The sequence below is a fragment of the Coregonus lavaretus genome (assembly GCF_964263955.1).
Source record: "Coregonus lavaretus genome assembly, chromosome: 20".
NCBI classification, from domain to species: domain Eukaryota; kingdom Metazoa; phylum Chordata; class Actinopteri; order Salmoniformes; family Salmonidae; genus Coregonus; species Coregonus lavaretus.
In genome coordinates, this window is record NC_140007.1 from 43,691,306 (window position 1) to 43,906,305 (window position 215,000).

The window sequence follows — 215,000 nt, forward strand, 5'->3', positions numbered from 1 at the left end:
TGAGACTCGAAATTGAGCTCAGGTGCATCCTGTTTCCATTGATCATCTTTGATGTTTCTACAACTTGATTGGAGTCACCCTTTGGTAAATTCTATTAATTGGACATGATTTGGAAAGGCACACACCTGTCTATGTAAAGGTCCCACAGTTGACAGTGCATGTCAGAGTAAAAACCAAGCCATGAGGTCAAAGGAATTGTCCGTAGAGCTCTGAGACAGGATTGTGTTGAGGCACAGATCTGGGGAAGGGTACCAAAAAATGTCTGCAGCATTGAAGGTCCCCAAGAACACAGTGGCCTCCATCCTTCTTAAATGGAAGAAGTTTGGAACCACCAAGACCCTTCCTAGAGCTGGCCGCCCGGCCAAACTGAACAATCGGGGGAGAAGGGCCTTGGTCAGGGAGGTTGGTCAGGGAGGTGACCAAGAACCCGATGGTCACTCTGACAGAGCTCCAGAGTTCCTCTGTGGAGATGGGAAAACCTTCCAGAAGGACAACCATCTCTGCAGCATTTCACCAATCAGGCCTTTACGGTAGAGTGACGGAAGCCACTCCTAGGTAAAAGGCACATGACAGCCTGCTTGGTTTGCCAAAAGGCACCTAAAGGACTCTCGGACCATGAGAAACAAGATTCAACCAAGATTGAACTCTTTGGCCTGAATGCCAAGCGTCATATCTGGAGGAAATCTGGCACCATCCCTACGGTGAGGCATGGTGTTGGCAGCATCATGATGTGGGGATGTTTTTCAGAGGCAGGGACTGGGAGACTAATCAGGATCGAGGCAAAGATTAACAAAGCAATGTACAGAGAGATCCTTGATGAAAACCTGCTCCAGAGCGCTCAGAACCTCCGACTCAGACTAGGGCGAAGGTTCACCTTCAAAACAGGACAACGACCCTAAGCACACAGCCAAGACAACGCAGGCGTGGTTTCGGGACAAGTCTCTGAATGTCCTTGAGTGGCCCTGCCAGAGCCCAGACTTGAACCCGATCGAACATCTCTGGAGAGACCTGAAAATAGCTGTGCAGCGACGCTCCCCATCCAACCTGAAAGAGCTTGAGAGGATCTACAGAGAAGAATGGGAGAAACTCCCCAAATACAGGTGTGCCAAGCTTGTAGCCTCATACCCAAGAAGACTCGAGGCTGTAGTCGCTGCAAATGTGCTTCAACAAAGTACAGAGTAAAGGGTCTGAATACTTATGTAAATGTGATATCAGTTATTGTTTTTTTGTTTTTGGCTAAAATGTCTAAAAACCTGTTTTTGCTTTGTCATTATGGGGTATTGAGTGTAGAGTGATGAGTGATGAGGGGAAAAAAAACTATTTAATTCATTTTAGAATAAGGCTGTAACATAACAAAATGTGGAAAAAGTGAAGGGGTCTGAATACTTTCCGAATACACTGTATTTATTTATTTTTACCTAATCGACCAATCAATTGGGCCGTATTTAATCACCTTGCTGGCCGCATTCCCGTTGCCCATCCCTGCTCTAGAATGTGCTGAAATAGGCAGCCAGCCATCTTGGTCAGGGATAAATTCTCCATTTAATTCTATGGTTGGCATAACATTGGCATAACTTACAGTGGTGTGGGCGTTGGAGGTTCCTCCATATCTTCCATCATCTTCAGTAGGCTGGCTGGAGTCGTCGATGGGGAGAGATCACAGAGTCTGACAGCAGCTGATATTTGTATGACTGCCGTTTTCACCTTGAATTAGAAGAGGGATTGAAGTACCAACAGCTTTATTGTCCAATAGTCAGTGTTGGAATTTCAGTTTACTTCCTGAATTTACTGAACTGGAATGGAATTGACCCAATCCCCAACCCTGGTAACCGCGAATGAAATTCTGACATATTCCTATCTGGCGTCCATTTCGTGTCTCACCCGTTGTTTTCTCTCCCTCCTCCATCTGCAGTTGCACTTCTATGGAAAATGGAGACTCTTGGAAGACCTCCAAGACATCTCTTCCCTCAATAATTTGGAAGCACCACCTGTCGTGGTATTCAAACGGGCTTCCCTCTCCCCTCAGTAGGATAGGTGATTAGCATATGACACTGTTCTTAGTTGTGTCGAAGCACCTGCCAGGTCCAATCTCATGAATAGATCCCATCTACATCCCATCCCCATCCATTAGTTAGCATGCAGATCAGACGACTCCATTGACAAACCCTGCCCTGTCATTTGAAGGAAGTCATCACGCCACGTCATGTACGCTCATGTTCGACAACATCAAATCTACAAGAACAAAAACAGATGCTGACAGTCTAAGAGCAGGGCCCGTATTCATAAAGTGTCTCAGAGTAGGAGTGCTGACCTAGGATCAGCGTTGCCTTCCGAAGTTCGTGATCATAATCAATACGATTACATGGACCTGATCCTAGATCAGCCCAAGTTATGAATACGGGCCCAGGAAGTTGTGTGAGGTGCACAGGGCATTGTCATGCAGTACGGTACACTGTCTTAGCATTCAGTAGCGGACGCCTCTAATAAGATCCATCATCAATCTGCTATCTCCTAGTGCCAAGAAGCACTATGTGAACTACTATCCACATTGGGCATTAGCATTCAATGCAGGGTGTGATGCGTGGTAGTCTTATTGGAGATGATCACCTCAGAGTTAGGCGTCTAGTGAAAACAATGGGAAGAGATGAGAGGTAGATCAATAACGTTGGGAGTGATGGCTCCTCGCCGACAGCGGCCAATTACAGGGACGTGACAACAGATGCCAGGACAGTCGGAATCCTAATCGGAGCAATTTACAACCGTCAGTTAAGGCTCTGGTTCACATGAATTAGGCTTTTCTACTCGTTACTGGTCTTCCTGGCTGAGGAAAAGTTAATGTGGACAGTCATTCTAACATCTTCAAACTGCGCATCGGAAATTCGGTAAGAAGGACGCATGCCATTGCATCATCGAGTTGCATGTTCTGTTAATATGAATTACCATAATCTAAATGTGATTTCTGTCATTCTGAGCACAGTGGGTGGATATCCTAATCAGGTTACGCACCCAATGCATATGGGTCCGGTAAATGTCTTATGTCTGGGAAATTAAAATGCTGCCGGTCAAATGTCCGGAAACCCTGACACACACACAGGAAATCCCCCGATGGGAGTGATCACCACCCCCCACCTGCCTCATCCTGAGCAGCAGCAGCAGCCTGCCAAGGAGAGGAGATGTCAAGCCTGCTTAAAGTAACTGTTTCCAGATTTCTATAAAATATGACCTATAATTAATTACAATATGAGTTAAATACTTTTCCTTCCATTTTTATTTTTTTATTTTTTATTATGTTAAAAAGCAACTTTTCTGTGTTGGAATGTTGTGGGCATACCCCAACAACAGAATGGTGTTGGCATATACCGGTCATTAAAAATATGAATGCGAGTAGAACGCTGATTGGCCAGCTCAGCCAAAGGGGCAGGATTACATTCTCTATGAGGAAATAACAAGCCGGAAACAGTCTGTTGGAGATACAAGTTTGAGGTGATGTTTTTGAAGTGTTAAAAAATATATATAATAATAATTGTTGGCCACAAATACTAGTATAAGACGAGTCAACAATTTGTTTTGGGTATAAGTTAAAAGAATACTAACTTTAAAAGTTAGATTTTCACTGGACAGTTACTTTATGCCCCAGATCCCTGCCTGACAGCTTCCCAGAGGAGGAATGCCCTTACCTTTCCTCCTAACCCCCATCCTCCTGGTACCCCACCCCCCCCTCTCCGCCCCAGTCCTGTCCAGGGTCTAGCCCAACACCGACCAGGTGGGTGAGGGGCTCAAACTGTGGATGTCTACGGCAAGCTAGACTATGGAATGTGTTAAAACCTCTCTCTCTTCCCCGTTGCCAGTAGGCACACTTTCATCCCTCCCCCAAGGACCATTAATAATGCAATACAAATCCCACCAACCCTCCCTCCCTCCCTCCCTCTCTCGCTTTCTCCATCCCTTCCCTCCACTATCCCTTCAGTTTGTCCCTTCCCTGTGTGATTTTTTACGCGGTACTGTAGGTCTGTCGCTCTCTCTGCCATTACCATGTAGGCACTTCTGCAGACATCAATAAATGACAGGCGAGGGACCTTGGGGTCACAGCCGAGGGGCGCACCCAGTGTCAGCGTACAACAGGGCCGATCGGAGGCTGGACAGCAGCCAGCCTGTCCTGCTTAATATTTCATCACCTCCGCCAGCCAGTCAGTCAGTCAGTCAGTTAACCAGCAAGTCAGTTAACCACTCAGTCAGTCAGCCCGCCCGCCCGCCAGTGGGTTAACCAATCAGCCAGCCAGTCAGTCTGTCAGTCTGTCAGTCAGTGAGAAAATAAAAAAAGGTGTGAGACTAACTAGACGTATTACTGTATACAGTCCTGGGGTGTGTTCAGAAGGGTCGCATATAGAACTGGAACATAGAGCTGACAACACTGCCTGTTCTCTGTTACAACAGCAACAATCTGTTCTACATGATGCATTTCTACCTGAACGTGCTTAACGTGATTGGGAGTCCCATAGGGCGGCGCACAATTGGCCCAGCATCGTCCGGGTTTGGCCGGTGTAGGCCGTCATTGTGTAAATAAGAATTTGTTCTTAACTGACTTGCCTAGTTAAAGGTACTAAAAAAATATATATATATATATATATAATAATAAAAAAAACCTTGAGCCCTCTGAATAAGCCTCAGGTTTGATCTGTGTCAACGACAATGGGATCCACTCCACAGTCTGAGTGGTTTGGAGTACAGTGTTTTGTGATATGGCTGAGGCCAGGGTAACCATTAGGAGAATGTCGTATTTATTGAGGTTAACAATGGTGCAGTTAAACCAATCTGGAGATGCATATCATCATGGAAGCTCCTCAGATTTTTCTGGGTGGAAAAAGGTTGCCATGCGTGCCTGACGATGTCATCGCCATGACAACAACACACATCCCAAAATTGTGTTATGCCGAGGCGTAGACTGATCATAATTCAAGGCCTAAACACAGCTAAATCAATGACTCTCCTCAGTCACTGTACAGCTAAATCAATCACTACTCAGTCTACCGTACAGCTAAATCAATGACTACAGCTAAATCAATGACTACTCAGTCTACCGAACAGCTAAATCAATGACTACTCAGTCTACTGCACAAGGTGCAGTGTGTGGGGGACAGGCTCATTGCTGTCATGTACGGAATAGGGTAACCTAGGCAACTATTATAACATTCTGTTCCTGCTTTGTCAAAATGACACCCTATTACTTTTGACCCGAGCCTTACGGGTCCTTGACAAAAGTAGTGCACTAAATAGGGCATCCCAAATGGTAACCTATTCCCTTTCTAGGAAGAGGTTATTACGCCATGCTGTCAGGAAGAGGTTATTACACCATGCTGTCAGGTAGAGGTTATTACACCATGCTGTTAGGAAGAGGTTATTACACCATGCTGTCAGGAAGAGGTTATTACACCATGCTGTCAGAAAGAGGTTATTACACCATGCTGTCAGGAAGAGGTTATTACACCATGCTGTCAGGTAGAGGTTATTACACCATGCTGTTAGGAAGAGGTTATTACACCATGCTGTCAGGAAGAGGTTATTACACCATGCTGTCAGGAAGAGGTTATTACACCATGCTGTTAGGAAGAGGTTATTACACCATGCTGTCAGGAAGAGGTTATTACACCATGCTGTCAGGAAGAGGTTATTACACCATGCTGTCAGAAAGAGGTTATTACACCATGCTGTCAGGAAGAGGTTATTACACCATGCTGTCAGGAAGAGGTTATTACACCATGCTGTTAGGAAGAGGTTATTACACCATGCTGTCAGGAAGAGGTTATTACACCATGCTGTTAGGAAGAGGTTATTACACCATATTGTCAGGAAGAGGTTATTACACCATGCTGTCAGGAAGAGGTTATTACACCATGCTGTCAGGAAGAGGTTATTACACCATGCTGTCAGAAAGAGGTTATTACACCATGCTGTCAGGAAGAGGTTATTACACCATGCTGTCAGGAAGAGGTTATTACACCATGCTGTCAGGAAGAGGTTATTACACCATGCTGTTAGGAAGAGGTTATTACACCATGCTGTTAGGAAGAGGTTATTACACCATGCTGTTAGGAAGAGGTTATTACACCATGCTGTTAGGAAGAGGTTATTACACCATGCTGTTAGGAAGAGGTTATTACACCATGCTGTTAGGAAGAGGTTATTACACCATGCTGTTAGGAAGAGGTTATTACACCATGCTGTCAGGAAGAGGTTATTACACCATGCTGTTAGGAAGAGGTTATTACACCATATTGTCAGGAAGAGGTTATTACACCATGCTGTCAGGAAGAGGTTATTACACCATGCTGTCAGGAAGAGGTTATTACACCATGTTGTCAGGAAGAGGTTATTACACCATGCTGTTAGGAAGAGGTTATTACACCATGCTGTCAGGAAGAGGTTATTACACCATGCTGTTAGGAAGAGGTTATTACACCATATTGTCAGGAAGAGGTTATTACACCATGCTGTCAGGAAGAGGTTATTACACCATGCTGTCAGGAAGAGGTTATTACACCATGCTGTCAGAAAGAGGTTATTACACCATGCTGTCAGGAAGAGGTTATTACACCATGCTGTCAGGAAGAGGTTATTACACCATGCTGTCAGGAAGAGGTTATTACACCATGCTGTTAGGAAGAGGTTATTACACCATGCTGTTAGGAAGAGGTTATTACACCATGCTGTTAGGAAGAGGTTATTACACCATGCTGTTAGGAAGAGGTTATTACACCATGCTGTTAGGAAGAGGTTATTACACCATGCTGTTAGGAAGAGGTTATTACACCATGCTGTTAGGAAGAGGTTATTACACCATGCTGTTAGGAAGAGGTTATTACACCATGCTGTCAGGAAGAGGTTATTACACCATGCTGTAAGGAAGAGGTTATTACACCATGCTGTCAGGAAGAGGTTATTTCACCATGCTGTCAGGAAGAGGTTATTACACCATGCTGTCAGGGAGAGGTTATTATACCATGCTGTCAGGAAGAGGTTATTACACCATGCTGTTAGGAAGAGGTTATCACACCATGCTGTCAGGAAGAGGTTATTACACCATGCTGTCAGGAAGAGGTTATTACACCATGCTGTCAGGAAGAGGTTATTACACCATGCTGTCAGGTAGAGGTTATTACGCCATGCTGTTAGGAAGAGGTTATTACACCATGTTGTCAGGAAGAGGTTATTACGCCATGCTGTCAGGCAGAGGTTATTACACCATGCTGTCAGGAAGAGGTTATTACACCATGCTGTCAGGAAGAGGTTATTACACCATGCTGTCAGGAAGAGGTTATTACACCATGCTGTCAGGTAGAGGTTATTACACCATGCTGTTAGGAAGAGGTTATTACACCATGCTGTTAGGAGACTGAAGAAGGCATCTGATATTCTTAGAATACACCTTAAGATACAAGGAAGACGTCCACAACAGGAGACTCTGAAAGCCATACATCTCAGATGATTTAAAGGGGAGGTCTCTGTGTGTGTGTGTGTGTGTGTGTGTGTGTGTGTGTGTGTGTGTACGCGCATGTGACAGAGTGAGTGAAACAGTGGGGGGACAGAGGGAGGGAGAGAGAGAAAGAGTGTGTCAAAGTCAATCAAATTCAGAAGGATCAATGCACAGACTGCCTGGCAGATCCAAAGGAAACCCAGACTCCAAGCTCTCCAGCACTACTTCAAAGTGGTGACACGTCCATTAGAATGTCTAATTCTGATCGCATCGACAGGCCTAAGGCTACCACACAGGCAAAAATCTGCAGAGGAAAACTAGGCCACTGCTCAGTGAGCATGAAGAGTGTGTGAGCGTGTGAGAGAGAGAGATGGAGAGATAATTTTATGCATCTTTCCTTTGAACCTAAAGAAAATAATCATGAGTCAAGTCAATAATAACCTTTGATGCCTTGAGAGGTGGTGTAGACAGAAAGGTGTTCAACAGGACACAGTACAGTGAAGAAATATAGCTTTATTTTCTGCTGGACCATGGCCCATGTGCAGCTGGAATTTTGATGACCTACCAAGGGGAAGAATTGGACGTTTGCGTCAAGAACTCACTGCAAATATAGCAATGAGTTCATATTGGTGAACTATCTTGTTCATTTTCTTCATTTTCATCTTTTTCTCTCTCTCTCTCTCTCTCTCTCTCTCTCTCTCTCTCTCTCTCTCCTCTCTCTCTCTCAGCGGTGTGATGAATAGTCATACTTGTCTTTCCAGGGTCTCTATCCTCCTTGATCACCTATAGCCACAGCATGCTGCCAGTTCTAAATCAATGAGTCCCACAACTCATTACAAAGTTAAAATTCAGGTCACAGATTATATATTTTTTTATATTATATATTATATATTTTTTTTGCATCTGTAGGGTAGAACATTTACCGCAAACATTAAGGAGACTATTACTGTGACCGGGACTGGGTAAAGGCTCTTGATATGTTGTCGTAAAGCTAAATACGCTACAGCACATTTATGGCATTGGTGTTTTTTTTTCATTCGTGACTCAGTTGGCTAGCAGGTTCGCTGAGTAATCTGATTTGTGCCTTAGAATTGATCATATTGTATCGAATATATAGTGCACATGTGAAACAGGGTTTGAGAACTGTCCTTCAGCCTATATTCCGACAATAAGACTTGCAAAAACGTATCTCTCTAATGACGTTCTACTGTTCACTTCCATTCCTGGGAATGAAAAGCATTACCATGTGTAACAGACAGTAATCAATAGTAAAAGTTCAATTCTGACCTCCACTTCCACCAACAGCAACCCGAGACTAAAAAAATCCAGTCAAAATCACCTCTGATGCTTTTTTTGCGGTCAATTCCTAATAGTTTTCTTCTCGTTTTTTTACTACAGTATTTCAACGTTGCTTTGAAATGGACTCAAGATACAGTCAACTTTAAAAATTAAAACTAAGAACACCGTTAAATTAGCTAAAAGAAAGGCAACTGGGCCCGTATTCACAAAGCGTCTCGGAGTAGGAGTGCTGATCTAGGATCAGTTTTATCTTTGAAATCATAATGAATAAGAGGGGGATCAGCATCCTAGATCCTAGGATGTAGTGCCCCCGATGGCGCTCTCCTGCCATAGCATCTGACCTTCAGTAGAAATACAACAGTGAGCCCTAGTGGCAATTTGGATGAATAGCAGCTAAGTAAATGTTCTAATTATGAGATTCTCAAAACACGCATGTATCAATGAATCCTTAAGTGTGTAAGCCGGGGGCCATTGAAGCCATTGAATTTGGCCTTACTTCTATTACATTTACATTTAGGTCATTTAGCAGACGCTCTTATCCAGAGCGACTTACAGTTAGTGAGTGCATACATTTTTCATATTAGCCCATAGAAACACATTGAATAACAGAGTCATACATGGAAAAACTGAGAAAAAAAATGAATCAAAAGGAAGTTTGTTTTAAAGTGTCTGTCCTATATCTGAGAGATACAGGTACTAAACTACTTGCATACAGTATACTTCCATTCATTTTTTAAACTGGTACCTGGCCACCTTCAGATGAGTCTTGTTAGGCTGGTGGGCCTATGCGGAAGGCCGCCATTGGCGGATGCGGAGGTTTGAGCCCATGCAAAAAAAAACAGATCTCTCTAGCTTAAAGAGGCTGATTTTTATGGGGATTGTTGTATTATGCTAATTCGATTTTCGCGGGGGTGCGGACATCAAATCTAGGGGGTTAATGAGACGGAATGGACATGAATTGTGGAGAAAATGAAATCAAAATGGACACCCACTTCGTACACTGATCCATCCTCAAAACGCTTCACTCTGTGGCCTTGTTGTTGGTCCAGAAGCCAACATCCTTCATACTGATCCCCATTCCTGTCAAATTAAGCAAAGTCAATCTTGAGTCATAGGACATTAGTTTCCAACGGAGCGGATCGGCATAGGCCTACATCTGCCCAAGTTATCAGAATGTTTAAATGTAGGCTAATCTGGGTACGTTTTCAGCTCAACACGACTTTGTCCAGCCTATAGGATTAAAATACACAGTCTGGTATGACGGAAAATGCATTATTTAATTCATAATCTAGAATGTGCAAAACATACTTGAAACAGTGACATTGAAGATAAAAGACAATGACATTGACATTTTACGTCATTTACCAATCATCATGTAGTACTATGATGCAATAGTCTATGTGCCGGGGGGCTAGGGTCAGTCTGTTATATCTGGTGTAATTCTCCTGTCTTACCCGGTGTCCTGTGTGAATTTAAGTATGATCCCTTTAATTCTCTCTCTCTCCCTCCCCTCCCGGAGGACCTGAGCCCTAGGACCATGCCTCAGGACTTCCTGGCCTGATGACTCCTGGCTTTCCCCAGTCCACCTGGTCGTGCTGCTGCTCCAGTTTCAACGGTTCTGCCTGCGGCTATGGAACCCGGACCTGCTGTTTTTGACTCTCTCTCTCTACAGCACCTGCGACCTCTGAATGACCTTGCTGGTCATCTATGAACATGTTGAAGAACAATCTGGCCTTAATGGCCATGTACTATCTCCACCCTGCACAGCCAGAAGGCGACTGGCCACCCCTCAGAGCCTGGTTCCTCTCTAGGTTTCTTCCTAGGTTCCTGCCTTTCTAGGGAGTTTTTCCTAGCCAACATGCTTCTACATCTGCATTGCTTGCTGTTTGGGGTTTTAGGCTGGGTTTCTGTATAGCACTTTGTGACATCTGCTGATGTAAAAAGGGCTTTATAAATACATGTGATTGGATTTGGTCTAGTGTACTAGACCTTCACCATGACAACGTTGTACCTGTATTGTACTAGACCTTCACCATGACAACATTGTACCTGTATTGTACTAGACCTTCACCATGACAACGTTGTAACTGTATTGTACTAGAACTTCACCATGACAACGTTGTACCTGTATTGTACTAGACCTTCACCATGACAACGTTGTACCTGTATTGTACTAGACCTTCACCATGACAACGTTGTACCTGTATTGTACTAGACCTTCACCATGACAACATTGTACCTGTATTGTACTAGACCTTCACCATGACAACGTTGTACCTGTTTTGTACTAGACCTTCACCATGACAACATTGTACCTGTATTGTACTAGACCTTCACCATGACAACATTGTACCTGTATTGTACTAGAACTTCACCATGACAACATTGTACCTGTATTGTACTAGACCTTCACCATGACAACGTTGTATCTGTATTGTACTAGACCTTCACCATGACAACGTTGTACCTGTATTGTACTAGACCTTCACCATGACAACGTTGTACCTGTATTGTACTAGACCTTCACCGTGACAACGTTGTACCTGTATTGTACTAGACCTTCACCATGACAACATTGTACCTGTATTGTACTAGACCTTCACCATGACAACGTTGTACCTGTTTTGTACTAGATCTTCACCATGACAACATTGTACCTGTATTGTACTACACTTGTTTTGATGAAACGACCCCCTCTTATGTTTGTCCATCCTTATCCACCTGGAACCCGTGGCCTGGATGATAGCAGAATGAAATATAACCAGGGCCTGGATGATAGGAGAATGAAATATAACCAGGGCCTGGATGATAGGAGAATGAAATATAACCAGGGCCTGGATGATAGCAGAATGAAATATAACCAGGGCCTGGATGATAGCAGAATGAAATATAACCAGGGCCTGGATGATAGGAGAATGAAATATAACCAGGGCCTGGATGATAGGACAATGAAATATAACCAGGGCCTGGATGATAGGAGAATGAAATATAACCAGGGCCTGGATGATAGGAGAATGAAATATAACCAGGGCCTGGATGATAGGAGAATGAAATATAACCAGGGCCTGGATGATAGAACAACAACGTCAGACAGAAGTCTTAGGCTACCATTCCAGATGCACCCAGAGAAGTACTATATGACTATGATATCAGTGTTTCCCCGAGGATATTTTTTTCAGCAATAGTGGCAAAGTTAGCGAGGGGGCATGGCCAATGGCACGGTTTTAGAGGCCCTCCTCTTGGCCACACTGTCACGATCGCTGAAGGAAGTGGACCAATGCGCAGCGTGATGAGTGAACATACTTTAATTATTATTCACCACAACGAACAAAACAACAAAACGATACGTGAAGTCCTTGGTTTACAGACACAAACCATACACGGAACAAGATCCCACAACACACTGTGGAAAACAGGCTGCCTAAGTATGGTTCCCAATCAGAGACAACAAGCAACAGCTGATACACGTTACCTCTGATTGAGAACCACACCGGCCAACATAGAAACAAATAAACTAGAATATAACCCTAGCACACAAAACACATAGAAACTACACACCCTGGCTCAACATATAAGAGTCCCAGAGCCAGGGCGTGACACACACAGACAACATTTTACTGTTTTAAAGCAAATTTCCTGCAATTCTACACATTTTTTATGGTGCAGAGAGAAAGATTGCAGTTTCAAAGCTAATTTCCTAAAATTCTGCACATTTTGCGATGGGCGGATATCATTTTCAGTTTTAAAGCTAATTTCCTGCTATTATACAAATGTTGCCTTGTTCTTATGCTATCTGAGTGACTCAAGCATAAAATCAATGGGGGCCCCATGCCATGATTTCATTGGAATTTCAGATTCTCCCTGGCCATCTCGTTTTCATTTTGGCGATAGTTAGTTCTCAAAGATGATCTTATTAAAAAAGATATTGCTCCTTTATCTTTTCTACATACATAATACACTATATATATATACAGTGAGGGAAAAAAGTATTTGATCCCCTGCTGATTTTGTATGTTTGCCCACTGACAAAGACATGATCAGTCTATAATTTTAATGGTAGGTTTATTTGAACAGTGAGAGACAGAATAACAACAAAAAAATACAGAAAAACGCATGTAAAAAATGTTATCAATTGATTTCCATTTTAATGAGGGAAATACAGTGGGGAAAAAAAGTATTTAGTCAGCCACCAATTGTGCAAGTTCTCCCACTTAAAAAGATGAGAGAGGCCTTTAATTTTCATCATAGGTACACGTCAACTATGACAGACAAAATGAGAAAAAAAAATCCAGAAAATCACATTGTAGGATTTTTTATGATTTTATTTGCAAATTATGGTGGAAAATAAGTATTTGGTCAATAACAAAAGTTTCTCAATACTTTGTTATATACCCTTTGTTGGCAATGACACAGGTCAAACGTTTTCTGTAAGTCTTCACAAGGTTTTCACACACTATTTTGGCCCATTCCTCCATGCAGATCTCCTCTAGAGCAGTGATGTTTTGGGGCTGTCGCTGGGCAACACGGACTTTCAACTCCCTCAAAGATTTTCTATGGGGTTGAGATCTGGAGACTGGCTAGGCCACTCCAGGACCTTGAAATGCTTCTTACGAAGCCACTCCTTCGTTGCCCGGGCAGTGTGTTTGGGATCATTGTCATGCTGAAAGACCCAGCCACGTTTCATCTTCAATGCCCTTGCTGATGGAAGGAGGTTTTCACTCAAAATCTCACGATACATGGCCCCATTCATTCTTTCCTTTACACGGATCAGTCGTCCTGGTCCCTTTGCAGAAAAACAGCCCCAAAGCATGATGTTTCCACCCCCATGCTTCACAGTAGGTATGGTGTTCTTTGGATGCAACTCAGCATTCTTTGTCCTCCAAACACGACGAGTTGAGTTTTTACCAAAAAGTTCTATTTTGGTTTCATCTGACCATATGACATTCTCCCAATCCTCTTCTGGATCATCCAAATGCACTCTAGCAAACTTCAGACGGGCCTGGACATGTACTGGCTTAAGCAGGGGGACACGTCTGGAACTGCAGGATTTGAGTCCCTGGCGGCGTAGTGTGTTACTGATGGTAGGCTTTGTTACTTTGGTCCCAGCTCTCTGCAGGTCATTCACTAGGTCCCCCTGTGTGGTTCTGGGATTTTTGCTCACCGTTCTTGTGATCATTTTGACCCCACGGGGTGAGATCTTGCGTGGAGCCCCAGATCGAGGGAGATTATCAGTGGACTTGTATGTCTTCCATTTCCTAATAATTGCTCCCACAGTTGATTTCTTCAAACCAAGCTGCTCACCTATTGCAGATTCAGTCTTCCCAGCCTGGTGCAGGTCTACAATTTTGTTTCTGGTGTCCTTTGACAGCTCTTTGGTCTTGGCCATAGTGGAGTTTGGAGTGTGACTGTTTGAGGTTGTGGACAGGTGTCTTTTATACTGATAACAAGTTCAAACAGGTGCTATTAATACAGGTAACGAGTGGAGGACAGAGGAGCCTCTTAAAGAAGAAGTTACAGGTCTGTGAGAGCCAGAAATCTTGCTTGTTTGTAGGTGACCAAATACTTATTTTCCACCATAATCTGCAAATAAATTCATAAAAAATCCTACAGTGTGATTTTCTGGATTTTTTTTTCTTAATTTGTCTGTCATAGTTGACGTGTACCTATGATGAAAATTACAGGCCTCTCTCATCTTTTTAAGTGGGAGAACTTGCACAATTGGTGGCTGACTAAATACTTTTTTTCCCCACTGTAAGTATTTGACCCCTCTGCAAAACATTACTTAGTACTTGGTGGCAAAACCCTTGTTGGCAATCAGAGAGGTCAGACGTTTCTTGTAGTTGGCCACCAGGTTTGCACACATCTCAGGAGGGATTTTGTCCCACACCTCTTTGCAGATCTTCTCCAAGTCATTAAGGGTTCGAGGCTGACGTTTGGCAACTCGAACCTTCAGCTCCCTCCACAGATTTTCTATGGGATTAAGGTCTGGAGACTGGCTCGGCCACTCCAGGACCTTAATGTGCTTCTTCTTGAGCCACTCCTTTGTTGCCAGTATTGGCTGCCATATTTTGTAAAACATTGGACTTCTATTGGAGGTATTGTATAGAATATTTTCTATATGCATTACATTCCCTAAATCCCGTAACCATATTTCAAAGGTAGGTACGGTCTCCAATTTCCAAAATTGCAATATGAGCCTTTTGGCTAATAGAGTGCAAAGAGAGACAGCATTCACTTCCTGGTTGTTCCCATCAACTGTACCAAACAGAGAGACAGCCTTCCCTTCCTGGTTATTCCCATCAACTGTACCAAACAGAGAGACAGCCTTCCCTTCCTGGTTATTCCCATCAACTGTACCAAACAGAGCGATCAATGGGTCTGGGGTATAACTCTATCAAAGGCTTTAGATAAGTAATCACAAATGAGAGCCCAGTAAACATGTAACTGAGGACATGTCCAAAATAAGTGGGTCAAAGTCCCCTCATCCTGCTTGCATCTCTCACACAGTGGTGAGGTGTCTGGGAATATTTTATGCAGTTTCACTTTTGAGTAATGTAATTTTTGAGTAATGAGATTTCTGAACCAAGTTCCTGCTCCCAAGCCCTTTTAATAGTGTCTGTGGATACCTCTATGTGGGCCTGTAGCACATCATAAAGTCTAGAGACCGACCCTTTTGAATGGGGTTTGACAAGGATAAGGCTATCTAATGTAGGATTCTTTGGCTTAATGCCACACTGTGGGATATGTGTCCTTAAGAAATTTCTGATTTGGAGGTATCTGAAAAAATGTGCTGCTGGCATGTTAAACTTACCCTGTAATAATAATAATAATATGCCATTTAGCAGACGCTTTTATCCAAAGCGACTTACAGTCATGCGTGCATACATTTTTTTTTGTGTATGGGTGGTCCCGGGGATCGAACCCACTACCTTGGCGTTACAAGCGCCGTGCTCTACCAGCTGAGCTACAGAGGACCACAGCTGAGCTACAGAGGTTGAAATGAAGCTAAATGACCATCAATGTATAAGTTACCGATTGTTGTGAGCCCCTTCTCCCTCCACTGTGAAAACATCATATCATCCAATGCAGGGTGGAAAGCATGATTCAGGCAAATTGGGCTGTCAAAGTATACAGTGGGTATGCTAAGAAAATACCTAATCTGTTTCCAGATCCTAAGAGTGTGACAAATGACTGGGTTAGAGTCATACGTGTCTTTTTTCACATTTGCTGGGCTACTAACAAGTGCAGGGAGTGAGGAGCGTTGACAGGAGGCCTGCTCCATCAAAAGCCATAAAGGCATATCATTCTGACGGATCCCAGGTAAGCTTTCCCTCCAGAAAGACACAATGTTCAGATTAGCAGCCCAATAATACAGTTTAATGTGAGGAAGGCCAAAATCCCCATCTATCTTGTACTTGCATAAATGCTTCTTAGAAATTCTGGCTGCCTTCTTATCCCATAAGAATGGAATTACTATTGAATCCAGTTTCTTAAAATAGCTTTGTGGTATGAAATTGGGTAGACATTGGAAGAGGTAAAGAAACCTGGGTAGCACAACCATTTTAATAGCGTTTATACGACCAACCACTGAGATAGGCAGAGTTTTCCAAAAATCGATATTTTGTTTAAGCTGCTCAATTTGCATGTCCCAATTCGTTTTCAATAGCTGATCAAGTGTTGTGGTGCAATGCTTCTTATAGAATTCTATTACATATCCATCGGGCCCAGGGGCCTTGCTGTTTGGAAGTTGTGCTATCGCTGTGCTAATCTCTTCTAAAGTTATCCAGGCATCGAGTGCAGCAGCAGCCCCCCTGTCAAGTTTAGGGAGTTCACATTCAGTGAGAAAGCGTTCCATAGTTTGTGGATCAGTAGCATCGCATTTCGATTGATATAGCTCTGAGTAAAACTACGCAAAGCATTTATTAATATCCTGCGGATCTGTTACTATTTTACCATTCTTGTCTTTTATTTTATGAATAGCTCTAGATGCCTGTACATTCCCTAGCGGTCTTGCTAATAATTTATGTGGTTTGTCACCCAGTTCAAAATAACTTTTGCGTTCTAGCAAGTAAAGAGGCCACCCATTTGGAAAGGATGGTATTGTATTCATATATAAAACTCTGTGATCTTCTCAAGGACTGCATTCGAGGAATTCGTTTTAAAAACGTTCTCCTGTTCCCCTAACTCTCTTTCAATTTCTTTCAGCCTAGTATTGACACGTTTCTCAGTGACTTTCAATGTGGCACCGTCATAGGATGCCACCTTTCCAACAAGTCAGTAAATCAAATTTCTACCCTGCTAGAGCTGCCCCGGTCAACTGTAAGTGCTGTTATTGTGAAGTGGAAACGTCTAGGAGCAACAACAGCTCAGCCGCGAAGTGGTAGGCCACACAAGCTCACAGAACGGGACCGCAGAGTGCTGAAGCGCGTAGCGCGTAAAAATTGTCTGTCCTCGGTTGCAACACTCACTACTGAGTTCCAAACTGCCGCGGGAAGCAACGTCAGCACAATAATTGTTTGTTGGGAGCTTCATGAAATGGGTTTCCATGGCCAAGCAGCCACACAAAAGATCACCATGCACAATGCCAAGCGTCGGCTGGTGTAAAGCTCACCGCCATTGGACTCTGGAGCAGTAGAGACATGCTCTATAGTAGCATTGCTTCACCATCTGGCAGTCCGACGGACGAATCTGGGTTTGGCGGATGCCAGGAGAACGCCACCTGCCCCAATGCATAGTGCCAACTGTAAAGTTTGGTGGAGGAGGAATAATGGTCTGGGGCTGTTTTCATGGTTCTGGCTAGGCCCCTTAGTTCCAGTGAAAGGAAATCTTAACGCTACAGCATACAATGACATTCTAGACGATTCTGTACTTCCAACTTTGTGGCAACAGTTTGGGGAAGGCCCTTGTTTCAGCATGACAATACCCCCGTGCACAAAGCGAGGTCCATACAGAAATGGTTTGTCGAGATCGGTGTGGAAGAACTTGACTGGCCTGCACAGAGCCCTGACCTCAACCCCATCGAACACCTTTGGGATGAATTGGCACGCCGACTGCGAGCCACGCCTAATTGACCAACATCAGTGACCTCACTAATGCTCTTGTGGCAGAATGGAAGCAAGTCCCTGCAACAATGTTCCAACATCTAGTGGAAAGCCTTCCCAGAAGAGTAGAGGCTGTTATAGCAGCAAAGGGGGGGACCAACGCCATATGAATGCCCATGATTTTTGAATGGGATGTTTGACGAACAGGTGTCCACATACTTATGGGCAAGTAGTGTATCTGGTTTTAGTCGTTTAAGTTTACACTGAAAAAGTTTTACCATCCTGAAAATATTTGTATTATAATTATAATTTGCAGTGGCGGCCACGATTTTGCAGCGGTGGTGCGCCGAGGGTGAGTCTTACCTGTTTTTGCCCAGAACCTTCATCGGTTCCCCTCTATTTCCCCCTCGTAATAACTTCCATCTTTCATCAAGAGTTTTCCATGCCCTGGATAAAAAGTAAGAGTTTTATTCAAGTGCACAGCATAGCCTAGCCCCAACGTGCCGATGCTATCCCTTGCTTGGACAGCATTGTCACGCATTTTCCCATTGATGAAAACCTACCCTGTCTGTCACGAATGTTGAATTCAATTCTATTTGAACTTACTCTGCCGATTTTCCAGGTTGTTGGTCCTTATGCCTTTGGGAATTTGAGACAAGATATCCAAAGGAAGGTATTATTAAACAGACGTGGGTCTGTTGTAGAGCCCCTTCCTCTTGGCTTCACCTTATGTCAACATAAAAGTCCTGCACGTTTGTCATATGTGCACAAAGTACTTGAGGTACTTTTTTTTAGCAGCTTTGGAAAGTCTGTTTAATAATACAATCATTCTGATATTTTGTCTCAAATTCCCAGCGGTATAACGACCAACCCCATGGACAATCAGCAGAGTAATGTAATATTATTCAAACTTCTGGCTTGTAGAGGTCTAGCTTGCAAGAACCCAAGGGGGCATACAGCCATCCCACTTGGGTTCTCAGCTGAATGTATGGACCACAGCTGGCTCAATGTGAACTACAATCACAACGCTCTGTTTTAACGTTGAGAAATGTTAATCCCCACTTGCGATACGGTTTTGGAAGCTTTGGAACACATTTATCAGCGATAAATAATTTTTCAAATACAAAAGATAAACTTACTTTATGCAGATGTAGCATAGTTGCACCAAGCTGTATTTGGAATAAATCATGCTTTCAGCAGGGGATGTCCCACACATCCTCCCACCTGGTGCTCCTTTCCATTGACGTCATTTAAAACACAGCTGTGTGCAACAGTGCTAAAACTGCGTACAGTAAGTGTATCATTTGTATTTGAAAGAAATGTGTCTTGCTGATATGACAGTTAAGTTCCAAATGTTTCCAAAACCGTGTGGCTAGCGAAGCGTATTATCGTTCAGACAGAGCATGGGGCAGCCTTGGAGTGTCAGGGCATTTTGCCCAGATGGCCGAAAGGTTTGTGAATGGATGGTATACTGTGCCTTCGGAATGTATTCAGACCTCTTGACTTTTTCCACATTTTGTTGTGTTACAGCCTAAATTTAAAATTGATTAAATTGACACAATACACCATAATGTCAAAGTGGGCTTATGTTTTCCAATTTTTTTTACAAATTCATTAAAAATGAAAAGCTGAAATGTCTTGAGTCAATAAGTATTCAACCCCTTTCATATGGCAAGCCAGAAGTTCAGGAGTAAACATTTGCTTAACAAGTCACATAAGTTGCATGGAACAGCTGTGCGCAATAGTAGTTTCATTTCATCTCGATGTTCTGGTGCCGGTCAGTCAATTTAAAGTATTGATTGGGGACTTTACTGTGGAGGAATGTACATGTTTTTCTGGGTGATGTGATGTTTTATTTGTGATTCCCATGACTGTATTTTTGTATTTGAATGTGTATATGTTTGTGTATAATGTGTATATTTATGTTGTATAAAACAGGGCACATTTGTAAAAGAGACCTATGTCTCAACATGTTTTCCCTGTTAAAAAAGTATTTAACATGATTTGTGAATGACTACCTCATCTCTGTACCCCACACATGCAAATTCTGTATCTGTAAGGTCCCTCAGTCGAGCAGTGAATTTCAAGCACAGATTCAACCACAAAGACCAGGGAGGTTTAGCGATGCCTTGTAAAGAAGGGCACCTATTGGTAGATGGGTAAAAAAAAAGCAGACATTGAATATCCCTTTTGAGCATGGTGAAGTTACTAATTACACTTTGGATGGTGTATCAATACACCCAGTCACTACAAAGATACAGCCGTCCTTCCTAACTCAGTTGCTGGAGAGGAAGGAAACCGCTCAGAGATTTCACCATGAGGCCAATGGGGACTTTAAAACAGTTACAGAGTATAATGGCTGTGATAGCTAATGGGCCCCGTGTAGCTCAGTTGGTAGAGCATGGCACTTGCAACGCCAGGGTTGTGGGTTCGATTCCCACAGGGGGCCAGTATGAAAGAAAAATGAACAAATGTATGCACTAACTGTAAGTCACTCTGGATAAGAGCGTCTGCTAAATGACTAAAATGTAAAAAAATAGGAGAAAACTGAGGGTGGATCAACAACATTGTAATTACTCCCCAATTCTAACCTAATTGACAGTGAAAAGGAAGCCTGTAAAGAAAAAATATATACCAAAACATGCATCCTGTTTGCAACAAGGAACTAAAGTAATATTGCAAAAAATTTGGCAAAGCAATTAACACCTTGTATTCAGGACAAAAAGTTATGTTTGGGGCAAATCCAATACAACACATTACTGAATACCACTGTCCATATTTTCAAGCATAGTGGTGGCTGCATCAGTTTATAGGTAAGCTTGTAATCGTTAAGGAGTTTTTCAGGATAAAAAAGAAACGGAATGGAGCTAGGCACAGGCAAAATCCTAGAGGAAAACCTGGTTAAGTCCAAATTGGATGTGTGTGTTCAGACAGCAGTCATTTGCTGACATGGCTACTCTAGTTGTCACAGTAACGACGGCTGTGCGTGCAGTGGTGTAGGCTGATTGGTGGTGGTGCTCGTGCTTCCCATCACTCAGAAGTTAGCTCCCGAGTGGCGCAGTGGTCTGTGCCACTAGAGATCCTGGTTCGAATCCAGGCTCTGTCGTAGCCGGCCGTGACCGGGAGACCCATGGGGCAGCGCACAATTGGCCCAGCGTCGTCCAGGGTAGGGGAGGGAATGGCCGGCAGGGATGTAGCTCAGTTGGTAGAGCATGGCGTTTGTGGGTTTGATTCCCACGGGGGGCCAGTATTAAAAAAACAAAAAAACATGTATGCACTCACTAACTGTAAGTCGCTCTGGATAAGAGCGTCTGCTAAATGACTAAAATGTAATGTTAGCTAGCTAGGTAGCTGTTTAGCTTTCTAGCACATTAATTAATTTGTTTGTAAACAATTAACAAGCTAGTTAGCTACCACATGTTCTTGTCAAACTGTCAACAGAGTAGCTAGCAAGCAACAAGATATGTCAACCACTTGTGGGCAAATAAATCAGATTAGACTTTTCAGACAAGTCACATGGCCAGGAATCAGATTTGTATCTGACTTCAAATCACATACGAAGGTGGTTTGAAATGTGGCCTGAAATATCAGATTCCACGTTCTTTTTGGCTGTTCAGACTGCAGGAAAAATTACAAATTTGTATCAGATATGCAAATAAATAGGATTTGAATCACTTCAAACTGCCAATGTGAACATGGCTTTAGAGACCTACCCAGAAAGACTCACAGCTATAATCGCTGCCAAAGGTGATTTTACAAAGTATTGACTCAGGGGTCTGAATACTTATGTAAATGAGATACTTATGTATTTCATTTTAAATAAATAAGCTAACATTTCTAAAAACATGTTTTCACTTTGTCATTATTGCGTAGTGTGTGTAGATGGGTGAGAATAAAATCAAATGTAAGCATTGTTGAATTCAGGCTGTAACAACAAAATGTGGAATAAATCAAAGAGTATGAATCGTTTCTGAAGGCCCTGTATGGGCAGACGTAGCTATATCAGGAACCTTTCCAAATGATTGCATTATGGCAGAAGTGTACCTAGTCAGAAGTGACTAGGTACAGTAAAAAACAACGAAAACAAAAAAAACAAGGGGGATACCTAATCAGTTGTACAACTGAATGAATTCAACTGAAATGTGTCTTCCGCTTTTGATCCACCCCCTCTGAATCAGAGAGAGCGGGGGCTGCCTTAATCGAAATCCACGTAATCGGCGCCCGGGTTACAGTGGGTTAAGTGCCTTGCTCAGGGGACAGAACGACCGTTTTTACCTTGTCAGCTCGGGGATTCGATTCAGCAACCTTTCGGTTACTGCCCCAACGCTTCTACCCGCCAGTATGACCGGATGATGCATCAGGTTAAGAATATAAATAGTTTATATTCATATCATATGAAAGAAGAAGCAAACATGATAGCAAAGTCACATTATGAGACAGTATGGTTTAACTATGTTTTTCTACATAGCATAAGACATTTAGCTCATTGTTGTTTCTCCCATCAGCAATCATTATCAGCCACATCATAGTAGCCAAGCGTAACCACCTGCTATTACCAAAATAACATAGGCTAGCCATGGCATAGCTAGCTAGGTACTCTCCCTCATAGCGAAAAAAGCTGTTTGGATACACATAAGTTACACGCCAAACCCTGCATGGCGGGGAGAGACGGAGACTCAGGCATCTGATGCAAATAAGCTCGTTAGCAAATATCTTACTGCTGTCAATACTTGTAAATCATGAAGAACATAATTAAAGTGTTATTATGAGTGCATACTGTGTAGACTTTATACCGTTTCGGATAGGATTTTTAACTTTTCCGACATAGTTGCGAGAATTTCTTACTTGTTTTTGACAGCAGCCATCTTGCTTTGTAAATGCGTCCTTAGCAACAGTCGTCGTCCGGCGGGGGAGGGGCGACTCTCCAAGGGGGGTGGAGATTGCGCCGCACTCGTGGTAGATTTGATGCGTCAACCAGTTAGCGATCAGAACTCGGGAGGCCGGCGTCCCTCCAGAATGGTCGCGCAACGTCTTATTTAAAACACTACTGAAACAGCAATATTCATAGAAGAAAAAAAGCTATGTGATACCTACAGAGCATGTTCATTCCCCCCCACTCCTAGATGCAAAATATAAATAGTGTAGGCCTATCCATCCATAAAAAAAAATATTTGCTTTCCATCCATCCATCCAAATACTTTTCAGAGAGGTTAGGTGTGAAATCATGTGACAACCAACATCTAAAATCATGTCTAGGGATTTATTTGGTAGACAATACAAACAGGTAAAACATTACAAAGAACAGTTAATGAAACAACTCAAAAGCCATCAGATGTAATTTAGTAGAACATGACATATTTTGGCAGTAAAAAAAATAAAAGAATAAAAAACAGTTCATATCAACAACAACAAATTGGCCTACAATGCAATTGCTTACGCATTTATCTGGAGGTTAGTTGCAAAGCCTGTATCAACATAATATTTAAATCACCGTTAGTAGTTTATTTCTGCAGTGGCCCGTGTCATCTGAGGACAGGAAATGCTGTTGTTGCTGTTTTCTATAGTGGTTTAATAATAACATTTCAGAACGGACTCTACTCTAATAACAATATATTCTTACAAGCCATGTTATTTACACGTGGGGAACTTGGTAGCTGTGTGATACACTATGAAACAGAACACATTGCTGTAGATACACTATGAAACAGAACACATTGCTGTAGATACACTATGAAACAGAACACATTGCTGTAGATACACTATGAAACAGAACACATTGCTGTAGATACACTATGAAACAGAACACATTGCTGTAGATACACTATGAAACAGAACACATTGCTGTGTGATACACTATGAAACGGAAGATACTGCTACTCTCAAGGACAGGACTGGGTTTACACATGGTTTATTTGCATATCAAACTCCATGATGTTGTTAGGAACCAGCTAGTGAAACACATCCTTTACACTTTGCCTTATCTCTGACGTCTCTGTGCCTGCGTTTGCCCCACGCGATCCGAAGCGCTGACTCAGTTCTGCCAACAACACTGAGCAGCAGGATTTCTGTGGGGAGGGGAGAGGAAAGAGATGGGAAGGGGAGAGGAGAGAGATGGGAGGGGAGGGGAAAGAGAGGGGAGGGGAGAGGAGGGGAGAGAGATGGGAGAGGAGGGGAGAGAGATGGGAGGGGAGGGGAGAGAGATGGGAGGGGAGAGGAAAGAGAGGGGAGGGGAGGGGAAAGAGAGGGGAGGGGAAAGAGAGGGGAGGGGAAAGAGATGGGAGAGGAGAGGGATGGGAGGGGAGGGGAGAGGAGAGAGATGGGAGGGGAGAGGAGAGAGATGGGAGGGGAGGGGAAAGAGAGGGGAGGGGAGAGGAGGGGAGAGAGATGGGAGGGGAGGGGAGGGGAGAGAGATGGGAGGGGAGAGGAAAGAGAGGGGAGGGGAAAGAGATGGGAGAGGAGAGGGAGGGGAGGGGAGAGGAGAGAGATGGGAGGGGAGAGGAGAGAGATGGGAGGGGAGGGGAAAGAGAGGGGAGGGGAGAGGAGGGGAGAGAGATGGGAGGGGAGGGGAGGGGAGAGAGATGGGAGGGGAGAGGAAAGAGAGGGGAGGGGAGAGGAAAGAGAGGGGAGGGGAAAGAAAGGGGAGGGGAGAGGAGAGAGATGGGAGGGAAGAGAGATGGGAGGGGAGGGGAGAGAGATGGGAGGGGAGGGGAGAGAGATGGGAGGGGAGAGGAAAGAGAGGGGAGGGGAGAGAGAAGGGAGGGGAGGGGAAAGAGAGGGGAGGGGAGAGAGATGGGAGGGGAGGGGAAAGAGGGGGGAGAGAGATGGGAGGGGAGGGGAGAGGAGAGAGATGGGAGGAGAGAGATGGGAGGGGAGAGGAGGGGAAAGAGAGGGGAGGGGAGAGAGATGGGAGGGGAGGGGAGAGAGATGGGAGAGAGATGGGAGGGGAGAGGAGGGGAAAGAGAGGGGAGAGGAGAGAAAAGAGAGGGGAGACAGGAGAGGGGAGGAGGGGAGGAGAGGAAGTAAGCGGAATTGTGGGAGAACAATTATTGTATTGGCTTTCAATACTCGTGTAGATTTGAAAATTCCAATAAACAGAATGTATTTTTAAAAGGTCCATTCTTTATCCGCTCCTCATGTCCCCTTACCTTCTGGACCTTGGCTTGATTGCGGGCCTTGGAGGCAAGCTCCAGGAGGGCCATAAGGAGTCCCATGCCCAACCCCAGGGCCAGGAGCAGGAAGAGGCCCTTCAGGAGGTGGGGCTGGAGGGCCTGTGGGACATGGCCCCCCTCCGGCATGCAGCTGTTGGCCCACCACTTACTCTGCAGGTAGGCCAACTCCCCAGACTCACTCAGTTGCAGTATGGCCACCGTTATGTTTTTCATCAACGGAAAACCTGACGGGAGAGAGAGGGAAGGAGGGAGGAGGAGGGTGGGAGAAAGAGAGACAGGGAGGAGGGTGGGAGAGAAAGAGAGACAGGGAGGAGGGTGGGAGAGAGAGACGGGGAGGAGGGTGGGAGAGAGAGACGGGGAGGAGGGTGGGAGAGAGAGACGGGGAGGAGGGTAGGAGAGAGAGACAGGGAGGAGGGTGGGAGAGAGAGACAGGGAGGAGGGTGGGAGAGAGAGATGGGGAGGAGGGTGGGAGAGAGACGGGTAGGAGGGTGGGAGAGAGAGACGGGGAGGAGGGTGGGAGAGAGAGACGGGGAGGAGGGTGGGAGAGAGAGACGGGGAGGAGGGTGGGAGAGAGAGACGGGGAGGAGGATGGGAGAGAGAGACGGGGAGGAGGGTGGGAGAGAGAGACGGGGAGGAGGGTGGGAGAGAGAGACGGGGAGGAGGGTGGGAGAGAGAGACGGGGAGGAGGGTGGGAGAGAGAGAAGGGGAGGAGGGTGGGAGAGAGAGAAGGGGAGGAGGGTGGGAGAGAGAGACGGGGAGGAGGGTGGGAGAGAGAGACGGGGAGGAGGGTGGGAGAGAGAGACGAGGAGGAGGGTGGGAGAGAGAGACGGGGAGGAGGGTGGGAGAGAGAGACGAGGAGGAGGGTGGGAGAGAGAGACGGGGAGGAGGGTTGGAGAGAGAGACGGGGAGGAGGGTGGGAGAGAGAGACGGGGAGGAGGGTGGGAGAGAGAGACGGGGAGGAGGGTGGGAGAGAGAGACGGGGAGGAGGGTGGGAGAGAGAGACGGGGAGGAGGGTGGGAGAGAGAGACGGGGAGGAGGGTGGGAGAGAGAGACGGGGAGGAGGGTGGGAGAGAGAGACGAGGAGGAGGGTGGGAGAGAGAGACAGGGAGGAGGGTGGGAGAGAGGGAGACATGGATTAGAGAGAGACAGGGAGGAGAGAGAGACAGGGAGGAGGGTGGGACAGGGAGGAGAGAGAGACAGGGAGGAGGGTGGGACAGCAAGAGAGAAAGGATTTAGTGTGTGAGTATTTTATGTGAGAGCGTATGCGTGTGTGTATCAAGTGAAGAATTGCACTTCAAATACTTCAGATACTCACCACCACAGCAGGTCACCCATAAAAACATACAGACAACATTCCCAATGTTCCTTTATTGACAGCACAGCTTTCCATATATCCGGTCCAACTATGGGGTGTACTGTGGATACAGCTACTAGGGGCTCACCTAGGCGTACTGTGGATCCAGCTACTAGGGGCTCACCTAGGGGTGCTGCGATGCTGTACCCTCTCATGGCGATGAGTTCGCTGCTGCGGATCGGGTTGCAGTAGCGAGCCACAGCCAGGTCCAGAGATGCTGCCTCGCCAATAAAGGCGTAGTTGCCTTCCCGGGTGAGTCGATTTCCCTCTTCCACAGAAGCCACACAACTCTTCTTCCTCTGCATGTGCTGGTAGATGCGTCGGTAGGTGGGGTTGTTGGAGTTCTGGAAATGTCGGAATCGGAACCGTATAAATGCAAAATCGGTCAGATTGTTTTAGGCTGGTGCTGTTGAGACATAAGCGGCTCTAGTTGTAGGTTTCATCCGGAAACCCGCCATGGAAGGGAATGAACAGGTACAGATGAGAAAATACATTTATTGACTTCCATTATGGAGCCAGATACCTGCCAAAAGGTTTAAAGTACGTATCGTTAGGATCGTAAGAAAATCCATATGTAAATTGTTAGGATCGTAAGAAAAACCATGCGTGAAACATGAAACATAAACGTTAAAATAGATCTGTAAACGTACATACTCTATGTTACGACTACGAATGAACATTTACACGTTCAGTTCTTACTTTACGTCTCCCTTTACTCGGTTACAGATCTTTTTTATGCGTACACATTTTTGTCAGTAATGTGGCATCTGCAAAGGACATGAACTGAACATAGCTAGTCGAAGTTAGCTAGTCAATCAAGCAACTCTAGCCCAGACGTTAGAGTTGCTTTCCAGCTTCCGGTTTCATTTCCAAAATAAAAGTCTAGAGCCTGTTTTAGAACTGCATTCAATAACAACGTTATACCATTAGATGACATAGTATAGGCTTGGGCTTTCAGCAAATGACTTGTGTGAGAATGATAAAGAAACAGAAGAGCCTTGAATAACCGCCTGAGCTACAAAATAGAAAGTAAATATGATTTAGGCCTATTCCGCTATCTAGATATGCCATGCTGTTGTGTGTTATTTAATGGCCATATCATTGCATCATTTCTTTTTATAGCCGCGTGGGGCTACTGTGGTGATCATGTAACCTAATGAATCATACTTTTTCCAGTATTTGGGAGCACGGACTGTAGGCCTTATATTAGGCATTTTGACTGTTGTATTAGTGAATTCCACTCTGTATGTAGGCTTGTTATAGCCATTCGCGTTGCACAACCCCGTCACGCAGAGGCTATATCCATATCAATAAATGACACAAAACAGAATATTGATTAAGTCTACAAGTTGAAGGTGTCTTGCGGAATCATTTCAGAACTCTATTTGTGTTTAATAACTGTTTGTATTACAGGGCTCCCTTTAAAAAGAGACCCTAGCTCACAGGCCTCGAAATATAGCCTCTAAACACATTTTAAACAAAATAGTTGAAGATGCACGTGCAGAGGGTGATAGGGAAAAGAGATCTGGCAATAAGAATAGGCTATAGATAGTCTTTACCATTTGGGACTCCTTGGTTATTTAGCTCAGGACACGTTATAGCCAAGACTTTATCAACATTTTATTGATATGGATATAGGCTCTGCGTGATATGGTTATGCAACGCAAACCCTAAATTGGAATAGGCCTAAATTAAAAATTGAATTATTAAAGTGATAGGCTAAAGAACTTTGGAGAATTTAGATCATTTTTAATACACACGGATGCCAATAAACAAATGGATAAGACTGTTCTATTCTCTTTGATTTAGTTCCCATTGCAACTCAGACAAATGACAATGGATGACATACTGACTGACTGAACTGAATGAAGGATGAATTAAATGTTCAAATATGTTGGCATGCCGAGTTGCACGCATCATGCATGCTCTGCACTTTATTTGTCTAGTAGGCAAATAGGCCTACATTAGGGGTATAATGACTCTATGACTGCATGCCTCCAGAATGGCATCTTCTGAGGCTGAGGGGTGCTTTTCTGAAGGCGCGTGGTGCTGTGGTGCTGCACGGAGATCACAAGCTCTTCAACAGAGCAGCAGTGTCGCGATGGAGGGCATAGCCTATACGGAGACTACCTAAGACCACTGCAACAGAGTTATTGTAAAGTGTGGGAATAAGCTTATGCCAGACTTAGTCTACGTTGAACCTCTCCCTTGTTCATTTCAAAGTCCATATGTTCATGACTCCATTTATGTAAATCATGTCAAATTATTTTACATTCATATTAACCCCTCCTACAGAATATGCTTTGGCAAGATTTTGAGTGATGAAATACATTTCTAAATATTCTGTTGAAAGAATTATAAGACTCCAGTGGTCATACATAATTCATAGATTCACCAAACATCTATTATTATTCTATGGTTCATTATTCCAGGTATATACTACTGGTTATGATTGCAGACAGAGCCTAGAGAATGGGATGGTGCAATATTGAATTTGTCATATTTTGATAAGGTGCATGCATGGGGATGTCCACGTCACCCAGAGATATGCCCATGCTGTAGAGATACACCTAGCGGACTGAAACTTCACTGTTGTAGGCATAATACAGCTAGTGCTATCTAGACTTGCGCTGGCAAACAAATCCATTACATTAGCTACCTAAATGTGAAGTAAACTCAACTGAGGAGTAATAGAGAATGGAGACTTAACTTGAAAACCTGCAGGATACCTCTTTCCGGTTTCCCTGACTTTTTAATACTGTATGCTTGTTCGGGTAGCACTCATCACAGGCCGTTTGGTGTACGTTTTTTTTGTTGGTGAGAAGAAACTGCCAAAACTCTGAAAGGTATTATTGTACGTCAGAATTGCAACACAATATTTGTTTCACGCATGGCTTTTCTTACGATCCTAACAATTTACGTATGGATTTTCTTACGATCCTAACGATACGTACATTCAACCTTTTGGCAGGTATCTGGCTCCATACTCCATTGACCTTTACTAAAGGAATACTTGTGTGGTTTATTTTTCTTTTTAAAGCGACACATACTTTGAAAAAGTTGAACGTGGATCCCCCTTCGACTGTTCCGTAGTCGATGACGTCCTGTTTGGCCAGCTCCTCAAAGTTATTCACCGAGACGTGTTTGGAGTCTGAGCGTAGCATGGCGTTAAAGTTGCTGAAGTAGCAGGCAAGGAGCACCACCGCAAACACCCACCAGAAGGCGCTGATAACGCGACCAGACAGGCCTTTAGGGTGTGGGCCAGCACCTGAGAACGCAAGACATACACATACATTATGTTTAATTTAATTATATGATTGAAACATAGAAATGGGACGGTTCACTTGAAAACTCAGAGGTAAAGGAAAGGAACCAAAATCCTGGTCTAGACAATCCTTGTCTGAATAGCAGGAACATTAACCCCTGTCCAGACTGGGTAGACTGGCGACCATATTTAGTGTACCCACAGTAAAGAAGACTATATTTCTATGGTCTTCTAGACTCTTCTTTGCCAAAATAGCACGGTTCTGTTTTACATGTGACTTGGAAGCAGCGGTTTGACTCAGGGGGCGATTTGGCTCATAGCTGCGTTACCTTGCAGGGTCAGGGCTCCGGTGATGTACCAGAAGCTGTGCAGGAGGGTGAAGCTGTGTTCGTTTGTCTCGGGGTCTGCCCACTCACAGGGGCTTATCCTGGGGTGGGCAGAAAAACAAAGTGAGCATTGAGATCGATCTTCTTCATTGTCTGGACAGTGGCCAAACGACATTCTTACAAAGGACAAATTAGCAACGCAGTTTCTACTTCCATTGACCTACTCTACTTTCAACTACAATCTTCCACGCTATGTTTTGTATACTTGACGTACGTTGCCTATATGTTTCATAGCATTACGCATAATTTGTATGTTGACATCTTTTTATGCAAGGGGTGAATCCTAACTTCTATTTACATGTAAGTCATATTCTCACTTAGTCTCATTGATTTCAATGGATGACTAAGTGAAATTCGACTTCAGTGGAAGTTAGGATTCCCCCGAAGCGCCTAGGGTTGATAGCTAGCTAGCAGTTTGATTTGGAATGGGGCCAAGGAGATAATGATATCTCACATGACCACAAAATAAATGCATAGGCCCGTCTAAGGCCGGAGATGATCATATTATCTCACCTGGCCACCAGATACATGCAGAGGCCCGTCTAAGGCCGGAAATGATCATATTATCTCACCTGGCCACCAGATACATGCAGAGGCCGGTCACCAGGAAGGCCAGGAGGACGCCCACCCACATCTCTGTAGAGAAGGGGAAGAGGAAGCTGAGGGAGTGGCTCTCCTCGGAGCCCAGGTCCTTGCTCAGGATGAAACCAATGCCCATCTGCATGAAGGGAGTGCTCATCTCCACCCTCTGCTCCCTGGTCGCTGTGAGGGTCAGAGGCGCAACCGCCAGTTCGGCTTCCTGATAGATAGGAGGAGACAAGAGCAGGCACACACAGACACAGGAGTAGGGTAAAAACAAACAGGAGTAGTGACACACAGCGTGCGTGAGTATATAGCCATGCAGGGCCTACTTTACACAAGTCTGAATGACTTAACCAATTCCCCAGCGTACCATATACCACCACCTGCTACCTTCTGTCCAGGTCACTCACCCCTCGGACCACCTCCCCGATCATCCCCAGCCAGTTGCCGCTCTCGTCCTGTTGCCCGTATTTTCCATCCTTCACCAGGTGCACATTGTACTTGAAGTCCAACTTTTTGGCGAGCTCCGCGAGCAGGTCAATGCAGTACCCCTCCAGCTCAGACCCTTTGGTCATAGTGTATGGTTCTTGCTGGTGGGAGAGAATCCGATAAGTGGATCATATTTTAAAACATGCATACTAGCATAGAGTTACAAAAAATTACTAGAGTGGATTTGTGATAGACACTCATAACACAAGAATATGCTGATAATGGCAGCCATCTTGGTCAGGGATACATTCAAATGAGTCTAATTGAATGGCAGTGTCATGTCGCGTTACAACATTGAGAGCATAACGACATGGGGACTGATCTAAAATGGTGGAATCTAGTGTGAGACGTCATGCGAGATCTATACTGAACAAAAATATAAAACACAACATGCAACAATTTCAACAATTTTACTGAGTTACAGTTCATATAAGGAAATCAGTCAATTTAAATAAATAAATTAGGCCCTAATCTATGGATTTCACATGACTGGGCAATGGCGCAGCCATGTGTGGGCCTGGGAGGGCATAGGCCCGCCCACTTGGTTGCAAGGCCCACCAACTGGGGAGCCAGGCCCACCCACTGGGGAGCAAGGCCCACCCACTGGGGTGCCAGGCCCACCCACTTGGTTGCCAGGCCCACCCACTTGGTTGCCAGGCCCACCCACTGGGGAGCCAGGCCCACCCACTTGGTTGCAAGGCCCACCCACTTGGTTGCAAGGCCCACCCACTTGGTTGCAAGGCCCACCCACTGGGGAGCCAGGCCCACCCACTTGGTTGCAAGGCCCACCCACTGGGGAGCCAGGCCCAACCACTGGGGAGCCAGGCCCACCAAATCAGAATGAGTTTTTCCCCACATAAGGGCTTTATTACAGACAGAAATACTCCTCAGTTTCATCAGCTGTCCGGGTAGCTGGTCTCAGATGATCCCGCAGGTTAAGAAACGGATGTGGAGGCCCTGGGCTGGCGTGGTTACATGTGGTCTGTGGTTGTGAGGCTGGTTGGACGTACTGCCAAATTCTCTAAAACGACGTTGGAGGCAGCTTATGGTAGAGAAATGAACATTCAAATCTCTGGCAACAGGTCTGGTGGACATTCCTGCAGTCAGAATGCAAATTGCACGCTCCCTCAAAACATCTGTGGCATTGTGTTGTCTGACAAAACTACACATTTCAGAGGGGCCTTTTATGGTCCCCAGCACAAGGTGTGCCTGTGTAAGGATCATGCTGTTTAATCAGCTGCACCTGGCAGGTGGATAGATCATCTTGGCAAAGGAGAAATGCTCACCAACAGGGGTGTCAGCAAATTTGTGCACAAAATATGAGATAAATAATGTGCGAATGGAACATTTCTGGGATCTTTTATTTCACCTCATGAAACATGGGACCAACACTTTACATGTTGTGTTTATATTTTTGTTCTGTATATGATAAGCTGCTTTAACACAGCCATCCTGAGAACCCAATTCTGTCCACACTCACTTTTACATGTGACTAATGTCAGATTTGCGCATTCACACCGCTGTATCCTCTGAAATAGCACACAGATGCAATGCTCATTTCCTGCCATTGTTCCTTTAAATTTGAGGGTGGTTGTCATGGTAACAGCAGGTAAACTGAGCGTCCAGACTGAGGTCAGATATGAAACATCAGAATCGTATCAGGATTGAGAACCACATGAATGTGGAATAAAATCGGAACTCAAAAGATCAGATTCCATGTGGTTTTTGCCATTTAAACATTTTTGGGAAAAAGTCTAATAGGTATCAGATATTTCAAAACATCGGAATTGGGCTGCCTGTGTAAACGCAGCCACAGTGTTGTTCGAACAAGTGTAGCCAATTAAACTCATTTGATCAGAGGAGTCATTATGATGAAATATGAAAATGAATATGTCTGCTGTATGTAAGATGATATGCATAACAACAATTATGATTGTGATAAGTATTAGCATGCTGTACAGGCGTGGTCAAAAGTTTTGAGAATGACACAAGTATTGGTCTTCACAAAGTTCGCTGCTTCAGTGTTATGAGATATTTTTGTCAGATGTTACTATGGTATACTGAAGTATAATTACAAGCATTCCATAAGTGTCAAAGGCTTTTATTGACAATTACATTAAAGTTTATGCAAAGAGTCAATATTTGCAGTGTTGACCCTTCTTTTTCAAGACCTCTGCAATCCGCCCTGGCATGCTGTCAATTAACTTCTGGGCCACATCCTGACTGATGGCAGCCCATTCTTGCATAATCAATGCTTGGAGTTTGTCAGAATTTGTGGGTTTTTGTTTGTCCACCCGCCTCTTGAGGATCGACTACAGGTTCTCAATGGGATTAAGGTCTGGGGAGTTTCCTGGCCATGGACCCAAAATGTCAATGTTTTGTTCCCCGAGCCGCTTAGTTATCACTTTTGCCTTATAGCAAGGTCCTCCATCATGCTGGAAAAGGCATTGGTCGTCACCAAACTGTTCTTGGATGGTTGGGAGAAGTTGCTCTCGGAGGATGTGTTGGTACCATTCTTTATTGATGGCTGTGTTCGTAGGCTAAATTGTGAGTGAGCCCACTCCCTTGGCTGAGAAGCAACCCCACACATGAATGGTCTCAGGATGCTTTACTATTGGTATGGCACAGGACTGATGGTAGCGCTCACCTTGTCTTCTCTGGACAAGGTGTTTTCCGGATGCCCCAAACAATCGGAAAAGGGGATTCATCAGAGAAAATGACTTTACCCCAGTCCTCAGCAGTCCAATCCCTGTACCTTTTGCAGAATATCAGTCTGTCCCTGATGTTTTTCCTGGAGAGAAGTGGCTTCTTTGCTGCCCTTCTTGACACCAGGCCATCCTCCAAAAGTCTTCGCCTCACTGTGCGTGCAGATGCACTCACACCTGCCTGCTGCCATTCCTGAGCAAGCTCTGCACTGGTGGTGCCCCGATCCCGCAGCTGAATCAACTTTAGGAGACGGTCCTGGCGCTTGCTGGACTTTCTTGGGCGCCCTGACGCCTTCTTCACAACAATTTAACCTCTCTCCTTGAAGTTCTTGATGATCCGATAAATGGTTGATTTAGGTGCAATCTTACTAGCAGCAATATCCTTGCCTGTGAAGCCCTTTTTGTGCAAAGCAATGATGACGGCACGTGTTTCCTTGCAGGTAACCATGGTTAACAGAGGAAGAACAATGATTTCAAGCACTACCCTCCTTTTAAAGCTTCCAATCTGTTATTCTAACTCAATCAGCATGACTGAGTGATCTCCAGCCTTGTCCTCGTCAACACTCTCACCTGTGTTAACGAGAGAATCACTGACATGATGGTAGCTGGTCCTTTTGTGGCAGGGCTGAAATGCAGTGGCATTTTTGGAATGAAGTTCATTTTCATGGCAAAGAGGGACTTTGCAATTAATTGCAATTCATCTGATCACTCTTCATGACATTCTGGAGTATATGCAAATTGGCATAATCAAAACTGAGGCAGCAGACTTCGTGAAAATTTTTATGTGTGTCATTCTCAAAACTTTTGACCACAACTATATATATAAAAATAATACCTTACCAATATAGTGGTGACAGATAACACCGGGGGCCCTGGAACGACAAAAAGAAAACATGCAAATGTCTACACACTGCTATTTAGTGTGTCTGGGTAAATTTGTATATATACAGTACCAGTCAGAAGTTTGGACACACCTACTCATTCAAGGGTTTTTCTTTATTTTTACTATTTTCTACATTGTAGAATAATAATGAAGACATCAAAACTATGAAATAACACATATGGAATCATGTAGTAACCAAAAAAGTGTTAAACAAATCAAAATATATTTTATATTTCAGACAAGATTGCACCTAAATGTCAGAATAATAGTAGAGAGAATAATTTATTTCAGCTTTTATTTCATTCATCACATTCCCAGTGGATCAGAAGTTTACATACACTCAATTAGTATTTGGTAGCATTGCCTTTAAATTGTTTAACTTGGGTCAAACATTTCGAGTAGCCTTCCACAAGCTTCCCACAATAAGTTGGGTGAATTTTGGCCCATTCCTCCTGACAGAGCTGGTGTAACTGAGTCAGGTTTGTAGGCCTCCTTGCTCGCACACGCTTTTTCAGTTCTGCCCACACATTTTCTATAGGATTGAGGTCAGGGCTTTGTGATGGCCACTCCAATACCTTGACTTTGTTGTCCTTAAGCCATTTTGCCACAACTTTGGAAGTATGCTTGTGGTCATTGTCCATTTGGAAGACCCATTTGCGACCAAGCTTTAACTTCCTGATGTCTTGAGATGTTGCTTCAATATATCCACATAATTTTCCTTCCTCATGATGCCATCTATTTTGTGAAGTGCACCAGTCCCTCCTGCAGCAAAGCACCCCCACAGCATGATGCTGCCACCACGGTGCTTCACAGTTGGGATGGTGTTCTTCGGCTTGCAAGGGTCCCCCTTTTTCCGACAAAAATAACAATGGTCTTTATGGCCAAACAGTTCTATGTTTGTTTCATCAGACCAGAGGACATTTCTCTAAAAGGTACGATCTTTGTCCCCATGTGCAGTTGCAAACCGTAGTCTGGCTTTGTTATGGCAGTTTTGGAGCAGTGGCTTCTTCCTTGCTCAGCGGCCTTTCAGGTTATGTCGATATAGGACTCGTTTTACTGTGGATATAGATACTTTTGTACCTGTTTCCTCCAGCATCTTCACAAGGTCCTTTGCTGTTGTTCTGGGATTGATTTGCACTTTTCGCACCAAAGTACATTCATCTCTAGGACACAGAACTCCTTCCCGAGCGGTATGACGGCTACGTGGTCCCATGGTGTTTATATTTGCGTACTATTGTTTGTACAGATGAACGTGGTACCTTCAGGCGTTTGGAAATTGCTCCCAAGGATGAACCAGACTTGTGGAGGTCTACCATTTTTTTCTGAGGTCTTGGCTGATTTCTTTTGATTTTCCCATGATGTCAAGCAAAGAGGCACTGAGTTTGAAGGTAGGCCTTGAAATACATCCACAGGTACACCTCCAATTGACTCAAATGATGTCAATTAGCCTATCAGAAGCTTCTAAAGCCATGACGTCATTTTCTGGAATTTTGCAAGCTGTTTAAAGGCACAGTCAACTCAGTGTATGTAAACTTCTGACCCACTGGAATTGTGATACAGTGAATTATAAGTGAAAAAATCTGTCTTACAATTGTTGGAAAAATTACTTGGGTCATGCACAAAGTAGATGTCCTAACCGACTTGCCAAAACTATAGTTGTTAACAAGACATTTGTGGAGTGGTTGAAATGACTCCAACCTAAGTGTATGTAAACTTCCGACTTCAACTGTATAAACAGTGGCGTGCAAAAGTATTCACCCCCCTTGGCATTCTTCCTATTTTGTTGCCATACAACCTGGAATTAAAATGGATTTTGTGGGGGGTTTGTATCATTTGATTTACACAACATGCCTACCACTTTGAAGATGCAAAATGTTTTTTGTGTGTGAAACAAACAAGAAAGAAGACAAAAAAATTGAAAACTTGAGCGTGCATAACTATTCACCTCCCCAAAGTTAATACTTTGTAGAGCCACCTTTTGCAGCAATTACAGCTGCAAGTCTCTTGGGGTATGTCTCTATAAGCTTGGCACAACTAGCCACTGGGATTTTTGCCCATTCTTAAATGCAAAACTGCTCCAGCTCCTTCAAGTTGGATGGGTTCCGCTGGTGTACAGCAATCTTTAAGTCATACCACAGATTCTCAATTGGATTGAGGTTTGGGCTTTGACTAGGCCATTCCAAGACATTTAAATGTTTCCCCTTAAACCACTAGAGTGTTGCTTTAGCAGTATGCTTAGGGTCATTGTCCTGCTGGAAGGTGAACCTCCGTCCCAGTCTCAAATCTCTGGAAGACTGAAACAGGTTTCCCTCAAGAATTTCCCTGTATTTAGCGCCATCCCCACAGCATGATGCTGCCACCACCATGCTTCACTGTGGGGATGGTGTTGTCGGGGTGATGAGAGGTGTTGGGTTTGCGCCAGACATAGCGTTTTCCTTGATGGCCAAAAAGCTCAATTTTAGTCTCATCTGACCAGAGTACCTTCTTCCATATGTTTGGGGAGTCTCCCACATGGCTTTTGGTGAACACCAAACGTGTTTGCTTATTCTTCTCTTTAAGCAATGGCTTTTTTTCTGGCCACTCTTCCGTAAAGCCCAGCTCTGTGGAGTGTACGGCTTAAAGTGGTCCTGTGGACAGATACTCCAATCTCCGCTGTGGAGCTTTGCGGCTCCTTCAGGGTTATCTTTGGTCTCTTTGTTGCCTCTGATTAATGCCCTCCTTGCCTGGTCCGTGAGTTTTGGTGGGCGGCCCTCTCTTGGCAGGTTTGTTGTGGTGCCATATTCTTTCAATTTTTAAATAATGGATTTAATTGTGCTCCGTGGGATGTTCAAAGTCTCTGATTTTTTAACCCAACCTTGATCTGTACTTCTCCACAACTTTGTCCCTGACCTGTTTGGAGAGCTCCTTGGTCTTCATGGTGCCGCTTGCTTGGTGGTGCCCCTTGTTTTGTGGTGTTGCAGACTTTGGCGCCTTTCAGAACAGGTATATATATATATATATATATATATATATATATATATATATATATATATATATATATATATATATATATATATATATATATATATATACAGTGGGGAGAACAAGTATTTGATACACTGCCGATTTTGCAGGTTTTCCTACTTACAAAGCATGTAGAGGTCTGTAATTTTTATCATAGGTACACTTCAACTGTGAGAGACGGAATCTAAAACAAAAATCCAGAAAATCACATTGTCTGATTTTTAAGTAATTAATTTGCATTTTATTGCATGACATAAGTATTTGATCACCTACCAACCAGTAAGAATTCCGGCTCTCACAGACCTGTTAGATTTTATTTAAGAAGCCCTCCTGTTCTCCACTCATTACCTGTTTTAACTGCACCTGTTTTAACTCGTTACCTGTATAAAAGACACCTGTCCACACACTCAATCAAACAGACTCCAACCTCTCCACAATGGCCAAGACCAGAGAGCTGTGTAAGGACATCAGGGATAAAATTGTAGACCTGCACAAGGCTGGGATGGGCTACAGGACAATGGGCAAGCAGCTTGGTGAGAAGGCAACAACTGTTGGCGCAATTATTAGAAAATGGAAGAAGTTCAAGATGACGGTCAATCACCCTTGGTCTGGGGCTCCATGCAAGATCTCACCTCGTGGGCCATCAATGATCATGAGGAAGGTGAGGGATCAGCCCAGAAGTACACGGCAGGACCTGGTCAATGACCTGAAGAGAGCTGGGACCACAGTCTCAAAGAAAACCATTAGTAACACACTACGCCGTCATGGATTAAAATCCTGCAGCACACGCAAGGTCCCCCTGCTCAAGCCAGCGCATGTCCAGGCCCGTCTGAAGTTTGCCAATGACCATCTGGATGATCCAGAGGAGGAATGGGAGAAGGTCATGTGGTCTGATGAGACAAAAATAGAGCTTTTTGGTCTAAACTCCACTCGCCATGTTTGGAGGAAGAAGAAGGATGAGTACAACCCCAAGAACACCATCCCAACCGTGAAGGATGGAGGTGGAAACATCATTCTTTGGGGATGCTTTTCTGCAAAGGGGACAGGACGACTGCACCGTATTGAGGGGAGGATGGATGGGGCCATGTATCGCGAGATCTTGGCCAACAACCTCCTTCCCTCAGTAAGAGCATTGAAGATGGGTCGTGGCTGGGTCTTCCAGCATGACAACGACCCGAAACACACAGCCAGGGCAACTAAGAAGTGGCTCTGTAAGAAGCATCTCAAGGTCCTGGAGTGGCCTAGCCAGTCTCCAGACCTGAACCCAATAGAACATCTTTGGAGGGAGCTGAAAGTCCGTATTGCCCAGCGACAGCCCCGAAACCTGAAGGATCTGGAGAAGGTCTGTATGGAGGAGTGGGCCAAAATCCCTGCTGCAGTGTGTTTCCAACCTGGTCAAGACCTACAGGAAACATATGATCTCTGTAATTTTAAACAAAGGTTTCTGTACCAAATATTAAGTTATGCTTTTCTGATGTATCAAATACTTATGTTTTGCAATAAAATGCAAATTAATTACTTAAAAATCATACAAATGTGATTTTCTGGATTTTTGTTTTAGATTCCATCTCTCACAGTTGAAGTGTAGCTATGATAATTACAGACCTCTACATGCTTTGTAAGTAGGAAAACCTGCAAAATTGGCAGTGTATCAAATAGTCAGCTACCAATTGTGCAAGTTCTCCCACTTAAAAAGATGAGAGAGGCCTGTAATTTTCATCATAGGTACACGTCAACTATGACAGACAAAATGAGAATATTTTTTCCAGAAAATCACATTGTAGGATTTTTAATGAATTTATTTGTAAATTATGGTGGAAAATAAGTATTTGGTCAATAACAAACGTTTCTCAATACTTTGTTATATACCCTTTGTTGGCAATGACACAGGTCAAACATTTTCTGTAAGTCTTCACAAGGTTTTCACACACTGTTGCTGGTATTTTGGCCCATTCCTCCATGCAGATCTCCTCTAGAGCAGTGATGTTTTGGGGCTGTCGCTGGGCAACACGGACTTTCAACTCCCTCCAAAGATTTTCTATGGGGTTGATATCTGGAGACTGGCTAGGCCACTCCAGGACCTTGAAATGCTTCTTACGAAGCCACTCCTTCGTTGCCCGGGCGGTGTTTTTGGGATCATTGTCATGCTGAAAGACCCAGCCACGTTTCATCTTCAATGCCCTTGCTGATGGAAGGAGGTTTTCACTCAAAATCTCACGATACATGGCCCCATTCATTCTTTCCTTTACATGGATCAGTCGTCCTGGTCTCTTTGCAGAAAAACAGCCCCAAAGCATGATGTTTCCACCCCCATGCTTCACAGTAGGTATGGTGTTCTTTGGATGCACTCTAGCAAACTTCAGACGGGCCTGGACATGTACTGGCTTAAGCAGGGGGACACGTCTGCCACTGCAGGATTTGAGTCCCTGGCGACGTAGTGTGTTACTGATGGTAGGCTTTGTTACTTTGGTCCCAGCTCTCTGCAGGTCATTCACTATGTCCCCCCGTGTGGTTCTGGGATTTTTGCTCACCGTTCTTGTGATCATTTTGACCCCACGGGGTGAGATCTTGCGTGGAGCCCCAGATCGAGGGAGATTATCAGTGGTCTTGTATGTCTTCCATTTCCCAATAATTGCTCCCACAGTTGATTTCTTCAAACCAAGCTGCTTACCTATTGCAGATTCAGTCTTCCCAGCCTGGTGCAGGTCTACAATTTTGTTTCTGGTGTCCTTTGACAGCTCTTTGGTCTTGGCCATAGTGGAGTTTGGAGTGTGACTGTTTGAGGTTGTGGACAGGTGTCTTTTATACTGATAACAAGTTCAAACAGGTGCCATTAATACAGGTAACGAGTGGAGGACAGAGGAGCCTCTTAAAGAAGAAGTTACAGGTCTGTGAGAGCCAGAAATCTTGCTTGTTTGTAGGTGACCAAATACTTATTTTCCACCATAATTTGCAAATAAATTCATAAAAAATCCTACAATGTGATTTTCTGGAAAAAAAATTCTCAATTTGTCTGTCATAGTTGACGTGTACCTATGATGAAAATTACAGGCCTCTCTCATCTTTTTAAGTGGGAGAACTTGCACAATTGGTGGCTGACTAAATACTTTTTTTCTCCACTGTATATATATATATATATATATATATACACACTGAGATCATGTGACACAGATTGCATACAGGTGGACTTTATTTACAAATTATGTGACTTCTGAAGAGAATTGTTTGCACCAGATCTTATTTAGGGGCTTCATAGCAAAGGGGGTGTATACATATGCACGCACCACTTTTCCGTTATTTATTTTTTACATTTTTTTGAAACAAGTTATTTTTTTTCATTTCACTTCACCAATTTCGACTATTTTGTGTATGTCCATTACATGAAATAAAAATAAAAATCCATTTAAATTACAGGTTGTAATGCAACAAAATAGGAAAAAACGCCAAGCGGGATGAATACTTTTGCAAGGCACAGTATATGTATGTGTGTGTGTTTTATTGTCACATACACATACACCAGATCGGTGCAGTGTAAAGTGTTGTTTTACAGGGTCAGCCATAGTAGTACTGTGCCCCTGGAGCAAAATAGGGTTAAGTGCCTTGCTCAAGGGCACATCGATCGATTTTTCACCTTGGCGGCTCGGGTATTCGAACCAGCAACCGTTACTGGCCAAATGCTCTAAGCTCTAGGCTACCTGCCACCCTATGAAATATAATTTGAGATATTACTGAATAATAGGATTCAACGTAAATCCCTTCTCCCGGCCTTGCTTTGGTTAATTTGCTTTGTCTGGTTGAAAACGAATAGGAGTGGCTTGAGGGCTTCTAATGAAGCATATCATCATGCCATGTTCTGCTTGGTCCTCTCTTCCAACTTCAGGAGATAGGACCCAAGAGCTAGGATGGAAGACAATGGCAGTATTGTACAGCAGCTTTCTACAGAGACTTCTTTCTCTTCCATTTTGGGGGCAATGCAGTGGGACAGTAATGGGGTACCACAGGGCTGTTTCAAACCCCCTTTGGTGAGACTAAAGTGGGGTCCTACCCACCCCGCTCTTCCCTAAAGACATGTTCCGGAACCAACCCCCCCTTCCAACCCCTCCACCAGAAGAGGGAAAGTCACCCTTCCAATCCCCGTCCCTCTTTTAGACATTATGCATGGCACTCAAACTTGTTTTCCTTGCCGTCGACTGACTGTGACCAAAGGCATTTCAGCGTGTCCGCTTCAGGACCTAACAAGCCCTGCCAAAGTTGGAGGCGGGGAAGCGGAGGTACCGGCACAGTCGGGGTGCTCCCTTGGTATCGTATGGTGTAAGTGACACACTGACACACATCAACAGTAATTTGTAAAAAGACCACTGGCATCGACCTACAAGCCCATGGAGATGCCGGTCATGTTGCGGGCCTGCCCCGAGCCATTGATTTCAAGCTCAATTTATTTATTACACTTTTTTGTTGGCCGTGGCAGGCATCCTCTCGGATGGCTTGTGAGAAATGGCCGGCTGCCAGATCTGATGCGGCTCTGGCGCTTTGATCGGGCTCCAGCCGTCCAGCCTCGGTCAATGGGAAGAGTCAGATGTCAAGACACTAACCATTTTGGGGTGCCCTCCCGCAGGCTAAAACATGCTGGGATGCTGGAAGACTTTCAAAGGCTGGACTCCAGGCTGGTTCTATTAAAGCTGCACAACTCTACAAGAGACCATTGCCTGCCACAGTTGTGGTACAGTATGTTTTCTGAACGTATTCACTTCATTCTCAACACTTTTCCCCCAAAGTCCTATAAATAACCTAAAATAGTTCAGAGGCGTCTTGACTCCTTATACATTAGACCACTAGGGGTCACTATAGTAAAATGGTTAATGAGTACCATGATACAGTAGCAGGGAGGAAGTGATACTGGGAGATTTTTAATTGTTTCTAATAACCTGCCCAGGGACTCAGCCTGGTCTCATAGACTAGAAATAACATAGTAAATGTAAATCTGGGACACTCAAATTAGTATGATATGTTATGTTTGGTATGGTTACATAAGACAAAAGGTTACTTAAGGCAAAAACGAAAGGAAGGTGGTTGGTCGGGGTGGATGGGTGGGCGTATAACGCAAATGTCTAGCAACCCAAAGATTGCGTGTTTAAATCTCATCATGGACACCTTTAGCATTTTAGCAACTTTTCAACTACTTACTACTTTTTAGCTGCTTAGCATGTTAGCTAACCCTTCCCCTTTAACCTAATTCCTACACTTAACCCTTAACCTAACCTAGCTAACATTAGCAAGCTAGCTAACATTAGCCACCTAGCTAACGTTAGCCACAACAAATTAGAATTTGTAACATATCATACGTGTTACAAATTCGTAACATATTGTACGTTTCATAAATTCGTAACACATAAGAATAGTCCACCACCCAAAGGACATCCAGCCAACTTGACACAACTGTGGGAAGCATTGGAGTCAACATGGGCCAGCATCCCTGTGGAATGCTTTCGACACCTTGTAGTCCATGCCCAGACAAATTTGAGGCTGTTCTGAGGGCAAAGGTGGGTGCAAATCAATATTAGGAAGGTGTTCCTAATGTTTTGTACACTCAGTGTATACCTTGTGATATATTTATATTTACCTGCAGTGCAAAACCCAGCTAGCAGTGCCACCGCACACACAACCGATCCAATAAACGCTTTCATGTCGTCACTTTCTGCACCTGAGAATTAAAAAGGCGACACCACAGTTTCAGTGACAAAAGTTAAACAGTATAATACATTTGTACATATTTTACTTTGTTGATTAGAAGCTCACGAATTTCAGTTTGTATCGACGTGAGTGTGATAGAAACGTGAACTTTCACATTGTGAGCTGAGTGTGTCAAATTAACCAAGTTAACCAAATTTACAATTACTCTAGAAATCATAATAATATCCAGAGGTCAAATAAATGAGCAAACATTTCTAAAAACCTGTTTTCGCTTTGTCATTATGGGGTATTTTGTGTAGATTGATGAAGATTTTTTATTTTTATTTAATCAATTTTAGAATAAGGAAGTAACATAACAAAATGTGGAAAAAGTCAAGGGGTCTGAATATTTTCCCAATGCACTGTATATATATATATATATATATATAGGCACAGACAGTGTAGACATGTGCCCACTAGGTTTTGATGTCTTCACTATTATTATACAATGTAGAAAATAGTAAAAATAAAGAAAAACCTTTGAATGAGTAGGTGTGTACAAACTTTTGACTGGTACTGATATATATATATATTACATTTAATCGGATTGAGGGTAATATTGGCTCAGGGTATAGCAATTGGATTCTATGTAGCATTTTTTAACAAACGCTTTTTTAACACTTAGTGCTAACCAAGGACAATGCTTTCCAAATGGTGTGTTGGGACTCACTGACGGACCATGCCTAGAGACTTACTGACGGACCATGCCTAGAGACTTACTGACGGACCATGCCTAGAGACTTACTGACGGACCATGCCTAGAGACTCACTGACGGACCATGCCTAGAGACTTACTGACGGACCATGCCTAGAGACTTACTGACGGACCATGCCTAGAGACTTACTGACGGACCATGCCTAGAGACTTACTGACGGACCATGCCTAGAGACTTACTGACGGACCATGCCTAGAGACTTACTGACGGACCATGCCTAGAGACTTACTGACGGACCATGCCTAGAGACTTACTGACGGACCATGCCTAGAGACTCACTGACGGACCATGCCTAGAGACTTACTGACGGACCATGCCTAGAGACTTACTGACGGACCATGCCTAGAGACTTACTGACGGACCATGCCTAGAGACTCACTGACGGACCATGCCTAGAGACTTACTGACGGACCATGCCTAGAGACTTACTGACGGACCATGCCTAGAGACTTACTGACGGACCATGCCTAGAGACTTACTGACGGACCATGCCTAGAGACTTACTGACGGACCATGCCTAGAGACTCACTGACGGACCATGCCTAGAGACTTACTGACGGACCATGCCTAGAGACTCACTGACGGACCATGCCTAGAGACTCACTGACGGACCATGCCTAGAGACTGGGTTGTAGTTACAACACATGGTTGGGTCTATCTGGTTAGTCTCAAGGTTCAAATTCTACTTTATTTCTAATAAAAACATTGGACGTCCTACACCAGAATTTCACAATAAGTTCTAATTTGGGGGTCATAATGCAAAGGAACTATAATAGACCTCATCTCATGGCACGTACGCTTATTAATAGATGACAAATGGAAGAGAATAAAGTTTCAAAATGCTTTTAGGACGTACATCATCAATAAGATGCTGCTATCAAAATTCACTGTAAAAGTAAATAGTACTGTCTGAATAATCTAAGGAAAAAGTCCAATAAGGATTCCTTACCTTAGATGTTCCGTCCTACGTGGTAGAGAAGTAGTCAATGGAGAGGGACGGTTGGGTGCAGTGCAAGGAGGGAGGGGGGGGGGGGGGGGGGGGGGGGGGGTTGCAGATATCACACCCACACACATCCCACATTTATAAAGGGGTTGGACATGGAAGGAGGATATTTGGAGGACAGCGAGTTGCGTCCCAATAATCTCTCCTTTCTCCCAAAGTGTGCACTTGTTCACTTCCCTTGGTACAAATGCTAGCAAGCAGCTTTATAGAGTGCTGCACATCAAGATGGCCAGGCACGTTGTCAGGTTACATAAGAGCCCCCAACATCTCCCTATTTAAGTCGATGTGTAACAATCCGGTAATAATTGTATTTCTATGATCTCTAGACTCGATCCCGTCTGTACACTGTGATCACATCAACTCAACCAAGTAGGAGGTCACTGTGACCGGTTCTCTTAATTGGAACTACAGGTCACGAGTCTTGGATTGGTGCACACTAGCAATTTAGAGTGATGCATATCAAGATGGCAAGGCTTGTTTTTGTCAGGTTACACAAGAGTCCCTCTCATCCTGCCTTTCCCCTTAACAAAAAACAAAACAGTATTGGCAGCCAATGGAACAGATACTGTTCCCAGAAATCAGGGGGGTGAGTGGCGCAATGAGGGGAAGATTTCTGACCCTGACGAATCCTTCGGGAATCATCAGGAGGTTGGAACTAGAGGGAAGATATGTGGTCGCTGAAAACAAGTGTCCTATTCTTGAAGCGAACTCTAAAAGGAGCTTACTGGCAGAAGAACAGTGCTTGAGAGGGAGAGATTACTGTTAGTAGAATAATTATTTTGAGGAAGTGGCCAGAGTTAGTGCATGAGGCAGAATAACGGATTTAAAAAAGATGGACTGATGAGTAACTAGTCGTTTTTGTCCTATAGGTTAATTGGTAAAGAGCTGCATGAAGGTTCAACATGTTTATTTTGGTATTGGGCAGTGTTAGCTTGTTCGGTTACTTCATGTTAATCCCCTTGACACCATCCAAGAGACTAGAATTACTCCACTATTCAGAGAAGTACTTATTAGGTACCCAAGCAGCCCCTGTTCAAATTAACTAAAGAGATTAACACAGAGCAATTAACTCCTTTTTAATGTTGTATACTTTGGAGGAATACCTGGGACTCTTGCAACAGAAGGTGAATTCATACAGAGGAGTTCAGTCTTATAAACTTTATTTACTTAATTCCACACATCTCAATTTCTTCCAGAGAAATCCAAAAGTTGTGAGCTCGGAGTCATGGGGGGCTGGAGTTTGGTGTGGGGCATTCAAGCCCCTGTGACATCATTCCCTCAGTTCAGTAGTGACTCAATAGAGCTCCAGACTTTGGTTGGAGGGCTGAACCATGGCCAATCGACTGGATAAATACGGTTTGAAGAGGGGAGTCGAAGTGCCCTCGGAATCCTAATGAAGCGGCCTTTTGTGAAGCCTTTCACAGTACAAAACAAGAGACCGGGCTATTGCCAACCGCTCCACCAGAGGTGTCCGTTGCCTTGGCAACCCCAGACTAAAAAAAATTGTTGATGGTCGACTGTTGTCCGTTGAGTGACAGGTCAGTACAGCGAAAGTATAAATGAGGCTTTAACCGTCTAAACACTATGCTTCACAAACCACTTAAGCAATGTCATACATAAAAGAGTGATATAAAATACCCTTACATCTGGTGCTTTGCCAAATGTAGCATAACCTGTTTGTCATCCTTTAGCAAGCAAGGCATTAGTTCCTGGATGACATTTGAAGCCTTTTCATGGCCTTAAGCAGTTTATGAGGGCTTTAAGCCTTAACAGTTGTAGTTCAGTAAAAGTGTGACCACAACATTTTATCTTCCAAAATCTTGGGTGGCAAATGTAATAGAAAGGATTTTTATTTTTTTCAACGACTGACTGGGCATTTATTTTGGATCGAGTCATTGTTTAGGAACACTTCTCCCCATCAGGGAGTGTGGTGAACTATGCCAATAAGATTGGTAGAGGTGATGGTTTGGTCAATACAGCCCAGCCAATAAGATTGCTAGAGGTGATGGTTGGTCAATACAGTCCAGCCAATAAGATTGCGAGAGGTGATGGTTGGTCAATACAGTCCAGCCAATAAGATTGGTAGAGGTGATGGTTGGTCAATACAGTCCAGCCAATAAGATTGGTAGAGGTGATGGTTGGTCAACACAGTCCAGCCAATAAGATTGGTAGAGGTGATGGTTGGTCAATACAGTCCAGCCAATAAGATTGGTAGAGGTGATGGTTGGTCAATACAGTCCAGCCAATAAGATTGGTAGAGGTGATGGTTGGTCAATACAGTCCAGCCAATAAGATTGGTAGAGGTGATGGTTGGTCAATACAGTCCAGCCAATAAGATTGGTTGAGGTGATGGTTGGTCAATACAGTCCAGCCAATAAGATTGGTAGAGGTGATGGTTGGTCAATACAGTCCAGCCAATAAGATTGGTAGAGGTGATGGTTGGTCAATACAGTCCAGCCAATAAGATTGGTAGAGGTGATGGTTGGTCAATACAGTCCAGCCAATAAGATTGGTAGAGGTGATGGTTGGTCAATACAGTCCAGCCAATAAGATTGGTAGAGGTGATGGTTGGTCAATACAGTCCAGCCAATAAGATTGGTAGAGGTGATGGTTGGTCAATACAGTCCAGCCAATAAGATTGGTAGAGGTGATGGTTTGGTCAATACAGCCCAGCCAATAAGATTGCTAGAGGTGATGGTTGGTCAATACAGTCCAGCCAATAAGATTGCGAGAGGTGATGGTTGGTCAATACAGTCCAGCCAATAAGATTGGTAGAGGTGATGGTTGGTCAATACAGTCCAGCCAATAAGATTGCTAGAGGTGATGGTTGGTCAATACAGTCCAGCCAATAAGATTGGTAGAGGTGATGGTTGGTCAATACAGTCCAGCCAATAAGATTGGTAGAGGTGATGGTTGGTCAACACAGTCCAGCCAATAAGATTGGTAGAGGTGATGGTTGGTCAACACAGTCCAGCCAATAAGATTGGTAGAGGTGATGCTTGGTCAATACAGTCCAGCCAATAAGATTGGTAGAGGTGATGGTTGGTCAATACAGTCCAGCCAGGCAGTCCATAATTAGGGCAGCTAGCGAAGCCACCTTGCCAAAACTGAGCGCTTTCACATGTCAACTTCTGTAGGGATAAGTTCAACCGGCTTCCCATTTTGTTTGAATATAAGTCTTTGGTCCAAACATTGAGAGAAGAGTGCGACATTGAAAAAAAAATGAAATAAAATAAGCTTGTTTAATATACAGGAGAGATTTATTCAGTTCATAATTACATCTGGTTTTGACTTCAATATTGTTCCTAAAGTGTTGCAGTGAACTGGCATGGCAGTGCAAACGGTACAGTACAAATAAACATGCTTGGAAACGGGGTCACTCCTATCTGGTATCTACAATGACAGTGTAACCAATCACATCATTCAACAGCCTCAACACTGAGCAAGTAAAGAAGTCGACAGACCACATAAACAACGTTTTTTGGTTTAGTAAAATAAGAGACGTACATATCAGTACTTAAAAAACATGCAGTCAAATAAAATAAAAAACAGGTAACAGGAGTAGTATTTACGGTAAAAAAAACAACACTCCCACTGTGTTGTCCAGAATAAAATAACTTTTATGGTACAGCTTGCCAAATCGTTGGCAGCTCACTCAAATCACACTTCACTGTACGCACAAAATGTAAAAAGTTGGATTTAAAAGACTTGTGTAGGATATTTTTTGTTTGTTGCCATTTACTCCTATCCTTTTTAGCAAAGACTCAACATGGTCCTTTGACTAAACAACTATCTTTTAAAAAAAAATCCATCATCTGCAATATACACTAATAGTTGTTTTCTAAATATTGCTACCACATGGCATGGCTGGGCTACTGGGGAATATATAATGAGTTAACACAGTTTATTATTCAATCTTAAAAAGACATGCTCCGGAACTTTGGCGACTAGTAGTATTTTATAAACCCCCCGCTTTGGGCTGGATGTGTCAACGTGTAGTTCATACATACATAATCTATGAGCAGAATTACTGTCTTACCGCAATTAGCCACAAAATCTCTAGTTTGGAAGATGTGCGGCGCCATTTTCCCTAAATTTTTCCCCACATGGGTCAGCCCCCTAGCAAATCAAGTTCAAGCCAATGAGCTTCAGCCCCTCGCCATTTGAGTGACAGCTAGCAAGATGCACACACAGCAGAGCGAGAGAGAGAGCAATGACGTGGTGCACATATCTGCACGTGACGTAGTACGCAATTTTCGGGGACCACTTTTGGCTCGTGAGCGCTACTTTCAGAACTACTGGCTAAAAAGTATACAAAAGCTCCGGAACATCTCTTTACGTTTTAAAAGTACAGTATATATCATTTAATATTAAGTTTAAAAAAAGGTTTTAGAATTGGAAAACTCCACTAATGGTCATATATTGCTACTTTAGGATCAGCTCAAATCACAATGAATACTCAAAACATAAGTCATTGAACCTAGACAGTCAGGCATATAGAAACATGGACGTCACTTTGAACCTAGACAGTCAGGCATATAGAAACATGGACGTCACTTTGAACCTAGACAGTCAGGCATATAGAAACATGGACGTCACTTTGAACCTAGACAGTCAGGCATATAGAAACATGGACGTCACTTTGAACCTAGACAGTCAGGCATATAAAAACATGGACATCACGTTGAACCTAGACAGTCAGGCATATAAAAACATGGACATCACTTTGAACCTAGACAGTCAGGCATATAAAAACATGGACGTTACTTTGAACCTAGACAGTCAGGCATATAAAAACATGGACACAATTTGAACCTAGACAGTCAGGCATATAAAAACATGGATGTTACTTTGAACCTAGACAGTCAGGCATATAAAAACATGGACGTCACTTTGAACCTAGACAGTCAGGCATATAAAAACTACAGTGAAGGTTTGCTTTTCCAATCACATTCCACCGTTCCTCATTTGGTGCAAACAAATGACTGCATCGGTAAAGGATGCTTTCATAAGACAACTCATCGCTGTTTCTATTATTTGTGAGCAATTATTTGGTGTTTGTTGTGACCATTGTGGTAAAAAATTACTTGTGCATCCTTTGTGACAAGCTAAGCGCTTGCTGTGTATAGGTGTTCATAGTTGATGTGAGTAACTGAGCAGTGAACACATTGACCAGAGTAAAACTGTGACTGTACATTTCTGGAAGTAGCATTATTCTGCTTGATTAAATACATTTAAAAACACAACCTGTCAAGATATACAGAATTTAATTTATTTAAAAATTAACAATTTACCTTCCTAGAAAGCTGGATGGAATTTTAAATGAGTTTTGCTTCAGTGTCTCTCACGCTTCATTCCAAAACGAGTCTGATTCTCAGAGCTGGAGCATGAAAAAGACCTCGTCGTTGTCAGAGTTCAGGGATGTCTGGGACTGTCTGTTAGGGGGCCCTGGGGGGCTGAGCTGGCTCAGCAGGTCCAGGCTAGCGCAGGGGCTCCGGGCTACGCAGCACGCCCCCTCCGGGTTCCCCCGCTCCTCCATGGGGCTACCGCCACCGCTAATGCTAGTGTTAGCAGCGCCAGTAGCGGGGTGAGGCTGGTTGAGACCCTGCAGCCTCTGCCTCTCTTGGGCCTGCTTGGCCCTTTTGGCGATGTAGCGCACCCTGCTCTGGCTCCGGGACGACGTCCTCCGTAGCGGGGGCTCCTCCTGAGCCTCCGCCAGGGGCCCCTGCTGCACCTGGGGGGCGAAGTCGCGAGCCGTCAGGGGCTCCACGTCCGTCAGCCTCCTCAGCTGCTCAGTCAGGTCGCTGGGCAGCCGGGGCCTCTGGGGGTTAGGGTAACCCCGCCGCGGGTCATTCCGGGAAGGCCTAATGCTGAAGCTGCGGCTGATGCTGCGGTACTTGCTGTCAAAGTTGCAGGCGATGTCATCCGAGGTCAAGTCCCCCAGGCTCTTGGACATAGAGGCCCCGGTATCCAGGGGGCTGGTGGCGGAAGCAGCAAGGGCTGCTACTGCAGAGGGCTTCTTGGCTGGGGGGGAGGATTGCTTCAGCCCTTCCATGTAGAGGCGGCTCCAGGTGTGCCTCCTCTGGGTTATTCTGCTGGGTGAGTCCACTGGAGGCTCCCTGGGGGCGCCGAGGGGCCTGGGCTGCAGCTCGTCCTCTGGCTCCCCCAGGTGGCCCTGCAGGAGGTTGGGGTTGGACTTGCTCTTGCTGACCCGTGGCGTGTCGAAGGAGGCAATGGCCGAGCGTGGCCGGTTGACCCAGGAGGGTGGGTCCGGGAAGATGTCGTCGCCCAGGGAGGGTCCGCTGCTCAGACAGGTGAGGGTCTTCCTGGCCAGGTTGGGCAGGGACAGGTCAATGACGGTGTCGTTGGACGATATGCTGGAGGACGAGGACACGCTGTCTCGGTGGCCGCCTGGCTTGGGCTCCAGCTTGCTCCACAGCCGGTCGTTCAGGGTGGCGTCGGTGCACACCTCTGGCATGGCTGATGACTGCTGCTGCCCCACTGCAACCGCCCGCACGTGGCCCTCACTTTTGGTCCTTCTGACGGGCGTGTTCTTCGGGCTGCCGCCAAACAGCGCTCTCAGGGCCTGGACTTCCAGAGGGCTGGAGTCTACAGAGGGGTCGGCGAGAGGAACAGGAGACTCTGCGCTCGGCTCAGTCTTGAGCTCTGCGTCGTCCTTTGTGTACTCTGAATGAGTATACGGTGCTTCCGCTCGGCTTGGAGCGCGCTCCATGGGTGACGAGGTGCCATCGTCGACCCGGGGGTCTCTGCTGTACTGTGAGGGGTTCAGGTCTTTGGGGTCAGGTCCCACCCCGGGGGTGGGTACCACGGGGGCCGAGGTGGTCCTGTGAAGGGCAGGGGGTCTCTTGTTGTCCCCCCCGCACTTGACGGGACCCTCCTCTCCCCTACCGTTGACGGGACCCTCCTCCCCCCTACCGTTGACGGGACCCTCCTCTCCCCTACCGTTGACGGGACCCTCCTCCCCCCTACCGTTGACGGGACCCTCCTCCCCCCTACCGTTGACGGAACTGTCCGCCTCACTCTTAGAAGCAGGGGATAGGGTGAAGATGGTGATTGCTGTGGATGTAGGGAGCGGTGGAGGTGGGGAGTGACGTATGGATGAGTGGTCTACTGGAGTGGAAGAGGAGTGAGTGAGATGGCGGTCCCCCAGTTCATCAGCGATTGGTGCGAGCAGTCGAATAGGGGGAGCTGGTCTCTGTGCTGTGGAATGGTCTGGGGGTAAAAGAGAAGAACGACTACATTAATTATCAACAGTCAAAATGGTTACTACAAGTAGCATACTGTACGTATAGTATCGTTATGTGAGTATTATGATGCATACAGTATATACATGAACATGATGTTTCACACTAAACATAACTGCCATTCAACATATGCTTTAAGGGTTCAAACCACATCCTGGAAGTCTTTCACAGCGTGATTTAAATGCAATGTTCCCGCTTTAGTGGAGACTGTATTCACGGTAAACGCTGCATATGTCGTCTCAATCTGAAATTACCTTTACATTTCTATCACGGAATCTGTAACGCTTCAGTTTTAAAAGACTGATTGATGCCTAAAGGATCAATATTCATAATGATGAATTGCTTGCATACACTGATGACCAGGATGGTTCTGACCTGAAAACAGAGCAATATGGTAATGGTGGAATGGGAATACCTAGCAGTGTAGTTTATGACTGTAATGATGATTCAGACAGTGAGACTCCATGTGCCCCAAACACAGTCAAACACTCCCAGTTAATTCTCGTGAAATCTGTGTCCCTAGCTCAACCTCGACATGCTTGCCCTAACACAGTGCAAAGTGTGTTGACGACAAAGTGTGGCCATATTCATTAGTGCATAACGTAGCAACACTTTTTGCAACGGAAATCAAAAACAAGTGTTTCCTATTGGAGAAGTTCAGGTAGTCCCTGTTCCAGTCTGCGTACACAGTGCTTACATGGCAGAGAGACTACGTGAAGGGAGTGAAGGAGGGTTATGAAGACAGTCAAGGCACAGTGAGTGGGTGAAGGGAGTGAAGGAGGGTTATGAAGACAGTTAAGGCACAGTGAGTGGGTGAAGGGAGTGAAGGAGGGTTATGAAGACAGTCAAGGCACAGTGAGTGGGTGAAGGGAGTGAAGGAGGGTTATGAAGACAGTCAAGGCACAGTGAGTGGGTGAAGGGAGTGAAGGAGGGTTATGAAGACAGTCAAGGCACAGTGAGTGGGTGAAGGGAGTGAAGGAGGGTTATGAAGACAGTCAAGGCACAGTGAGTGGGTGAAGGGAGTGAAGGAGGGTTATGAAGACAGTCAAGGCACAGTGAGTGGGTGAAGGGAGTGAAGGAGGGTTATGAAGACAGTCAAGGCACAGTGAGTGGGTGAAGGAGGGTTATGAAGACAGTCAAGGCACAGTGAGTGGGTGAAGGGAGTGAAGGAGGGTTATGAAGACAGTCAAGGCACAGTGAGTGGGTGAAGGGAGTGAAGGAGGGTTATGAAGACAGTCAAGGCACAGTGAGTGGGTGAAGGGAGTGAAGGAGGGTTATGAAGACAGTCAAGGCACAGTGAGTGGGTGAAGGAGGGTTATGAAGACAGTCAATGCACAGTGAGTGGGTGAAGGGAGTGAAGGAGGGTTATGAAGACAGTCAAGGCACAGTGAGTGGGTGAAGGGAGTGAAGGAGGGTTATGAAGACAGTCAAGGCACAGTGAGTGGGTGAAGGGAGTGAAGGAGGGTTATGAAGACAGTCAAGGCACAGTGAGTGGGTGAAGGAGGGTTATGAAGACAGTCAAGGCACAGTGAGTGGGTGAAGGGAGTGAAGGAGGGTTATGAAGACAGTCAAGGCACAGTGAGTGGGTGAAGGGAGTGAAGGAGGGTTATGAAGACAGTCAAGGCACAGTGAGTGGGTGAAGGGAGTGAAGGAGGGCTATGAAGACAGTCAAGGCACAGTGAGTGGGTGAAGGAGGGTTATGAAGACAGTCAAGGCACAGTGAGTGGGTGAAGGGAGTGAAGGAGGGTTATGAAGACAGTCAAGGCACAGTGAGTGGGTGAAGGGAGTGAAGGAGGGTTATGAAGACAGTCAAGGCACAGTGAGTGGGTGAAGGGAGTGAAGGAGGGTTATGAAGACAGTCAAGGCACAGTGAGTGGGTGAAGGAGGGTTATGAAGACAGTCAAGGCACAGTGAAGGAGCAGAAAACAGTGGGTGACGCTGCAGACATTCAAGGGTTCTTGTTACCTGGCTTTGGTCATCCCCTCAATTCTGCACTAGGAACAGAGAGAGCATGCAAGAGGGACAGAACAAAGAGGTTAGCACAACTGGAGGAATGAGAGAGAACAGAGCAGAGGAGAGCGCTGAAGCAACAGAGCAGAGGAGAGCGCTGAAGCAACAGTGCATTTAAGCAAGTTGATAAGGTAACTTATCAGAATACTACTCAATTATAAAGGACAAAACGATCGACTTCACATGTCTACAACAGATCGTCCACTGAAATATACTGTGTTGTGAACACAAGTTGTACTCTATCACAACTAATTACAGCCAGTAACACAAGAGAGCCCCTTTGTTAAGCGAAGGGCAGCAGCTGAAGCAGAGTTTAACGATTGAAGAGAAAAGTTGTGGAATATTCTTTGACGAGTAATAGAATAGAAATTTGTTGTGCTAAATGTATGGTGAACATCCTTCATTGCAACATCGACATAAATCTAAGACCCAAAGGAAGAAACAACCTTCCACCCCCCCCCCCCCCTCAAAAAAAGGATCAACTCGTGATTTCCTCTGATGTAATGCATTGAGTGGGAGATACTAAGTCTGGTGTTCATCATGGTTTGGACCGGTGGGTGGAGGGCTCCCCCCAGGTCAAGTCATATGATGGTTTGGCTCTTTCACTGTTGGGGGGGGGGGGGGGGGGGGTGTTTTATGTTCAGTGTTACCAAGGGGTTGAGTTCTAGAGCGATAAAGGGCCTTTCTGCAGTCAAACAAGGTAGTGTCCATTCCATAGAATGGTGAATTGAGCTTTTTTTATTTTATTATTGACATTTCACAACAGTTACAGGTCCTCCACTCACCAGCTGTACTTTTATCTGTTGGGAACAGAATGATTAAATATTTTTCTTATAACTTATTACTAGTTTGCTACACATTATTACAATTATGCACTGCCTTTCAGTGCCATCGAGTTGATCAATTCTAGTCACGATGGGTATTTAATGGGAATTTTTGTGCTAATGAGCTAAAGGAGATTTTGATTGGTGAGGGGATCGGCGGTCTAGAACAGAGGTACTCAACTCTGACCCTACGAGGTCCGGAGCCTGCTGGTTTTCTGTTCTACCTGATAAATAATTGCACCCACCCGGTGTGCCAGGTCTAAATCAGCCCTGGTTAGAAGGCAAAAAACGGAAAGAAAAAAACCAGTGGAACTGAGGTCCAGAGTTGGTCTAGACAAAAGGGTGACTGAGTGGTGAGAGGACCGGAGCTCTAGAACACTAAAGGGAAATTTGATTGGTGGAAGAAGTGGAGGTCTAGACAAAAGGGAGATTTTGATTAGTGATGGGACCTGGGGTCTAGACTACAGTACAAACCCATAGATATTGACTCTCTGAAGGGTGGGTCCTCTGGGGGGGACAGCTCACAGCACATGGCTTACAACTAGGGGATCAGCACTGCACAATGGGCTCACTATGGCAGCTGTAAGGGACTGCTATGAGTGCTTCTAAGACACCTTTATGGGTACTACTGTGGGCACTGCAATGGCAGCTCCACCTTACCGGCAAAGAACATGGGGGATTTACTGTGCAGCTCGTCCATCATCTGAGCAAAGAGGAGGTTCATCTCGCGCTGCAGGGTGCCCACGGCATGCCTGCCGCTGTCAAGGACCCCTTGCGGGGGCAGCATAGGGGCCAGCTCGAGGCTGCCCAGGCTGTCACAGCTGCTGCAACTGTCGCTGACCGACAAGCTGTCGCAGTCGGAGCTAATGATGGTAGTATGAGGGGCCTTGACCGGGCCACAAGCTCTGCCGTAGTTGGGCAGCGGGGCGCACTGCCAGTGCAGGCTGCTCCAGCAGTCGGGGGTGAGCGTTGCATGCGGAGTGGTTGGAGGGGAGGGGAAGCGCCGGCGGGGCATGATGCAGGAGCAGGCGTTCCTCTCAGTGTGCCAGGTGTCCAGAGTTTGTCTGGCTTTGGCCCGGGACTTTGGGAAGGGGATAGGTTGGAAGAACGCCTGGGGCTGGAGCAGGGGCAGGGACTCATCAGGCTGCGCTGCGGCCAGGGCCTGTGGTTTGGGCATGGGCATGGGCTCGGGTTGAACCTGCCTAGAGGGAGTGGGGTAGCGGGCGGCTTTCTCAGGCCTCTCTGTCCACGCCTTGGGCCTCTCTCCCCATTTCTCCTCATCCTTGAACTTCCTCTCCGTCTCTGGGCTTTCCTTGGAGCTAATTACAGTTCATACAGTTGGAGGACACCCCCATCCTGCCACTGCTGTTGAGGGCCACGCGGGCGAACACTCCAGGTTTCTCATTCAGGGAGTCGTGGCAGCGCAGCCAATTGACCTGCTTTAGGGGCTCGCTCATGGAATATCGGAGGAAGCGAGGTGAGCCCTTACCTTTGCCCTCGTTGGGGTGGAAAGCCTTGTTGGTGCCGTGGTGCTTGTTGGTGCCCTGGCGTGATGCGGTGGGGGCAGCGCCAGCCGTGGTGTCCCAGTTGTGCTGGTGGAGCAGCGGGGGCTGGGAGGAAGCATTGAGGTCCCTGTCCTCTGACTCCCGGTCCTCGCTGGTGCCTTCTGAGCGGTAGTCTTTGGTGTCGATGGCGATCTCGGGGAAGCCCTTCTTGACCTTGGGCTGGACTTTGGTGGGCGCGCTGGCCGTGCGGCGCAGCAGGTGGGCGCCGAACGGTTGCTTATGGCTAAGCTGTGCAGCAGCATGGCTGTCGAGAGAAGCCTGCTTTGGGTTTCTGTGAAACAGCCCTTTGATGCCGCTGGCCACCTTGCCCTGAGAACAAGAGACGAGGCAAAAGAAAACCAACATCATGAACAGGTTCACAATAAGCATTTACCAGAACATACAGTACTGACATACAGTACTGTACATGGGAGGGGGGTGGGAGGTCACCATGTACAGAGTGGGGGTGGGAGGTCAAGATGGAGGTCACAATTTGACATTCACCGATCGAAATAACACTGGGTTACCTGCTGTAACACTCTTTGCACTGAGACATTATGACTGGCGTTCGTGTGTGTGTGTGTTCATTTAAAAATGCTTGCCTTTCAGCACGATGCGCAGCAACCCAATGTCATCAAGTAGATCGAAGTGGAATTACACCTAGACTGAAAGGTGACTAAACACACACCGACGGCAGACATTACCCAGAACACATTTGACATCGGAGTCTGGTCAGTGGCGTAACACCCCCCCCCCCCCAAGTCTGACTGAGTGCATGTTTTACAACGTTGACAAATTGTCATTTTTTTCTTCATTCAAGTGGTATACACAGTAGGAACTGTATACCCCTGTCGTGTGCCATGCTGAGGATCTCCTGAGTATGGTGAAAATACTGTCCACTTGGCAGGCCTCTAGTCCCCTGTTTTTGTGTGTCCCCCTCCCTCCCTCCCTCCCTCCGGCGCAGGTTAGTGACATTGGATCTACTTTGGGTCGATGGAGGATGCTGGCGAGTCAAGCTGTCACAATCATGTTCGCAACTCATGTTCGGCATGAGTTAGCATCTACGGGTGGACGCGACTGGCTTGTGGGGGCAGGTGGGCGAAATCACTGGGGTGGCAGGGAAGGGGCATGTGGCGCATGCAGGGTGCTGATTGGATTTCACTACACCTGGGTTCTGAGTGGCGCCTTCAGGACTCCTAACAATTTTCTGCCTCTAAAAGCGGCGTTTAGACAAAGAGGGGTCAACTGAAATCACAAACAGACAGAGAGAGAGAGATCAGAGAGAGAGAGGGGGAACGGAGAGGGAGCGAGAGAACGGAGAGGGAGTGAGAGGGGGAACGGAGGGGGAAGGAAGCAAGGGAGAGTACAGCAAATAGATTCACATACAGTCACAGCTGACAAAGAGGAGATCTGGAAACAGGACGAGATATGAACGGTGTGGTCATTTACAGTATGTGTTGATGACAAAGACAATAGAATGCAGTATAGAACTAAAAGAATAATGACCATTTCAGTAGTAGCTAGGCATAGAGGTTTCAGTAGTAGCTAGGCATAGAGGTTTCAGTAGTAGCTAGGCATAGAGGTTTCAGTAGTAGCTAGGCATAGAGGTTTCAGTAGTAGCTAGGCATAGAGGTTTCAGTAGTAGCTAGGCATAGAGGTTTCAGTAGTAGCTAGGCATAGAGGTTTCAGTAGTAGCTAGGCATAGATGTTTCAGTAGTAGCTAGGCATAGAGGTTTCAGTAGTAGCTAGGCATAGACGTTTCAGTAGTAGCTAGGCATAGATGTTTCAGTATTAGCTAGGCATAGAGGTTTCAGTAGTAGCTAGGCATAGAGGTTTCAGTAGTAGCTAGGCATAGATGTTTCAGTATTAGCTAGGCATAGAGGTTTCAGTAGTAGCTAGGCATAGAGGTTTCAGTAGTAGCTAGGCATAGAGGTTTCAGTAGTAGCTAGGCATAGATGGTTTCAGTAGTAGCTAGGCATAGAGGTTTCAGTAGTAGCTAGGCATAGAGGTTTCAGTAGTAGCTAGGCATAGAGGTTTCAGTAGTAGCTAGGCATAGAGGTTTCAGTAGTAGCTAGGCATAGAGGTTTCAGTAGTAGCTAGGCATAGAGGTTTCAGTAGTAGCTAGGCATAGACGGTTTCAGTAGTAGCTAGGCATAGATGTTTTCAGTAGTAGCTAGGCATAGAGGTTTCAGTAGTAGCTAGGCATAGATGTTTCAGTTCTCTAGTAGATAGTCAAACTATGGAAAGATGGTTTCAGTTCTCTAGTAGATAGTCAAACTATGGAAAGATGGTTTCAGTTCTCTAGTAGTCAATTGTTTCATTTGATCCAACGTGCATTGATTGACTCCCGATAAGAACACTTTGGATAAGTGCAAACTGTAATATAATATGCCTACAGTTTTCCAATACCAATTCAATGAACTCCATTATTTCTAACGGCTTTTCTGGTTTAATGCAACATGTTACGACAGTCCAACAGCGTTAGATTTATCCAAAGTCGACTGTACCTCAACTGAGAGTGCCTTGAGTCAGTAATCTAAAAATCCTATATCATAAATACAAGTGCATATCACTGCCTGGCTACAGGGAAAGTATCATCTGGCTCAAAGAAAATATAAATCACTATTGAGGCGACTGTACTCTATGTCTGTCCACATTTAAAACGTGCTAATTGTCAGAACGGTGGCTGCTGCCACTCAACTGTAACGCACAGATGACACAGCTGGGATGTCAGGGACGTGGTTGGCTGCCGCTAAGGACTTCATTACTTAATTAGCCATCTCTGATTAATTCTTCTCGATTGAGCTGCGACCGGGGCAATTAGCGAGAGCTCCTAATTGAATAGATTTTTCAATTATTATATTTATTTCCAGCTTTGGCACTCACGATCCTTCATCTGTATAATAATGGACACTTTTTTTCCCTTTCAATAACCACCATCTGTTGATGAATAGGGGGAAAACTCACTTCAATTCTAACTGAAATATTGTGTTGAAAAGTATTTGGAGCAGAACTTATTCTTTATTTAGTCCAATGTAAAATTATTGAGAGACGCACAATTCAAGTTTTCCAATTAAAAAGGACAAACCCTTGTATACAAAACAAAAGGCATTGTGGGTGTAATACCCTTGCCACCTCCCTTACTACCTACCTTACCAGTGACGTCATGTACAGTCACATGAACAAAGATGGATGCCGCCTCCATACCTTCCAAGTACACGTGGCGATAACCTAGAGAAAACAAACACAGGACACACACGTAAAGACAATGAGCCCGGCGACAAGGAAACAGAGCAATGTTCCATATCTCAGGACGCTCTGTTAGAAGATCAATGAAACACTACTAAAATCAGAGAAAGCCTCAAAAGTCTTCAAATAGCACAACAATCATTAGGGATAAACTGCTCCCAGTACAAACCATAAAACTACTAACAACTATATCAACTACAGTATATAGTATAAACTAAAACACATATACTGAACTGTTCCCAGTACAAACCATAACACTAGTACACAAACTGCTAACAACTATATACACAATAACACAACTAACACACACAGCCTATACCAGGGTTACCCTACTGACGGCCCACGGGTAGAATTTGGCGTGATTTTGTTTGTCCCAAAGTTTTTTTTTGGGGGGGGGGACATAAGACTGTAAAAACACCAGCAAATCAGCTCCAAGTGATTTAACTTTGGGAAACCTGTTCTAAAGTATTCCCACGCATAATAGAGAGATACACTGTATGTAAGCAAGGTTTGAAATGATTATGTTCTAGTGAAATATTTTATCTGTTTTAGCGTCTTGCTGTCAATTTGCAGTCTACAAATTATTTGTAATTATGTTCCGGCCCCCTGACCAGCCGCTCAAGAAACAAATCGGGCCGCGGCTGAATCTAGTAGATGATCCCTGCCCTATACTAACACAATAGTCCAGGTGAGTGTCTGACGGCCAGCCCTTTACCACATCACAGTAGTGGTTGGGGGTTTGCTGGAGCGAAGGAGGAGGAGGATGTAGGTACCTGGTATCATGCTGTTGAAGGCGATGGTGCGCTGGCCAATGAAGTCCTGGCCGATGGGGTCGTGGTCCCACACCAGGAAACGGACCAGCGCCAGCTGGGGCATGTGCAGCATGAACACCAGGGTCTCCTCCCACATGGGGTTAAAGCCTGGAGAGGAGAGAGGGGGGACGGGACAGGACAGCAAGGAAGAGAGAGAGAGGAAGAGGACAGAAAAAGGGTGGAGAGGGACGGGTGGAGAAAGAGAAGACGTGGGCCAGATTTAAAGTGTGAGAGGAAATAGAGAAATAGACAAAGGGAGAGAGAGAGGGCGAGTGAGAGAGAGATTGAGATGGGCAGTGAGTTGGAGATGTATGGACAGAGAGAAAGAGTAGGAGAGAGGGAGGGAGAGTAGGAGAGAGGGAGGGAGAGAGAGTGAGAGAGGAGGAGAGGGAGAGTGCAAGAAAGAAAGAGTAGGAGAGAGGGAGAGTAGGCGAGAGGGAGGGAGAGAAAGTGGGAGAGAGAGTAGGAGAGAGGGGGAGAGTAGGAGAGAGGGGAAGAGTAGGAGAGGGGGAGAGAGGGGGAGAGTAGGAGAGAGGGGGAGAGAGGGGGAGAGTAGGAGAGAGGGGGAGAGAGCGAGAGAGAGGAGGAGAGAGCGAGAGAGTGAGAGAGAGGAGGAGAGAGGGAGAGAGAGAGAGTGCAAGAAAGAAAGAGTAGGAGAGAGGGAGAGTAGGCGAGAGGGAGGGAGAGAAAGTAGGAGAGAGGGGGAGAGTAGGATAGAGGGGGAGAGTAGGAGAGAGGGGGAGAGTAGGAGAGAGGGGGAGAGAGCGAGAGAGAGCAGGAGAGAGTGAGAGAGAGGAGGAGAGAGGGAGAGAGGGAGGGAGAGAGAGTAGGAGAGAGGGGAGGGAGAGAAAGAGCGCGAGAGATATAGAGAGAGAGGGGAGGGAGAGAAAGAGCGCGAGAGATATAGAGAGAGACGAGTTAGAGAGCTGGCTCAGCATAACTTATTCAGGTACTGTGTGTCTGGAGACCAAGTGGTGCTGGCAGTGCACTGCTCCGGTGCTAACCTCAATTATACATGACACACACAAACTCGTCTAAACACCCGACTTAACCCAACCTATAGGACATAGTAGCCGGTGCAATATACATTTAGCCAACTTATTATTCAAGCATACCCACCATTGTCGTCCACCACCCTGGTCTGTTCCTTACAGCAGTCCACTGGTATACCAATGATCTCCACCTCCACAAAGGGGTCGATAATCTGACAAGGCAGATGGACAGAGAAGTTAGAGGCTTCACCAAACCAAGTAGTAGCAGTAGTACTAATAGGGACCACAGGCGGCTGGTGGCACCTTAAAAATGGGGAGGACGGGCTCATAGTAATGCTGGAAAGGAATGGTATCGTACACGTCAAATATGTTTTCCATGTGGTTGATACTGTGGCCTGTGAAAGTATTCACCCCCCTTGGCATTTTTCCTATTTTGTTGCCTTACAACCTGGAATTAAAATGGATTTTTTGGGGGTTTGTATCATTTGATTTACACAACATGCCTACCACTTTGAAGATGCAAAATATTTTTGGGGGGTGAAACAAACAAGAAATAAGACAAAAAAACAGAATACTTGAGCGTGCATAACTATTCAAACCCCCCCCCAAAGTCGATACTTTGTAGAGCCACCTTTTGCAGCAATTACAGCTGCAAGTCTCTTGGGGTGTCTCTATAAGCTTGGCACATCTAGCCACTGGGATTTTTGCCCATTCTTCAAGGCAAAACTGCTCCAGCTCCTTCAAATCAAATCAAATTGTATTGGTCACATGCGCCGAATACAATAGGTGCAGACATTACAGTGAAATGCTTACTTACAGCCCTTAACCAACAGTGCATATATTTTAAAAAATAAAACAACAAAAAAAGTGTTGAGAAAAAAAAGAGCAGAAGTAAAATAAAATAACAGTAGGGAGGCTATATATACAGGGGGGTACCGGTGCAGAGTCAATGTGCGGGGGCACCGGCTAGTTGAGGTAGTTGAAGTAATATGTACATGTGGGTAGAGTTAAAGTGACTATGCATAAATAATTAACAGAGTAGCAGCAGCGTAAAAAGGATGGGGTGGGGGGGCAGTGCAAATAGTCCGGGTAGCCATGATTAGCTGCTCAGGAGTCTTATGGCTTGGGGGTAGAAGCTGTTGAGAAGTCTTTTGGACCTAGACTTTGCACTCCGGTACCGCTTGCCGTGCGGAGAGAACAGTCTATGACTAGGGTGGCTGGAGTCTTTGACAATTTTGAGGGCCTTCCTCTGACACCGCCTGGTATAGAGGTCCTGGATGGCAGGAAGCTTGGCCCCAGTGATGTACTGGCCGTACGCACTACCCTCTGTAGTGCCTTGCGGTCGGAGGCCAAGCAGTTGCCATACCAGGCGGTGATGCAACCAGTCAGGATGCTCTCGATGGTGCAGCTGTAGAATTTTTTGAGGATCTGAGGACCCATGCCAAATCTTTTCAGTCTCCTGAGGGGGAATAGGCTTTGTCGTGCCCTCTTCACGACTGTCTTGGTGTGTTTGGACCATGATAGTTCGTTGGTGATGTGGACACCAAGGAACTTGAAGCTCTCAACCTGTTCCACTACAGCCCCGTCGATGAGAATGGGGGCGTGCTCAGTCCTCTTTTTTTTTCTGTAGTCCACAATCATCTCCTTTGTCTTGGTCACGTTGAGGGAGAGGTTGTTGATCAAGTTGGATGGGTTCCGCTGGTGTACAGCAATCTTTAAGTCATACCACAAATTCTCAATTGGATTGAGATCTGGGCTTTGACTAGGCCATTCCAAGACATTTAAATGTTTCCCCTTAAACCACTCGAGTGTTGCTTTAGCAGTATGCTAAGGGTCACTGTCCTGCTGGAAGGTGAACCTCCGTCCCAGTCTCAAATCTCTGGAAGACAAACAGGTTTCCCTCAAGAATTTCCCTGTATTTAGCGCCATCCATCATTCCTTCAATTCTGACCAGTTTCCCAGTCCCTGCTGATGAAAAACATCCCCACAGCATGATGCTGCTACCACCATGCTTCACTGTGGGGATGGTGTTCTCGGGGTGATGAGAGGTGTTGGGTTTGCGCCAGACATAGCGTTTTCCTTGATGGCCAAAAAGCTCAATTTTAGTCTCATCTGACCAGAGTACCTTCTTCCATATGTTTGGGGAGTCTCCCACATGCCTTTTGGCGAACACCAAACATGTTTGCTCATTTTTGTCTTTAAGCAATGGCTTTTTCTGGCCACTCTTCCGTAAAGCCCAGCTCTGTGTAGTGTGTGTATTAAAGTGGTCCTATGGACAGATACTCCAATCTCCGCTGTGGAGCTTTGCAGCTCCTTCAGGGTTATCTTTGGTCTCTTTGTTGCCTCTCTGATTAATGCCCTCCTTGCCTGGTCCGTGAGTTTTGGACTCTCTTGGCAGGTTTGTTGTGGTGCCATATTCTTTCCATTTTTTAATAATGGATTTAATGGTGCTCTGTGGGATGTTCAAAGTTTCAGATATATTTTTATAACCCAACCCTGATCTGTACTTCTCCACAACTCTGTCCCTGATCTGTTTGGAGAGCTCCTTGGTCTTCATGGTGCCGCTTGCTTGGTGGTACCCCTTGCTTAGTGGTGTTACAGACTCTGGGGCCTTTCAGAACAGGTGTATATATACTGAGATCATGTGACAGTTAAATAAAGTCCACCTGTGTGCAATCTAAGTAATTACGTGACTTCTGAAGGTAATTGTTTGCACCAGATCTTATTTAGGGGCTTCATAGCAAAGGGGTTGAATACATATGCACGCACCACTTTTCCGTTATTTCTTTTTTAGAATTTTTTGAAACAAGTTATTTTTTTCATTTCACTTCACCAATTTGGACTATTTTGTGTATTTCCATTACATGAAATCCAAATAAAAATCAATTTAAATTACAGGTTGTAATGCAACAAAATAGGAAAAACGCCAAGGGGGATTGAATACTTTTGCAAAGCACTGTACCATTCCATTCCAGCCATTATTATGTGCTGTCCTCCCCTCAGCAGCCTCCTGTGATAGGGACATTCTGTGTGAATCTGACCTACAAATGATTGATGTTTTGGATATTCCTCAAAATAAATACATAAAAAGCTCCTTTGGAAAAAGGATGTTTGGCATACATATGAAATCTGCATTTTTTTAAATGAACAAAAATAAATAATTACCTCTCCTCTGTCCCCCAGCATGGAGTCTTTGGGCTTTGGCAGCTGCTGCCCACTGATGATCTTCAGCACCAGTTGTTTCTTCACCTGCCCTGGAAATGGGTCCTCTATCATGGGGTTAAAGGCACCTACATGAGGCAGGGAGGGACAAAAAGACTTACTCTTTCCCATGGTAGATACCTGGGTCATATTCAATATGAACAAAACTGAAGAAAACAAAACTGAAACAGGAAGGGACTACCTGAACTTGTCAAATAAGAAACGCTCATTTTCGTTTTCTGTTGTAAAAATTTTTGCTACGGTGTGCACTTGTGAATACGACCCTTTGCTATGAAATCAATGTGAGGATGCTGCTGCCCACCTTCACACATACTGGCCGGCTTCAGGATGTAGCCACAGTTGCCATTGCTACTGAACTTGGCTCTGTTCAGCTGGAGCACTCTCCCCTCCGACTGGTAGTTCAACGCCACTGAAAACCACACAAATCAAAACATTTCAAATAAGTGAAAAAAAACTTTTTAATTACACTTTTAATAAGAAAATGTTTGGGCAAATGGAACCAAATTCTGTCTTAGGGAGCCATTGGAGAATTCACTGGATAGCGTGGGGCTCAACATGATCAAACATGTTAAAAGTTTAAATCTGGAAATGTACCCCGTACCCAGGTGGCATCCAGCGTTCCAGAAGGGCTGGGGGTTGAAGTTGGAAGAGTCCACGCGGTAGGAGGAGGGGTAGATGCGCGAGAGCTGCCGCTGGTTGAAGTGGATGAAGGTGGCGGCTTTCTGCTGCATGATCTGGTGGGCCTTGGTCTCACTCAGAGAAGACACCAGCCAACTGGAGCTGGCTGCTGGAAGACACACACACGAGAAACACACACACACACAACACACAAACAAGGCACACACACACACACACACGAGACACAAACAAGGCACACACACACACACACGAGACACAAACAAGACACACACACACACGCGAGACACACACGAGACACACACGTAGGGAGATGGGGCCAGTGTCAGTATAGTGAAGCAGGTTCAGGTAGGGAGATGGGGCCAGTGTCAGTATAGTGAAGCAGGTTCAGGTAGGGAGACGGGGCCAGTGTCAGTATAGTGAAGCAGGTTCAGGTAGGGAGACGGGGCCAGTGTCAGTATAGTGAAGCAGGTTCAGGTAGGGAGACGTGGCCAGTGTCAGTTTTTTGAAGCAGGTTCAGGTAGGGAGACGAAGCCAGTGTCAGTATAGTGAAGCAGGTTCAGGTAGGGAGACGGGGCCAGTGTCAGTATAGTGAAGCAGGTTCAGGTAGGGAGATGGGGCCAGTGTCAGTATAGTGAAGCAGGTTCAGGTAGGGAGATGGGGCCAGTGTCAGTATAGTGAAGCAGGTTCAGGTAGGGAGACGGGGCCAGTGTCAGTATAGTGAAGCAGGTTCAGGTAGGGAGATGGGGCCAGTGTCAGTATAGTGAAGCAGGTTCAGGTAGGGAGATGGGGCCAGTGTCAGTATAGTGAAGCAGGTTCAGGTAGGGAGACGGGGCCAGTGTCAGTATAGTGAAGCAGTCTCATGTAGAGAGATGGGGACAGTGTCAGTATAGTGAAGCAGTCTCATGTAGAGAGATGGGGACAGTGTCAGTATAGTGAAGCAGTCTCATGTAGAGAGATGGGGCCAGTGTCATTATAGTGAAGCAGGTTCAGGTAGGGAGACGGGGCCAGTGTCAGTATAGTGAAGCAGGTTCAGGTAGGGAGACGGGGCCAGTGTCAGTATTTTGAAGCAGGTTCAGGTAGGGAGATGGGGCCAGTGTCAGTATAGTGAAGCAGTCTCATGTAGAGAGATGGGGCCAGTGTCAGTATAGTGAAGCAGTCTCATGTAGGGAGATGGGGCCAGTGTCAGTATAGTGAAGCAGGTTCAGGTAGGGAGATGGGGCCAGTGTCAGTATAGTGAAGCAGGTTCAGGTAGGGAGATGGGGCCAGTGTCAGTATAGTGAAGCAGGTTCAGGTAGGGAGATGGGGCCAGTGTCAGTATAGTGAAGCAGTCTCATGTAGGGAGATGGGGCCAGTGTCAGTATAGTGAAGCAGGTTCAGGTAGGGAGATGGGGCCAGTGTCAGTATAGTGAAGCAGGTTCAGGTAGGGAGACGGGGCCAGTGTCAGTATAGTGAAGCAGGTTCAGGTAGGGAGACGGGGCCAGTGTCAGTATAGTGAAGCAGGTTCAGGTAGGGAGACGGGGCCAGTGTCAGTATAGTGAAGCAGGTTCAGGTAGGGAGACGTGGCCAGTGTCAGTTTTTTGAAGCAGGTTCAGGTAGGGAGACGAAGCCAGTGTCAGTATAGTGAAGCAGGTTCAGGTAGGGAGACGGGGCCAGTGTCAGTATAGTGAAGCAGGTTCAGGTAGGGAGATGGGGCCAGTGTCAGTATAGTGAAGCAGGTTCAGGTAGGGAGATGGGGCCAGTGTCAGTATAGTGAAGCAGGTTCAGGTAGGGAGATGGGGCCAGTGTCAGTATAGTGAAGCAGGTTCAGGTAGGGAGACGGGGCCAGTGTCAGTATAGTGAAGCAGTCTCATGTAGAGAGATGGGGCCAGTGTCAGTATAGTGAAGCAGTCTCATGTAGGGAGATGGGGCCAGTGTCAGTATAGTGAAGAAGGTTCAGGTAGGGAGATGGGGCCAGTGTCAGTATAGTGAAGCAGGTTCAGGTAGGGAGATGGGGCCAGTGTCAGTATAGTGAAGCAGGTTCAGGTAGGGAGATGGGGCCAGTGTCAGTATAGTGAAGCAGGTTCAGGTAGGGAGACGGGGCCAGTGTCAGTATAGTGAAGCAGGTTCAGGTAGGGAGACGGGGCCAGTGTCAGTATAGTGAAGCAGGTTCAGGTAGGGAGACGGGGCCAGTGTCAGTATAGTGAAGCAGGTTCAGGTAGGGAGACGTGGCCAGTGTCAGTTTTTTGAAGCAGGTTCAGGTAGGGAGACGAAGCCAGTGTCAGTATAGTGAAGCAGGTTCAGGTAGGGAGACGGGGCCAGTGTCAGTATAGTGAAGCAGGTTCAGGTAGGGAGATGGGGCCAGTGTCAGTATAGTGAAGCAGGTTCAGGTAGGGAGATGGGGCCAGTGTCAGTATAGTGAAGCAGGTTCAGGTAGGGAGATGGGGCCAGTGTCAGTATAGTGAAGCAGGTTCAGGTAGGGAGATGGGGCCAGTGTCAGTATAGTGAAGCAGTCTCATGTAGAGAGATGGGGACAGTGTCAGTATAGTGAAGCAGTCTCATGTAGAGAGATGGGGACAGTGTCAGTATAGTGAAGCAGTCTCATGTAGAGAGATGGGGCCAGTGTCATTATAGTGAAGCAGGTTCAGGTAGGGAGACGGGGCCAGTGTCAGTATAGTGAAGCAGGTTCAGGTAGGGAGACGGGGCCAGTGTCAGTATAGTGAAGCAGTCTCATGTAGAGAGATGGGGCCAGTGTCAGTATAGTGAAGCAGTCTCATGTAGGGAGATGGGGCCAGTGTCAGTATAGTGAAGCAGGTTCAGGTAGGGAGATGGGGCCAGTGTCAGTATAGTGAAGCAGGTTCAGGTAGGGAGATGGGGCCAGTGTCAGTATAGTGAAGCAGGTTCAGGTAGGGAGATGGGGCCAGTGTCAGTATAGTGAAGCAGTCTCATGTAGGGAGATGGGGCCAGTGTCAGTATAGTGAAGCAGGTTCAGGTAGGGAGATGGGGCCAGTGTCAGTATAGTGAAGCAGGTTCAGGTAGGGAGACGGGGCCAGTGTCAGTATAGTGAAGCAGGTTCAGGTAGGGAGACGGGGCCAGTGTCAGTATAGTGAAGCAGGTTCAGGTAGGGAGACGGGGCCAGTGTCAGTATAGTGAAGCAGGTTCAGGTAGGGAGACGTGGCCAGTGTCAGTTTTTTGAAGCAGGTTCAGGTAGGGAGACGAAGCCAGTGTCAGTATAGTGAAGCAGGTTCAGGTAGGGAGACGGGGCCAGTGTCAGTATAGTGAAGCAGGTTCAGGTAGGGAGATGGGGCCAGTGTCAGTATAGTGAAGCAGGTTCAGGTAGGGAGATGGGGCCAGTGTCAGTATAGTGAAGCAGGTTCAGGTAGGGAGATGGGGCCAGTGTCAGTATAGTGAAGCAGGTTCAGGTAGGGAGATGGGGCCAGTGTCAGTATAGTGAAGCAGTCTCATGTAGAGAGATGGGGACAGTGTCAGTATAGTGAAGCAGTCTCATGTAGAGAGATGGGGACAGTGTCAGTATAGTGAAGCAGTCTCATGTAGAGAGATGGGGCCAGTGTCATTATAGTGAAGCAGGTTCAGGTAGGGAGACGGGGCCAGTGTCAGTATAGTGAAGCAGGTTCAGGTAGGGAGACGGGGCCAGTGTCAGTATTTTGAAGCAGGTTCAGGTAGGGAGACGAGGCCAGTGTCAGTATATTGAAGCAGGTTCAGGTAGGGAGATTTTTGTTCCCCCTGCTCACCTTGTTTCTCTATGTCGGAGACACCCACTGACTTTGTGTATTTGACCAGGTCTGACAGAGCCCTGGTCAGCTTCATGGTCTTCTTCCTGCTTGAGAACAACCAGTTAGCCAGTGGGACAGTTCTATGGTACATCTAGGGTTACAGTACCGTTGTAGAGAGCGTCTCAATGGTAACAGTACAAGTGTTTTCCATTAGTACTGTAACTGGTGCAGGTGTAACATGTCTCCATGGTAACAGACCATGTCTCCATGGTAACAGACCATGTCTCACCATGTCTCCATGGTAACAGACCATGTCTCCATGGTAACAGTACCTGCTGTGGTGCAGGGGGGCGCGGGAGGCACTGCTGGTGCTCTCCTGGTCCGTGTCGGTGTCTTCAAGGCTGTTGGTCTTCTTCAGCTTGACAGCCTTTTTCTGGAGGGAGAAGGTCAAATACAGTCACAACGGCACTAAAGACTCAGGGAAGAGCTGCGTCTGGTATTGCATCCTATCCCTATACAGTATATTGCATCCTATCCCTATACAGTATATTGCATCCTATCCCTATACAGTATATTGCATCCTATCCCTATACAGTATATTGCATCCTATCCCTATACAGTATATTGCATCCTATCCCTATACAGTATATTGCATCCTATCCCTATACAGTATATTGCATCCTATTCCTATACAGTATATTGCATCCTATCCCTATACAGTATATTGCATCCTATCCCTATACAGTATATTGCATCCTATCCCTATACAGTATATTGCATCCTATCCCTATACAGTATATTGCATCCTATCCCTATACAGTATATTGCATCCTATCCCTATACAGTATATGGGATAGAGAACGAGAGGCACTGGGAAGGGAGAGCGAGAGAGATGCACTGGGGAGGGAGAGAGATCATCCATTGTTTCCAATCAATAGAAACAGGATGAACCTGAGATCAATTTCAAGTCTCATAGCAAAGGGTCTGAATACTTATGTAAATAAGGTATTTCTGTTTTTAATTTTTAATACATTTGCAAAAATGCTTTGTCATTATGGGGTATTGTGTATAGATTGATGAGGATATTTTTTTATTTCATTAATTTTTAAATAAGTCTATCGTAACAAAATGTGGAAAAAGTCAGTGGGTCTGAATACTTTCCGAATGCACTGTATATCAACGAATTGGCAAGGGCAGTAAATCTTAGTAAGACAAAAATAATGGTGTTCCAAAAAAGGTCCAGTTGCCAGGACCGCAAACACAAAATCCTTCTAGACGCCGTTGCCTTAGAGCACACAAAAAAACTATACCTACCTCGGCCTAAACATCAGCACAACAGGTAACTTCCACAAAGCTGTGAACGATCTGAGAGACAAGGCAAGAAGGGCCATCAACCCCATCAAAAGGAACATAAAATTCGACATCCCAATTAGGATCTGGCTAAAAATACTTCAATCAGTTATAGAACCCATTGTCCTTTATGGTTGTGAGGTCTGGGGTCCGCTCACAAACCAAGAATTCACAAAATGGGATAAACACCAAATTGAGACAGCATGCAGAATTCTGCAAAAACATCCTTTGTGTACAACGTAAAACACCAAATGATGCATGCAGAGCAGAATTAGGATGATACCCGCTAATTATCAAAATCCAGAAAATAACCGTGAAATAATTTACTATAACCACCTAAAAGGAAGCGATTCCCAAACAAAGCCATCACCTACAGAGAGATTAACCTGGAGAAGAGTCCCCTAAGCAAGCTGGTCCTGGGGCTCTGTTCACAAACACAAACAGACCCCACAGAGCCCTAGGACAGCAACACAATTAGACCCTACCAAATCATGAGAAAACAAATAGAGAATTCTTTCCAATGTGTCAAGTAATTAAGAAAAAAACAGAGCAAACTAGAATGCTATTTGGTCCTAAACAGAGAGTACACTGCACGTGGCCATAATATGACATTTGAAAATGTCTCTATTCCTGTGAAACGTGTGAGTGTAATGTTTACTGTTCATTTCTGATTGTTTATTTCACTTTTGTTTATCTATTTCACTTGCTTTGGCAATGTAAACATATGTTTCCCATGCCAATAAAGCCCTTTGAATTGAATTGATTTGAGATAGATGAACTGGGAAGGTAGACAGGAGAGGAGGAGAGAGAGATGAACTGGGAAGGTGGAGAGGAGAGGAGGAGAGAGAGATGAACTGGGAAGGTGGACAAGAGAGGAGGTGAGAGAGATGAACTGGGAAGGTGGACAGGAGAGGAGAAGAGAGAGATGAACTGGGAAGGTGGACAAGAGAGGAGGAGAGAGAGATGAACTGGGAAGGTGGAGAGGAGAGGAGGAGAGAGAGATGAACTGGGAAGGTGGACAAGAGAGGAGGAGAGAGAGATGAACTGGGAAGGTGGAGAGGAGAGGAGGAGAGAGAGATGAACTGGGAAGGTGGACAAGAGAGGAGGAGAGAGAGATGAACTGGGAAGGTGGAGAGGAGGAGAGAGAGATGAACTGGGAAGGTGGACAAGAGAGGAGGAGAGAGAGATGAACTGGGAAGGTGGAGAGGAGAGGAGGAGAGAGAGATTAACTGGGAAGGTGGACAAGAGAGGAGGAGAGAGAGATGAACTGGGAAGGTGGAGAGGAGAGGAGGAGAGAGAGATGAACTGGGAAGGTGGACAAGAGAGGAGGAGAGAGAGATGAACTGGGAAGGTGGAGAGGAGAGGAGGAGAGAGAGATGAACTGGGAAGGTGGACAAGAGAGGAGGAGAGAGAGATGAACTGGGAAGGTGGAGAGGAGAGGAGGAGAGAGAGATGAACTGGGAAGGTGGACAGGAGAGGAGGAGAGAGAGATGAACTGGGAAGGTGGGCAAGAGAGGAGGAGAGAGAGATGAACTGGGAAGGTGGAGAGGAGAGGAGGAGAGAGAGATGAACTGGAAAGGTGGACAAGAGAGGAGGAGAGAGAGATGAACTGGGAAGGTGGAGAGGAGAGGAGGAGAGAGAGATGAACTGGGAAGGTGGACAAGAGAGGAGGAGAGAGAAATGAACTGGGAAGGTGGAGAGGAGAGGAGGAGAGAGAGATGAACTGGGAAGTTGGACAAGAGAGGAGGAGAGAGAGATCAACTGGGAAGGTGGACAGGAGAGGAGGAGAGAGAGATGAACTAGGAAGGTGACAGGAGACGAGGAGAGAGAGATGAACTGGGAAGGTGGACAGGAGGAGGAGAGAGAGATGAACTGGGAAGGTGGACAGCAGGAGGAGAGAGAGATGAACTGGGAAGGTGGACAGGAGAGGAGGAGAAAGAGATGAACTGGGAAGGTGGAGAGGAGAGGAGGAGAGAGAGATGAACTGGGAAGGTGGACAGGAGAGGAGGAGAGAGGGATGAACTGGGAAGGTAAACAGGAGAGTGGAGGAGAGAGAGATGAACTGGGAAGATGGACAGGATAGGGGAGGAGAGAGAGATGAACTGGGAAGGTGGACAGGAGAGTGGAGGAGAGAGAGATGAACTGGGAAGGTGGACAAGAGAGGAGGAGAGAGAGATGAACTGGGAAGGTGGACAAGAGAGGAGGAGAGAGAGAGATGAACTGGGAAGGTGGAGAGGAGAGGAGGAGAGAGAGATGAACTGGGAAGGTGGACAAGAGAGGAGGAGAGAGAGATGAACTGGGAAGGTGGAGAGGAGAGGAGGAGAGAGAGATGAACTGGGAAGGTGGAGAGGAGAGGAGGAGAGAGAGATGAACTGGGAAGGTGGACAGGAGAGAGAGATGAACTGGGAAGGTGGAGAGGAGGAGAGAGAGATGAACTGGGAAGGTGGAGAGGAGAGTGGAGGAGAGAGAGATGAACTGGGAAGGTGGACAGGAGAGGGGAGGAGAGAGAGATGCATTGGAAAGGAGGGGGGGGGGGGTGAAGCCCACCTTGCGTTTGGAGAAGCTGCCCATGAAGGTCCTGCCCAGACGCTTGTTAGTGCTGGGGTTGGCTTCGTCCCCCTGGAAGAGAGAGCGTACAAACACTTAATATAAACAGACTTTACATACACAAAATACCACTTCAATTACTTAGAGTGGTAGAATAGGCCTGGCAGAATATAGGTCACTTCATTAAGCCATCTTCCAGCACATTTGCAGTGGGTGTGCGTGTTGCAGTGAGCGTACGTATGGCAGACTACATTTGCAGTTGGTATGCGTATGGCAGACTACATTTGCAGTGGGTATGCGTGTGGCAGACTACATTTCTTCAGTAGCTACAACAGACCTGGGTGCTGAAATATTGTTTGAAATAATTTCAAATACTGTTTATGTGCATGATTGAGCTTGCCTGTTGCAATGGAACCAATTGAAAAGTCTGAATAGTGCAAAGAACCACAAGAAAGATTTCAAGTAGTATTTGCACCCAGGTCTGGTCTAAAGGGCCGTGGGTGTTACCTTGGAGGGTGACTTGTCGGTGGTCTTTCCCGAGGGGGGCTGGGCAGCGATGGTGAAGCTGTCAGGGTCCTCCTGGTCACGGATCTTAGACTCCTTCATCAGGTTGTCCAGCTTCTTCTTAGCCACGTTCTCCACCTGCTTCCTGGTCATGGACGTCTGGAGGGAGGGAGTGTGGGAGCAAGAATAAACAGTGTGAAGAAAAAAGGGCTGGTATTGATACTGAAACCTTAGCAAAAAACATAGCTAGCTAATTGCATTTTCTGATTGACAAAAGGAATGATTGGTCATGCAAAATGTCAGCAATAAATAGAGAAAATAAAATAAACTAGATACACAACAACGTTGATAGAAAACTATTGCAGTTGACGGAAGACAACCCTAATATTCGTAAATAGTGCACTACAGGAAATAAGGTTCCATTTGAAACCAGTACATATTTCATCAGTTGAAATAACTTCTTTATGACAATATGCCTGGTGACTTCCAGACCCTTAAAACTGGCTGATATAAGACAGACATGATGGGGAGGCAGGTAGTCTAGCGGTTAAGAGCGGCGGGCCAGAAAACCGAAAGGTTTGAATCCCAGAGCCGACTAGGTGAACGATCTGTCAATGTGCCCTTGAGCAAGGCACTTAACCCTATTTGCTCCTGTAAGTCGCTCTGGATAAAGAGCGTCTGCTAAATGACTAAAATGTAAAATGACGCATAATGGATTCACTGCATTTTCTGTGCAATCCTGGAGAATTGGATTATTCATTATTATGTACTATATAATGTGTTTCATATGTATTATGTAAAGGGTGAAATGAGAGCATGAGTATGAAAGTTGAACCTGAGGCCTAATAAAAGGTCATTTCAAAATGGGTTTAAAGCATTTGCATGCTTCTACCACTAGGTGGCGAAGTTCACCACAAACCAACGCCCGGTCCTCTCCACATGCACATAAACAACGTCTTGAGATGTGCTGTAAGTAACCAGCAAGTTTCAACCTCTTTTTTATCAAGAGAGATGTACATAGCAAGCTCTATGTTCCAGTAGTCTTAATAGTTTCTATCAGAGCCATACATGTAGATATATGGCTCCGGTCTCCATTCCACATCTCCTTTCCTTCATGTCCACTAACCTGAAAGGGCTTGATGACAACCATCTTGTCATATGATTGGGTAAGGAAAGGGGACGAGGACAAGTCACCGTGGAGATGTATTGGGACGTAGCCTTAAAACCATGCCATCCATGATCACGGTGAAGTTTCTCACTTTGAGTAAGGTTTCATAGAATCCCATAGGCACCATGTCCCTTTTAGGAATTATATTTCAGTGATTTCATAGATATCTCGGCACTGGCTTTGGACAGCATAGTCACAGGTGTAGTGTGTGCGTATGTTGAATGGGAAACGATTAGGGTGATGTTTAAAGAAGCCTGATAATTACGACGTTTTACACTACCTTCCACTTCAGAATGAGCGGACGACATCTTGAGAGCGAGAGAGAGCGAGAGAGAGCGAGCGAGCGACAGAGCTTTATGACAGCGAAGACGAGACATGAGCTGGGAGCACCAACGAACGGACAGTGGCTGATGCTTAATTGAGACTACATTCATCAAGAACAAACAGGAACAGAAAGCTTATCCCTGACAAACACACACACTTTTAACAGCACACATAATGAGATAATATAACAGCGACAAACAGACAAAGATAGTTTCTAGACTCCAATTAGCATCAAACAACATCCAGCACAATACACAGGATAAAATATATAGATATAGAATAGATAGAAAGTACAATATAGAATAGAACGGCCGCAGGGATGAGGATGGGTAAATGGAGGGAGGAAGAGGGGTGGGGTCCTTACATCTCCATTTATCAGTTTGCAGTCGTCCTCCATCTCGTCAGCACTGTCTTCATCCGTCACATCACCCTCTTCGTTGTCTTCGTCAATGTTCGACGGGAGCTTCTTGCCCTGGCAGACAAAATGTGCCGTTAATATCTGGGTCATATTCATTAGGCACCAAACGAAAGAAAACGTTCTGAAAGAGGGAGGGCCTATCTGAACATGACCAATAGAAATCGCACGGTTTCATATTCCATTGCAGAGAGTTTTCCCAATAGCACCATTTTATGAGCTTCTGGGAAGGAATCCCCCTTGGGCACAGATCTAGGACCAGTTAACGCTCCAGTACGTACTGGACCGGCGGGTCTGACTTAGAATATGTGGACAACTACAAATACCTAGGTGTCTGGTTAGACCATAAACTCTCCTTCCAGACTCACATTGAGCATCTCCAATCCAAAGTTAAATCTAGAATCAGCTTCCTATTTCGCAACAAAGCCTCCTTCACTCATGCTGCCAAACATGCCCTCGTAAAACTGACTATCCTACCGATCCTTGACTTCGGCGATGTCATTTACAAAATAGCCTCCAACACTCTACTCAGCAAATTGGATGTAGTCTATCACAGTGCCATCCGTTTTGTCACCAAAGCCCCATATACTACCCACCATTGTGACCTGTACGCTCTCGTTGGCTGGCCCTCACTACATATTCGTCACCAAACCCACTGGCTCCAGGTCATCTATAAATCACTGCTAGGCAAATCCCCGCCTTATCTTAGCTCATTGGTCACCATAGCAACACCCACCCGTAGTCTGCGCTCCAGCAGGTATATCTCACTGGTCATCCCCAAAGCCAACACCTCCTTTGGCCGCCATTCCTTCCAGTTCTCTGCTGCCAATGACTGGAACGAACTGCAAAAATCTCTGAAGCTGGAGACTCTAATCTCCCTCACTAACTTTAAGCATCAGTTGTCAGAGCACCTTACCGATCCCTGCACCTGTTCACAGCCCATCTGTAATTAGCCCACCCAACTACCTCATCCCAATATTGTTATTTATTTTGCTCATGTGCACCCCAGTATCTCTATTTGCACATCATCTTCTGCACATCTATCATTCCAGTGTTAATACTAAATTGTAATTATTTTGCACTATGGCCTATTTATTGCCTTACCTCCATAACTTACTACATTTGCACACACTGTATATAGATTTTCTATTGTGTTATTGACTGTACGTTTTGTTTACCCCATATGTAACTCTGTGTTGTTGTTTTTATCGCACTGCTTTGCTTCATCTTGGCCAGGTCACAGTTGTAAATGAGAACTTGTTCTCAACTGGCTTACCTGGTTAAATAAAAGGTGAAATAAAATAAAATAAAAAAACCTTAAAACACAAAACTGACCTTAAAAATCAGTGTCTTGGGGAAACTTTACCAGTACTGCATTCTATGCCCTCTGTGTGTGCCAGGGACAATTCCATTTCAAGTATACTGAAATTCCAATTCCAATTCTCTTTAATGCTTTTCAATGAGGAAAATGTAGAATTGGGTTTACTTTCTGAATTGGTTGTTAATGCATAGAGGTGGTCCCCAATCTAAACCATTAAGCTTTCCCCCCCAGAGTGCATAAGGTGTAACCGCTGTAACAGATACAGCAGCCACTAGGGATTGATCCCAGACCAGTATATCTGGGGTAGTGTTCAGAAAGGTCACGTTCAAAATGTTGTAGATAGAAATATCATACATAAAGCTGACAAATGCCCATTCTCCTTGACAAAGGGAGAATGTCTGTTCCACATAATACGTTTCTATTTGTGGTCACATTTCACCTTCCTCACTACGGCTCTATTTTGTTACATGTTCTTAGCGTGTTGTTAAGTAACAGTTTGTTTGAATGATAAACTGCCCTGCTAACCGTACATACCTCCATAGACAACATTCCTCTAAGAGGGGGACAGAGAGAGAACAGTGCTGTGTTAAACATGGCAGTATGGTACTGGTATGAAAACTATAACGATCCACAATCAAACGAGATTGCAAAACCGCAGTGAACATCTGTCCCCTCAGCCCGTTCCAAACGATCTTGTAGCAGTTATTGTACCATTACATGCAGCTCTACTGTGCAGCGGCCAAATGATTGCCCAAGCCAGACTTCAGTACCAGTCAAAAGGACACACCAGACTGACTGACCTTCATGTCTTAAAGTAAAAAGTCATTTCTCTTTGCTTATTTGAGCTGTTCTTGCCATAATATGGACTTGGTCTTTTAACAAATAGGGCTATCTTCTGTATAATTCCCCTACCTTGTGACAACACAACTGATTGGCTCAAACACATTAAGAAGGAAAGAAATTTCACAAATTAACTTTTAACAAGGCACACCTGTTAACTGAAACGCATTCCAGGTGACTACCTCATGAAGCTGGTTGAGAGAATGCCAAGAGTGTGCAAAGCTGTCATCAAGGCAAAGGGTGGCTATTTCAAGAATCTTAAATCTCAAATATATTTTTATTTGTTTAACACTTTTTTGGTTACTACATGATTCCATATGTGTTATTCCATAGTTTTGATGTCTTCATTATTATTCTACAATGTAGAAAATAGTAAAAATAAAGAAAAACCCTTGAATGAGTAGGTGTGTCCAAACTTTTGACTGGTACTGTAGATATATAAATATATACAGTGGGGAAAAAAAGTATTTAGTCAGCCACCAATTGTGCAAGTTCTCCCACTTAAAAAGATGAGAGAGGCCTGTCATTTTCATCATAGGTACACGTCAACTATGACAGACAAATTGAGAAAATAAATTCCAGAAAATCACATTGTAGGATTTTTAATGAATTTATTTGCAAATTATGGTGGAAAATAAGTATTTGGTCACCTACAAACAAGCAAGATTTCTGGCTCTCACAGACCTGTAACAACTTATTTAAGAGGCTCCTCTGTCCTCCACTCGTTACCTGTATTAATGGCACCTGTTTGAACTTGTTATCAGTATAAAAAAGACACCTGTCCACAACCTCAAACAGTCACACTCCAAACTCCACTATGGTCAAGACCAAAGAGCTGTCAAAGGACACCAGAAACAAAATTAGGTCAAACCTAGTGAATGACCTGCAGAGAGCTGGGACCAAAGTAACAAAGCCTACCATCAGTAACACACTACTCCGCCAGGGACTCAAATCCTGCATTGCCAGACGTGTCCCCCTGCTTAAGCCAGTACATGTCCAGGCCCGTCTGCAGTTTGGGAGAATGTCATATGGTCAGATGAAACCAAAATAGAACTTTTTGGTAAAAACTCACTCAACGTGTTTGGAGGACAAAGAATGCTGAGTTGCATCCAAAGAACACCATACCTACTGTGAAGCATGGGGGTGGAAACTTCATGCTTTGGGGCTGTTTTTCTGCAAAGGGACCAGGACGACTGATCCGTGTAAAGGAAAGAATGAATGGGGCCATGTATCGTGAGATTTTGAGTGAAAACCTCCTTCCATCAGCAAGGGCATTGAAGATGAAACGTGGCTGGGTCTTTTAGCATGACAATGATCCCAAACACACCGCCCGGGCAACGAAGGAGTGGCTTCGTAAGAAGCATTTCAAGGTCCTGGAGTGGCCTAGCCAGTCTCCAGATCTCAACCCCAAAGAAAATCTTTGGAGGGAGTTGAAAGTCCGTGTTGCCCAGCGACAGCCCCAAAACATCACTGCTCTAGAGGAGATCTGCATGGAGGAATGGGCCAAAATACCAGCAACAGTGTGTGAAAACCTTGTGAAGACTTACAGAAAACGTTTGACCTGTGTCATTGCCAACAAAGGGTATATAACAAAGTATTGAGAAACTTTTGTTATTGACCAAATACTTATTTTCCACCATAATTTGCAAATAAATTCATTAAAAATCCTACAATGTGATTTTCTGGAGAAAAACAATCTCATTTTGTCTGTCATAGTTGACATGTACCTATGATGAAAATTACAGGCCTCTCTAATCATTTTAAGTGGGAGAACTTGCACAATTGGTGGCTGACTAAATACTTTTTTCCCCCACTGTATACTAGGACGAGCAATGTCGGAATGGCATTGACTAAAATACAGTAGAATACAGTATATACAGTTGTGGTCAAAAGTTTTGAGAATGACACAAATACTAATTTTCACAAAGTCTGCTGCTTCAGTTTTGATGATGGCAATTTGCATATACTCCAGAATGTCATGAAGTGTGATCAGATGAATTGCAATTAATTGCAAAGTCCCTCTTTGCCATGAAAATGAACTTAATCCCCCCAAAAAAATTCCAATGCATTTCAGCCCTGCCACAAAAGGACCAGCTGCCATCATGTCAGTGATTCTCTCGCTAACACAGGTGAGAGTGTTGACAAGGACAAGGCTGGATATCACTCTGTCATGCTGATTGAGTTAGAATAACAGACTGGAAGCTTTAAAAAGGAGGGTGGTGCTTGAAATCATTGTTCTTCCTCTGTTAACCATGGTGCCGTCATCATTGCTTTGCACAAAAAGGGCTTCACAGGCAAGGATATTGCTGCTAGTAAGATTGCACCTAAACCAACCATTTATCGGATCATCAAGAACTTCAAGGAGAGAGGTTCAATTGTTGTGAAGAAGGCCTCAGGGCGCCCAAGAAAGTCCAGCAAGCGCCAGGACCGTCTCCTAAAGTTGATTCAGCACCACCAGTGCAGAGCTTGCTCAGGAATGGCAGCAGGCAGGTGTGAGTGCATCTGCACGCACAGTGAGGCGAAGACTTTTGGAGGATGGCCTGGTGTCAAGAAGGGCAGCAAAGAAGTCACTTCTCTCCAGGAAAAACATCAGGGACAGACTGATATTCTGCAAAAGGTACAGGGATTGGACTGCTGAGGACTGGGGTAAAGTCATTTTCTCTGATGAATCCCCTTTCCGATTGTTTGGGGCATCGGAAAACACCTTGTCTGGAAAAGACAAGGTGAGCGCTACCATCAGTCCTGTGTCATGCCAATAGTAAAGCATCCTGAAACCATTCATGTGTGGGGTTGCTTCTCAGCCAAGGGAGTGGGCTCACTCACAATTTTGCCTAAGAACACAGCCATGAATAAAGAATGGTACCAACACATCCTCCAAGTGCAACTTCTCCCAACCATCCAAGAACAGTTTGGTGACGACCAATGCCTTTTCCAGCATGATGGAGCACCTTGCCATAAGGCAAAAGTGATAACTATGTGGCTCGGGGAACAAAACATTGACATTTTGGGTCCATGACCAGGAAACTCCCCAGACCTTAATCCCATTGAGAATTTTGTGGTCGATCCACAAAAACCAACAAATTCTGACAAACTCCAAGCATTGATTATGCAAGAATGGGCTGCCATCAGTCAGGATGTGGCCCAGAAGTTAATTGACAGCATGCCAGGGAGGATTGCAGAGGACTTGAAAAAGAAGGGTCAACACCGCAAATATTGACTCCTTGCATAAACTTAATGTAATTGTCAATAAAAGCCTTTGACACTTATGGAATGCTTGTAATTATACTTCAGTATACCATAGTAACATCTGACAAAAATATCTCATAACACTGAAGCAGTGAACTTTGTGAAGACCAATACTTGTGTCATTCTCAAAACTTTTGACCACGACTGTACAGCACATATGAAATGAGTAAAACAGTATGTAAACATGATTAGCGTGGTAACTAGCGCTGGGAGGTGGAGTGCTCATTGACCCATAGCAGTCTGATGTGGACCAATTTGTCGTGACCATCCACTGCCCTAAAGTCAGCTAGATTCAACAATTTCCATCGACATTCACAGAGCATGAAGGAAGTGGGACGCCTTACCTTTTTAGAAATGACTTTACTTGTTCCTTATATGATGCATTGCTTTTGCAGGCTGCAGAACCATGATTGCTGAAATCAAGTTTATTAGTGTTGGGAAGGAACAAAACCCTGCACTCCTAGTAGATCGCCTCTCTGGGATGGAGGGTGGAGAGAACCCTGGTCTATAAGGATAGACTGGCTGCTGAGGATCAGACTTATCTCTCTGTGTGTGTGTGTGTGTGTGTGTGTGTGTGTGTGTATATATTCAAAGTGTTTACCTTGATGAGTATCTTCCCTTTGAGGGTGTCTGGGGAGGGCAGGCGACCCTGTTCGTCTGCCTTGATGGCTGAGAGGTCCAGCTTGTCTCCCATCACCTCCACCAGGTACTGGGCCATCTTCTTCTGCTGGGGGACGCTGCAGTGGTTCTCTATGGACAGGATCACTGGGTAGCTGACAGAGACAGCCGTGGTTTACACAGAGACTCAGGTACAGCCGTGGGTTACACAGAGACTCAGGTACAGCCGTGGGTTACACAGAGACTCAGGTACAGCCGTGGGTTACACAGAGACTCAGGTACAGCCGTGGGTTACACAGAGACCGGTACAGCCGTGGGTTACCATCACAATGAGACTTAAGGACAAAGACACAGGTACTGACAGAGATATATCTATATCAGGGGATGGGCAACTGATGGGGGTGGGGCCACACAAAAAATCTGAACTCATCATGAGGGGCCGCAGTTGCCAAATGTGCATACACACCACCCCCGACTAAGTTTAGATAGCTGGCCGCTAGACTAACTTAGCAATCAAAAAATTGTTAGCTGACATGGCTAATTGTGTGAATGTCAGTGACTGACATACAGTATCAAAAGAAAAACAAATTGCACCTTGTACAGCCTTGGCAATGGGTTATCACTATTGAAACAGTTGACAGTACAGCCATGGGTTCTCAGTTGTGTGACTACAGTTTAATTCCGATGTGATCACCTTCAACCCTCTAAAATGCGATTTTGAAGTGTCTCAGAAATTACAACGTTCTTTGAAGTTGAATACATTCCTGGCCGTTCAAACAATTATCTACAGAACGCGTTGCATACAGTCTTGAACCAGAACAAAAAACAGACACACATGCAGACCCTTTCACACACACACTCTGTTACTGTGTCACACATACAGTCTCATATACAGTTTGCGTGCATTTTGACAGTCTTGATAGGATTATCACCTACACCAGCGCCGCATCTTTGATGAGGTCTGTGTGGGTGTGCAGGTCACGTGGAAACTCTCGCTCGCTCCAGTGAGCCCAGAGGAATACAATACAACACATTGTTGAGCAGTGCCTTTCAACAACGATCCCGGGGGCTCATTGTATAGTCTATGATTGATTTCATTCTAGCGGAGCATCAATTTGTACGCTTGCTTGGTTCAAGGGAACCAATTCAATGAAAGAGACTGAGGCACTGAGAACAACCTATACAGTGGGGAAAAAAGTATTTAGTCAGCCACCAATTGTGCAAGTTCTCCCACTTAAAAAGATGAGAGAGGCCTGTAATTTTCATCATAGGTACACGTCAACTATGAAAGACAAAATGAGAATTTTTTTTCCAGAAAATCACATTGTAGGATTTTTAATGAATTTATATGCAAATTATGGTGGAAAGTAAGTATTTGGTCAATAACAAAAGTTTCTCCATACTTTGTTATATACCCTTTGTTGGCAATGACACAGGTCAAACGTTTTCTGTAAGTCTTCACAAGGTTTTCACACACTGTTGCTGGTATTTTGGCCCATTCCTCCATGCAGATCTCCTCTAGAGCAGTGATGTTTTGGGGCTGTCGCTGGGCAACACAGACTTTCAACTCCCTCTAAAGATTTTATATGGGGTTGAGATCTGGAGACTGGCTAGGCCACTCCAGGACCTTGAAATGCTTCTTACGAAGCCACTCCTTCGTTGCCCGGGCGGTGTGTTTGGGATCATTGTCATGCTGAAAGACCCAGCCACGTTTCATCTTCAATGCCCTTGCTGATGGAAGGAGGTTTTCACTCAAAATCTCACGATACATGGCCCCATTCATTTTTTCCTTTACACGGATCAGTCGTCCTGGCCCCTTTGCAGAAAAACAGCCCCAAAGCATGATGTTTCCACCCCCATGCTTCACAGTAGGTATGGTGTTCTTTGGATGCAACTCAGCATTCTTTGTCCTCCAAACACGACGAGTTGAGTTTTTACCAAAAATTTCTATTTTGGTTTCATCTGACCATATGACATTCTCCCAATCCTCTTCTGGATCATCCAAATGCACTCTAGCAAACTTCAGACGGGCCTGGACATGTACTGGCTTAAGCAGGGGGACACGTCTGGCACTGCAGGATTTGAGTCCCTGGCGGCGTAGTGTGTTACTGATGGTAGGCTTTGTTACTTTGGTCCCAGCTCTCTGCAGGTCATTCACTAGGTCCCCCCGTGTGGTTTTGGGATTTTTGCTCACCGTTCTTGTGTTCATTTTGACCCCACAGGGTGAGATCTTGCGTGGAGCGAGGGAGATTATCAGTGGTCTTGTATGTCTTCTATTTCCTAATAATTGCTCCCTCAGTTGATTTCTTCAAACCAAGCTGCTTACCTATTGCAGATTCAGTCTTCCCAGCCTGGTGCAGGTCTACAATTTTGTTTCTGGTGTCCTTTGACAGCTCTTTGGTCTTGGCCATAGTGGAGTTTGGAGTGTGACTGTTTGAGGTTGTGGACAGGTGTATTTTATACTGATAACAAGTTCAAACAGGTGCCATTAATACAGGTAACGAGTGGAGGACAGAGGAGCCTCTTAAAGAAGAAGTTACAGGTCTGTGACAGCCAGAAATCTTGCTTGTTTGAAGGTGACCAAATACTTATTTTCCACCATAATTTGCAAATAAATTCATTAAAAATCCTACAATGTGATTTTCTGGATTTTTTTTCTCAATTTGTCTGTCATAGTTGACGTGTACCTATGATGAAAATTACAGGCCTCTCTCATCTTTTTAAGTGGGAGAACTTGCACAATTGGTGGCTGACTAAATACTTTTTTTCCCCACTGTATGTAATAGGAATATTCTGAGAAAACCATCTTTAATAGTTTATGACTTAGAAATAACTATAATTATAATTCACCATGAGCCTTGTTCATCTGGCGCTTACCACTGCTGGTGAAAACCATACAGTGCCTTCAGAAAGTACAGTATTCACACCCCTTTACTTTGTCCGCATTTTGTTGTTACAGCCTGAATTTAAAATGTATTGAGATTTTATGTCACTGAAATACACACACACACACACAATACCCCATAATGTCAAAGTGGAATTTTGCTTTTAGACATTTTTAGAAAATTACATAAATAAATAAGCTGAAATGTTTTGAGTCAATAAGTATTCAAACCCTTAGTTATCACAGGCCTAAATAAGTTCAGGAGTAAAAAGGTGCTTAACAAATCCCATAAGTTGCATGGACATATTCCGTGTTCAATAATAGAGGTTTACATGATTTTTGAATGACTACTACATCTCTGTACCCCACACATACAATCACATGTAGGGTCCCTCAATCAAGTAGTGAATTTCAAGCACAGATTCAAGCTCAAAAGACCAGAGAAGTTTTTCAATGTCTCACAAAGAAGGGCACCGATTGGTAGATGTGTAAATAAAACATTAAAATAAAAGCAGGTGCTGAATATCCCTTTAAGCATGGTGAAGTTATTAGGCTTTGGATGGTGTATCAATACACCCAGTCACTACAAACATACAGGCGTCCTGCCTAACTCAGTTGCTGGAGAGGAAGGAAACTGCTCAGGGATTTCACCATGAGGCCAATGGTGACTTTAAAACAGTTCGAGTTTGATGGTTGTGATGAGAAAACTGAGGATGGATCAGCAACATTGTAGTTACTCCACAATACTAACATAAATGACAGATTAAAAAGGAAGTCTGTACAGAATAAAAAATATTCCAAAATATGCATCCTGTTTGCAACAACGCACTTAAGTAATACTGCAAAAAATGTGGCAAAGAAATTAACTTTTTGTCCTGAATACAAAGCGATTTGGGGCAAATCCAACACATCACTGAGTACCACTCTTCATATTTTCAAGCATGGGTATGTTATGGGTATGCTTGTCATCGGCAAGGACTAGGGAGTTATTTTTAGGATACAAATAAATGGAAGAGCCAAGCACAGGCAAAATCCTAGAGGAAAACCTGGTTCAGTCTGCTTTCCAACAGACACTGGGAGACTAATTCACCTTTCAGCAGGACAATAACCTAAAACACAAGGCCAAATCTACACTGGAGTTGCTTACCAAGACAACATTGAATGATTTAAATCGTCTTGAACATCTATGGCAAGACTTGAAAATGGCTGTCTAGCAATGATCAACAATCAACTTGACAGAGCTTGAAGAATTGTACAAAGAATAATAGGCAAATATTACAAATATTGTACAATCCAGGTGTGCAAAGCTCTTAGGGACTTACCCAAAAAGACTCTCAGCTGTAATTGCCACCAAAGGTGCTTCTACAAAGTATTGACTCAGGGGTGTGAACACTTATGTAGATGAGATATTTCTGTATTTCATTTTCAATACATTTGCTAAAATAAAATAAAAATAAACATGTTTTCACTTTGCCATTATGGAGTATTGTGTGTAATTAAAAAAATATATTTAACCCATTTTGAATTCAGGTTGTAGCAACAAAATGTGGAATAAGTCGAGGATTATGAATACTTTCTGAAGGCACTACATGGAGCATACCATAATCTGGAGCATATGAGAAAGCCTAAGGTAAAGTAGGCTACATCTGAAAGATATATTGTCACCATTAACATGTATGAATGATGTTGGTAGGCTTGCTATTGCGTGCATGACAAAAAGCTCTCAGACCAATATCTCATGAAACGCCATTCGGACTGCAATTTCATTCAACGCCTCATTCCCTCTCATTCTCCCATACAGGCTCAGGATGAAGGACAAGGCTTAAAAGATCGCTTGAAAGCAGATGATGTGCGAGCGAAACGTCAATCAACCTAATTTTCCATGTGCTATAAAAACGTTTAGATTTATATCGTATTTTTGTTAGGGAGTTAACCCGAGAAGCTAGCTAGGATGTCTGTGGACAAAACGAGATTAAGAATTCAGAGGCGGCGCACTTACTTGTTTTTCACAAAGGCGTACTTGTTGATGGTCTCGATGACGTCTTTGAAGAGGATCTTGGAGGTCAGCGTGTAGCCGTGGTGCACAATGGGCTCTCCGTCCTGCCCGTCCCAGCAGTCCACTGAAGTGGAGGGAAAGAAAATGAAAGGATGGAATGAACAGAGGAACCATGAGAAGGTAGTGCACTCAAATCTAATTAATAACCCCCCCCCCACACAAACGGTTACATACTAGGGACTCATTACATTCTCTGACTGAAGACAAGACAGACAATATTTGTAACAGTATGTAAACTCTATGTACAATATGTGTGTGGGTACACGCTTGCTTGCAGAAACGTTTGTTTGGGTGCATGAGTGCGCGTTAGTCAGAGACCTTCCACGCAGCGGCAGCCGGCCTGCAGCACCCAGGCGTACATGTCGAGGCGGGACTGGGACATGAGCTGGTCCCCCATCAGGTAGGTGTTGTGGGACGAGGCGATGAAGTAGTTGCAGAGCGGCTGAGACATGTCCTGGGTCACCACATTGTGCTCTGGGTTGAAGATGTCCCCCACTGGGCTGCGCATGTAGCTGGTGAAACCTGGGTCACAAGCAAACAGAACAAAACTTTAAAAACATTCTGCAACCAAAAACGTCCAGGTAATCGCCTCCGTTTCAGTCCGTTTCTGTCCGTTTGGTGCTTAGGGAATGCAACCCTGTAGAGGACCACATGGGAGCCATCACTCAGGAGGGCTTGGAGAGACATTGTAGACGGGGGGAGGGATTGGAGAGACATTGTAGACGGGGGGAGGGATTGGAGAGGCGTTGTAGACGGGGGGAGGGATTGGAGAGACGTTGTAGAGGGGGGGAGGGATTGGAGAGACGTTGTAGACGGGGGGAGGGATTGGAGAGACGTTGTAGACGGGGGAGGGATTGGAGAGACGTTGTAGACGGGGGGAGGGATTGGAGAGACGTTGTAGACAGGGGGAGGGAGAGACGTTGTAGACGGGGGGAGGGATTGGAGAGACGTTGTAGACGGGGGGAGGGATTGGAGAGACGTTGTAGACGGGGGGAGGGATTGGAGAGACGTTGTAGACAGGGGAGGGATTGGAGAGACGTTGTAGACGGGGGAGGGATTGGAGAGACGTTGTAGACGGGGGGAGGGATTGGAGAGACGTTGTAGACGGGGGGGATTGGAGAGACGTAGACGGGGGTGGGAGAGACGTAGACGGGGAGGGATTGGAGAGACGTTGTAGACGGGGGAGATTTTGGAGAGACGTTGTAGACGGGGGGAGGGATTGGAGAGACGTTGTAGACGGGGGGAGGGATTGGAGAGACGTTGTAGACGGGGGGAGGGATTGGAGAGACGTTGTAGACGGGGGAGGGATTGGAGAGACGTTGTAGACGGGGGGAGGGATTGGAGAGACGTCGTAGACGGGGGGAGGGATTGGAGAGACGTCGTAGACGGGGGAGGTTTGGAGAGACATCGTAGACGGGGGGAGGGATTGGAGAGACGTTGTAGACGGGGGGAGGGATTAGAGAGACATTGTAGACGGGGGAGGGATTGGAGAGACGTTGTAGACGGGGGGAGGGATTGGAGAGACGTTGTAGACGGGGGGAGGGATTAGAGAGACATTGTAGACGGGGGAGGGATTGGAGAGACATCGTAGACGGGGGGAGGGATTGGAGAGACATCGTAGACGGGGGAGGGATTGGAGAGACGTCGTAGACGGGGAGGGATTGGAGAGACGTTGTAGATGGGGGGAGGGATTGGAGAGACGTTGTAGACGGGGGGAGGGATTGGAGAGACGTTGTAGACGGGGGGAGGGATTGGAGAGACGTTGTAGACGGGGGGAGGGATTGGAGAGACGTTGTAGATGGGGGGAGGGATTGGAGAGACGTTGTAGACGGGGGGAGGTTTGGAGAGACGTTGTAGACGGGGGGAGGGATTGGAGAGACGTTGTAGACGGGGGAGGGATTGGAGAGACGTTGTAGACGGGGGGAGGGATTGGAGAGACGTTGTAGACGGGGGGAGGGATTGGAGAGACGTTGTAGACGGGGGAGGGATTGGAGAGACATCGTAGACGGGGGAGGGATTGGAGAGACGTTCGACATTCGACTGATAAAAGGACAATAGAAAGGGAACCAATAAGAGAGCTCTTACCATCAATACCCAGAACCCCCTGCTTCTGGTTCTCGGGGCATGGCTCAAATCTGTTCACAATCTCAAGGCAATGGTCTTTGGTCACCTTCGTCATCTACAAAACAGAAAAAGGACACAAATGCACAATAAGCAAATAGTTAAAAAACGCAGATTGACTACAGTAACTAATAATTTCATAATATCCCCCTGCATTCCAGTAAACATTGGGAGAGTTGGTAAAGATAAATTCCTGTTAATCCAATAAGGACATGTCCTCACATGCAGTTTATAGCCCCCATCTCTGTGATAGAATCCGATTGTACGCCCGACAGCTGGCTTTTTAAACTGGCTGATTGGTCGATCTGATACCCATCCATGTCAATCATCGTCAGGCCGACCCAAATTGGGTGGGGGGCAGGGAGATGACACTCACTTTGTCGCACTGCCAGTTTTATTCCTCCAGTTGAGTGCTGCACACTACTAGCTCAATATGTTTGCGGTTAGCCCTGGGAGACAGAGGCTTTGGCTAAGTAGCTTGGACTACTTACGGCGACGGGAAAATTGGCGTTTCAAGGACAGAATGAGAAGCTAGCTAGCGAACGGGCTAATTCTCCCTTTTGTGCCACTTTCCCCTGGTCACCTACAAACATTAGGGATTTGACATCAAACTGCTTTCTGACCGCGGTTTTGCCCTGATTCCCGATCACGAGAGGCTAATGGGCTTTTTAAGAAGTGGGTAAATGTGGATAAGTGGGTTCGACTAACGAGTGTGTAGAGTGGAGACACTTTGGGTATTGCTGCAGCAAATGGTGATGAGATGGGAGAGTTAATGCACGCACACAGCGAGAGAGCAGTAAACACAGTTAAACTGAGAAACCGAGGGAAGCTGTTGCTAATGATGCCAGCAGAGAGGAGCTAGAGACAGCCTAGCTGCATCCTGTTTGATATAACTCACCTCATTAAACCGCCACAACCCTCCCCGACGAAGTAGGGAGTAGTGGAACATCAAACACAATTAGCCCAAATAATATTGCCCAGCTTCTGAAACGGGCAGACTAGACATCAACTGGGATCCAAACACGAAAAAAATAAATGCATATTTTCCCCCACTCCATTTTGCTGACTGCAAATTAGCCAAAAAACCACACGCTCGTTATAAAGCACAGAGCTAATTCATTAATTACCGCTACTTTCATTTTTTTTCTTTTTGACAGTCTTTTTCTTCTTCAGCAAAACCATTAGATAGAAGGTGCTCATATTTTATTTTAGCCCCCCGAAGCCTTTAGAATTGGTACTACTAATTCTAATTGCCTTGTAGGGGCCTGTGTATGCATATAACCCACCACTATTAAGCATTTGTTTTAGGCCCCAATAGCAAATCCATGAAATGTCTGACTGTCTGTCTGTCTGTCACCTAGCAGAGTCTCTACGGGGTGACTCACATGGAAGATTCATCCTTGTTTACTTAGCTTGTTGGCTAAGTGGGATGTCAGCAAAAACACGTCTCCTCTAACTTGTAGTAGCATGAGCTTTTCCCACATAGATAAGTTGATCATTCTATACTGTAGATACAGCTGTACTGGCTCTGTTTCTATCATACCACAGAATGAGAAAATGCATTGGATAACCATCCGAAATGGGATGCATGTATACAAAAGTGATGGTGGTGTTTTTCCAGTCACGTGTCTGTTCCATCCGTATGTTCTTTAACGGTCTTTGTCAAGGCTTGGAGTCAAAATGGCAAACTGAGCTTTTCACTGCAATTCAATAGTAATATTGTGTGCTTTTTTGCATAATGTGCTGAAAGGGAAACTTCTGACACATGGAAACAGGCAGGAGGGGGGAAAAAACGGATAAAATTGTCCCGACAAGTGTATCCTGTTGCTACCATTATTGAGACTTAAAATCAGGTGTTTGCCTCAGACTCAAGCAATTACAAAAAAGTGGAGTCACAGAAATGCCTTAAAAGGGGTCCAAAGTGACTTAAAGGAGGGGCAAAGCAAGACTTAACCCGGAGGCATGTCCCCATGGATACCTTTTCAATATCTGGGGATATGCAGTGTGTGTACCTCTGTGTGTGCCTGTGTGGCTGCCTGCATACGCTCCAACTCTGCTCACTGTACCTTCTGGTCGAGCTCCAGGAAGCGGGCCAGGTTGCTGGTGTCAAGGTGGTCCATGTGGTTGCTGTAAGTGAGCATGAGCAGGTAGAGGTCGTGGCGCGTCGACATCATCTTGTAGAAGGAACAGAACTCCTCAAAACCCAGGGTGCCCTGGTTGTCATCAGTGTCTGCCTCCTGGGGAGAAGACAAGAGTGTAAACAGTTAGTCCAGGTAACTATCCAGGTAACTATTCATTATCTGACTATGCATCATTATCACTGACTATGCATATTTCACAAAACTATACACACACTGACACAAAGCACACACACACACACAATTCAAATAGAAAACACACATACTTTTACACTCATCATATGCTGCTGCTACTCTGTTCTTTATTTAACTCTTATTATTATCTATCCTGATGCCCAGTCACTTTACCCTGTCTTCATGTACATATCTACCTCAAATACCTTATTATTATCTATCCTGATGCCTAGTCCCTTTACCCTGCCTTCATGTACATATCTACCTCAAGTACCTTATTATTATCTATCCTGATGCCTAGTCACTTTACCCTGCCTTCATGTACATATCTACCTCATATACCTTATTATTATCTATCCTGATGCCTAGTTCCCTGCCTTCATGTACATATCTACCTCCAATACCTTATTATTATCTATCCTGATGCCTAGTCACTTTACCCTGCCTTCATGTACATATCTACCTCATATACCTTATTATTATCTATCCTGATGCCTAGTTCCCTGCCTTCATGTACATATCTACCTCAAATACCTTATTATTATCTATCCTGATGCCTAGTCACTTTACCCTGTCTTCATGTACATATCTACCTCATATACCTTATTATCTATCCTGATGCCTAGTTCCCTGCCTTCATGTACATATCTACCTCAAATACCTTATTATTATCTATCCTGATGCCTAGTCACTTTACCCTGCCTTCATGTACATATCTACCTCAAATACCTTATTATTATCTATCCTGATGCCTAGTCACTTTACCCTGCCTTCATGTACATATCTACCTCAAATACCTTATTATTATCTATCCTGATGCCTAGTCACTTTACCCTGTCTTCATGTACATATCTACCTCATATACCTTATTATTATCTATCCTGATGCCTAGTTCCCTGCCTTCATGTACATATCTACCTCAAATACCTTATTATTATCTATCCTGATGCCTAGTCACTTTACCCTGCCTTCATGTACATATCTACCTCAAATACCTTATTATTATCTATCCTGATGCCTAGTCACTTTACCCTGTCTTCATGTACATACACAGTTGAAGTCGGAGGTTTACATACACCTTAGCCAAATACATTTAAACTCAGTTTTTCACAATTCCTGACATTTAATCCTAGTAACAATTCCCTGTCTTAGGTCAGTTGGGATATAATAATAATAATACATAAATAATAATATGCCATTTAGCAGACGCTTTTATCCAAAGCGACTTACAGTCATGCGTGCATACATTTTTTGTGTATGGGTGGTCCCGGGGATCGAACCCACTACCTTGGCATTACAAGCGCCGTGCTCTAACAGCTGAGCTACAGAGGACCACACGATCACCACTTTCTTTTAAGAATGTGAAATGTCAGAATAATAGTAGCGAGAATGATTTATTTCAGCTTTTATTTATTTCATCGCATTCCCAGTGGGTCAGAAGTTTACATACACTCAATTAGTATTTGGTAGCATTGCCTTTAAATTGTTTAACTTGGGTCAAACGTTTCGGGTAGCCTTCCACAAGCTTCCCACAATAAGTTGGGTGAATCTTGGCCCATTCCTCCTGACAGACCTGGTGTAAGTGAGTCAGGTTTGTATGCCTCCTTGCTCGCACACGCTTTTTCAGTTCTGCCCACACATTTTCTATAGGATTGAGGTCAGGGCTTTGTGATGGCCACTTCAATACCTTGACTTTGTTGTCCTTAAGCCATTTTGCCACAACTTCGGAAGTATGCTTGGGGTCATTGTCCATTTGGAAGACCCATTTGCGACCAAGCTTTAACTTCCTGACTGATGTCTTGAGATGTTGCTTCAATATATCCACATAATTTTCCTTCCTCATGATGCCATCTATTTTGTGAAGTGCACCAGTCCCTCCTGCAGCAAAGCACCCACACAGCATGATGCTGCCACCCCCGTGCTTCACGGTTGCCGAAGAACACATTTTAGTCTGCTAAATGATTAAAATGTAAAATGTGTTCTTCGGCTTGCAAGCCCCCCCCTTTTCCTCCAAAAATAACGATGGTCATTATGGCCAAACAGTTCAATTTTTTTTTAAATCAGACCAGAGAATGTTTCTCCAAAAAGTACGATCTTTGTCCCCATGTGCAGTTGCAAGCTGTAGTCTGGCTTTTATATGGCGGTTATGGAGCAGTGGCTTCTTCCTTGCTGAGCGGCCTTTCAGGTTATGTCGATATAGGACTTGTTTTACTGTGGATATAGATACTTTTGTACCCGTTTCCTCCAGCATCTTCACAAGGTCCTTTGCTGTTGTTCTGGGATTGATTTGCACTTTTCGCACCAAAGTACGCTCATCTCAAGGAGACAGAGCGCGTCTCTTTCCTGAGCGGTATGACAGCTTCGTGGTCCCATGGTGTTTATACTTGCGTACTATTGTTTGTACAGGTGAACGTGGTACCTTCAGGCATTTGGAAATTGCTCCCAAGGATGAACCAGACTTGTGGAGGTCTACCATTATTTTTCTGAGGTCTTGGCTGATTTCTTTTGATTTTCCCATGATATCAAGCAAAGAGGCACTGAGTTTAAAGGTAGGCCTTGAAATACATCCACAGGTACACCTCCAATTGACTCAAATGATGTCAATTAGCCTATCAGAAGCTTCTAAAACCATGACATCATTTTCTGGAATTTTCCAAGCTGTTTAAAACGCACAGTCAACTTAGTGTATGTAAACTTCTGACCCACTGGAATTGTGATACAGTGAATTATAAGTGAAATAATCTGTCTGTAAACAATTGTTGGTAAAATGACTTGTGTCATGCACAAAGTAGATGTCCTAACCGACTGGCCAAAACTATAGTTTGTTAACAAGAAATGTGTGGAGTGGTTGAAAAACGAGTTTTAATGACTCCAACCTAAGTGTATGTAAACTTCTGACTTCAACTGTATCTACCTCAAATACATCATACCTCTGCACATTGATCTGGTACTGGTACTCCCTGTATATAGCTCCACCTTGATCTGGTACTGATACTCCCTGTATATAGCTGCACATTGATCTGGTACTTCCTGTATATAGCTCCACATTGTTCTGGTACTTCCTGTATATACAGTGGGGAGAACAAGTATTTGATACACTGCCGATTTTGAAGGTTTTCCTACTTACAAAGCATGTAGAGGTCTGTAATGTTTATCATAGGTACACTTCAACTGTGAGAGACTGAATCTAAAACAAAAATCCAGAAAATCACATTGTATGATTTTTAAGTAATTCATTTGCATTTTATTGCATGACATAAGTATTTGATACATCAGAAAAGCAGAACTCTATATTTGGTACAGAAACCTTTGTTTGCAATTACAGAGATCATACATTTCCTGTAGGTCTTGACCAGGTTTGCACACACTGCAGCAGGGATTTTGGCCCACTCCTCCAAACAGACCTTCTCCAGATCCTTCAGGTTTCGGGGCTGTCGCTGGGCAATACGGACTTTCAGCTCCCTCCAAAGATTTTCTATTGGGTTCAGGTCTGGAGACTGGCTAGGCCACTCCAGGACCTTGAGATGCTTCTTACGGAGCCACTCCTTAGTTGCCCTGGCTGTGTGTTTCGGGTCGTTGTCATGCTGGAAGACCCAGCCACGACCCATCTTCAATGCTCTTACTGAGGGAAGGAGGTTGTTGGCCAAGATCTCAATCAATCAATCAATTTTATTTTATATAGCCCTTCTTACATCAGCTAATATCTCGAAGTGCTGTACAGAAACCCAGCCTAAAACCCCAAACAGCTAGTAATGCAGGTGTAGAAGCACGGTGGCTAGGAAAAACTCCCTAGAAAGGCCAAAACCTAGGAAGAAACCTAGAGAGGAACCAGGCTATGAGGGGTGGCCAGTCCTCTTCTGGCTGTGCCGGGTGGAGATTATAACAGAACCATGCCAAGATGTTCAAAAATGTTCATAAGTGACAAGCATGGTCAAATAATAATCAGGAATAAATCTCAGTTGGCTTTTCATAGCCGATCATTAAGAGTTGAAAACAGCAGGTCTGGGACAGGTAGGGGTTCCATAACCGCAGGCAGAACAGTTGAAACTGGAATAGCAGCGATACATGGCCCCATCCATCCTCCCCTCAATACGGTGCAGTCGTCCTGTCCCCTTTGCAGAAAAGCATCCCCAAAGAATGATGTTTTCACCTCCATGCTTCACGGTTGGGATGGTGTTGGGTTGTACTCATCCTTCTTCTTCCTCCAAACACGGCGAGTGGAGTTTAGACCAAAAAGCTCTATTTTTGTCTCATCAGACCACATGACCTTCTCCCATTCCTCCTCTGGATCATCCAGATGGTCATTGGCAAACTTCAGACGGGCCTGGACATGCGCTGGCTTGAGCAAGGGGACCTTGCGTACGCTGCAGGATTTTAATCCATGACGGCGTAGTGTGTTACTAATGGTTTTCTTTGAGACTGTGGTCCCAGCTCTCTTCAGGTCATTGACCAGATCCTGCCGTGTAGTTCTGGGCTGATCCCTCACCTTCCTCATGATCATTGATGCCCCACGAGGTGAGATCTTGCATGGAGCCCCACCCCAGACCGAGGGTGATTGACCGTCATCTTGAACTTTTTCCATTTTCTTATAATTGCGCCAACAGTTGTTGCCTTCTCACCAAGCTGCTTGCCTATTGTCCAGCCCATCCCAGCCTTGTGCAGGTCTACAATTGTATCCCTGATGTCCTTACACAGCTCTCTGGTCTTGGCCATTGTGGAGAGGTTGGAGTCTGTTTGATTGAGTGTGTGGACAGGTGTCTTTTATACAGGTAACGAGTTCAAACAGGTGCAGTTAATACAGGTAATGAGTGGAGAACAGGAGGGCTTCTTAAAGAAAAACTAACAGGTCTGTGAGAGCCGGAATTCTTACTGGTTGGTAGGTGATCAAATACTTATGTCATGCAATAAAATGCAAATTCATTACTTAAAAATCATACAATGTGATTTTCTGGATGTTTGTTTTAGATTCCGTCTCTCACAGTTGAAGTGTACCTATGATAAAAATTACAGACCTCTACATGCTTTGTAAGTAGGAAAACCTGCAAAATCGGCAGTGTATCAAATACTTGTTCTCCCCACTGTAGCTCTATTCTTGTGTATTGTATTCCTCGTGTTACTACTTTCTATTTTGTTAACTCTGCATCGTAGGGAAGGGCTCGTAAGCAAGCATTTCACGGTTAAATCTACACCCGTTGTATTTGGCACACGTGACATAATAAAATTTTAGGACCCAGGACAAACCCAGACGCCGGCATGCTCAACGGACGGGAAGAAGAGTGCCTCGTGGAAACAACGTACCTCAGTGTCTCAACACCGAACAGGCTATCTGAAAGGAAGTCAATGTCTTGAGCGCGAGAGGCTGAGAAAAATACTTAATGCGCTACACTAAGTATAGCAAGAAAGTGTACACTCACCCACACACCAAAGTCCAGATTGGTCCCTGATGTGTTACCGTGTGTTACACCAGAGGCCATCTGCTTTCAAACGCACCATATGGGTGACCCCCAAGGGTGGCGGGGCTTAGTGCAGCTCACTGTATATAGATTTTCTATTGGGTTATTGACTGTACGTTTTGTTTATTCCATATGTAACTCTGTGTTGTTGTTTTTAATCGCACTGCTTTGCTTCATCTTGGCCAGGTCGCAGTTGTAAATGAGAACTTGTTCTCAACTGGCTTACCTGGTTAAATAAAAAATTAATTTAAAAAAAGCTCGCTACGCCACAGGCTGGGGTGAAGAAACAGCCACGGACGCCAGTGCTAACAGACTACCAACATGATAACACACTGATAACTCACTAATACTAGCAGTGCCATGCTGTCAAAGGACCCTCTGGCTTCACTAGGCTATGACATGGCTGGGAGATTGTAGCTAATAGCCTAGCCTGTTTTCTAAGTGAAAAGTCCAAGGACCCTTCCATCAGACCTTCTTCTCTAAAGTGTTTTGAGAAGGAGGCAAGGATAGAGGATGCAAGGAATCTAGGAAGGATGAATTGAGAAGGAGCCCAGGAGTCATTATGAACTAGGCATAACAGCAATTTCTGGGTGCCTCTCAATTGCCTTTCCTGTTATATAGTTTCCTGTGACAAATCTGTCACAACGACACATCTCCATTCCCACTAAGTGAGTCATTCAAATAGCTTTGCAAAAGGTCAAGTCCTGTGTGAATGACTGAGGATGTTAAATGAACTCAATTTAAAAGTTGTGAAATAATGAAGCCACAGCACTTTCTTTTTATTCACCATGACTGGCTCATTTGGAGAAAGCGGTCTTGTCATTTCTCGGACCTGAGTGGATGCTAACAGGGTGAACAGGACGTGTATCCACACAGACTGAGCCAAGCTAGCTAAGAAATCAAGGGTAATTGTCCATCGCTCCTTAAAAGCCGCCTGCAGCCTTTAATTCTAATTGCCTGTTTATTTTGCTTCTAAGCACTTTGATATTCTTTGTAATAAAAAGTTATATAAAAGCACAATTATTATTATTATTATTATTATTTTAAAAATATGACCGTAGTATGGCCTGGCTGGTCTAGCGGTAATGCCCCTGCCTCCGTAGTGTGGCCTGGCTGGTCTAGCGGTAATGCCCCTGGCCTCCGTAGTATGGCCTGGCTGGTCTAGCGGTAATGCCCCTGCCTCCGTAGTATGGCCTGGCTGGTCTAGCGGTAATGCCCCTGGTCTCCGTAGTATGTCCTGGCTGGTCTAGCGGTAATGCCCCTGGTCTCCGTAGTATGGCCTGGCTGGTCTAGCGGTAATGCCCCTGGCCTCCGTAGTATGGCCTGGCTGGTCTAGCGGTAATGCCCCTGGTCTCCGTAGTATGGCCTGGCTGGTCTAGCGGTAATGCCCCTGGTCTCCGTAGTATGTCCTGGCTGGTCTAGCGGTAATGCCCCTGTCTCCGTAGTGTGGCCTGGCTGGTCTAGCGGTAATGCCCCTGGTCTCCGTAGTATGGCCTGGCTGGTCTAGCGGTAATGCCCCTGGTCTCCGTAGTATGGCCTGGCTGGTCTAGCGGTAATGCCCCTGCCTCCGTAGTATGGCCTGGCTGGTCTAGCGGTAATGCCCCTGCCTCCGTAGTATGGCCTGGCTGGTCTAGCGGTAATGCCCCTGCCTCCGTAGTATGGCCTGGCTGGTCTAGCGGTAATGCCCCTGGTCTCCGTAGTATGGCCTGGCTGGTCTAGCGGTAATGCCCCTGGTCTCCGTAGTATGGCCTGGCTGGTCTAGCGGTAATGCCCCTGGTCTCCGTAGTATGGCCTGGCTGGTCTAGCGGTAATGCCCCTGGTCTCCGTAGTATGGCCTGGCTGGTCTAGCGGTAATGCCCCTGCCTCCGTAGTATGGCCTGGCTGGTCTAGCGGTAATGCCCCTGCCTCCGTAGTATGGCCTGGCTGGTCTAGCGGTAATGCCCCTGCCTCCGTAGTATGGCCTGGCTGGTCTAGCAGTAATGCCCCTGGTCTCCGTAGTATGGCCTGGCTGGTCTAGCGGTAATGCCCCTGCCTCCGTAGTATGGCCTGGCTGGTCTAGCGGTAATGCCCCTGCCTCCGTAGTATGGCCTGGCTGGTCTAGCAGTAATGCCCCTGGTCTCCGTAGTATGGCCTGGCTGGTCTAGCAGTAATGCCCCTGCCTCCGGTACATGTCTACATTGTCGGCACGGGTTCGAATCCGGCCGATTGCCCTTTGACACAACCTCTATCTTTCACCACTGTGATCCTCTATCTGTTCAATATTAGTCGGGAAATACTTTACAAATACATACATACATATATATATATATACACATACACACACACACATACATACACATTAAAAAATGATTGTAGTGTACCTTAAACATCTGCTTAACTTTCTGGCGGGGTAGGTTGACGTTGAGCTTGTGGAGGAGCTGCAGGACCTCGCTGATGCTCAGGCTTCCATCGCCGTTCTTATCTGCCTCCGTAAACGTCTGCTTCAGCCACGTACCAACCAACCAGGGGTTAAGGATAGATAACGGACAACAACCTACTGATGTCATACTTTGTTTTAAATAGTCCTTTGTAAGAGAACTGTCCCATGAACTATGCACAGCTGGTCACATGAATTGATTAATCGCTTCATCGATCGATCAAGTATAGACTGCAACAGAAAGTTTACAGCTAGCGTGGTTCACAATATTTAGCGAAGGTCGTCTAAGTGAATCTCTGTTCAGAGCCCAAACAGTTGTGAAACAACGCAAAACCTTCTGATCTCTAACACAGCTCTTACTCCCTGCAGCAGAGTCTAATTTTAACACAAGCTGTCTGTGTGCGTCTGATAGAGACAATGTGATAGGTGCATCCAACAGCTTTCACCTGCCCTCCTTTCATCAGCACGTCAGGCTCGGTGGCATGCCGAAGCTGCAGAGTGTGTATCCAATCCATGTCAGTCTGTGTGTGGGGAGAGAAACAACGTGTGTGTGTGTTTGTGTGTAAGAGTGGAGTGCACTGTGTGTACATGCGTGATAACATTATTCACAACCGATTCAAGTATTGAAAAGTTCGGTAAGCATTGCGGTTTTGGGGGTCATGGTTCGTTTCAGTTTCGGTACAATGACAGTTACTGTAGTTTATTTGTTTTCTCATTGAAGAAAATCCAAAGTGTTGGTACTCCCGACTCCATATCTTGGGGGGGGGGGTTCCATCTTGCTCAGTTGGTAGGAATAACGGCGTGATGTCGGCGTAAGTGTGTCAACATTTATTGTTACAGTTGTTTTACAGCGATTTCACCCCACGCTTCCTGAAGCACCTCCCACAAGTTGGATTGGCTTGATGGGCACTTCTTACATACCATACGGTCAAGCTGCTCCCACAACAGCTCAATAGGGTTAAGATCCGGTGACTGTGCTGGCCACTCCATTATAGACAGAATACCAGCTGACTGCTTCTTCCCTAAATAGTTATTGCATAGTTTGGAGCTGTACTTTGGGTCATTGTCCTGTTGTAGGAGGAAATTGGCTCCAATCAAGTGCCGTCCACAGGGTATGGCATGGCGTTGCAAAATGGAGTGATAGCCTTCCTTCTTCAAGATCCCTTTACCCTGTACAAATCTCCCACTTTACCACCACCAAAGCACCCCCAGACCATCACATTGCCTCCACCATGCTTGACAGATGGCATCAAGCACACCTCCAGCATCTTTTCATTTGGTCTGCTTCTCACAAATGTTCTTCTTTGTGATCCGAACACCTCAAACTTCGATTAGTCTGTCCATAACACTTTTTTCCAATCTTCCTCTGTCCAGTGTGTGTTATTTTGCCCATCTTAATCTTTTCTTTTTATTGGCCAGTCTGAGATATGTATTTTTCTTTGCAACTCTGCCTAGAAGGTCAGCATCCCGGAGTCGTCTCTTCACTGTTGACGTTGAGACTGGTGTTTTGCGGGTACTATTTAATGAAGTTGCCAGTTGAGGACCTGTGAGGAGTCTGTTTCTCAAACTAGACACTAATGTATTTGTCCTCTTGCTCAGTTGTGCACCGGGGCCTCCCACTCCTCTTTCTATTCTGGTTAGAGCCAGTTTGCGCTGTTCTGTGAAGGGAGTAGTACACAGCGTTGTACGAGATCTTCAGTTTCTTGGCAATTTCTCGCATGGAATAGGCTTCATTTCTCAGAACAAGAATAGATTGACGAGTTTCAGAAGAAAGTTATTTGTTTCTGGCCATTTTGAGCCTGTAATCGAACCCACAATTGCTGATGCTCCAGATACTCAACTAGTCTCAAGAAGGCCAGTTTATTGCTACTTTAATCAGCACAACAGTTTTCAGCTGTGCTAACATAATTGCAAAAGGGTTTTCTAATGATCAATTAGCCTTTTAAAATGATAAACACAACGTGCCATTGGAACACAGGACTGATGGTTGCTGATAATGGACCTCTGTACGCCTATGTAGATATTCCATTAAAAATCAGCCGTTTCCAGCTACAATAGCCATTTACAACATTAACAAGGTCTACACCTAAGATTGAATCGTACTACACTGGCTCTGACGCTCGTCGGATGTGGCAGGGCTTGAAAACTATTACAGACTACAAAGGGAAGCACAGCCGCGAGCTGCCCAGTGACACAAGCCTACCAGACGAGCTAAACCACTTCTATGCTCGCTTCGAGGCAAGCAACACTGAAGCATGCATGAGAGCACCAGCTGTTCCGGATGACTATGTGATCACGCTCTCCGTAGCCGATGTGAGTAAGACTTTTAAGCAGGTCAACATTCACAAGGCCGCAGGGCCAGACGGATTACCAGGACGTGTACTCCGAGCATGTACTGACCAACTGGTAAGTTTCTTCACTGACATTTTCAACATGTCCCTGACTGAGTCTGTAATACCAACATGTTTCAAGCAGACCACCATAGTCCCCGTGCCCAAGGACTCTAAGCTAACCTGCCTAAATGACTACCGACCCGTTGCACTGACGTCTGTAGCCATGAAGTGCTTTGAAAGGCTGGTCATGGCTCACATCAACAACATTATCCCAGAAACCCTAGACCCACTCCAATTTGCATACCGCCCCAACAGATCCACAGATGATGCAATCTCTATTGCACTCCACACTGCCCTTTCCCACCTGGACAAGAGGAACACCTACGTGAGAATGCTATTCATTGACTACAGCTCAGCATTCAACACCATAGTGCCCTCTAAGCTCATCACTAAGCTAAGGATCCTGGGACTAAACACCTCCCTCTGCAACTGGATCCTGGACTTCCTGACGGGCCGCCCCCAGGTGGTAAGGGTAGGTAACAACACATCTGCCACACTGATCCTCAACACGGGGGCCCCTCAGGGGTGCGTGCTCAGTCCCCTCCTGTACTCTCTGTTCACCCATGACTGCATGGCCAGGCACGACTCCAACACCATCATTAAGTTTGCCGACGACACAACAGTGGTAGGCCTGATCACCGACAACGATGAGACAGCCTATAGGGAGGAGGTCAGAGACCTGGCCGTGTGGTGCCAGGACAACAACCTCTCCCTCAACGTGACCAAGACAAAGGAGATGATTGTGGACTACAGGAAAAAAAAGAGGACTGAGCACGCCCCCATTCTCATCGACGGGGCTGTAGTGGAACAGGTTGAGAGCTTCAAGTTCCTTGGTGTCCACATCACCAACGAACTATCATGGTCCAAACACACCAAGACAGTCGTGAAGAGGGCACGACAAAGCCTATTCCCCCTCAGGAGACTAAAAAGATTTGGCATGGGTCCTCAGATCCTCAAAAAATTATACAGCTGCACCATCGAGAGCATCCTGACTGGTTGCATCACCGCCTGGTATGGCAACTGCTTGGCCTCCGACCGCAAGGCACTACAGAGGGTAGTGCGTACGGCCCAGTACATCACTGGGGCCAAGCTTCCTGCCATCCAGGACCTCTATACCAGGCGGTGTCAGAGGAAGGCCCTCAAAATTGTCAAAGACTCCAGCCACCCTAGTCATAGACTGTTCTCCCTGCTACCGCACGGCAAGCGGTACCGGAGTGCCAAGTCTAGGTCCAAAATACTTCTCAACAGCTTCTACCCCCAAGCCATAAGACTCCTGAACAGCTAATCATGGCTACCCGGACTATTTGCACTGCCGCCCCACCCCATCCTTTTTACGCTGCTGCTACTCTGTTAATTATTTATGCATAGTCACTTTAACTCTACCCACATGTACATATTACTTCAACTATCTCAACTAGCCGGTGCCCCCGCACATTGACTCTGCACCGGTACCCCCCTGTATATATAGCCTCCCTACAGTTATTTTATTTTACTTCTGCTCTTTTTTTCTCAACACTTTTTTTGTTGTTGTTTTATTTTTACTTTTTTTGTTAAAAATAAATGCACTGTTGGTTAAGGGCTGTAAGTAAGCATTTCACTGTAATGTCTGCACCTGTTGTATTCGGCGCATGTGACCAATAAAATTTGATTTGATTTGAGTTCTGATCAATTTGATGTAATTTTAAAATGGACAAAAAAATTTGCTTTTATTTTGAAAACAAGGACATTTCTAAATGACCCCAAACTTCTGAACGGTAGTGTCTGTATTCATTCGGGTTCACAGTGTGGGCCAAACAGAGAGGTCCCAGTACCTTACTGTTCGGTACGAATACGTGTACAGTTAAACCCCTACAAAAATGGCACATGAACTCCTCTCCTGACCTGACTGAATAAAAATCCAATTGACCTGTGGGTCGTATTCACAAGGCAAGGGAAGAAAAGTGGGAGGGACCAACTGAACTTGTCCAATTACAAGGGCTCCTTTTATGTTGCAAAACCGTTTTGCTACAGTGTGCACTAATGAATATGACCCTGCTCTCCGATGACTAAACCCGTGCCCAGAGACAGCTGAACATGCCCAGGTAAGGATATTGGTCGCGGGTGCGCTGCCTCTTGGCCAGGCTGTCCTCGTCGCTGATGCCCGCCACCAGGTACTTGAGGCCGGTGATCCAGGTGCGTGCTTCCTCGCCCGTGCTGGAGACCAAGTCCAGGGACTCCAAGCGCTCGCCGTAGTACAGGCTGAAACAGCAGTTGGGATCAAAGCTGCCCTCAGAGTAGCGCTGGAAGATCTCCGACTGCTTACCCTCGCACACCTCTCGGATGGAGTCGATGGAGACTAGAGAGCGAGGGAGAAAGGAAACAATGGTTAGTTCACCATCACTCTGAAAAAGTCAGGTGAAACACAAACTCTGACCGTTGAATTTGGGCTTTACCGCTACCCTCTTCACACTGCCAACCGGAGCATGTTAAAAGTGGCAAGACGGGGGAAGTATTCGAGGGAAACCAGAGGCACTTCAAATGTAGCCTATTGAAACTTAATAGAGAATCAGGAAGTCACTTGAGGGAGCAAATCCATTTATATAACCCTTACATTCATATTATATTGAGCTATGTTATTAAGATGAAACACTTAGGGGATGGTAATGACATTTTACAGGAAGAAATTCATTAACATTTAGTTTATTTTTTCCAAACTGATTATACAGTCGCTAGTGAGTCTACACACCCCTTCCAGTCTTCACATTTTGCTGCCTTAAAATACAATTTTAAAAAAAGGGATTAAATAGGGATTTTTTTCCTACAGATCTACACAAACTACTCCACATTTTAAAAGTGAAAGAAATAAGCTAAAATCGTACAAAACAAAATCGTAACTGCCAAAATAATGGAAACACTTGAGTAAATGAAGGATAAAAAGTATATTGAAAGCATGTGCTTCCACACAGGTGTGGTTCCTAAATTAAAGTTTTAAATTTTAATCCTTTAGCAGACACTCTTATCCAGAGCGACAACTAGGGTTAAGTGCCTTGCTCAAGGGCACATCCGATTTGTCACCTAGTCGGATCTGGATTCGCTCTTAAAATCGCTAGGCTATCTGCCGCCCTAGTTAATTAAGCATTAGCATCCAGCTTGGGGTCATGTATAAAAATGCTGGGTTGGCCATTATTTTGGCTACCATGGCTATGCCCACATAGGATGACAATGCCCCCATCCACAGGGCACAAGTGGTCACTGAATGGTTTGATGAGCATGAAAACGAATAATGTCATATGCCATGGCCGTCACAGTCACCAGATCTAAACCCAATTGAACACTTTCTGGAGCGGCGCCCGAGACAGCGTTTTCCACCACCATCAACAAAACACCAAATGATGGAATTTCTCGTGGAAGAATGGTGCCGCATCCCTCCAATAGAATTCCAGACAATTGTAGAATCTATGACAAGGTGCATTGAAGCATTTTTTTTTTTTTTTTTGTGATATCCAAATTGGTTGTTACAGTCTTGTCCCATCGCTGCAACTCCCGTACAGACTCGGGAGAGGCGAAGGTCGAGAGCCGTGCGTCCTCCGAAACACGACCCTGCCAAGCCGCACTTCTTGACACACTGCTCGCTTAACAAGGAAGCCAGCCGCACCAATGTGTCGGAGGAAACACCATCCAGCTGGCGACCAAATTCAGCTTTCAGGCGCCAGGCACGCCACAAGGAGTTGCTAGAGCGCGACGGGACAAGGAAATCCCGGCCGGCCAAACCCTCCCCTAACCCGGACGACGCTGGGCCAATTTTGCCGACTGCGACACAGCCCGGGATCGAACCCGGGTCTGTAGTGACACCTCAAGCACTGTGATGCAGTGCCTTAGACCACTGCGCCACTCGGGAGGCGCATTGAAGCTGTTCTGGCTCATGGTTACCCAACACTCTATTACGACACTATGTTGGTGTTTCCTTTATTTTGGCAGTTACCTGTATATCCATAGTTTGTGTCAAAATTGCTCAAGATCAGTACATTTGGTTGGGAATCATTGATGGACAGCAATATTCAAACCTTGTCTCTGATTTTCAAGCAGATTTAAGTCAGGGCTGAGACTGGACCATTCAGGGACACTCAATACTTATTGGAAAGCCATTTTGGTGTGGTTTTTGCATTACAATGTGTAATTGTCCCTCTCAAAAGGAAAACTATCACAGGGTTAGATTTTTAAAAGACAACCGCGGGTTTTCCGCCAACATTTGACCTGGGCTTTGCTCTTTCATATATTTATTTTGATCCTGACAAACTCCCCAGTCCCTGCAGTTGACAAGCATACCCATAACATGATGCTGCCACCACAACACTTAAAATTAGAGGGTTTCACTCTGTGTTGTGTTGTATTGGATTTGACCCAAGCCTGTAGTTTTTTTAATTTAGGCCAAAAAGTTCATGTCTTTGCCGTGTTGTCTTGCAGTATTACTTAACGGCCTTGTTGCAAACAGAATGGATGATTTGGAGTGGATTTTTTAACACAGGATATGTTCTAGGTAACTATTTTCAACATGTATAGTATAGTATAGTGTTTGAAACACCAAGTTCAGTCCAACATAAAAAAAATGGCTTAGATCAAGCTTAATTTTATCAATTCCAAAACTGTTATTCATTAGATCTACTTCATCTTTTTGATCAGTTACTTTCAGTGATCATGTCTTAATGTTTTAATATATACACTACTGCTTAAAAGTTTGGGGTCACTTAGAAATGTCCTTGTTATCGAAAGAAAAGCAATTTTTTTGTCCATTAAATTAACATCAAATTGATCAGAAATACAGTGTAGACATTGCTAATGTTGTAAATGGCTATTGTAGCTGGAAATGGCAGATTTTTTTAGAGGCCCATTATCAGCAACCATCAGTCCAGTGTTCCAATGACACGTTGTGTTTGCTAATCCAAGTTTATCATTTTAAAAGGCTAATTGATCATTAGAAAACCCTTTTGCAATTATGTTAGCACAGCTGAAAACTGTTGTGCTGATTAAAGAAGCAATTAAACTGGCCTTCTTGAGACTAGATGAGTATCTGGAGCGTCAGCAATAGTGGGTTCGATTACTGGCTCAAAATGGCCAGAAACAAATAACTTTCTTCTGAAACTCGGCAGTCTATTCTTGTTCTGAGAAATGAAGGCTATTCCATGCGAGAAATTGCCAAGAAACTGAAGATCTCGTACAACGCTGTGTACTACTCCCTTCACAGAACAGCGCAAACTGGCTCTAACCAGAATAAAAAGAGGAGTGGGAGGCCCCGGTGCACAACTGAGCAAGAGGACAAATACATTAGTGTCTAGTTTGAGAAACAGACTCCTCACAGGTCCTCAACTGGCAGCTTCATTAAATAGTACCCGCAAAACACCAGTCTCAACGTCAACAGTGAAGAGGCGACTCTGGGATGCTGACCTTCTAGGCAGAGTTGCAAAGAAAAATACATCTCTCAGACTGGCCAATAAAAAGAAAAGATTAAGATGGGCAAAAGAACACACACTGGACAGAGGAAGATTGGAAAAAAGAGTTATGGACAGACTAATCGAAGTTTGAGGTGTTCGGATCACAAAAAAGAACATTTTTGAGAAGCAGACCAAACAAGGTCATTTCTAAGTGACCCCAAACTTTTGAACAGTAGTGTGTGTGTGTGTAGATATATATATATATATATATATATATATATATATATATATATATATATATATATATAGGTCTTCGATTATTTGCCATTTTGACCAACTAGCAGGCATTGCTGAACACAGTGCTCATTCCACTAGCAGTCAGTGGAGGTAGAACTGCAAGCATTGAACGATGATGCATGTGCCTCTAGCATTAAGGGTTGTGCCCATGACCTTGTTGATGGTGGGAATGGGTAGTCTCATCTTTGAACGTCAATTTGCCAGACGGTTTTGAAATCCGTTCATCATGATCCATTACACCTCATAGCACAACAAACTGCTTAATACTGATATATATGCTTTTCTTTCTTCAAACATGCTGATAACGTTAAGAAAAAGTATCAGTCTAAAAATGTTGAATTACCCACAATCCTCTAAAAAACGGAGCCACATGGCAAGTTGATGCAAAAACTTTGAATTCTTAAAATTAAAACAGTATATTAAATTGAATTCACATTTTAGAATGTCATGCTTTTTTAACACAAAAATGAAGGTAATCAAATATTAAAAGTAAGAAAAGAAACCTGAATATTTACTAATCCTGAATAATGTTTTACAATGCAGGCTTCCTTCTTTACACTTTGTCTTACAAGCCAGTAATGTGGAGTGAATGCAAAGTTGATCCTCTGTATTTTCATGTAATGTGGAAGCAGCATCATGTTATGGGTATGCTTTTCACAAGCAGGGACTGGGGAGTTTGTCAGGATCAAATAAATATGAAAGGAGCAAAGCCAAGGTAAAATGTTAGCGGGGATAGAGTTTTATTTTTCAGCAAGACAGTTACACATATTTTAATGCCAAAGACACACTAGAATGGCTTCCCAAGAGGAGTTGAGTGTTCCTGAGTGGTCCAGTCTCAGTCATGACTAAAGTTTTGAATATTGCTGTCCATCAATGACAGGGCAAACATTTTCTGAGCTTGAGCCATTTTGACAAAAACAATGGATATATGTTGTTAATTTGGAAAAAGTCATAGCGTTTTCTTTCACTTTGAAAACGTGGAGTAGGTTGTGTAGATCTTTAAGAAAATACATCCTATGTAATCACCTTTGGGGTTTTTTGGGGCAGCGAAATGTGGAGACTGTGCAAGGGGAGTGTGTGTATACTTTCAATAGGCACGTGGTGACCATTTTGAGTTGACCTCAAGCCCACTCAATGTTCTGAGACCGAAAAGGTGAGTAGTGTACGACTGTCACGTTGGCCTGTTAAATTGGTTGCATATACAGTGGGGAAAAAAAGTATTTAGTCAGCCACCAATTGTGCAAGTTCTCCCACTTAAAAAGATGAGAGAGGCCTGTAATTTTCATCATAGGTACACGTCAACTATGACAGACAAAATGAGGAAAAAAAATCCAGAAGATCACATTGTAGGATTTTTTATGAATTTATTTGCAAATTATGGTGGAAAATAAGTATTTGGTCAATAACAAAAGTTTCTCAATACTTTGTTATATACCCTTTGTTGGCAATGACACAGGTCAAACGTTTTCTGTAAGTCTTCACAAGGTTTTCACACACTGCTGCTGGTATTTTGGCCCATTCCTCCATGCAGATCTCCTCTAGAGCAGTGATGTTTTGGGGCTGTCGCTGGGCAACACGGACTTTCAACTCCCTCCAAAGATTTTCTATGGGGTTGAGATCTGGAGACTCCAGGACCTTGAAATGCTTCTTACGAAGCCACTCCTTCGTTGCCCGGGCGGTGTGTTTGGGATCATTGTCATGCTGAAAGACCCAGCCACGTTTCATCTTCAATGCCCTTGCTGATGGAAGGAGGTTTTCACTCAAAATCTCACGATACATGGCCCCATTCATTCTTTCCTTTACACGGATCAGTCGTCCTGGTCCCTTTGCAGAAAAACAGCCCCAAAGTATGATGTTTTCACTCCCATGCTTCACAGTAGGTATGGTGTTCTTTGGATGCAACTCAGCATTCTTTGTCCTCCAAACACGACGAGTTGAGTTTTTACCAAAAAGTTATATTTTGGTTTCATCTGACCATATGACATTCTCCCAATCCTCTTCTGGATGCACTCTAGCAAACTTCAGACGGGCCTGGACATGTACTGGCTTAAGCAGGGGGACACGTCTAGCACTGCAGGATTTGAGTCCCTGGCGGCGTAGTGTGTTACTGATGTTAGGCTTTGTTACTTTGGTCCCAGCTCTCTGCAGGTCATTCACTAGGTCCCCCCGTGTGGTTCTGGGATTTTTGCTCACCGTTCTTGTGATCATTTTGACCCCACGGGGTGAGATCTTGCGTGGAGCCCCAGAACGAGGGAGATTATCAGTAGTCTTGAATGTCTTCCATTTCCTAATAATTGCTCCCACAGTTGATTTCTTCAAACCAAGCTGCTTACCTATTGCAGAGTCAGTCTTCCCAGCCTGGTGCAGGTCTACCATTTTGTTTCTGGTGTCATTTGACAGCTCTTTGGTCTTGGCCATAGTGGAGTTTGGAGTGTGACTGTTTGAGGTTGTGGACAGGTGTCTTTTATACTGAAAACAAGTTCAAACAGGTGCCATTAATACAGGTAACGAGTGGAGGACAGAGGAGCCTCTTAAAGAAGAAGTTACAGGTCTGTGAGAGCCAGAAATCTTGCTTGTTTGTAGTTGACCAAATACTTATTTTCCACCATAATTTGCAAATAAATTCATTAAAAATCCTACAATGTGATTTTCTGGATTTTCTTTTCTCAATTTGTCTGTCATAGTTGATGTGTACCTATGATGAAAATTACAGGCCTCTCTCATCTTTTTAAGTGGGAGAACTTGCACAATTGGTGGCTGACTAAATACTTTTTTTCCCCACTGTATATATATATATATATATACATACATATATATACATACATACACACACACACACACACACACACACATGCATACAGTGGGGAAAAAAAGTATTTAGTCAGCCACCAATTGTGCAAGTTCTCCCACTTAAAAAGATGAGAGAGGCCTGTAATTTTCATCATATGTACACGTCAACTATGACAGACAAAATTAGAATATTTTTTCCAGAAAATCACATTGTATGATTTTTTATGAATTTATTTGCAAATTATGGTGGAAAATAAGTATTTGGTGACCTACAAACAAGCAAGATTTCTGGCTCTCACAGACCTGTAACTTCTTCTTTAAGAGGCACCTCTGTCCTCCACTCGTTACCTGTATTAATGGCACCTGTTTGAACTTGTTATCAGTATAAAAGACACCTGTCCACAACCTCAAACAGTCACACTCCAAACTCCACTATGGCCAAGACCAAAGAGCTGTCAAAGGACACCAGAAACAAAATTGTAGACCTGCACCAGGCTGGGAAGACTGAATCTGCAATAGATAAGCAGCTTGGGTTGAAGAGATCAACTGTGGGAGCAATTATTAGGAAATGAAAGACATACAAGACCACTGATAATCTCCCTCGATCTGGGGCTCCACGCAAGATCTCACCCCGTGGGGTCAAAATGATCACAAGAACGGTGAGCAAAAATCCCAGAATCACACGGGGGGGACCTAGTGAATGACCTGCAGAGAGCTGGGACCAAAGTAACAAAGCCTACCATCAGTAACACACTACGCCGCCAGGGACACAAATACTGCAGTGCCAGACGTGTCCCCCTGCTTAAGCCAGTACATGTCCAGGCCCGTCTGAAGTTTGCTAGAGTGCTTTTGGATGATCCAGAAGAGGATTGGGAGAATGTCATATGGTCAGATGAAACCAAAATAGAACTTTTTGGTAAAAACTCAACTCGTCGTGTTTGGAGGACAAAGAATGCTGAGTTGCATCCAAAGAACACCATACCTACTGTGAAGCATGGGGGTGGAAACATCATGCTTTGGGGCTGTTTTTCTGCAAAGGGACCAGGACGACTGATCCGTGTAAATGAAAGAATTAATGGGGCCATGTATCGTGAGATTTTGAGTGAAAACCTCCTTCCATCAGCAAGGGCATTGAAGATGAAAAGTGGCTGGGTCTTTCAGCATGACAATGATCCCAAACACACCGCCCGGGCAACGAAGGAGTGGCTTCGTAAGAAGCATTTCAAGGTCCTGGAGTGGCCTAGCCAGTCTCCAGATCTCAACCCCATAGAAAATCTTTGGAGGGAGTTGAAAGTCCGTGTTGCCCAGCGACAGCCCCAAAACATCACTGCTCTAGAGGAGATCTGCATGGAGGAATGGGCCAAAATACCAGCAACAGTGTGTGAAAACCTTGTGAAGACTTACAGAAAACATTTGACCTGTGTCATTGCCAACAAAGGGTATATAACAAAGTATTGAGAAACTTTTGTTATTGATCAAATACATATTTTCCACCATAATTTGCAAATAAATTCATTAAAAATCCTACAATGTGATTTTCTGGATTTTCTTCCCTCATTTTGTCTGTCATAGTTGACGTGTACCTATGATGAAAATTACAGGCCTCTCTCATCTTTTTAAGTGGGAGAACTTACACAATTGGTGGCTGACTAAATACTTTTTTCCCCCCACTGTATGCATGCATGCATACATGCATACATGCATACATGCATACATACATACCATACATACCATACATACCATACATACATACATACATTCATTCATTCATTCATTCAGGCTCTGATCAGTCCCTACATCCAAACGAGGGCATTGCGTTCATCCACCTCTGGCCTGCTGGCTCCCCTTCCTCTGCGGAAGCATAGTTCCCGCTCAGCCCAGTCAAAACTGTTCGCTGCTCTGGCACCCCAATGGTGGAACAAGCTCCCTCACGACGCCAGGACAGCGGAGTCACTCACCACCTTCCGGAGACATTTGAAACCCCACCTCTTTAAGGAATACCTGGGATAGGATAAACTAATCCTTCTACCCCCCCCCCCCCCTAAAAAAGAAAAGAAAAGAAAAAATATAAAAAAGAAAAAATATATTGTAAAGTGGTTGTCCCACTGGCTATAGGGTGAATGCACCTATTTGTAAGTCGCTCTGGATAAGAGCGTCTGCTAAATGACGTAAATGTAAAATGTATACATACACACACTACCAGTCAAAAGTTGACACCTACTAATTCCAGGGTTTTTCTTTATTTTTACTATTTTCTACATTGTAGAATAGTGAAGACATCAAAACTATGAAATAACACATGGAATCATGTACTAACCAAAAAAAGTGTTGAACAAATCAAAATATATTTATATTTTTCAAAGTAGCCACCCTTTGCCTTGATAACAGCTTTGCACACTCTTGGCATTCTCTCAACCAACTTCATGAGGAATTATTTTCCAACAGTCTTGAAGGAGTTCCCACATATGCTGAGCACTTGTTGGCTGCTTTTCCTTCACTCTGTAGTCCAACTCATCCCAAACCATCTCAAATTGGGTTGAGGTCGGGTGATTGTGGAGGCCAGGTCATCTGATGCAGCACTCCATCACTCTCCTTCTTGGTCAAATAGCCCCTACACAGCCTGGAGGTGTGTTGGGTCATTGTCCTGTTGAAAATCAAATGAGTCCCACTAAGTCCAAACCAGATGGGATGGCGTATCGCTGCAGAATGCTGTGGTAGCCATGCTGGTTAAGTGTGCCTTGAATTCTAAATAAATCACAGACAGTGTCAGCAGCAAAGCACCCCCACACCATAACACCTCCTCCTCCATGCTTTACGGTGGGAAATACACATGCGGAGATCATCCATTCACCCACACCACGTCTTACAAAGCCACGGAGGTTGTAACCAAAACTCTCTAATTTGGACTCCACACCAAAGGACACATTTCCACCGGTTTAATGTCTATTGCTCGTGTTTCTTAGCCCACGCAAGTCTCTCCTTCTTATTGGTGTCCTTTAGTAGTGGTTTCTTTGCAGCAATTCGACCATGAAGGCCTGATTCACGCAGTCCCCTCTGAACAGTTGATGTTGAGATGTGTCTGTTACTTGAACTCTGTGAAGTATTTATTTGGGCTGCAATTTCTGAGGCTGGTAACTCTAATTAACTTATCCTCTGCAGCAGAGGTAACTCTGGGTCTTCCATTCCTGTGGCGGTCCTCATGAGAGCCAGTTTAATCATAGCGCTTGATGGTTTTTGAGACTGCACTTCAAGAAACGTTCAAAGTTCTTGAAATTTCCCAGATTGACTGACCTCCATGTCTTAAAGTAATGATGGACTGTTGTTTCTCTTTGCTTATTTGAGCTGTTCTTGCTATAATAATAATAATAATAATAATAATAATAATAATAATAATAATAATAATAATAATAATAATAATATTATAATATGCCATTTAGCAGACTCTTTTATCCAAAGTGTGCATACATTTTTACGTATGGGTGGTCCCGAGGATCGAACCCACTACCCTGGTGTTACAAGCGCCATGCTCTACCAATTGAGCTACAGAGGACCACATTGAGCTACAGAGGACCATAATAATAATATGGACTTGGTCTTTTACGAAATAGGGCTATCTTCTGTATAACCCCCCCCCCACCTTGTCACAACACAACTGATTGGCTCAAATGCATTAAGAAGGAAAGAAATTCCACAAATTAACATTTAAGGCACACCTGTTAATGGAAATGCATTCCAGGTGACTACCTCATGAAGCTGGTTGAGAGAATGCCAAGAGTGTGCAAAGCTGTCATCAAGGCAAAGGGTGGCTATTTGAAGAATCTCAAATATATTTTGATTTGTTTAACACTTTTTTTTGGTTACTACATGATTCCATGTGTTTTATTTCATAGTTTTGATGTCTTCACTATTATTCTACAATGTAAAAAATAAAGAAAAACCCTTGAATGAGTAGGTGTGTCCAAACTTTTGACTGGTAGTAATATATATATATATATATCTGGTTCCAAGGAGCTCTCTCCGTGTCATTCTTCTATATGCCAGCACCTGGGGTTGATGTGGACCTGTTGAACATTTGTAATCCCATTGGAAAGACTAACTAGCTGGTCTATAGGCCATCCAACCTGAGCAAAACAATCAGTTAGTCCAAAAGCCTTTGTGCCTTTGATTCATGCTGGGAAGTGCACAACGTGTATTCTGTCTTCTCATAATATAAATCCTTAAAGAGGTGGGTGGGGCTAAGGTTTAAGATTTAACAATCCTGAATGGGTGTAGACAAAGAAAAACTCTACAGTAGGTGTACCAAAACATTCAAGGGTCATTTTCTCAAAAGTGGAGTTACAAGTTTATCAACATTCAAAGCAGAATTACTTTCCCATTGTTCCTCAACTGCAGTGTACGATATACAATTTTCTAGCTCTGAGTCTCTACTTTCATCCAATGTAAAAAAAATAAATAAAAACATTTAAAATGTTGCTACATCAGACCGAATCGAGCCGGTCGGTCACATATAGCCACCTACATATAGCACATTTACCTTACATTCAGGCAGTGTACGCCTTGACGGTAATCAATGAATTTACCAACAAATTAATACAATAATGTTTGTTGATGCATTTCAGTTAAACTGCATAGATGAAGTGTTCATTTTAGAATAGTCACAGAGCACCCACCAGTGGATGCATGTAACACAGAGAGGAGAGTGCGTGTGTGTTTGTGCAGATGTGTGTTTGTTTCAGTGTGCGTGTGCATGCGTTTCCCTGATCTCATCCATCTATACCATATATGTCTCACAATGAACGGCAGTCTCAGATCACGTCCTGTACAGGAGGGCAGTAGAGAAATGATCAATAGAGAAATTGTTATATACTGTGCCTAGTGACAGTCTTCACATCCTTGTACAGTTTTACACATTTTATTGCCTTCGATTCAAATCTGCATATTATTATTTTTTTATTAAGAATCATTCTAAAATATAAAAATAAATAAAAAAGGAGCCGTCTTGACAATGTATATCCATTGCTCATTTGTTTCAAGTGAATCCTAAATGATTCCTGTGAATCCTAAATGATTCCTGTGCTGTTCGGTACAACAGCAATAGGCTTAGTGGGAGAGATGGAAGTGCTGATTGTTGATGTGAGACAGACTAAAAGGGACTTTCACACTAACATGTAATAAAAACTGACCGTGAAGCTGGAAATCCTCAATTTCTTTTAATTCCAGGTCAATACAGAAGTAGGGAAGTAAAATGTGAGACCTTGGATGAGGGTCAGTCAGTCAGCCAGTCAGCCAGCCAGCCAGCCAGCCAGCCAGCCAGCCAGCCAGCCAGCCAGCCAGCCAGCCAGCCAGCCAGCCAGCCAGTTAGTAAAAGAGACTCACTCTTAGACTTGTAATTCAAGTACTATTGAACAGACAAGTCTCAACTCCTGTCAATTATAAGTCTAAGCAGGTCAGTCATTCATTCAGTCAATCAGTAAATGAGACAGTAAAACCACTCACTCTTGGCCTTCTCGTTCTTGCGCGAGGGCCGCCAGCGGATGCAGGACTTGTGTTGGTCCAGGTAGAAGTAACGCACCAGTCCCCTGGAGCCTCCACGCAGCTTCACCATCTGGGTCCCTGTCTGCATGGAGCTCATGCATTTCTCCACTAGAGAGAACAACAGAGAGAGAGAGGGTCAGAGTCAGAGAGAGAGAGGGGGTCAGAGTCAGAGAGAGAGAGGGTTAGAGTCAGAGAGAGAGAGGGTTAGAGTCAGAGCGAGAGAGGGTCAGAGAGAGAGAGAAGGTCAGAGTCAGAGAGGGAGGATCAGAGTCAGAGAGAGAGAGGGTCAGAGTCAGAGAGAGAGAGGGGGTCAGAGTCAGAGAGAGAGAGGGGGTCAGAGAGAGAGAGAGAGGGTTAGAGTCAGAGAGAGAGGGTTAGAGTCAGAGAGAGAGAGGGTCAGAGAGAGGGAGAGAAGGTCAGGGTCAGAGAGAGAGGGTCAGAGTCAGAGAGAGAGAGGGTCAGAGTCAGAGAGAGAGTGAGGGTCAGAGTCAGAGAGAGGGTCAGAGTCAGAGAGAGAGAGAGAGAGGGTTAGAGTCAGAGAGAGAGAGGGTTAGAGTCAGAGAGAGAGAGGGTCAGAGTCAGAGAGAGAGAGGGTCAGAGTCAGAGAGAGAGAGGGTCAGAGTCAGAGAGAGAGAGAGGGTTAGAGTCAGAGAGAGAGAGCGGGTCAGAGAGAGAGAGGGTCAGAGAGAGAGAGGGTCAGAGTCAGCGAGAGAGAGGGTCAGCGAGAGAGAGGGTCAGAGTCAGCGAGAGAGAGGGTTAGAGTCAGCGAGAGCTGTTACATGAGTTGTTGTTCCTGTGTGTGAGATGTGTGTAGAGCACTTTCGTGTTCAATTGAGAGTCTCTCTGAGACATTTACTCTCACACACACACACACACAGCATTTAATAAATCAAATCAAAATGGATTTGGCTGTCACGGGAATACGGCTGTCACGGGAATACGGCTGTCACGGGAACACGGCTGTCACGGGAACACGGCTGTCACGGGAACACGGCTGTCACAGCCGCCAGTTTTTTACTTGGCAGGAGTGAATGAGTAGAGCAAGGCGATTTCTTCCCCAAACCCCCTTAACCAGAAACATACTGTAGTTCACTGGTGAGACCAATAACTGCTGCAGTACTACCATCACAGCCCTCTGGAAGAACAACACTGCATCACTGACTGCATCCATCCCTCAATACCCTGCCTTCATCTTAGCTCTTCATATCCCCTGGTACGGACAGACAGCTACTCCAGGACAGAATCTACACTACTGTGTGTGTTGGGGGGTTAGAAGTCGACAGCCCCGGTGGTGCCCCAGGAGTCCCCTGCTGACAGACTAATTGAGTAAGCTGAGAAGAGTAGCGGGAGAGAGAGAGAGAGAGAGAGAGAGAGAGAGAGAGAGAGAGAGAGAGAGAGAGAGGGGGGGGGGGGTTAGAGAGAGAGAGAGGGGTGAGAGAGAGGGAGAGAGGGGTTAGAGAGAGAGGGGTGAGAGAGCGAGGGAGAGAGGGGTGAGAGAGCGAGGGAGAGAGGGGTGAGAGAGCGAGGGAGAGAGGGGTGAGGTGGTGAGAGAGCAGGGTTAGATCAATTGGTAGGGAAGGGTAAAGTAGCAGAGCAGAAAGCCCTCTCCCCCTGTTGCCGATGTTGGATTTTCAAAAGGCAGAATCTAATTTAAATCTGGTCTAACAAAACTATTTTTAAAGCGAGCCACATTCTGATTGCACTGTACAGAACAGCAGTCCAAAATAGTAGAGGGGAACAGGAGAAACAGGGGAGGCAAAGATGATGGGAGAGACAATGCCTTCAAGGAGTTATACTGTCGGTCTAAACTGGGGGAGATGGAATGTGTCAATTAATTGGTTGTTGGGTACAGAACACCACATTATTCTACATGGCTGGGGTCACTTCAATTCCTTTGTTGACTTGAACATGGGATTTCTCCATAGGAATGCAATTCAATTGTATTCAATGCAATTGGCTGGAATTTAGATGGAATTGACCCCACCCTGATATTTGGCAATGGGAAAATAAACACTGCATGTTTTTCCAAAGTGGCTATGACCCACTTCGATACATTTGAAACGTCAAGGCTATTCACAGCCCATGGAAGCCTGAACAATCAAAGGTCTTCTTATCAATTAGGCAACAGTCCAGTGGGGCTTCTTTATGATGTCTCTTCCTCTTCCCCTCTTGGAGAAGCAGCAGCTGGCGGAGCAATTACAGACAAACTCGTCAAACTGGGTTAGAGACACATTGTGAAGACGACGATAATGTCAAGGAATCTGTAGGTAATGTTGCACAATGTAACTCCACTGCACAGAAGCACCGTAGAAAAGAACTGGGACGTGTTCTAAGAAGGAAAATAAAACGTGTTCCAACTGTGTGCGTACTGCAGGGTTTCTCCAGACATCCCCCTTGGGAACACACAGGGGGGGGGCACATTTTTGCTTCCGCTCAATGATTCAGGTGGGTAGAATCAAAATGTGCCCCCCCCCTCAGGAATGTATTGTGAAACACTGGTGATATGATGAATGAAGATTGAGGTGAGCTGCTCCTGCTAAGAGATATCAGGCAGGCACAGAGTGACAGAAATACTGCAGTCGTACTGTAGCAAGGACTTCCTCTAACAGGCAGAGGGAAACCTCAGGGGGAGACTGGCCACTCCAAACTAACCCTTCATTGGGTAAGAGGTCGCCCGAGACTGGCCACTCCAAACTAACCCTTCATTGGGTAAGAGGTCGCCCGAGACTGGCCTCTCCAAACTAACCCTTCATTGGGTAAGAGGTCGCCAGAGACTGGCCACTCCAAACTAACCCTTTAAATCGGGTCCAGAGCTGTTGCTGTGGAAACACACTCAGGGTTATACAGTACAGGGAGATGTAAAAATTAAAGTTGAGGACAGCATCATAAACTAATGACTGTGCTTGATGAGTCTACTATAGTGTTAGAAATACAGTCTTGTGTCATGACTGTGCTTAATGATTCTACTATAGTGTTAGAAATACAGTCGTGTGTCATGACTGTGCTTAATGAGTCTAATGTATACAGAGGACAGCCAACAACAAAATGGCACCACGGCCCAGAAAACTTGGAACATCTGGGAACTACTGAAAATAAAACACATCAATTGTCATGGTATTATCCCTGGGCATAGTGACCCTTTATCACATCGATTTGTCTTTTCATTTCATTGATTGCAATTTCAGGAGAATGTCAGAATCACATGTGCACAGCGTAAAAGTGGAACATCGTGCAAGACAAGAAGGAAAAAATGAGAAATCACTTTGGGCCCAAAAGGTCTGATTTAAAAACACACAAGTGGTTTGTTTATTTCACCTTCCTCCAAAACAGCCACATAAAATCTACTGGGATTCAACAAACATTTTTAATGAGAACACTGACCAAAAAAAAAATGCTTGCTTGAAAACGAATCAAATTAAATTACACTGATCGTCAACAACAATAAAACAATTACCCAGACAAAAATTCCCAACAAATGTTTTGGGATGACTCAACAAGATTATAGTAAAACACATTACCCCGTGCCCTTAATTGGTAACTACACTCAGACTACTACTTATCGTGTGAGGGCTTTACAGCTATTTACGTTGTTACAACAGAAGCCAGACAACAGGTGATGGACACATTGACACATTTTCCGCCAGGAGGCAGCTGAGGATGAGGCAGAGGTAAGCTGGTGTCAACCTTAATGCTGTTAAAGAAACCACAGTGATGGTCATCTGGCGCCACAGTGGGAGTGCAGTCTGGGTGAACGAAGTGGGCCAGGAGAGCCAAAGGGGTGGAGTCACGTCGTCCTTAGTGCACTCCGTCAGAGCAGACTAGAGCACTAGGCTAAGCTCGAGGGGATTGCCTGGAGTCATTATGTCACACACACACACACACACACACACACGTCTGTCACTGAAGTAAAAAGCAGAAACTAATAAGGCTCATAGGAGAAGTTGTTCCACCACAGTCCCACTCACTACAGTCATCTGGTAGAACCTAGAACCTAGAACCACGTATCACCAGGGCTGCATAACAAATGCGTCATGTGCCAACAACATCTAGTACCACAATCCTGAGACTCGCGCGCAGCACCAAGTTCCCCCATTCGATTTGTCTTTTCATTTCATTGACTGCAATTTTCAGGAGAATGTCAGAATCACATGTGCACAGCGTAAAAGTGGAACATCGTGCACAACAAAACAAAATGTCCTCCAGAACACTAGCTACTGTAGTCAATCGTCTACCTATTTCCAAATGCCATCCATCCATCCATCCTTACCCATGTCTCCCAGCCTCCACTTGGAGAAGGACAATATGCTGCTGCCAATCCAGAAGAACTGTTCCACCAGGCGGGACAAGGAGGCCTGCTGCTGGCTCTTACAAACAACCCTCTCCTTCTCGCCCCTCTGGATGGGGGCCTGGTCCATGGTAGGGCATGGCTCCTGGGCCGCCACCGCGGACCTCATCAGCGCAGAGGACACAGGAAAGGACATGGGAAAGAGGCCGCTCGTCATCACTGAGGCGCTCATGGCTGAAGGATTGTGGGTACCCAGTTTGCTTCTCTCAACACGAGATTGGTTGCCCCGGATACGTTCACTCAGGCGGAGTTAGCTCTGTGTTCCCTCAACGCAAATACAACAAGGACATCTAAATGATTGACTGAGGTCAATGGGGGAAAATGTTTTGTTATGATTTGGAAGGATGCTTCTCTTGTCCTTGTAGAGTTCATTAGTATACAGCCACTGTTTCCTTGGTAGACTGCCGAGAGTTAGTCACAGCGTCTGCTAACGGCCTTTTCAGTAGCCAGCTCTCCTACTCTCTAAATGAGAAACAGGTAGTCTATAAATCCAGCTTGATAAGCAGAACACCTCATTCTCTTCTCCCCTTCTTTTATTTTCTTCTCTTCAATATCCCTCCATCTTGGATGACAGAAAAGTGCACCTGCATTTTTCAGCAGCGAGACTGGGGTTGTGCCATGCATCTTTCAGCAGCGAGACTGGGGTTGTGCCATTATATCTAATTTCTTCTTCAGCTGGGGTTCAAAAGACTGCCTCTCAGACAGACAAGGGAGAAAGGAGACGCGTGTGCGGCAGTAGTGAGAGAAAGAGATTGCCAACTACAAACTGTGCAACATCTCTCTAATCCAAGTCTGAGGGATTTACTTAATGTGTGGCGAGAAAGAGAGAGAATGGGGGGGGGGGGGGCGAGGGAGAGACATGAAACACTCCTTTTATCTCCCTCGCCGTCTCCCTCAGAGTGAGGCAGTGGTACACGGGATAATTATTACAGTTCTTTGAGAGAGCGCAATCTCCAGTTACATTCAATGGAAGGGAAAAAACTCTCCCACTTCTCTGTTCTGACTACCTGTACAATCACCTTGGGTCCCGTTTGAAAACAAACACTCCATTTTGGCTAATTTAACGACCTACTGATATTAGCGTTCAAAGACATGATAGGATACTAGTATGTATCTTTGGCAGAGGTGCTTATAAAATTACTTGAAAGCTGCAAAAGTCTAGTGGGAGGATGAAAGAGGGGTTGCAAAGCCTTACATCTGACATGGCAACAGGTCACACCTACCATTGTAAAAGAGTTGGACTCCTCTTCCATTGTTATATAACAAATCCTACAGTCCTTATTGAGAAAACACAGAAGACAAATAGTTGATTGTTGAAGTGTTATCGGGTCTTCAAAATGCCTCCGTTAAATCCTCAACCAGCTCTCCTCCCAATTAATTAGGGTGGTTACAAGAGCGGGTAAAAAAACATTCATAAAATGGTCAGTGACACCGCTTCACATCTAAAGATGGAGTTGAATAGCTTATAAAACGCACACACATGAACACCTCATCCTACCGGGGTAACTGAGGACACATTCCCATGCATTCGATATAGTCCAAAGTGGCTAAGTCATAATATCATTTCTTGATCTGAAATATCACTTGGAAACCTACTCTCCTGTGACAATGTAAAAACACCTGGTACTATGGACTGTGGTCTTTTCCCATTGCAATGTTATCTGTTTTATGAACATAAAAAGGACACAAATTGATCACCACAGCCAAAGCACAAAAGCTGACGTAAAAAAAATTGCATACACACTCCACTATTAAATAACTAACAAAACTGAGTCTTCATAATATAGATTATGACTATTAAAAGTAGATTTTAACTTGCATGTATAGTAAGTAAGTAGCCTTGCACGAGCCTTGGCTTGTGCGAGCCGGAATGGCTCATAGGAGCAGGAGTCGATCTCCTGTTTCTGTAGCGTGAGGCAGCTTGATGTACAAGTACACCCCCTGAACAGGACGCTAGTCTATCGCAGGGCCTTACCCCAAATCTTCCCTGGTACTAGTTTCACTGGCCTCGTACTCTGGGCAGATCATCCTTTAGAGACCTGGTGGCTTCAATGCAGAGCCACAGAGTCATAAGCCTTCAAAAGGAGTGTGTTATGATCTCATCAAATCACATTTTATTTGTCACATGCGCCAAATACAACAGGTGTAGACCTTACAGTGAAATGCTTACTTACAAGCCCTTAACCAACAATGCAGTTTTAAGACAAATAAAATGTTAAGTAAACAAAAGCTGTGCAATAACAGTAGCGAGGCTATATACAGGGGGTACCGGTACAGAGTCAATGTGCGGGGGCACCGTTTAGTCGAGGTAATTGAGGTAATATGTACATGTGGGTAGAGGTAAAGTAACTATGCATAGATAACAAACAGAGAGTAGCAGCAGCGTAAAAGAGGGGGTGGGGTGGGTGGACAATGCAAATAGTCTGGGTAGCCATTTGATTAGCTGTTCAGGAGTCTTATGGCTTGGGGGTAGAAGCTGTTAAGAAGCCTTTTGGTCCTAGACGTGGCGCTCCGCTCAAGTCTCTAAAGGATGCCCAGAGTAAGAGGCCAGGGAAACTACATTGGCCAGTGAAATTAGTACATTGGCGCGCGGCAGCATTACCGTGCGGTAGCAGAGAGGACAGTCTATGACTAGGGTGGCTGGAGTCTGACAATTTTTAGGGCCTTCCTCTGACACCGCCTGGTATGGAGGTCCTGGATGGCAGGAAGCTTGGTCCCAGTGATGTACTGGGCCGTACACACTACCCTCTGTAGTGCCTTGTGGTCGAAGGCCGAGCAGTTGCCATACCAGGCAGTGATGCAACCAGTCAGGATGCTCTCGATGGTGCAGCTGTATAACTTTTTGAGGATCTGAGGACCCATGCCAAATCTTTTCAGTCTCCTGAGGGGGAATAGGCTTTGTCGTGCCCTCTTCACGATTGTCTTGGTGTGTTTGGACCAGAGCATATGAGCGGAGTGGAGCGGGAGCGAGCGTGGAGCGTGAGCGGACGGATTTTGAACAGAACGCAGAGCGGCATTTTTAAAAGGACGGAGCGTCGCCCTATGTCCCGCTCCAATTTCGCTCGCTGACACCACGAGTCTGAAGCATGCTCAAGCCTGACCCAGAATCCATCTGTTTAATTTAATTTGTGTCGTCCATGAATTTGTATTTTATAGAGCGAGAGGAGCAGCAGCAGCAGCAAGAGAAAAGGGTTGAGGAATTCAAAAGTTTATTCACTGCACGCAAAGGCCCAACCATAACAAGGGAGAGAAAAAGAGAGCTGGATGTAGCATTTTTTGAAATGATTTTCATGGACTATGAACTGCTGAGTAAAGGAGAACGCGAAGGGATGCAACACTTCGCCAGCGCAGCTCAACCGGGCTACACCCCCCCAAGAAACTATGATAAATCAGTACTTTACTTTGTCAAATTTACATCTGAGATGCCCCATTCACATGCTTCAGCTGGCGATCAAAAACGCCGTTAACGACAACATTAATAGGCTGTTCGTGAAAGTCGGGCACCTGGTGAAAAGTGTACGCAAGAGCACAGAGGAAACCGACCAATTAGGTGTCCGCCCCACAAATGCTTGCGCCATTCGATGGAGCATCCAGCTGCGGATGATTCAGTCGTTCATCCGGTTGTTCCAAAAATACCCGTTATGGTAAAACAAACTCAAGTCTAATGTTGCTAACATCACCGTGAATCAAGTACGGCAGCTGACGCACCTTGTCAGTGTGCTGACACCACTAGCAGACCTCACAGACAAAATGCAGAAGGAGCTGGGGAACCTGGGGATGATCCTCCCTGCTGTCACAGAAATCAAATCCCTGCTCACCGATTACACTCACGCTGCACTTCCAATGGGCATCGCTGCTTTTGCAGAAACATTGGCAAACAGCGTGTCAATTCGCTATGGAATATAGTATACTGATTAAACATCTCATTGTAGCGTCAGTGTTAGATCCCCGTTTCAAGACGGAATGGATAATCCGAGATGAGTCTGTATGCAACAAATTCGGGGAGATAAAGTAAGGCTGTGGTTTAAGCTAAAAGTGAAATACATGCAGATTTTGTTCCTTTTTTGGAGTGAGCGGGGGGCGATTTGAGTGGAGCGCGATGCAAACTGCGTTGAGCGCTGAGCGATAATGAGCGGACTGGCCTGATGTGGCTTTGAGCGGGGGGAGCGGAGGGGTGAACAGCTCCGTGAGCGAGGAGCTGAGATTCTCACCGCTCCACTCCGCTCATATGCTCTGGTTTGGACCATGACAGTTTGTTGGTGATGTGGACACCAAGGAACTTGAAGCTCTCAACCTGCTCCACTACAGCCCCGTCGATGAGAATGGGGGCGTGTTCGGTCCTTCTTTTCCTGTAGTCCACAATCATCTCCTTTGTCTTGATCACGTTGAGGGAGAGGTTGTTATCCTGGCACCACACGGCCAGGTCTGACCTCCTCTCTATAGGCTGTCTCATCGTTGTCAGTGATCAGGCCTACCACTGTTGTTTAATGATGGTGTTGGAGTCATGCCTGGCCATGCAGTCATGGGTGAACAGGGAGTACAGGAGGGGCCCCCGTGTTGAGGATCAGCGTGGCAGATGTGTTGTTACCTACCCTTACCACCTGGGGGCAGCCCATCAGGATGTCCAGGATCCAGTTGCAGAGGGAGGTGTTTAGTCCCAGGGTCCTTAGCTTAGTGATGAGCTTTGAGGGCACTATGGTGTTGAGCGCTGAGCTGTAGTCAATGAACAGCATTCTCACATGTGTGTTCCACTTGTCCAGGTGGGAAAGGGCAGTTTGACCTGTTTAAAGGTCTTATTCACATCGGCTACGGAGAACGTGATCACACAGTCGTCCGGAACATCTGATGCTCTCATGAATGCTTCAGTGTTGCTTGCCTCGAAGCCAGCATAGAAATGATTTTGCAGTGACATAATACAAGGTATATCTTGTTGAGAAGAGTGATTAGAGAGTGCATGTAGTTCAATAATACCCAGAATACAATGTATCTAGACCTACAACTTTAAGTGGAATCCAGCAGGCTACAACTGATCACTACTCATTTAATATTTACCAGACAACTTGAAATGAACTTATTGGCTTTCTCTTGAAAACAAGACTTGAAGTAGGGTGACCATACGTCCTCTTTTTCCCGGACATGTCCTATTTTCAGACCTAAAAAAAATGCGTCCGGCCAGGATTTCTATATCGCCCAAAATGTCAGGGATTCGGCTTTTGCTTTCTACAGTCGCCATTCATTGTGCGCGTTTCTGGGGTTTTGCATTGCTTTGACCTTTCTCTTTAGGTCCCGCCTTCTCACACGCCACCATTGGTCGGTCAGGTAGGCCTACGCAAACATTGGTCAAACTGCATCTCAATCATTACCCTCACCATGGCAACAGCCAAGAGACAGAGCAGCAGCTTGCTTGTCAACAGTGGCACATGGCTCCAGAACAGCGTAAAAATGCCCAGACGCAAATGTAAATTCACAGACGATTTACAGAGAAAATTCCTGTGTTTTCGTCTTGGTCGGGATCCGTGTGAAGCAGAATGCATGACCTGCAAAGCTGGCACGTATGTGTCAGTGTCAAATAAAGGTGCTAGCGACCTAGAAGCCCACATAAGCTCTGCAAAACACAAAATTGCAGCTAAAAAGGAGAGAGTTCGTCAGGTAAATTAACTGACTATTTTGTGAGAGCAGGTAAAACAGAAGATGCTGTTACTGCTGCGGAGGGAGTTTTTGCATTCCACACCATGAAGCATCACAATAGCTACAGATCAATGGACTGCACGTCTGCCTTGTTAAAAAACCCTTTCCCTTATTCCGAGACTGCGCGAAAATTTTCAAGCGCTCGTACTAAGACCGAAGCAATTGTTAACGCTGTGATAGCACCACGTTCTATCGACATAGCTCTGAAAGCACTGGAAGACATATCTTACTGTGGTGTTTCTACTGATGGGAGCAATCATGGTGCTGTGAAAATATTTCCTCTGCTTATTCAGTATTTTGATTGGAAGAATGGTGGCATGCAAAGTAAATTAGTCGAAGTTAAAAACACTCCAAATGAGACAGCTGATACATCAAAGAAACACTGGAAAATAATGGGATTTTTTCCAAATGTATTGCATTTACAGGTGACAACTGCAATACAATGTTCGGGGGAATCCGGCGTGATGAAGAAGGAAAGACTGTTTTCGCAAACTTAAAGAAGTCATTGCAGAACAAGTCTTTAAAATCAGCGTGGGCTGCCCAGCAAACGTCTTGAACAATTGTGTTCATTACGGGGCAGACACACTAGATGTCGATATTGAGAACATCGTCTTCAAAATATGTAAATACTTTCACATCTACACTGTGCGCACAGAGAATCTGAAGGAGTACTGTGAATTTGTTGATGTTGAATACAGAAGTCTCCTTTCTCACAGCAAGACGTGATGGCTGTCATTATTCCCAGGTATTGAGAGGCTGCTACAGATGTTTCCAGCCTTGAAAGCATTATTTTTGTCACAGGAAAAAACACCCTCCTTGATCAATAAGTTTTTTGAAGATGAGTTCAGTGAAATGTACCTCTTTCACATGCACTCACTCATGTGTGTGTTTCATTCACACATTCAGGAGATGGAAAGGGAGAGCAATTCAATTGTGGAAGTGAAGAACCTTTTGAACAAAGTCCACACCATGCTTCTTGAACGCAAGACCAATAACTTAATGTCCCTTAAAGTTAAGGGACTATTGGCACAAAAGCACAAGGATGGACTTGGTAAGAATTGTGACCATTTCAGTGCTCAAGTACAGGGTCTGTACAGTTCATGCCTGGAGTATCTGGAGAAATGGATGGCACCCATGGAGGAGTTCTCCTCTTTCATGTGGATGGATCTGAGTGAGACACCTGACTGGAATGACATAGAAGCCTGTATCAAACACCTGGGAGAAAAGGGGGTGCCAATTGATGATGCAAAGTGCTTTGATCAGGTCACCAACCTGAAGAAATTCACAGAAAGGTGTAACAGTGATGGAGAGTTCAGTAATCTGCAAGCACACAAGAAGTGGACCAAATTTTTTGAAAGGTCCAAAAGCATAGATTTTTTCCATTCAGAGCTACTGAAGATTGCACAGTTTCTCTTTGCTATTCCTTCTCACAATGCAAATGTAGACAGTTTTTTCACTGATGCAAAGCCAGTGAACAAAGGAAAGGAATCACTTGTTTGTTGAGTCACTGAAGGGGCTTCTGTGTACACAATACAACTTTAAAAACATGTCTTGCAAAGACTTTCATGCCTACTTGATTGGTAATCAAGGACTGTTGGGAAAGATTCGATCTTCGGGAAAGTATACCAGAGAGCATCAGGAGGACTGACATTATTTTTGACTGAAATAGTGGATTTCTTTATGACAACTGTTTATTTTATTTTATCCTATGGCCATGAAAAGAAACAGTGTCATGTAAAAAGTGTTAAAAGCTAAACTATTTTTTTTTTGTTTGTTTGTTATTATTCTATTGTTGAGGGCCAACAGTTTAATGGAAAGGCTGTATTACTTTATGTATTAAAGTTCAATAACATAGTTGCATGGTTGTGAACGCATTTGTATTTACCACCCTGCGGCTGTCCGTCTGCCTCCAGCTCCCACTGTCCTTTTTTTGGAAAACTATAATATGGTCACCCTACTTGAAGGGAAATTGTGTTTAACCTGTAATGTGTTTTGGAGAGTGATATAGTAGACTAATAATGTACATCTCTAGATAGCCCACAGCTGTTGGCCTGTTGCGCAGTGTAAACTGAATTTTGAAGTATATGACTCGACTTGGAGTAAGGCAACATATTGCAAGAGTCAACTTCTGATGTTTTGAGGGTTCGCTGGCGAAGCAGCACTTTAAAATCGAATTGATGACAACAAACAAAAACATGAAAAAAGAATATATAAATGCCATGAATTAACTCACCTTGGCCCTTTGGTCGATTTCGAAGGGTTGGTTTCACGGCTGAGCCTTTGGGACATTTTATCCAATTGACTGAAAATAGGTGGTCATCCAATTTAAGGTAGCGTCTTTTCCCCTTGGACCAAGTCGCACAAATACGACATTTCAATGGCTTATCATTGAAGTACCACTGAGAGTCTGGTTCTTGGCAACTTGAACCCTTTGACATGATTATGTCTCAAGTCAATTGAATCGGAAATTGATAATGCAATCACTATCCCACAAGAAGAATGGCAACTAGGGGGGGGAAACTTTCCTAATTGGAGCGCAAGAACTGCAACAAGTGCATTACCAACTTTGTAAAATGTAAACACAGTGGCAAACAACGCAACACAACTTGTGGGGGAAAGCACGCCGTTTTCAATCAGGTGATGTTCGAAACACCTGACGACGCATCCTTATTTGACGTTGTTGTATTCCTACACTGTCGCTTTACACCAAAACTTGTACAAAGGCGAGTTATAGCCTACTTTGTGAATGTATTAAAACAGTAAATAAAACCCAACACAAACTGAAAGTGGCTAGTGGTGTTCAACTAACGCTTGCAGCTATCCACAGACTGTCCCTCTCCAAAGGCAGGTAATCATAGTCAGGAGAAAGAGACGTGTGTAGTGAACAGAACAAAACAGAGCTCCGGTAATTTATCCTGAAAGATGGGAGGCAGAGTGGATGCTTCAGTGACCCTCGAGCTGAAACGGCGGGAAGCCTCCCCGCAGGCCCCTTGGGGGAATGGAGTGGCCCACTGAAGCAAGCTTACAGTGCACACCACCTCGAAAAGTGAAATCTCTCGCTGTGCTTTGACACCATTTCATCATTTGGGCATGATTGTAAGAAATAAATATGAGCTATGGTCTCCCAACCACCTATTTGCAGATATGCCTACAGGTGTCATCTAATTAATAATAACCGAAAGGTCGCTGGCTCGAATTGCTGATTCGAAACTGTCTTTGTGCCCTTGAGCAAGACACTTAACCCTTATTGCTCCTGTAAATCGCTCTGGATAAAATCGCCTGCTCAATTACTAAAATGTCAAATATGATTGAATACCTGCATTCCTTTTCAAAAGGACAGGTCGTCATCTAACCAAATCAGCCCTAGTGGCCTTTTGCATCCGCCCCAATCGTCCAAATGTGGAATCCGTAGCCATGCCGATATCATGGACAGTAATGGTTTGAGAACATTCCAAGATTTGAAAAATACACACACCAGGCAACTCCTATTTTCTATATTTACAATTTAGCTAGGTCAGCTATGCTGGCCTATGGAGCCCCTTGGGAAACCCAACTACCGAACCATCCAATGATGGGATTTATAAATAAATTATCTGGGATTCAGAAAGGACTGATCTCTTTAATAAATTAGCAACTTTTGGAAATCTCATACTGAGCTAGGCATTATTCAAAACGTATGGTCCACAGATCTAAGTGAATCTAAACAACCCTTTCACTGGAACAGAATATGGAAAAATATGACTTTTTGCTTCCCATAATCAGAACCATCAAATTATACATGTTAAGTTTGTTCTCAGAATGTATTTAACACCAAGGAAACTTGGCCGGCCAGGATGTCCTTTCGGAGGACACATGGCTCTCGACCTTCGCCTCTCCCGAGTTGCAGCGATGGGACAAGACTGTAACTACCAACTTGATATCACGAAAAAGGGGTATAAAAAAAATCGCCCTTAGTCTGTTCAAAAAGGACTATGTTGTTCCGATGACAATACCAACCAGAGGGCGAACATACAGTATCTTGAAAGACTTTGGTTGCAAGCAGGACTGAGGCAGAGGCTCACTCTCGCCAAAATAAGCCCAATGTGTTTCTACTGTCTTAATATGCAAACCTAATGCCTCAATCACACCTACAGTGTTTTCGCGAAAAATGGTCACGCAGCATCATCTGGATTTGTGTGCAGAAATTTTCAACGTTCACCTTCTGCTACCTTTTCTGTCAAGCCGTCTACACATACAGTCGATAAATTCCAACGTCTGCACCACACAGAACGAACTGCAACTGCCTCTGCAACGCAATGCTGCAAGGCAAACGCAGCGTTCCATTGGAAATGAATGTACTTCTGGTGTACCAAAACGCAAAAACACTGTCGGTGTGATCGGGGCGTAAGCTTGTCGTCTGCCTTGCTACCTTTGGGGCGACTCCCATTGTTAGGGCGGAGACATGAGCATCTCGTCTTTATATACAGATCTCTAACTAAGGTAACGCCGACATCATCTTTTAGGGAGCGGTAGAGGTGACCAATAATGGTTGCAATCGAGATCAGCTGTGAGGGTGAATTTAGCGCATATTGATGGTTTAACGAGACCTCAGTTGGCAATAATCTAGTGCCATTGATGGTTGCAATAGGCCCTTTGGTATTTGATTATATTCCTATAGGCTACATTCTGTAAGCTACCCGTTAGCCTATCAATAGTCACATAATGAAAAGGTGTGAAAACTGATAATCTATTGTTTGTGTTTCCCTGTAGCTATAGGCTTTGTTCTTCCATTTGTGGGGAAGGACTACTGGGTTGTATTTATTATTGCACACCATAGCAAAACGTAGCAATATGTTGCAACAGAAAATGGGAATTAGCATTTCTTATTGGACAATGTTTCAGTGCCTGTTTCTGTCCGTTTTATTCCGTTTGGTGCCTAATGAATACTACCCTGCTTAGGATGCAACATGTCTTTAAAAACAAAGATTGTGGTTTATTTAACTGTACCTGAATAGGCTACACTATGTCAAACAAAGTGTTACTCAAACAGTGGGATGATAAAACGAATGTGCTAAACTATGTGGCCAGATTGATAGGCTGAGTTGTGAATGGATTTGTTCCTCATTAAAAAGGGGCAACCTTATTAAGCAGGGATGAAATGAAAACATAGGCCCCCCCTACAACTCTCTCTCTCTTTATCTCTCTTTGTGTCTCTGTCTTCTCTCTGTACACTATAGTGCAAACTAAAGCATGATGTTGCAATGCATCTGCCTGTTGATGATTCAACGTGTCAATGTTTTAATTGTATCTGTCCCTCACAAATAAATACAGTACATTATTATAATAATTATACCCATTCCCTCTCTGTGACTTCCTTTATCTGTCTCTCTCAGGAATTCTGTAAGGCGATAGGTCATTTGCATATTAAATTTTTACTGCAAATCTCCTCCATGTTTGTCAGTGTTGGTTCTGCTAATACCGTGGCTTCATCCTACAATTCATAATAGTATTGTGGGATTTCAAACGGTTTTGGTGGGACCTGGATAGGAAAGACTCAGGCTTATATTTCCCCACAACACCCCTCATCTCCCCCTTAATCTCCATCCTGTATTGAGTGCGTCCCCTTGGTCATGGTTTAATCTCCATCCCGTATTGAGTGCGTCCCCGTTGGTCATGGTTTAATCTCCATCCTGTATTGAGTGCGTCCCCTTGGTCATGGTTTGTAAGTGAGAATGATGTGGTTACTAACCAGGGTCTTATTTATTAGGCCATCAGATGGAGGAACGGACTGAAACAGGGAGGAAATACCTGAACTTGTCCAAAAAAGAAACGCTTATTTTTCTTTTCCATTCCAAAACATTTTGGTACGTTTTGCTAAAGTGTGGTGTATTCGTACATTTTGTTAAAGTGTGGCCTAATGAATACGACCCTGGTAAGATAGGTAAAACTAAATTCCCACCAGATGGATGAAAGATCAGAGGCTCAGAGAAGTAAGGACACTGCATACCCTTACATAGTGTTACCATGCCAACAGAGAGCACAGTTTATGTCTGCCAGATGGCATGGTGGTACAGATATGGAGATACGGAGGCCTGCTGCTTAGCTTTTCTGGGGGGGATGAGCTTGGTGTGTGTGTGTGTGTTTGGTGATTCAGTCTTGGCTAATCTGCGGTGTTGACTGCACACACACCACAAACACACTATTTCACCTCAAAATCCGTCTCCAATCCTGTGGCCCCTGTCAATCTAGTTAAACCGGACCTGGTTGAACTGTGGTTAAACAAACAGTATGCAGAGGACATATAACGGTTTACCATGAACGGTTTCTAAAGTATCACAAAGTATCACAAAGTCTTCAAACACTGACAAAAAGTCATGTTGGGACTGTTCCGTAGTGGATTTGAACTGGGGTAAGACTGGAATAAAGTGTGTAGTAGCTACAGATTGTTCACGTAATACACATTCTACAGATTGTTCACGTAATACACATTCTACAGATTGTTCACGTAATACACATTCTCACCCTCCCTGCCACGGTTGTCATGAACACCACACCTGGCTTGACAAAAGGACTGTAGAACAACAACAAAAAACAGTGAGGACATAAAATATGTTAGAGAATAAAGAATACTCAATTAATTCTCGAGGGGAAATTGACTTCTCAAGGCGGTATCGGCAGTGTACCATCTGGCAAAAGGTTAACTAGACTGTCATCACAGAGGAGAAGGAGGGCAGCGAGGATGTGTGGTATCTGAGATGAGACATAGAGAACACTGGGTAGACTGAAGGTAGCTCTACACTGTGAGGGGTTATACTGTGGTGGCCACGGATGGGACTGGGAGGGAGGGATTGGTCTAGGAGGAGGAGGGGACTGGGGGGGGGGGGGGGGGGGGGTTACCGATTATAAGGCTGCAGGACAGTGATGTAACTCATATTTGATAAATTTCTCTCCCTCAGTCTTTCAACATTTCAGACATATTATTCATTGTTTGGGAAACATTGTCGTTTCGTTTGTATTTGCAGAGTTTCCAAACCCAAATCCTAACCATAACCATTTGGAGATTCAAATAATATCTGACTCTGGTACAGCGGTTAGGAGCCACTTCAACTATGCCCTCTTTTTGCAGTGGTCGTAAACACTGGGTCATCAATAATTATAACCAAGGCATAAGGAATATTGAATACGAGTGATGCATGCATCGTTAGGCTGTAGATTTGCAAAGATTGTGGTTTATCTACCAGACACAATAAGCCTGCCGTGTCATTTTGACTGATATTGACAGATGGCTAGTCCACTGAGGTAGCAGCCATTAGAATAGTGTTTATTGCTGGGGGAAATACAGGACAATGTGTCAATCTTGCCATGTGGCACTGCAGGGCATCACAACGCAGAGAAATCACAAGGATCTTTTAAAATGATAAAGCTCACATTTGTAGATAACACCCTGCTTGCCTGCTGTCTATCTAGCTGAGACAATTTATATGGGAAATGTGACGACGACAATGATTTCTTTCTACAGAGCACACTGTCATTCAAAGGTGGTCAATACCCTCATTAGTAACACTGATTGTACTGAATAGGAATGTCAATTCAAGATAGGATCTTCACTGGCTGAGTTTTTATAAACCTAAAGTGTATAGCAGCCTTTCAGAAACAGACTATGCTGAATAATTTACAGTTGAAGTCGGAAGTTTACATACAACTTAGCTAAATACATTTAAACTCAGTTTTTCACAATTCCTGACATTTAATCCTAGTAAAAATTCCCTGTTTTAGGTCAGTTAGGATCACCCCTTTCTTTTAAGAATGTGAAATGTCAGAATAATAGTAGAGAGAATGATTTATTTCAGCTTTTATTTCTTTCATCACATTCCCAGTGGGTCAGAAGTTTACATACACTCAATTAGTATTTGGTAGCATTTCCTTTAAATTGTTTAACTTGGGTCAAACGTTTCGGGTAGCCTTCCACAAGCTTCCCACAATAAATTGGGTGAATTTTGGCCCATTCCTCCTGACAGAGCTGGTGTAACTGAGTCAGGTTTGTAGGCCTCCTTGCTCGCACACACTTTTTCAGTTCTGCCACAAATGTTCTATAGGATTGAGGTCAGGGCTTTGTGATGGCCACTCCAATACCTTGACTTTGTTGTCCTTAAGCCATTTTGCCACAACTTTGGAAGTATGCTTGGGGTCATTGTCCATTTGGAAGACCCATTTGCGACCAAGCTTTAACTTCTTGACTGATGTCTTGAGATGTTCCTTCAATATATTCACATAACTTTCCTTCCTCATGATGCCATCTATTTTGTGAAGTGCACCAGTCCCTCCTGCAGCAAAGCACCCCCACAGCATGATGCTGCCACCCCCGTGCTTCACGGTTGGGATGGTGTTCTTCGGCTTGCAAGCATCCCCCTTTTTCCTACAAACATAACGATTGTCATTATGGGCAAACAAGTTATATTTTTGTTTCATCAGACCAGAGGACATTTCTCCAAAAAGTACGATCTTTGTCCCCATGTGCAGTTGCAAACTGTAGTCTGGCTTTTTTATGGCGGTTTTGGAGCAGTGGCTTCTTCCTTGCTCAGCGGCCTTTCAGGTTATGCCGATATAGGACTAATTTTACTGTGGATATAGATACTTTTGTACCTGTTTCCTCCAGCATCTGATATCAAGCAAAGAGGCACTGAGTTTGAAGGTAGGCCTTGCAATACATCCACAGGTACACCTCCAATTGACTCAAATTATCTCAATTAACCTATCAGAAGCTTATAAAGCCATTACATCATTTTCTGGAATTTTCCAAGCTGTTTAAAGGCACAGTCAACTTAGTGTATGTAAACTTCTGACCCACTGGAATTGTGATACAGTGAATTATAAGTGAAGTAATCTGTCTGTAAACAATTGTTGGAAAAATTACTTGTGTCATGCACAAAGTAGATGTCCTAACCCACTTGCTTTGTGGAGTGCTTGTAAAACAAGTTTTAATGACTCCAACCTAAGTGTATGTAGATATCCATGGACTGAAATCCAATGGTTCTCTCAACATTGAGAAGGGTCTTGAACCAATAGACCCTTGTGCTGGTGTAACTCTCTCTCTCTCTCTCCCCCCGCCCCCATAACCCCTCCCCCCATCACCGGGACAATTTATCACACTCAAAACGCCATAAAAGCGGCAGGTGGCCCCATGATGAATAGCTTCCGTCACACGGTGCGGCACAACACAATAACATACCCCCGTCTGAGACAAACATGAAGCAATCCACATCAGCCATGTCAGAATCGACGAAAACGTAATCATCTCTGCAACTATAAATCTCTCTGAAAACTTTGTCATAAGATCATCTGTCAGACGTGTCTTATAATTGTAAAGTGTCTATTATTGTTGTCGTTCTGCATGAGCTCCTGAGAGAGTAGTATGTGAAGCAGTTTTCTGTTACTGTACACAGTGTTGTGCTAGAGATATGGAGGGAAGAGGCAATCGTCTGTGATCTGTTTACGGGCTGTCTCAACGTTCTCATCCATCCAGGAGCTACAGTAATGATTAGCTTTGTCAATTCCAATTTGCTGATACTTAATCAGTGTGCCATTTTTTACCAGCAGGAGATGCCGTGGAAGAGGCAGTTCCCTAATGGAGAAATAACTGTTTCCTTATATGTGGCTCAAAGTGATTCATGACTTCATCTCTAGAGGAAATGAATGGGATCTCCAAGACGACAGAGAGGAAGTTGAAAGGGGAAAATGACAATTAACAAACTTGCGCCTTCATCATTCTCCATGATCATTATTCATTATCAGGCACCGCTAGGTGGCTATGGGTTGTCTGATGCATCCTTGGCTCAACCAACAGAAAGCCGGTGCTCTGTTTGTGGCTTTCTGAAACAGACATAAACACATACAATTCAGGGGTAACACTGTGCCGAAATATACTGTCCTAAGAAATATTACTTTCTGAAATACTCTGCTTTCTGAAATACTGTGCTTTCTTAAATACTCTGCTTTCTGAAATACTCTGCTTTCTTAAATACTCTGCTTTCTTAAAGGCCCAATGCAACCGTTTTCATCATAATATCAAATCATTTCTGTGAAACAATGAAGTACCATACTGTAATAGTTTTCAATTTTTAGCAAAAACCTCAAGCAAGACTTTAGTCTGGACTGTCTGGGAGTGGTCTGAGTAGGGGACCTAATTGGAGGGGTCTAATGGGAGGGATTTGTAACATGAAAACTAGCTGTTATTGGCAGAGATGTTTGGAACTCTTTGTTATTGGCCTATTAACTTATACCGCCTGGTGATGTCACCAGGCAGGCCATAACTCCACCCAAGCAAAATCTGCTCATAACAAGGTCCTGTGTAGATTGTATTTTCTGAAATACTCTGCTCTCTGAAATATTCTGCTTTCTGAAATACTCTGCTCTCTGAAATATTCTGCTTTCTGAAATACTCTGCTCTCTGAAATATTCTGCTCTCTGAAATACTCTGCTCTCTGAAATACTCTGCTCTCTGAAATATTCTGCTTTCTGAAATACTCTGCTCTCTGAAATATTCTGCTCTCTGAAATACTCTGCTCTCTGAAATATTCTGCTCTCTGAAATATTCTGCTCTGAAATACTCTGCTCTCTGAAATATTCTGCTTTCTGAAATACTCTGCTCTCTGAAATATTCTGCTTTCTGAAATACTCTGCTCTCTGATGCATGGAAGCATAGATGCTCCAAACGGGGAAACATTAACTTTCCTAGGCTTTGCCTCCCACCAGCCCTTAAGAACCCCTGGCTATTAGCGAGATAAGGTGCGTGGCAAGTACTCCTGCACATCATCACCAGCATCAACATTAAATCTATTACCATAACAATCAATAGCCAGCAGTGACTCCCCAGCACGGCGCCCAGAATAGTCTCATCGAACGTTGCTGCAGTGCTGTGTGAGGTTGGTAAACAACAGCACTGCGGAAGTACTGTATGAGGTTGGTAAATAACAACTCTTGCAGTTAAATTATACAACAAATGTTAATTTTGTCTCAGGAACAGGAGTGGAGAAATATGATTTATTACTTTCAGCATCTCTTGAGAAAATGCAAATGCGTAATGTGTTATCTTTGACTCTGTTATGCAAGCAGACAGTATTTCAACCACATAAAATGTGCACCCAAGACGAACTGAAGTCTTATCAGAAACGTGTTTTCTCAGCTTTTCATTTCCTTAAAACCGGTTAGACTGATGACATTTTGACATTTTCCACAGGACCAATCTTTCCAGTGTTTTGGAGTTTTGGCGTTTTCTCCCCGGCCCCTAAACGAAACACACAACTACTGGTGTCAATGTAAGACATTATTCTGGTGAGAACAACTTGATTTTGTCTTCTGGTTATGACAGAAGAGAAGCTGCATGTATCTAACTATAGTTGACAAACAAATGGCCTACCAAATGTCGGAAATTATAAGCAGAAACTTAATTCAAATTATAGTAAATTAACTATAGAAGGCTAAATTATTATGGTGGATCGAACTGCGCAGGTAGCCTACTTTTTGAAGTGATTTGTTTGACAATCGGATGAAAACATCACCACACAACACCCATGATCTGCGAGACTGAGGCTGCAACAGACCGCAAAAAACCTTGAAAGCATAAACCCTCCCTCACATCTGTAATCTCTGTTCGCTCCTCTTTCCTTGGGCTCTCTGCTAAGAAATGTTTAATAGCTTGCTGCTTTTCTGTCATCCCCCTGGAAGGGGGAGAAAGTAAGGAACTTGTCTGTCGGCCTTGCATTAAAGAACATAATTGGTTAAGGAAAACTGTGATAAATAAAAAAGTATATCAGTTTCACTTAAGGACCAAAGAATTGACAGCCGTCCCATATAGATTGCAAAATAGTTGGGAAGAGATCTTTGACGTACCGATCCCATGGCATAGTGTTTATGAACTGACACGCAAAACGACACCGGATTCAAAAATTAGAATCTTTCAATTTAAATTATTATATAAAATTCTTGCTACCAATAGAATGTTATTTATATGGGGGATACAATCTTCCCAGCTCTGCAGATTTTGCTGTGAAGAGACAGAATCATTAGATCATTTGTTTTGGTTCTGTCCATTTGTAGCTTGTTTTTGGACACAGGTCCAGGAATGGCTAAAGGATTGCAATATTTACCTGGAACTAACCTTGCAGATAGCATTACTGGGTGATCTGAAAAGTCATAGTCAATCAATCAATAATATAATAATACTTTTAGCAAAAATGTTTATTTTTAATTCACAATCTGTAGAAGCAATGAGAATAGAAAGGTTCAGAACTTTTGTAAAACATCACAGTACGGTTGAAATATATATGGCAAATAGAAATCCTATATGGATGGTGTTAAGAGATAGATGGGAGGTATTGAATAGAGTTGAAGGATGGGACTAATAACAAATAACAACAAATAATAACAAAGATAGCTAATAATGTAAGCATACTGTGTCCATAATAAGTATATAGGTTGTATGTTGGGAGCTTTTGGGAAAGAGCACAGTTAGAAAGATATGGCATATAGAAGCAAACCGGATGGACATCATGAAAATGATCGGAGAGGTTGAGAGTAGAAGAAGTTCAGGAGCAAAAAAAAAAATATATATATATATATATATTTATAATATAATTATTGTAAAATTAACTGTGTCCATAAGGTGTAGATAGTAAGTATAGACCGGAAGTAGAGGCCTGGGCATTGTAGTTCACTAATTTACTCCAAGTAGGGAAAGGATGGTGGGGTTGAAAAGTAATAAAGGGGAGTATATATATAAAAAATAAAAATAAAAATAAACATGGGGGATTGGAAGTGATGCAGACAATTACATTGATAGAAGATACAATCTATCTGCAATATTAAGCTGATCCACCCCCCCAAAAAATAAAAATAAAAATAAACAAAATGACAAGTTTAAAAGCTTGCTGCTTTTCTGTCATCCCCCTCGCATCTCAAAGTGTTGTGTAAAGCTACTGAGATGCCTGGTGCTTCGCTGTGGCATTCTTCTCACATAGCTTCTAATGGAACACCGGGGAGAGGGCTTAGAGAGACATTTCACGCAGGAATCAACTTGCGGCCGGCACAGCCTGCTTGCCGATACGCAGCAGAAGTGTTGCTGGTATCATAGCTCAGCCTCTTATCTCTCTCATTATCCAACAGATATTCAGAAATGTTCTCAAATCAAATGTTATTTGTCACATACACGTGTTTAGCAGATGTTATAGCGGGTGTAGCGAAATGCTTGTGCTTCTAGCTCCGACAGTGCAGTAATATCTAACAATTTGACAACATATACCCAATACACACAAAAAGGTAAGGAATGGGAATTAAGAATATATATACATATATGGACAAGCAATGACAGAGCGGCATGGACTAAGATACAGAATAATATTATAGAATAGAATGCAGTATATACAGTGAGGGAAAAAAGTATTTGATCCCCTGCTGATTTTGTACGTTTGCCCAATGACAAAGAAATTATCAGTCTATAATTTTAATGGTAGGTTTATTTGAACAGTGAGAGACAGAATAACAACAACAGAAAATCCAGAAAAACGCATGTCAAAAATGTTATAAATTGATTTGCATTTTAATGAGGGAAATAAGTATTTGACCCCTCTGCAAAACATGACTTAGTACTTGGTGGCAAAACCCTTGTTGGCAATCACAGAGGTCAGACGTTTCTTGTAGTTGGCCACCAGGTTTGCACACATCTCAGGAGGGACTTTGCAGATCTTCTCCAAGTCATTAAGGTTTCGAGGCTGACGTTTGGCAACTCGAACCTTCAGCTCCCTCCACAGATTTTCTATGGCATTAAGGTCTGGAGACTGGCTAGGCCACTCCAGGACCTTAATGTGCCTCTTCTTGAGCCACTCCTTTGTTGCCTTGACCGTGTGTTTTTGGTCATTGTCATGCTGGAATACCCATCCACGACCCATTTTCAATGCCCTGGCTGAGTACATGGCCCCGTCCATCGTCCCTTTGATGCGGTGAAGTTGTCCTGTCCCCTTAGCAGAAAAACACCCCCAAAGCATAATGTTTCCACCTCCATGTTTGACGGTGGGGATGGTGTTCTTGGGGTCATAGGCAGCATTCCTCCTCCTCCAAACACAGAGAGTTGAGTTGATGCCAAAGAGCTCCGTTTTGGTCTCATCTGACCACAACACTTTCACCCAGTTCTCCTCTGAATCATTCAGATGTTCATTGGCAAACTTCAGACGGGCATGTATATGTGCTTTCTTGAGCAGGGGGACCTTGCGGGCGCTGCAGGATTTCAGTCCTTCACGGCGTAGTGTGTTACCAATTGTTTTCTTGGTGACTATGGTCCCAGCTGCCTTGAGATCATTGACAAGATCCTCCCGTGTCGTTCTGGGCTGATTCCTCACCGTTCTCTTGATCATTGCAACTCCACGAGGTGAGATCTTGCATGGAGCCCCAGGCCGAGGGAGATTGACAGTCTTTTGTGTTTCTTCCATTTGCGAATAATCGCACCAACTGTTGTCACCTTCTCACCAAGCTGCTTGGCGATGATCTTGTAGCCCATTCCAGCCTTGTGTAGGTCTACAATCTTGTCCCTGACATCCTTGGAGAGCTCTTTGGTCTTGGCCATGGTGGAGAGTTTGGAATCTGATTGATTGATTGATTGCTTCTGTGGACAGGTGTCTTTTATACAGGTAACAAGCTGAGATTAGGAGCACTCCCTTTAAGAGTGTGCTCCTAATCTCAGCTCGTTACCTGTATAAAAGACACCTGGGAGCCAGAAATCTTTCTGATTGAGAGAGGGTCAAATACTTATTTCCCTCATTAAAATGCAAATCAATTTATAACATTTTTTACATGCGTTTTTCTGGATTCTTTTGTTGTTATTCTGTCTCTCACTGTTCAAATAAACCTACCATTAAAATTATAGACTGATAATTTCTTTGTCAGTGGGCAAACGTACAAAATCAGCAGGGGATCAAATATGTTTTTCCCTCACTGTACATATGAGATGAATAGTGCAAGATATGTAAACATTCTTAAAGTGACTAGTGTTCCAATTCTTAAAGTGGCCAGTGATTTCAATAGGCAGCAGCAGCCTCTAATGTGCTAGTGATGGCTGTTTAACAGTCTGATGGCCTTGAGATAGAAGCTGTTTTTCATTCTCTCAGTCCCAGCTTTGATGCACCTGTACTGACCTCGCCTTCTGGATGATAGCGGGGTGAACAGGCAGTGGGTCAGGTGGTTGATGTCCTTGATGATCTTTTTGGCCTTCCTGTGACATTGGGTGCTGTAGGTGTCTTGGAGGGAGGGTAGTTTGCCCCCGGTAATGTGTTCGGCAGACCGCACCACCCTCTGGAGAGCCCTGCGGTTGCGGGTGGTGCAGTTGCCGTACCAGGCGGTGATACAGCCCGACAGGATGCTCTGAATTGTGCATCTGTAAAAGTTTGTGAGGGTTTTAGGTGACAGGCCAAATTTCTTCAGCCTCCTGAGGTTGAAGAGGCTCTGTTGCGCCTTCTTCACCACACTGTCTGCGTGGGTGGACCATTTCAGTTTGTCGGTGATGTGTACACCAAGGAACTTGAAGCTTTCCACCTTCTCCACTGCGGTCCCATCGATGTGGATAGGGGGGTGCACCCTCTGTTGTTTCCTGAAGTCCACGATCATCTACTTTGTTTTGTTGATGTTGAGTGAGAGGTTATTTTCCTGGCACCACACTCCCAGAGCCCTCACCTACTCCCTGTAGGCGGTCTCGTCATTGTTGGTAATCAAGCCTACTACTGTTGTGTCGTTTGCAAACTTGATGATTGAGTTGGAGACGACACAACAGTAGTAGGCTTGATTACCAACAATGACGAGACCGCCTACAGGGAGGAGGTGAGGGCTCTGGGAGTGTGGTGCCAGGAAAATAGTGATCGGTATTGTGTTTTTCACAACAGAAAATGTGTGTGTGTGTGTGTGTGTGTGTGTGTGTGTTTGCAAATGTACCACGCACAAACCCATTGACCTCGTCCATTGACCCCATTGACCTCGTTCATTGACACATAAGCCTTCCCGAGCAAGTGGGAGGTGCTAACAATCTACAATAAATGTCCTTCGAAACCACTCTATTCCTGGCAACAACTAGGGCTGTTGCAGTGACTGTATTACCGCCACACCGGTGGTCACCAGTCATGATGGCAGTCAAACTCCATGTGACCGTTTAGTCACGGTAACTAGGCTTCTCAAAGCTCTGACGCTGCTGATGGTCATTAGTAGCCTTCCAAACTTGCAAACTGCCTGGTACTCAGCACTCTATTGTCCCTCTAATCACTCTGACATCAATGCAAATGTAATCGAAAATCTAATCAAACACTTAATGAGAGCCCATGAGCTCATGTTGCGCAACATTTCTATAGGCTATGCAATTGCGTGAGAAAACAGAGTGATGGCCTCTATTAAAAAGAGGAGGATGCCATCAGCTTTCTATAGGCTAGGCCTACTATATTTATTTCTCAACTTTCCTAATATTAAGCACATTGCTTCTCTTTACGACAGGGAGTATAGCCTACCTGACTGGCATGAAAATGAACCACGGGAAAAGCGTCCTCCATACGCTATTTAAGTGCATAGATTACTTTTATTTTTTCCCCTGCCCCTGTTTCGAGACAGGTGCATGATAATGGTCCATTCTCAATCAAAACAAATTTCACACATATATTATTTAGTATATGTAAAGATTAAATCAAGGATAGTCTGATGGGTGACAATATTAGCCACTCACTTGTGAATTATATATTATAACTTGTGAATGATGCCAAGCGTAAGGCAACAAACAATTGGCTTTTTTTTCAGACTTTTTCTAATCATAATCGCACACCTCATGTAACCTAGCCCATAGGCCTATTTGTTTTGATAAGGTTTGTATCACAACTAAAGTGACCAAATAATTTCTTAAAATTAAGTACATTAATCTGCTTTACAAGGGGTGTAGAGCCTAACTGGCATACATAAGCAGGGCATGAATTTCAAGTTTGTGGGAGATAATTTTCACCATAAAAATCCACCTTTATAATAAAAGCATTACATGCATAATCGTATTTGAGGTCACTTTTGATAATGGTGTTTTCCCGCTAATGGAACATTTGCGCTCATAGCCTACTGCCGTGTGCGCATTGCTGCGCTTATAACGTGAAGAAGTAGCCTAATAGTTTATCAACATTTTAAGCTAAAAGTTCTGATCTGTTGCGTCAGCCACATTGCGTAAACAAGTTTTTTTTAATGCTAGTGGTTGTATTAATTTGAGATTTATCACATCCCACAACTGTCCCAGACTATGTTTGGAATATATTATAATAGGTCAACTTTTGTACTATGGGGGATAGTAGATTGACATAGGCTAGTGCTTTTGCTGTTCGTTAGGCCTATTCATCTTGTTGGCTGATGAAAAGTAAATGTGGACAGTTTTTCCAATATCTTCAATATGCACCTCGGAATTGGATAACGACGGCGCAGTCTCGATGTCTGTCTTCACTTGTAGCCTGCGAGCAAGACCCAGTTACGTGATGGAGAGCCATGTGAGTGAGAGGTGCTTCGGAGCGTGCAGCACTCCAGGCCCGAGGGCACAACGGCCACTGGCCGCAAAAGGCATAGATTTTTTTAGGGTCATTACGGCCACACAAAGGGGATGCCGCCGGGAAATTCGAGGCATTATCAAGTGCTTGTCAAATTGTGAATGAAAGACTTATGAAGTGTGTACAGCCTGCGCAAAAAAACTAAGCAGAGCTCATGCCTTTCAAGCGACTTTTTTCAAATCATCATTAGAGTCGCATCATGCAGCCTTACAAATTATTAAACATCTAAACATATAGCCCAACATTTGTAGAACAACTAAAGTTACATTAATAACTCTAAATTAAGCATATAGGAGTACCTATTCTTTGTTAACCGCTCAACACAGAAAAGCTGCATGTGTGCACTCCCTCATATCGTTTGGAGAACATATCCTTTCTATTTAATTCAGCTTTGTTCAATTGCATTCTTCATACTATAAAATAATACCACGGAATTCTAAGCAAATCTTGTCTGCTAAATGAACTTGTGTAGCCCACAGCCATTTGGCATAGCCAGATCAGGACCTAACATAAGGATTCTTCTGAAATAAACTACATTTTCTTCATAACTGTCACGGATCCCCCGGTACTGCTGCTCATTCCGTTCACCAGCTCCGGAGGACTATGTCACCGGTCTTCTAGGCGTCACTGACCTGGATCATTACCACCAACCCCGGACTGTCTTGTCTCATTACGCACACCTGGTTCCCATTTCCCCTGGTTAGTATGTGTATATATGTGCCCTCTGTTCCCCCTTTGTCCTTGTCGATTATGGTCCCATGTCCGTTGGTCTCGTGAGTACCGTGTATTGTGCTCTTGTTATTACGGGTCTCGTCCCGTGTATTGTTTAGAGGTTTACACCTCGCTCTTTTGTTTGGGTTGCATCCCTGTGTTATATTAATACGTGTTTGTTTTGGGCTTCGTCCCCGTCGTTTTCCATGACGTACCTTGTGTTGGGTGGAGTAATAAAAACCCCTAATACGTATTCCTGCGCCTGTCTTCTAATCATTATAAAACGTGACAGAATAATTGACCCAGCAAAATGGAGACAGCGGGAAAGGCCGAGCTGGTGACCATCGTATTGACAGTCCAGCATCTCCAGACTCGGCAGCGCCATGGACAGCGTGCTGGCAACCATCCTGCATTTGGAGAGGAATGTGCAGTCCCTCCAGTCTCCAGAACCGGTTCTGGCACCAGCCCCCACACCACCACTACCTGCCTCTGAGCCGGTCCGCGGAATACCCCTGTCCCCCCTGGAGCGCTTCGATGGCGCGCCATCGAGATGCAAGGGATTCCTTCTGCAATGTGATGCCGAGGCTGTCTCCGGGAGAGACAGGGTTGCCACAGTCATCTCGGCACTGACCGGAAGGGCCCTGGATTGGGGTGCTGCGGTCTGTGAAACGGGCAGACCCGAGGTCGAGACCTACGAGCGCTTCACCCTCCTCTTCCGCTCAGTGTTTGATCATCCTGTGGAGGGCCGAGAAGGGGGTGAGTGTCTACTCCGACTACGCCAGGGATCTAGGACCGCCACGGAGTTCACCCTGGAGTTCCTGACCATCACGGCCTTCACCGGATGGAACGAGTCGGCTCTGGTCACCGTTTTCTGCAGCGGACTGCAGGAGGAGGTACAGATGGAGTTAGCCTGCCGTGATGACAACCTGTCACTTGACCAGCTCATCAGCATGGCGATCCGGTTGGACAACCTCCTGCGGTCCCGACGAAGACCTGTGCGGAATCCGGAGCCCATGGCTAAACCTGCTCCGTGGCCAGAGCCGATGGAGGTGGGCCCTGCACGTTTGCCCGAGACAGAGTGTAGGAGAAGGAGGAATCAGGGCCTCTGCTCCTATTGTGAAGAAAGGGGTCATTTCTCCCCGACCTGCCCTCTATCCACTAATAGGCGAGGAGGTCACAAGCCAGGAAATTCCCCTGCTCCAACCAGTGTGTTTTTCCATTAAATTCCCTGAATACCCTAGCCCCTCACTCCCGCTAGCTCTGATTGATTCTGGAGCTGCCGGGAATCTTTTAGATAGCGCACTGGCCACTGCATTACACATTCCTTTGGTTCCCCTACAGTCACCCATTCCTGTTCGAGCCCTGGATAATCGTCCAATAGTGACGGGGCTCGTACATCACATCACTGTTCCCGTTTCTCTGCTGATCCATTCATTTAGAACAGATCACCTTTTTGATTATAGACACCCTCACGCACCCCGTTGTTTTAGGTCTCCCCTGGTTGAGTTGGCATAACCCTGTTATTTCCTGGTCTGAGAGGAGACTGCTGGGTTGGTCGCAGGAGTGTCAGGGGAGGTGTCTCGCAGAGTCTGTCAACACCACTACGGTGGAAAGTCCGGACCACGCCACTCAAGTGGATTTACTGGAGGAATACCAGGATCTGCACCGGGTTGATCTCTAAGACCCAGGCTACAGCCTGCCTCCTCATTGCCCCTGGGACTGTGCCATTGACCTGCTGTCTGACGCAGCCCTCCCAAGAGGACACGTCTATCCCCTCTCCTATGCTGAAACCGAGGCCATGGAGACCTACGTACAGGAGAGCCTCCAGCAGGCGTTTATCCGCCCCTCTACGTCACCAGCCTCCTCAAGCTTCTTTTTTGCTAAGAAGAAAGATGGGGGACTGCGCCCCTGCGTTGATTATCGAACACTGAATAAAGCCACGGTTAAGTTCAGCTATCCTTTACCCCTCATCCCAACCATCATCGAACAAATGCACGGGGCGCAGTACTTCATGAAACTGGACTTGAGGAGCGCCTACAATCTGGTGCGCATTCGTGCAGGCGACGAATGGAAAACGGCCTTTTCCATGACCACAGGGAATTACGAGTATCTTGTAATGCCCTTTGGCCTGTCTAATGCTCCTTCAGTCTTCCAGGCCTTTATTATTAACGAAGTGTTTTGGGACATGCTGGGTCGGGATGTAGTAGTTTATATAGACGACATTTTGGTCTATTCTGCTGACCGAGCCCAGCATGTCTCATTAGTCAGGTCTGTGCTGGGAAGATGGTTGGAGCATAACCTACAGTGGGGAAAAAAAGTATTTAGTCAGCCACCAATTGTGCAAGTTCTACCACTTAAAAAGATGAGAGAGGCCTGTAATTTTCATCATAGGTACACGTCAACTATGACAGACAAAATGAGAAAAAAAAATCCAGAAAATCACATTGTAGGATTTTTAATGAATTTATTTGCAAATTATGGTGGAAAATAAGTATTTGGTCAATAACAAAAGTTTCTCAATACTTTGTTATATACCCTTTGTTGGCAATGACACAGGTCAAACGTTTTCTGTAAGTGTTCACAAGGTTTTCACACACTGTTGCTGGTATTTTGGCCCATTCCTCCATGCAGATCTCCTCTAGAGCAGTGATGTTTTGGGGCTGTCGCTGGGCAACACGGACTTTCAACTCCCTCCAAAGATTTTCGATGGGGTTGAGATGTGGAGACTGGCTAGGCCACTCCAGGACCTTGAAATGCTTATTACGAAGCCACTCCTTCGTTGCCCGGGCGGTGTGTTTGGGATCATTGTCATGCTGAAAGACCCAGCCACGTTTCATCTTCAATGCCCTTGCTGATTGAAGGAGGTTTTCACTCAAAATCTCATGATACATGGCCCCATTCATTCTTTCCTTTACACGGATCAGTCGCCCTGGTCCCTTTGCAGAAAAACAGCCCCAAAGCATGATGTTTCCACCCCCATGCTTCACAGTAGGTATGGTGTTCTTTGGATGCAACTCAGCATTCTTTGTCCTCCAAACACGACGAGTTGAGTTTTTACCAAAAAGTTATATTTTGGTTTCATCTGACCATATGACATTCTCCCAATCCTCTTCTGGATCATCCAAATGCACTCTAGCAAACTTCAGACGGGCCTGGACATGTACTGGCTTAAGCAGGGGGACACATCTTGCACTGCATGATTTGAGTCCCTGGCGGCGTAGTGTGTTACTGATGGTATGCTTTGTTACTTTGGTCCCAGCTCTCTGCAGGTCATTCACTAGGTCCCCTCGTGTGGTTCTGGGATTTTTGCTCACCGTTCTTGTGATCATTTTGACCCCACGGGGTGAGATCTTGCGTGGAGCCCCAGATCGAGGGAGATTATCAGTGGTCTTGTATGTCTTCCATTTCCTAATAATTGCTCCCACAGTTGATTTCTTCAAACCAAGCTGCTTACCTATTGCAGATTCAGTCTTCCCAGCCTGGTGCAGGTCTACAATTTTGTTTCTAATGTCCTTTGACAGCTCTTTGGTCTTGGCCATAGTGGAGTTTGGAGTGTGACTCTTTGAGGTTGTGGACAGGTGTCTTTTATACTGATAACAAGTTCAAACAGGTGCCATTAATACAGGTAACGAGTGGAGGACAGAGGAGCCTCTTAAAGAAGAAGTTACAGGTCTGTGAGAGCCAGAAATCTTGCTTGTTTGTAGGTGACCAAATACTTATTTTCCACCATCATTTGCAAATAAATTCATAAAAAATCCTACAATGTGATTTTCTGGATTTTTTTTCCTCAATTTGTCTGTCATAGTTGACGTGTACCTATGATGAAAATTACAGGCCTCTCTCATCTTTTTAAGTGGGAGAACTTGCACAATTGGTGGCTGACTAAATACTTTTTTTCCCCACTGTATATGTTAAACAAGAAAAAAATTTGTTTTTCCAGCAGTCTGTGTCCTTTTTGGGCTACCTCATATCCACGGAGGGAGTGGAGATGGAGGAGCAACGCGTCAGCGCAGTCAGGTCATGGCCCATCCCCAACTCCGTGAAAGCAGTCCAGCGATTCCTGGGGTTTGCCAACTATTTCCGGAGGTTCATCAGGGGCTTCAGCACGGTGGTCGCGCCTCTTACCTCCCTGCTGAGAGGAGGTCCCCAGTGGCTTTGTTGGACGGCAGAGGCGGAGAGGGCATTCGAGACACTGAAGGCACGCTTCACCACTGCTCCCATGCTGGCACATCCCGACCCCTCACTCCCCTTCATCATCGAGGTGGACGCCTCCGAAGTAGGAGTCATGGCAGTGCTGTCCCAGCGCACCGGAACCCCTCCAAAACTGCGGCCCTGCGCCTTCTACTCCAAGCAGCTGAGCCCCGCCCAGAGGAACTACGACGTAGTGGACTGGGAACTCTTGGCGGACAAGAAGGCTCTGAAGGCGTGGAGGCACTGGCTGGAGGTGTCCAAACACCCTTTCCTGGTGTGGACGAATCACCGCAACCTGGACTACATCAGGGCAGCGAAGAGGCTAAACCAAAGACAGGCCAGATGGGCTCTATTCTTCGCCAGGTTCCAATTCACGCTTTCCTATAGGCCAGGCTCGAAGAATGTGAAGGCAGACGCCCTGTCTCGCCATCAAAGACGCAGAGGAGAGGCAGGGAGAGGAGACCCCCATCATCCCTCCATTCCATATCATCGCGCCAGTGGTGTAGGAGGATGGACACCGACATACGGCAGGCCCTGCGTACGGAACCCGCACCTGCAGTGCCCAGAGAACCGCGCCTACGTGCCCACTGGTGTGCGGGACCACCTCCTTTCCTGGGCGCACATGCCGCCTATGTCGGGTCACCCAGACACCTCCCTTATGAAAAGCTCCTTCCCCTGCCGGTTCCACAATGACCCTGGTCTCACCTCTCAATGGACTTTGTCACTGACCTTCCCCCCTCCCAGGGGAACACCACCGTTCTTGTCGTTGTGGACCGGTTTTCCAAAGCTTGTCGCCTCCTTCCTCTGCCTGGGCTCCCGTCGGCCATGCAAACCACGGAAGCTCTTTTTACGCACGTCTTTCAGCACTACGGGATCCCGGAGGACATTGTGTGTTGACCATGGTCCTCAGTTCACCTCACGCATATGGAAAGCATTCATGGAACGCCTGGGTGTCACGGTCAGTCTCACCTCCGGGTACCGTCCTCAAGCTAACGGGCAGGTGGAGAGGGTCAATCAGGAAGTGGGCAGGCTCCTGAGGTGTTACTGTCAGGGTGGATTTTCTACCTTGGGATGAGGACGCACAGAATTCCCTCCGCCACTCCTCCACTAACCTCACTCCTTTCCAGTGCGTGTTGGGGTATCAGCCGGTCCTGGCACCTTGGCATCCGAGCCAGACCGAGGCCCCTGTGGTGGACAAGTGGTTTCGGCGCACTGAGGAGATCTGGAACGCTGCAAACACTCATCTCCAGAGGGCCATGCGTCGGCACAAGGAACAGGCCGACCTCCACCGCAGTGGCATCCGAGGGTGCATAACTATTCACCCCCCCCAAAGTCAATACTTTGTAAAGCCACCTTTTGCAGCAATTACAGCTGCAAGTATCTTGGGGGTATATCTCTATAAGCTTGGCACATCTAGCCACTGGGATTTTTCCCATTCTTCAAGGCAGAACTGCTCCAGCTCCTTCAAGTTGGATGGGTTCCGCTGGTGTACAGCAATCTTTAAGTCATACCACAGATTCTCAATTGGATTGAGGTCTGGGCTTTGACTAGGCCATTCCAAGACATTTAAATGTTTCCCCTTAAACCACTAGCGTGTTGCTTTAGCAGTATGCTTAGGGTCATTGTCCTGCTGGAAGGTGAACCTCCGTCCCAGTCTCAAATCTCTGGAAGACTGAAAAAGGTTTCCCTCAAGAATTTCCCTGTATTTAGCGCCATCCATCATTCCTTCAATTCGGACCAGTTTCCCAATCCCTGCCAATGAAAAACATGGTGTTCTCGGGGTGATGAGAGATGTTGGATTTGCGCCAGACAGATCTACAAACATTGAATGGGTTGGGCCAGGAGGAAAGGGTAGGAAGCAAACTGGGACTGGCTGTGAAGACTGCAGCTCTGGTGAAGTGAAGTTGAAAGCCCCTGTGTTTGCCACCTGTCTGTACAGTGAGCGGCTATTGGCTAATGGTCGCTGGCTGAACCTTCAGAATCTTTAGAACTCGGAGGGAAAGCGGCTGTCATTCTAGAACCAATCAAACGTCTATCACATCCATTCTACCCCACAGCTGAGTCCAGCTGAGTCCCATAGGGCTCTGGTCAAAAGTAGTGCACTATAGAGAGAATAGGGTGTCATTTGGGAGGCACCCTCTGTGTTGTCACATCTGTCTAGCCACCAACTCTGTCACATGAAATTAGAAATGCCTCCCAGTATTGTTTTTTATTTTGTTAAACTGTGAATTGTGCCGTGATGCTGTATAAAAACACAGGTTTTATTCTCTACTGAAAAAGCATAAGAAAATCATAACTTTTATTTGAGATGATGGACGTTTGTGATTATGGTTATGCATGATGGGGTTTTCTTTAACGCCCTGGTTTTCTTTTTCAGCATGAGAGGTAGAGCTATTATAACTGTTACTGAATGTTATAATGTTTGTAATGTTATGCCTGTTCATTTGTAATGTTATGCCTGTTCATTTGTAATGTTATGCCTGTTCATTTGTAATGTTATGCCTGTTCATTTGTAATGTTATGCCTGTTCATGTCACACATTGATCTGTTTCACCAGGTGTCTCCCATTACATCATGTGTACAGTGGGGGGAAAAAGTATTTAGTCAGCCACCAATTGTGCAAGTTCTCCCACTTAAAAAGAAGAGAGAGGCCTGTAATTTTCATCATAGGTACACGTCAACTATGACAAAGACAAATTGAGGAAAAAAAATCCAGAAAATCACATTGTAGGATTTTTAATGAATTTATTTGCAAATTATGGTGGAAAATAAGTATTTGGTCACCTACAAACAAGCAAGATTTCTTGCTCTCACAGACCTGTAACTTCTTCTTTAAGAGGCTCCTCTGTCCTCCACTCATTACCTGTATTAATGGCACCTGTTTGAACTTGTTATCAGTATAAAAGACACCTGTCCACAACCTCAAACAGTCACACTCCAAACTCCACTATGGCCAAGACCAAAGAGCTGTCAAAGGACACCAGAAACAAAATTGTAGACCTGCACCAGGCTGGGAAGACTGAATCTGCAATAGGTAAGCAGCTTGGTTTGAAGAAATCAACTGTGGGAGCAATTATTAGGAAATGGAAGACATACAAGACCACTGATAATCTCCCTCGATCTGGGGCTCCACGCAAGATCTCACCCCGTGGGGTCAAAATGATCACAAGAACGGTGAGCAAAAATCCCAGAACCACACGGGGGGACCTAGTGAATGACCTGCAGAGAGCTGGGACCAAAGTAACAAAGCCTACCATCAGTAACACACTACGCCGCCAGGGACTCAAATCCTGCAGTGCCAGACGTGTCCCCCTGCTTAAGCCAGTACATGTCCAGGCCTGTCTGAAGTTTGCTAGAGTGCATTTGGATGATCCAGAAGAGGATTGGGAGAATGTCATATGGTCAGATGAAACCAAAATAGAACTTTTTGGTAAAAACTCAACTCGTCATGTTTGGAGGACAAAGAATGCTGAGTTGCATCCAAAGAACACCATACCTACTGTGAAGCATGGGGGTGGAAACATCAAATCAAATCAAATCAAATCAAATTGTATTGGTCACATGCGCCGAATACAACAGGTGCAGACATTACAGTGAAATGCTTACTTACAGCCCTTAACCAACAGTGCATTTATTTTAAACAAAAAAAGTAAAAATAAAACAACAACAAAAAAAGTGTTGAGAAAAAAAAGAGCAGAAGTAAAATAAAGTGACAGTAGGGAGGCTATATATACAGGGGGGTACCGTTGCAGAGTCAATGTGCGGGGGCACCGGCTAGTTGAGGTAGTTGAGGTAATATGTACATGTGGGTAGAGTTAAAGTGACTATGCATAAATACTTAACAGAGTAGCAGCAGCGTAAAAAGGATGGGGTGGGGGGGCAGTGCAAATAGTCCGGGTAGCCATGATTAGCTGTTCAGGAGTCTTATGGCTTGGGGGTAGAAGCTGTTGAGAAGTCTTTTGGACCTAGACTTGGCACTCCGGTACCGCTTGCCATGCGGTAGCAGAGAGAACAGTCTATGACTAGGGTGGCTGGAGTCTTTGACAATTTTGAGGGCCTTCCTCTGACACCGCCTGGTATAGAGGTCCTGAATGGCAGGAAGCTTTGCCCCAGTGATGTACTGGGCCGTGCGCACTACCCTCTGTAGTGCCTTGCGGTCGGAGGCCAAGCAGTTGCCATACCAGGCGGTGATGCAACCAGTCAGGATGCTCTCGATGGTGCAGCTGTAGAATTTTTTGAGGATCTGAGGACCCATGCCAAATCTTTTTAGTCTCCTGAGGGGGAATAGGCTTTGTCGTGCCCTCTTCACGACTGTCTTGGTGTGTTTGGACCATGATAGTTCGTTGGTGATGTGGACACCAAGGAACTTGAAGCTCTCAACCTGTTCCACTACAGCCCCGTCGATGAGAATGGGGGCGTGCTCAGTCCTCTTTTTTTTCCTGTAGTCCACAATCATCTCCTTTGTCTTGGTCACGTTGAGGGAGAGGTTGCTTTGGGGCTGTTTTTATGCAAAGGGACCAGGACGACTGATCCGTGTAAAGGAAAGAATGAATGGGGCCATCTATCGTGAGATTTTGAGTGAAAACCTCCTTCCATCAGCAAGGGCATTGAAGATTAAACGTGGCTGGGTCTTTCAGCATGACAATGATCCCAAACACACCACCCGGGCAATGAAGGAGTGGCTTCGTAAGAAGCATTCCAAGGTCCTGGAGTGGCTTGCCAGTCTCCAGATCTCAACCCCATAGAAAATCTTTGGAGGGAGTTGAAAGTCCGTGTTGCCCAGCGACAGCCCCAAAACATCTGCATGGAGGAATGGGCCAAAATACCAGCAACAGTGTGTGAAAACCTTGTGAAGACTTACAGAAAACGTTTGACCTGTGTCATTGCCAACAAAAGGTATATAACAAAGTATTGAGAAACTTTTGTTATTGACCAAATACTTATTTTCCACCATAACTTGCAAATAAATTCATTAAAAATCCTACAATGTGATTTTCTGGAATCTTTTTCTCATTTTGTCTGTCATAGTTGACGTGTACCTATGATGAAAATTACAGGCCTCTCTCATCTTTTTAAGTGGGAGAACTTGCACAATTGGTGGCTGACTAAATACTTTTTTCCCCCACTGTATATACACGTGTTTGTTTTGGGCTGCGTCCCTGTCGTTTTTAATGACGTACCTTGTGTTGGGTGGAGTAAATAAAACCCCTAATACGTATTCCTGCGCCTGTCTTCTAATCATTATACAACGTGACAATATCATGTTTCTTTAGACCTGTTTAAAATAAATAATGGATTTACTGTGAAGGTGTAGGCTTTATTACATGGATTTATTAGACTTTTTTAAATGTAGATGTTCCAAAGGTCTGCATCAGTGGCTTGTAGGCTATGCGTGGAAGCCAGGAGATGCTAAATGTGTTTATGTTAATTATCGGTAAAACGATCTACTTATCTCACAGCTGTCTATAAACCTATCTACTTAGCTCATAGTGGTCTATAAAAACATCTACTTATCTTCTCATAGCTGTCTATAAAACGATCTACTTATCTCATAGCTGTCTATAAACCTATCTACTTATCTCATAGCGGTCTATAAAACAATCTACTTATCTCATAGCGGTCTATAAAACAATCTACTTATCTCATAGTTGCCTATAAACCTATCTACCTCAGTGTCTGTCCCTAGTTTTAAATTCACATTCCATCACAACGCATTCAGGATGAGAGAGGGGGAGAGACACAGAGAGAGGCAAAAAGAGAGACAGAGAGAGAGGGAGACAGAGAGTGAGAGAGTGAGAGAGTGAGAGAGCGAGAGAGCTAGAGAGCGAGAGAGAGTGAGAGAGAGCGAGAATGAATAGAGAAATTATTAAATAATCTTCCCTCCCATTTGTAAGAGAGGGTTAGGGTTAGAAGCTGAGGCAAAAGAGAGCAAGACAGACATTCAGACAACCGGATGGTCGTTCATTTAATGAACTTACAGATACTGAGACATCATTTGCCATGAATGACAGTCAGACACAGCAGTTTACTGTAATCTAGGTATCAATCCTAGAGTTGCCTAGCGATGCATGCAGGTGTTTTGTGTCTATCTCAAACCAAAAGTTCTGTACTGTTCTAGAACCTCTATCATAACTGTCAAAAATCCCATACATTGTCTTAGTCATATCAAACAGATTGAAAAAAATAAATGAACACCTCAGAGAATCGTTCTGACTGATAGCAATGGAACTATGCTTGTCAAACTGCATGACATCCCCGCTGGCAATGCCAGCAGCATGTTACACGGAGGGTTTAAAACACACTTTACTACCATTAGTCTTCCCCTGTGTGAAACGTGGAGCTTGGGTTGCAACACATGTACGACAGGGATGCTTGTAACAGCCCAATGGTCTGTCAATATGAAGAATGGAGGTCGATAGGTGATGTCAGAGTAAGTGGTCATAGAATGGCCATAAAACGATCGGTCAGACGTTATGTTCACAAGCAAAAGGTGGCCAGACTAGAGAAATCACTCGGACACCTTTCCGTGACTCTCCTAAAACAAGTGTTCAAATGGACATTGCAGAACAAGCATCCTTTGGCGTTCTTTAAGTAGGAGATAAGAGCTTACAATCCTCCTCTTTTATATCAAAACCTACTGGTTAATGTTTATTTTATTTATTTATTTGTACACCAGTTACAAACATACACATACGAACGACAACTTACAGACACACTCAAACAAAGACTACATCTCATCTGCCCAGACTCACATGCTCACACCCCCATCCCTCAAAAAAGCTTTCAAACAGCTAATTTGTCCCTAGAAGTACAACCTTGAAAAGACTTGGCTGCGTTGCCAGTTCGAAGGCTAGAACATACAATCTGTTAGCACGTTCCGCTAGCTATGAACCCCATTGTTTTAGCGCAGTACAGCTTCTCTCGCTGCCTGCAATTTCAGGCAAGTCGTCGTCCCCCCCCCCCCATGTTGGAGCATTAGCATTAGTGCTCCATTTTGCTGTAATGTTGGAACACTGATTAGCGCTCCACAGTGTTAGCACCATGTGCCTCTGTAGGCCCACACAGCTGCTGCTACTGCCACTGCCGTCGCTATACTGGCTCCTCTGTGCCAGGGTGAGCTGCCGCTAATTACCCATGCTATGGTTACCGGGGCTTGGGGGAGCAGGGAAGAGAGGGGTGTAGGAGGGTTGAGGGAAGGGCAAACCCCTGTTGGAGACTCTTTTTAATTTCCCCTTCCATTCTTCCTCCCATCGTGTATCACTTTTTCCTGCAAAGCGGGTAAAATGTGACTTTGGCGAACTTGTGTAGCGCTTTAGCGCACGTCCTTCCAGGTGATCACCTTTAAAGGGGATACAGTGACTTAACAAGCCTAGCGACAAGATCTTCAAAACCGCACGCGATTAATAATGAACGACTGGAGCCCCACGACAGGACAACAAAAGGATACACATTTCAAAGAGCCATCGATCTGGGTCTGGACACGACGAGCGCAAGAGCACTCTCAAATCTGTCCCAAATCCCCAGTCCTCACCTCTCATCCTATCTCCATCTCATAAAGTATCCTAGCCTGCCAGCGCATCCAGAAGAGAAACCGTACTGTGGCCAAGAGAGATTACGGTCCTCTGAGGCAATCAATATGAAATGCACCTGCTATTTTCAGCATGGAACCATTTAAAAGATTTATCCGGTGGTTTCCCAAACGGAGCGCATGCACACAGATATTCATATGAGTGCAGCCGTGTAAAAAAAGAGTGTCTCATTGTCTTCCAACAATGAGAGAAAGTGAGCATAAGCAAATAAACAAATAACAGGAAAGGTGATTAATAACAGAACATCTATGGATTCTGTCTGAATTGTCATAAGCAGAGAGAAAGAGAGAGGGAGAAAGAGGGAGAATTGGACAAACGATTGAACTCCTCTCTGCTTTGTCCGCCCACCCCTCCTCCAAACCACGAGCAACTTCTCGCCGCGCGTTGGCCTACTTGTCTCCTCTTACCTTTCTCCTGGCTGAGGCTTCGGATATTGCCGGCATTGTCCATGATGTATTATCCCCTGAAGAACAGGCTCCATTGTTCTGCTAAAACCGAGACAGAGGGGCTGGGTTCTCCTGGACTGCCATCAGGGGGGCTGCTGATCTCAGGCAGGAGGAGGACAGAGGAAAGCTGTGTCTCATGGGTGTCATCAGAAAGGTGAGAAAGCTGAGGCAAAGTACCCTCTATCCCTTGATCTCTCTCTCTCTCTCTCTCTCTGTCTCTCTGTCTCTCTGTCTCTCTCTCTCTCTCTCTCTCTCTCTCTCTCTCTCTCTCTCTCTATCTCAGAAAACTTGTCAAGCAGTCAACCAGGCAGGTTGCAACTGAGACGCTGTGGTATGGTGTGTCTTATGGTGTAGTTTCTGTATTGTTCTGGCGGGGGGGAGCGAGGAACGCCCGGAGAGCCTGGGGAGTGTGCTCAGAGCAGTCAGCCTCTCACAGCACTCGAGAGCCTTCGCTCGGCTCACAGATCACCTTGGAGAAGAGGAGCTATAGAGAGAGAGAGAGGGAGGGGAGGGGGGAGAGAGAGAGAGAGAGAGAGAGAGAGAGAGGAGGAGGGAGAGAGACAGAACAAGAGCAAGAAAGAGAAAAAGGAAGAACGAGAGGGAGAGAAATAGAGGGGGAGGAGCAAGAGGAAGACATACAGAGAGAGAGGCACGAGGTGTCTGGGATTTGCAGCAGGAGTGGAGTGAGTTCTGGCACACGTATTATTCAGGGTCGAGCTGCTGAGAGAGAGAGGGAGAGAGGAGTGTGGATGAGTGCGTCCCACGACTGTGGCGTGGGGTAGGCAGAGGGAAAGAGAAATAGAGAGGGGGGGGGGGGGGGGAGCAGAGGATGAGAAGGGGTGGCAGTGTCCTCTTCCAAGGAGTTTGGGTGCAGGAGGAGGGCAGGGACTACTGCACTAATACCCCTCACCCTGGGTTGGACAGGGCACTGCTCTACTCTACTAATACCCCTCACCCTGGGTTGGACAGGGCACTGCTCTACTCCACTAATACCCCTCACCCTGGGTTGGACAGGGCACTGCTCTACTACACTAATACCCCTCACCCTGGGTTGGACAGGGCACTGCTCTACTACACTAATACCCCTCACCCTGGGTTGGACAGGGCACTGCTCTACTACACTAATACCCCTCACCCTGGGTTGGACAGGGCACTGCTCTACTACACTAATACCCCTCACCCTGGGTTGGACAGGGCACTGCTCTACTACACTAATACCCCTCACCCTGGGTTGGACAGGGCACTGCTCTACTCTACTAATACCCCTCACCCTGGGTTGGACAGGGCACTGCTCTACTACACTAATACCCCTCACCCTGGGTTGGACAGGGCACTGCTCTACTCCACTAATACCCCTCACCCTGGGTTGGACAGGGCACTGCTCTACTACACTAATACCCCTCACCCTGGGTTGGACAGGGCACTGCTCTACTACACTAATACCCCTCACCCTGGGTTGGACAGGGCACTGCTCTACTCCACTAATACCCCTCACCCTGGGTTGGACAGGGCATTGCTCTACTACACTACTGTGGGTTGTATATAATGTCTCCAAATATACATAAAATGTACAAATGTTGCTTCAAATAGGTCAATTCTGATAATACCATGAGAAATTGGCTATATATAATTTGTGGATAAACTATGTATTGGAACATGCTCCGACCCTTTGGTCTGTAATGAGTTTACAAGCGGTGGAACATGCTCCGACCCTTTGGTCTGTAATGAGTGGACAAGCGGTGGAACATGCTCCGACCCTTTGGTCTGTAATGAGTGGACAAGCGGTGGAACATGCTCAGACTCTGACGTCAATGCAATGTTTGTCCTGTCTGAAATCTGTCTACCTTGTCTTACTATAGCTTGCCCCTGTTAACCGTGTCCTTGTTAACCCTATCCCTGTTAACACTATCCCTGTTAACCTTATCCCTGTTAACACTATCCCTGTTAACCCTATCCCTGTTAACCCTATCCCTGTTAACCCTATCCCTGTTAACACTATCCCTGTTAACCTTATCCCTGTTAACCTTATCCCTGTTAACACTATCCCTGTTAACCCTATCCCTGTTAACCCTATCCCTGTTAACACTATCCCTGTTAACCTTATCCCTGTTAACACTATCCCTGTTAACCTTATCCCTGTTAACACTATCCCTGTTAACCTTATCCCTGTTAACCTTATCCCTGTTAACACTATCCCTGTTAACCCTGTTAACCCTATCCCTGTTAACCCTATCCCTGTTAACCCTATCCCTGTTAACACTATCCCTGTTAACCCTATCCCTGTTAACCCTATCCCTGTTAACACTATCCCTGTTAACCCTATCCCTGTTAACCCTATCCCTGTTAACACTATCCCTGTTAACCCTATCCCTGTTAACCTTGTTAACCCTATCCCTGTTAACCCTATCCCTGTTAACCCTATCCCTGTTAACACTATCCCTGTTAACCCTATCCCTGTTAACACTATCCCTGTTAACCCTATCCCTGTTAACCTTGTTAACCCTATCCCTGTTAACCCTATCCCTGTTAACCCTATCCCTGTTAACACTATCCCTGTTAACCCTATCCCTGTTAACCTTGTTAACCCTATCCCTGTTAACCCTATCCCTGTTAACCCTATCCCTGTTAACCCTATCCCTGTTAACCATATCCCTGTTAACACTATCCCTGTTAACCCTATCCCTGTTAACCCTATCCCTGTTAACCCTATCTCTGTTAACTTTATCCCAGTTAACCCTATCCCTGTTAACACTATCCCTGTTAACCCTATCCCTGTTAACACTATCCCTGTTAACCCTATCCCTGTTAACCTTGTTAACTCTATCCCTGTTAACCCTATCCCTGTTAACCCTATCCCTGTTAACCCTATCCCTGTTAACCATATCCCTGTTAACACTATCCTTGTTAACCCTATCCCTGTTAACACTATCCCTGTAAACCTTATCCCTGTTAACACTATCCCTGTTAACACTATCCCTGTTAACCCTATCCCTGTTAACCCTATCCCTGTTAACACTATCCCTGCTAACCCTATCCCTGTTAACCTTGTTAACCCTATCCCTATTAACCCTATCCCTGTTAACCCTATCCCTGTTAACACTATCCCTGTTAACCCTATCCCTGTTAACCATATCCCTGTTAACACTATCCTTGTTAACCATATCCCTGTCAACACTTCCTGTTAACCCTATCCCTGTTAACCCTATCCCTGTTAACACTATCCCTGTTAACCCTATCCCTGTTAACCTTGTTAACTCTATCCCTGTTAACACTATCCCTGTTAACCCTATCCCTGTTAACACTATCCCTGTTAACCCTAACCCTGTTAACACTAACCCTGTTAACCCTATCCCTGTTAACCCTATCCCTGTTAACACTATCCCTGTTAACCCTATCCCTGTTAACACTATCCCTGTTAACCCTATCCCTGTTAACCCTATCCCTGTTAACACTATCCCTGTTAACACTATCCCTGTTAACCCTATCCCTGTTAACCCTATCCCTGTTAACCCTATCCCTGTTAACCCTATCCCTGTTAACCCTATCCCTGTTAACCCTATCCCTGTTAACCCTATCCCTGTTAAACCTGTTAACCCTATCCCTGTTAACACTATCCCTGTTAACCCTATCCCTGTTAACCTTGTTAACTCTATCCCTGTTAACACTATCCCTGTTAACCCTATCCCTGTTAACACTATCCCTGTTAACACTAACCCTGTTAACCCTATCCCTGTTAACCCTATCCCTGTTAACACTATCCCTGTTAACCCTATCCCTGTTAACCCTATCCCTGTTAACCCTATCCCTGTTAACCCTATCCCTGTTAACCCTATCCCTGTTAACCCTATCCCTGTTAACACTATCCCTGTTAACCCTATCCCTGTTAACCCTATCCCTGTTAACCCTATCCCTGTTAACCCTGTTAACCCTATCCCTGTTAACCCTTATCCCTGTTAACCCTATCCCTGTTAACACTATCCCTGTTAACCCTATCCCTGTTAACCCTATCCCTGTTAACCCTATCCCTGTTAACACTATCCCTGTTAACCCTATCCCTGTTAACTCTATCCCTGTTAACTCTATCCCTGTTAACCCTATCCCTGTTAACCCTATCCCTGTTAACCCTATCCCTGTTAACCCTATCCCTGTTAACCCTATCCCTGTTAACCCTATCCCTGTTAACCCTATCCCTGTTAACCCTATCCCTGTTAACCCTAACCCTGTTAACCCTATCCCTGTTAACCCTATCCCTGTTAACCCTATCCCTGTTAACACTATCCCTGTTAACCCTATCCCTGTTAACACTATCCCTGTTAACCCTATCCCTGTTAACTCTATCCCTGTTAACTCTATCCCTGTTAACCCTATCCCTGTTAACCCTATCCCTGTTAACCCTATCCCTGTTAACTATATCCCTGTTAACCCTATCCCTGTTAACCCTATCCCTGTTAACCCTATCCCTGTTAACCCTATCCCTGTTAACCCTATCCCTGTTAACTCTATCCCTGTTAACCCTATCCCTGTTAACCCTATCCCTGTTAACTCTATCCCTGTTAACCCTATCCCTGTTAACACTATCCCTGTTAACACTATCCCTGTTAACCCTATCTCTGCTGGCACCCTGCAAGGCTCAGCTCAGGCAGCATCAGCCGTAGCCACATCTCTCACACTTTTATTCCACATCAAGAGCGATATCCCCTTTGAGGTCTCTGTTTATGATGAATCATTCATGGTTTTCGGCTCTGCTCTGGCCAGGTGTGGCGATAGAGAGTGCTGGTCAGAAGAACTGTCTTGCCGTGACCTGACCTCTCCCACTCACCCGACTTCAAATGACATCCGGGTCAAGCTCAGGTCAGCTCAGTCACTTTGTTTAAGGAGTAGAGGAACTACATGTGTCTTTATCTCTAGAGTGTTGTTCTCACTGGTGAGGTTTGAAGTTATCTGGACATAACAACAAGGCTGGTTATTGGACACAGAGTGGTCGATACCTCCCTAACCAGATCCCAGCAATGTGATGTGACAAAAGCCACAGTACCTCAGCTGATAAGAAACTGCGGACGGGGTGGCTCGGAAAGTGCAGATAACATGGTGGATCGACGAAAACATCACACCGCTTTATACGCCCGGTAGGTGCTGGCGGTTCGAAAAGTTGTTGTGTGGCCGCTGTGTCGAAACATTGAGATGATTGAAGCCAGGTTTGCCTTTTTTTGTGTGATGTGAAAACACTGGGGGAAAAAAACATTGTCAACCTGAAAAACACCTTAGTCTGGTTTACGAGAAAAGGGCTGGAAATGGCTGCTGGTCAACTGTGAAGTGTTATCTGTTCTCTTGATTGAACAAGTCCTACGTCTCCACTTCTAGCTCTCTACTGGAATAGGACTGCCTCTCTCACTACCACTGTGGGATATACTGTAGAATAAAGGCAACTGCTGAGAGAATCAAGCTGTCAGAATCATTTCCTGCCTGACTTGGCTAGACTTTGACAGTCCGTTTTTCAACAGACAATACGTTATGACAGACAACAGCAACGTATAGGTAGCATGCACAACCCACCTGCTGTGCCATCTAAAACAGCCATTTGGAAATGGATGAGATCGACAACCATGCTCATAGCATATGGTGGCTTAGCTAAAGTTTATAGTCATTTTAAAATACAGTGTTTGGTAAATATGTTGTTGTTTGACTGTTTACAGTTTAGGCATAATAGACATAATCATGTAAACAGAGATTTAAAAATATAATTCAGTCAACGTTGGGGCCATAAAGCAGAAGCCCACTCGGTTGATGAAAATGTTAATAGTAAAATACAGTCTGCTTTCACGTGTGACTTTTTGCAATCCCAAACAAAATGTAATATGCTTTGACGTTTCTCAAGACAGTATTGTTAAGAAGATCATTCACCAGCCCTATAACGCAATGATTTCTACCTGACATGACACTTGAATGTAATTTGCATTTCTATTCACATCAATGGAGGGAGTATTAATATCAGAGACGAGGTGAGGATTCTCAGTCCTAATACCCCTCTCTGTGTCTGTGTCTCTCTCTCTCTCTCTCTCTCTCTCTCTCTCTCTCTCTCTCTCTCTCTCTCTCTCTCTCTCTCTCTCTCTCTCTCTCTCTCTCTCTCTCTCTCTCTCTCTCACAAACACACACACACACACACACACACACACACACACACAAATATATCCGATAGAGAGGACAGTTCGTATAACACTTAATGTTTTGTAACTAAATTATGAGTAGTGTGTGTGTGTGTCAGAATACCCCTCTCTCCTCCCTGAGACTAGACCAGTAGAGGATTCTGGTCATGTCTCTTAATGGTCAGAAGCTCATTAAGAAAACACTAGGTTTTCTCTATCCTCCTTGTTATCCCAACCCTGAGCCACATCCAGACACACAGTGGAACACATCCATAAATATCTCCTTACAGCTGCTGAAATGATTTATATGAGAGACTCTGGAGAGAGAAACAGAGGGAAGGCAGGAATAATGGGGGGGATATTAAAGGATGATCTCTCCCATCCACACACACACATAGAAAAGTGCTTTCGCTTCATCTTTCCTTTTGGAAAATCAGGGTTTTTTCACTACTTGCATTTACCTGCATGGGAAGCACGATTGTTTTGGCTCATATTGTAGTGTCATATATATTTTTTTTCAGGACAACCAGGGCTACAAGTAGATCATACAACTATTTGACATAAACAATTGCATTCATGAGTTTGATTGTCAAATGTCAATAAAATAAGTATGATCCGGCAAGCAAAAACCTGATAAAAAATGAATTTATAAGAATGTTGTAAATACAGAAATTGTTTTTGATTTTGATTTTATTAGGATCCCCATTAGTCAAAGCTAATGGCGATAGCTAGTCTTACTTGGATCCGACACATAACGAAAAACACATTACAGATAAAATACTTTAAAATGTTCATACATTTAAAAACATGTAGTGTGCGTGTGTGTGCATCTATCAGTTACACATACATGTCAATACATACACACAACAAGTAGGTCACATGGGGGAGAGGCGTTGTGCCGGGAGGTGTTGCTTTATTCGTTTTTTTAAACCAGGTTTGATGTTCACTATTGCTATATGAGATGGAAGGGAGTTCCATGCAATCATGGCTCTGTATAATACTGTATGATTCCTTGAATTTGTTCTGGACCTGGGGACTGTGAAAAGACCCCTGGTGGCAATGCTGGTGGGGTAAGTGTGTGTGTCAGTGCTGTATGTAAGTTGACTATGCAAAGAATTTCCAACACATTAATCTTATAAAAAACAAGATGTGACACAGTCAGTCTTTCCTCAACTCTTAGCCAAGGGAGACTGTATAGTATTGATATCTTATTACAATGAAGAGCAAAACGTGCCACTCTGTTCTGGACCAGCTGCAGCTTAACTAGGTCCTTCTTTGAAGCCCTTGACCACATGACTGGACAATAATCAGAGATAAGATAAAACTAGAGCCTACAGGACTTGCTTGGTGGAGTGTGGTTTCACAGACAGACCTCTCCCCGTCTTTACAACCATTGAATCATTATGTTTTGACCATGACAGTTTACAATCTAAGGTAACACACCAAGTAATATAGTCTCCTCAACTTGCTCAACAGTCACACCATTCATTACCAGATTCAGCTGAGGTCTAGAACTTAGGGAATGATTTGTACCAAATACAATTTTCGAGATGTTCAGGACCAGTTTATTACTGGCCACCCATTCTAAAACTGACTGCAGTGCTTTCACTAGCCGTGGTTGCTGACGCGTATATGGTTGAATCATCAGCATCCATGGCAAGTCATTGGTAAAAATAGAAAACATTAGAGGGCCAAGAGATCTGCCCTGCGGTACACCACACTTTAAATGTTTAACATTAGAGAAGCTTCCATTAAACAAACCCCTCTGAGTTACATTAGATAGATAGCTCTGAATCCACAATATGGCAGAGGTTGAAAAGCCAAAACACATACGTTTTCTCAAAAACAGGTTATGGTCAGTAATATCAAAGGATGCACTGAAATCTAACAGTACAGCTCCCACAATCTTCTCATTATCAATTTCTTTCAACCAATCTTCAGTCATTTGTGTCAATGCAGTACATGTTGAGTGCCCTTCTCTATAAGCATGCTGAAAGTCTGTTGATAATTTGTTTACAGAGAAATAGCTTTGTATTTGGTCAAACACTTACAGTTGACCGGAGCAGCTCTTGCAGGGCAGACATTTGACATACTGACTTGTTGGAAAGGTGGCATCCTATGATGGTGTCATGTTGCAAGTCACTGAGCTCTTCAGTAAGGCCATTCACTGACAATGTTTGTCTATGGAGATTGCATGGCTGTGTGCTTGGTTTTATAAACCTGTCAGCAACGGGTGTGGCTGAAATAGACAAATTCATTAATTTGAAGGGGTGTCCACATACTTTTGTGTATATATATATAGTGTATTATGTATGTAGAAAAGATAAAGGAGCAATATCTTTTTTAATAAGATCATGTTTGAGAACTAACAATCGCCAAAATAAAAACGAGATGGCCAGGGAGAATCTGAAATTCCAATGAAATCATGGCATGGGGTCCCCATTGAATTTATGTTTGAGTCACTCAGATCTCTGCCCCATAACAAATGTGTAGAATTGCAGGAAACTAGCTTTAAAACAGTAAAATGTTCTCTCTTCCGTATGGCAAAATGTGTAGAATTGCAGGAAATGTGCTTTAAAACAGTAACATGTTGTCTGTGTGGCCAAGAGGAGGACCTCTAAAACGTGCCATTGGCCATGCCCACCACTAACATATATTAATATGGGCTATTTTTATCCCTTTCCTGGGTAGCTTATCAGAGATAGACATAATATGGAAAATACCAAACAAAGCAAGAGAAGAAAAATCTATCAGTTGGTGTGAATAAGTGTGTGTGTGCGCTGTGGGGCTGAAGCTACGAACCCACAGGCTTGGTTCTCTCATCCCTTCCAGGCTTTTGGGAGGAAGGGTGGACAATGAGCCTGTCATAGTGGATGTAAGCAATGTCCCCATGTGCTCTGGCAGCTTCCATGGCTGGGATAAGTTATTTCCTCTTCTGTCGCACAGCTTCAGGATAGTCCTCGTTGAGGAAGATGTACGTTCCTTTCAAGTTTTTGGCTCTTCCCATAACAGCTACCTTGACCTTGAACCTCAAGAACTTCACCACTATCAGCCTCTGCCTGTCACCTGTGCCAGTGGTGGATTTTCCAGTACTGTGGGCACGCTCCACCTCAATCTTCCTGTGGTCCATCTTCAGTTTCTCAGTGACCTTTTCCCTCAATTTGTCCTCAGACTCCCTCCAGGTCTCGTGGAGATTCTGCAATTTCGTCCACAACCATGTTGTTCCGCCTTGATTGTCCCATGAGATAATCTGATTTCTCTGTCATTGTTATTATGAATTCACATACAGAACTGATGTCCTCTCTCAAAGGAAGTCTCAAGGTTTTGCTCGCCTGAGGTAGAGTATCTTATGATAAGCTGTAGACCACACTATTTACCAAGAGAGTTTTCATCTATATTTTTCATAGCTGTCTATTTACCACCACCAACCAATGCTGGCATTAAGATTGCACTGAATGAGCTGTATAAGGCCATAAGTCAACAGGAAAACGCTCATTCAGAGGCAGCGCTCCTAGTGGCCGGGGATTTTAATGCAGGGAAACTTAAATCTGTTCTACCTAATTTCTACCAGCATGTTAAATGTGCAACCAGAGGAAAAAAAACTCTAGACCACCTTTACTCCACACACAGAGACGCATACAAAGCTCTCCCTCGCCCTCCATTTGGCAAATCTGACCATAACTCTATCCTTCTGATTCCTGCTTATAAGCTAAAACTAAAGCAGGAAGCACCAGTGACTCGGTTAATAAAAAAGTGGTCAGATGACGCAGATGCTAAGCTACAGGACTGTTTTGCTAGCACAGACTGGAACATGTTCCGGGATTCTTCAGATAGCATTGAGGAGTACACCACATCAGTCACTGGCTTCATCAATAAGTGCATCTATGATGTCGTCCCCACAGTGACCGTACGTACATACCCCAACCAGAAGCCATGGATTACAGGAAACATCCGCACTGAGTTAAAGGGTAGAGCTGCCGCTTTCAAGGAGCGGGACTCTAACCCGGACGCTTATAAGAAATCCCGCTATGCCCTCCGACGAACCATCAAACAGGCAAAGAGTCAATACAGGACTAAGATTGAATCGTACTACACCGGCTCTGACGCTCGTCGGATGTGGCAGGGCTTGAAAACTATTACAGACTACAAAGGGAAGCACAGCCACGAGCTTCCCAGTGACACAAGCCTACCAGACGAGCTAAACCACTTCTATGCTCGCTTCGAGGCAAGCAACACTGAAGCATGCATGAGAGCACCAGCTGTTCCGGATGACTATGTTATCACGCTCTCCGTAGCCGATGTGAGTAAGACTTTTAAGCAGGTCAACATTCACAAGGCCGCAGGGCCAGACGGATTACCAGGACGTGTACTCCGAGCATGTGCTGACCAACTGGCAAGTGTCTTCACTGACATTTTCAACATGTCCCTGACTGAGTCTGTAATACCAACATGTTTCAAGCAGACCACCATAGTCCTTGTGCCCAAGGACACTAAGATAACCTGCCTAAATGACTACCGACCCGTAACACTGACGTCTGTAGCCATGAAGTGCTTTGAAAGGCTGGTCATGGCTCACATCAACACCATTATCCCAGAAACCCTAGACCCACTCCAATTTGCATACCGCCCCAACAGATCCACAGATGATGCAATCTCTATTGCACTCCACACTGCCCTTTCCCACCTGGACAAGAGGAACACCTACGTGAGAATGCTATTCATTGACTACAGCTCAGCATTCAACACCATAGTGCCCTCAAAGCTCATCACTAAGCTAAGGATCCTGGGACTAAACACCTCCCTCTGCAACTGGATCCTGGACTTCCTGACGGGCCGCCCCCAGGTGGTAAGGGTAGGGAACAACACATCTGCCACACTGATCCTCAACACGGGGGCCCCTCAGGGGTGCGTGCTCAGTCCCCTCCTGTACTCCCTGTTCACCCATGACTGCATGGCCAGGCACGACTCCAACACCATCATTAAGTTTGCCGACGACACAACAGTGGTAGGCCTGATCACCGACAACGATGAGACAGCCTATAGGGAGGAGGTCAGAGACCTGGCCGTGTGGTGCCAGGATAACAACCTCTCCCTCAACGTGACCAAGACAAAGGAGATGATTGTGGACTACAGGAAAAAAAAGAGGACTGAGCACGCCCCCATTCTCATCGACGGGGCTGTAGTGGAACAGGTTGAGAGCTTCAAGTTCCTTGGTGTCCACATCACCAACGAACTATCATGGTCCAAACACACCAAGACAGTCGTGAAGAGGGCACGACAAAGCCTATTCCCCCTCAGGAGACTGAAAAGATTCGGCATGGGTCCTCAGATCCTCAAAAAATTCTACAGCTGCATCATCGAGCGCATCCTGACTGGTTGCATCACCGCCTGGTATGGCAACTGCTTGGCGTCCGACCGCAAGGCACTACAGAGGGTAGTGCGTACGGCCCAGTACATCACTGGGGCCAAGCTTCCTGCCATCCAGGACCTCTATACCAGGCGGTGTCAGAGGAAGGCCCTCAAAATTGTCAAAGACTCCAGCCACCCTAGTCATAGACTGTTCTCTCTGCTACCGCACGGCAAGCGGTACCGGAGTGCCAAGTCTAGGTCCAAAAGACTTCTCAACAGCTTCTACCCCCAAGCCATAAGACTCCTGAACAGCTAATCATGGCTACCCGGACTATTTGTACTGCCCCCCCCCACCCCATCTTTTTACGCTGCTGCTACTCTGTTAATTATTTATGCATAGTCACATTAACTCTACCCACATGTACATATCACTTCAACTACCTCAACTAGCCGGTGCCCCCACACATTGACTCTGCACCGGTACCCCCCTGTATATATAGCCTCCCTACTGTTATTTTATTTTACTTCTGCTCTTTTTTTCTCAACACTTTTTTGTTGTTGTTTTATTTTACTTTTTTATTAAAAATAAATGCACTGTTGGTTAAGGGCTGTAAGTAAGCATTTCACTGTAATGTCTGCACCTGTTGTGTTCGGCGCATGTGGCCAATAACATTTGATTTGATTTGATTTGGAATGACTTACAGATTGCTGTCATCTTGCTGTTCTCTTGTTTAAACTCATCGAGCTGATCCTGGGAGAACTGCAAACTGTTCTTCAGGTCCTGAACCTCTCTGGTCAGGTTGTCCATTATTTTATTAGTCGACTCCACCAGTATTTGGACAAAACACTTGAAGCTATTTTCTTGTTGTTGTAACAACTGCTTGTAGAACAATTTTTGTTCATTTAAAATATCCTTCACCTGAGATAGAGAGACACCACTGTCCTCAACGGTACTCCCGTCGACTTTGTAGCAACGTAGGCTGTGTGTTACTCCTCTCAGTTCCAGTCAAGGCAGGTTGCAGGGTCAGATACAAACAGCAACCAAACAGCAAGGATTCAAACAGTCACACTCCCGGGACAATCTGACGTAAGGTAAACTAATATTGAACTAGTCGGTGACAACAGTGTGAAGTCAGGAGTTTGTGACAACAACTATGTGAGTGTATTACAGTATTATTGACACTATGTCCGGGGCGAAAATGACTAAAATCAACTATAATATCCATAAAACTACACCTGTTGTCTAATAATAATAATAAAATAATAATAATAATACTAATCCTACCGACCCATAAAACAACACCTGTTGTCTAATACTACCGACCCATAAAACTACACCTGTTGTCTAATACTACCGACCCATAAAACACCACCTGTTGTCTGATACTACCGACCCATAAAACAACACCTGTTGTCTAATACTACCGACCCATAAAACTACACCTGTTGTCTAATAATAATAATAAAATAATAATAATAATACTAATACTACCGACCCATAAAACTACACCTGTTGTCTAATAATAATAATAAAATAATAATAATAATACTAATACTACCGACCCATAAAACTACACCTGTTGTCTAATGCTACCGACCCATAAAACAACACCTGTTGTCTAATGCCACCGACCCATAAAACTACACCTGTTGTCTAATCCTACCGACCCATAAAACAACACCTGTTGTCTAATACTACCGACCCATAAAACAACACCTGTTGTCTAATACTACCGACCCATAAAACTACACCTGTTGTCTAATAATAATAATAAAATAATAATAATAATACTAATACTACCGACCCATAAAACTACACCTGTTGTCTAATAATAATAATAAAATAATAATAATAATACTAATACTACCGACCCATAAAACTACACCTGTTGTCTAATGCTACCGACCCATAAAACAACACCTGTTGTCTAATGCCACCGACCCATAAAACAACACCTGTTGTCTAATGCTACCGACCCATAAAACAACACCTGTTGTCTAATGCTACCGACCCATAAAACAACACCTGTTGTCTGATACTACCGACCCATAAAACTACACCTGTTGTCTAATACTACCGACCCATAAAACTACACCTGTTGTCTGATACTACCGACCCATAAAACAACACCTGTTGTCTTATGCTACCGACCCATAAAACAACACCTGTTGTCTAATAATACCGACCCATAAAACAACACCTGTTGTCTAATGCTACCGACCCATGTCTGTGATGTGGCTGTGAGGTCACAAGGGGTCAGTCTACTACTAGTGCTGGCTGCTAGCAGTTGACTGACCCCTTTGTGACCCCACAGTTACCATGATGACAGCACAGGTTCTCATTTATTTATGGCTTTACACAGATAAGAAAGAGAGAGAAATAGAGTGATAATAAGTTGATTCTGAGATTTGTTTTAGTTTGAATAAACATTGATTGTTCTTTCAAAAATAAATGCAAATAAAATAAATTACGTTTTTTTTTTAAATCGAAATGAACATAAAACACAACTTTGAACACACAATAACTATTTACAGAACAGTTTGTGCAAACTAATTACAGAAGACTGTTTTTGTACCCAGATGTCGGAGATGTCTGAAGTCTGATGCCATATGTCTGATGTCTGATTCAGAGGAAAACAACTTGGCAGCAGCTTGTTCAGCTGTCATAGACCTTTTCTTCTGGTCTGTTTTCTTTGTTGATTTTTTTGGCACCATGTTTCACGTCCCACAGCAGATACTCAGTCCGTTATTCAATGATGAGACGCCGGAGCTGACTTCTCAAGAGGAACACCAAATGAACAGGAAAGCCACTGGCCAAACAGGTTTATTCCGGAAGGCACACTGAGATGACTACAGCGCGCGTCTCTCAGCGGTCAGCCATCCATTGGCGAGAGCCAGAATCTGCGCTCCCTGTTCCGCAAACAAGCCAAACGCAGGTTAGGAATGAAGGACAGCGTAAAGTCGTATTGGGCCGTGTTCAGAATCGACGGGACTATCAGATCACCCATTTTCAGCGCAATTGGTGAGTTTTCCATACATGTATTGATATTAAAGCACGGAATACGTGCCGGCGATGAAAGGGTTAAGCCTTTCCTCTCTTTCTTTACTTCTTAAACTTCTCTCCCCGTTTTGTCTCCCAAGAGTGGAGCAGCTAACCCCATACCTCCAGCAGACCTTGGCTAAATACAAAGTGCATATACCCATCCATTCCCATACCATTCCCATACCATTCCCATACCATTCCTCAAGAGAGACACAATGCTAAACATCCATGAGTTAATCCAATATGGGGTTCAACAACGTGGAAGGGATTCTGCTGTCTGTATAATGGGCCATAGACACACACACACACACACACACACACGGTCCATAAGTACAGTGGGGGAAAAAAGTATTTAGTCAGCCACCAATTGTGTAAGTTCTCCCACTTAAAAAGATGAGAGAGGCCTGTAATTTTCATCATAGGTACACGTCAACTATGACAGACAAATTGAGAAAAAGAAATCCAGAAAATTACATTGTAGGATTTTTAATGAATTTATTTGCAAATTATGGTGGAAAATAAGTATTTGGTCACCTACAAACAAGCAAGATTTCTGGCTCTCACAGACCTGTAACTTCTTCTTTAAGAGGCTCCTTTGTCCTCCACTCATTACCTGTATTAATGGCACCTGTTTGAACTTGTTATCAGTATAAAATACACCTGTCCACAACCTCAAACAGTCACACTCCAAATTCCACTATGGCCAAGACCAAAGAGCTGTCAAAGGACACCAGAAACAAAATTGTAGACCTGCACCAGGCTGGGAAGACTGAATCTGCAATAGGTAAGCGGCTTGGTTTGAAGAAATCAACTGTGGGAGCAATTAATAGGAAATGGAAGACATACAAGACCACTGCTAATCTCCCTCAATCTGGTGCTCCACGCAAGATCTCACCCCGTGGGGTCAAAATGATCACAAGAACGGTGAGCAAAAATCCCAGAACCACACGGGTTACCTAGTGAATGACCTGCAGAGAGCTGGGACCAAAGTAACAAAGCCTACCATCAGTAACACATTACGCCGCCAGGGACTCAAATCCTGCAGTGCGAGACGTGTCCCCCTGCTTAAGCCAGAACATGTCCAGGCCTGTCTGAAGTTTTCTAGTGTGCATTTGGATGATCCAGAAGAGGATTGGGAGAATGTCATATGGTCAGATGAAACCAAAATAGAACATTTTGTTAAAAACTCAACTCATCGTGTTTCGAGGACAAAGAATGCTGAGTTGCATCCAAAGAACACCATACCTACTGTGAAGCATGGGGGTGGAAACATCATGCTTTGGGGCTGTTTTTCTGCAAAGGGACCAGGACGACTGATCCGTGTAAGGGAAAGAAGGAATGGGGCCATGTATCGTGAGATTTTGAGTGAAAACCTCCTTCCATCAGCAAGGGCATTGAAGATGAAACGTGGCTGGGTCTTTCAGCATGACAATGTTCCCAAACACACCACCCGGGCAACGAAGGAGTGGCCATGTAAGAAGCATTTCAAGGTCCTGGAGTGGCCTAGCCAGTCTCCAGATCTCAACACCATAAAAAATATTTGGAGGGAGTTGAAAGTCTGTGTTGCCCAGCGACAGCCCCAAAACATCACTGCTCTAGAGGAGATCTGCATGGAGGATTGGGCCAAAATACCAGCAACAGTGTGTGAAAACCTTGTGAAGACTTACAGAAAACGTTTGACCTGTGTCATTGCCAACAAAGGGTATATAACAAAGTATTGAGAAACTTTTGTAATTGACCAAATACCTATTTTCCACCATAATTTGCAAATAAATTCATTAAAAATCCTACAATGTGATTTTCTGGATTTTTCTTTCTCATTTTGTCTGTCATAGTTGACGTGTACCTATGATGAAAATTACAGGCCTCTCTCATCTTTTTAAGTGAGAGAACTTGCACAATTGGTGGCTGACTAAATACTTTTTTTCCCCACTGTAAATGAAAGGGGTAAAGTAACAGCAACGATTTATTTCACTTCACCTCGCCAGCTCAAAGCTAGATGTGTTACATGTGCGTTGTTACGTAACGCTGGGGAAACGTTGAGCGAACGCACTCAAAATGCCCCGTGCTTCCCGACCGGCTGGCTGCTCACGGCCCGTGAATCTGTATGATTTAATACAAACTTAACTCCGGGGGGAAACAATGAATCTATTCCCTTTAGGGAAATGCTTATGTAACGTTCCAAAATGGCTAAAGGTAGTTCTGTAGTTACAACCATTTGTGCCCTTTGGTTGGGATTCTCTCTGGTGCTGAAAAGAAGGAAGGAAGACTTTGGGCTTCCAGGTTTATGTTCAGAGTGTAGACAAAGGAAGTATGTGTGTGTGTGTGTGTGTGCGTGTGTGCATGTGTGTGTTTGTTTGCGCGTGGGTGTGTTTCTACACTGGGACTTACCTCCACAGTCTTCCATAGACACTGCAATAGCTACAGTACAGAGAAATGTTTTGTTTGGAAACTACTTAAACACTAATAACAATGCCTCTGACCAACAGTCAAGCCCAGTTGCCAATATCCGTTCTGATTTAGAAGTAAAAAAATTTAATGTACTGTATATTTCTTGGTTTGACAAACGGGTCAGGAAATGGGGAGATGACCGAGAGTTCATCCTTCATTTCTCTTCCTTCAAGGGAAGAAAAATAAAATAAAGGTCCTCCCTTCTTCCATTCTCTCCACTGAGAAAGAGACCTCGTCTGGATGACGAATCCAACAAGCCTCATCTAGGAATACAGACTGAGGGAAGGAAACGAGGAAAGGCCTCATCTAGGAATACAGACAGAGGGAAGGAAACGAGGAAAGGCCTCATCTAGGAATACAGACAGAGGGAAGGAAACGAGGAAAGGCCTCATCTAGGAATACAGACCGAGGGAAGGAAACGAGGAAAGGCCTCATCTAGGAATACAGACCGAGGGAAGGAAACGAGGAAAGGCCTCATCAAAGAATACAGACCGAGGGAAGGAAACGAGGAAAGGCCTCATCTAGGAATACAGACTGAGGGAAGGAAACGAGGAAAGGCCTCATCTAGGAATACAGACTGAGGGAAAGAAATGAGGAAAGGCCTCATCTAGGATTACAGACTGAGGGAAGGAAACAAGGAAAGGCCTCATCTAGGAATACAGACTGAGGGAAAGAAATGAGGAAAGGCCTCATCTAGGAATACAGACTGAGGGAAGGAAATGAGGAAAGCGTCCCAGAGTCCAAACGAACTGGGTTGCGTCCCAAACAACACCCTTTCCCTTTAAAGTGCTCTACTTTTGACCAGGGCCCCATAGGGCTTTTGGTCAAAAGTAGTGGACTATATAGCAAATAGGGTGCCATGTAGGACGCATCCCTAGTCTTACTGGCATTAGGTGGTCACTCAAGGAGACCACCAGCGCCTATCTAGCTGATCCTAGGTCCCCCCAGACACAAGTCCCTGTGGAGAGGTCCCTCTTGAGTTCATTGTGTTTCTATCTTGATCTGGATTCCTCCTTTGGTAGTGCAATGGGTGACTCAGTGGAGAGACCAGGGGAGTAGGATTGGGGTCAATAACACAGCCAGAGATCATTAATGGAATAGATTGTGATTCGTAAACCAAACTGTCACTCACTAACCCAAACAGAAGGGTGCTGGGCGGGACTTAGTCCCGTAGAGGTTATGTTCAAGGTTGGGCTGGTGAATTCAGTTTGTAATCCTGTAAAATCAGGAGAGTGAACTGCAATTCAAGTATCGTGAATTGAAAATTGACGATTCAATTCACTTCCTGCATTGACTTAATTAAAAACTGAATTTAACCTAACCCTGGTTGAGTTAGGAATGGAGTTAGGGATGGGGCTAACGTCCATCCACAGGAAGCATTGAAAGTAATACCCATCACCAAAGAAATGGCCATTCTCTAATGTGAAGGGAAAGCACAGCAGTCAACCCAGTCTTATGTATCTACAACTAGGGCATAAAGTGAAATGGAACTCTGAGATGTAAATAAAAGCATTACCATCTCCTAGAAATATGTGCGCTGTTAGGACATTAAAACCCTTTCCTGCAGTCAAATGACCAAATCGCCCACTAGAGGCCTCATGGGGGGAATGTTATTAATATGTTTCATAATTTCATAATTAATCAACATTAATTTTTTTTTAACTGCCGAAAATCCGGTGTTTCTATGTCAAACTGTTTTCATTATAATTCAGTCTTCTGTGATGTATATAAAGTGTAATATTGGGATGCAAACTCTAAATGTAAATCATTTCAACTCTATATCTGACATGGTACAGGTGTCTTCTTTTTTTAAACCCATAACCATGTGTGTGAGGTGTATACTTTTGTTTCAAAGTAGATTGGTTCAACACTGTGTGACCCTGATTTAGCCCACTACAGTAAAAGGTTAACCTTCCAAGAAACCCGAGACCACAATTCAGATCTACTCTCTCTGTACTGTGTAATTATGGCATGAGCCCAAATGGTGGATGTTAATTACCACTCACTATCCATGTGAATGTGTGTCCGTGTGTGTGTGTTTCCGTGTGTGCCTACGTGTGTGTCCGTGTGTGCCTACGTGTGTGTGTGTGTGTGTGTGTCCGTGTGTGCCTACGTGTGTGTGTGTGTGTGTGTGTCCGTGTGTGTGTGTGTTTCCGTGTGTGCCTACGTGTGTGTGTGTGTGTGTTTTTCCGTGTGTGTGTGTCCGTGTGTGCCTACGTGTGTGTGTGTGTGTGTACCTACGTGTGCGCGCGTATGTGTGTGTGTGTGTGTTACTGTTAATGTCCCCTCCCCCACTCAGTACATGGCCCTGGTTTTAAGGTGCGGTCTCATTGGAACCCAAGGGGAACACATTACCCATCAGCCATCACTCCCCGCTAAACTGGTCAGGCTGGGGGGTGGGGCCAAAAGCGCCACTGCACTGTTGCCTAGCACCATGGATTCCACTCCAGTTCTGTCAAGGGCAGTGTGTGTGTGTGTGTTGTGAGAATGGGGATGGTAGGGGGTAGTGCATACGCTTGCTCTCTCATGTGTGTATGCATGCGTGTGTGTGTGTGTGTGTGTGTGTGTGTGTGTGTGTGTGTCTGTCTCTCAGTGTGCATGCATTCCTATGTGTTTGAGGCGTTCCTGACAATGACAGTCTCTCCCGGGGAGCGATGCCAAAGAGTGATGTCACACGAGGACGCTTGGCTGGTCCAGTGGCACCATGAGAAGTAAATCCTGGAGCGAAAGATAGACTCTCTTATCCCCGGACGATCCCGGGCCCCTCGGACCAATCAGTACCGCCTCACTGACTCCACATTCCCAGGATGCATCTCAAATGGCACGCTATTCCCCGTTTAGTGCATTTCTGCACTACTTTTAACCAGGTCCCATAGGGTCAAAGGTAGTGCACTCTAAAGGGAATAGGGTGTCATTTGAGATGCTCCAGGGTGATGTGATCCTCCCCACAGACTTACAGATGCAGAGATGATAAACTAAAATGAGAAGTCCCTCAAGTGGAAAGAGACAGAAACAGAGAACGTTATGTTCCCGACTCCTGGACCGTCGTATATACCGTTGTCTGGACATGCATTTGTAGACCCTGAAATTGTCTGTGACCCTAATATCTTCTTGGTCTGAGAAATATCCTGTCCTGACATGGTGGAAGCAGCAGACCGGTTGTATGAATGTTGTATCAACGTAGTGTGAACGCTGTATGAATGTAGTATGAACATTGTATCAACGTAGTACGAACGTTGTATCAACATAGTGTGAACGTGGTATCAACGTAGTGTGAACGTGGTATCAACGTAGTGTGAACGTGGTATCAACTTAGTGTGAACGTGGTATCAACTTAGTGTGAACGTGGTATCAACGTAGTGTGAACGTGGTATCAACGTAGTGTGAACGCTGTATGAACGTAGTGTGAACGCTGTATGAACGTAGTGTGAACGCTGTATGATCGTAGCGTGAACGCTGTATGAACGTAGTGTGAACGCTGTATGAACGTAGTGTGTATAGGACTGACAGGTGCAGGTACAGCCCTACCTTTCCTGGTCCATGTCCTGCAGTTGTCACGGCAGCACCATGATACAGATATGGCAACATGCTATGGCAACATTTTCCACTTGCAATCGCAACAATCGCATCCGGTGCAGAAAATAAGACAACATTTGAAAGGTATGAAAGGCAACGAGGCATTTCACCCGGACTGAGTCTGTATATTATACTGTGCGTGTCACTCATTAAAATGCAACCAATTTCTCACAATCCTTCCAGAGACCAACCTTCATGCCCTGCAATCTAGTGCTAAAATATACTTCATATGCAGTAGGGTTGGGCGGTATTTGGGGAGACCTCTTCTACGATATGCTACTCCAAATATTGTGATATCCGATATAATCGTTTTGCATCGTTAATTACAAAATCACTCCAGATTGTCCAATTGTTTTTGTTTATTTACAATATTATAGTCACATTCTCATTAAATAATCTTTGTGTGGTAAAGAAATAAGTCTTAGTTAATTCATTAAAACTTCATTTTCAACATATTGATACAGCCTAACTGATAAAATTGTACCGTTTTGATTTGTAAAGTTCAAATAGAGTATAGTCTTGCGCATCACGATATATATCGTCAATGTGAAATATCATGATATTCGATTTAATCATATATCGGCCCAACCCTAATATGCATGTGTGACATACTTCATATACCTACGTGATATCAACGTGGTATCAACGTGATATCAACGTGGTATCAACGTGATATCAACGTGGTATCAACGTAGAGTTGATGCCAAAGAGCTCCATTTTGGTCTCATCTGACCACAACACTTTCACCCAGTTCTCCTCTGAATCATTCAGATGTTCATTGACAAACTTCAGACGGCCCTGTATATGTGCTTTCTTGAGCAGGGGGACCTTGCGGGCGCTGCAGGATTTCAGTCCTTCGCGGCGTAGTGTGTTACCAATTGTTTTCTTGGTGACTAAAGTCCCAGCTGCCTTGAGATCATTGACAAGATTCTCCCGTGTAGTTCTGGGCTGATTCCTCACCGTTCTCATGATCATTGCAACTCCATGAGGTGAGATCTTGCATGGAGCCCCAGGCCGAGAGAGATTGACAGTTATTTTGTGTTTCTTCCATTTGCGAATAATCGCACCAACTGTTGTCACCTTCTCACCAAGCTGCTTGCCGATGGTCTTGTAGCCCATTCCAGCCTTGTGTAGGTCTACAATCTTGTCCCTGACATCCTTGGAGAGCTCTTTGGTCTTGGCCATGGTGGAGAGTTTGGAATCTGATTGATTGATTGCTTCTGTGGACAGGTGTCTTTTATACAGGTAACAAGCTGAGATTAGGAGCACTCCCTTTAAGAGTGTGCTCCTAATCTCAGCTCGTTACCTGTATAAAAGATACCTGGGAGCCAGAAATCTTTCTGATTGAGAGGGGGTCAAATACTTATTTCCCTCATTAAAATGCAAATCAATTTATAACATTTTTGACATGCGTTTTTCTGTCTCTCACTGTTCAAATAAACCTACCATTAAAATTATAGACTGATCATGTGTCTGTCAGTGGGCAAACTTCCAAAATCAGCAGGGGATCAAATACTTTTTTCCCCTCACTGTATATCCACTCCTGGTAATTGCTCAGTCTGAGAGAGACAGAGCCTGGTAGTAATATACAGTGTGCAGACGTCCACAGTCTTCCCAGTTAAGACAGAGCCTGGAGCGTTAACGCCCAAACTCAATGAAGGAGGAAGGACGGTGGGAAGGCGGGAGAGAGCTTGGTCACAGATATTAACACATTGAGCTGTAACAGTATTGTTGTGTGTGTGGATGGGTGGGTGGATGGGTGGGTGGGTGGGTGGGTGGGAGGGTGGGTGGGAGGATGGGTGGGTGGGTGGGTGGATGGGAGGAAGGGTGGGTGGGTGGGTGGATGGATGGATGTGTGGGAGGATGGGAGGATGGGTGGGTGGGTGGGTGGATGGGTGGATGGATGTGTGTGTGGGTGGGGGGGGTTGATGTGTGTGTGTGTGTATGTGTATGTGAAAGAGAGAGAGAGAGAGAGAGAGAGAGAGAGAGAGAGAGAAAGAGAGAGAGAGAGAGAATAAGAAGAGAAAGAGTGTGTGTCCTCGTGTACGTGTGCGTGTGTTTGAGCGTGTGTTTGTGTGTGTGTAGTGTGTTCGTGTGGGTGGAAGGGAGGGGAAAGGAGAGTGGCTGGTTGCTGACTACTGTGGTCATGTTAAAGGTCCAATAGATTGGCTGGTTGCTGACTACTGTGGTCATGTTAAAGGTCCAATAGATTGGCTGGTTGCTGACTACTGTGGTCATGTTAAAGGTCCAATAGAGTGGCTGGTTGCTGACTACTGTGGTCATGTTAAAGGTCCAATAGATTGGCTGGTTGCTGACTACTGTGGTCCTGTTAAAGGTCCAATAGATTGGCTGGTTGCTGACTACTGTGGTCCTGTTAAAGGTCCAATAGATTGGCTGGTTGCTGACTACTGTGGTCATGTTAAAGGTCCAATACAGCCTTTTTTATTTCAATATCAAATCATTACTGGGTAACAATGAAGTACCTTACTGTGATTGTTTTCAATTAAAATTGTCAAAACAAAACAAAAAATAGTTCCTCAAGCAAGAATTTAGATAGGACTGTCGGGGAGTGGGGAGGGGAAAACTGAAAACTAGCTGTTATTGGCAGAGAGGTTTGGAACTCTCTTTCTTTTTGGTCTATTAACTCATTTACCGCATGGCAAGGGTTGGAACCAGTTCAGGGAACAGAACCAAAAACCGTAAAAGAATGACATTATTTGAGGAACAGAACCCGAACCGAAAACAAAAAGTGATCTATACTGTTCCGGAACAGAGCCGTTATTTTAAAAGCATGGGAACCGGTTATCAACGGTATTTTATGTTCTGTTCATTTTTTTCCCAGTCCCACAAAAATCGCAACAAAGCGCCTATGCAAAGCCCTCCCTCTGTCAATCAGAATCTTCTTCCAGTGTCTGCCTGCCAGCTGGAAATCTTTACCAGTAGGTGGGCATGTAGGCTACCTGCCCCTCACCTTCCGAAGCATGGCGTAATTCCAAAATTAGGTAGAGATGTTGAATTCATGTTTTAATTCTAGTGCTGCTCTGCACACACAAGCTTGTTAGCTAGCTAGCTAGCAAATGTTTGCTCTGGTCCAACGTTAAGCCAACTCGGAAGATGAAAGACATTCAAAGTTCCTCCATAGAAGCCGCTCATCTATAGGCATAATAGTGTGGGCCTAATTCAGATAATGCATGTCATAACAAGATGCCCTGCATTTCAAGGCAACCTTCCTCCATCCTCAAATGTTGAGTTGTATCTCGTGCCCTACACTGTGACTGGCAGCTCAGTGTGTGTGTGTTCTCGTGCCCTACACTGTGACTGGCAGCTCAGTGTGTGTGTGTTCTCGTGCCCTACACTGTGACTGGCAGCACAGTGTGTCTGTGTTCTCGTGCCCTACACTGTGACTGGCAGCTCAGTGTGTGTGTGTTCTCGTGCCCTACACTGTGACTGGCAGCTCAGTGTGTGTGTGTTCTCGTGCCCTACACTGTGACTGGCAGCTCAGTGTGTGTGTGTTTTCGTGCCCTACACTGTGACTGGCAGCTCAGTGTGTGTGTGTTCTCGTGCCCTACACTGTGACTGGCAGCTCAGTGTGTGTGTGTTCGTGTCCTACACTGTGACTGGCAGCTCAGTGTGTGTGTGTTTGTGTCCTACACTGTGACTGGCAGCTCAGTGTGTGTGTGTTTGTCTTTCATTATGATTAAACCATGTTGTTACGACAAAATACAATTAGCTCTTAACAACTTTCCTATCCAGATGAAATCACTCACCCGCTCCACAGCAAGCTGCTCTATCAGCACTGATTGGTGAAGTCATTTAATGTTGAGCTAAATGTAAAGCAATATATATATTTCAGCGGTTTAAAAGGAAACAGAAATGAAAGATATAAACCAGTACTTTATTGAGGTTCAAACCGGTTCACAACTTTATTTTGCTGGTCGGAACAGTGGAGCGGAAGAAAAATAATAATGGTTCTGTTCAGAACGAAACGATTGAAAAATAATTTTGGTTCCAACTGCTGCCGCATGGTGACTGTAAGGGTTGGTGTGAGGTGTGACCCATGTGCAGTGCAGGATAGACAGTAGGCAGAGATGGTGAAACAAGGATCTTTACTGGTGCTCCCGAAGCCAGAATACAAAATAACGGACTTAACACGATAAAAGAAAGGCGGAGCAAATAAGTCTCCAAAAACAGGCTGACAGCCAAAATACGAAATACTACCTAAGACTGAAACAAATAACGAAACAGGGAGAACACTTCTCAAGTACCTGTACATAGGTCTCCGATCAGACACTGAGTAGTACTGCTGGACATAGAGAAACTAGCAGAGAAAACAGAGCAAGGGAACACAGGGAAGTGAGGGCATAAATACACAGGTGAACAGGTAGACACAGGCGACATCAATAGGATGATGATTAGTCCAGACTGTGAGTGAGGAGGTGCCTAAGGTTGTCGGAGGGTGACACCTAGTGGGTCGCTCCGGAACTGCGACCCCCTCCTGTAACAGGTGACGTCACCATGGAAGGCCAAAACTCCATCCCACCAAAACAGGCAGTCTTTTCAAACAGCTCTTATACTAAAAGAGCGTTATCATCATATCCACAATTTCACAGTATTATTCCAACCTCATAGTGTGGAAATATATATAAAACACAGGAAAATCATGTTTTTGATTGCACTGCTTTAAGATGAATCGTGCTTATTTGAATTATGTCACGGCTTTCATTAAATACTTAATTTGCTCAATGGAAGCTGACAGGCAGCAGACTTGATTCGACAGTCCAACAAATTATTAGACATTGTGAGTGGGGGTGGAGGGTTGTGTGTGTACTGTGTGTGTGTGTGTGCTGTGTGTGTGTGTGTGTACTGTGTGTGTGTTTGTCCTTTGTAATATAGCATATCAATGTAGTATAAACTCAATAATTTAATAATCTAACCCATTATATAGCTTATAATTACACTAGTCTGTTTCTCAAAGAAGTCAGAAATTCAAAATTGCTGAATAACTTTGATTGATGAACTGGTTGCCTCTTTCTCACCTCTCTGTCATTCACAGCAGTATGGTATGGATTCCTCACACCAGGCTGTGTGAAAGAGGTGTGAGGTGTGCATACAGAGTACAGACAGACAGACAGACAGACAGACAGACAGACAGACAGACAGACAGACAGACAGACAGACAGACAGACAGACAGACAGACAGACAGGTGTGTGAGGTACAGACAGACAGACAGACAGACAGACATACAGACAGACAGACAGACAGGTGTGTGAGGTACAGACAGACATACAGACAGACAGACAGACAGACAGACAGACAGACAGGTGTGTGAGGTACAGACAGACATACAGACAGACAGGAGTGTGAGGGACAGACAGACAGACAGACAGACAGACATACAGACAGACAGAAGTGTGAGGGACAGACAGACAGACAGACAGACAGACAGACAGACAGACAGACAGACAGAAGTGTGAGGGACAGACAGACAGACAGACAGACAGGAGTGTGAGGTACAGACAGACAGACAGACAGACAGACAGACAGACAGACAGGAGTGTGAGGTACAGACAGACAGACAGACAGACAGACAGACAGACAGACAGACAGACAGACAGACAGACAGACAGACAGGAGTGTGAGGTACAGACAGACAGACAGACAGACAGACAGGAGTGTGAGGTACAGACAGACAGACAGACAGACAGACAGACAGACAGACAGACAGGAGTGTGAGGTACAGACAGACAGACAGACAGACAGACAGACAGACAGACAGACAGACAGACAGACAGGAGTGTGAGGTACAGACAGACAGACATACATACAGACAGACAGACAGACAGGAGTGTGAGGTACAGACAGACAGACAGACAGACAGACAGAAGTGTGAGGGACAGACAGACAGACAGACAGACAGACAGACAGACAGACAGACAGACAGACAGGAGTGTGAGGTACAGACAGACAGACAGACAGACAGAAGTGTGAGGGACAGACAGACAGACAGACAGACAGACAGACAGGAGTGTGAGGTACAGACAGACAGACAGACAGACAGACAGACAGACAGAAGTGTGAGGGACAGACAGACAGACAGACAGACAGACAGACAGACAGACAGACAGACAGGAGTGTGAGGTACAGACAGACAGACAGACAGACAGAAGTGTGTGTGAGAGACAGACAGACAGACAGACAGACAGACAGACAGACAGACAGACAGGCAGGCAGGCAGACAGACAGACAGACAGACAGACAGACAGACAGACAGACAGACAGACAGACAGACAGACAGGAGAGTGAAACCTCTGTCTTTTTGTGTAATATGTTCAGTGATGATTTCAGCCCAGCAGATCCAAGAGCAGCCTGCTGGGCTGACAGTGACACACTCAAAGACACACGCTATGCAGCTAGACAGACACACACACACACACAGACACACACACACACACACACACACACACACACACACACACACACTGAATTGTTGTAAACAAGACTAGACATGGTTTACTGCAGGAGAACTAGGGCCTATCGGACAAGGAGACAAAACAATGTAATGAAGAATGCTGACCTTGTCACCCCAATATCCAAACTCCATTATAACTCCAGGTCAATATATCACTACTGCTCAACAATTGAAATGTCTTCCTCTTCTTCATGGTGGAAGTGTAGTTTGAGGCAAATCCTTTCAGTTTCCTAGGGTTAAAGCACAGTAACCTTCTATAGGAGACAGTTTCCTAGGGTTACAGTACAGTAACCTTCTATAGGAGACAGTTTCCTAGGGTTACAGTACAGTAACCTTCTATAGGAGACAGTTTCCTAGGTTACAACACAGTAACTTTCTATAGGAGACAGTTTTCTAGGGTTACAGTACAGTAACCTTCTATAGGAGACAGTTTCCTAGGGTTACAGTACAGTAACCTTCTATAGGAGACAGTTTCCTAGGTTACAACACAGTAACTTTCTATAGGAGACAGTTTACTAGGGTTACAGTACAGTAACCTTCTATAGGAGACAGTTTCATAGGGTTAAAGCACAGTAACCTTCTATAGGAGACAGTTTACTAGGGTTACAGCACAGTAACCTTCTATAGGAGACCGTTTCCTAGGGTTATAGTACAGTAACCTTCTATAGGAGACAGTTTCCTAGGGTTACAGTACAGTAACCTTCTATAGGAGACAGTTTCCTAGGGTTACAGTACAGTAACCTTCTATAGGAGACAGTTTCCTAGGGTTACAGTACAGTAACCTTCTATAGGAGACAGTTTCCTAGGGTTACAGTACAGTAACCTTCTATAGGAGACAGTTTCCTAGGGTTACAGTACAGTAACCTTCTATAGGAGACAGTTTCCTAGGGTTAAAGCACAGTAACCTTCTATAGGAGACAGTTTACTAGGGTTACAGTACAGTAACCTTCTATAGGAGACAGTTTACTAGGGTTACAGTACAGTAACCTTCTATAGGAGACAGTTTCCTAGGGTTACAGTACAGTAACCTTCTATAGGAGACAGTTTCCTAGGGTTACAGTACAGTAACCTTCTATAGGAGACAGTTTCCTAGGGTTACAGTACAGTAACCTTCTATAGGAGACCGTTTCCTAGGGTTACAGTACAGTAACCTTCTATAGGAGACAGTTTCCTAGGGTTACAGTACAGTAACCTTCTATAGGAGACAGTTTCCTAGGGTTACAGTACAGTAACCTTCTATAGGAGACAGTTTCCTAGGGTTACAGTACAGTAACTTTCTATAGGAGACAGTTTCCTAGGGTTACAGTACAGTAACCTTCTATAGGAGACAGTTTCCTAGGGTTACAGTACAGTAACCTTCTATAGGAGACCGTTTCCTAGGGTTACAGTACAGTAACCTTCTATAGGAGACAGTTTACTAGGGTTACAGTACAGTAACCTTCTATAGGAGACAGTTTCCTAGGGTTACAGTACAGTAACCTTCTATAGGAGACAGTTTCCTAGGGTTACAGTACAGTAACCTTCTATAGGAGACAGTTTACTAGGGTTACAGTACAGTAACCATCTATAGGAGACAGTTTCCTAGGGTTACAGTACAGTAACCTTCTATAGGAGACAGTTTACTAGGGTTATAGTACAGTAACCTTCTATAGGAGACAGTTTCCTAGGGTTATAGTACAGTAACCTTCTATAGGAGACAGTTTCCTAGGGTTACAGTACAGTAACCTTCTATAGGAGACAGTTTCCTAGGGTTACAGTACAGTAACCTTCTATAGGAGACAGTTTCCTAGGGTTACAGTACAGTAACCTTCTATAGGAGACAGTTTACTATGGTTACAGTACAGTAACCTTCTATAGGAGACAGTTTCCTAGGGTTACAGCACAGTAACCTTCTATAGGAGACAGTTTACTATGGTTACAGTACAGTAACCTTCTATAGGAGACAGTGTCCTAGGGTTACAGTACAGTAACCTTCTATAGGAGACAGTTTACTATGGTTATAGTACAGTAACCTTCTATAGGAGACAGTTTCCTAGGGTTACAGTACAGTAACCTTCTATAGGAGACAGTTTCCTAGGGTTACAGTACAGTAACCTTCTATAGGAGACAGTTTCCTAGGGTTACAGTACAGTAACCTTCTATAGGAGACAGTTTACTATGGTTACAGTACAGTAACCTTCTATAGGAGACAGTTTCCTAGGGTTACAGTACAGTAACCTTCTATAGGAGACAGTTTACTATGGTTACAGTACAGTAACCTTCTATAGGAGACAGTTTACTACGGTTACAGTACAGTAACCTTCTATAGGAGACAGTTTACTATGGTTACAGTACAGTAACCTTCTATAGGAGACAGTTTCCTAGGGTTACAGCACAGTAACCTTTTATAGGAGACAGTTTCCTAGGGTTACAGTACAGTAACCTTCTATAGGAGACAGTTTCCTAGGGTTACAGTACAGTAACCTTCTATAGGAGACAGTTTCCTAGGGTTACAGTACAGTAACCTTCTATAGGAGACAGTTTCCTAGGGTTACAGTACAGTAACCTTCTATAGGAGACAGTTTACTATGGTTACAGTACAGTAACCTTCTATAGGAGACAGTTTCCTAGGGTTACAGTACAGTAACCTTCTATAGGAGACAGTTTACTATGGTTACAGTACAGTAACCTTCTATAGGAGACAGTTTCCTAGGGTTACAGTACAGTAACCTTCTATAGGAGACAGTTTACTATGGTTACCGTACAGTAACCTTCTATAGGACTAGGGTTATAGGAGACATTTTGCCAAATACATTTCAGTTTATGGGTGCTGTGCTAAGCTTTGAAAATGCGAACAAGTGGTTTGTGAAATGTGCTCAAAACAATAGATGAACAACTGTAAGTTGATATGTACAAAGTGAGACGTTCAACTAAAAAGTTCAGTTTTCACTGATGCAAAAGTTTCAAAGCCACAAAAAAACTACGATTTTGAAGAAAGATGAAGCTTCTTTCCTCAGATGTTACTTTTTAAAGAGTTCTGTATGAATGATTGATGGAGGGATGCGATGCGAGCTATACACCGTATCAGATGTGCACGTCAAAGGGAGAAAGAGTGAGTCTTTTTTTCTCAACACATCTGCCTCTCCTGCTATCATTTGTCCTTCAGCAGAAAAACTCTGCCGGTAAATGTTCTTGTTTATCACGGAATAAACAGATAACTGATTTACACATACACCTGCCAAGACAATTTAAGCGAAAGGACAAAAGAGATTTGTGCAGTGACACTTTTCATTGAGACAGGTCTAAGGTTTTCTGGGTAAAATGTGATTAATTGCTTTTAAACATAATGTGACAGAATGAAGATTAGCGGCAGCTTCCTCAATGATTTTAAATAACCTAGTTGACACTTTGCCAAGATCTGCACTTTCGGAACTCCTCAGCATCAACACTACTAAAGAAATGTTGAAGTGATAAATATTTTCTTTGTGCTGTTTGATTCAATGTACTTCCTTCTGCAATTTACTAAACATTTGGATTCTGGCTTAGTTTTTGTTTCTTCCAGGTGTGCGCATAATCTGAGCAATCTGTGACATTAATTAACCAATGAACTGCTAGAGTGAAGAAACAAACTAGTCGACCAGAGATTCCCAAACTCGGTCCTGGGGCCCCCCCTGGGTGCACGTTTTGGTTATTGCCCTACCTCTACACAGCTGATTCAAATAAATCAACTAGTCATCACGCTTTGATAATTTGAATCAGCTGTGTAGTGTTAAGGCAAAGAAAATGATGTGCACACCTTGGGGTCCTGAGGACCGAGTTTGGAAAATGCTGTAGTAGACAGTGTACTCCCTGAGGACCAGAGTTCCCATCCATTCTTTTACTCTTACTCTAGTGCTGGGTTGGAACCAAAGCCTGTGGCTCTCCATGACCGAAGATGGAGACCCTCTTCCTAGATGAACTACTTGGACATCCCACAAATCTAAAAACACCAGGGTCAAAAGGGAAACTTTCCACGTTGGCAAACCATTTCACTCTTTCTCACATCCCTACTTTCAATATCCCTGTCACAGCAACAACCACACTGGGGCCGCAATTACCTCAGCGCACCCCGCTCCGTTCATTACCAGAACAGCTGACTCCTGCACGGCCAACGGGCTTGGTAACGAGCGCAGCATTACTAAGAGGAAAAAAGAAAGAGACAAAGAAGAAAGCAGTCCAAATGAATAACCAATTAAAGTGAGCGACAGGAGTCATGAGAGCCAGGGGGAACGAGGCACAGAGAAGTTATTTATGCGCTCGAGTCGCAGAGCCGCCAAAGTGGTTCTTGCCTTGTGGGAAGAGAACTCACTTGTCCAACCAGAGTTAAGAGCCCTTCTGCTCTTAGGTTCCTGTTCACAAACTACAGGATGAGAGACGAGTGGAAACTTGAGGATACAGGGACTCCTTTTGCATTATTTCCAGTGGACTTTCACAGTCACTTAATAAAAAAGACCTTAATGAAAGTCCCAGGAGTGAATCCCCTAAAAGTAACACAGGGTAACACTGGCAAAATAAAAGTTCAAACGCTGTTGAAGTCTTAGGGTCTGCATTTTGGTAGACAAAGGGAAAGCGGTCAAGTGGAGTTCAAAATAACTTTGTATTGTCTGGCAACAGTGATTGTGTACATGCCTGTGATAAAGTTTATTTACGTTTGATGGTGTTTTAAACACCTTGAGTCGATGTCCATGCCCCTGCGGAAATCAAATTAGCATATTTTTAAAAAATGGCATAAAAATCTGTCTGTTTAAGCTACAGATATGTTGCATTGGATGCGTCTCAATCCACCACATCCGCCGATGTCACACTTCCACATCTGCTGTGAAAGGTGACAGAGCTAGAGCGGTGTTTGTCAGACCATGATACATCCCAAAAATTGTTTTCTCACAAAAATCGTCTGTAGCGTCCAAACTATTAAGACCCCTCTATGGAAAGATGAGACTCGATGGTGTTCTCCATTTTGCTCTACGACCCCCCAAAGCGTCTTGGGACTCGTCTGAAGTTGGTCTGTAGCGTCCGAACAGTTTGGGCTACATACTAATATGACCCATATGTGGAAAGGTGAGACTCTCGCGAACACGTACATGTTGGTTGTTTTGCTCTAGGACACCCATAGGCCTCACAAGACTTGTCTAAATATCCCCCGGTACCAGTTTAAATAGTGAATGGAAGTACAGTATATATGGAGACTGTTTAGTGCCAAAAGTAAGGGGTTAAATAGATGTAAAGAAACAAACAAATGTTTACTGATCTTTCTTATATCTCTCAGATATAGGACAGACACTTCAGAACAAACTTCCTTTAGATTTTTTTGGGGGGACAATCTGTTGTTCCATGCAGTGAATCTATTATTCAATGCGCATGTATGAGCTAATAGCAGTAAGGCCAAATAAAAATGCTCATCAAATAATTTTTGGATATATTTTTTTTATACTTACAAGGGGTCTTAAAATTCCAAATCAAATAGTAAAATCATCCTTGGTATGACCCCCTCCCCGGCTTAGACAGGGCTTGGACTTTAATGGGTTGTTTCAGTCTGTGCACAAATTGTGGCATACTGTTACAATAGTAACACCAGGCAAGCCCGGATGTCGTCAGCCTCTAGGAAGTCCGGCCTTCATTATTTAACCTTGACAGAGGTCTTTGAAGCCCTTTGAGGAACTACTGTTGTTTAATTCATAAAACCAAGACCTCTGCTTATGACAGCATTCATCTTCTTCCTCAGGGACGCAGAGTCTTATGAAAAAAACATTCCCATTACTCCAAGGGCCTTTGCAACAGATGTAAAAGATGGTAAGACACAGCTATTTGTGCTTCCTTAGTTTATTTGTACGGAAAAAAAATAAGGTACATTCATAATCGTATACTTGCCACCTTGATTATCTTTATCAAAAAGCATACTGTGCATTTAACATTATCGTGAACTCTCAATTCACAAAAACACACACAGACACACACACACTCACAATGCAAATGCTATCTTCTCTGGTTGTTGGCAGCTCCAACATACTGCAATGGTTTAAAAAATGATGGATTTGTAGCGTCAGCTTTGAATTCATTAACATGGTGTAATGGTAGCCTGCAGAGTTTGGGAGATGAACTGGGTATAGTCCAACGCGGATGTGTCTTCACACATTTGAAAGTCAGAATAGACTACGTTACATAAAAAAAAAAGAACTCTAAGGTCTGTGAAATAAATGCCAAGGCAACGGTTAATCCTGTCAGGGGATTGGCCGTACCATGCCAATGTCAGATGTTTTACATTCTATAGATTAAACGCCAAGCGCTGTTTGAAAGCCAACATCAATACTGAAGTGACACTGGGGGTACACCCCTATGAAATAGCCACTGAGAGAAAATCATTAAGAGCGAAAGCTTGGGAAGATTTCCAATGTGAACTGAAGCGGTAGTTTCTGTGGGAAACCTGTTGCACTCTAGTTCTCTAGCTCTATAGAATGAACGTTTCACTTAAAAACTGCCAATAAAGTCTACAAAATGTATTTAATATTAAGTTTTAAGTTCTTCATCTTAACATGATTAAAAGTGAAGCCGTTTTCAGGAGTCACAGAATGAATGATGTCTTCCACAGGGGCCTTGATTGAGATAGCCCATTCATTTAGGTGTCAGTCCAATTCATCCCCCTACACCCGTGTCCGGTATTTAACGAATGACACGTCATTGCGGACAACCTCTCTCTATGAACGGGAAGATCTAGAAGACTAGGCTAATCCATGCCGCTGTAAAAATAACAACGATTAATTTGTCAATGCCACAGATAAGGGGAAAAAAGCAACAGTGGCCAAGAATCTAAATGAGACGAACGTTGTCTATATTGACACTAATCAATCCCTTTTCGTCAGCTCTTTGATGCCGACACGGTCACATGGTCGGTTTGGAGAAAGAGACAGTAGGCCACCATTCTAGTTGTTGTTTTTCAGCATTTCGATTCTCACAGTTTCAGATTCAAAGGTCAGAATCATTGCCAGCACACCTGTCATCATCGGCCAATGTTTCTGACGTGACCGGAGGCTATGTGAATGTGTGATCATAAATATCAATGCCACCGTCACTAAAGCTATTAACTACTTTACATAAAAGAGGTGAGCACCATTTTACTAGGCCTTTCCAATATTACTTCAGGCAATTTTACATATTTTACCTCAGTAATTTTAATGCCTTTAACATGCATTTAAAGTAATGTCCCTCAACGTCATTCAGCGTGTGGTCCAAACAAAGGTGGGTAAATGTTAGAAGATATCATTCAGTATCTACAGGGTAGCATATCTGTTATTCATAAGTGTCCACATAGCTCCACACGCTGTTATTTTGGCCTGGGGCACACTGGTGAGATTCAAGCTTTGCCCACCCTGCTCAGGAGATCCCTGAACAGAGACCCTGCTAGCAAATGGTTAACATGCTGTGATGTCACGAGAGGCTGTGTCCTGGAGGGACGTTACATCCCCCTGAGATGGCTGCAAACCCAGACACCTATGGCTCCATCTGCTGGTATGGTCGGGAACTCCACCCCTCTATGGCCAATCTTCCCACGCAGCTGAAACAAATCAGGAGCTGATGAGCTGAAGGTTTGTGAAGGGAAGAGACACACTGAGAGTGAGTGTGTGGGTTGTGAAGAAACACAGTCTCCAACCTGGGCTCTCTGGAGGACAAGAGTGCTGCACGTCCACTTCCATGAGGAATCTAAGGATTTGGAGATACTTACCTTTGGGAAATACTCACCTTTGGATATATTCGCCTGTGGAAATACGTGAGAGACATTTGGAAGGACTTTTTGCTGGGTTGGCCACTAGCTGCAACGTGGACTACAGTAAGGCTGGGGAAAAGTTATCTGAGCGAGTGAGAATTATGATTTTGGATGTGGAAGAGACATCCCTGAACTGTTAACCCTTAAAGAGCCACAAGAGAACAGAATTTTGTTATATTTTCGTTAATTTCCCAAGACCTTTAATAAAATCCTTGTTTTGTTTGAACCTTGTCTCCTTGCACTACTTGAGCAATCCCGCTGAAAGCTGTGTAGCCTCTCGTGACGTCACAATGCCTAGAAACCAATGCACAACTAGCCCAAGTACTTCAAAGAGAAATATATGAATGCACTGAAGACACCTTGGGCCTCATTTATAAATGTTGCGTATGTACAAAATAGACCCCAAAACATGCGTGTGCCAGTTCACCCCCCCGGCCCTTTTTTTTTTTACACTGCTGCTACTCTCTGTTATTATCTATGCATAGTCACTTTACCCCTACCTACATGTACAAATTACTTCGACTAACCTGGTCCACCTCACATTGACTCGGTACCGGTACCCCCTGTATATAGCCCCGTTACTATTATTTTATTGTCTTCCTTTTTATTTAATTTTTTACTTTAGTTTATTTAGTAAATATTTTCTTAACTCTATTTCTTGAACTGCATTATTGGTTAAGGGCTTGTAAATAAACATTTCACGGTAAGGTCTACACCTGTTGTATTCAGCACATGTGACAAATAAATAATAAGTGTGACAGTCAGTGTGACAAGGAGCGTTAGAACTACACTTTTGTTACATTTTCTCGTCACCACCACCATTGTAAAGCCAGCCATTCCCTACCTCTCTCCCTAGGCTATCTCTTTTGAAAACATGAATCGCCCACACAGGTCAACAGGGCAGATAGAGATTAAAATAAGGACAAGATATAGCCTAGGGAGAGAAGTAGGGAAGAGACAGGTTGAAGAGAGATTAAGTTCAGGCTATCTTCACGAGGTGACTGTTGTGCTCTTCCCCCATTAATCACTACACACACCTCACAGCCGTGTGAGATGGCTGATCCGTGTGAGATGGCTGAGCCGTGTGATATGGCTGAGCCATGTGAGATGGCTGATCCGTGTGAGATGGCTGATCCGTATGAGATGGCTGAGCCGTGTGAGATGGCTGAGCCATGTGCAAAAGTGTATGGAAAACCACTTCCTCCAGCTACTTTAGTGACTTAATTCTATCCCAGCCATGGAGGCACAAACTCAGGTCGTCAATAATGGAACATGGGTCTTCGAACGGGCCTTGGATGGGATGTTTGGCTTTCATCACCAGTTTAATGGGCTAGAACATGTCCTCTGGGTTTGAGCTGAGTCGGGGCAAGAGCCTGGACAGACATACAGCGTCCTGGAGGAAAATAATTAAAGGGAAATTGAGTAATGAAAAAAATATGATGCGAAGATGAGTCCGATCAATCTCATTATAGGAAAGAGAAATGTGCTGATTTAGTCATTTGGCTTGCAGTACAGCTACTTGTATTCAACGGTACACTCAGTCGGGTTTCAGATGTGGATGCACAGTGATGAGTGTGAACCCCAATGGGGAAACCTATCATTTTTGATGGCGATTACATCAAACTTGTTACATAAGCTCCAAAAGTGTTGGGACATTGAGTCATTTTTTGTTGTTTTGGCTATGTACTCCAGCACTTTGGATTTAAATGGAAGAGAGAGAGAGAGAGAGAGAGAGAGAGAGAGAGAGAGAGAGAGAGAGAGAGAGAGAGAGAGAGAGAGAGAGAGAGAACATCATTGTCAGATGTCTCTATTATTTTCTCCCCCCCACCCTCCTCCTTCTCCCCCCGCCCTCCTCCTCCTCCCCCCGCCCTCATCCTCCTCCTCCTCCCCCCGCCCTCCTCCTCCTCCTCTCCACCCTCCTCCTTCTCCCCCCACCCTCCTCCTTCTCCCCTCCTACCTCCTCCTTCTCCCCCCACCCTCCTCCTTCTCCTCCTACCCCCCCTCTTTCTCCCCCACCCTCCTCCTTCTCCTCTCCACCCTCCTCCTTCTCCCCCCACCCTCCTCCTTCTCCCCCCACCCTCCTCCTTCTCCTCCTTCTCCTCCTTCTCCCCCCCACCCTCCTCCTTCTCCCCCCCACCCTCCTCCTTCCCCTCCACCCTCCTCCTTCTCCCCCCACCCTCCTCCTTCTCCCCTCCTACCTCCTCCTTCTCCCCCCACGCTCCTCCTTCTCCTCCTTCTCCCCCTACCCCCCCTCCTTCTCCCCCCACCCTCCTCCTTCTCCTCCTTCTCCCCCCACCCTCCTCCTTCTCCCCTCCTACCTCCTCCTTCTCCCCTCCTACCTCCTCCTTCTCCCCCCACCCTCCTCCTTCTCCCCCCACCCTCCTCCTTCTCCCCCACCCTCCTCCTTATGAATGCATTAAGTTAAATGAGTGATTTCCAGATAGACTCTTGCTACAGCCTTTAAAGTTCTCCTATAATATCCTGAATCTGTGCCAGCGAAGCAAGAATAAACAGGCTCAGCCCACAGAGGAGATCAACAACCCTGGCAGCGTTTTGAACCCTACAAAGTCTACGTTCGACAGGAAGCTAGCTGCATTCTGTCCCCATGGTATCTGACAGGAACAAGCAGCAGAGCTAGAAGCACTCCAGGAGCAGAGTCGAGCTTACACAATCGCATGATACTGCATAGTCTACACAGTATTACAGGAACACTCATGATACTGCATAGTCTACACAGTATTAAAGGAACACTCATGATACTGCATAGTCTACACAGTATTAAAGGAACACTCATGATACTGCATAGTCTACACAGTATTAAAGGAACACTCATGATACTGCATAGTCTACACAGTATTACAGGAACACTCATTATACTGCATAGTCTACACAGTATTACAGGAACACTCATGATACTGCATAGTCTACACAGTATTAAAGGAACACTCATGATACTGCATAGTCTACACAGTATTAAAGGAACACTCATTATACTGCATAGTCTACACAGTATTAAAGGAACACTCATTATACTGCATAGTCTACACAGTATTACAGGAACACACACATAGAATTTCCTCTCCAGGACACATACTGTTTACACACAAAAATAAATATCTCTCTTGCTCTCACACACACACACACACAAACACACACACACACACACACACACACATTTTTAGTGCAATTATACTCAGTAGCTTCTCTGATGGCGTCAAATAGCCTAATAAAACAGACACAAGGCCTCAGCGTGGTTCCATAGCAACACTAGTGTGCAGGGAATTGAATAAAACACACAGCGGTAAGCGACAACGCAGGGAAACATTCCTGAATGAGTTACTGAAATACAACTCAACTGCTGTCCATGGATTATTCTCCAAGGCTGAGGAGAATACATCACAGTCACATGACAACTGCTGTCCATGGATTATTCTCCAAGGCTGAGGAGAATACATCACAGTCACATGACAACTGCTGTCCATGGATTATTCTCCAAGGCTGAGGCAGAGGAGAATACATCACAGTCACATGACAACTGCTGTCCATGGATTATTCTCCAAGGCTGAGGCAGAGGAGAATACATCACAGTCACATGACAACTGCTGTCCATGGATTATTCTCCAAGGCTGAGGCAGAGGAGAATACATCACAGTCACATGACAAACAGGCCACTGCATGTTTCTCTCTTGATCACGATCACCTTTATCGCCGAGTACATTTGCATGTACATGGAATTTAATGTTAACCTATCTAAAGGCTAATCGCCGTCAAAGATCTGCACAGAAAACCCAACTTTTTTTTTTTACACTATCTGTCATAATTTACAGAGTGAGAGAGAACATCTTTCGTAAGATGGAGAACAGCAACTACGGCGTCTGGAACTTCAGGGGCATGTCGAAGCAAAAAAATGTTAATTGGGATAGCACTTTAATGAACTTGGCGTCAGGCAGCCATCTCGATGTCGTGCTAAAGATGACACCTGTTTTAACCCCCCGTGAACGCTCATGACAACGTGTGATAAATGACCGCTCGAAGCAAATGACACAGTGGCATGTCTAATAATAAGACACAAATTGGCTACTGGTGTTATAGCTCGAATATAGAGTTCCAGGTCATGGTATCAAGTCATTAAATTAATAGAACCTAACTTATGAATACCTATTAGGTATACATCATATTTTGATGGGACTGAATTCTATTTTCTGACACATAGTTTTCACAGTTATTTAAGTCGGCTATTCCATTTTGTGAGGCAGAATTTAACAGACATTTCTATGAGGTGTTCTCTGTGTATTTGCGGCTCAGCATAAGGCGCGCACATTTGATCTCATAAACTAGACGACAGAGGCAGCTCTTGCGTTATTAACAGAAAACAATAAGAAGTGTCAAACTCTCAAAAGGCACGGAGGGTGTTTGTTTAGAACCACTGAAGTTTGCTTACCAGAGCTCTGGGAGTAATAATTTTTATCCTTAATGAATTAATAACAGAATAGATAGAACAGAATACAGCTTAGAATAAATATTGGAACAAAGCGGCTGAAAGCTTCGACCAATTATGACACATCTTTACACTCATACTACCAACATATGGATTACTATTGTAAAAAGCATCATAGCAAAATGTCTAATTAATTCTTAGCAAAACGTCATTAGACATGTAAATAATGTTATCTGAAATAAAATAAAAAAATAAAAACGGACTGTGTTTTTATATATTACAGTTAATTTGCATATTCTGTCAAAATAAAATATATATTTTTTCCAAAGTACAATCCACATTAGTACTAATAAGGAGATTTACCATCATTTGATTGTAATATAATTTCGTTTTTAGAATTTGGAAGTAAATATGAATATTAGCTCCACTGATCCTGAGAGACAATGACAAAAATTATGGCTCAGTTTTCCCCCACAGCTAGCATTAACAGTGGGAGTTGTAGGACCTACATTATGGCAGGATGCTTCAAAAAGCCCAAATCTTCAGTTACCTCAAACCAAATGTTATAGCAACCCAAATACCATAACAAGTTGCACATAATGGAGAATATTATAGGAATTCTCATGTTTATATAACATTTCTGGTAGAATAATTTTTTGGGGGAGAATACACATCAATACATCACTATGTTTACATTCAGAGGGTAGCTGGTTTCTGTTATACAGTTCTAGTATTCATACCAATGACAGACTTTTATGAGCTGTTTTGACTGCAACTAAGTATACATTCAGAAAGTATTCAGACCCCTTGACTTTTTCCACATTTTGTTACATTACAGCCTTATTCAAAAATGGATTACATAATTTTTTCCCCTCATCAATCTACACACAATAACCCATAATGACAAAGAGAAAACAGGTTTTTAAAAATTTCTGCAAATGTATATAAAAAAAACAAAAACAGAAATACCTTATTTACATACTGTGGGGAAAAAAAGTATTTAGTCAGCCACCAATTGTGCAAGTTCTCCCACTTAAAAAGATGAGAGAGGCCTGTAATTTTCATCATAGGTACACGTCAACTATGACAGACAAATTGAGATTTTTTTCTCTCCAGAAAATCACATTGTAGGATTTGTTATGAATTTATTTGCAAATTATGGTGGAAAATAAGTATTTGGTCACCTACAAACAAGCAAGATTTCTGGCTCTCACAGACCTGTAACTTCTTCTTTAAGAGGCTCCTCTGTCCTCCACTCGTTACCTGTATTAATGGCACCTGTTTGAACTTGTTATCAGTATAAAAGACACCTGTCCACAACCTCAAACAGTCACACTCCAAACTCCACTATGGCCAAGACCAAAGAGCTGTCAAAGGACACCAGAAACAAAATTGTAGACCTGCACCAGGCTGGGAAGACTGAATCTGCAATAGGTAAGCAGCTTGGTTTGAAGAAATCAACTGTGGGAGCAATTATTAGGAAATGGAAGACATACAAGACCACTGATAATCTCCCTCGATCTGGGGCTCCACGCAAGATCTCACCCCGTGGGGTCAAAATGATCTCAAGAACGGTGAGCAAAAATCCCAGAACCACACGGGGAGACCTAGTGAATGACCTGCAGAGAGCTGGGACCAAAGTAACAAAGCCTACCATCAGTAACACACTAAGCCGCCAGGGACTCAAATCCTGCAGTGCCAGACGTGTCCCCCTGCTTAAGCCAGTACATGTCCAGGCCCGTCTGAAGTTTGCTAGAGTGCATTTGGATGATCCAGAAGAGGATTGGGAGAATGTCATATGGTCAGATGAAACCAAAATAGAACTTTTTGGTAAAAACTCAACTCGTCGTGTTTGGAGGACAAAGAATGCTGAGTTGCATCCAAAGAACACCATACCTACTGTGAAGCATGGGGGTGGAAACATCATGCTTTGGGGCTGTTTTTCTGCAAAGGGACCAGGACGACTGATCCGTGTAAAGGAAAGAATGAATGGGGCCATGTATCGTGAGATTTTGAGTGAAAACCTCCTTCCATCAGCAAGGGCATTGAAGATTAAACATGGCTGGGTCTTTCAGCATGACAATGATCCCAAACACACCGCCCGGGCAATGAAGGAGTGGCTTCGTAAGAAGCATTTCAAGGTCCTGGAGTGGCCTAGCCAGTCTCCAGATCTCAACCCCATAGAACATCTTTGGAGGGAGTTGAAAGTCCGTGTTGCCCAGCGACAGCCCCAAAACATCACTGCTCTAGAGGAGATCTGCATGGAGGAATGGGCCAAAATACCAGCAACAGTGTGTGAAAACCTTGTGAAGACTTACAGAAAACGTTTGACCTGTGTCATTGCCAACAAAGGGTATATAACAAAGTATTGAGAAACTTTTGTTATTGACCAAATACTTATTTTCCACCATAATTTGCTTATAAATTCATAAAAAATCCTACAATGTGATTTTCTGGAGAAAGAAAATCTCATTTTGTCTGTCATAGTTGACGTGTACCTATGATGAAAATTACAGGCCTCTCTCATCTTTTTAAGTGGGAGAACTTGCACAATTGGTGGCTGACTAAATACTTTTTTTCCCCACTGTAGGTATTCAGACCCTTTGCTCGAAATTGATCTCAGGTGCATCTTGTTTCCATTGATCATCCTTGAGATGTTTCTTCAACTTGATAGGAGTCCACCTGTGGTAAATTCAATTGATTGGACATGATTTGGAAAGGCACACAACTGTCTATATAAGGTCCCACAGTTGACAGTGCATGTCAGAGCAAAAACCAAGCCACAAGGTCGAAGGTATTGTCCGTAGCACTCAGAGACATCATTCTGAAATGGAAGAAGTTTGGAACCACCAAGACTCTTCCTAGAGCTGGCCGCCCGGCCAAACTGAGTAAACGGGGGAGAAGGGCCTCAGTCAGGGAGGTGACCAAGAACCCGATGGTCACTCTGACAGAGCTCCAGAGTTCCTCTGTGGAGATGGGAGAACTTTCCAGAAGGACAACCATCTCTGCAGCACTCCACCAATCAGGCCTTTATGGTAGTGGCCAGACGGAAGCCACTCCTCAGTAAAAGGCACATGACAGCCCGCTTGGAGTTTGCCAAAAGGCACCTAAAGGACTCTCAGACCATGAGAAACAAGATTCTCTTGTCTGATGAAACCAAGATTAAACTCTTTTGCCTGAATGCCAAGCGTCACGTCTGGAGGAAACCTGGCACCATCCCTACGGTGAAGCATGGTGGTGGCAGCATCATGCTGTGGGGATGTTTTTCAGAGGCAGGGACTGGGAGACTAGTCAAGACCGAGGGAAAGATGAACGGAGCAAAGTACAGAGAGATCCTTGATGAAAACCTGCTCCAGAGCACTTCATGACCTCAGACTGTGGCGAAAGTTCACCTTCCAACAGGACAATGACCCTAAGCACACAGCCAAGACAACATAGGAGTGGCTTCGGGACAAGTCTCTGAATGTCCTTGAGTGGCCCAGCCAGAGCCCGGACTTGAACCTGATCCAACATCTCTGGAGAGACCTGAAAATAGCTGTGCAGCAACGCTCCCCATCCAACCTGACAGAGCTTGAGAGGATCTGCAGAGAAAAATGGGAGAAACACCCCAAATACAGGTGTGCCAAGCTTGTAGCATTATACCCAAGAAGACTCAAGGCTGTAATCGCTGCCAAAGGTGCTTTAAGGAAGTACTGAGTAAAGTGTCTGAATACTTATGTAAATGTGATATTTCAGGTTTTCTTTTTTAAATAAATTTGCCTAAAAAAATAAAAACCTGTTTTTGCTTTGTCATTATGGGGTATTGTGTGTAGATTGATTTAAAAATAAAAAAATTGAAAAAGTCAAGGGGTCTGAATACTTTCCGAATGCACTGTATGTGTGGTAATGTCCATTTTGTAGCCGGTCATACCTAGTTATAACCAGTTATAACCATAGACGAGTACACAAGGTGCTCCCTCTCTGTAGGTGATCTGTCTATCTGGTCAAAATAGCTCCAACTGGTCCCCCTCCACCCTCTGAGGATATGGAATTATGTAGAATTTAATATTATGTCTCCAGAGAAAACTGGATTCAAAGACATACATTTTTTTAGATTTGCACTAGAACAACTACTTTTCTGAGAGTACACGCCAGTACAGCTCTCTGTGTAGATTCAGAGTGTATCTGAGTTTTGCATTGTAGTTCTATCGAGTATTTACACCATTGGCAGACCTTGTATACCATTGTCAGATTTTTATTTGCACAAAAAATAATGTCATTTTGGGTTTCTACACAGCCTTACGATACGTGGTATAGAAAGTACAATCTTATGTGAGTACTTTATCTGTGCAGATGATCTGTCTATCTGGTGGAATGATAACTTGTTATTCTGTCTCCTGAGAAACCTAGATTCAAATATAGATCCTATCTATCACATTTTTATAGGCGGAATAAGGTGTTTTTGGCTGGGGTCAAAATGACCTCAAAAGGACTCTTTTTTTTTTTTTTAAGTCCATATTGATACAGAAACACTAAATAACTAAACAATGATTTAAATGTGTTAAAGATGCACTATGCAGAAATCGCTCCGCCATTTCCTGGTTGCTAAAATTATAATAGTTCGCCTAATTTCAGTTTATGGGACAAAACAAGCAAGTATAGTGTAGAGAATCATTGTACCATCTAAACCACTGTGAAATATATTTTCCTTAACCAAAACATTGTATTTCCAGCTGTTTGAAGCTGGTGTAAAAAAAAAGAAAAAAAAGTAAAAGACGGAAAAACTAAACATAAGAATGGGAAGCATAGAAACAGCGCACATACTTTCAATTAGAATGACAGATCTATAACTCAGCTTTCTATGTGAATTTGGTCGGGTCTCCCAAAAGGTTACATATTGTAGCTTTAAGAAAAAGTTTATTGACAAAGTCATGAAAAACGTTTAAGAATTGAATAAACAACCATAAAATAAATATGCCTCTGGGGTCAAAATGACCCCAGTCAGTCGTATTAGGGTTAATAAAGTAATCATTGTTATTATTATTTATATATTATTATTTATTCTATATTATTATTATTCAATGGCAGAGATTTGCAAGACCAGGGAATTGCAACGGTAACTAGAAACAGTAAAACTATAACAGTGCTTCTACACTGAACAAAAATATAAATGCAACAATTTCAAAGATTTTACTGAGTTACAGTTCATGTAAGGAAATCAGTCAATTGAAATAAATTCAATAGGCCCTAATCTCTGAATTTCACATTACTGGGAATACAGATATGCATACTGTATGTTGGTCACAGATACGTTAAAAAAAAAGTAGGGGCGTGGATCAGAAAACCAGTCAGTATTTGGTGTGACATCATGCAGCACGACACATCTCCTTCACATAGAGTTGATCAGGCTGTTGATTGTGGGCTGTGGAATGTTGTCCCACTCCTCTTCAATGGCAGTGCGAAGTTGCTGGATATTGGCGGGAACTGGAACAAACTGTTGTACATGTCTTTCCAGAGCATCCCAAACATGCTCAAAGTGTGACATGTCTGTTGAGTATGCAGGCCATGGAAGAACTGGGACATTTTCAGCTTCCAGGAATTGTGTACAGATACTTGCGACATGGGGCCGTGCATTATCATGTTGAAACATGAGGCGATGGCGGCGGATGAATGGCATGACAATGTGCCTCATCACGGTATCTCTGTGCATTCAAATTGCCATCGATAAAATGCAATTGTGTTTGTTGTCCGTAGCTTATGCCTGCCCATACCATAACCCCACCTCCACCATGGGGCATTCTGTTCACAACGTTGACATCAGCAAACCGCTTGCCCACACGACACCATACACGCTGTATGAAACCGGGATTTATCCGTGAAGAGCACACTTCTCCAGCGTGCCAGTTGCCATAGAAGGTGAGCATTTGCCCACTGAAGTCGGTTACGACGCTGAACTGCAGTCAGGTCAAGACCCTGGTGAGGGCAACGAGCACGCAGATGAGCTTCCATGAGAAGGTTTCTGACAGTTTGTACAGAACGACGTTGGAGGAGGCTTATGGTAGAGAAATGAACATTCAATTCTCTGGCAACAGCTCTGGTGGACAGTCCTGCAGTCAGCATGCCAATTGCACGCTCCCTCAAAACTTCAGACATCTGTGGCATTGTGTTGTGTGACAAAACTGTACATTTTAGAGTGGCCTTTTATTGTCAACAGGCAAAACATGAAGGGTGGGCTGACAGGCACACAAAGGAAATCTATAGTTTTAATATAATAGTTATAATAGTTATAATAGGACTTAAAGGAGGCCAAATCATCGGATTGCCGGCAGCTTTTTCAGAGGATATTTTTCAGAGCACAACAAATTTGCTGCGGTCAGCTGCCAGTAAATTGGTGCTTCGTCAAAACTATTGATTTGTAATGTCTTACTGGCCTTGATCTGGAACTGCAGCAAGTCCATTTCCTGCTGGGGACCTGATACAGATGATGAGAGAGATCCGCAGACCAGATACCTTTGTGTAGTCCCCTGTAGCTCAGTTGGTAGAGCATGGCGCTTGCAACGCCAGGGTTGTGGGTTCGTTTCCCACAGGGGCCAGTATGAAAATGTATGCACTCACTAACTGTAAGTCTCTCTGGATAAGAGCATCTGCTAAATGACTGAAATGTAAAAAAAAAAATGTAAACGTATCCAGCACAGTGTTAATTTTGGCACTCTTTTTTAGATTTAGTCTAGTTTTGACTAAAATAGCATTAAGTCTAAATATAATACCCCCTGCTAGTAGTCATGTATTAATCTAACAGTAAATTGTATGTCCTAAAAAATACAGCAGTTGTAGCCCGTGTAGCTCAGTTGGTAGAGCATGGCACTTGCAACGCCAGGGTTGTGGGTTCGATTCCCACGGGGGACCAGTACAAACAAATATTAAATGCACTCACTACTATAAATCGCTCTGGATAACAGCGTCTGCTAAATGACTAAAATGTAAATGTAGCCTGCTACCCTATGCACTCACAATGGCAATTGCGCATTTCGCGTGCTTTGTATCTCAAAGCCGTGTCAAATATCTTGGTTGTAAAATAGTTGCTATTGAGCTCAATATTAGGAGATGACTATTAAAATATATACCCACAGAAAGCTGAGAACAGCAGTAGTTGCTTCCAAAGCTGTGTACTGTATTTCCCGCAATTGTATTTTGAAATGTTCAACAACCAGAAGCTCTTTTTCTCTCTCCCAGAGCGCACATGGTGGGGAGAGGGAGAGTGGCTAGGTCATCACAGCAGCAGGCCCCAGCGAAACAGTCCCAGGGGCTAGGCAGACACTTTCATTACTGGACTCATGAGGAAAATGCACTTTACTGTTTGACGAAATCATGGTTTTAAGTGCCAAAAAATAAGACGTTTTGAAACTTTTGAGTGAGGTGACCATGTAATGAATGTGTAGGTGACACTGGTGCAACCAACTGAAAATGTTACTCGCCAAGTCAAAGGGTCGCAAAATTTGACTAAATGGTCGCAGTCTGGAGCCCTGCCCCTTGACATAGTGTTGCTGTATTGTAATCAACGTTCTGTCATCAGTAGCGGTCTGAGAGGTTGCAGCAAACTAACTAACTAACATTATCAATCAGTCTGTCATTACCTGAGCGTATATAGTGGGATGATGCGCTTTCAGATGTCTCTTGAGGTTGGTAGTAATTACCTCCGTCAACGTGTGGGTGCAAACGCGGTCTTCTCCCGTGGAAACATTGCATTCGGTCTTGTTTGAATGATGACAAGTGGCTCCAAACGTCGCATATTTTTCTCCCGGGAGTTTGTACCACCGGGATGTTTTATGTTTTACCCCCAGATTGGAGGTTCAATCTCTCCAAAAATTCCTGTCCAATCCAGTCAGATTTTAGTCACAGAGATAATTTAGTCTCGTCTCGTTTTTGTCAACTGAAATAAAAAAACATTTTTGTTTAGTTATAGTTTTTTTCTGGGTCTATTTAGTCAGTTATCATCTCATCAATTGCCACTGAAAAATAGGTGTTTGACGAATATTTTTGTTGACGAAATGAACACTGATCCAGCGGCACATAGCAGCTCTTACAAGCAGATTGGTAAATTGATTTGACCGAATCCTAATGGACGTTTGAGTTGTTCTTTCTACTCTCCTCCGTCTTGGGAACTAATTTTGTCTCAGTGAGGTGCATGAAGTTGGCTGTACGCCAAGCGTTTGAGAATAAAACATGTTTTGGCTGTGCACCAAGCGTTTGTGAATAAAACATGTAATCTCGCTTATTCTCATTAAAATCTAATTATCATTTCAATCTGAGCAGAGATATTGCACTGCAGTCTGTACACAGATTATATGGCACCTCAGTGATGGAAGCACAACGTTAATCCAGTCAGTCGGATGCACTACTTTTGTGTTCCCCCACACTAGGGGCTCTTTTCTTCCTGTGGCACTCTGTGACAGATCATTATGCAGAGCAAATGGGACAGGTCCTCTGATTACCGGGACTAGTGCTAACTGCCAGCCATGCTTCTATGTATATGAAGAGAGGCGAGAGAAGGGGGGAGTGGGCGAGATTTGAAGTGAACAGAGTCAGCACTCCTGACCGCCACACAGTACACACACACATGTGTAGGCTCAGCCCTGATTTATGAGCTCTCTGACACCTGGAGTTGGAAGACAGAGGACCATGCCAAAGGACTAGTCAGCCCTTCCCCCTCTGAGGGGCCAGAATGTATCTCTGTTACAGTATCCAGAGGACTGACTATTGAATGAGTGACAGAATAATGCTAGAGTCTCCATGTCTGGTATCTACCTGAAACATGTTCACTGAGGATAACTCTGATGCTATTTATATGTATGTATGATCTCTATGGTTACTTGTATCTGTATAGGGTGAACTCTAAATTACTCTCAGAAGTGATATTGTCCTGTCAGCAATTCTGTCTCATCCAGTGGCGGTTTTACACGGAGGCCGGGGGAGGCCCGTGCCTCCCTGGAAATGTCCCTGGCCACCCCTGTGGCCCCCCCGTGCTGACCAAATAAAAAATTATGAATTTATAACTATTTTACACGCGAGCGCCAAAAGCGGAACTAATGCAACGCTCTACACGGCAACGTTCTACACGGGTAAATTAGAGTGGCGCACCGTTTTGCCAGACAGCACAACCGCGGTATCCTGTTGCTGTAGTGTATCTATATGATATATACGCTCGTAGCGTATGAGTGCCGCTGTGAGGAAAAAAAGATATAATGAACAATAAAACAACAAGCTTGAGCTTCTTAAGACACGGTGGGTTTATCTGTTCTCAATACCACCGGTAAAATGAATGGAGTTAGTCTGGTGTCCACATGAAGTTACGTGTGTAGACAAAGAGTCTGGTGTCCATATGAAGTTACATGTGTAGACAGAGACAGTCTGGTGTCCATATGAAGTTACATGTGTAGACAGAGACAGTCTGGTGCCCATATGAAGTTAAATGTGTAAACAAAGACAGTCTGGTGTCCATATGAAGTTACATGTGTAGACAGAGACAGTCTGGTGCCCATATGAAGTTACATGTGTAGACAGTGACAGTCTGGTGCCCATATGAAGTTAAATGTGTAAACAAAGACAGTCTGGTGTCCATATGAAGTTACATGTGTAGACAGAGACAGTCTGGTGCCCATATGAAGTTAAATGTGTAAACAAAGACAGTCTGGTGTCCATATGAAGTTACATGTGTAGACAGAGACAGTCTGGTGCCCATATGAAGTTACATGTGTAGACAAAGAGTCTGGTGTCCATATGAAGTTACATGTGTAAACAGAGACGGTCTGGGGTCCATATAAAGTTAGATGTGTAGACAAAGACAGTCTGGTGTCCACATGAAGTTACATGTGTCTACTTAGATGAACCCACCGTGTCTTAAGAAGCTGAAGCTTGTTTTATTTTTCATTTTACATCATCTATCTTTTTTTCCTCACAGTACCAGTAGTTCCACACACTACTAGAGTGTATGTATGTTTGTATGTATGTATATATATCCCACCAATACTCTCTCAAGAGGTTTTCAAAAAGGGGCAAACTCATGTCTCAAGACCTGCTTCTGTTGGTTCCCCTCTCCTGCCTGTAACTTTCCATCCACATCCCCAAAGTTTTGTGGCCCATTATGACATCACTCCATTAAGTGATTGCTGCATGTACTGCTCTAAGGAAACACTTCTCTCTCTCTCTCTCTCTCTCTCTCTCTCTCTCTCTCTCTCTCTCTCTCTCTCTCTCTCTCTCTCTCTCTCTCTCTCTCTCTCTCTCTCTCTCTCTCTCTCTCGATAGATAGATAGAGTTTATGATTTTATTCTTTTGAATTATCTCTGCCAAACATCTATGTACTACAAATCTTCAAGCTCCACAGATGTTTTATGGCATCCACTAAACCTCTTTAGATATTTGTAAATTATACAGTGTGATACCTTTCAACGAAAGTTTATTTTATTTTTTACCAACTATGATTTTTCCTTTTGAAAACAAGCAAAGCAAGAAAAAAAAGAAACAAAATCACTCCAATCATTGCACACTTGTGTCGTTCAGACTTTGCAGGTCCAGCTTTGACATGATGATCTAACTAACACTAATATTGTAACTAATATTGTAACTGAAATATGTATGATCCTATGATGAGCGATTGCTTACTTCCCTTTCACTCTTAAAAAATTACTGAAAAGAAATGTGTATAAAAAGGTATATGTAGTATATGTTTGTTTAGTGAGCATTCATGCTGTCATTTTTTCCTAATGTGAACTATGGTGGAAATGTGCTGTCCTAAATGGACTTGCCCATATATGTTGTAAAGCCTTTTTTTGTACACCTGCTCATCAACTGACAGTGAAGTACACAAAGACACAGACACACACACACACACACACAGCTGTAATATTCTTGTTTTCATGTTGTTGCTGATATCCATCAGTGTTGTTCATATTGCTACATTGTGTTGACATGATTGATGCTTTTAAACGAATGTTAACTTAATGTTTATTGTCTGCATCCTATTGGACTACTGGATGTTCATGTGTAACACGTTTCCCTGTTTATGTGCTTTAGCAATACTGTATGTCAATATGGTCATGCTAGTAAAGCCTCTTTGAATTGAATTTCTTTTCTGATTTGGTTTATTTTACCTAAATGGATACAGGGTAGTGTGTTTTGTTTATAAATCACTCAAAGTTTTCTTTCTTAAAACAAAATGTGGAATCAACTGTCCACAGTAGTGGGGAAGTCGCTTTGGATAAAAGCGTCTGCTAAATGGCATATTTTTTTTTTTTTTTAGTGGGGCTTCCATAAATAGGAAATGGCACATTGTTGTACCCTTTGTTGTATCCTGGAGTTTTGTTCACATTGAATATGAACCCTGTATTTGTACCCTGTACTTTTTTTATTTTATTTATTTATTTATTTTTTCATTTTTATGGCACTATCTCTCTTGCATCTGCACTCTTGTACAAAATACGTGTTATAATAAATGTCATATGATTTTAAAGTAAAATAAAGTTTATAATCTTTGAATATCATGTGTTGCCAGTTTTTTTATGTGTGCCCCCCTGATTAAACACTGGCCCCTCCTTGGCCCCCCTAGTAAAATGTGTCTAGAACCGCCACTGGTCTCATCCCCCACACACGCATTTAGATGCTGTGACACCCTGTGGAGATTGGGCCTCGGTGGTCAGGTTACACTGTAAACTTGATATCGTTTGATTGGTCAATGGTGGTTGGTTTTGGGTTGAAAGGTTACACCTTTAGATGTTATAAAATGAATTAAATACCTTTGTTCTCTCTCTTATCCTGTATCCTGCCCATGGAGGAAGGTTGCATGATTAATTCTCATTTCCTAGGCTTCAAGGCCTCTGGCCTAGTAAGCATCTCTTTGTTGATGCTTTGCCTTTTAAGTTAACCTTAGAATCTATATGCCTAGAATAACGCTTTGTTAATGTCAGTATTGCCTTGTAACTTAAGCTTTATGCCTTGTATGTGAATCCATTCATTTTACAAAGTTATTAAATAATACTTGCTTTGATATTTGCTTCTCATGACCATTCATTGATCTTAGTCAGCTAAACGTGTAATACTTGATTGCGCATTGTTCAACTATAGTCTCTTGCATATTGCTAATTATCTTTATGAAGTCAGATAAATATTTTAATAGGCTTAGTCTTATTACGAGTTGCATGTGAGGTATTTATAATTTCATATACACTGTATATACACAAATATTACTGCCCACTACATACACCTCCCCCATCCCCACCCTCTAATTCCCACGCTCCCTCCGGGGGGTTGGGGGGGGGGGGGGGTGTACTTTATGTCTCCTGGACCGCTCGTCAACCACGAAGGGAGGGTTTGATTTCGTTTAGCGTCTGGGACCATGATGAAAGGGCGCGAGATAGATGTAAAAAGGATTTGGCTACTGTGCTGTGTTCCCTCGAGTGAAACTCCACTTCCTAATTATCTTAAAGCTGTCTAATGTCTGTCTGGCTTACTGACAGGCTCAGATTCACTGTGGTAGAGAGACACTGGACCACAGATACAGGAAGTGATTATTTAACAGTAGTATCCTCACAATTGAGAGAGAACACTTGGCCTGAGGCTGATTGGCACATGTCCTCCATCGTACTGTCCATTTCTCCTCAAAGTGAATGTTGTGTTTTGTTCCTTCATGCAAATCATGTGGACTTTCTACTTGTGAGGTTCCATCCTGAGCAAACCTGTTTTATGCAACAAAAAAAGATTGGTTTCATGTTATATGGATAAAGGGGCACATTTGACTTTAGGTTCAAGCCTGAGCAAAATGATCTGTCACTGAGCGCCACAGGAACCAAATAGCCCCTTGTGTGGGGGGGATCCAAAAGATAGTGAGACTGCCTGACTGGATTAACGTTACGCTCACATCACTGAGGAGCCAGATAACTCTGTGCACAGACTGCAGTGCAATATCTCTGCTAGGAATGAACGTGTTGCACAGGGGGCTGTGGATCACATCAGTAGGTCATATCAACCAGATTCCTGGTGTAATTAATTTCATTTTCATTTTAGTCATTTAGCAAACGCTCTTAACCAGAGCGACTTACAGTTAGTGAGTACATAAATTTTTCATACTGGCCCCCTGTGGGAAATCGAACCCACAACCCTGGCGTTGCAAGCGCCATGCTCTACCAACTGAGCTACACCTTTCTTCACTGCCATACTAGATCAACCAGATTCCTGGTGTAATAACACCTCACCTTTATTCACTGCCGTACTAGATCAACCAGATTCCTGGTGTAATAACACCTCACATTTATTTATTTATTATGCATGACTAAATCAAATCTGTCTCTTATCAGTTTTCTATAATGCTGTTACGGTTCTTGAACATATCTGTCTGTATTATCAGGCATCGGGGAGGGAGGGGGTTGGGGGGGGGGGGGGGGGGGGGGCAACTTTATGTCTCCTGGACGGCTCGTCAACCACGAAGGGAGGGTTTGATTTAGTTTAGGGTCTGGGATCATGAAAGGGCGCGAGATAGATGTAAAAAAAAAAAATTGGCTACTGTACTGTGTTCCCTCGAGTGAAATTCCTCTTCCTAATTATCTTAAAGCTGTCTAATGTCGGTCTGGCTTACTGACAGGCTCAGATTAACTGGTTCCCATTGGATGGTTACTATGTGAGAGACACTAAGATAGGGATTCATGGGCTGTGTTCCGAATCACAGACCTCCATACTATTTAGTAGGCTCTGAACACAGCCACACACAAGAGAATGGTCTACTAACTCTGTGGTCGCTCGACTAAACGTGTGTTCATACACGCGGAAGGCTCCTGCAATGTCTTTAAAGAAGAGATATCTACTTTGTCAATCAACACAGCCGTGAAACTTGTGAAAAAACAACTGGTTTGCAGTTCACTTCACCTCGAAGCGTAAATACAATCTCCAAACAAAATACAATCCTCAAACACCCGTGAGCTTGTTGGCTAGCTCCCACTCTAACATTTTCAAACTTTTCAAATACCCCATGTTGAAAGACGACTCCAAATGATGACATCTCAGCTGAGGGTGATCTCCAATTACCTTCAATTAGATACGCTACCACTTCATTTTAAAAACACCAACAAATGTGCTTCACATTGAACTGAGAGAGAAAACGTCTCTAGCTTATCAAAATTGTTGTGGCGAAGAGAGGGAGGCCCAGAGTCTGTTGTTGTTGCTGTTGTTTTCTGTACACATCTCTATTTCTAATCGGGTGACTGGATAACTGCCCTGGGGTTCGACTCTCATCACATCTGCACTCACTCACACACTTCACACGCTCGCACGCACACTCACAGAGTGGAGTAAGAGCCTTTGTGTGCTAAAACTTTAATGATGACAGACAAATAGGAGTGTGGAGGATCTGCAAGATGAGAGCTTTATCTTTCTGTTTGTGTTGATGGGATAGCGCTGGGAGGAATACGCCTTTGCATTGCTATTTACCATACAGGTACAATGTTCTTACATCAAGCTTTGGTTTACAGTGGGGGTATAAAACAGTACGTCCCCACCCTCTGGAAATGTCTTCTTCGTGGGAGGGTAGTGAAGTGATGTTGCAATCTCACCACTTCACTTGAGTTAACATAAAAGCATTTTTGGAAATGTTTGCTAATTAGCGTTAGCGCTGAGTGCTGTGAATCAGGGTGGAATCTCTAATGATCCTGTTCAAACGTGCAGAAATAACATTTTTACATTACATTTTAGTCATTTAGCAGACGCTCTTATCCAGAGCGACTTACAGTGCATACATTATTATTTTTTTCATACCCCCTGTGGGAATCGAACCCACAACCCTGGCGTTGCAAACACCATGCTATAACTATCTGAAGCACAATAAAGCATAATTATTAATTAATTATAGTATTATATTACTCTCTTTAAAGGTCCATGATTATATTAGTATAATTAATATTATAATATTATATCATCTATTTCTCACCAAAATATGGAGAGAGGTGCCATAACAAAATGGGGAGAGAGGTGCCATAACAAAATGGGGAGAGAGGTGCCATAACAACATGGGGAGAGAGGTGCCATAACAACATGGGGAGAGAGGTGCCATAACAACATGGGGAGAGAGGTGCCATAACAACATGGGGAGAGAGGTGCCATAACAACATGGGGAGAGAGGTGCCATAACAACATGGGGAGAGAGGTGCCATAACAACATGGGGAGAGAGGTGCCATAACAACATGGGGAGAGAGGTGCCATAACAACATGGGGAGAGAGGTGCCATAACAAAATGGGGAGAGAGGTGCCATAACAACATGGGGAGAGAGGTGCCATAACAACATGGGGAGAGAGGTGCCATAACAACATGGGGAGAGAGGTGCCATAACAACATGGGGAGAGAGGTGCCATAACAACATGGGGAGAGAGGTGCCATAACAACATGGGGAGAGAGGTGCCATAACAAAATGGGGAGAGAGGTGCCATAACAACATGGGGAGAGAGGTGCCATAACAACATGGGGAGAGAGGTGCCATAACAACATGGGGAGAGAGGTGCCATAACAACATGGGGAGAGAGGTGCCATAACAACATGGGGAGAGAGGTGCCATAACAACATGGGGAGAGAGGTGCCATAACAACATGGGGAGAGAGGTGCCATAACAACATGGGGAGAGAGGTGCCATAACAACATGGGGAGAGAGGTGCCATAACAACATGGGGAGAGAGGTGCCATAACAACATGGGGAGAGAGGTGCCATAACAACATGGGGAGAGAGGTGCCATAACAACATGGGGAGAGAGTACAATCTTGCCTAGGATAGCTGCTGACAAGCATTTGGAAAACAGAAGTCCTTCAACCCTTGGTGTTAATGAAGGCTCTATTTACCCTGCCACTGACTTAATGAAGGCTCTATTTACCCTGCCACTGACTTAATGAAGGCTCTATTTACCCTGCTACTGACTTAATGAAGGGTCTATTTACCCTGCCACTGACTTAATGAAGGCTCTATTTACCCTGCCACTGACTTAATGAAGGCTCTATTTACCCTGCCACTGACTTAATGAAGGCTCTATTTACCCTGCTACTGACTTAATGAAGGGTCTATTTACCCTGCCACTGACTTCATGAAGGCTCTATTTACCCTGCCACTGACTTCATGAAGGCTCTATTTACCCTGCCACTGACTTCATGAAGGCTCTATTTACCCTGCCACTGACTTAATGAAGGCTCTATTTACCCTGCTACTGACTTAAGGAAGGCTCTATTTACCCTGCTACTGACTTAAGGAAGGCTCTATTTACCCTGCTACTGACTTAAGGAAGGCTCTATTTACCCTGCCACTGACTTAATGAAGGCTCTATTTACCCTGCTACTGACTTAAGGAAGGCTCTATTTACCCTGCTACTGACTTAATGAAGGGTCTATTTACCCTACTACTGACTTAATGAAGGCTCTATTTACCCTGCTACTGACTTAATGAAGGCTCTATTTACCCTGCCACTGACTTAATGAAGGCTCTATTTACCCTGCCACTGACTTAATGAAGGCTCTATTTACCCTGCTACTGACTTAATGAAGGCTCTATTTACCCTGCTACTGACTTCATGAAGGCTCTATTTACCCTGCCACTGACTTAATGAAGGCTCTATTTACCCTGCCACTGACTTAATGAAGGCTCTAATTACCCTGCCACTGACTTAATGAAGGCTCTATTTAACCTGCTACTGACTTCATGAAGGCTCTATTTACCCTGCCACTGACTTAATGAAGGCTCTATTTACCCTGCCACTGACTTCATGAAGGCTCTATTTACCCTGCCACTGACTTCATGAAGGCTCTATTTACCCTGCCACTGACTTAATGAAGGCTCTATTTACCCTGCTACTGACTTAATGAAGGCTCTATTTACCCTGCCACTGACTTCATGAAGGCTCTATTTACCCTGCCACTGACTTCATGAAGGCTCTATTTACCCTGCTACTGACTTAATGAAGGCTCTATTTACCCTGCCACTGACTTCATGAAGGCTCTATTTACCCAGCTACTGACTTAATGAAGGCTCTATTTACCCTGCCACTGACTTATTGAAGGCTCTATTTACCCTGCCACTGACTTAATGAAGGCTCTATTTACCCTGCCACTGACTTAATGAAGGCTCTATTTACCCTGCCACTGACTTATTGAAGGCTCTATTTACCTTGCCACTGACTTAATGAAGGCTCTATTTACCCTGCCACTGACTTCATGAAGGCTCTATTTACCCAGCTACTGACTTAATGAAGGCTCTATTTACCCTGCCACTGACTTAATGAAGGCTCTATTTACCCTGCCACTGACTTAATGAAGGCTCTATTTACCCTGCCACTGACTTAATGAAGGCTCTATTTACCCTGCCACTGACTTAATGAAGGCTCTATTTACCCTGCTACTGACTTAATGAAGGCTCTATTTACCCTGCCACTGACTTCATGAAGGCTCTATTTACCCTGCCACTGACTTAATGAAGGCTCTATTTACCCTGCTACTGACTTAATGAAGGCTCTATTTACCCTGCCACTGACTTAATGAAGGCTCTATTTACCCTGCTGCTGACTTAATGAAGGCTCTATTTACCCTGCCACTGACTTAATGAAGGCTCTATTTACCCTGCCACTGACTTAATGAAGGCTCTATTTACCCTGCCACTGACTTAATGAAGGCTCTATTTACCCTGCTACTGACTTAATGAAGGCTCTATTTACCCTGCCACTGACTTAAAGAAGGCTCTATTTACCCTGCCACTGACTTAATGAAGGCTCTATTTACCCTGCTACTGACTTAATGAAGGCTCTATTTACCCTGCTACTGACTTAATGAAGGCTCTATTTACCCTGCCACTGACTTAATGAAGGCTCTATTTACCCTGCTACTGACTTAATGAAGGCTCTATTTACCCTGCCACTGACTTAATGAAGGCTCTATTTACCCTGCCACTGACTTAATGAAGGCTCTATTTACCCTGCTACTGACTTAATGAAGGCTCTATTTACCCTGCTACTGACTTAATGAAGGCTCTATTTACCCTGCCACTGACTTAATGAAGGCTCTATTTACCCTGCTACTGACTTAATGAAGGCTCTATTTACCCAGCTACTGACTTAATGAAGGCTCTATTTACCCTGCTACTGACTTAATGAAGGCTCTATTTACCCTGCCACTGACTTAATGAAGGCTCTATTTACCCTGCCACTGACTTAATGAAGGCTCTATTTACCCTGCCACTGACTTAATGAAGGCTCTATTTACCCTGCTACTGACTTAATGAAGGCTCTATTTACCCTGCCACTGACTTAATGAAGGCTCTATTTACCCTGCCACTGACTTAATGAAGGCTCTATTTACCCTGCTACTGACTTAATGAAGGCTCTATTTACCCTGCTACTGACTTGTAATCAATGGTCATTACAATAATAACCAATCACTGAGGAAAAGGGGAAAAAACATGACATTCTTGACAATATTAACCCAGTGTGTGTGTGTGTATGTGTGTGTGTATGTGTGTGTGTGTGTGTGTGTGTTTGTGGTTGTGATATTACATCAGAGGAGACATGCCTCAATTCCAACAATAAACAAATACATGTAAATAGGACAGAGTCTTTCACCTTTAGAAATCATTCTCAGCGCCTAATGATCTGGTGTTGTGGCCCAACCTGCAGTTCTCTGGTTATAAATATCTGCTCCAATAGGATGGGCTTAGAAACCGCACTGCAGCTATCTCCATGTGGGTCACTACTGTGACAGAGGAAGATGCAACACCACAATGACCAGGTAAATGTTTGGATCCACTGAGCAAACACTCTCCCCTCTCTGTCAAACTCACCTAACACTCTGACAGTAATATGTCTATTCTAAGCTGTCTCCCCTATCTCCGTGTGTGTGTGTGTGTGTGTGTATGTGTTTGTGTGTGCCTGTGTGTGTGTGTGAGGGGGGATATGCATGTTTGTTCGTGAGCGCTCTGCTCTTCAGCCCAGCAGAGACACACAGCATATGTGTGCCTATGTGTGTGAGAGGGGGTGATTGTCTGTTTGTCTATCTGCCTGCCTGCCTGTGTGTGTGTGTGTGTGTGTGTGTGTGTGTGGTCTTACAGATCTAGCTAAGGGGTGAGACAAGGGCTTGGGTGCCCATTGGATGCAGTAAGCCTCTGACACATTCCCCTTAGCCTGGGAGCCTGGGAGCTGTCCACATGCAGTGGTGCTGAAAGTGCGAGAATAGGCAAACAAGAAGATGCGAGTCTCATAGAAAAACCTGTCAATGCCCATGGGAAATGGAAATGGGAACCCTGTGGGACAGGCACTGGGAAATAAACACTGTGGGACAGGCACTGGGAAATAAACACTGTGGGACAGGCACTGGGAAATAAACACTGTTGGACAGGCACTGGGAATCAGGCACTGGGAAATAAACACTGTGGGACAGGCACTGGGAAATAAACACTGTGGGACAGGCACTGGGAAATAAACACTGTGGGACAGGCACTGGGAAATAAACACTGTGGGACAGGCACTGGGAAATAAACACTGTGGGACAGGCACTGGGAAATAAACACTGTGGGACAGGCACTGGGAAATAAACACTGTGGGACAGGCACTGGGAAATAAACACTGTGGGACAGGCACTGGGAAACAGACACTGTGGGACAGGCACTGGGAAATAAACACTGTGGGACAGGCACTGGGAAATAAACACTGTGGGACAGGCACTGGGAAATAAACACGGTGGGACAGGCAGTGGAAACAGACACTGTGGGACAGGCACTGGGAATCAGGCACTGGGAAATAAACACTGTGGGACAGGCACTGGGAAACAGGCACTGGGAAACATACACTGTGGGACAGGCAGTGGAA

General features: G+C 44.4%; 2 protein-coding genes across 2 annotated transcripts; both read right to left on the minus strand.

Moving 5' to 3' along the window:
* Positions 1–23,054: 23,054 nt before the first annotated feature.
* LOC311147773 (putative glutamate receptor) lies at positions 23,055–43,331 on the minus strand (the record flags this gene model as incomplete). The annotated part of the gene is made up of 9 exons (XM_084184549.1): positions 23,055–23,876; positions 24,957–25,204; positions 26,459–26,678; positions 29,385–29,602; positions 29,929–30,026; positions 30,558–30,784; positions 30,978–31,157; positions 34,602–34,633; positions 43,268–43,331. The coding sequence occupies 9 exons, from the start codon at positions 43,329–43,331 to the stop codon at positions 23,760–23,762; spliced, it is 1,404 nt and encodes a 467-aa protein (XP_084040675.1). The 3' UTR covers positions 23,055–23,759.
* Positions 43,332–50,470: 7,139 nt separating this feature from the next.
* Positions 50,471–127,832, minus strand: LOC311148183 (1-phosphatidylinositol 4,5-bisphosphate phosphodiesterase eta-2-like; the record flags this gene model as incomplete). Its single annotated transcript, XM_084185067.1, has 22 exons — positions 50,471–52,329; positions 56,685–57,069; positions 59,891–59,970; positions 60,762–60,908; positions 61,920–62,004; positions 64,958–65,082; positions 65,316–65,423; positions 65,616–65,801; positions 69,382–69,470; positions 69,696–69,796; positions 73,261–73,332; positions 73,768–73,923; positions 75,621–75,728; positions 81,680–81,851; positions 86,580–86,700; positions 86,955–87,158; positions 88,722–88,815; positions 90,824–90,994; positions 98,883–99,002; positions 103,383–103,666; positions 115,323–115,469; positions 127,628–127,832. The coding sequence occupies 22 exons, from the start codon at positions 127,830–127,832 to the stop codon at positions 50,471–50,473; spliced, it is 5,019 nt and encodes a 1,672-aa protein (XP_084041193.1).
* Positions 127,833–215,000: the final 87,168 nt, after the last annotated feature.